This window comes from Podarcis melisellensis, assembly GCF_964234715.1.
Source record: "Podarcis melisellensis genome assembly, chromosome: 8".
In the NCBI taxonomy this organism is placed as follows: Eukaryota; Metazoa; Chordata; class Lepidosauria; order Squamata; family Lacertidae; genus Podarcis; species Podarcis melisellensis.
This window is the reverse complement of record NC_138540.1, coordinates 53,621,186-53,869,825: the sequence shown is the minus strand read 5'-3', so window position 1 is coordinate 53,869,825 and position 248,640 is coordinate 53,621,186. Positions and strand designations below refer to the sequence as shown.

The window sequence follows — 248,640 nt, the reverse complement described above, 5'->3', positions numbered from 1 at the left end:
AGTGGACACTGGCTGAGGGGCCCTGCAACACCAGTTCAAAATAATATTGATTTGATCTTGAAAAGAAAATTATAATCAAGCTTTCTTAGGAAATAATTTGCAAGGGAGATTTCGACTGCCTAGGGGCCTCCAAAGTGTTTGGTCCAGCAATCGACTTTCCACAGTGTTTGATCCAGCAATGGACTTTCCACAGTGTGTTCACCAATGTTTCCAATATTCATGAAATAATTCTGCATGGGGACTGCTTTCCTGATAAGTTGTGTGAAGTTGTCCATGATGCAGTGAGGGTGGTGATGCCAAAATATATATAAACAGGGATGCTGAGTACTCTGTGTGTGTGTGTGTGTGTGTGTGTGTGTGTGTGTGTGTATGTGTTCATCTGGATTGTCCATTCTCTTGCTCTTCATTCTTCTTATAGCCTTGACTCCAAATGAAGTTTCCTTAGAGTTCATGACACCTGCTGTGTACAGCTTGAACACAAGACGCTTCTGCATTAGTGCTGTCAAATCCCAGTTCTGCTGTTCAGTGATGTCTTCTGTACTGTATGTCATAAACAGTGGCTCTGAGAAAGAGTATGTTGTGCACACACATGCAAAATGCACAGGTGTGTTGTTGTGGCGTGTGTGAGGCACAAACACTGCAATCACTCTACTGCTGTGCTGCTCAAAATTCTCCTTAAAAGCCCTGCCTCTGATTTCAAGAGACATGAGACAATATCATGACCCTCAATGTCATACTGAGCGTGCGAGAGACAGGAAGCCAAAGAGTCACGCCGCAATCTTGTATCTGCACGTGCAATTTACCACATGAAAACAGAATCTCTGGAAACTTGAATAAGCTGTTTTAACTGGGTATACCAGCATAAGTCACAAGGAAAGCTTTTGCCTGTGAGGAAGACGGCTTATGGGTGAAACATGTTCTGCTAAACAAGGTGCTTCTACCTAGCGCTGCTGTCTGAAGCTTATTGCCTGCAATTTTGGGGATTGTGATTCTAACAAAGAGCTCTCCTATAAGCCACATCCTCTTTCTTACTGTTAAGAAAATAATTCTGGAAGCTGTAAGGACAAATGCCTCTTGCTGCTAATGCAAAAGTAGCTAATGAAAAAGGCAGCGAAATCATTAACAAATGCATTGCCCGAAAGCCAAATGGCTCTTACTGAATTGGCAGAACAATTAATTTAAGATGCAAGTGGAAAATCTCTATTGAAAAACCACGAGTTTCTCTTACTTTCCCATGACGATGGAAGAATGTTGGAAGCTTAGCAAGAACAAACCCACATGATTCTGTGCTCAATCGTGTTTGTAATGTGCTCCCCCACTTTTGGTCCCTACTTTCTATTTAAGACTGTAAAAAGAGCCCTGCAGCTGGATCAGATCAAAGGCCCATCGAGTCCAGCACCCTGCTTGGCACACTAGCCAACAGCAGGTGGTCTTGAAAAGCCCCTTGGGCAGCTCTTGTGGGTGCAAAGCCCATCATGATGTCATCAACTAAAGCTTCCTTCCAAACATTGGAAAATACACTGTAACTAGAGCAAATCCAATGCTTTTTTTTCTTTTCCGATGGTTTGTTGGCTCTAAAATTGGCCTGCAAATCCTTCTTTTAATGTGTCAATTCATAACACATAGCCCAAGTCCAACAAAATCTGGAGGACCACATCTCTGTCCTTACATAGTTAACTTACATAGTTTCAAAACAGGATGCTTATATAACTTTTAATTAGCAGAAGGGACTCAAGATGTGAGAAGCCCATGAAAACAATCAATAGTGATTTTAATGAAAGGACAACCTAAATTATTTATTTATTTACTTATTTATTTACTTATTTACTGCTTTTATTAGTCACTTTTTCAGAAAATAAACTCAGTGTGATTTGCAATATAATATTAAAAAATTAAAACCCATACAAAACTTTATAAGCTGAAAACGTTGGCGATCTGACATATCTCACCTACTAAAGGAGGTTTCAGAGTAAGCTTGTTGCAAGACCAAATGTACACTGATGGTACAAATCTTTGCATTCCACCCACAACATCAATGTGAAATCAGATGTCCTTCACTGTCACTCCTGCCTTAGCATCAACAGCAGACCTCAAGATGAATGCTGATGACTCTTGGTTAATGGCTTTCTGAATTTTCTGAGCTGAAAAGTCCCCAAATGTACTGACAGAAAAGTGGTGGCTAAAGGTGGAGAGAGGCAGGTATGAAACCCCAAATTAACAGACACTGCAGAAAGGCACAGCTTCCCCCATAAATCAACCTCAAAGTACAGAGAAATGATATTGAAAAGCTTGCAAATACGGTATCTTGCTCTGAGAATCCCATGCATTAATGCATCTAAGGACAATACTATGTTGGAGAGGCTGAGGGTTTCTTTCTCAATGCTAGGGTTTGATTTTCAAAGAACTATCAAACTTTACTTTGTGGGGGATAGTTGCTGAAACTCCAGAGTTAGTATTGCTCAACATCATTACAGGAGTTGTAACCTTTATTAAAATAACTTCTTTATTAAAATTCTTCTGATAGCTGCAGGGATCTGCTGGTTTGGGGAAGAGTTTAAAGGGCCTGAATATTCCAAAATGGCACCACAAAATTTGGGAAAAAGCACTGGCCGAAAAGCTGTTGCAAAAGATTCACATAACCAAGGGTTAAAGAAAAGGGACACTTTTTTGTGCACTGGTGGCCGTATATAACATTTTAAAATATATTGGCTAACGAAAAGCCAATACCCAAAGCCTTTTAGAACATTTGGCTAAAATAAGCTGTATTATTATTATTATTACTATATCATTTACAGCCTGGTTGCAATGAGGATTTAACATTGATTGTCTGTCTTTGTTCATTAGGTTCTGATATACTTTGTAGTTGGAGAGGGAGGGAATTGTAAGGATGAAAGGAACTAGAAAATGAAGAGGCAAATAAATAAATAAGGCTAGGCAATGTTGTAAATACCCTCAAAGTGGTCTTCTGAGTTTGTCCATCTTGGTCAGAGGTATAACCAAGCCCAGGGTAGTTGGGAATTCCTGTCCAGCACTGGACTGTGGCCTGTAACATGCCCACCCCTCCAAGAGGAACAGGGCAGAGAAACTCTGCTTTGGAGCCAGTTAGGAGAGTGAGACCAAGAAAGTGTTTGGAGCTGGGAGTTGGCTGAAGCCTGAAGGTCAAGCTTTCGGTGCAGATCTCTGACGCAGGGCAAGTGGATTGGCTAACCTGGTGTTGATCTGCTTCCAGTAAGCTCTGTTTGCATAGCTATAAATAAAGCAGATATCAAAGATACAACCAGGGCTTTGCATGTAAAGGAAAGGAAGCCCTGAAGTGTTGCCTCTGGAACTTTTCAGCCATCAGGAAAGGGTTGAGTGCTTAACAGGACCCTGATGAGAAACTTGAAAAAAATGTGAAGAATTGGATTGTAAGGTTGCGGAAAACATACTTGGAATGAGGAACTTCATGGGATGCTGCTCCTTTCAGAACAACTATAGCTGTGAACATAAGTAAAGGTAAAGGGTCCCCTGACCGTTAAATCCAGTCGCGAACGACTCTGGGGTCATGGTGCTCATCTTGCTCTATAGGCCGAGGGAGCCAGCGTTTGTCTGCAGACAGCTTCTGGGCCATGTGGCCAGCATGACTAAGCTGCTTCTAGTGAATCAGAGCAGCGCCCGGAAATGCTGTTTACCTTCCAGCCGGAGCGGTACCTATTTATCTGCTTGCACTTTGATGTGCTTTCGAACTGCTAGGTTGGCAGGAGCAGGGACCGAGCAACGGGAGCTCACCCCGTGGTGGGGATTCGAACCGCTGACCTTCTGATCGGCAAGTCCTAGGCTCAGTGGTTTAGACCACAGTGCCACCCGTGTCCCAGTGTGAACATAAACATTAAGCAAAAAATATAATAAAACAGAGTAAGATCATCTAAAGAACAGACAGGGCTCACTTTTATTATAGGCGCATGCTATTTATTTTATTTTTATTTATTATTATTATTATTATTATTATTAATATCCTCCAACATTTCTCTGATGAAAATAGGGATGTCCCAGTCCATAACGATAATTTTACTATTTATACTCCACACATCTTACTGGGCTGCCCCAGCCACTCTGGGCAGCTTCCAACATATATAAAAACTTTATAAATCAATTTTTTAAAAAACTTCACTACAGAGGACTGTCTTCAGGGGGCTCAAGGGTCAGATAACTTCATACCCTTCAACATTTCTCCAGTGGAAATAGGGACATCCTAAGGAAAAGTGGGGCATTCTGGGATCAAATAAGAAACTGAGACAGCTTCTCTGAATTAGGGACATCCCTAGAAAATAGGGACACTTGGGGGGTCTGCTACTACTGCTGCTACACAGTGTCAACACATGTAGCACTTTACAGAAGTGACTTGAGAACTGCAAGATTTGCTGACCACATTCTCCTGAAGCCCAAGTCTTGTTGGCTGTGCTCAGAAAGAGGACCTCTCAGCACAGTGCACAGAAACTTGGGACAGTCCAGATTGCACAGCTGGGCTGAGCAGCGGCTGAGCTTTGGCACCCTACCCTACCCCCTCCATATTCAGTTATAGCTTCTCTGCCCATCAAGCTTTGCTTTGGAGACATCAGAATTAAAGCCTGCTTGTTGCTCTGCATCACAGCTGCTGCTTCTGCCTTCCTGAAACTGCCATGCAAATTAGATTTTTCTTTCCATCCAGGAAGGCACTGAGCCATGAGCCTGACCCCATTAGGAGGCTGATAAGATACGTTCATTATTGATTCTGCCTCCTGAAACGCTGCTTCTGTTGTGCTGTGAACTCTGACCATCTGAAGAAGAGGATGTGAGATCATGGGCTATTTGATAACAGCACCTCCTTCCCTTCCTCCTGTTGCTGCTGTGGGAACAGTAGCTCTTTGGAACAAAGCTCATTAAGAGCATGCCCAGGGGCTTTGACTATATCCGCGAATTGCATGTCCTGCCCCAACACTTCCCATCAGATGGGCTGAGTGGAACTGGCCTTGTAGAAAATGTTCTGTTGCTGTGCCTGCCTGTCAAATGATCCTCTCCACACTGCAACCCAAATACTTTTCTTTATAGAAGCGAAAAAAGTCCACACCAGCCAGCTTTGATGCGTTCCGGAAAAATGGTTCACCTGATTCCAACAGAATATAATTTACATGAAAGCCTCAACAGGATCATTCCAAGAGCACTTCTCCAAGGACCACTGGCTTGTTTAGAAGATTGCAGCCACAGCAAAAAGGTGCATTGATTTCCAGTCAATCAATTTATAGCACAAAATTAGGCACTTAATTGCTACGCAATTTGCCAAATGCAGGGTGGATGCTTGAGGTTTTGTTTCTTCTGCAGGGAAGCACTCGGCACTGGTTATGATGTGTATTTGAGCTGGGCAGTTGTGATTCTGTCCCAAAATTGATTCCTGTTCTTCGTGGAATGCGTTTGTGCACGATCATTGGTCCTTTGTGGCATGATTGTAAACTAATGACTAGCATACTTATAGCAACTAGACCTTCTCTAGCCATGTGTCCTCCAAAGGTTTTGGACTACAACTCCCATCATTCCTATGGAGGCAGCACTTTCAAATCAGCTAGCAGACAAAGGGACAGAGCAGGGGTGTTTGACCTGCAGCTGAACAGCCTGTTTTCCCCACCACCATCAACAAGATGGTCTATCAGAATGGTCATATTATGCTGGGGCTGATGGGAATTGTAGTCCAAAACATCTTGAGGGCAGCAGAGATCATTTGCCACTAACAATCCTCCTGAGGCACAACCACTGCAGGCAACATAGCATTTTTAAAAGTTATTATTTGGAGACTAAGTGCTAGGACACTAAATGAAGCAATGGCAATGGGCCATTGACTTTGCCAATCCATTTGAATAGCAAATAGTATAAAGGCACCAGGGTTGTTTATTGTGCACAGGCCTGCTGAGATTTAAGATATGACTATCATTGAAAAGAGAAACAGTTAAAGAAATGTCACATGGATGAAATCAAAGTATGCACAATTGGGACAAGCAGCCTTAAACAGACTGGTGATTCCCCATCCCAATGATGCCAGCTGCTTGGTGCAACTTCTACGCCCTTTGCAGAAGCAGCATCTCTTTGCCTTTGAATCCCACTTGGATGAGGGAGGCAGAAAATGCTTCAGCTGGATTTGCCGATTCTGCATGGCTTCAGCAACCACCTGCCTCCCATCTCCTAGGAAGATTTTGCCCAAAGGAACAGCCTGTCTGTTCCCTCTGACTCATCTCTAGTGCAAGTCAGCAAATGGCAGGCGAGACAGTAAGATTTTGTTTGTTGAGCAATGTCAAGGGGGTCACCATTAGTCTGCATGCAAGGGACTCAGCCAACTTAGGGCTTAAGGTACCTGAATGCCAAAGGTTTCACCAAACAGAGTCAGGAAGGTCTGCAGCACAGGCAGAGTCCTGGGCCCCAAACCTATAGCTTTGCAGGCAGATAACCAGTGCCTGGTGTGTTGCTCCTGGGGCCAGTACAGTCAGACACCTTCATAGGGCTGTGCTGCCTTGTTAGGAGCAAAACCCTTCCAAGATAGTAGTTTTATTTGAAGAGGGATCTCTGGCTTTAGGGAAAATCGAAACCCAACACCTGCTGGCTGGGGCTGAATCCTGCTCCTTGGCCACAGCTCCCTCTTTCCACTTGCAGCCTTTGTCATTTCCCACTCCTCTGAGAGGATCTCTGCCATCCAAGCAAGCCTGGTGCCTACAGCAGAAAATAGCACACCAGACCCTTGTGCTCATGCATTGCCGCTGAGCAATAAAGACCCCCTTTATTCCCTCTCCTGCACATGAAAGAGCCCCTACCCAGCGGGCACTGTCTGCCTCTTAAGACATGGGCAATCTGACAAAAGGAGAGTAGGGGCATCCCAGCTTGGCTGGCCATCTGTGGCTGGCTGCTGTCCAGTGAATGAAGGGGGTGGCGGGGCCAGGAAGTGAGAAGCTGCTGAGATGGAGCTGCCCTGTGAGAGAGTTGCAACACCAGATAGGACAATTGGTGCCTTGTGCGCATCCACAAGCATATTTGCTCCACTTGTTCTGGCTAACAGTTTCCCTTAGAAACAGTGCTCACTCCTTGCAGACAGATTTAATGTTGGGACACTGAGATTCTTCCACTTGCTCAGACTGACCCAACAACCAGCAGGCCCCAAAAAGAGAACCAAGCAAGAACCGTGGTAGAAAGGAGCAGGTGCTTTGTGTCTGCAGGCTGGGAGAAAATTGCTCCCTCTCCAAATATGGTGACGAGGCAGCATCTCCAGCAAGGAGTTATCTTGAGTGGATTATCCAGAACATTGGCAGGAGATAGAACAATCAAGTTCTCAATGCTGCAATGCAGAGGAAAACTGCCACATTCTGTTCCAGGGATTTGCGACAATTGAAGGTGGGTGTGGCATTGCAACAGGAGGCCCTGGTTCTCTTAGAGGAGGGACAACACCTCAAATTATCAGCATGTGGAAGCTTTTCAGCTATTAAAACCTCCACTGCCCTGGAAGGACTTACCCTCCAGAGTCTCTAGAGACCAATCTAGGACTTGACACAGAATAAACGCAAAGACAGTCACTTGTCAAATCTGTCCACCTAGGGAAGTCCACAGCTGCTTCACCTGGGGGCAAGACCCTCACAATGCCCCCCTCCAACTTCCACACCATTAAAACTCTCAGCTAACCAAGATTTGTGTACTTACCAGTCCCCCCGCTCTAGTGCTATAAGTCACTCGGAGACATAAAAGGGCTATTTTTTACTAACTGCAGGAGCTGTGAGCTGCTTTTTTTACTGGATTGACATAGTTCTTGCTAGGGTTCCTTAAAGAGGAAATCCATGTGAGCCACAAGAGCTCCATAGGTCACCACTAGTCAAGCAGTCAATGCAGAAACCTTTTCATCCATGTACCTTCAACACCCCAAGGTCTGACAGAAGGCAAGCCTTACAACGCAAGGCCCTAGAACTGCCCATGATTCTGACCTTTCAGGGCTGCTCCTCCATTAACCAGTGTACCTTACAGTGTTTAGAAACACAACAGCAACACCTGCTGGAAGTAAAAGGAATGCCACCACATGCATGCTGGAGGCCTGTCGGCAGGCACTGCTGCAGTCATGGTGCTCTCCTTAGGACAAAAACAAGGGAGGGGGCTTCTGTTGCTGTTCTTCAAGCTAATCTATTCTGGTCCAGCCACATCATCAGACAGGTACACAATTTAGTGTTACAGGATTTACAGTAACTGCTGCACAACTTCCGTGTGTGTGTGTGTGTGTGTGTGAGAATGGAAACATTCTGGCCATCTCTAAAGCAATTTGTGATGTTTTGGTTGATCCTAACAAATGTATTAGCCTCCTGCCCACTCTTGGCTTTTGGTCTGAAAGACCAGCCAGCAAGACTACCTGTGCTCACTGAGTACAGACTGTCAACAATCCTTCAGCTCAGAGTGCTGGATATTTTAGGTCACTCATTTTAAGCTAAGTGGGGGAAGTGGAAGATAAAGGGCATCACATGGCAAGCTGGGTGGCAACTCTGCCCACACTTGCATTTTGACAGATGGGGAGTCATGGGAGCAAAAAGGGCAAAGGTCTAGCAGAGGTACTTCTTCGGTGCAACAGGAACCTCTCCCCAGCCTACTTAGAGAAGGGGTGGATAGCCTGTCATCCTCCATATGTTCCACAGCTGCAACACCCATCCTCCCTCATTATTGGCCATGCCTACTGAGGCTGATGGAAGTTCAAGAAATTATGGAATTCCCTCCCCACAGAGATGAGCATGGCACCTTCACTATAGTCTCATGGAATTATGAAGACACACCTCTTTTGATACCAGAGATGTGTGTTTAGAGGACCCACCCTATTATTGTGACTGTAATTTGCATTAATTGCTTTAATACTGAATTGTCAATTGCCGGAACCCACCCTGGGACCTGGTGAAGCAAGGGGAATAAGTTTAGTAACAAGATCTGTAAGGCTAAGGCTTCTAGAAAGTGCCCCCCCCCCCAGGAGGCCACTTTGCCCAGATTTCCCAGCCCCTTCCTTGGACTGATGCCACCAGCAAGGAAAGGCAGCCAGCCTAGTCCCTTGTCAAATCTCCCTATGCCCAGGCTTTCCGCTTTCGCCTTTCCAAGAGAAGCTTCAGATGCAGCCCTTCCCCTGCCCACTTTACAGAAGTCATTAAAAGCACCAAGGCAGAATTTTGTTCTTCAAAGGGGCAAAACATGCTCCCGATTCCCTTCATCAGCTGCGTGCACTGCACTGTGAATGTGCACACCACATGACCGGGAAAGAGGAAGGGATTCTACTGAGGTTCATGCCCAAGAAATTAGATCTGACAGTTCAGAACTTTGGCTACCATCCCTCCTTATCTCCTTGGCACACAAGCAGGAGACACACATTGACATTTGACAATGAAGGGGACAAGGCAGGCCAGGAACAATACCACAGGGAATCAATTCACCTGCAAGGGAGCCTGTGATGCATAAGGCCTCCTTCAGCATGCAGTAACCAAGAACAGCCTTACAAAGAAAATCAAATATTTAATAGCAGCTTCCAGAAGGGGAGGAGTCCACACATATTTGGAGCATACATGAAAAAAGATATGAACAGCAAAGAAGAAAAACCACTGGCATCCGAGGGGGGCGGGGGGCACAAGGATCTCAAAACTGCTCCAACAGAGTTGTCTGCATGCACTCAGGATCAAGCCCCATAACTCAAGTTTGGTCTGGGGTTGATTTTAAAGTGCAAGCTTGATCGTGCATCATCTCGCTCACACAAAACAATGACATGGTTAGTTGTCCTGTGTCCCAGCATTTTAGATACCAACTTTTATTAAATAAAGTTACCCTATGTAAATCAACATTAAATTTTGTTTTTAATTTAAAAAAACAAACTCTTCCACCTCTCTTCACAGTGTCTCTCTCAGTGTGTTTCCCAATGTGACATCATTGCTGCAGGGGGAAAGATGCAGAGAAAGACAGTTATTCAAAAGTTCACGTTCATTCAAAGGGTATTCAGATCTCTTATTGCAGCAATATCCCTCACCAGCAGGCTCTCTGCTAGTGTGTGCATGTGCATGAGACAAGAGATTTGTCCAAGGCCCCCTGCGAGAACACAGCTGAACTGACACCTGAAATCCAATTTCCCAAGGCTCAACTTTCATAGCATTCCTTCTTTACAACTCACTCCTTTAGGCACCAGGTGCAGACCTTTTAAGATCAACTAGTTTATAGGTTTTAACATTGGGACATTTATCTGCTCCACTTTGTTGTGATGCTATATTGCAGCATATGTTGTTTGAATGTATATCAGTTGCTCTGCGAACCTGACAGCTAAGGAGTGGTGTAAGATGCTTACTAAATAATACACTAGATTATGCTGCAAGCGGCCATCTCTAAGTTTCCATGCAGTCCACGCATAAGGCTCTTTTAGCTGACTTCTTCTTGGCATCAGTTGCCCTCACTTCCAGCAGCTGTGGGGAACCTCCAGCCTGTGGGCCTAGTTAGGCCCCCAGACACCCCTGTTTGGTCCATGAGGCCATTTTGACCAAGCCATGTCCATGTTTCCTACAGAGATAGGACTTCAGGGGAGGAGCAGGTAAAGATGTAGCAGCAATCAGATGAATTGGAAGCAGCTGCAAAGCTGCATGCAAAGAACTGTGCCCCCCATGGCTTCGCAACTCAGGCGATCATCTGGTTGTTGGGGCTTTCTATGCACATCGACTTCACAAGGTTAGCTGAAAGTTGGCACTTTACAGGCTGTGCCTTTGCCCACGCTATTTGATTTCGAATTGTGTGGGCAAAAGTGGGTCATTTGATGAGTCAGCAGCCAACCTGTCAGACTTGGCTTGAGGAGAGTGAAAGGTAAGGATGCATTCTTGCCCTCCAAATCAAGTGCTCCACTCCAACCGTCTCTGCTCCCACAACTAGCTTAACAAGCGCTTTTTAGAATGCAAACTCCTGCTCCCCCCGATCCTCCAGCAGCTGCTCACCTTGGCCTTGTTCTGGACTGGGATATAAAGCTTGAACTCAGCAGGAAGCTCATCCTCAGAGTAGAGTCTGTCAGAGAAATAAATTCTGCGGATGCGACAGTTTGCGTGGATCTGAAAAGTCAAGCATGTCCAAGAAGGGTGTTTCAGAAGCAGTCATTTCAAAGCAGCCTGACAGTTACCAGCACCCCCACCACAAAACGAATGCTATCCCATTTTGCTATAAACAGAATCAGCTAGGAAGTCATTTTGGTACAGTCTCAGATTTGGGTTTTATGACCGGTAAGAAATTTTATATATAAATACTAACATACATATATACAATGCATTTGTTTCAGAACAACCTCCAAAGAGAGATCAGGCCCAGGGATAAAAGAAAACAGTCAAATCTGCTGATTGACACTTGTGGGCCTAGAATTTCCAGTGTTAACTCTGAATGCTGATCTCCCCCATGTTAACTGAAGACTCCAGCAGTTGCCACTGCTAGGTACAGAGAGACTGAAGCAGGGACCCACAATGGCTCTTTCTCCACAAGGGCAACCACCCAAATCAGCAACTGAAATGCAAGTGTCACAGCTGTTGGAACGCACGGCTCCTTACCTGGACTCTCAGGGTTTCAATGTAGTTGGTACCATACGCTCGTCGAGTGAAGTCAGAGAGGTTGAATTGGATCTGGTTCCAGCCATCATCCAGGCGCATAGGCATGGTGCAGATGAAAGGCTTGACACGGGTGGTGCTCTGGTAATTGCTGGCACGGAACCGTCGGCGCACATTTTTATCATCTAACACCTAACACAGAAAGACACACCACTGTTGGGAAGGGGAGGGGGCTGCAGATGTCAAGCCTGCAGTCCCCTAACCTTACTGACAAGAATACTAGGCAGTCTGCCTTCAGCTCCCCTGGAGGGAGGGGCCTGCAGAATAAGCAGTGTCAGGCTAGCCAAGGACCTGACTGAAGTGCTGGAGAGGAACTCTGCCAGTAAGGCTGAACCGAGGGCTGGAGTAACAGATGGATCTCAGAGACTGAGTAGCTCTAAGCAAGTCACCTTTTATACAATAGGAACAACCATCTCATGACTTAGATGGGAAGACCAATGACTTTGCCCACTAATGCCGTCATGTTCTGGACCTGCTGTGTTAGCTCCATGAACTAACCTGTACTTCAAAGGTGAAGTATTTCTTCAGGTTCTTGATTATCATCACCAGAAAGGGTAATTTGATCCCCAGCGTCTTCTTTGGGTCAGCAGGACATGTGATGTATGTGGTACTGTGGGGGAGAGAAACAGAATGAGCAAGACTGCACGACTTGCAGGAGAAGCAGGCCTTCCTGAGAGCATCTCATCTCCCAGGGCTTCAAAATTCAGGTGCAGGATGCGCAGCAGAAGAACCCATTTGTTTGAAATATTTCTACAGGCATTTCAGGATTCTCTAAAAGCTTATATACTAATATTTCTGCCTCCCTATGGAGCAGGATTGGGGAAACTCCGCCCCAGGGACCAAATGTGGCCCTCCAACCTTTTCATCCAATCCTTGGGACTCTCTCCAGGCCACAAACCCTCAGTGACCCTGCTCTGCATCCTCAAGAGCCTTTGCCTGTCAGGAATGCATCCTATGCATTCTTCCCTGCCTCAATTAAAAATTGAGAAAAGCTTGTGTAGAAACTCTTAACTTTTGCATGGTTGGAAGGTATCCGGCTCTACTAAGAGTCACCTCTGTTGGTATGCCCAGGTTTACCTCTAGCTGTCCCTGGAAATTTACCCACCATGGAACGCAGCTCTCAGGCTGAGAAAGGTTCTCCATCCCAGCAGCTGTAAGGAAAGCTCCTGCCACATGGGAGACTAATCCTTTTTGGCCTGAGGGCCACATGCAGCCAGCCCATTCAAAGCATAACAACAGATAAATTGCCACAATGGGCTCCTCCAATCCCAGACTGTTGTTACCAAGGATGGGAGCAATGAGCTGTTTCCATAGTCACTATACGCTGGCGTGGTTTTGATGGAGAAATCTCTGTGAGGAAACTGGAGCTGGGAATCAATCACACAATGCTTTTCAACGTCTAATTCTCAATGGGACATTAGGAAAGCATAGACAGTGGTTCCTCTTTACCTGACATTGGTCCCTTCAATCTCCAACACCAATGACTGAATATCATTATCTGTAATTCTTTTGATGTGGCCATTCCGCACCTAGAAGGTGAGAATGAAATAGGACATCACTCAATTAAGCAGATGACTTTCTTGCTTCAAATAGCATCTGAAAGCCCTACCAGGAAGACATACTTCTGAATTAGAAGTGCAGGCTTCATCCTGTTCTCACAATGGCCAACCATATCCCCATGGAAAGCCCGCAAGCAGGACATAAAAACAACAGAACTCTGTTCACTTGCAGTTCCTAGCAACTGGTGTTATAGTGGAGGCAGTATACAACCACTGCAGCTAGTAGTCATTGCTAGACTTATTCGCCATGAATTCAGCTTAATCCTTTTTTAAAGCTGCCCAAGTCAGGGATCATCACTACATTATGTGGTACAACTCCCACCATCCGTTACCACTGGCCAAATTGCCTAGGCCTGACGGAAACTGACATCCAAAACATATGGAGGGCGCCTAGTTGGGGAAGTTATGGCCTAGAGAGTAATCTGATTAGGCACTGAGGGAAATAGGCTGCAAAGCTATTTGGTCTGATCCAACAGGGCTCTTTTCAGCCGTAGTAGGAAGGGAAAATGAGGCTTTCTGCTTCCGGTCCATTGGAAATGGGACCACCAGGCATGAAGCACTGCTAGACCACCCTAAGATGTTGGGGCCCCAAGGGACAGTGGAGGGGCTTCCAAAGAACAGACGAGGAGGGAACCCCTAAGAGGATCCCTCCCCAAACAGGTGCCCTCCAGATTGTTCTCCCATCAGCCCCAACAAAACACAGTAATACGACGCTGGGGCCGACGGGAGTTGTAGTCCAAAAGTCCGGAGGTTCCCCAGACCTGGCTCGGGCTTCCTTCGAGCATGCGAAGCCTGAGGGAGAAAGCGAGGCTGGCTGGCTCCGAGGTTCTCCCTGGCGGTGCCACAAGCCCTGAAGAGAGCTCTTGAAGGCCAACCCTTAAAGGCCAACCCCTGGGCAGCCATGAGGACTAGAAACCCTCTCGCAGAAACGCCCCCCGGACCAGGTAGGCCAGGACCAGCTCCCTCCGCCACCTTCTTGTCCCAGATCTGCAGCGGTTTGCTCCCGATGCTGTAGAGCACGGATAGGAAGCCGCTCTGGAACGTGTTCTTGAACATCCCGCCGCCGCCTCCGCGTCGCGGGTAGGGAGGGCTCGTTCCGCCGGGCGGGTGAGAGGGCGTTGGGCTCCCTCCTCAGCCGCCGCTGCGCGCGTCTCTCGCTCTTCCCAGTGATTCCTATGCGGAAGGACACATGCTTCTTCTCACTGTGCACTTCGTCTCCGCGCGACAGGAAGAGCGCTCCGCCAGCCAGCTAAAGCGAGGCTCAAAGGGCCAACCGGACATCGCGCCGAAGCCACGCCCCCCGTCGTTAAGGGACGGACTACTTTCCGGACGGGACTAGTTGCCGTCCTCTTTCTCGCTCTCTAGGCGCCGTGTGTTGTCGCGCAGCTCGTGCGCGTTGCCTGGGCAACGGGGCGGGACGAGGGAACTACCTCACCGCGTCCGCTTACTCCGTAGATCGGAAAAGTGCAGAGAGGACCATTCAGTAGTTTCTAGTATAGGTCTGAAACTCCCTTGTCTCTTTTGCTTGTTTGCCTTCCTCCAACTTCCAACTCACTTCCCTTGAGAGCTGACCTCCAAAACAACCTCAGATAAATTCGTTGCATAACGCAGCTTGTGCAGCAACCCCGCTACCTTCAATAATCCCCTCGTTGAATTCAGTGGGGCATACTTCTGTGTAGGCATACAGAACTGCACTCTGCCTGCAAAATATGATTTGCTTATTTTAAACTTTTAAGCAGTTCAAAGCTGCCCTCCCTATTTGTTCCCATTCACGACCCTCAGCTGTTGATACCAGCAGGATGCTACCACCTCTGTAACCTGGAGGTCATAGGAAGCCATCATGGGCCAACAGCCTCCCCATGAATTTGCCTTTAAATTGTGATCACTCGCTTGGATAGCTTGAAAAGGAAATTAGAAAAATGCATGCAGAAGGAGCAGACCATCAGTGACCACTAGTCACAATAGCTATATATCACCTACAGGATAAAAGCCTCTAGGTACCAGTTTCTGGAGAACTACACTTGGAGAGAGCTTCTATTATTATGGTTATCACTAATTTTTTACCTGCCTTTCACCAACAGGTCCCAGGGAGGGGTAAAGCAATTTGAAATTCAGGATTTAAAACAGTTGAAACAGATTACAGACACCAGAATAGGGTGGATTCTGATAATGTGTCATAGGCCAGGTTAAAGATGTGTGTTTTCAGCATTCCTTAAAAGCTGTATAGTGAAGGTGTCAGATGCAAATCTGTGTGGAGGAAATTCTACAACTTAGGGAATATCACAGAGAATGTCTTCTCTTGGGCTGCTGCCACCCCTGGACCTCCTCAGGAGTGGAACTATGAAGAGGGGCCCTTCTGCCCACCTTAGCACCGGAGATGGTCTCTAGAGAACAAGGTGGCCTTTTTGCTATTTGGGCCTGAGTCATTTAGGGCTTTCAATGCTAACATGAGAATTCCTGTCTTGAATTAAGACAGGAAATGAATTGGCAGCTAATGTAGCTGTTTTAAAATAGGGGTTGAATTGTAAAGCAACCCCAACCAATAATATGTTTGGATCAGTTGACGTTTCTGAGTAGTCTTCAAGGGCAGCCCCACATAGAGTATTGCAATCATTTAGTATGGAATTTAGAGCATGGAGTGTTTTTTAATACATAAAAAAAGAAAGCTGGGAGGGTGAAGACACCTCAAAACTGCCCAATGAGGACTGAATGAAAAGTTACTGTTGAATGTGGGGGAGGAACATAAATTGGGGTGGGGAACAGTAGAATGGAATATTGGGAATCCCAAACAGTAATAGTTTACGCTGTCCCCATTTTGTTGTACAGCCACTTGCTTCCTGATTGCACAGAAAACAGCCATGACCCATGCAAAAGAGGGCAGCATCAGCAAGCAAGTGGAAAAGTTCTTAGATGTGTGCTTAAACCTTGATTAGGACTGCTAGGCAAGGACTGAAACAGAGACATGTTTTTAGAAATGTTAGAACCCAGGGCGGCAATTGGATTTTGGCTGAGGGCACCTTAGCAGCTGCCATGTTCTCACCTGCACCAGTCAAAAGAAGCTTGTAGGCTTACTCTATCTTTAAGGAACTTCCCACACAAATCTACGTAAACTGCTGTCATCTTCAGATGAAGGGCAGTATAGAAATTTAATTTAAAAAATAAAATAACCATATGATGATGATGATGATGTTCTTTTATGTTTCTGTACTGACATTTCAAGCCATAAAGCTATTTTACTTGCCGTCCACCATTATGTGTAAACAAACATTTTAGTTCAGTGTATCTGAAGAAGTGTGCATGCACACGAAAGCTTACACCAAGAACAAACTTAGTTGGTCTCTAAGGTGCTACTGGACAATTTTTTATTTTTTTATGTATTTCGACTGTGTCAGACCAACATGGCTAGCTACCTGATTTTAGTTATAGTGACATTTGTAGCTCTTGTCAAGCATTTTTAAATTTGTAGTGACATACAGCAAAAACCACAGGGTCACCACAATAAGGATCACAAAAGTTGTATCTCAGTGAACACAAGTAGAGTGGTACCTCGGGTTACATACGCTTCAGGTTACATACACTTCAGGTTACAGACTCCGCTAACCCAGAAATAGTACCTCGGGTTAAGAACTTTGCTTCAGGATGCAAACAGAAATCGTGCTCCAGCGGTGCGGCACCCCATTAGCTAAAGTGGTGCTTCAGGTTAAGAACAGTTTCAGGTTAAGAACGGACCTCCGGAACGAATTAAGTTCTTAACCTGAGGTACTACTGTACAATATTTAATTTATTTGTGTGGAAAGACACACAAGCAGATCCGTTAACAGGAGTGTCTGGACAACAGAGAGGGTGAAATGCTATCTGTATTAAAGGAGGCAGTAATGCACTCTTTACTGGGGGGAATAGTATCCAGTTGGATCTCCCCCCCACCCCCATTTAAATAATTGCCTTCAAGTTAAAAACAAGGCACTGCAGCATAAGTTCCAGACCTCAGAAGCAACTTAGTATTCCAGTATCGGGTTGAGTTCTAGTACTGAGCAAGAAGAGCGCCTTCACAATAAGGCTATTCCAACAATTCACAACCAGGGGAAGCAGCCCTCCAAAACTGTTCTCTCCCCTATGGTCCAGGCACTGCTTTACCCTCTAGGCTTCCTGCTTGGCATGCTTTGTTGCTAGAGGTAGCCAATGGCTCCCGGAATGCTCAGACATGAATTTGTGAGAGGCAAATTACATACTCTGGGAGACTGATCATGGCTGATTTTGTGTGTGTGTGTGTGTGTGTGTGTGCTTGTTGTGGGGAAACAGAGAAATGGGAATAGTGAAAGTGTCCAGGATGTGGCACTGGCAGAGGGAGCATTCTGCTCTTCCCTTTTTGTGATCAAGGACTGCTTCCCTGCTTTCCAGGTGTCCTATATTCTTCCAGCCAACCCACCCAGGGAAGGAAAGCAGCCTCTTGCACAGCAACAGCAGCAGCACCACCACCACCACCGCTGCATGCAATGTACAGCTCTTTGGGGGTCCTCTCCACTTTAATCTGCACAAACTCCCCAAACAGGTCAGCCATGGATTGCCAGGCATCATGCATAGATCAGCCATAAGATGTCAAGGGAAGCAAAGGAAAGAGGCTATATTTAAAAAAAAAAAAAGACTGATTGATGCCAAGACCCCCAGGAGCAAACTTGTGAAGCAGTTTCTGATTTTCAGGGATAGTGACTATGAGCAGGATGACATCTCTCCCTCTTTCTTCTTTCACTTATTTTTTGATCACCTGCTTTGGAAATCAATCATGAGAGTATCTGAATCCCATGAATCATTTTATATATCGATTGGTTTGTTGCAGCGGTCAGCAAACTTTTTCAGCAGGGGGCCGGTCCATTGTCCCTCAGACTTGTGGGGGGCTGGACTATATTTGGGGGGGGAATGAACGAATTCCTATGCCCCGCAAATAACCCAGAGATGCATTTTTAAATAAAAGGACACATTCTACTCATGTAAAAACACGCTGATTCCCGGACCATCCATGGGCTGGATTTAGATGGCGATTAGGTCGGATCCAGCCCCTGGGCCTTAGTTTGCCTACCCATGCATTAGGGGTTGAGGAAGGGACCAGGGAGGAATTCTAGGGAGAAGGGGCCTTGACTCTAAATGATTATTGCATGGGAGGAATTCATAGGAAACTTCATTGCTCTTTCTCAACTTTTACTTAATAAAAATTTTGTCTGTCTAGTGGCAGGTCCTGTGGACCTATACAAGGAGACATTCCCCCACCGCCCCATATAGTATTTGTCCTGTTCCAAAGCAGAGGCCTCACTGCATGCCTTCTTCCATCTGTACGACTCTCCATACATTTACTTTTAAAACTTTTATTCAATAATATATAATTATCTTAATATAGAACTGTCCATCATGCCACAGGCCCACCCTCCTCCCCCAGCCCGCAAAACAGGAGCCAGGTGGTCAGAACACCATACACTGGGCTGGGTTCAGGGAAGTCACCTGAGCCAACAGCGGTTTCGCATACCCTTCACATTTCCCATGCTTTCTTGGTCAGGAAGAGGTCAACAGGAAGTCAAAGACAGAAGTTAAGGTTTGTGTTTTTATATGCTGTTCGATCCCATCAGCTGCTGCCACTGCCGCAGTCCTTGCTCCCGTAACCTGCCACTCGGATGACGACATCTGGAAGCTGCACACCACCATCTCTGTACACAAGCAGATTAAAACGTTTGATTTGGTTCTTGTTCTGCTTATGGAAAATTGGGAGAACAGCACCAGACAGACCTAGGGAAGAGACGGGAAGCAAGCATCAAACGCAAAGCTGGAGCTTGGAGGCACTGCGTAGCCAGAATGGTTAGCACAAGGAACAAGAGCCAGAGGCAACTGTTTACATTTATGGCCAAAGGCCTGTTGGGTCAAACACCACTGCATTCCAATGGCAGGCTTCAACACTGTGGAGCCAACCTGCCTTGACAGGAGCTCCCAATCTGAGAAGCAACTATGCCTCTCCAAGAACTGTGCCAAGGCACTGGCATGGTATAGTCATGAGCCTGAATACGAGATGACTTTTATTATTACTTATTAAATTTGTATACCACCCTTCATCTGTAGATCTCCGGGCAGTTCACAGCATAAAAATACAAGATAAACATACAAAACACATAATAGAACAAGGACAAAATAAACCACTAACAACCCCACCCCACGCCCTTGAGGAACAGCAAGCAAAAGCAAGGAAAATGTCAGAGGAAAATAAATGTTCAGATTAGCATTCCACCACTGCATCCATGATAGAAAGCACCTCCTCCATCTTTGTTTCTGAAGATTAGTCCACCTAGACGGAAGGCTATGAAGCGAAGAAGACTTCTCTTTCACATAAATCCCTTCCCCCAGCACAGAGCATGCCTCAATGCATCTCTCCTTCGGCTGGATTTTCCATTCCCACTTGTTACATCCTCCAGCCACAGGCTGAAGACAGGGCTTTATATGCTCAGATTCTGCCAAAGCCAAGCAGATATGAAAGACACAGCATTCAGTTGCTTGGAACTCTAACCTGGGAGAGCTCCTGCCCCACCTTATGACCCAACAAAACCAGAAATATGCAGAAGAGTAGCTATACAAATGCAGCTCATTTAGGGGAGGGGTGAAGCTTGGTGGTAGAGAATCTGCTTTGCAGGCCCAAGGCCCCATTTTCAATACCCAGGACCTACAGGTAGCTCTGGGGAAGACTTCATATGTGAAACCTTGGAGAGCCACTGTGGTGGCTGATGCTCATTGGGATGGTTAGGGTGAAAGGCAGGGAGACCAGCAATAATAAGTGGAGCCAGAGCCAATGACCACGGCAGATTGAGGTTGTTGAAGCAGTGCCCATTCACCCTAATGCATCTGCCTCCACTTAGCATAGACAACACCAAGCAAGATGGACAGTTGTTCTGTATAAGGTAGTTTCTTACATTCCTATGTTACGCAACTGGTTGCAGAATGCCAGTTGCTAGAAACTGCAGGAGGGAAGAGTACTGTTGTACTCATTCCCTGCTTGCAGGCTTCCCACAGGCATCTGGTTGACCACTGTGAGAACAGGATGCTGGCCTAGATGGGCCACTGACCTTATCCAGCAGAGTTCTGCTTGTCCAAAAATGGCTGGCTGCCACAGGAGGGGTAACAAACATGCACACAAAACTCAATAATCGGAAGCGAAGGTCCTCGTGGCCACACCACTCCTGGGATATGCATGCCTGAACTCACAACATTAAGAAATGCCACAGACCTGGTTTGTAATGAGAAATGCTTGCTAAGCACATCACTCCCTAACATGCTCATTCTGGGCCATCAGTTCCCATGCCAATGTCCGGGAGGCTGCCAAGCAGATAATAGATTCTGCTACAAAATCAGGCAACCCCAATTCAAATCTCACCTCCAACAGTGGCCTTAGGGAGGCCACTCTTCCTCAGCCTTAACCCTGCAATATGACGATAATAATAATAATAACAACAACAACAACAACAACAACAACAATAATAACCTACCTTACAAAGTTGTTGTTTAGGCTTACAAGTTAATGTTTAAAAAGCTTCACGTACGTATGAAAGTGCTACATTATTATTAATTATTATTATTATTATTATTATTATTATTATTATTGCTGCTGCTGCTGCTGCTGCTGCTGCTGCTATAGTACCACCACATTGTGCAAAAAGACTCCATCACAGTCTCCAAGGGGCAGTGGGGTGGATCCTTACCCCCATTTGTCAAAGGCAGAGTAAATTTTGTATTCATGTTTGAAGCCTTTAGATCAAAGAACTGAGAAGACGCATCAGGTACTTCAATAAAAATGATTCTATCTTTCAGTAAGTTTTGATGGTACTTTGACAGAACTCAGCTAAACATAGCTACAAGGATCGGCAGTATGCCTACCCACCCCCAAATTCTACATTCAATCTAACATTTAATTACGCAAGAATGTCTTACATCTTGTGTGCATTTTGAACAATGGCTTTTCTTAAAAGTAAAACAAGCGTAAATTGGGGGCCATGAAAACCACGTAGACAAATTCAAATTAAGAGAATAGAAGGTGGAAATGCTGACCTGCTTTCTTAAACAAATTAATCCATGCACTTACTTCTTGATATTTAGCCAGAGCTCGCTAGTCAATGTTCTAAAAAAGAACTAATTGCAGAATTGCAACAAAACTTTATTTTTTCCTGAAAGGACAGCGAGGTGAGAAAAGATGTATGGGTGAAACAGAAGTGAGCAATGGTTAAGGGAAGAGTGATTAGAGGTCACAAGGAAGAGTCCATCATTTTAAGATTCTGCTCGGCATAAACGTCCTCTGAAAGTGGTCAACAAAGTGATCAGAAATAAAAGGTCCAAGAGGGACATCAAAACTGGGATGCAAAGCAGAGCAAACCCTGCACTCAAAGCCAGCCAGTGAGTTGGGACCTGAACACAGGTCTTCCACATCCAAGGCTCTACTCAAGCTACTGAGCTTTAAGGCGTAGAGATTAACAAGAGGGTTTTCCTCCTATGCCCCCAAAATTGTACCTCAACCCCCAAATCAGATCTTTCCTTCCAAGGAATTCCCAGAGACTAGACGGAGGACAACACAGGTTTGTACACAGAGAGATTTATTGGTTCCAGTGAATTGTACAAATGGATCTGACCTGATATCAATGCTAACATGTCGTTATGGGGATGTGGAATGTAAACAGATGCTTCAAATAGAAACAATCTAACCTTCTTACTTAAAATTAAATATTTGACAATGTAACAGAAAGAAAAAAAAATCTGCATTTCGGCATGGCGACATTTTTTGTGTGTGGATTTAGGTATATGAAGTCACCAGAATCACACAATATAATCCCCCCCAAAGGTGGGGTTGAACTATGGGGCTCATGACGAGACCCAATGGAAAAACAAAAGGAGCATCTTACACACCATTCCCCCAAAGCAGAGGATTCTACCCCAACAATTCCAACACTGGGCTGGGCATGTAAAAATGCTTATAGGGATCTGAACCCTTGGCAGATTGTTGCACACCAATTCTGAACAGCCCCTCCGTGTCTGGCTTCCAAAATTCCCCACTGGTCTCCTTGCCCAAACACTTCCTCTTTGCCTCTTTCACATAGTCAAAGCAGCTGTAATCAACACAATTCTGAATTTTGCACAGTGATGGGAATGACCAGGTTGGCTTTTCTAGCGATAATAACATGCCTCGCCAGAGGAAGCTCTCCTTCTGTCTCAAAGAATGACCTTTCCTCCAACTAAGGCAGGCACTTCCCCAGAGGGAATGGAAGGGGGAGGAAGTAGGATTCTCCCCAATGGCTACCTGCTTTGAATGTACTTTTGACCGACTCAAAACCATTTCCAAGACTTGCTGGTTTTAAAACAGGAAAATGAGGGCCAGAGTGAGACCTGGAGAGAGCAGAGGTGAAACCCACCACTTACAGGCTTTAATTTGCTTATGACTTAAGTAGAATCTGACCCCACAGGAGCTTGCCTCTATGGGGTGCATATGCTACATTCCAGTGTTTGTGGGAGGGGAGAAATTGAAATGTTGCCCAACGGAAGAACAGAGAAAATGGTAGGCTGGGAAAGGTAGAGTACAAAACTGCAGAATCAACCCAGAGCCAGTCGTGCAGACCGTGGGGGTACAGCCGCTTATCCAAGTAAATCTCGCACAACTGTTTGGATCAGTAACACAGAGAGAAAGTTTGGGTAGCCGTAAGTGCTGGAGAGAGAGGGAGGCTAAGCCCTAACCCCCTTCAAGACGAGGCTTGCTGCAGAGCATACAGGGGTTTGGTTCATCCCTTCCCTAGGTGACTGAAGGGTGTTTGTATTTGTAAACCTCTGGAATTACCCGTCGTTCCCCCAAACTTCATCGTGCTGCTGTGAGGCCACTGGAGAGCACAGGGCTGTCAGAGCTGGGCTGGGCCTGCTCCTTCACAACTGGATCTGTAGGAGAAAAGGGGGAGCAGTTACCAGGGCCCAGCATGACTTGAAATCCCAGAATTTTTCATTTTGAGAGATACAAACATTTCAGAATGCAGTTACACTGAGTCCTTTTAAAATATTTTCTATCTTCCAAAATTGAGGTTACCTCCTTAAATTCCAATAAAATTCTCCTACTTCTGCAGAATATTATATGCATGGTTTTATAGAATTACTCCCCCTTGCTCATGTAATCGAACATTTTTGCAATGGCAAACAGCTTTTATATAAACAAGTGCCTAACTGAACAGTTCTCCTGCTCTACCAAAATACTCACAGAAATAGGGGTGCTCCATAGCTTCTTTGGCTGTCAACCTCTGTTGATGGTCATATCGTAGGAGTTTGTCCAGAAGATCCAAGACTTCGGGACTGACCAGGTGTCTGTTTTCACTATGGATAAAGTTCTCCCAACGTTTCCGTGAATGCCTGTAAGCAAAGTAGAAAAACCTGAAGATTTCCAAATGAAGAGATCCAGTGGAGGAACTCAGAAAGAAGCTGCACTAAAAATGTTACATGGAAGAAGAAGAAAAAATACGAGGCACTACACTTCTGTAAAACAAGAAAATCCATAATAATTTTTTTTTAAAAAAAAGAAAGAAGCTGCACTGCATTTCATATATTTGACAGAGGGACATTTTGGCCCCTCAATGGCTTTCACTTCCCATTATCAGCAACCTAATCAAGTAAATGTACCTACAGGGTGCGTTTTAAATCTGCTTTGTGAGGGTTCCCCCCCTTCAAAAAAAAAAAAAAAGGTTACCAAAATACAATAAATCCCATGGGTTGAAAAATCCATTTCCAGTAGGGAAGAAGAAAAGGCCCTATACATCATGCTTAGTGTCCCCACCCTGGGCACCACCAGGAAACAAACACGCCACAGTAAACTTACTGTCCCAAGATATCATTGAAGTGGGGGTCCAGTTCTATGTGGTACTTCTTCAGATAACCATATAATTCATCTGTACCCAGAACCTTTGCAATGCGAACCAACTGAAATGAAAGAATAGATGTGTTGAACTGGAAAGAGGAGAGCAAGCAAAACTACACCTGCTGTGCAGCTCTACCGGGACAAAGCTAGCTCAAGAGCTGCCAATGCAAGGGCGATGGGTAGGAGCCGGGCAGAGGCAAGGGGCACCTCGTGGCTGAATGAACCAGCTGTGCAAGCAGGCTTGAGACGGTACACGACTTTGGCATGCAGGAGGAGTGTCTCCATTTTGTATCTTCTCTCTCTGTCTCAGACATATCACCAAAGTCGTCTTGCTAGTTAAAATAAGGGGGAATGTGGACGGGCTGCAGCTCAGCACATGCTTGGAATGGACAAGGCCCCAGTTTCTGTCCCTGCCATGACCACTGAAAAGGATCTCAGGCAACAGGCCAGACAAAGACTTAAGACTCATAGAATTGTCCTGAAAAGCTAATGCTAGTCAGAGCAGACAAGACTTGGGCTAGACAGACCAAGAAAATGCAGTTTTCTATGTCCCATGTCAGCTGCCATCCTTTCAAAGCCACCCACTTGTATGACAATACTTTTAGCCGGGCTACGGCAACCTGGTGCCCTTCAGACATTTTGGGCTACAACTCCTTTCAGCCTTGGCTAGCAACAGAAGACTGCTTTAACAGTTGTGGATGGAAGGGGTGTTTGAGCTATGCCAGGAGGAGGACCAAGTCTACGTCCACTTGAGTCCTGCAATGTCAAGGGCACAATCTTGTTTAAGCACAAGAGGACATTAGATGTAAAAGCTGGAACTTTAAAAAAAAGCCTTTCAGACAAGTTACTTGAGGGTACTGAAGATCGCAGTGAGATGGTTCTCAAACAAGTTCCAGCTTATTTTGAGCAGTTACTGTGGTTTTGCATTTTATATGCAAAATCTGTGGAGTTTATTTCCACAAATGTTGCATGTCAAAAGGCCAAAGCACGATAACATTTAGGACCTATAAGAATAATTAAGGCAAGAGTCAGATTCCCCAGGTTAAAATACACTGAATGGGCCTTGAACACCTTTTTACTTGAATGATTTGAATAAAATTATATGAGTTTGTGCCATACATATGTGGCTGGATAGAGGTATTTTATTTTTGACAGCTTAAAGGGTAAATGTGAATTCTTATTTGCTGAATGCTGATCAACGTAGAGTAGTTCTGGTTAAGATGTTTCGCATTTCTAGTTATTACACTCATGTATTTCCACATTGTATTTGCATTTTTCTCCTCTTGAACTCAGCCTCGTTGATGGAAACTATTTTTATATTTAAAGTTTATTCTGATATGGCATTCTCAAAATATTAGTGCATTTACAACTGGTAACACACACTGAAACACTAGAGAACAGGCCTTGGTGCAAACTCCAAACCTATAGCACAGGAAGCTAGCAGAGGCCCAATGTCAGCTCAAGGGAACTCCTTGCCCTCTGCTTCAGAACTGTGCGTGTCCCTTGTACAGGGGCAGAAGAAAACTAGCACAGCTCTGGCCGTACTAATAAGAATCCTCTACATGGGCACAAGTTAGCTACAGAATCATATCCCAATGCCAATGACTTTCCTCCTAGTCTTATCATACTTTAGTGCCAGCAAAAAAGGGACCACAGTGGAGTTTTACCAAATGAAGAAGAAACAAGCAAGAAAGGTCTCCTTTGACCCTTTCCTATTTGAATAATCACAAGGGTAGTTTACAGCCATGAAGTTGAAGATGCAACTCTTGGGATTCTATTAATTGGCCAAACAAGAGTGACCCTACAGTAGGGCTTCTGCACACATTTTGTTGCATCCACTCTGGGACAGCTGCCAATAGTCAGGTCCTATATCTGCAGGTGTCTCCCTGGCCACCTGTGCAGTGGGAAAAGGTAAACACTGCAACCAGGCATCCACAAGTGAAGAAGCACCCCCCAAGCCACCCTATAAACTTAGTGCTTTGGCCTCCCAATGGTGCAGCCAGCCTCAAGGTAGAAATGCAAGGTTTAGCATAAGCTTTCAAAATAAGCACTTCTAATTTGAGAAACCTTAAGAACATCTTACAAACAGGGACATCCTTTTGCCACCAAAGACTAGATATCCTGATCCATGCCATGATAGCTGTGGAAAGAGAGAGGGGCATGTTCAACAACTAGCTTCCTTTTGCAAGTTGTTCTATGCCATAATTTCTCACCTGGTCATAGTTGTCTTGACCATGGAAGAAAGGTTCTTTTCGGAAGATCATGCTAGCCAGCATACAGCCTAAGCTCCACATGTCTAAGCTATAGTCGTACATCTGGGGTGGGGGAGGGAGGAGAAAAGAGGAAAAGAGCAGAAAAAGAAATGAATTGGGGCAGGTTGAGTATTCAGGTTTCTGCAGACACGTCTACCTCTAGAAGTGCAACTGCAACCTGGATTTTGAAAACCGAGTCAATTAAAAGCTATATATTAGCCTTGAACATTATACAAGAGTATGGTTCCAATATCTGAAAGACAACTGCTTTAAAAGTACCCTTACTTTTATTTCCGGACTGCAGAGAACTGGTCCTGTCTAAAGTAGTTAACACCATCTGTTCCCAAGAAATGTTCAGATTCACTTGATCAAAGGTATATTGTCAGCACTCAAGAAAGGCCCAGTCTGGTCATTTCCTATTACTGGTTCTGTTCAGTGCCACATACCTCCAACTAATTTTTTTACCTTGTGGTTTTCTCTTTCTTACTTCTATCCTGTAATCAATTATCTATCCTCCTGTTTTGAAGTTCAGGAAGGAAGTCTATCTGCAGAGCAATCCTCCCTCCATGTGCATGGGCTGCCCATTAATGAGGCTGAAGAGACACAAAGCACTTCTTTTCTAAGTAAGAATCTGCTTAAACGAATCTCTCTGCCCTCTAACATTTCCCCCCACTGACTATTAAGCCTGATTGCAATGACTCTTTTTGCTTCCTGCCCACAGAGTCCTACAGAATCAGCCCTGAAGGTACCTTTGGCAGTCATTCATCCCCAATGCCTAGTTGTGAGAAGGGGAGAACATCTGCCATGATTCTGCCACCTCCTTTCAAGCACGCTGGCCTCCTGTGTCACTTAGCAATAAACTAGGTGAAAAGATAATCCTAACTGAGAACACAAATCATATCAGGAAATACATGGGTGAGGTCAAAAGCAGGAATTAGGCCTCCAAGTCTGTATCCCATTTTATTGCTTATGCTGAGGCATATTAACAAGAAAGAGGAAGGAACAATGGGTCTTTTTCACATTCCCAGGCTCAAATTCGAAGAGCCCATTGAGTTCTAGCATGGATGCAGCCACTGAGAATTCATCTCCACGTTGCCCTTCATTTCTTACCAGGAGTCACCCTTAACTGGTTTGCTGGCAGACGCTGATCTTTGCTGACCCCTCCCTGGGGAGGTGAAGGGGATAGTAGCACTGGTAGTTACCAGCACTTCACACTAAGGAACAAAATCTTACTTGGTAGTCCACGAGGAGCTCTGGCCCTTTGAAGTACCTCGAGGCCACACGGACGTTGTATTCCTGAGCTGGATGGTAGAATTCTGCCAGGCCCCAGTCTATGAGCCGCAACTATGAACATACAAGGCAGTCAGTCAGCCAGGGAGCCTGCTCAACACTTTGGTCAAATGGCGCTTGCACAGCTGCTAGCCAGGATGGTGCTCAGCTCCTATCATCTGCTGGACTCTGTAAAATTAGCTCTGCTGTACTGTTCAGATTGTGTATTACTGGATGACTCATTTACTAATCATAAGTCACCAGACTCCTAAAAGGAAAGTGAACTGACTGCCAGAAAACAGGGACCAGCTGCATGCACCTGTGGGAGAGCACAGCTAAGCCGGAAGGAGGCCCCAGTCAACATTAATGCACAAGGACAGCTGCAAGGGCAAGAACCTCTTGCAGAGGATACAACTGGTGCTCCCAAGCACAAGCCGGGCTTCCTGCCTCATGCTCACGAACCCTGCAAAGGTGCAGGGGCATTGCTGTCAAGATTATCTGATGAACAGAAAGTGCCAAACAAAGGTGTTTTCTACATCCATTTCCCACTCTCAGAGAGCAAAGTAGGGAGTGCAAAAGTTGACTGTGTTAGATATTTGTGTAGCAGGCGGGCTGGAGGAATCCAAGGCTGCCTGGTTTTCATGCAGCATCAGAGGAGACCAAGAGAGTGAAGGAGGAAATAGTCAGGAAGGCCTGGAGAGGAAATGCAGGGGCCCAAAGAAAGCCTGGCTGTTCACTGAGTGTATGTGAAAATCAGGGGTTGGTTATGGAGGCTGAAGAGAAAAAGGGGCAGCTTTGCTCTCTTGGACACAACATTTTTATAGCCTTCTGATGTGGTGCATTACTAACAGCACTCTAGCTGTAGCTGCCATAGAGCTTCTCCTTATTCCCCTTCAGCCACCTAGTCAAACTGAGCTCCCAAAAGGCTTATCTCAGAAACCACCTACTTTCATATGCATTCACCTGGCCTTTAAGATTGGCATCAGAAACCCTTCTCTGTGTTCCATCCCTACACAGCTCTGTGTAGCTAGGCAGGGGGGTACAAGAGACGGGTTTTCCCAGTAGTTGCACCTAGATTATGTAACAGCCTCCCACTGGAGATCTGCCACGCTCCTGCTGTCTATTTTTAAATGGCTCGTGAATTTTTTCATTCCAGCTATCTTTTAACATCTGATGTACTGCTTTTATGAATTTGCTTTTGTCTGTTGCTCTTAAATAAAAACAGTTGTTATACTGTTGCTGTATTTACTTTTTTTAGCTTGTGATTTTGTAAGCAATCACTTTATTATGTAAGCCGCTTTGACTAATGAACCAAAAAAGCTAAAACAGAAGCCAAAGCCAGTGATAATATTCCTTTAGAATATATAGTAAAAGATCTTACTTACACCCACATTTTAAAAAGAGGGGATGGCTAAGACTCAAGACATAGGCAGAACTGGGGAGGTAATCAGTAAAGAAATTGGGTCACCCCAGCAGCAGCTTAAACCATGAATTATGATAGATCTTTGAAGTATCTGGTGATGGAGGCCTCTCTAAAAGACACCAGACTGGGGAACAGGGCAGAGACCCAACTCAGCATCAAGAACTCAGCCATAGCAAAGCACAAGGGTCATTCTTCAGATGTCTTTACCTTTTTCTGTTGGTGGTCTATCATGACGTTATGAGGTTTGACATCTCTATGCATGATTCCCATGCTGTGACAGTAATCCAAGGCCTGCCAGAGACATGTAGACGTTAACACCCAACACAAGGAAAATTAACAACAAAAATGGCTCGAATTGTAATTCACCTGTATGAAAGACTTTACGATTTGAAAATAGATACTGAATGTACTCGTTACTTATGCCAAACCTAAATTAAAACATTAAAAAAGACACACAAGGAAAATTAAACCTTTCCACTGATGAAATTATAGCAGCTGAATATATCTGTGCTATGTGCCAGTTTCTCTCCCCAGCAAGGATGCCACACTGCCATGTAGAATAAGTTATCCAAGAGTTTTGTTAGTCCTCCCAAAAGCCTAAATCTAAGCACAGATCTTGGAAAGAACCAAGCCCACCAAATAGGTCAAGCAACCTTTCCTCCTGGAATCTTAACAATGAGATAGCCAAGCCTGCCAAGGCTTTGAAAAAAGGATATTCATGTTTTCACATGGGGCCGTTATGTGGGTCTCTAGTTAGAAACCCCTTTTGAGGTTAAAAGTTGCAGTACTGCCTAGTTGCACAGCAAGAACAAGATGGCCCAGGACTCACTCTTTCTCTCCAGGCTACTGCACTTTTGGTGGCAGCTGCTTTGCCCTCTGCTGCTCATCCCAGTTGGGTTCAAAAATATGTCAAGGCCAGGGCAAAGGTGGTGCCTGTTTCCAGCATGTCACCAGCACCTGTGGCTTTACAAGAAAAATTTGTCTGTCCTTCATGTTGGAAACAAGTAAAGACATTTCCTTCTTCTGAGCTTCTAGTTAATGCATGTGTTATTTTAAACCACATGAGGGTACTGTTTTTCTAGCAATCTAGCCAACACTTGCTTGTAGCCTTTCTGCTCAAATCAACTCTATCATTTCGTTTCTTTCTCTCCCAACTTATTGAGACAATATCTTCTGTTTTCTCTCTTTAATCTCTTCTGCAAATAAATCCTACAAAGATAAATCTGCTCCTGCATGAATAAAGTCTTTGAACTCCAGAAATTATAAGGGGCCATTTCAATCTAATTCGACCAAGCTGCAAGTTGTTCTAACACTTTGAAACAGCAAAATTTATTTAGACACTGCTTTACATTTGAGAGCCGTTAAAGAAATGATATGATGGTAGAAGATAAAGGCGGCAGCAGAAACTAGTAGAGATGAACTTGGGAGTCATTTTCAGTGCACAGGGGCTAAAAAGTCAGAAAGCAAAATCCACTGACTCCTGAGGACCTCTGAAGAAGTTATAAGAGCCAGATGTATGCTCTGTTTTCCAAGGTTGTCTGTTGCTGTGTGACTGACTGATTTCTTAACTTCCTCTGATTTGCCTATCCTTCTCTACAGAAAAGGGTTTAGGGATGGGAATGAATTTTATGCATATCCACAGAGACACATCACACCTTTAAATTATTCCAAGAGGTAATCAGGGCCCAAGAAGTCCCAGAGGACTTTGGAGGTATTCTCGAGCTGTGACCAAGACATAATGTTGCCCACAAAAAAGTGTTGAAGTATGGGAGCAGTGCTGTTCTTCCCTTTCCCAAATAATAAAAAAAATCCTGCAGGTATTAATTATACACAACCCCACTTAACAAAATTCAAACCAAGGGTTGACCTTTCAAATTTCCCATGAATACTCACCTTGAGCAATTCATACATATAAAACCGAATATCAAAGTCTGTCAGGATCTGATACAGTTGCTGAAATCAATTTGAAAACAGAAAATTGCAAAAATCAGTGCTGTGCTTTTCCTGTCATTCTTACACCTCCACCCCCACCTTGCAGTGGCCTCTCACTGTGTTCCACACTCTGTAGAACCTCTTTTACACTCAAGGGCAGGTCAAGAGACAGAGCTGCAAGATCTCTGAAGCAGAAGACAGACAAACCTCAGAGAAGCATTAAAGGATCCTGGCAAGCATTAGAGCAAGGAAAGGGAATCTCTGCCCCCCTGGGCCTATTTCGTCCCAACTCTCCATTTCCCCCAAACCACACCCACTTGTCCAACAAGCTGATGTCACTGGGTGATGGCAGCTGATGGGCAGGGTTCAGCCTGCAGGCAAATGCCCCACCCCATGAATCAACTCAGCATGCTACCCGTTTCTTTACCAGCTTCTTTGGGGAGAAAGTATGAAGAAGGGCAAAAGAGCCTTGCCTTCCCCCCCTTCAATCAAGTCCAACTGAGCAACAGCCTCTCCGAGACCATGGCTGGGAAGGGAGAAGAGGTGGGGTTTTTTGGTGGTGAGGTGAATTATTATTTTTTGTAAGTTATGTGGCTTTGTTGCTCAATTTGATCCTTTTACATTGTTTTTGTGTGTGTTATATTTTATGCATTGTAACTTGCTGTTATTTTTATCATATTTTAGTGATGATTTATTGTTGATAGTGAATTTCTTTAATTATTGTTTGCTGATATTTTGATGGTTAATTTTATTGTGCACTATTATATGCTAATGGATTACAGAATATTACCTTATTTTGTATAAGTTGTTTATTTTAAAGTCATACATTTTATTATGACTTTTTTGTTAAAAGATATGTGATTTTTGCTATATATTTTGTTGTTTCTTCAGCATGTAATTCATCTTGTGCATAGCAATATAGAAAGTCAGTGTACAAATTAAATGTGAAATGAAATGAAAAACACTGGCTGCTGGGGCTGACAGGAGTTGGACTCCTCAACATCTAGAGGGCACTATGATGACATAAGAAGATTCTGAACCTTCACCTTGCACACTTAGCACACAAATATTTCTTAGCTACACCTAGGTCTGGACTAAGAATTGGGATCAGCACAGCTCAGCCACATCAGCACACTGCCAGTTAGACAAGGAACTCCAGGTCTCCACCTCAGAGAAGTGTGCTTGTCTCTGTTTCTGACATTGTTGCGTTAAATGCATGAGCATTCTATAGTTGACCTTCTTTGTAATGCTAAATTTTGAATTTTTTTAAGATAATATTTTAGAGTCCTCTTAATTATGCTGCTTTGAATGTATACTTAATGATTAACTTCTTTCTGTAATTTTTTTCTGTATTGTTTTATTTGATGTTTTAATCTGGGTTGTAAACTGTTTTGAAAACTTTTTATCAAAAATATAAAGTGGTATAAAAATGAAATGAAATTAAATACATCCTCCACAGATTCTCAGTTTCATTGAGTTTCTGAAACGCTCACTATGGCTCATGTTGGCATTTGCTGCTTCAGATTCCAACTCTCCTCCAAAAGTCCAATTTTGTGCCATGTTTCTACAAGTTCGCTGTCAAATTCTATCACCACATTTTGAGACCTAGATATTTAGGCTATCACCCATAGATGAGGCAAACCAAACACTTCCAATTTACTGACTGCTTTCCTTAAAAAAAAAACCAACACCAAAAAACATAGCTTTAAAATTGCATAATCTTTGTGATTTTAAATGCCAGTTCCACTGTGATTCAAGTAGAGACTGTCACTTTTGTAGAACCTAGTCTCAAATTTCCCCCTAATGCTCAACAAATCTTGACATTTCCTCCCAACTCTACTCTCATATCCAGCTTTTTTCCACTGTAAAAATCAGGCCCCACTTTCCTCATCAACAAGACTACAGTAAACAGAGTATCATAGCAGGGAGATTAGCATGGAATTACATGCTGCAGGGCAACAGTTGCTATATTGAGACAGAGTATCAAGGAAATGCAGTAAACTTCTATTGCACTACTCCCTTTGAACATGGACCACAAAAACCACACAGAAAGACTGCTTGCTGATTGCAGTTAGTTTCTTACAAAGTGCCCATAAGACTGCACAATTCATTCTTCCGCAAGAATAAATTTTGTGTGTTTCAATAGATTCAACATTTCCTCTCCTAAGGCTTCCTGGAAAATCCATTATGTATAGAAAGGAAGAAAAACTCACCTTGAAATCTGTATTATTGATGTATTCAAACACTAGAGCTGGAGTCTTTGACTGCAAGAGAGAATATGTATGATATAACCACACCTTTCCTGTAACCTGCTTTCTTGATTATTCCAAGATTCTTCTGGATAATGCTCTCTCTGACCCCAAGACACAGAAATAAACCCTCCCTTATCTATCCAAAGAACTCTAAGAGTCATTTAAAGAGCTTATTGTTAAAAACAGAAACTAACGTGGTTTTTAAACTATGCAGATGCCTAAACAACAAAAATCCAAACATGAGACCTGTTCCACCTGCAGTAAACACACACTTGAACTGTAAAACCTGTGTGAGGAGCTAAGCTTCCTGTATGACCCACTTCTGAAGATAACCCCAATTATTCCAGTGCTCCTGACACATACTAGGACCTACCACTGGATCCTTGACAGTGTCAATCAGTTTAATGATGTTTGTTCCACCTCGCAGGTTCTCCAGAATCTTAACTTCTCGTTTTATCTTCTTTTTCTTCACTGGCTTAAATACATAAAGAGAGAATAGAAGTGAGATTTCTTTCAACGTTAAATTTTTACCTGAACACACAAATGTACATCCTAGGATGGGAGGCAGGGGTGTGCCTGCAAGCACCTCCCCTCATGCCCTGGTGCATATCACCAAAACTGCTCCATCCCATCTCTCCCCCCCTCCCCCAAGTATAGAAGGTCTGCAGGGGCTTTTGTTCATTTCTGCTTAAATGAAAGCAGAACCCTCCATGTGGCTGGGGAGTCTTTGACAGTATAAGCAAAAGCCTCCCGTGCCGAATGTGGGGAAGATGAGGGACTGAGTGGATGGGGCAGAGTTTCAGCCCATGATGAATACACCTCATGGGGAAGTGGTTAGTACAGAAATGTCCGTTTCAGATTGGGAAAGGGCCGGAGCTCAAAGTATAGCCCATAGTGGCAAGCCAGGAGCAAGTGGTGGGGAGCAGCAGTGAATGCTAGGAATACAGTGCTGCAGTAGCAGTTGAGGGTCCTATGAGCTGCCTACCATTTCATTTAGTGGATTTCTCATAGAACAAGAATGGCAGTGCAGTGAGCCAATGAGACACCACTTGGGTGGGTTGCTAGACCAATTAAAGCACCAAAGTAGGTCATTGCTCCTCTGTCCTCATTGGTCCAGGAACTTCAAATGTGCTGTCTTATTGATTCACCTTGCTGTCAACTCTCACTCTCAATTTAAAATAATTTAAATTAAAATGGTGAGAAACTCTTCAGAACCTCAGCTGCTAGCACAGCTTTATCCCTCCTAATGTGTACTGGCAGACAGCCACACCACAGAACCGTGGGGTGGGGTAAACACCCCTCCTCAAAGGTTAAAAAAGTGAGGCAGCAGTAAGGAGGAGACCAAGTGGCCAGTTTAGATTAGAAAGCACCCACACCCAAAACCTGACCATATCTCATCAATATTCCCATATCGGTGCAAAATTACTTCCTGCTTATGTCTAGAGAACTTTTTGTGCTGCAGGTTAAGAGAAAAGAGGGTTGACTGTCAGCTCCTTTGGAGTCTGCTGACAGCCAAAGCTGTATATTCTGTACTTATAATATTAATTATGTAAAATCAAAATTCTTATTTTATTATGAACCTGGAAAATTAAGCAAGTATATTGAAGTGTATACATTTAGTATGATTTCTTATCCTGCTAGCCACTGGAAGGGGAAAAAATAGGCAAGTAACTGAAATTCTTGAAGTCACCACTTTTTTGATATGCTTACTATTATCAGCCTGGTAAATAAGCCAACCAATTTTCTTGCCTGCTGGGGGCTGGCATAGGAGGGTCAGTAAGATCTGCAAACCTTTCCTAGGACTGGAGAAGGGGTCTTCTTCTTCCAGAAGCCTGCTCACTTGCCTGGACCCAATTCCATGCACCCTATGGCTTACAAGGCCAGTGATTAAAAGCAAAGCTGTGCTACATACATGTTATTTTTTAGTATCAGTTTTCCAGCCTCGCATGGGACACTATAAAGAACCACCCTCCCATCTGCTGATAGCACTTCCTACATTGCCTCTGAACGTTTAGCAATCACGGTGGATAGAGGAGGTTTCTGCAAGAAAACTAGGGTCAAGCAGGTGGCAGCAGTTTTGAGCTGGTGGCAGGAGTGGCTTAAAAGGGCGGAGAGAAGTTGAAATACCATTCCTGTTTGTAGACACCAGTTACATTGTACACTTATGATCAATGCCTGCAAAGTTAACTAATAAACGTTATCATCATCATGTAACCAAAGTCTGCAACTCTTCCCTGAAAGAAGCATACCAGCAAATCCTGGGGATCCAGGAAACCCTATAAGCCTCCTGAGCAGGATGAAAATAGAGGCCAGTTAGGTGCACAACAGTATGCATTTGCTGTGCCCAAGAAGAAAAGCAATGAGCAGGCTCAGGGATTAACAAGTATAAGAAGTGTTGGGCCGGTGCAAACAGGAATTTAGGGCTCCAGAAGGTGACAACACCAGGGCTAGCACGCAGTGTTTCCCTCTCCTTCAAATCCAAATCCAGAGGTTTCATACAAAAAAGACAAAAGCAAGTAAAGACACTCATTGGTATTTTGCCACCATCAACCACCAATTTTCAGGAGAGGGATGGAGGCACAACCTGAGGATAAGCAAGTATATTTGCATCTAGGATCTCTTTTGAAGCAGTTTTCTGCTGAGACCACCTCTTCAATACTACAGTACTGCCTTGTGAAACAATTAACGGCATCTCAAAACTTAAAAATGTTAGGAAACATTAAGATCCTCGAGTTGCCTTTACACTGTATTTTTCTTAATTGCTCAAAATGCTTCATGTCGGTATCCAAAATCCTTGCAACTCCCTGAGATCAGAGATAACACTGGACTACTTACAGAACAGAGAGGGGCTGAGAGCAGGAGTTTGCCTCATGACTAAGGTGACATTTGCAACCAGGCACTTCCTTGCTCAGTTCATTCTCTTAATGTACTACGTTTAGCATAAGCTGTACCTCACTTGTTAAACATACGGCCAGTCACCCGATAGCTGCGAAGTCTTCCACAAGAACTAAGACTAAGTCTTACCCATCCCTTAAACTGGACAGTAGTGCCAATCCATTCCAATCTTGCAATTTCTAGGGAAGCCAACATTTCCCTACCATTATCAGGTCAAATCAAGTGGGAAAGAAGCAACAAGCTTTTGATGCAGGACACAGGATCATGCAGAAGAGAAATGGATGACATCAAGACTGGATGGTACCAGAGTCACACAGGGCAATCTTAGTTTGGAGGATTCTTTCAGGGCATACTTTGACAGTCCCTCCCACTTTCGGTCTCTAGGGGGCATTCTGGGCTCTGGTGAACAGGACAGCAGAAAGTTGTCAGCCAGAAAGAGGTGATGTGCCCACAGGAAGTTTGTCATGGGTTCCACAGGAATTACTTAGCAAGCATTTCCTTGCACTTCCTGTTTCCATTACTAAAGCAATGCTTTTCAACCAGGAGTACTTCACAGTCCATCAAGTTGTAGACTACTGTCAGCTATGCTGGCTGGGGCAAATGGGAGTTGTAGTCCAAAAGATCTGAAGGACACCAGGTTAGTGAAGGCAGTCTTGAGGTGCGGGAGCAGAGACTTAATGTGTGTCTACCTCCTACATCTACCCTTTAAACAATTCTCACAAATGCTGCACTAGAACACACAATGTTGGAACACCACAGAGAGAAAAACTGACCACCCACAGAAGCAATCTGCTCAGACCGAGTTCAAAAAAATCACATCCTTGGACTTCTTTCCACACATTTCTTTATTTTCAGTACGGTAGCACTGTGCCAATGCCAACCCAGATTCACCTAATGCAAACCACTGAAGTCACAATAAGTAGCCTATAAGCCACCACTGATGTGTGATGAATACTCCTGGAAAGCCTTACACTGAGGCTCACCATTTCAACTGTTGAAAGGATAACTGGGAGAAGTTTAAAGAGGATGCTGGGCCAACAGCAATGATCACAGATGCTAGTTATGACCACAAGTCTAAATAAATAAGAGGAAATCTAAATAAATAAAAGTCTAAGCTGTCATCTTCATAGATAAGCCTTGATAATGTGGGCATGAATTTTAAACATGCCAGTCATGAGAATTCACTCCCCCCCCCAAAAGGTAATGTCAACCTTGGCAATATATTTACTGGGTCACCTTTGATAAAATGCTTTTACAGCAGAAGGCAAATGATGAGCAATGCTAAACATGAAAATCCCACATCCTCATTTTAAGCGAGGCTAAGTGTGCTTTGGTGTATTGCTACTAACAGCAACATCCAAGTTAGTCTTTCCAAAATCCACCTGCCTGATCACCTCCACCACAGTTCCAGCTAAGTCAAATGCTCATCATTGAGATGTTAATCAAAGGATGCTCCGGTAGCCTTTGCATTACAGTGAACAGGCCTTAACATCTGTCCTGCCAAGTAAAATTTGCCAGATGTTAATTCCTGTGTCCACCGTGTGCAGTGCTATTTGAACACATGGAAACATGCTGTTCCTTCACAAAATGGTCCCAACAGCAATGCTACCTTTTAAAAACAGATGAGGAGAGTGATAACTAAATACCACTACCAGACACAAAGTTAAGAATGCAGGACCTCAACATCCACTCCAGATATGAATATGCAATATGATATGATCTAAGCAAGGGGCTTAGATCAAGAACAGCCCATTACAGTGTTAGGGAAGATTTGTTGCCACAGCATTGCTCCCACCTCAGAAAACCATTCATATTCATCCAACAAAAACTCACCTTAAGAATTTTCACAACCACTCGTTCGTTGTTGGTGATGTTTATAGCCTCAAAGACTTCACTATATTTCCCCCGGCCGAGTTTCCGAACCAGTTGATAATCGTCTTGATTACTGCAGACAGTGAAGAGGAAAACAACTGAAAAGTGACTAGGCTGAAATGCTCTCCTGACCCCTCTGCTCCTAATACCCTGAAACTGAAGAATGAGGAGCAGGGCACATATTAACGTGCAGACCTTTCAAACTACTGAACAGGAACTATCCCACTTCTGAACACTCTTGCTCTCCATGGCTTGCTACTGATGGTTATGAGGATGCTTAAACTTCAGCATTTCAGAATTCCATAGATCCAAGGGAAGGAGGAATGGTGCCTGCAACCTCTAAAAGTCCTCAATACTCATTATTCACCTGCCATCATCAGAAAAAAGATATGCCACCCACAGCAAGAGACCTCTTTCTCTGGAATGATAATCCTAATTTTTGTTACAGAATTGATGGAACTGTTCAGAACTAACAACTTCCAAGTCCAAAGTGAGAAAGACAGTTCCCACAATCCTCTTTGACAGACAACTTCTCTTTCCCCTGAACATCCTGACAATGAGGCTGGTATCAGCTGCGGGGGAAGAAACCCTCCTTCACCGTTTCACAGGCAGAGATTATACTATTAGCTTTTAGACATCCCAAGAGAGCATACACCCAAGAGTTTCCAGCTTGGACCCGTTAGTGTTGTTTCATCATCTTGCCTGTATATCAGGGAGTGCTTAAAGCATATGAGTTGACTAGTGTGCTGAGTTATCCTGAGGACACATTAAGCTACATGTGCCAGATCAGTCGTATATTTACGAACTCCCACATACCCAATATCATGCTGACAATTTTACTCTAATTAGCCAGAAATGAACACCACACCCCCCTTTCCAATTCTAGCAAAGCGACCTTGAGTGTATATTAGCATTGCCACTTGGCACATACGCATGCATTAAAAGGGGAAATCCAAAATTATTAGCATTCTTCCTAGGTATTTACCAGATTATAAAGTTAACACACATTACTGAAAGGTTATTGAAAGGCAGTCCAAACCCGCCCTACTGGTTCCTGTATGACACAACCCAGTTGTCATCTAATTCCTTCTCACCCACTCCAGTTTGCCTGGCATGCCAACCCACTACATAACACTCTTGAAAGTTACGATAATTCATTTCATCTTTATCACATTAATCAAAAGAACCCAAATTTATTACCAAACCAATTATATCTGTCCTTCTACTCATCCACACTTAAAATTATAGCTTTGGGTTGGAAGGGTGGGAGGGAAGGCTTTTAGGCTTTTCAGCAAAACTACAAGGGCAAACTAAAATCTATAACATATTAAGAGGTCAGGTCTGCCACTCAAGACTAGAGCACACATTCATCTATTGGCCACCCCTTTGATTGCAGTCAATTATTCCAAGAATGAACGCCACTTATTTCATAATGGTGTTATTTGTTAGCAAGGATTGACTAGCAGCCCCATGAAAGTGAGGGACAAACCTTGCTGCAGGATGGGAAAAGCTTTTCTCACAGGCCCCATGCTACAGCTACAGGTTTCTCTGAACAGAAACATAAGTAGCCATCAATGGCAAAAACCACAACATGGCAAGCAGAGTACTGGATGAAGACCAGGAAGACCATGATTCAAGTCCTCTCATAGTGATGAGGTTCATTAGATCATGTTAAAACAGTCACACTCAGCCTAACCTACCCTTCAGGAACTGATAAGAGAGGCAGCAACACTGAACTTAATCTTAAGTGCTGCCTAGGAGGACCTGGAGGGAGATATAAGTGTTCTTGAACCAACTGGCCACAGTGCTATCAAATTCAATATAACTGGGCAATTACCAAGGAAGTCCAACACAGTCCATTTGACTTCAGAAGAGGAAACCTCTAATAAAAAAGGAAGTTAAAAGAGAAAGTCAGGAGGGTCAAACCTCTGCAAAATGCTTGGGTCCCACCCTGCAACCACAATAACAGAAGCTAAGCAGTGAAGGTACCACCACAGCCAAGAGGTTGTCGGCATGATTAATAAGTTGGGTCAAGAAAGCTATTCTAGGAAAGACTTCTTTCAATAAATGGAAGTCTTGTCCAAACAAAAGGGGGGAAGGAGAACTCAAACCTTAGCAGAAGTCATGCCAACAACGTTAAGAGATACGGAGAAAGAATTTGAGGACACAACATAAAACACAGAGCGGTCAGAGAAATTTGTTTATCTCCTTTAAGGAGTGACGTGAAACCATCTCGCAGACAGATGGAAGTTGTCTGGAAAGTCAAGGTGTTGGGACAATTTACCTTGCTAACAATAACTACAGAAATATTTAAATATATTAGAAACAGAAAACTGGCTAAAGGCATTTGGACCTTTGGATAACAAGGGACTCAAAGGTGTGGAAAAGGAGGAAAAAGAGATGGTAGAGAAGTTGTATGGTTCTTTGCATCTGTCTCTGCAGTGGAATACATGGGGCAAATCCTGTGCCTAGAGAAACTTAAGGAGTTTGAGGAACTGAGGCAAATAGTGAAGACAAGAGTTCTTGGCTTTGTTGACAAGTTTCAGGTAGGTCGCCTTGTTCAGCCAAGTATGATTTTATTTAGAAGAATCACTGAACTTACTTGGCTTTTTTGTCTCTTCCTTACGTCCTTTAATTTTTTTTCTTTTTTGCTGTCCCACTAGTATTAGTTGTTGATATCTTTAAAGTGTTCTATTTTTTTGTATAGTTCTTTTTCAGGGTGTTTTCTTTTGTCCTAATGTCCTTTTAATATGCACCGTACATGTTATATGAATAAATATTAACAAAAAATGGACAAATCAATCATTCCAGATAACAGCCGCCCATGAAAGCACTGACCTTCCAACAAAAATATCTAACTTGTCTCTAACGTCAGCCTTCATACCAGAGGACTGGAAAGTGGTCAATGTAACACCACTTTTTTAAGAAAAAGAAAAGGGTCCAGGTGACATCAGGGAAATTATAGGCTGACTTGGTTGGTGTCTATTCCAGGAAAACTGGCAAGAAGCATTGCCAAGCATCTAGAAAAAATAAGTATTGCTAAAGTTGAATCAGCATGGTTTCTGCAAGGTTTGATCCTATCTCATTAACATTTTAGCGTTATTTGAGAGTGTCACCTGCCATATACGGTAGATATGAGTGAGCCAGTCAACACTGTGATCCTCACCAAGTTATGTGATAAAAGAACAGGTAACTGGTTAAGGGACAGCAAGCCAAGAGAAAGAATAAAGGGATAGTTCTCCCAATAGAGAGGTAGAAATTGGAGTCCTCCAAGGATATAGGACCTAGGCGAAACTTTTTAACTTGTTTATAAATGACGTGGAGCTAGGGGTGAACTGTGCAGCAGCCAAGTTTGCTAAGCAGCAGAGATGTGAAGGCAAGTTTGCTAAGCAGCAGAGATGTGAAGGCCTGGGGGAGGGACTGAGAAAATTCAGAAAAAGTGCAGGGTTTTCCAACACCATTTTATTTTTCTCCCACCCCCCATAAAAAAATTAAAAGATTATGAAATATTTTCCTTTACAATGCTGAATAAAATGTTTAAGACAAAGTCTTCACATATCTACTCCCTCAAAATGGTTTCTAAAAATTATGTAACAGAAAGACCTGTATGTGATACCATGTACTGTATCAGATCATTGTAATTTGTATGTACAGGTAACTTACATGTGAGGATTTTCTATCCATGCATCATTTAAAGCCGGGAACCATCCAGCTTTGAGAAGGGTGTGTGAGGGGTCTGGCAGCATCTCAGAGTGCTGCCTTCCCAAAGCCCAGTAAGTGTTTGCCCAGCTTTGGGAAGGAGGCGGCAGGGCTCTGATAGGGTCCTAGAGTCCTCCTGTGTCCTTCTCAATGTCTAGTAAGGCTGAAGGGTTCTAGGACACTGTCAGAGCCATTGCTCCTCTTTTGCGAAGGTTTCGGGATTTTTTTTGCCACCCAATTGATTCTAGTGAAAATCTATTGGATTCATGATTTAAAGTCAGAAATGTAAGTGATGACAGCACTGCTTCTGCATTTGACTGGATTACAAACAAGCAACAAACATGTTGGAAATGCACCTTTAAATGTTGCAGAATACAGAACATATTCAGGTGTTCAGACCTCAAATGCAGTCTGTAATTCTGCCAAACTAATCCCTCTTGCAGCATGGTGGCAAGCTTCTGACCCCTCATGCTTCTTACCTACGTCAGATTCCTTCAACTTCTACAGTGTATAAAAGAAACTGATCTATGTTTGGAAATACTTACACCAAATCAAGAAATAAACTGATATATCAAATAGATCAGCTTGTTTCAATCTGGGCAAAACTTGAGCAGTCCATGATAAATGTAACAAATATGTCTATAATGCCTAACAAAGGTTTGGCGAAAGAAGGAGAAAGAAAGTAACAAATATGAAGACCCAGAACTTGGTAGTGATAGCTCAGAAATAAAGACTTATTAAATTTCATGTAGAATTGACTGGCCAGCTAAACCAGGTGAGGGTAGCCGATGGGTCACAAACCCTTGGTGAGTTAAGGACTTCCCTGCCTGTAAAGACAGGCTCCAGTTGATTGAAAGAATGAGACCAATGGTGGGTCCAACAGTCAAGAAGGTAGTTCCTGCACATGCTGTGTAGAGGGAAGTAAACGGCAGATGAGCGTCATCAACCTGAGAAGGTAGCTCATCTAGGAGAAAGAAAACTCTGATCCTAAACCTCTGCTGCCTTGCCTGATATTTTCGGGAGAAATTTTTTTTTAGTAAACCCTACACAAATCAGGAGTGGAGTCCCTAAGACAGCTGGATGGCACCTCTAAGTTTCCTTCTGGGAACTTCTGCAGTCAAACTGGTGCCAAATGTATTGCTCAGCTTTCCTTTGGACCACTTCAGTGAGGCCAAGGGGAGGGGGCACGTGTCTTGTCATCTGGGCAGCATGGGACCCCCATACACATTGCCCAGGCTTATGTCCCGGGAAGGTCACTTCAGGGGTTTGACTTCACCCCTGGAGGCGCACTCCATTGTCTCTCCAGACAGACAGATGCCAACAGTTCACAGACTCTTGGGTCCCTCATTTTCTCAGCTCTTCTTATGGAGATGAGTGCTTTTTGTCGAATTTCATACTGGAGGAGACATAATAATTTTCAGAATATCTAATTCCTTTTTTGCTTTACTGTAATGTTGACTGTTTCTTCTGTTTTTATTATTTTTTGCTGGCTCCTCATAAACTGGTAAAACCAAAGAGATGCCCAAAAAAATTTCTTACGGTTCAGCATCTTGTAGCTCCATTTGTAACTAAGATTTTAAAAAGTAAATTGAACCTATAATTATTGTCTGAATAAAGTGCATTTTAATATACAAAAACATGGTAATTTTATAGTAAGCAAGGTCATATATAATATAGTTTATGTTACAAAAGTTACAAAATGACTTTTGAACTGTAAAGTATGATTTTAAAATGGATTGCATATTTCACCCCAAGTCCCCCCCCCTACCCCAACATTGTTTTTTCTATGGATTCACAATTTCTGGAAAGTTCACATCTTTAGCATTATTATCATTATCATCATTATTATCATCATCATATCTATACCACCCTTCATCTGAGGATCACAGAATGGTTTACAATATAAAAAACAAAAAAATAAATAATATAGTAAAAAACAAAAACCTGACCCCATAACAAATACTAATGGGGTCTGAACTGGTGCTGGATGACCAGGAGTGAGATCATGGTATAGCTTTGGACACCTCAGTGTGTTCCTAGCCCACAGAAGCTGTGAAAAAAGTGAACTTCATATGAGAGATAATTATGAATGGGATTTAAAGCAAAACAGTCAATAATATCATAATGTCATTATACAAATCTTTGGTGCCACCATCTTTAGAACATTACAGTTCTGGTCACCTTACAGCCAAAAAAGGATATTGTGGAACTGGAAAAACTTCAGAAAAAGCAAGTATGACTCCTCTATGAGGCATCTTAGTTCAGAAAAAAGGCAAAAAGAGGTGTAATAAATCATACATGGTCTAGACTAGAGAAAGTGGATAGGGTGAAGGCTTTTTCTCTTCTCTCATCATACTAAAAAAACAGAGGTCATCCAATGAAGCTAAATATTGGCAGACTCAAGACAGCCAAAAGGTGGTCCTTCTTCATACAACACATAGAACTAAGAAATTTGCTCCCAAAGATATAGCAATGGCCACCAACATGGATGGCTTTAAAAGGGTATTAGACAAATTCTTGGAGGATAAGGCTTTCAATGCATCTGAATACCACTTGCTGGGAATCTCAAGTGAGGAAAGTGCTGTTGCGCTCTGGTTTCCACAAGCATCAGAGTGACCACTATGAGAAGAGAATGCTTGACTAGATGGGTCTTTGAGCTCTTCTTACATTCTTACAATTGTTGAGAGGATCGGGGGCAGGGGAAAACCATGTAAGCTGTTCCTGATCTCATTAGGGTGAAGAGTGAAATTAATATGTAATAAAATAATTCATTTAATAAATTTATTATTGTTTCACAATAAATGTTATCCAAATTGGTTTTTGTGATTAGTATGAAGTATCAAAGTTGTTAATTATATTATGCTCATAAAACTTTACAAAGTAACCGATTAACCAAATGCCCAACCCTACTTTTGCTTATTCATTTTTGAAAGGACAGAGGAACCAGCACAGCACATGTGCACATGCACACACGCCTAACACCACTACGTAAGAGCACAGCTTTGTGCCTGTTAATCAGGAATAACTAGCAACTCCTAAGCCCTACTTCTGAATCATGATGACACTTGTTAGAAACTCATTTTCACCCATAAAAATGCAATGAAGATGGGAAGCAATCACCTTACTCTTAGTACAGAAGGGTGTTCAGAGTAGCTGAGTTGGAACTTGTGTGTGCATCTCAAACCTGTGAGGGCCTAGTGTAGCCTTTCCCAACTATGTAGTTTTCTAGACATTTTGAAGTAGTCACTTCAAGGCAACTTGCTTACTGAGCTTTCGATCCTCATTTCCTTGCAAAAAGTTTCTGGGATGGTTATATGATGTCTGTTATTTATTGAGCACTCATTCAGATCTGTTTGTGGGACACTTATATGATGCCACAGTAAGCAACTGTTATCCTACACTTTCCAGGGCATTTCCCATCACTTCCTCTACCCTACCACAAAATGTGGGGCTTCTGTAGGGAGGGGGGAAGAAGAGCCCAAGAGCACTAGCCCACTTTCATTGCACAATCAAAGTTTGCAGTATTAAGAGTGAATCCCAAAAGCAACAACCTAGACCCAACAAGCAACTTCTATCATCGCTACTAGTCATACTACTAACTAGGGCTGGTGGGAACTGTAATCCAAAATGTCTGGAGGGCACTAGGTTGCAGAATGCTACTTGAACCCAGGGGCGGGAAACCTGTGGCCAATTCTTGTCTGTCATTACTGACTACTGGCCAAGCAGGCTGCTGAGATTTGGAGTCCAAGAACAACCTGGACTCTACACTGCAGGATCTCCATTACTGATTTCATATTTTATTATTCTTTAATCCCTCTTAATCAACACCGTTCCAGATCCCAGCCACTTTGTGATTCCATCTTTCCCAGCCCCTTCTTCGGCACGAGGGACGGCGCGCAAAGCAAGGCTGCAAATGATGGGCTGTCGGGTGGGTGCGCTAAACCCTGCACATGGGGAGCGACAGAGCGCAGTACGCGGAGAGCAGGCCCGGGAAGAAGCAAAGCAGGGCCTTTAAAGGGACGCCAGGCGGCCGAGCCCACTTCCAGCTGTGCTTTCCTCTGCCTCCCAAGGCGCCCTGGACACGCAGACTCGCCTTCGAGACGGGCCCTCCGGCTCTGCCCACCATGCGGACGTCGAGGCGCCCCGAGGACCATGTGGGGAAAGGGCGGCCCTCGCGCGGGGCCACAGACTGCCTAGCTGCGCCTCAAGCAGGCAGGAAGCCGGGAGGCCATGGCTGGCTGGCGAGGCCTCGGCGCCGAATAGCTCCATAGCGAGCGAGAGACCCCCAGCCCGCCCGCCCGCCGGTCTCTTTCCCGCCTCCGGCCTTACCCCCAGGTGGGGACGTGCGCCTCGTAGTCCCAGTACTCGCGACTCCTCAAGCTGTTGACTTCGGCGTAGACGCGGGACCGGCTCCCGGCGGCCGGGCCGGGCATGGCGGGGGCGGGCGGCGACCGGCAGCGGGCGGCGGCGGCGGCGAGGAGGGGCCGGGAGACGAGGCAAGGCGGCGGCTGCGGCGGGGCGGAGTAGTAGCGGTAGCCCCAACACCGGCGGTGCTGGCGGCGGCCCAGCAGCAGCAGCACCAGCGGGGCGGTCACGGGGAAGAGCGGCGCCAGGCCGGCCGGTACGCGGGCGGCACTCCCTGGCTTCCTTCGGAGCGCCGCCGCAGCGGACCCGGAAAGGGCGGCGGCGGCGGCGGCCTTGGCCTCCTCGGCGGCGCCGGCGACGCGCCCACCAGCCCGGCTCCGCGCGCGGAGAGAGTCCCTCGCACGGGCCGGCTCGCGTCCGGCGCAACAGCGGCCCCCTGCGGCGAGGAGGAGGAGGAGGTGACTCTTCCAAAGGGAAGCCGAGCCGCCGTCGCGTCGGCTGTGACTCCGCCTCCTGCTCGCTGTGAGGGACGGGCTGTGACGTGAAGCGCCGCGAGCACGTGCGTGCCTTTGGTCCGCAGATTTACGCGAGTAGACAAACCGTTGCGCAAGACTTTCGGGTTCCTTTGACACTTTGTTTGCGAGCGGGGCGTTGAGAAGAGCACCTGCTCGTAGAAAAGAGGAGCGGAGCACGTGGCTTTTTGTTTTTAAAGAAAATGTGGCAGGAAAGGAGCTCGAGTGCTCTTTTGATAACATGGAGGCTTTTCCCCTTTAATAATATGGAGATTTTTCTTTCATCCCCCTCATTTTGAAATAGCCATGTAACATAATACAAAATGCTCTAAATTGTTATTAAACCCTTTTTGGGAGAGCTGGTGGGGATTAGTGAGGTGATCTCCTGAAAGTTAGCGAGAACTTTGAAAACGGCGCTGTTCACCCATTCCTCCTGGCAAACGCATTGGATAGTAGTATGCTTTTAACCGTAATTGCTTTTAGAATGATTTTGTTTTTAAATTTTAATATTTCTTTTCTTATTTTCTTATTATGAAATTTGTATACCGCCTTTCATCCGAAGATCACAGGGCGGTTCACAACATAAAAATACAAAATGAATACACAAAATACATAATAAAATACATAATAAAATAAAAGCAAACTAATAACAACGCCCCCACAACGCATTTCAAAGGCCAAATAATGTTTAATCAGCCAAAGTCCTGGTTATCTTTGCTGCCCTGTGCTGCTTGGGGACGAACGGTGAGATATAAATTGAATTATTATTATATTCATAATGCTGATATTGATGCTGAAGGAGGTCTTATGGCTCGCTCGACCAGGTGCCCTTCCAGATGTTTTGAACTACTCATCAGTCCTAGGCTAGCGTCCGGCAGTGATGGAAATTGCGGTCCAAAACATCTGGAGGAGCAGTAGTTTGGGAAGGCGTACCGTGTGTACTGTATTTCTTTAGCTTTTTCCCCTGTTCCGGCGTTGTAAATTGCCTTGGAACATATTTTGATGAAAGGCAGTATAAAGAAGAACAGGCTAATGTGTGTGTGTGTGTGTGTTTAATAAACACGTGTGCTTGTCACTATCCTTCCAATGTTGCCCACTGGCATGATTCCCAGAGCAGGCGGGGCGGGGGAGTCGGAATCTTTTCCCGACCGTCTTGCAATGTAGGTCAGAGACTTTTATTGCTAGGCTGCCGGTGCGAGAGCGACGACACTCCGGATCTATGCTTACTGCAGGGCTTTTCGGTTTGGGAAGCGAGGCATAAACAGAATAAGCATAGCTGGACAACACCTTCAGCACAGCAAAGGCCGGCTTCGCATGCCCGGGAATCGAGTCCGGCCGCAGCTGCCTGCCAGGAGCTGCTGCTTCTGGCCGGGCGCGCAGGAAGCAGCCACTGTTCTCTCGCCCCCGGGTTAGGCATGAAGCCGCCGCCGCAGCGAGGGAGCAAGCTGCCCGCGAGTCAGCATCAAACTCTCCCGCAGGCCGTGCCATAGTCCGGGGATTAGGTGAAGCCCCGCTTGCCGAGGATTATTCCCCGCTTGGAGCGGAGCAGCCGCCACCCAGCAGCCTCCTCGTCTCGGTCGCGAGGCGCAGCGGCTGGCCGCCCGCGATGACGAGGCCCCTCCTGGAAGGCCGGGCCTGGAAGAGGAGGAGGCGCGGTCGGGCGGCCTGCAGGGCCTGTGCTGGGTTGCTATGGCGATCTCGCAGCCCACGGCCATGGCGGACGAGGAGTCGGAGCGCGACAGCGTCCATACGGGCGAGTCGCGGGAGCTGAGCGAGGAGCTGCACCAGGACCTGGCCCAGTTATCCATTTCCCAGCTGCACGGCTTGGTGGAGGAAGCCAGGTGCGGCGAGAAGAACCGGCGCGGCGGCTCCGGCTCTTCCTCCAACGCAAACCCACCTGGGGCCCCTCAAGACACCCCCTTTCCTTCCCCCCGACTGGTTGGCAGCCATCCCTGTGGGCAAAGGGAACGACCTACTCTGGGGCGGTGCGGGTCTCCCGTTCACTTCTATGGCAGAAAGCGGAGGAGCATAGCTAGGGGGCAGGTTTGGCTGTAAATCGCATTCTGGCCATCAGCCTTACTAAGGATGGGTTTCACTAACTAAATCCAAATAATAGCCAAGGTTACATCCGTACCATACATTTATAGCACACATATACCACCTGGACAGTCATGGCTTGCCACTAAGTCTCCTGGGAATTTTGTAGTTTGCACATCACAGAGCTGTCATTACCAGCACACTTAACAAGCCAAAGTTCCCAGGATTCTTTGAGTGAAGAAATGCACTTTAAATGTGCTTTAAAGGTATGGTGTGGATGTAACCCAAGATATGGGGCTTTTCAGTTTTATTAACTCCCTCCCCCCCAATGCTATGAATAGGTGTGCTTTACCCTCTCTAACCTTACAATGTTGTTCCCCTACCTGTAAGGAAACATGTCACCAAACTATACTAAATTCAGAAAACAAGCTCAAGAAAAAGTTCAGGATGTGTGCTGTAAATGGAAAAGTTACAGGAAACAATGATGCTGTGTGCAGACCTGTGGCAGTCACCCTGTATGACTGCTACCAGTGGTAAACTTAAATGGTACACACACACTTTTCTCAAATGTACTAAGATGTTGAGAATCTCAAGCTATAATATTAAACCCCAGGATATATTTTAAACTTAATTTCATTAGTTAAGGTGTTGAATGTAACACCTTAATAAATAGGTAGGCCAGAAGGAGAAGTGAAGGGCATTTCCATTGCCTGAGAGGGACTGGTACAAAAAAAATATTAAAACCCAGTACTGGACCCTAGGATCACAACTGAGAAACAGTGGCTTAGACAGAAGATTAAACCAAGTAATTTTCAATAAAGATTGTCCCACAGAAGATGGAAATAATTTTCTCAGGGAATGGGTAAAATAGCAGTTCCAAGAAGAGGAATTTTGTTGATATTGGTAAATATATATATATATTTAGAGTTTATGTGGGACATTTTAAAGCATGGGTAGGCAAACCAAGGCCTAGGGGGCAGATTCAGCCCAATCGCCTTCTAAATCCAGCTCACGGTCGGTCCGGGAATCAGTGTGTTTTTACATGAGTAGAATGTGTCCATTTATTTAAAATGCATCTCGGGGGTATTTGTGGGGCATAGGAATTCGTTATTTTTTTCTTTCCCCCCCAAAAATATAGTCCGGCCCCCCCACAAGGTCTGAGGGACAGTGGACCGGACCCCTGCTGAAAAAGTTTGCTGACCCCTGTTTTAAAGAGTAAGCTTTAAAACTTTTCTTAGGTAGTTATTGTTCCAGAATTTATTGCTGCTTTACCTTAAATGTAACCCTCAGAGTGGTGCAAAAGTTATGTGTCCCCTCTCTAAGGAGTAGGTTACCATAGATTGCAGCTTGAGGATTTTGTCTTCCTCAGACTTTGCCTTAATGGATGCTGCTGTCATCCCTTTTGGTTTGCGACATGAATTGCTCACGTGAACCACTGGGTTTGCTCACCTAATCTTTCATCTACCTTCAGCCATGACAATGCCATGCTCAAACTTGAGACAACAATGTTTGAGAAGACTTTCAATCGGCTTGAGCCAAGGGACTTGGTGCTGGAAAAGTTTGGCTCTTTGATGGACATGGGACAAGCACAACTTGTAAGTTACAGGATTATTTTACAGATACTGGAATAGCTGTTGTGACAGTATTTGTGGTTTTGATGGTGCAAAGAGTCTGCTCCCTTGTCCTTTGCTGAAGCTTAACTGGCCAGAGTGCAGATGAGAAGCAGACCCTGAATTTAAAGTGCTGTTTTTGTCCTATAAAGCCTTAGGTAGCTCAGGACCCCAGTACCTTAGGAACTGCTTCTTCCTGCCTGGACCTTCTCAGACCCTGCACTTGTCATCTGAAGCTCTCCTCAAAGGGAGGGGCAGAGGGTGCCAGCACGAGATTGGGCCTTCTCAGAGGCGGCTTGCAAGTGTGGAATGCTCTCCCCAGAGAGATGTACCAAGTTCCATCACTACCTATATTTAGACCACATTTTGCGCTTAATTGATGTTCATCTTTTAGTAGGTTAGGGTATGATTTGCCCTTTTCATATTATTACAGGATGAGTAATTTTAGTCAATTAATATTCTTTTATCTTTTTTATTTATTTTGAATTTTGTATCATGTATGCTTTTATAATTGTAAGTTGCTTTGAGACATTTTTTGTAATAAGCAACAAATATAATACTAACCATATATTATTATTATTATTATTATTGTTATTATTATTATTATTATTATTATTATTATTATTAATATCAGGCTGCCAATCCATCTTGTATCCAATTCACCACAAATTTCATCTAAGACACCTAACAAAGCATGTCACATTAATATTCATAAAGGGGCAAAAGAAGAAACAAATACAGTGATGGCAAATTCTTGAGTTCAGTTGCACCTTTTGTGGCTTCTTATGTAGAGCTGTGTGCTTCTATCTTGCAATCATTTGGTTTTCAGGCACGAGGCAGGCGCAAATCTAAATCCCGGTTAACAGCAGATCGTCTGGTGGGTCTGACGGTGGAACAGAAATGTGACATAGCACAACGGGAGCTGGAGGAGACAAAGGAAGATGTTCAGAGGTTAAAGGAGAACTCAGAAAGGCTGTTGCAGAACTACCTGGTATAGTTGCTCTGGGATAGGAAGAGGCATGTGTTGTATCGCTGTACTGAAGTGTGTGTTCTCTCCTCATTGAGGCACCTGTTCATGCCAGGTCAAATTTAGTAAGTGAGCAGTGGTATGCCATTTTTGGCCCACTCAGTAGTATCTGGTGATTCAGATGAAGAGGCACTTTTCTACCAATCAAACTTATAATCCAAAGGCAGTTCATTTAGTCAAGGCTGTAGACAACTGGTCTTCCTGAGAAGCGGAAGGCAGGAAATGATGGCACTTGATAACATTAAAACACTGGGCTTCCAAGATCCCCTGAATTTTCTGGGCTTTAGCGCTGATCTTGTTATACGTTTCTGTGCAGTAGTACTTTGGGAAAGGCTTAAAGACACCAATTTATGGACACTCCAAGGAGCTGTGGGCTTATAAAAGCCATAGTTAAGGGGAGGAACTGCCTTTTAAAAGACTGTCAGTTTTGCTCTTGATTGGGAAGATACATGCCAGGCTGCCTCTTGCAGAATGTCAGAATATTCCTCTTTTGTGTATGTTAAAATAGATGCTGAAGAGCTAAAACTTGGGTTAAATCTCTCTTTTCTGGATACTTAAACCTGGAGTGCATAGCTGGCCAGAGTGGGTGGCTGCTTAATTTGCCAATGAAACCACTCTTTTCCTCATTCAGTATTTCAGTATTATAAACACAGCAGGAGCCGTGGCATGAGAAATACAGCTGAAGTGCTTGGCAGTGCCATTTGCTCACACAGGCCTTATGCATGAAGTTTGGGGAGCCCAGTTAGGGTTAGTTCCAAGATTATCAGTTGCAATAACATGGTCAGGTTTGGAAAGCTTTTCCAATGGAGTGTGACTTTCAAGGTGGGAACTGAGCAAGGGAGATAAACAAAAACATTATTTGGGCCGGCACCATCTGCCCTGTGGGAAGGCAAGGGGGGAAGCAAGAGAGGCAGGAAACATCAGCGCCTGCTGCCTTTGGACTCAACCACTCATAGGCAACTTTACATTTTATATCATGTGTTGGACTGCAATTTTAAAATACTAAAAGAACCTTGGGTGCCTTGGCAGAAAGGCAGCATATAAATGTAGTAAATAAAGAATTGCTGGACATCTTACCATCAGTTAGGCATTGCTCATTAACAGTCATAACAATTAATGGTCTTGGGCAAGGAGTTCAGCTGGAGTAGCACAGCCAAGCAATTCATGTTTGCCACCTACTTCTTGCTGCTGGTCTCCACCTTTTTAACTCAAGAGTTTACAGAACACAATTCTTTGTCCCCGGGCAGCAGCTGGTCTGCATGGTTCTCCATGAGAACAAATCAATGACATGCAGCCTTCCTTTACTGACGGTGCAATCTTGAATTTGGCAGGCTGTCCTGGAGGAAGCAGACATCCGCCTAGTTGACATTAAGAAAGCTGTGCAGGACTTTGACAAAGATATAGTCAAAACCATCACCAAGAAGAAAGGGAGTGTCATCGCCTCTGAAAAAGTGCTGAGATACATGGAAGATAGGATACGCTACAGGGTAAGTGGAGAGAACATTGGGCAGTCCCACCAGCTGCTCTCATTTTGCTCCGTTAGCCAGTTGATAACCTTGGTAAAACAGCCTATTAGTGAGACCATCAGTGTCTCTAATCCTCCTGCATGTGTTCTTGTTTTGTTAGATACCAGCAACTGAGTGCAGTAGCCTGTAGACATCATGGTGGATCCCACCAAACAGTGGCATACATTCAGACGCCTTAAGCAATCTTTGCCATTCAGAGGAGGACTTCCTGAGAAATGTGTCTATTTCAGAGCATTCTTATTCCATAGAATACATATCTTGACATTATAAAGCTGAATCGGTAAATAGGATGTATATTTATCATTAAAGAACCATACCTAACCCTGTACCTGTATCCTTAACATGCAGAAATAAAACAGGTAAAGCTCATCCTCCTATCTCCATTCCAGCTTCACCACATTTCTACATGTTATATTACATTTCAGTCTGGTAAATACACAGGAGTGGGGCCAATGAAAAAGATGGCAACTGTATCTATGAAGTCCCAGTTCTGATCTTCATCAACTTTTCCTCAATTCAATCTTTCAGAGAATGGCTATTGCCTGTGCAAGGCAATAGCAATAATAATGAGCAGCTGCCATTCCTTCTAGTTTAACTGCATCAGGGTTGAGAGCTGTTTATACACAATTATACACAATTGTATAATTGCTCAAAATATTTCTGAGATGCACCTAACTCTTTGGCCTAAAATAGAGTTCTGTGTAACTCAAAAGTCTTCACACATGTTAGAGTTGAGAGGCAATTCCATTTGGATACATGTAAGGTCCAAGGCAAAGCAGCATTCCTGTTATTACCTGGGAGTTTCCTCTGGAGAGCTTTGCCGCCAGGAGTGATTGGTCACAGCCTGCAGGGTAAGTGCTCATCTCTCAGCCACACATAAAGTACATGTAAATGCAGGCAAACTTTAGCAGCAAGCCTGAGAAAGAAATTAGGTGACTTTCTTTTTCAGGATGTACTGAAAGAGAAAATTCGTTTGAAAAATGATTCCCTGAAAGTCCAGAAGAAGAAGATGCAAATGCAGCTCAAGCAGGTGCGTAAACTGCAAGTTTGTGAAGGTGCATCTCAGCAGGCCAGTCTCGCCTCAGTGTACCATTGCTTGGTGTCCCATGCATTCCATGTTGTTGCTCATTGATCAGGAGTATCTCCATAAGTAGAACACCAGAATCATCCATTCAGAAAGAGCACCCAACATTTGGAACATGTCCTCTTTTAAAACCATCCAAATTTGACTATCACTGCCTCCTTTGGGAGCAAGATCCACAGATTAACTGTGCACTATGTGAAGAAATGCTTTATTTTAAATGTCCTGAATCTTCCAACTTTCAGCTTCATTGGATGTTCTAGTATTATGAGAGAGGGAACAAAACTTTTACCTGCTTTCTCCATGCCATGCATAACTTTATAAACTTATATCCTTTCACCAACTCTACAATATCCTTTTTGAGGTGAGGCAACTAGAACTGTACACAGAGAAACCTGCTATGTACTTGGGCTCCCTAGTCAGTGACCCACACTGTTCTCGGTTGGTCTGCAGAAGGAGGAACTCGGGGAGGCACTACACGAGGTCGATTTCCAGCAGCTGAAAATCGAGAATGCTCAGTTCCTAGAGAAGATTGATGAGCGGAACCAGGAGCTGCTGCAACTGAAGCTGACTGTGGGCAACGCTATCCAGGTCCTCAATTTCTACAGAGTAAGTAGAGCAGTCCCACAGTACTCTCTCTCTCTCCTGCTCTTTGGTTCCCCATACATGGCTTAATGTCAGGGAACTGCCATCAGTACTGGAGGGGGAGCGCAAAAGCCAGAGGGATTCCAGAGAGCGTCCAGGGATCGGGAGGAGCAGCCCATCTTCTGGGGAAGAGAATCAGCGTAGCACCAGTGGAGAAGGGGGGCAGGTGGGGGAGGCGGTCCCATGACTCCTTGCCTGGGACCAGCGGGGAGAGTAGGGGTCCTCCGTTGCCCACGCCCTCCCTGCGCAGAAGGCTTTCGCGCAGAGAGGGTAGGTGGAGACTAGGCGTCAAAGAACTTCTTTGCTGGAAGAAGTTTAAGAAACGCCCACTCACGGATTCTGCCAGCGATTGAGTCAGCCACGGGTGAGTGGCTGTCCGGACAGAAGAGGTTCACTTTGGCAGCCCAGCCAGGTGTTTGCACCCAGCCAGGGGGATAGGCACGTGCTTACGCACGAGCAAACCCTAGAACCATTACACTTAAGATGGCTGCTGGAAGAGACCTGGGATCCAACTGCCTGCACTTCCCTACTGAGGGGGACAGTGCTGCTGTAGACCAAAGCTCTGCTCTGTAACCAGCAATTATTCTGCTACGGAGTAAACACAGCTTTTCCTCCATCTCTTCTGTTGCAGAGCAGAGTTCCAGAAACAGTCAGAAACAGTGGCAGGGGATCTAGGGCCTAACCTCTGCCTCATTTTCTACACCTTTTCCTGGCTTGCTAGGGTTACTCCTTGGCAAGTTCTCCTTTTTCCAACCTCAAATGTTGGAAGGACAGTTTTCACTGGGACCATTGTGCAAGAGGGTTAAATGCTCCCTTCTCCAAACTGCATTCTCATTCATGATTCTCCCCCACCAGTGAGAATAGAAGTGGAGGAAGGGGGTATATTCACTTGGGTAATTGTGTGCTATTGAATTGGGTTTTTTTAAAGTTGAATATTCTGGGCTCTGAAAAGAAAAAGGGGGGGAACTGAGAATGGGGAACATGATGTTTGTTCATGATGTCATGCAAATAACCTGTAGAAAATGTGTAAAGCATAGGACCCAACGTCTAGGGGCCGATCTCCCTTCGGTCCCTCCCACTAAAATATTTGAGGGGGCTGTGCCCCCTCCCCAAGTTGATGGGCATTGCCATTCAAATGGTGTGCATGAGCCATGTCTTGGGATCAATTATGCGGGTCAGAGCTTACCTGCCCCCCCCCATATTTTATTCAAGTTGGTACCCCTGGTAAAGCTTGGCTATTTTGCAGTAAATGTCTAGTGTGGAAGAAAGCTAAAAGAAGGACTTGAGTCTCTCCGTCTCTCTCTCTCTCTCTCTCTCTCTCTCTCTCTCTCTCTCTCTCTCTCTCTCTCACGCGCACACACACACACACACACACACACACACATCCTGGACTAGTGGGTACCTTTTCCCATGCTTACCATGGGAAGCTTTCCCCACCCCAAAAGAAGATCCCACTGTGTGCAAATGAGCCTATAAGAATCAAAACTGTGGGACTTGGTCCAGGAGGTTGTATCATCCTGGGTCAAACTTAGAGGAGGATGAGCCTAGAGACACAGGATTCTTGGTCCACCTAGCTCAATAATGTCTGCACCAGCAGTTCTCCGGGACTTCAGTCTCAGGGGCCATTCCTAGCCCTTCCTGGAGAATCCATCGAGAGTTGAACCACGAACCTTCTGCATTCCAAGCAGATGCTCTTAACCTCTTAGCTTTGGCCCTTTCCCAAAAGCTTCTGGAGCATATTTCACTGTCCAGAACGGGGATTTCAGCAGGAGTCTCTTTTTCTGCATCTCTTCAAATCTCTTCTTTGAACTACTGTCTTCATTTTCACTTGGGCAATATTCCCAGGGAATAATCCTGATATACCACCAGCTAAACATTGCAATATATCACAATATCTGAAATAAGGATGGAACTTTGTAAAGGCGAACATAATTTGGTGAGCATACTTTATACCTCCATTCTGGATTTAGTGTCTGTGCTGGCTACTGAAACCTCATTTTCCAGTTACAGCTGTTCCATGTGTGGCCAGGTAGCATTCAGACATGCAAAGTAAATCTGGATGCTGCCTTCTGAAAGTTCCTTCTGCTTAGGTAGACACAGGCCATCCAGCCTTCTTTTCCCTCTCAGTCTGGATCAACTTGTTTTATTTCAGAAGAAACTGTATACCGCAATGACCCTGGCCACCAACCTGGTGAAAGATATTGCCCAGAGAAAGGAGTCCCTGGAAAAAATTGAACATGAGGCCATCCTCGTTGAGGAGGTAGGACTGAAGGGAGGCACAGGAGCTATTTAACTGCAAGCAAAGGTTTTAAAATAACAGGGACAGAATCAATTTACTGGGATTATTTGTGAATGATGGTGTTGCCACCAGGAACAATGTCCAGTTTACTGGCTCCTAATGTATTATTATTATTTTTTATTGTTAATGCATGTGATTTTCCAGGCTTGTGAGTCAAAGTAGAGCAAAAATGATCCCAGGAGAAAAATCAGTACACTAAGGGAGGACTTTGTATTATCTGGGAACTAATTTGCTTGCTAAGTGATGCTGAAAAGCCTGGACAGGAACTTTCACATTTTCAGGAAGAAAAGTGTGAATGGTTGCAAACTGAAGATGGTTTATTTGCATAGATCAAGAGGGTGACTAAGGAAAGAATGTCAGGAAAGGCTCAGTGCCTCTTTATCTTCCGTGGGTTGGACGTTCAGGATAAACAGCTATTTCCCTTACTCAGAAAATAGGGTGGGTTACCAGCGGGAGCCCTGCAGCGTTTGGCTTCAGATGAAAACGGCCAGTCATCAGCTGGGGGCTTCCCCCAGAGTAAGGGACCGGTGAAAGGTCCAACTAAATATTACAGTGAAGATCTGTGATCAGCTCTCCAAACATTTTTATTTTTACTTTAAAGAAGTCACTGGGGGTTCTGAATGTGATTGGTGTATTGATGTTGGATGAAGAGGTGTTTAGCCCTTTCTCCCCCTGCCATTTCCCTGATCTAAATTCCTGCCCCCACCCCACCCGATACAATGCAATGAAATAAAACTAAAGAGAGTCTCTCATCAAAATACTTTTCTTCTTTTCCTTTTTTTTATAGGAACGGTTCAAAGCCGAGGTCCTGAACAAAAAGCTACGGAAACAACTGACAGAGTACAAAGTGCCCCCTGTCCTCGACTATGTCCATGAGAAGATGGCAGTACATGAACTGGAGAACATCATCAAGATCTGGGAGAGGAAGGTGGAAATTGCAGAGGTATGAGCATGCTGGTCTTACATCTGGGCACCTGTGCCACAGGGCTGACCACAGCGAGGTCTGTGTTAAACCTCTGTTCTGCCTCTGAACACAAACTTGGCACTGATGTGGGCAATATGTGGCCAAGTGCCTCATTGTTATACTCAACACCAGGTTAAAGAGAGGTAAAATTCCCTATTGGAAAAGGGTGTTCAGATTGTGTGCAGGAAGTGGAGTTGGGGATCAGTGTAGGGATAGCCCTGAACTTGAAGAGATGTGGCTATGGACAAAAACTCCACTTTCAACCTGTTGCCTTTGGCATATCCTTTCTTGTCCTTGTTCTCTCCCTTGCTGGTTTGCAGAGCAGGGTTTTATTTAAACTTTCTAGGATTGTGAAAGTGGCAGTAGAGCATCAGGAAGTAGATAAGCCCTGCAGATAGTGGATGCTGTTTCTGGAGCACTCTGAAATGATATTACTCCAAGGTGCAGATGCAGGAGGAGAAGCAGCCTCTCTGTATACGTGTGGTTTTTTTCTCCTTGCTTGGAGTTTAAAAGAGGAGCCGAATGAGGATAAGCAAGCAAGAGAAGGCCAGGAACAGCTGCTCCACCCACCTTAGGAGAGCATTTGTCATTTAGGGTAAATAGAAGGCATGCAATAGTTGTCCCCCTTGGTCTGGGTTTTCTTTCTCAGTCTCTCTCTCTGTCCCTCACTCCCAGCTCAGTTTCTTACTGCTTTCCTCTTTTCCCCTCTTCCGTCTCACAGATGGCCTTGCGGGGCTACCAGAGTACTTGGCACAAGGCAAAGCTGGCTAGTCAACAGCTGCAGGCTCTTCTCCCAGAGCAAGGGAGCAACTGAGAAGGAGAGAGCTGGACAAAGGCACTTTACCAAGGGCCCAGTTGCCTAGCCTTGGAAGAGAACAGGAGCCCCTGCAGCACATGCCTCCTGTTTCCTCTGTCTTCTCTGGCTCTCTCTTCCAGACAAGGTATTTGCACCAGGGTCTTAGGACCCCTGCAGTTGTTGTCCCCTTTCCCTTTCTGTTCCCCTGTGATAAGTTACTTTATAAGTCATCAATATATCTGGCTATATTTACCACTTTTGAGTCATTTCATACCACATGGTTCTGAGGAGATTGAATAAGGAGGGTTTGAAGTTTAATTGTCCAAATGGGACTTCTGGGGAAATGACAGATGAGCATAACAGCACTCACCATATCTCAGCTGTGCATTTCTCAGAAATGTCTGCTGCTTAACCTGCCACCATCCAGCATGTCAGAAGACAGGGCATGAGGCTTTTAGAGAGAAGGCCTTCAGGCTGGCCTAACTTGGCTGTAGAAACGGGAAGAAGCTCCCCACTGTAGTAGTCATAATAGATGGGATCAGACTGTTTGGCCCGTGACTCAGCTGGCTCTTCTGGGAGCTCCTGGCTGTCTTCTGTGAGGTGCTCTGTATGATTAAGGCTGGTGTGGTCTGAGAAGTCAATGGCTCTCCCCTCCCCAATGGGTTCAAATATCCCTTCGCCCTCCTCCATGGGAGGTCTGAAGGGGCTGTGTCTTGAGTCAGGGATGGGAGAAGCCGGAGCTCCCCACTTTGCTGTGGTGGTCACAATCCAGTCGCCATAGGAAGACACTCTGGTGTAGAGAAACGGCCCATAGCATCTCATACCGCCCTTGGTCATCACTCCCTTCAGCACCCACTGCCTTGTTCCATCTGCCTGGCATATGACCGGGTTGCCTGGGTATCCCTTTGGAAGAGGAAAAAGCAAAGGTGCCTTTATTTATTCATTTCAAATACCTCTCCCCCACCTCTCCACATGCAGTTCAAGGCAACTGACAGAGAAATCATGAAATACAACAAAAGCCAAGGCAAAATAAGAAAAAAAATATGGACCTCATGACCTCATGATAGGTGCACAAAGTCAGAATTTTAGGAACAAGGAGGAGGAGTTTGTGGAGCTTTTGGGTGGGCCCCCTGGTCCAATGAAAAGGTTCCATCAGGAGCAGAAACTGCTGTTTTACTCTCTGCTGCAGATCCCTTCCAAATAGCAGATCAAGTAAAATGGTCCCCCTAACAACTCTCTTCCACAAACAGGGATGGCCAGCAGCAGGCAGGTAGACATTAGTGTTAGAAATTGGGCACTGTGAGCTGGCTGGCTAAGGGTGTCATAGTGGCATACAGGGTTCTCCTCCTCCTCTCTGTTTTATTCTCACAATAACCCTGTGGAGATGGGCCTGTCACCATCTCTGACCTAAGATCACTCAGCTTCACAGCTGAGCAGAGATGTGAATTAGGAGTGCATTTAACATTTACCTGTGGATCTTGAATAAACTGGATTAAATCCAGATTCATCATGCCCGGCCCTGTTTTCAGCCATCAGAATAACATGAAAATTAGACGTTCCAAGACATTTCTGAGGATACAGTTCTGAGATTACTTATGGGCTATGGTTCACCTACCAGCTCTTAACTGGTCTCTTGATGGGTGTTTCTTCTTCTTTTTTTATCAAATGCTGCCTAGGAATGAGTAGATCTGCCCCTTTCTCAAAAGTTCTTCAATAGATTTATACCCCGCCTTTTAGAAAAAAATTCTTAGAAGGGGCTCACAAATATATATATATTTATAACAATATCTAAAAAATTTAATTTAATAATAGAAAACACAAGTACTAATGTTAAAGCACCACCCTGCCCAGTAAACAGCTGCAGCAATGCTCTTGTGTTAAAAGGGGAAAATATTTTCTGTACTTTCACTATGCCTTGCTGAAGTGTTTGCACAGTCACTAGAAGAGAACTGCTTGTTGTGTTTATGAATTGTGCAGAGGTAGCAGCAGATGAGTCCATGAACATAACTTTCTCACCAGGCATCCAGACGCGTTGTCAGCTTTCCTGTGGCTGCAGCACTCTGTGGTCATGATTCTGTGCAGGGGACAGGGGTCAACATCCACCACCGAGAGCTTCCGTAGAGAGACGCTCCCTGCCTGGACTGAGATACAAAGGCATGAGCAAAGCCTGGCCTTTCTAGGTCTTTACAGGACTAAGTTGGCAACTGAACACAACACACATTGGGCTGCCCATCTTCCCTTCAAAGCCCACCCTCCTGTGCTAAAAGCTATATTTCCTGTCTTCTGTCCAGGGCAAAGAGGAAGGAGCTCTCCTTAGTACCCAACAGTGAGGGGCAAGGTAAAGAAAAGAAGAAAGATCTCACTAGCTTCCAGAATTTGGTTCTGGCAAAATGTCTACAAATTGAAATTAGATTAGTGACTCTATTCAAAAGAATTCTGTATTCTAAAAAAGGTTTGAATAGCACCTTGTCTCTTAAGTGTCCAGCCAGGAGAAATCTTGGAAGCCACATGCAATAACCACATACAAGGAAGACATAGATCTGATCCCTGGGAACTATGGGAATCCTTCCACATGCAGATGGCCAATAGATGTGTATCCATGAGAGGGATGGATGTTCTCATGGGAGAAAAACTGAAAATAGGCATAACACCAAACATGCCACCCGGAGCTCCTTGTAGGAAGAGCAGGATGTAAATGCAATCCAAAAATAATGGAGCAATTGATCTTGCACAGCATTTGTGAAGACTGCCATTGTGAGTGCCATGGTACACAAGTAGCTCACCTGTGTGAGGATGCAGCCAGCCCACAACCAAGCAGTTCCTTAGAGCTGTCACAGGAAAGTTTTCAGGTGGGAAGCAGATGGGCTGCAAAGCCTTGCTGAAATAGAGCCGGGCGCCTATCTTCAGGAGGGCAATATCATTGTGAAGAGTGAGTTCATCAAAGGCTTCATGCGGGATGATGGCACTGATGGGGATCAAGAAACTTCTGTCTTTCAGGCCTGTGATACCAACCAGGGCCAACACCTGGGTCCTGGCCATGGAAAGCGTAAGCAAAGAGAAGGCACTTGAGTGAACACAGACATGGGCCCTTGCTTCATGCCTCTCCATTCCTGGGGGAAGCTTCTGGGCTTGAGGCACAGAAATTGAAGAGGAGGTGCAGCGATATAGGAAAAGGATCAGTTAATGAATGCCTGACTTTCAAGTACCAGTTAAAAGCACAGGAATCCTGACATCATGCTAAACATGTCTTTACATACCACTACTACTACCACTACTACTAATAATAATAATTAGAAGGCAGGAGAGGGGTTAGGTTTTCATTAGGATGCAGGAAATGGGGAAGGGAGGTTTTACCATTTCCTTGTTGGCCACAATTCTGGCCCACCCTCCTGACTGTGGCTATTGGCTTTTTTTTAACTATAAATCCTATTGGTTGCCAAATGCACACAACCAATCAGTTCTCCATTGTTACCATGGGGAGGCCTTAACAGGGAAAAGCAGATAGGCTGCACAAGTCTCCTGCTGCTGCTTTTGCATGTGGCAAAAGGGACCCTAATTCCTGCCTGCTAGGCTTGCCAACGTTTTGACTGGCCCCTGCTGGATCAGGTCAGTTGCCCATCTAGTCCAGTAGCCTGTTCTCAAAGTGGCCAACCAGATATAGCCCCAGACTTCATTGTGTTTCTTTGCTGGGGCTATGTACTTCTGGCAGCCTATTGTGGTAGGATTCTGATTAACTGAGCAGCCAGTTTTCCAGTGTGGCTGGGAACAGAGGTCTTCATCTGAGGCTTTTCATGGACTCACCTGGGTGCGCTTCTCCTGAAACACCACCTCTTTTGCAGCTGCTGCAAGGGGCAGGAGCAGGCCACTGAGCAGAGGCTCTACTGCAACCCTGCTACATCTCCAAGTTGACCTACTTGTCTAGCTAAAATGACCCAAGGTTAGGATTGTGCTGCAAGAACTATTATTAATTGTTGCAAAGTTTTTTCTGCCCTTGAGAGAAGTTGCCTATACAGTGTTTGATGATTTGCAGCTATAACTGTTCCTGCTCTATGTGTGTAAAAACCTCCACTTTAGCACCCACCTGTTCAGGAAAGTAGAGGCTGCACTTACTATCCAGTGTTTATCCAGGATGCAACCCAAAGCCAAGTGGTTGCCATAGACATCCTGCAATGATACCATCCAAGGGAGTTCATCCACAGCTGCAAACTCTTGCATGGGTCTTATGGGATCTAAGCTGATCTGCACGCCACAATCTGTGCCAGTAAGAAAGAGGAGGGGCAGGTCAGTCATCAAGGCCTGTCTGAATTCAGCCTCAGCCACTGCATTTTCTCCTTTGTCCTGCTAATATCCAGGAGGTTCATTACCCCATTGTGCTGCAGGAAGCAGAACATGTCCTCCAGTGGATGGGGAGCCTTTTCCAGCCCAAGGGCTGCATTCCCTTCTGGGGGGAAAGGCCACATGCCAGCGGAGGGTGAAGCCAGAGGGAAAAGTGGGCAGAGAAATGGAAGTACATTTGACCTCTCCATCCTCCATCCAGGCAAACAAGAGCCAGGCCCTCTATTATAGCTGGAGCTGGTAGAAGCCAGAGTCCAACATTTGGAAGGCCACAGGAATCCCATCCTTCCCTGTGATACGTTTGTTTCTCAGTTATGTCTCATCAGCCCTGTTTTCACAAGAAAATCCAAAAGTTGGAAAAGAATGCAAAGCATTTGAAATAGTGTACAACCTTGGCCAAATTCTGCCTGAAAGGGAGAACTTGTGTCATCTACTCTGAAAACTGCTTCAGCAGTTAAAGATGTGACCTAGGGCAAGTATACCAGTTTGCCTAGTTTGCATTGTTTGCGTTAGCCTTTGTCAACCTGGCAGCCTCCAAACGTTTTGAACTACAGCTGCCATAATGCCTTACCATTGGCTGAGGCTGATGGGAGTTGTAGTCCAAGTCTGGCAGGCACCAGGTCGGCAAAAGACTGGTTTATTATGGTATTATGCACTGTTTGGATTTTGGGTCATCTAATGTGGCAGTGCTAGCAGATACTACCATTATTATTACTACTACTTACAACACACAAAAACACACAGAATGTCCACCTTCATTGCTTTGCGTCCCCACCCCATTTCTGATCATCTGTGCCCTCTGGCATCCTTGGGCCCAGAAAGGTCTCTTAGCTCTACTGCCCATGGCCAATGTTCTGCTGCAAGGTCAGACCCAAATGCTTCACTCACCAGCCGCTGAAGAGGGCAAGATGCAGCAGCACAAAAACAGGCTTCCTATGCAATGTCCCTGTTAGAAAAAAAAGAAAGCAGACCGTAAGCCCTGCACAGGCATTTCCCAGGACCTTTCCTCGTCTCTCATCTTCAGCAGAAGTCAGTCTTTCTGTTCCGAAGCCCAGATCAATCCCATAGCCACTGGAGAAGCAAATGCAGCATGTCTAGCAAGGCGCTGCTAGTGTTACAGTGATCAGTTTTACCTTGAAACCTTTTCTCCTAGGCAACACATACAGACACCAATTGCCATCTTCTTTAGTACAATGGTTTTTCAAAATGTCTTCAGGAAGGCCTTTCAGGGATTTCTCAAGGAAAGGCACAGGAATGGTAGGCAAGCTTCTCCAATTAACGGCTACTAGCCACAATGGCTGTGTTTACCTCCATTGTCAGAGGTCTCATGTCCACATACCAGTTGCTGGGAAGCACAGGTGGGTAGAGTGGTGTTGTGCTCATGTGCTGCTTGAAAGTTTCCCACAGGCATCTGGTCGGCCACTGTGAGAAGATGATGCTGGACTAGATAAGCCATTGGTCTGATTCAGCTTTTCTTGTCCCTTTTCCCTTGTAATGTATAGTTGCTAGAGGGTCGGGTGTGTTCTTGGTCACACAGTAGAAATGGGCCAACAATGACTTTCCTACAGTTTTATTTACTGCTGAACATGAACTGGGCGGTCCAGAATTCTCCACAAAACGGCATTGGAATTCCATATCAGAAGTGTGGGGATTTATTGGAAGGCCCATCATTGTGGTGCAGGGTTGCCTGGAAGTAGGAAATTGGAAAGCCACTGCTTTAAAGCAGGCGACCCCCCAACCTTTTGGGACCCATGGACCATTTGCAAACCAAAGGAGCTGTCATGGGCACTGCAGCTTATTCTATTGACTACAACAGAATGCTGTTTTCAAGATTAATTTCTGCACAGGGAGGAGATCCTGTGGAAACCACAAAGACCTTGCCAGGTGCATGTGTGCCTATTTGTCTGGATATTCACTTTTTGAAATATGGCAATGATAACTATGCTGGTTGGGGCTGATGGGTCATTGCGTTTTAAAAGACTGAACTAGAGAGTTGTGGTGCGGCTTGAGAACAAGAGGTGTCCCTCCTCCCACAGTGGATTGAAAAGTAAGATACTGTACTCAAATCAACCGGTATAACAGATAGATGAAGATCCATGGCAAATTCTCTTGAAACCTTGTCCTGCGTTTATTCTTTATTTATTGCATTTATATCCCACCTTTTTCTTCAAGAAACTCAAGGTGATGTACATGACCCTCACCTTCCTCATTTAATTCTCATAACAACCCTGTGAGGTAGGTTAGGGTGAGAGGCAGTGACTAGCTCAAGGTGACCCAGTGAATTTCATGGCCAAGTGGAGATTTGAACCCTTGTCTCCCAGGTCCTATTCCAGCACTCTGCCCAGAACTTTCCAAACTTTTCATGTTGATGACACACTTTAGACATGCATCATTTCACGACACAGTAATTCAGTTTTACCAGCAAACTGGAGGTTAAACTAACCCCTTTCCAACACTGGGAGGAGTGCAGGGAGCGTTCCTGCAACATACCTACACACTGCAGCTGACACACTAACATGTCGTGACATATAGTTTGGAAAGCTTTGCTCTAACCTTTACACCACACTGCCTCTTGTTCTCCTTTGTTTGACTTTCCTAGAAACTCCATTATGTGGTTCTTGTCTTGCTCTTTCTAAAACACATCTATTTTCTGTGAGCCTTTTCCTATTCCATCTCCCAAGTTATTCTGTCAAGAGCAACCATATATTTTTCTGCCTTCTTTTACCAAAGAGGTCTTGGCTTGATCTGATTTCCTGCCATTTCCTGACCTCTGATTTCCTGCCATCAGGTAGAGCCCAGGAGCGACCATGCCCTTTGCCAGAATTTGGCACTGCAGACTCAACATTGTTAGGTCGTGGTTGCCATGGTGCTGGAGTTCCTTCTTGCTGGCCTCATGACCAATAACATTTCTGGGACTAGACCTGCTTGCAATTCCCCTTCTTGTTCCAAATCCATGACTGCATTCCCTAAACCTAAGGCAAATCTGACCCCAGGGTCATTTCTGAATCCTAAGAAGAGAAGCTTTTCTAGGGATGACCTCCCCTAAAAAAACTCAACAACTTTGGCTAGGCGCACCCCCTAATAAAAAAAAGTCAGCAAGTTCCTGCACCTCTTTTTTCTAGAAGAAAAGACTTGGTGAGGGTAGCCAATGGGTCTCAAACTCTCAGTGAATTAGGGACTTCCCCTGCATGCGAAGACAGGCTCAAGAAGGCGGTTTCTGCACATGGTGTAGGAGCAGATGGGGCTTGTCAACCTAGGAAGGTAGCTCATCTAGAAGGAAAACCCTGATCCTAAATCTCTGCTGCCTTGTGGAATATCTTTGAGATAAGAAAAAACTAGCAGTGGTGTCCAAACTTTTTCCAAAGAGGGCCAGATTTTTAGGGTTGAAGTTGTTGTTGAGCTTTTTTTAAGGTTGGGGTTGAGCTTTTTTTTAGGATCTTACACCAGGAAATAAACTGCTATGATTAAACTGGCGGGCCCCCAACTTTGGACATGCCTAAGGATGAAACCCCACATAAATCCAGAGTGGAGTCCCCTAAGATGGTTGGATGATGCCTTCTACACCTCCTTCCAGCAACTGCTGCAACTAAACTGGTGCCAAATGTATTGCTCTGCTTTCCTTGGACCACTTTAGCAAGGCCAAGAGGGGGGAGGGGCTTGACGTCTGGGTGACCCAGGACCTCCATACACTGCCTAGGCTTGCACCCAAAGAAGGTAACTTTGGTTAATGCAGTGGTTTGACTTCACCACCAGAATTGGGAAAGGTTAACCCTACCCTCCCTGCATGCTGCCCTCCCTCCCGTGATAGGCTATGGGGGTGGAAAGGTCCCATTCATGCAAATAGGGCTCGATCTTGGCTCAGTTGCTACACTCTGGTGGAGAGTCCGCTGCTAGCTCTTTTTTGACCTTACCATCCTGTGTGTGTGTGTCCTCCACTTTCCCTCATGAGAATGCAGCAATGAAAAATGAATGAAAAAAAATGAAATATAAAAAATGTTCGTAAAAACTGAAACAATAAAATTGAATGAAATAATAAAAATGAAAGCAATGAAACAATATAATTGTCAGTAAAAACTGTTGACAACTATTTAAAACCTTTGAATAATTAAAACCAGCAATAAACTAAAAACCAGATTAAAACACATGTCCACATTCTATACATACAATAGGCTTGCCTAAACAAAAATGTTTTAAGCAGGCATGGGAAAGTGCAGTGAAGGCGCCTGCCTGGTATAAGCAGGCAGAGTCCCAAAGTATAGGTGCTGCCACATTAAAAAATCGTACAAGATAACTCTTCTTTACTATTTAGTTGTAAATTAATTTAAGTTTCATGGCCAGATTTCCACCAAGGTTTAGGAACTATTATACTGTAATATCTGTGTCAAGAACGATTGAAATTGAAAATTTATAAATCAGCCGTTCTTTGCGGAGCGGGAGACCCCCAAGAAGGCCTGCAGCCTTGAACAGGGCGAGTGAACCCCGAACAAGCAAAGGCACAAGCCAAGCGCTTTGCAGCAGGGAGCCCACCGCGCAGGCGCGCGACGTGCCCCGCCCCCCCCGCAGGAGGAGCCATTGACAAGGGCGGCGTGCGCGTGCGCAAACCAAGCGCGGGCTTTTCTGTAGCGGCGCTATGGGCGAGGCCTACACGCCGGTGGAGGCTGCGCTGGGGACCGAGGAGAGCTTCCTCTCTCTGGCAGACATCCTCATGTCGCAAGAGAGGCTGCCGTGCCGCGCTGAGATCAAACTACCTCGCCTCGCCACCGTCTTGGGTAAAGCGGCCAGTGCCGCCTCCGCCTCCTCAGACAACGCGCTCCCTGAGGTGAGCTAACATCCCGCCACCCTCCTGGATGGAATGACTACAACTCCCGACAGCTTCAGGTCGGAAGTGACGATACAGAACGGGAGGTTCAGACTTCCGTTCAAATCGGCTTTGCCCATAGATCTAAAATGCGACTTCGATATCATGGCGAGTTTCCGGGTTGAGTTTGAAATGTCTCGGAGGAGAATGAGAAATCCCGGGATTTCAGTGGGGGAATCTAAGATAGTTGTATGACTGAAATGGCACAGTGGGTCGGTGCATCTGGCTGTTAACCAGAAGGTTGGTAGGTAGAGCTCAACCAGAGACGGCTGTGTGGACAGGATTCCTGCACTGCAGGGGGTTGGTCTAGATGACCCTTGGGATCCCTTTCTATGATTGTATGAACGCAAAAGGTAGCAGCAAGGGCAGCTGTTCATGTTCTTGTAACTCAAGCCTTCTCTTTTTAATCTTTTTCCGTAACGAGGTCCTAAATCATTTAAAAGTGCAATGTATCTGCATGCAGGTCAGTGGAGCATGAGGCTTCTGCATGCCATTGGGCTCTGGACCCAAGTAGATCATGCTTCTTCATGGCTTGGAGCTCCTGGGGAGGGGAGGCTAAGGCTTGCTCTGGCTCAAGAGAGTACAGTGGTACCTCGGGTTACATACGCTTCAGGGTACAGACTCCGCAAACCCAGAAATAGTGCCTCAGGTTAAGGACTTTGCTTCAGGATGAGAACAGAAATCATGCTCCGGCAGCGTGGCGGCAGCAGGAGACCCCATTAGCTAAAGTGGTGCTTCAGGTTAAGAACAGTTTCAGGTTAAGAACAGACCTCCGGAACTAATTAAGTACTTAACCCGAGGTACCACTGTAGAGCCCAAACCATTTTAGACTACAGCCAAACTTTGGCACCTGAGGAGGGGGTGGGGTCCATCTTGAGGGAGGGTCCACAGCTCAGTGGTGGAGCATCTGCTCCACATGCAGAAGGCCTCTGGTTCAGTCCCTGGCATCTCCAGGTAGGGCTGGGGAAGAAGCCTTTGTGAAACCCCAGTGGGCCGCTGCCAGTCAGTGTAGACTGTACTGAGCTAGATGGACCAGTGGTGTGACATGGTAATGGGCAGCTTCCTATGTTCCTCTCCTCTGTAGCTTCAGGGCTGTCCCCAACCTGCTGGTCTCCAGTTCTTTTGAACTGCAACTTCCTTGGGAACTACAGCTGTAAAGCTATTGTAGTTAACAGTTTCAGCCACATGCACCTTCTCACTGCAATATGAGGTTATTTATCATTTGTTGCGCAGCTCCCTGTTCATTTAATCCCCACAACATTCCTGTGAGCTAGGTTTAGCTGAGATGACAGTGACTGGCCCAAGATCACTCAGCGGGCTTCATGGCTGAGCGGGAATTTGAGTCCTGGTCTGACACTCTAACCACTACACCACACTGGCTCTCTTTATATGGCATGAAAGTTAGAGCAAATGTCTTAATTTACGTTTTCTGTACTTTTTACCACACACATGAATTTGTGGTGCACCTTACTTTGGAACCATTTTTATAAAAAAATTCTAGAGCAATAAAAATATTATTGCTTTGTTTGACCTTTATCTTTCAAATCCATTTTTAAAAGCCTGAAACCATTTCATTATAGATTGGCAACAGTTAATCCTTTTCTTTTGTCTTTCTGAAGTAACTTTAATCAAATTCTCGGATATTATTATTACACTTAAAATGTAAAAACATTCTATTCACGGTATTGTTTTTTAAAGTTTGATATCTCCATTTGGAATGATTCTAATTTTGTAATTTTCCAGTCTCTCTATTTCATTCCTACCCTTTTTCATATACATCTATACACTTCCCTGTGCTATTTTGTTTAGAAATATATCCTGACACAAGTAATGAAAAAATCTAACAAAATTTTAGTAGGGTTACCCAAATCAAGCATCCCAATAGTGTCGAACCACTTAAGATTATAGTGTAAAAACACATTTTCGTTACTGTTCTGGTAGTCTAAAACGTATGGAAAGTGCTATTGTCTATTCCTTAATTTCACCTGTTCATCTGGGAGACACTGCCAGTACAATTTTGTTGGAATGTCTGAAACTGTTATCCCCCCCAACTCCCCCTCCCAAAATGTTAGAATCACTTTATATTGCTTCCCTGTCCTTCATCACATCGCATATGTGAGGCAGAATGTTCTTCATCCCTGTAATTTCAGTGCAGTTTCTGTTTGTGCAAGTTTCTCTTTAGGCTACAAACAAATTTGCTTCCAAGTTATTATGGCAGCCAATGCACGTTTCTTGGGGTACATAACACGGCTGCAAGTCTGCTACAGTTTTATGTATACTGCTTATTGTTGGTTTTCACCTTGTTTGTTTTTTGAATTAAACAGGGCTCAAAGCTGGAAATCCCCCTCTGGCTTGCCAAAGGCTTATATGACAACAAACGGAGGATCCTTTCTGTGGAATTGCCAAAGATTTACAAGGAGAGTTGGCGGACGGTGTTAAATGCAGATGCCAATGTGGTTGACCTGCATAAATTGGGGCCATACTACTATGGATTTGGCTCCCAGCTGCTGAATTTTGACAGTCCTGAAAATACTGAACTAGCTCAGACTATATTGCAGGTAAAACACCGAATTTGACAGAAGGCTTCTTCCCCTTAATGCTTCTGAGCTCTCTGTGCTATGGCTTCTTTTGGTACTGAAGTGTTGCTCTTTGAGAGCTGTTAAACATTCATAGCAACCTTCCCACCCAATTTCCCCCTGTGCTTTGTTGACTTATCATGGCAAGTACAACGCTTGCTTCAGTGCCAAATGGCAAAGACCTTCATTAGAACCAACCAAAGTGCCGCTAAATTTTGAGCAAGCTTTCAAGTTCTTCAGCACTCTTCATCTGAATGGATGTTCAACCAAGCAGGAGGGAGGGTAGGGTAGAAAGAGTTGAGCAGGATCTTGTCACTCCAAATCTAGAGTTCACAAAATGGGAGAGCAGGAGAGGCTATGCAGACATAACTAGATAAGCCTCACTGGGCGTCAGACATGGCAGGATGTGCCCAGGGCTGCTGTGACAAAGAGGTGACAGTGGCTGCTTCCTCATTTTTGGAAAATAAAGTAGCATTTATTCATGTCAGTCTCCAGTGCTAGACTTTATCTAGATTTACTAATAATTATTTTGTTTGTTTATTATTTGTAGAAATAGCCTAAATGGCCCTGGGGTGGGTTACAGAAATATCCTAGTTAAAAGCACACAGTAGTGGCACAAGATAAAACTTGGGAGGGGAGGGCATTCCATAACCTGGAAGCCATCACAGAGAAGGCCCTCTCATTGGCCACTGTCCCTTGGCACACATAGGCAGGTTGATGTGGGAGGTGGCGTTTCTTCATATATTTCCGTCTGAAGTCATTTTGGGCCCTGTATGTCAGTGCCAAATTGGGCTAGGCAACTACTGCAGATCTTTCAAGACTGTTGTAATGTGTGTCTGGCACTCATCAGCAGTGTTAACTGCTGCATTCTGCACAGGTTGCAGCTTCCAAACCATCTTCCAAGCGCATTGCGGTAGTACAGTCTGGGAGTTACCTGGGCCTGGATCATTGTGGCCAAACTATCCCTGACCAGGAAGGGCCATACCAGCCAGAGCTGGACATAGGCTCTCCTAGCCACCAAGGCCACCTGGTCCTCAGGTAACTTAGATGCTTCCAGGGGAGTACCAACCCATTCCCTACTACCTGGACCTGAGTACCTGCAGCACACAGTACCTCTCCTGTCCAGATTCAGTTTAATGTATCAGTCCACATTACGAACTCCAGGCAGTGGTCAAGCACCTGAATTGCCTCTCCTGTTTCAAATGGAGCATACTTTGCATGGTACACTAAAGACTAATTTGGATAATTTTTCCTAGTGTTTTGGAGGGCATGTTATCTCCAAAAGTTTTAAGTCCCATCTGTGTTTGGTAGAATATCATTTCTTTCCAGTTTTAAAATCCTATTCTTAGACAGCTAAACATGGTATTATCCAAGCACAGAAAATTGGAGGTAGCTGCATTGATCCATTGCAAAAACTAAACCAAATCCATTGGATTGTCATTAAGTAAATGGCCTTCTATGGCCTAGATGCTACTATGGTCCCAAATCATTATGCTCATAATTCAGCCACAGAAAGCCTCAGTCAAAGGAGAAGCTAACTTGACCCAGATCTTTCTGTCTCTTCCCAGGCCAGGACCCACACCAGCCCTGTTCCATGCCTGCCTGGAATGTGTCCTTGATCTGTGATAATACCTTTTGCTTCCCTGGGTGTGTGGGTGTGCAGAAATCTCTGACTTGTGTGTGGCTGAAATGTAGCCCATTGTACAAAGGTTAGGCTTGCATCCATTATTCTTCCCGCTTTTGCCTCTGACCCTACTAACATGCAGTCCCAAGAAGGTTGGCCATGATGGACTGTGACCTTGGGCTGGAAAAAGTCACCCACCCGCCGACTGCTGCTATAGTTTGTTAACCTGGCCCTGTGTGTAGCCTGGCGCTCCCTTTGGCTACTTGAGCCTACTCAGGACTTCCTTCCATTCTAAGTAACTCTGCTTCCCTCTTCAGACATTTATTGGCCGATTCCGTCGCATCATGGACTCTTCCCAGAATGCATTCAATGAGGACACCTCTGTGCTGGTGGCCCGTCTGGATGAGTTGGAACGAGCCTTATTTCAAGCAGGCCAGAAAGGACTTAATGACTTCCAGTGCTGGGAAAAGGGTCAGGCCTCCCAGATCACAGCATCCAGCCTAATCCAGAATTACAAGAAGAGAAAATTTTCTGACATGGACAGCTGAGTACATGAAGGGCACAGCTGACACTTCCATGGCAAGAGACAAAAGAGGAAATGATGTTCATCTTTTGAATTGAAAATCTCCCTGGTAACATCTTGAGATTGAACTAGAACATATTTCTGAGGAATGTTGGCTAACACTGTGTGGCCTGCACCCGTCCACTCACTCTTCTAAGGACATACAAGATTATTCTGGGTTTGTGTCTGAATGGATACAATCAATTCGAACAAATCTTATTGGGCAATAATTAACATTTTATTCAATCTAATGCAACTATGTTTTAATCTTTCAAGTGATGACCCTAGAAATGCAGGGCAAAAGGATGAACAATTCTCAGGCAAATGAGTTTGCCCTCAGAAATCATCATTGGAATATTTGTACATAGTCTCCCAGGTTATTGCCTTTGCTTTTATTTGCTAGAAACGTGATCTTTCTTAGGGAGAAAAGGCAGCTCCAATGTATTTTAATGTGCCTCTTGGGGCCTGCCCATTTCAAGACTTCCTGTCCAAGGGGCTTAACTACTCTACTAAATTTAGTGGGCAGCTTTCCCAGTCCTTTGAAATGCAGTTTTCTGAATGGAGTTGGGATCTTTTAACTGAGAATTCTCAGCACTCGCAAAACTGCTTCTCCCACAATTTATTGGAGGAAGCTGTTGCACTTAAATAGCTTACGCTTTTAATCTAAATGACATTTTATCTTGCTTCCATTGTGTATTGCTTATTTTGGCGGAGGGAGGGATAACTGTCCCACTCCCACCCCCTATTTCTCTACCTTTGCTGCAGACTCAGCTTGACAAGCCATGAGTCCCTCTGTACCATCCCCCCGGCATGGATTTCCCTACGTTCTAGGAAAGTATATGCTCTCGTCAACATCCTCGGTCTTGGGAATCTCCAGGTTCCAGATTTTGCATTCTGGGTTCTGTTCCATCCTTAACAGCATAATTTCAGTGTAGGTGAAAATTAGTAATCCCTTTTACAGTTTCCCTTTTACAATTTGTTTAGCATTGCATTATAAATAAAACTGATTTTAGCAAAAGCAAGCCTGTCTATACCTGTCTATTGAGGCTGAATTGTTCAGATCTGTTCATATGGCTTCATAGTTGCACAAGCCCCGAGTGGCCCTATCGGAACTGCCCCTGGCAGGAGGAAAACATATTGAAATGCTGATGTAACTCTTCCTTGTTGTTGGCCTAAGCACTTGTTTAAGTTGCACTCCTCATACACTATGATGGAGTAGAGGCAGATTTTGGTTGGATTCCTGCCTTCTTCCCCACAACTGATTGGCCTCTTCTGCTGATGGGGGACAACAGGAGTATATTTTTCATCTCTTGCCATATGGCCAGTGCTTGCCACATCCTCCCTTCTAGCATTTCTCAACCCCTTCTTGTATTTTTAGAAGTACACAACGAGAAAAGTTTCGATGTTGATATTTCTCAGTTAGTTCTTCTATGCTGAACTCAGCCTTTTGTGTCTGTCATTTGAGCTGCTCCTTGCTCTACGTTTGCTCAAGTCTGTCCCCTGTGTTTGATCAGGCATTCGGAGTCCGACCAGGCCATCTGTGACTCATTTTTCTCAGAGGAGGCAACACATGAAGATGGAAATTGGGAGAACATTATGTTTGCACCTGTGTGCAGGGCCAGAAATTAATGTTGAAAAGTCATTTAGAAATTAAAACGCTGAATGCCAGAACCTCTACATTAAAGGTTCAGGATACATTGTGCGCTTCCTGGGGAAACAGTTTCAAAATGCCACCTATTGATTTTGCACACACCTCCTGGTTTTTACTACCAGAAGTAGCCTTTGGAGGTGTTTGTAGTTACACTCAAAAGCACCCTTCCTTAACCTGTCCTCCAGCTGTTTTGTACACAACTCCCATTACCATTGGCAAAAGATCGAATGGCCCCTGTACCTGTCCGAGGCCACACCCCCGCCAGCAGCCCATTGGCCTGCCAGGCAGGGGCGGGCCAAAGACACCCTGTTACCAGGTATTCTTCTTCTTTGGCGATCACTTGTAGCTGAGTAAGATTGTCTTCCATAAACACAGTTTTAACAATGAGTCCATAAGTGACTTTGGAGGCCAATTCTGGATCCACACGTCCTTCCACAGTGAGGACATTGGTTTCTGGGCAGGAGTTGATCACGGTGTGGATTTGCCAAGCGTGCCTTCCTCTTAGTACCTTTCTCCCTTGCGTCCTGAGTTTGAGTGTCTTCAAAGCCCATGGCACCTTTGGTAAAGGCTGTTCTCCAACTGGAGCGCTCGCAGGCCAGTGTTTCCCAGTGTTTATACTACATTTTTTTTAGATTTGCTTTGAGGCAGTCTTTAAACCTCTTTTGTTGACCACCAGCATTACGCTTTCCATTTTTAAGTTCAGAATAGAGTAGTTGCTTTGGAAGACGATCATCAGGCACAACATGACCAGTCCAACGAAGTTGATGTTGAAGAATCATTGCTTCAACACTGGTGATCTTTGCTTCTTCCAGTACACTGATATTAGTTCGCCTGTCTTCCCAAGTGATGTGTAAAAATTTTTGGAGACACCGTTGATGGAATCTTTCGAGGAGTTGGAGATGGCGTTTATAAGTGGTCCATGTTTCACAAGCATATAGTAAGGTTGGTACTACAATAGCTTTGTAAAAAAGCATTTTGGTTTCCCTGCGAATGAACCTCATGGTTCACTTTGTTACCAGGTGGGTGGCACCCGGCCAGGTAAGCTCCGCACAGGGTCGCAAACTGCCTACCTGTTGGGAGGGGGTGAGTGGGAATTTGTACACAACTCCCATTAGCCGCAGTTAGGCCATGATGGAGTGCTCCAGGTTAGGAAAGCAATTAATTTGAATAAATTATTTCATTTCAGCACTGGCACATGAACAGCTCTATTCCTCTTAGCAGGAGGAAAGACGCAAAGAATATAAGCAAAGCTGGACACCAGACTTTCAAGTAGGCTCCATACATGCCTGTGTTTTAAGACTAAGAATGCTTTTGCCTTTCAAAAGAATCTGATTTATTGATTTGTTAATTGAATTTGGATCAACTTAAATGTTAGCATGGGTGCTTTTTTGAGATACTGAAGAAAGGTATTTTTTTTTCCTTTTAATAACAAAAATCTACTATTAGAAGAAAAAAGTTGTTTATATTTTGTTTTTCATTTTCCCTTATAGTAACACACCGGAACCGAAAGAGCCTTGTAAAAGAAGCAGATGCACTCTAAGCTAGTGACCCCTTCAGCTGAAATTTCCTTTCTGGGCAACTACCTCCAGAACCTTTAGGCTATACCTCCACTAGCTGAGGCAGGTGGGAATCGCAGGCCCAAACATCTGAAGTGCACCAGGTTGGCAAAGGCTGGATTCAAGCATCCTCAGCCATCCCAGCAGAGATCTTTTTGCCCAGAAATGCCAGGGAATGAACATCCAGCTTTTTGCACAGAAGGCATTTGCTCTGCTACTAAGCAACGTCCAGAGCCAAGGAGGATAAGGCTATCAATAGCTGCTAGTCGTGATGGCTATATATTCCCTCCAGTATGTCAGGCAGCATGTCATTGAAAACCAGTTGCTGGGAAACAGGAGTGGAGAGCTGGTAGTTGCACTCATGCCCTGTGGAGGCATCTAGTTGGCTGGTGTGGCAAGCTGGAAACTGGTCCTGGTAGCCTTGGACCTGATACAACATCCAGGCCCTTAGGGGCTTGAGGTGGGACTGTCTTGGAAGATGCAGCTGTTGCTTGCATGGTGGGATGGATAAATTCCTTGGGGACATTTCCCACCCCATTTCTGTTTCTGCCTTAAGCAGGAGGGGTTAGTGCTTTTGCTGGGTATCAAGAGGGCATGCTCTTTTGCACAGGATCACAATGGTGTTTCTGGGCTGCAGTGTGGAGTAGTCTTCATGAACATGGTGCTCTCCAGCTGTCTTGGACTACAGTGCACTGCTGGCTGGAGCTGACAGGAGCTGTGCTTCAAAATGTGGAGGGCAACAGATGTTGATTGGGAAAAGCTGCTGTAGGGTGTGCTGTGGCCCTGCCAACATGCCTACCAGCCTAAGTTCAAAGTGAGGGATTCCTCACCTCATTGCACTCAGTTGGGGAAGGCTCAGGTCATTCGCTGCTGTGCAGCATGTGGGTTAAGCTGCTGCTTTGCTTGAAGGAGCTGCACCTGGCATACTAAGCCAGCAGTGCCAAGAGAGCCCTTGCTGCAGACCTCCCTGCCCTCCGGGTCATCGCCAATATTCCCTTGGAGGCTCGGCCCTGCTTTTCCCCAGTACGCTTTGTGCTGGCTACATCCCTCCGTTGTTTGACTTTGGCCCTTGTGTCCCAAGGAGAGCCAGAGGGCTGGAGCCAGAGAAGTGAGCTGATTGGGAGCTGGCCCAGCACCTCTTTGTGGCACTGAAAGCCCCAGGAGCAGATTTAGCCCAGCGTGCTAATTGGCAGCGACAGCTCATTTGTTATCTCACATGTCATTATTGACGTGGTGTGTGCATGTGACTTGAGGCAAAGTGAAGGTCGAACCAAGCTCAGGGAAGCCTCCAGACAAGGAGGGCTGTCGTCCTCCCGCCCTATCCCTGCTCCAGCAGCTTCTGCTTGAGGAGGTGCTTCAGCCAAGCCCAGAGGCTTCAGCCCAAGGCTGTTTCTTCCACGGGCTCCTTGGGGATACCCAGAAGCAAACCTAGGCTCCCTTGCATCCTTGGCGAGGAGCTATGTCGGTGCCCCCCCCAACCTTGCTACCTTGACCAGGAGATGTATTGTTGCCCCCCATTCTTTGCATCCTTGGTAGAGGAGCCTGTGTCCCTTGCCTGGCTGCCCAGAGCAAAGGAGGAGCGCCCCAAGGAGTGTGAGAGCAGGCAGGTGCTTAGCTACTTTAAGACAGAATGGAGAGATGTGATTTTTGTGCACCTACCCGGCCCTGCACCCTTGGTAGGGGCCAGCCCGACTAAAAAGGATGCATTAAACCAAGACTTGTACTGAGAAGGTGGGTCAGGACCTACTAGTTCATAAAAACAATCAAACAGCCTTGCAGCTAGATCAGGTCAAATGCCCTCTGTAGTCTAGCATCTTGTTCTCAGTGGCCAACCAGATGGCTATGGTGCAACAAAGCTCTCCTCGCTTGTGAGTCCCAGCAGCTGGAATTCAGAGGCATACATATCCATTGTGGTAGTAGCTATTAACAGTCTTATCCTCTAATCCAGGGGTAGGCAACCTAAGACCCGTGGGCCGGATGCGGCCCAATCGCCGTCTCAATCTGGCTCATGGACAGTCCAGGAATCAGTGTGTTTTTTACATAAGTAGAATGTGTCCTTTTATTTAAAGTGCATCTCAGGGTTATTTGTGGAGCCTGCCTGGTGTTTATACATGAATAAAATGCGTGCTTTTATTTAAAATGCATCTCTGGGTTATTTGTGGGGCATAGGAATCTGTTCATGTTTTTTCCCCAAAATATAGTCCAGCCCCCCACAAGGTCTGAGGGACAGTGGACCAGCCCCCTGCTGAAAAAGTTTGCTGACCCCTGGGACTCTAATCCAATCCATCCAAGTTGGCGGCCAGTTCATAGAAGCAAATTCCACAGTTTAGTGATGTGCTGTGTGAAGGAGTACTTTATTTTGGTCTATTTTGAGTCTTCCAGCATTCAGCTTAAGAACATAAGAAGAGCCTGCTGGATGAGGTCAATGGACCATTGTCCAACTTCCTGTCTGCAGAGTGGCCAATCTGTCTTCTCCTGTGGCTTCAGGGAACTGGTATGCAACAGCATTGCAACTTCTGATGTGGAGGCAGAGCATAGCTATCATGGCTAGTAGCCATAGATAGCCCTTTTCTCCCCATGATCCAAGTTGGTGGCCATCAGTGCCTCCTGTGGGAGGGAGTTCCATAGTTTTAACTATGTGCTGCATAAAGAAATATTTCCCTTTATATGTCCTGAATCTTTTAACATTCACCTTCCTTGTGTGTCAATGAATTCTAGTGTTATGAGAGTGGGCAGAGGGGGGGACTTATCTATCCACTTTCTCCAAGCCATGCATCCTTTTATACACTTGTATCACGCTTTTCCGTTTTGTGTTTTTCACAGGTAGTGAGAGTCTCATTGCTTGCCATTGTTTCTGTGGACCCAAACACCACATCATGTAAACCTAGGAAGAATTGGGATGGGTGGATAAATAAAACTTTTTGAAGCAGCTACAAACCTTTTTATTTTTTTACTGGATTAAGCAAGTGAGACATAAGAAACCTGAGGCTTCCCCGCCCCTTATAAAGACAGAACTTTGGAAGCCATAGCAGTTCAAGAGCTGACTCTATGAGAAGCGCTTCCTTTCATAAATACATCCCTCCCCCAATTCCCATGCCATTGACCTTCCCCTTCAACAACAGTGGATTGATCCCATTTGCTCTGGGGAGGGATGAGATCTTCTCAGTAATTATTTTGCCCTGATTCTCACTAGTGCACGGCGGTTGCTGTTGCTGCTACCACTGGTTATAGGCTATGAATGTGTGCCTCTTTTGAAACCCAGATGTGAGTTTGCAGTGGGCAACGCAATTGTCCTCAGCAAAAAATAAAAATAAGTTTCTATATAGCACATATCAAGTGTTCAAAAAGCTTTATATACAGTATCTCAGTAATACTTGCATCAGTTCTGTAAAATTATCCCTATATTGTGATTGTCCCCACTAATGTCTAAGCCAGCTGCCCTCCAGATGTTTTGGACTACAATCCCCATCAGCCCCAACATCATAGACCTTTGGTGGCTGGGGTTCATGGGAATTGTAGTCTGAAACATTTGGATGTCACCAGGGGAAGGCTGACCTAACATATTCCAGCAAGGTTGGGCTAGACTGCCCTTAAAATTACTATCAGGTCTAGCCAGCACAGCTGTGCACTAAAGTCAGCTGTTGCCCAGGTCTGCTCAGATAGATGGAAAGCAGGAATAAAGAAAAAGTAGGCATATTATCAGAAGTGGAACCAGGTAAATAAAAGCCAGAAGAAACCAGTAGTGTATGTATCAATTGGAAGGCATGTTCCCTAAGAGAATCAAGTTCCATCTTTAGGTGGTATACTATTCTCATTTTAGGACCCGACTGTTGAACAGTTAAATTTGGTATTTTCCAAGCACACAAAAAGTAAGGGGAACCATCTTGGTCCATAAAAAAACCCCTTAGCTTAACCTATAATAGACAAACCAAAGTATAACAAAACATTGCACAAGCTTTTCAAGTTCTTCAGGACTCTTCATCTGGCTAGATGGTAAACAATGTAAAGACAAAATGATTCAATAAACAGTTATTTATAGTAACAATGGTCATGATTATGATTAAGCTTATTTGCAGTTTCAGAAACTGCACTCATTATAGGTCAAACCTTCACAAAAATGCCTGGTTCAGCCTTGCTGAGGGTTCTAACTGTTGATTACAATAGGTATAAATGTAGGATTCCTGGATGCCAAGATCCAAGTTTGGGGCATGTACTCTTTGGTGAGAGAATGACAGCAGAAATTTAAAATATGCAGCAAAATAAAGTATAGAAATATAGGCTGTTAGACCTCTAAAGCATGACCTTGTGAGTTCCAAAACTTCTTCCTCTAGCATTGAAAAGTCCACACATTTGATAAGTTAAAAAAAATGTTTCTTTACCAACTCTCCAAAGGTCAGATTCATGTGCTTCAGAATAGGTTGCACAGACAGAGAAATTTAGCTGTTACAAAGTGGTGAAATTTCCTAAAATATAGGAATGTAAGAATGGCTTGTTTGAGCCATGTGGTCTGAGCTTGGAGAATCAGCTCAGACCTCTTTACATGCTGAGCTTCTCAGGTAGATTGAAAGAGAACAAAACCTTGATTACCTATTTTCTCCCAAGGTGAGGAAAGTGAACATAGTTGAGCCTGAGGGGCAGTTTACTCTATGGTCTTCATGCATTAATTAGACTTAAGCATGTTGGTTGTATCCCACACTAACCAGGATATAAAGATTTCGTGATCCTCTTGGTGGTGGCAATAATGCATAAGTGCCAGATCTTTGAGGGTATTTCCTTGGGCACTTGGTATAGTCGTGTTGGGAACGTGGCTCTGAGAAGCTCACAAGTCAGATTTAAAAAGCATAAGGATGCCCAAAAATGGACAGTTTCTCCTATTCTATTTCATTTTATTCAATGCATACAGAGAATCAGACAAGAGAACCATCTACCATGTATGCATGGACAGCCGTGGACATTTCAGTGACAGGCTCATTGTTGATCTCATCTCTCCCTTGTCTTAATTGTATGGCAAACAAACTTGAGATTTTTAATTTCAGATGCCCCTTTCATTATCATTCTCAGGTGTTATATTGTTTGCATTGCTGCATACAATAGATTTTTTTTTAAAAGGTGATTTTTAAAAATAAAAAGTGACACACCAAAAATAATAGGTTTTAACTGTGAACCACTTGGAGGGTCTATTTGGCTCACCAAAAGTAGCAAATGGGTGTCCACAATAGCAACACATTAATTCTCATCTTTATCAATTGCATCTTCTTTTGACAGCTTCCGAGGTGTTGTTAAGTTAGTGAGCTGCTCATTGATGGAACATTGCTATTCAGAGGTTTTTAGCCAATTGTGGTCACAAGAGGAAATGCTAGTGCTGATGATCAGCCAACAGGACAACCCAAGTTTGAAGCCAAAAGCATTTCAGTGGCCTTCGCTTGGCAATCCTTCAGTCATGGGCAGTTGGGGGGGCGTTATTTTCCCCCCAGCCAAGTGGTGCATCTCCTCTATGTGGCACTTGGGCCGTACATTTCAATTATGAACCAACCTTAAGCCTGACATTCCTCAGCTGGACAGTCCAGCTGCCTGCTGCTACTCAATCCGTGTAACCACATGGACCTCTCCATGTGGTGAAAGAAACAACATAAAACTGCTTATGTAATTATAACCCTAATTAGTTTATCTTTGCTTGGCTGAGCTAAAAGCAATGTGGGGAAAAACATCCACTTATTGGGATTTTAAAAAGCATGCTGAAAAGTGGATAAATCCATACCAGAGCACAATGGCCAGGTCACGATGTCCTTTTACAGGTGCTTCCTTTTTTGCCTGAGCTCTCCTCATAACTTTCAGTCAAGTCCTTGTTACATACTTCCACATAGCCTGAAGAAAGCACAAGTCTTTATGACATGTAACTAGCACTGCACTAACTTCTATTTTGATTTCCAACAGAGATTCATAGAGGCGAGAGCTGATATCTTGCAGAAGCCTAGCACCTGTGTAACAATCTAGAAAGCATCCAGTGCAAACTTTGATTCAAAGCCTCAGGTTTATGCTAGCCCGAAAGTGACATGCTTGCAATGTGATGTCCTAATGCTACCCATATTTTAACTGCATGACTGTTTATTGAGTTATAGCAGTGGTGGGCAACCACCAGCCTCAGGCGTTAATGAGGCCCGCTAGGGCTCCCCATCTGGCTAAGCCACACCCACCTGTCCTACACATGATGTTGTATATGATGTCAGGGGTGGGGCAGGTAAGGACCTGGCTCAGCTGAAAGAGGGTTGGCAGGTTTGCAGCTGACCCAAACCCTGGGCATCAGTTGATTACCAGGTCTTGCAAGATGAAACATCAGATCACCTGAGCTTGCAAACCCAGGTGCAGAGAGCTTTGCAAGGCCTGACCACAAGGAGGCAATGATGGCCACCAACACAAAGGGCTTTAAAAGAGGATTAGACAAATTCATAGGCGCATCAATGGATACTAGTCATTGAAGCAAAGGCTTGAAGCCCAGCCTGTTTGCCAGAGATATTATAATTGAAAATCATGTATTGCAGATTTTGCATTCAGGTTACCTCCAAGGGCCCTTCCCACTCTGTGGCAGGGGAGGGGAACCCATGTCCTTTCAGATATCGCTAGACTCCGTTTCCCATCAACCTTGATCGTTGACCATGTGCGCTGGGGCTGATGGGAGTTGGACTCCAACAGTATCTGGAGGGCACTAGGTTGACAAAGGCTGCCTTAATGTATGAAGTTGCAATTTATTGGTCTCCATCTTCCAATGCAATAGCTCCAGACCCCTTTTCAGGCTACCCCTGGCCTCACCTAAATTTGATGAAAGGGGAAATGAATTGCTATAAGCTTACTACCAGCACCTCTCTTTAAATTCCTAGACCTTCCTCTAGTAGTTTAATACAGCACAGGAAACACTCTGTATAACCCTTAGTAGCAACAACACCAGCCTCCTTGCATCTCCCTCTGCAACCAGCATGTCAGGTTTGACTGGAACCACTGGACTCCAGTGCCCCCAGTTCCCTCCCAGCCAGCTGGTCCATTAGGATATAATGGTCGATAGTATCGAAAGCCACACTGAGAGGTCCAGGGTAATCAATAGAGTCACACTCTCTATGTCCCTCTCCTTGCGAAGGTCGTCCACTAGGGAGACCAATGCTGCTTCGGTCAAAAAATAAAAAAAGACACATGGGATTTGGAAACCAGATTAAAATGGATTCCAGATAATCTGCTGAATCCAGGGATGCCCAGAATTGAATGCCACAACCCACCTGAGCATTTTTCTCTAACCTAAAAGGTGCTGGGGGCGGGGAGAGAAATGTGTCTCAAAGATGCCCAAACAATGGGAATGCTTCATTTTTAAATATGCCCAACACATTTTGGCACAATTGCCTTTATCAAAGGCTTATCAAGGGAAAAAATAATGCAGTTGCTAAACCACACAGTTACATACGGCTATAAGATATGGCTGGTTCTAGCTAACATGGGTTTCTTACTGTTAGTTTCCCTTGAATATGAATTTTTGTAATTTATGAGTACAGTGGTATCTCGGGTTATGTATGTTTCAGGTTACATACGCTTCAGGTTACACACTTCCGCTAACCCAGAAATAGTGCTTCTATTGAGAAATTGAGCTGATAAGTGGAAACAAATCTGGGACCCATTTCTGTTCTGGTTAGCATCATCCTGAATGAGAGAGAACTCAGTACCTTGCTTCCTCTCACTCTTGTTAGAATTTCAAGTGCTAATAGTCCACTATGCTGGAGTGGCTGTGAAGAGTCAAGTCCCTACTGTTTTTCCATAAGTGGTGATCATGTGAGAAGTTACAGGAATTCTGGGAGTGGGAGGTGGAGAAATAGGAAATGAAACTTATCATGCCTCAGATACTAGACTCAGATCCCAGTATGCCATCATTACCCATATTTGATGAGGTAGGTCAAAAGGTTGCAAATAAGAACTATCAGACTTTCAGTAGCAGGCTTGACACTAGACTGGGAAGATATAGGAGACAACTTGCTCTTTGGTAAAGGCAAACTTGGGCACTTGCATTTTTGGGGAAATGGACCCCAAAGGTGAAAGATAGGAAGGCAAAAAGGCCCTTCACCCAATTCGGGGTCAGGGGTGAACTTCAGGGGACCAAGCCTTCTCAGCCAGGACCCCTCTTGGCGGCAGATGGGACACCTTGTGCCCCCCCCCCCTGCAGTGGGGCCTAGCACTGCGTCGACAGGGCCAGACACGTCGTGGGGGGAAGAGGGTCTGGGGACGGGCTGGGAATCATTGCTGCGGGCGTTCGGCCTGCAGCTGACGATTCCTCCCCGGGCCAAGCCCGGGAACCCGGTTTCTCCGTCTGCGTTGCTAGCTCTTTCTCGTGGGCGGCCCTCCGGACCGGAAAGAACTCCCCCGACGGCTGCTTCTACAGCTCGGAGAGAGGGGAGGAGTGCCTGGCGGCGCTCGGAATGACTTGCCTTCCCAAGCGCCTCTGCCCGTCGAAGGTCCAAGAACCCAGCCTGGCTCAGAGGCAGAGCGCCAGCCTTGATCTCAGAAGGCTCAATCCCCGACGGCATCTCCGGAGAGGGCTGGGAGAGAGCCCTTGCTGCCACTCAGGATAGACAATGTTCAGCTAGATGAGCCACGGCCTCGGGGGAAGGCTCTGTCGCTGGGGGAGGAGGGAGCCCCGACGGAGCGTCCCTAGCAACCGCCGCCGCTGCGAGGGAGAGCGGGAAGGCGGGCTGCAGGCCGAGGCCGCGAGACCCTCCCCCGCCCGCCCGCCCGCCTGGCTCTCCCCCTCCCCCTCCTGACGCAGCGGCGGCGCCTCCTCCCCCATTTAAACCGGGCGGCCTCCCGTCCGAGCGCAGCCGCGGCTCTGTCCTCCTGCCAGCCACCGACGCCCCGCTCCCAGGCGCCTGCAACGCGGGAGGCCGCGCCGGGACGGCCCCTCCGTAACAGACGGAGGAGACCCCGGCCTGGCCCGGCACCGAGGGAGGGGACCGGCTGCTCTGGGCTGTAAGTAGACCCGCCTCCCCATCGTCTTGGAGACCCAGATGGGGCTTGACCGACGGCGGGGTGGGGTGGCGAGGATTCCGCCGCCTCCCGCAGCACGACTTGGCAACGGGAATGCGGGGGGGGGTTTGTCCCCCCCGCCCACGGTTCTCTTCAACCCCCCCCCCCGGCTGACGTTGCTCGGCCAACCGACGGGCTTGGCAGCTCCCCCCATCCATCCATTCATCCTTCCTTCCTTCCCTCCCCCGCCCTCTTCCTCGCCTTCCCCGCTGGAGCGATGCCCGCTTGCTCGCTGCCTGCCCAGCCGCAGTGAGCAGTCTGGCTAACTCGGGAGCCGCCTTTGTCTCTCGCCGCCTGCCTCGCAAGCGCTCGCTCTCTCGCCGCCGCCGCCGCCACTATGAAGGTCTGGGGACATAAGATAGAATTGCTGACAGGTAATCCGACGCCCCTCTGTTCCCTGCAGGCTCTCGGAGGTCGTGGGGTGGGGGCGGTTGCTCCAGCTTTGGAGTCTCCCCCCACCGTGCCTCTTCTGGATATGATGCAGCTGCGCTGGGGAGCCAGGCTGGCACAGCTGCGGTGGACACTCCCACCCCCCCAGGGGAGACGAGGAGGCAGCAGGGGCTGCAGATCCAACGCCCTCTCCCCAGCTCCAGAGTGTCAGGGTGGGGTAATTTGGAAAGGGGGGGTGCTCCCTAATGCCTCCCCCTGTACCTCATTTCCTAAATAGCTAATGCTGGCATTGGGGGGGGGGGTTGTTGTGCCAAAGGACCCTGAGAGTGGCATTCCCTCCCCCCACCTTACTTGGCAAACGGTGAGGGTGTGAAAGGGTTAAAAGGGTTTGCAGGCAGCCCTGGAGGGAGCCTCTGCTCAAGGCAGCCTCCATAATTTCCCATGGGAGGGCTGTGACTCAGTGGCACAGCGGCAGATGCCCTGGCGGGGGTCCAAGTTTGGTCCATGGCATACTCTGCGTTCTCCAACCTATGACTCTCCAGATGTTTTTTTACTACAACTCCTAGCAGACCCTGCTGGCTGGGACTAGTTGGAGTTGTGGTCATAGAAATCAAGCTGCCTTATTCTGAGTCAGGCCTTGGGTTCATCTAGCTTCACATTGTGCATCCAACTGGCAGGTTTTGACCGAGGTTCTCTCCTGGACATGCTGGGTACTGAACCTGGGACCTTCTGAATGTAAAGAGGATGCTCTAACCATTGAGCTATGGCCCTTGAACACTGTCATATACCTGTTGATGAGGTGGGTGCACACTCTGCACATGCTCAGAGGTGTGGTTTTATTATTTCACATGTGATCAGGGGAAGCCCTTGCGCTGAGAATTGGTTTTGGAGCAGAGACCTGCTTCAGAGCACAACTCAACCTCCGCACTCGGCGCTCCTTATAGGCTGAGGCTGCCTACTCACCATATGTCCAAAGCACATTCTTTCTCCCCATAAATATCCTGGGAACTTCAGTTTCTTAAGGGTGCTGGGAACTGTAGCTTGACAAGGGGTGAACTACCATTCCCAAGATTTTCTGGCGGGGGCGGTCAAAGCCATCTGGAGGGCATTGGTTGGGGAACATTGGTTGGTGTCAGAACATTACTATGGTTACACACCACCAATTGTCATCAAGTCCTCTGCTTCCAAATGTGCAACCCTTTCTGTAAAGGAGGTGCAAAGTCACAGGAGACAATTCCTTTGCAGCCAACACCTTCAAGAGAGCCTAGACCTGTGCTAAGCAAGCTTCACAACTCATATTGCATTGATCTGGGTTAGGATGGAAGAGTCAGAGCAGAGATTTACCCTTCCCCAAGTCATGTATTTTTCAAAAAAAAAGGCAGGGCATATGAAAGGGGGTTTAAAAATTACATGCCGTTAGTATTTTAAAAAGGTAAAGGGACCCCTGACCATTAGGTCTAGTCGTTGCCGACTCTGGGGTTGCGGTGCTCATCTCGCTTTATTGGCCGAGGGAGCTGGCGTACAGCTTCCGGGTCATGTGGCCAGCATGACTAAGCCACTTCTGGCGAACCAGAGCAGCACACGGAAACGCCGTTTACCTTCCCGCCGGAGCGGTACCTATTTATCTACTTGCACTTTGACGTTCTTTCGAACTGCTAGTTTGGCAGGAGCAGGGACCGAGCAACGGGAGCTCACCCCATTGCAGGGATTCAAACTATTGACCTTCTGATTGGCAAGTCCTAGGCTCTGTTTAACCAACAGCGCCACCCACATCCCTGTTACTATTTTAAAGCCATGTAAATATAGGCTAGTGAAAAGATTCCTACAGAAAGCATTTTACAGTTCTTATTGCTTGGAAGCACCTTAGCAAGTTTTAAAATAGGAGCTAATGGGTGGACTCAAGATTCTTGTTTTTTGTTTTTTTAAAAATAAGTTTGGTACCTCCTGGACTGTTCGAACCCATTGCTCTGTTGTCACTCTCCTACACTTTAGCAGCGGTGACCAATTTGGCCATGAGCAGTTTGCCTGTGGCTCATGAAATAGTGGTGGAAGACGACTTGGACTGGATTTGGTTAAGTGTGCCCCAGAGCCCTCTTGCAAGGCCTTTGAGGTGCTGCTGCTGCTGGTGATGTCAGCGAGGAAGTACTTTTTTTTCTCCACCAGCATTGAATCAGCTGCATCATGTCCAGCAGATCTCTTCCTGGTGCCAAGGGGCATTTCAGCCTCCGAATTTGTGTCCCAAGAAGGTGAAACATCATTAGCTCCACTGTGACCTTTTTTTACTTGGCTTTTTTGCTGATAAAATAAAACCACTTGGCTCAGCTCCAGCTTTGATGCTCCAGCTCAAACGGAGCCTGCTGCAGAGGGCTGAGAAAGGCTGGCAGGTCCCTGTTGCTTGGGTTGCAACACTCTGGCTCCCCTCAGTGACATTGACTGGTTGCTTGGTGCTGTGTAGGCTGCAACATGTAGTGTAGATCTCTGTCCCTTGTGGTTGGTGAAAGACAGCAATAGGCAGGCTCTAGTGCTACAGGTCAAAGCAAACAAAGTGTGTCTGTGTCCGTGTCCTGCATTCTCATAAGGAAGGAGTGATTTGTTCTTGTCTCAAAAAAAACAACTCTGTCAGTTAAGGGGGCTTGGCCAGCTTTAGACCTGTGGCAGCAGAACCATTCATTTTCTCTCTCTCTTTATTATTTCTATTATTTCATTATATAGTGTATATGAAAAAGAGAATATGACAACAGATGAAAATTAAAAGATGAAAAACAAAACTATAAAGTAGGCATGTAGCACACTGGGTTAAAATAACCAAGTCCAAGTAAAGACTATCAGTGTTACCAGATTATCAAGTCTAGTTCCAGATTTGCTAGGCTGGAGACGAGGTTTGTCTTGAAAATGGTGGTTCCTCCATATATGCATTTTACATAATGCCAAATTATATAAAAAGTGGCCGGAGGTTCTAGTCCTTGTTGAAATCTCAAAATAAGGCATTTCTTATCTTGTCCCACTTCAGTCTGGCTTGTAAGTGTGCAACAGACAGAAATTGTTGTCTTTGCCCTGTTTTGCTGAGTCTTGGGGCCTGCAGGAATTACCGATTTCTGGAGCTTCTTCCAAGACAAAGTGGTTCACCACCTTGGACAGCTCCCAGTGAGACCAGGCGGCTTGCCTCAACAGTCATCTAAAGGTAGGCGGGGCCTTCTCTTCCCATTACCCGCCCTCCGCCGCCAGTGTAAGCAAAGGCCCATGATTCTTCAAGTGTATGCTCCTGCATGGCTAGGGAGCAGGAGAAACTGGAGAAAGCTGTAGAGCAGTGTTTCTCAACCTGTGGGTCCCAAGATGTTGTTGGACTACAACTCCCATCATTCTTAGTCAGCATGACCAGTGGTCAGGGATGATGGGAGTTGTAGTCCAACAACATCTGGGGACCCACAGGTTGAAAACCACTGCTGTAGAGTCATGGTGAGGATGATGGAAGAGTCATGTGCTCAAACGGGAGAGTGTAGAAGGGGTGCTGAGGGTTCCCCCTCACAAAAGTCAACTGGTGTGTCATCTGCATTCTCCCCAGACCCTAAAACAGGAGACATGATAGTCCTGGTGGATTACCTTCGTCTTGCATGTGGCTGAGGCTGATGGAAGTGCAGTTCCCAACATCTGAAAGGCAGAAGTTTGGCAAAGTCTGATCTTGAGCTTGACAGCCATAATACAGACAATATTGATCTTCTAAAACCTCCCAGTGGCTTTTGATAATGTGGATCATACCATTCTTTCCCAGCACCTCCAGATCTCGCTTGGAGTTTGGAGGATGACTGTCCTTTGGCTCCATTCCTCCTTGTCTGGATGGACGCAGGATGGGTAATTGGGGATGCTGACTCTGCTCCTTGGGGACTTCTACTGTGGTGTTCCGCTAGGATTTTCCGTAGCACTCATTCAGTTGAACTTCTCAATGACGCTGCTGAGAGAGATTATCTGTACTTTGGGATTGAAGTGCCATTAGTGTGATGAACACATTCAGTTCTAAACATTCAAGTTTCTGAAAGTGGCATTCATATACAGAATAATCTTTTTTCTTTTTAAAGAGTGTGTTGAATTACAAGTCAAGGTACAGGCAGGGAAGCATTATATATCATCCCTGTGGAAATGGAGTGCATGTAGAAGTTGTTTAAGCAAGTAATAGCAGGAAACAGCATCTAACAAGGCGTGCACAACCTTTCTTGGGAAGGTTGGTGGCAGGTCAAAGCCTGATTAATTAATATTGAGAAAGGGAGATCAGGGCAAATCTGGACTTGCCTTATGTGGGTCCAGTGGGTTGGGCCAGTCATCTTCCACCAAGTGCAGCCTTAGGTGGTGGGTCCTTGGTGGCTGGAGTGCTCTTCTGAGACGAGCGTAGTAAATTTAAGTTTAATCCAGGCACAGTAATGTTTGTGGGATCCCATTTTGAGGGAGTGGGACTGCCCCTATTTGATGGGGCTGTGAATTCCCCATCAGGAGAGAGGTGTGAACCAGCTCTGCTTTTGCATAGGCATCTTGCTACATTGGCTAAATTTGCTTAAAGTACAAAAGAAGAGCCTTGGTAGGGTGAATCAAAAGGGGCCTATCTTGTTCACCACCTTCTATTACACAGGAACCAACCACATGTTTCCGAGAAGGCCTGCACACAATAGTCCCACTCCTTCTGTTGTTCCCCAGAAGCTAGTAATTCAGAGACTAACAGCATCTGGAGGGAGCATCTACACTTTTATTGACTCCATCTGTTGCATGGGCTCCATGCCTTTTTGACAGAGAGGATCCTTGAACACTCAACCTCCAGGCTCAACTGCCACAATGTGCTCCACTGACCCTGAAGCTTCAGGCTCTGATGTTCCTTTTGCCTGCCTCCATTCCTGTTTGAGGCAAAGAGGGGCATAGCAAATCTCTTAATGCTTCTGAATTACAGAATCAAGATTTGTGAAGTGGCAGGAAGGGTGCTTTGCTTGTATTGTTCCTATACACAAGAGAACTTTGGATCAGAGAATATGATGCTTTGCAGAAGAGAAGGATTTCCTTCTGGGGCCTGAATGAAGAGAGAGATGTTGAGCAGGAGAACTTTGGGTGACTGGCAGAAACAAATTTAGGAGAGATGAAGTCACAGGTAGGGACCCTAGAGAAAGTTGCAGAGGGGTGGGCCTACAAGTAATGTGGAAAACAAGAGAAAAGGAGAGGAAATCCTGGCAAGGCCAATGGAGAGCCTTCAGTAAGTGGCTACATTTCATCTTCATCTCCATTTTTCACTAGGAAAGGATGACCTTTATTGAGGCCCTGGTGTAAATGTTCAAAGCAAACCTTGGGACTTAATCATTTATGATATTTAATCTTGAAAACCACCAAGCGCTGTCTTTAGATGACAAAATTATACCCTTGTTGTTATAAGCTTTACCAGGACTGGCTGTGAAATGTCCAGAGCAATGACAGACCAAATGCCTTTTCAGATGTTTTCTTGCATGTACCATGCATTCTTTAAAGTATGAGAAAGGCTACAGTTCAGTGTAGAGCATCTGCTTTCTATCTAGAAGGTCCCATGTACAATCTTGACAGCATCTCCAGGGCTGGGACTGGTTCCCTGCCTGAAACCCTGGAGAGTCACTGGTTGGCAATACAGTCGTATCTTGGTTTAGGAACAGCTTAGTTCCTGAACGTTTTGGCTCCCGAATGCCGCAGACTGTTCTGTTCTGTTTTGTGAACTATTTTTGGAAGACGAACGTTCGATGGGGCTTCCGGGGCTTCTGATGGGCTGCAGCCCATCAGAAGCTGCACTTTGGTTTTTGAACGTTTTGGAAGTCGAATGGACTTCCGGAATGGATTCTGTTTGACTTCCAAGGTACGACTGTACTAGCTGCTAGAAGGACCTAGCACTAGCTAATTTGACCCAGTATCAGGTAGCTTCTAATGCAGTAATTGCAGATGTGCTATCAAATGTGTTCCTTCCAACAAATCAGTTCTTGTAAAGGTGTGCCTAAAGCAATTAAGGAAGGCTCAAGAAATGAATGGACTGGAGTACTTCCTCATTCCTAGACAAGCTTTTGCTTAAGTACAGCTGTATAGTTGGCCTTGAAATTTACCAGTTTAATATCAGCATTTGGGGACATTTCCTCCTGGTGCTATCCTCTCTTCTTCTGTACCTGGGCTCACTCCATGTTCTAACCTTTAAAACTCTGGTTGCTTTGTCCCACCTCTTCTTTCTGTCCTTGGACTTTTGTCCTTGCTCAAACTCTCCCTCTTCAGCCACTCTGTCCATCCAATCTTGCTGCCCTTTGTTTATATCCACATATACAAGTCCCCCTCCTTCAAGTCTGAGAGAAATGGGACAGCTGTATTCTTAGGCAGGGGCAGTATGGAAAGGAGAGGGGACTGGGGGCTCCTCCCTCCCACATGGAATGACTTAGGAGAACTCAGAGACCACCCTCAGAGCGATACTAGGACCTAGATGCAGCAGAGGACAGGATGCGGACCCCGCTCGCCCTTAACAGAAGAGCCCAGCTCAGTTTGCAATGACATGTGAAGTGACTCCCATCAGGGTAGGACCTCTTGCTGCCCCAAGCGTGCGTCAGAATGCCTGGCAAACCTCACAGGTCTGAGGGGTCTGCCCCACACCCTACTTGACATTGTAAAGCTGCAGCACTGTCACCATGAGGCAAACATGGGTATGTGTGAGCTGCGATGCCATGTCATAGGTAGAACCAGGCAGAGGGCCTTCTCAGTAGTGGCGCCTCCCATCAGATGTCAAGGAAATAAGCAACTATCCTACTTTTAAAAGACATCTGAAGGCAGCCCTGTTTAGGGAAGTTTTTAATGTTTAATGCTGTATTCTGTTTTTAATATTTGATTGGGAGCCACCCAGAGTGGCTGGGAAAACCCAGCCAGATGAGTGGGGTATAAATAAATCATCATCATCATCATCATCATCATCATCTGTGAAGGGTGTTCTGCTGAAGGAAGCCAGCAGGCAGGCAAGAGTGAGAGAAGGTATCAATGCAGGACCTGGCTATGGAAAAGCAGTGGTGGCTTCTTCTCCTGGCTTCTGATCACAAGGCAAAAAACCCCAACAACCTTTGTGATCCCATCTGCTCTTGCTTTGGGTGGACGGGGAAAATTCCTCCTCCCAAGTGTCCTGCTCCTTCCAGCATCTGTAGTTGGCAGAACACAGAAGGGACTGCCAGAAACACAGCCTTACAGAGCAGACCTGGACCTTGGGAGCCTCCCACCCACCTTCTCCCACTCTCTGATACCTACCCTTGGTGCTTAGACTGCTGTGTCTTCCTCTTCATCCCTCCCTCCCCAGCAAGTTTCCTTTTCCTGGCAGACCCTTCCCCCAGGCTTCTATCCTGTGACTGAGCCCCCACTCCACCACCTTGCCTAGGTAAGCCCTGAGCTCAGCTAGTCATCTCTTCTCCTTTCCCCTTGGCTCCCACTCCCTGTAGAATCAGTTGCCTTCTGGCCTCCCTGGCATCACCTGGCTTCCCTTCTTTTGCAGACAGCTTCATGAGTTTCTACCCAGGTGCAGAGGCCCTCTGGCTCCAGCCCAGTTCCTGTCTCTGTGCATCACCAGGCAGGCAGATTCAGCTCCTTCTGACCCAAACTCCCCTGCCCTTGGGAGTCAGGAGAGCTAGTCCCATGACAAGGCAGCTTGGTGAGCATCAACGATGCCACTGGAAACATTTCCCAGCCCCTGCCTAGTCTGTGAGAGTTTACCAACTCTTGTTCCTCCAGGACTAGAAACTTGCTTTTTCAAAAAAGGGAAAAAGTTGAGATTCTCAGCACATTGAAATAAGAAGCCAATGCCAATTCCTGATTTAGTGCAACAGAATCATTGATGGCAAGCAACTCTACCCATGACTTGGTAGCCCCCCAAGCAACACAGGGCCGTTGCTGGAAAGCTAAAGGAACCAGGCAATCATGAAGCCTGCTTTGTAGGGTATGTGGAGGCCATTCCTAGTAAACTGCTGCAGAGGGAGACTGTTCTGAAGGCTTCCTACCTCCATCTGTCCTCTGCTTTACTGTGCTAAACCCTCTCTGGTGTGCAGTGAAATTGGCACTCTAGTGTGTGTTACTTGGCTGGGGCTTCCCAATGCAGCAGACAGAGAGTGGGTGTTTGCAGCCCAGATTGTTGCCTCATTGGGGCCCCCAGAAATGTGCAGAGCTCTAGGCTCCATGAAGGAGGCATGTTATACTGCTGCTGTTTTAGATGGTTCCTCCTCGAACCTTGGTGTGCTTTGATGAGATGCCAGCCACCTTGAGTGGGCTGTGCCCTAAACGGTGGCTTATATAAAGGTAATAATAAAAATAAAATTAAGACACCCCCCGCACTATTTCCCTCTCTTCCCTGGAGAGCAAAAAGTGTGCAATTGCCACATGGTGCCATCTTCTGCCCATTTGCTTCATGTGCTAAATGTTCCCGACAGTTTGTGCTCTGGGTTTTGCTCCATCATGGTGGATGAAGAGGGGTTGTGTGAAGGATTCTGCACATCATGTGCAGACCGAGGGTTCTGCAGGGGGGAGTCCCAGAGTCTGTTTCCACCAGGTGCTTGCCTCCTGGCTGCAAAGGTGCAAATGGGTCAAGACCCCATTGCAGTGAGTGGCTAACATCTTCCAGGCCCAGGATGGCCTGTGGGCATCTGCTGCCCCTGGTGTGCCCTTTCTGCCTCCATGTGCAGCCGCTGCTGCTGACAATGTCCTCCCAGGGCTGGTATCTGTCTCAGCCATAGGTGGCGCTGCCCATGCTGCCCTGTGGCATCATCCCACTTGCATGTTCCTCTTGGCTGGCGCAAGAAGCCACAGGGCTGGGTTCTTAGCCTTGTCAGAATGTTCTGTGTAGTTTGTTTCCCTTGAGGGGAACTGGGCTCCTCAATTGGAGCAGGGAGGGATAGAGTATAATTTACGTTTGTTTAATTTAAATCTTATTTATTTATCCTGCCATGTCTTCCCCAAAAGGCACTCAAAGTGACTCATACCATAATTTTTTTTAATAAAAATAAAAAATACATGGGCATCCATGAAACTACCCTCCCAAATAAAGAAAATGCAAGTACAGCAAAATTGCAATGCGTTAATGAACAAAAGGAAGCAGAGCATGTTTCTTATTCCCCGTGTTCAGGTTACAACCCCCAGCTGCTCCCCAGAAAGCCAGAAGATTTTGCAACAGGCAAAGCTGGTGGTGGTATTATGAATTGCAATGCAGGAGATACTGACAACAGCCCCAAATGAGACATTCTCCTTCCTCCCCAGGGAATGTGACTTCTTGCCAGTTAACTGCAAACAGGCAGCAAAGGTCCCCATGTATCCTGTTTCTGGCTTAAAGAAGCACCTCTCTTTCTCTCTTTCAACTTCTCCAAGTCACTGCCGCTGCAATCTGCAAAAAGCCAAGCCAAGGCTCACATGAGGTGGTCTCTGTTTTCGGCTTGGGCCTTTTGCATCTGGCTCTGGCAGCATGTGCAGGAGGTCACCTGGTTGTCCTTTGCCTGTGGAGACACCTGAAAGGTCTCCAGGGACAGCAATGGGAACAGGACACTGGGGGCAGAGGCTCAAAGCATCTCTGTGGATGGGGAGTTGCTGTGTCCTTGTCCAGACACTGCCATTTGCCCTCCTGCAAAACTTGTGTAAGGCTGGGACCTCCGTTGACCTGAATGAGAGGTTTTAATCTGAAGTCGGATGAGGTGGTGGCTTCGAGAAGCTAATATGTGGGAGCCAGAGGCACAAACTTGAAGAAAATGGTGAGCAGGGCAGACAAGGACAGTGATATGGGATGGAGTGTAAGGGGCCTCTTTCCCAGTTGCTCCAGCTGAGAAACAGCATCCCTGTTCTAGTGAGCCTCTTCCCACCTGGGAAACTGCAGATGCAGCCATGGGTGGACCACCAACTCTCTTCATAAATATTCTTGGGGAAGCCATGGTTCTCCTGGCCTCAGTGTTCCCCCATCCACCCTCAAATCTGTCTTACAGGCATGATAACACTGGCCTGATACAGGCATGATAACACTGGAAGCGTAACTGAGCTAATGTGGGTGAACCATCCAGGGCAAAGTGCTCTATGAATACCAAGCACGGTGCTAAATCCAACTTAACTTCCTGCTCCTGAGCAGGAAACTCTGCCACCTGCAGTGTAAGAAGGTCCAGGGAAGTACTGCCTGGGTCAGGATTTGGGCAGCCCTGGGGCTGTTCTGACTGCTGTGCTTGCATTTTCCCCTTGTGCAGGACTTTTGCTGCAGGAAGTGACCATGGCTGGCCTGCATGAGCAGCGATTTACAGAAGAGAAGCCACTGCTTCGGGGGCAGGACACTGAGCTGGTGAGTCCTGCTGGATTTGGCATCACTTAACAATTTTTTTTTTGAAAGGGGACAAACCAAGTGGTAGCTGACAAGTGTATGGAATTGACAAGAGGGCAAGCAACCCCTGGACTTAAATCTAAGCTTTTCCCAGGACTGGTACAAGGTTCAGCCATTGTTAAACTGCTTTGGGAACAGTGTCCATGATGGTTTCAGATTCAAAAGATACCTAAGTGAGAAATTACTCAAAAAGTCAGCAAGCATTGGGAAGGACTGTTCCCTTAAAGCCCTAGTTTTGGGCTTCTCAAAGGCATCTGATCGAGTAGTGGGGAAACGAGGCTGATGCACTAGGTAGATCTTTGGTCTCATCTAGCAAGGTTCTTAAGATACTTGTCCTGAAACTTGTGCCAGTGTGACTTTGAGCTGGTCACACACACACATCACTTTCATTCCAGAGACCTCTTCCACTGGAGATCTGTGGCCTGTGGCCTCAGGACCAAATTCAGACCCTTTATACTGCAGAGGCTGCCAGTTGCTCACTCAGAGGCAAGAGGGATGTATGTGGGTGTAGAGATGGCCATTGGGCCACAAGCAGGGCCCTGCCTGCCACCCTCCATTCCTTCTTCAGTGTGGATCCCCAGTAAACAAGGGGATGAGCAGAGCCTGATGGAAAAGCCAAAACCCTCCTGGACATGTTGGCAGGTGGGCCTCTGGTGTGATGCTGATGTGGGTGCCACCAATAAGGAACTTGCCTGGTGAGCCATGTCAGTAACAAAGAAGTTTGGAAGCTGTCTTCTGCCATGATATATATGCAGATATTTATATCTTGATTTAAATCCAGCTCCAAACAGGTGTGTGCAAGTGAAATTCCAAACTCTGGGTGACTATCATTTTCTCCTGGCTTGAGGAGAGAGTACTTCACACCAGCACACAGCCAATTTCCCAATTTCCACTTGGCAACTACGCCACGGCCTCTGGCCAGCATGTTGACCAACCAGCCTTCCTCCCAAAATCTGTGCTCTAGAGATGGGCAGAGATTCTCCTAGGCAGTTGCACCTACTCTTAAGCTGCAAATTTGAGAGGGAGGCTGGCGGTTGTAGGGCTGTGACATTGCCAAGGTTTGCCAGTGACAATCTGGAGTGCCTCGGGTTCTCCATCCCGATTTGTAGAGAGTCAGGATAGATCCCAAACTTTCTGTGACAGGCAGCTGAATGATCCTCCTTTCAGGTAACACAGTATAGTGATGACGTCCCAGGCTTGGGGAGTGCACTCAGTAGGCTTAAAAGAAAGTTGTGAGCTATAATAGCCTGTATGAGAAGTAATGGTTTGATTTGGTCTGTTTCCTTCCCAGGAAAATTCAGATACTTTCCTCTCTGCAGTGAACACAGACTGGAAGGTAAGTTGCAATGTCTTCTCCTTGCCTTTGTGCGCCTGCCATGCTCAGCATGGTTCAATACATGCGGGCCGGTGGCTTAAAAATGTCAGAAATGGCAATTTGGGGCTGCAAGGAAAGGCTCCTATTAAGTCTGAATAAAGGTGTGCTGTTCAAGGTGTTGTCACCTGCCAGGCCGGGCTTCCATTGGTCAGTTTCTTTTAGTTAATGTGGGAGCCAAATGTGTGGTTTAGCAAAGTCCATCTGGTAGGTGTCTCTAGTGATTTTTATGCAATTAACCACATGAGTTGTGATGTTTAAGACAGCTTTTGTTTATTTAAAGTCAGATAACAAGCAGAGTTGCAATTGGGTAACTAGGCAATGGCCTTATCGGACAGAGCAAAACCAACATCACAGGCAAGAACTGAAGAACAAGGCCATAGGTTTATCCATCTGTGTCAGCAAATTCCTTTGCACATCTTCAGAGACATATTGACTCTGTTACAACAGGAAGGGGGTGTTATTAATTTGTGTGTGGTTTTTTTGTTCTTATTTTTCTCTTGTATTTTGCGTTTTTATATTGTATGTCTATGTTGTGAACCGCCCTGAGATCCGCGGATGAAGGGCACTCTACAAATTTAACAAATAATAAATAAATAAGAATAACATCTATTCATACTTTTACTGCCTTTACACCTTAGACGATCTATCAGTGTATTTATCAATAATTTTCTCACTGCATCTCCCAAGTTATCTTTTGGGCTACTCATCACTACATAGGGCTTCTGGTCACATTAGCTTTCTTTATGTAGCCTTCAGCAACCCTGTGCCTACCTTTCCCCGGGACTAGGTAGAGGAGGCAATGCTTTGGTTCCTTCTCCCACAACTGTCTTTGCCTCTGGGAGGGGGCAGCACTGGTGGGCGAAGGTGTTTTATTTTGGAGGTTGAGACACAACCTTTGCACAGCGGAAGGACTGACTCCTACTGCACAGGGAGTAACAGGATAAAACCTTCAGGCACCTGCAAGGGGTATGCCCTGACAGGCCTCAGGCTAAACCCTCTGTTGCAGGTGAGATGCCACCCCAAAGGCCCTACCCCCCAATCGGGTGAGCCTGCTGATTTGACTGGCCAAGTGGCTAAAGAAGGGAAGTCCATTACCTACCCAGTCCAAAGATTTTTCCTCTCCCTTGCCTCAAGAACCTCACGTTTTGCTCCAGAGAGGGATTTTCAAATATTGTGGTGATGTCTCTGTTTCCCAGTCACCGAAGATAAGAGAGTTGCCTCTGTTCCCTGAATTTGCAATCAATCTGGGGCTCTAGGTTGGAAGATCACAGTGAGACATCAAAATGACATTTCCCCAGAAACCTAATCTGTGGAAGCTACCAGGACTCTTGATTGAAATAATTGCAGACTTGAAGAGTGTGGTTGTTATTGATTCTTTTATTGTTTAATTTAACAATTTAAACTGTAATCATCATTATCAGGGCGGCTTGACAGTCTGTTTCTTCTGGGTCAAAGCAGATGGGTGGGTGTGCATATTGATTGGATGGGTGAGCGGACTGCTCATCAGAGGAAGACCCCAACTTTGTGGAATGGTGGTTCGGAAGATTGGAAAGTGGGCTTAGACATCTGGCGTGAGCCTGACTGGATAGCAGACACATCTGGCAATGCAGACCTGAGAGCTAGAAGCCAGGTGAGGGCCACATCTGCCCTTTCCTGTCTAGCTCTGGAAGTTTAGCTCTGCTGACAGCAGGAACTTGCTGTGGAATGGCTTTCTCCCAACCTGGTGCCCTCCAGATGTTTTAGTCCAATAACATGTGGATGGCATCAGGTTGGGTAGAGCTGTTGTGGAAAAGAAGGTGGCCTCTTGTCTGCTGCAGAAGCTGTGTGGAGGGGTGTTGAGTGCCTGAAATCCAAGCTCACTTGGCTGGGAGGAATTGCTCTTGTTTCCATGGTAGTGGTTGCTTGAGCAACAATTCTTTGAGTACTCTCATGTCAAAGCTTCAGCAGCTCTTTTGCGTGCCACTGACTTTTCTTTCGTTTTCATGCCCAAAGAGACAAAAGTCTGCAGCTTCTGAGCCCTCATTGCTTAGACTATGAACTGTCATGTGGGGAAGGATGGGGGCCATGCTAACGGCTGGCCTCCCCAACAAGCAAAGCTCAGGCAAGGGTGGGCTGCTTGGGAAATTGCTCAACTCCTCTTCACCTGTATGCTGTACAAGCCTGGCAGGAGCTGCCTCTTGTCCTTTAGACTAAGACATTTGTTATATGTTGCTGTTGTTCTGTAAGTGGCCTTGGTGTTTGAATAGCAAAGCAAAACACAAATCATTTTAATATAGTGTTAAAAATTAATATTTGGCATATCCACAGTTTTCCTCCAATGCATACTCTGAGCATCCTCAGCATAATGTCCTAGTTTTGACCACAAAGGAGAATCCCCAGACAACTAGGCACTGTCTCCACTCCCTCCCTCCTTCTTTCCATGCCTTTCGGTGGTTGGATCCCTTTTCCCCAGATGCCGATGTAAGGAAGAACCTGAATCACGGAAGTTGAATAAAACATGGGAGACTAGCCACACAGAGGCAAACAAACTTGTTTTGCCTCAGTCCTCGCAATGGTAGGGCCTGGGCTTCCTGCTTCTTGCATCCCTTTGATTTGCTGATACGAGGATCTCCAAGCAGTGTTAACTGCAGGTTAGATTGCAGGTTCTTGCTCAGTATGCATTTATGATTATTCCAGCCACTCCAGAGCTGGTCTTTTTGGAACTGCACAGACCAGGTCTCGCTTTGACTCTCAGTGTGGTTTGGTGCTGGATTCATTGTGTTTGCCTACCTCTTAGAGAACTGGATGGACTTTCAAAAGCAGGGCAGGAGTGCTCCTTCTTCTCTTCCTAACCACACCTCCTCACTGTGCACATTCTTCCCTGCTCCACCCTCCACAGCTACCATACCACGGACCTCTACCACAACCTGGTAGGAGGAGACCTCTCCTTTCACTTACTGCGATCTCATTCAGTGTGGCCACAGCCACATTTCTTGCTCTTCAGGGTCTAACAAACATCTCAGTCATTTTCTTCTAACATTTCGCAAAGCCTCTGTCTGCTTGCTTTCAAGTGTATACTCCTTGCTAGAAGTACAGTGGTACCTCGGGTTACATACGCTTCAGGTTACAGATTCTGCTAACCTAGAAATATTACCACGGGTTAAGAACTTTGCTTCAGGATGAGAACAGAAATCGTGCAGCGGTGGTGCAGCAGCAGCAGGAGGCCCCATTAGCTAAAGTGTGCTTCAGGTTAAGAACAGTTTCAGGTTAAGAACAGACCTCCAGAACGAATTAAGTATTTAACCCGAGGTACCACTGTATTAAAATTCTGTGCCCATCATAGCTGGATTGTGTGACCAATATGAAATTGTTCAAATTTGCTGTTTTGTATTATACATTCTAGTTTTGCTCACCATGAGAAGGGACTGCTGAAAATCTGGTACAGCAGCTGCTCTGACTTCTGAAACTTCAACCATCAGTGCCCAGACACTTTATAGCTGTAAAGGATCTTGCTTTTTAAAAATTAAAGAACCATGAAATTCTCAGAAAGTTGAATTCTTTGCTTTCAATTTCACATAATCTGCTTTCCCTGCTCTTCCTGATAATCTAAGTCCAGGTCCTTTTTGAAGCTCTTGTGCAGCATGACTACATTGGGCTTTAAACTATCCTGGCTGTCAATTTCCTTGGAGGGCTCTGGGTTTTTGCATCTTCAGAGAGTTTTCCTGCTTTGTCACCAGAAATCTGGACGGTTTTTGTAGGAGCTGGCACAGGAACACAGACCATTGAACATCTGTTTGCACTTATCCTCATAAAAGATACAGAGAGAGAATGAATTAATAGATGAATGAAATAACTGCAAGAGCCAGGTTTTATTCCGTTTCAGTTCCAGGTAGACAATGTTCTGTGGCCTGTGAATGATGGGAATGAGCTGTTCTTCCCATTAGGAACTGCAAATGCTGCCCCAACACAGCCTGCGAAATCACTCCTGCTGTTTCCTGGCACAAGTGACAGCCTTCTTTCTTCTTTCTGCTGCCCCAGCTCTAAGAAGGAGCGCTTCTGGTCATTGCGAGCATCAATTAAAAAAAAATATATCACATCAATTCATGTCTCCAGCATGCTGAAGAGCTTAAAACCAACTATTTCTGGTCTGTGAGCTACTTTGTGCTCCTATTGCAAGTCATTGCAGGATGAGGTTCACTGAAGCTCAACTCCAGTGATCCATCTTTTGTTTATTCATTTATGGGATTTGTAGACGGCATCTCATGAAAGCAGGGAAAGCACCATATAGAAGCCACACAAATGGCACCAGCAGCAGTTTCCAAGGGTCAGTAAAATTAGTACTGTATATTCAATACAGAGCACTGCACGCCAAAAAGTTCTGTCCTCAGATGCCACCCACCTAATTTTGAATACTGTGTCGGTGCATGTAGAATGAGATGCTAAAGAGGTCTTCCAATGAAGAGCAGGCTCATATGGGCCAAAGGTGAGCCCGTTCCCAAACAGTTCAGGGCTCTGTTGGCTGCTAAGCAGAAGCTAGCAATGTCTGTCAGTGGTGAGCAAGGATGTCATTATGCCCCGCTGTCAAGGATCTCACCATTGCAGGAGTCTGGTCACCTTCTCCCCATGGCAATTCCTCCTCTGGGCTACACCACAGAGGCAATGCTGCACTCTCATATTATAACTGGGGGAGGAAACCTTCCCCTCTTCATGTTGCTCATAATTTTCTAAATATCTCTCTGACCTCTACAAAGTGGGGCTTTCCAGCTGAGAAAAACATGGCTACAGTTCTTCAACCTTTACACGTGTGGAGGGCATTTTGGCCCCAGGATAATTTCCCCTTTTTGTTTTCTGTGCCACAATATTATTTTTGAGACGGGTTGACTTGAACTGCGAGTCCTATTCCAGGTGTGGCCACACCGTTGGTTTATGAAATATTATTAAATGTTTGGCTTTCTTAATAACCTCTTGGGACTAATTTTGCTTCTCTCTCATTGCAACAGTCCACCGTGTGGACCCTACCTAAGATCTCTCTCTTGGATAATCACAACCAATTTCTTACCTTATTCTGGTTCTCTGGTCACATGCTGGCTACCCCCAAATAATTCTGAATCCTTTCAATATCAGCAGTTTTGGTTGGTTTAGGATTTCTCCTGTGGTCCTACCAGTGAGAGTTACATGCTTTATTTACATGCTCCACCTTTATTGGTTGGTTCTTCAGACACGCAAATTTGGAAATAGTGCCGTTAATTTCTAAATAAATCTAGATTGTTTTGGGTAAGGGCCGTAGCTCAGTGTTGCAGCATAGGTTCTACATGCAGAAGGTCCCAGGTTCAATACACGCCATCTGCAGGTAGACCTGGGAAAGACTTCTGAATTCTGAAGAACTGCTACCAGTCAGAAAACAGACATAACTGAGCAGGTTGAACCAATGGTCTGACTCAGTGTATGGAAACTCCCTGCATTCCAAATTTGCTAACTTCTCCCAGGGGTGGCCCTTTAAAGTGACCCCTATGCAAAACAGTGGCAACATTGAGCCAAGAGGGTCCTTGGCCTCCCAGGGTCTTTGGCCTTATAAAAACCAGAACATCCACCAGGAACTCCTTTCTGGCTTCTGTTTCTCGTCTTTCTTTTGGACAAGCTTCATGGAACCCCTGAAACTCCTTTCTGGGTTTGAACCTGGCAAACTTTGCTGTCATCTGTGCAGCAACAGCCAAGTCTCCACCCTCTCTCATCACATTTCCCTATAGTCCAGTCATGGAGCAGCTGCCTTAGCGTTATGTTCCTCTTTCTCCTCTTTCACTTCTTGGAGGCTAATTAGGGCTGCTTCTCCACACTCAGTCTGCTTCTGCAAACACTCATTTCCATGCATACACACACACACACACACACACAGCCTAAAAACACCACAACTTTATCAGACAGACAGACAGACAGACAGACAGACAGACAAGTGTGTTTTTCACTTTTTTTTATGAATGATCTTTTTGGTGCTGTATTTTCACACCTTGTTTCGATTAGAAATTATGTGACAGACAGACAGATGCTACTTTGGGAGCACAAGAGTGAAATATATCCATAGAATGATTCCAGGCTAAGAAGCAAAGGAATTTGATTTCAAAAGGCAGTGGAGCTGTGTAAAAGCAGCAGTTCACAGGGCATCCATTGCATCTCATGTGTGCATGTTTTTTGTGCCATCCACATGACATTGTTCTCATCCAAGTTGGCAGCCCACACTCTCACCCCCCCCCCATTTAATTTGTCTTTCCTGATCTACAGATAAAAGTGGTAAGGGGGTGGGGATCCAACATAATATCCCATGATACCCAACTGTGGACATATTGAAATGTATTGTGTGGGCTATTTTTGTGTGTGTGTGTATGTGTAGTGACATTTTTCTGGATGCCATCTTTCACAAGACCCCCAGCCTCCACTGGTGGGCTGCTGCTGGGAATGGCGTGACACACACTTTTAAAAACGTGTTTGTTTTCTGGTATATCAGAAACATAATTTTTTTAAATGGCAGTGCACCCAGGTAAACCAAAAGCTGCAGGCATGCCCACAATAGACCTCAGGTTTCCAGAACTCATGGAGGATGAGGAAGTACTAATTGAGGGGAGGGGACAACAAGACATCTCATCAAGCACCTCCCACTAGTGTGGATGGGAAGCAATGAGACAGAGTTCAACTGAAAGTGCTCATGTGTGGATGAAGGTGTACAAAAGCACATATGGAAAAATCTGATCTGTGACACCCACATGCATATGGACACTCTGGAGTCTACATATGTGTACACCTTAAGGTGTGATTGCAGCATACACATTTGCCAGCTTGTACATCATACAGAGACATCTGGCATCCTTGCAAGTCTCACCCCCAAGGGCTTGCTGCTGTTGACTGCATAGACAGTGGGCTCATCCATACTTTGCCTAGAAAGCATGGGTCCAATCAGTTTTGTCTTTCCCCCTGAAAACCTGCTCTTTAGTGCTAAATCGCAGCAAATGACAATCTCTGGAAATCCTGAATGCTGTTTGTTCTGATTCAGCACTAAAATGCATGTTTTTGTAGGGGAAAGCAGCAGGGCAAGTGGAAATGTGGGTGAACCACACACAACCAAGTAAGCCAGGATCCTATTTCTAGCCCTGATAAACCGGTGCTGGGATACAGCTGAAGTATGCCAGGGGGCAGCTCTGTCTATTTCAGCACCATGGACAGTGGGTTCATTTGCATACTTTGTTGAGCCCTGAGCAGAGCTTGGCAACAGATTGGATTCTGTCTCAAATCAGCAAGCTCAGCCTGAATTACCTCGGCTGTCCCAGGCTGTGATCTGGGACCTGGAGCTTTCTGCAGACTGCAGTTGTGCTGTAAACCAAAATATCTGGTTTCTGGACCAGATTCTGATGAATCTGTCAGGCCTGCCAGATTTGATTTTAGATAGAGCGGAATTAAGTTGTCATCTAAGAAACCACAATGTTGAAAACCTGACAATATTTATAACCAACTGCAGAGTCCAACTCACACTATGCCAGATTTCAGAGTGTTAAGAATGGTATTCAAGTTAATAAAGAATCCCATTGAGGAGACAATATGAAACACGCCAGCTTCTTGGTCTCATTTCATGTGTACAGCAACTTATGGGGGTGTGGAGTGTGTGTGTGTGTGTGTGCCTGTCTGTCTGACTGACTGTCTGACTGTCTGTCTGTCTGTCTTCATAATAAAACTGAGGATCTCATTGTGGATAAAATGTCAGACTTAGAACAGGGAGGGCTGGATTCAAATCTCCAATCAGGCACAAACTTCATGAGGTGGCCTAAAGCTTCACCAATCACACCTCACAGTGATGTTGCAAGGATAAGGGTTGGGGATTGGCCCCTCAGAGGAAAGGCAGAATTAAAATGGGGCGAGTAATGCTACTTTCATTTCCCCAAAATTTTGTCTAGAGCTGAAATTGCTTGAGATAATGAACCAAATTAGACTACTGAAATAGTACCTAACTAGTTACTGCCGTTGTATTGTATGTTCCAAAAAGACCGGAAAAAATAATCCTGCATTTCAAAACTGTCTGAAGAGCGTCAGATTGAGGAAATTTGATGTCAGCCTGTCTTTGCTCCCTCTTTCTGTGGGAGCCAAGCCAGCAGTCACTTTTAATCTGTGGAGTGGAGAGGGAGAGAGCAGTTTTTCAGAGCTTTTCTCCCATTCCAGGCTTTGAGTCCAGAAGAGTCTACTGTACCTCCTTGCAGCTTGTCGTGTCTTGTTTTACTTTCTTTCCTTGGTTTCTTGCCTTCTGTTTCTTTCTCTTTCTTCTGATGACCATTGGAATGTTTCCACCCTCCTCCTGCAACTGTTTCTTTGGGGTTCTGAGGACTCCTGCTTTTAAATCTACTTCTGGGCCGTTCCGCACTTCTTTCCCTCTTGACAGTTGCATGGGATACTGCTGCCCTTCTTTGGCCTTCCACACAGACACTCTGCAGTTTCAGGTAATGAGGCTGCTGAGGAGGGGGGGGGAGGGAGGTCAGTGGTAAAATGCAAGAGAAGCACCTTCATGGTAGGTGATTAGCCAGTAGCTAAGGCAGCAAATAGGGACGCGGGTGGCACTGTGGGTTAAACCACAGAGCCTAGGACTTGCTGATCAGAAGGTGGGTGGTTCAAATCCCCGTGATGGGGTGAGCTCCCATTGTTCGGTCCCTGCTCCTGCCAACCTAGCAGTTTGAAAGCACGTCAAAGTGCAAGTAGATAAATAGGTACCACTCCGGCAGGAAGGTTAACGGCGTTTCCGTGTGCTGCTCTGGTTCGCCAGAAGCAGCTTAGTCATGCTGGCCACATGACCCGGAAGCTGTCTGCGGACAAATGGCGGCTCCTTCGGCCTATAGAGCGAGATGAGCGCACAAGCCCAGAGTCGGTCATGACTGGACCTAATGGTCAGGGGTCCCTTTACCTTTACCTAAGGCAGCAAATGCAATACAACCCACCTCCGAGGCTCTTACTCTTCTGTTAAACAGACATGGACTGATCCAGGGCAAATTCTGCACCCTGTGAAACTCCTGGCCACCTAGGTGAGGTCAGGTCCCTGGACCTCAACCTGTGCACTTGACAGCTATCTGCACTTCGGTGCAATGGGCAGGGCTACATTTGTTTGGGTTGGTCAATCTTAGCCAGCTTTTGCACACCTGGTACTTTCCAGCATAGCGATGAAAGTTGTAGTCCAGAACATCTGGAAAACATCTTGCCAGATTGGCAAATGCTAGTCTAAGCAATCTGTTAGTATGAAAATACTAACATCCTCCCCCTTTTCATGACATCATTGCTGCAGATTTTAGCACATTTGCAGCCTATTTACATACAGATCTTGTGATCCTTTATTTACATTCCTTTGTGATAGGAGTGTGGGAATGAAACTCAGACACTGAACTTCCGTCCTGTGTGCTTTTGTATTTTCTCTCTTTGTTCATTGCTTTCGGACAGAGCAGACGTGTGTGAAGCTGCTGCTCACGCTAGCCATGTTTGTTGTTTTGATTTGTAAATAAAGGAAGCTTTCGCGATGCCAATACCTCCACAGCCTCACTTCTTGCTGTTACTCTGCTGATGCGTAGCGTGCCCACAGCTCCACAGGAGGTGGGTCACTGATATTGGATGCTGGCTCCGCTGATGCCATTCAGGGGCCCTCCCGACACAATCTTGGTAGCTTGCTTGAACGGTAAAATGAGTCTGGCACTAGCTGCAAGTTGACTTTTCACAAAACTGGGAGTGTCACATTTTAAAAAAATGTTATGCAGCTCTCTGGTTCTCTCTGAACCAGTGGGCATGACATAGCTGCTGTGGGTGGGTGTCCATTTCCAGTTCAGCACACAGTAACTAAAGCCCTTCTTGTGGGTGCCATTTTATGACCCCGCTTTAGTTTTTAAAAATCATTATTTATCTATTGCTAAATGCTCTTCTGGCTTTTTTTTTTTTTTGTGAAACCAAGGCATGGTGTTGTAACACTATGTTGGAATTATGGTACATCATGATGGTGTTATAGCACCATACCTCTCTTTCATTGTTGCTTTTAAAATGTAGCTAGAGAAGCATGTTAGTGACACTTTAAAAAGTTGTTTTAAAAAATAAAAACAGGGTCACAAAACATCACCCACCACAAATGTCACGATCAATGTGTGCTGAGCTGTGATAAGTTAACTTTCCAGACATGTCGCTGCCCATGTTGAACCCCTCTCCTTTAAAACCATATTTACACATGTGGAGATTGTGGTACTCTTCCATCCTTCTAGAAAATTCCACTCAGTGTGGTCTGAGAGATGGTGGAAGAACCACAAGGAAAATAGAGGGTGGCAGTGACTGTATGGTGTCATCATGTGGAACATGTCCCATAAGAAGTGAGTGAATGAAACTTGGGAATTCCAACTTTGATGCTGAGCATGAACGGTGCCCTGAGATAGGGCTATATATTCTCATCTGTTCTGAACCCAGCACTCTTTGTGACACAGAGAACATAAATATATTTATTTGGAGGGTTGACGTATACTGGAGAAAGGGACTAGATTTGTGCTTGACAAACCCCACCTATGGGGAAGAGCTGCTTCCCCCCAGGCAAAGAGGTTGTTGATGTGTGTAACTCTCCTCTTGCAGAGCAAATGTCCTCAGGAGGGCTGGTGTCTGCAGCAGAAGGTGGGCAATGTCAAAGATGCTGCAGATACAGATCTGTCACCTCTCAGACTTGAAACAACCTGTCCTTGGGCATACCCCCAAAATCTGATGCACTCCCTGAAGTGATGGGGTGCTGGAGCAAGGAAGGGGGCCCATGGGCTGGTTGCTGCCTACCCACCCCAGGTCTCCTCCCTCCACTGCTCTCTCAGTGCATGAATGCACAACCCTTAAGCTCGTATCCATTCACAGCTTTTTAGTGAGAGGTCAGGAGTTTGCTTGATACCCTCCCTGCTTGTCTCTCCCCACCAAGCCTTGAGTGTCTCTGTCCTTGGAATAGACTTTCCATTTCTGCAACCTGAAGACTGTGTGTGTGTTTGCATCTGCATTTGGAGAGCTGGTTTAGAGGAAGAGAAACTCGGGAATGCAGCAGGAAGGCTCTGTCCTTTCTCTGATGTGCTTTGATGTTCTCTAACCCTTCCTATGGAGAAGGCAGGTGGGAAGGCTGAGCATGACTGCAGTGCACCAGAGAGGGAGAGAGGGAGAGAGAGAGAGAGAGAGAGAGAGAGAGAGAGAGAGAGAGAGAGAGAGAGAGAGAGAGAGAGCTCTTCTTCCTCCTCTAGCTGGGGCACCTCTGGGCTGTCTTGCTTTCTCCTTCCCACCTTTCAGAGAACATGCTAGTGGGGTGCGGCATGCAGGCATGCAATTCTGGGCCCTTTGTGAGCCTGCAGATCTGCTTCCTCTTCCTGGGGGTGCATCCGTAGAAAGTGAATGTCAGCACTCTGCCCTTCTGCCTGCGCGCTCCCATCTTTATTCATGAGGGTAAAATGGAGACTGGCTGGCTGTGTAGTAATGTTGTTGGGAAATAAATAAATAAATAAAAACAAACAGGTGCATTTCCATCCAGCGGGAGCATGACTCATCCCCCCCCCCACCTCCCCGCCCTTGCCTATCACTGGGCTCCATTTGAGCAGTAGGATGCTTTGAACCAATCTTTCCCTGGTGAGCTGGGGAGGAGGAGGAGGAGTTAAGCCAGGGGGGTGGGTCTCCTTTATCAAGGCCGGTGGAAAGAGGCCAGCCCACTGCAGAGCTGTGCATCTTCCCAGCTGAAAGAGAGAGAGGAGAGCCTGTCTAGAGCTGGAAGTGGCCAGAGAGGCAGAGGAGGACGTTGCTGCTGCTGCTGCTGCTGCTGCTGCTCTTGCTCCTTCTCCTTCAGAAGAAGAAAGGCAGCTCACCATGCCAGAGTGCTGGGATGGGGTAGGTACAGCTCAGCCAGGCAAGATGGGGGGGTGCAGGTGGTGGGGCTGCTGCATGCCACTGCTGGGCAAGGGGAGGGGCACCCCCCCAACGTTACTGGAGACCCCAGCCTGCTCCTTAACCTCAATGTTTTCTGCCCCAGCTTAACACAGTTCAATATGAGGGGGATGGATCTGCACTAGTCCTTGAGCACGTGTGCCAGGTAGGAGCCTTGAAGGACAGCCTGGGCCATCCTCTCTTAGAATGCGGATGGTGCTTTTACCCTTTGCAGCCACGGAAGGAGAAATCAAGGCACGATGCATTCTGATTGCCAAAGACCAGCTTGGCCTGGAGGTCCTGCCCTCTCATTTAAATGCCAGGAGATGTGTGTAGGCATTTCGTGGCATAGCAGAGAGTCATTCTGCCCTGGCTCCAGCACACTCTGTGATTGCTTCAACCTGGCATTGAGGGGAAAGGGGTCCACAGGATGGACCAAGCCTCTTGTTCCTGCTTCCCTTTGGGACAATCACAGACTTGGATGGTGCATTATGGAGACAGGGCATGGGAAACCTTTGTGGATTCCCTGGGGGCAACTAGCGGGGCGGGCGGGCAGGGGAAACATCTCCTCATTTTGCAGTGACAAGGGCTGAGGCTGCAGGCATTTTGGGGGAGGGGAGGAGGAAGGGGATAATCCATGGCTGGTTCCTGCAGGTTCCCTCCTTGCTGTTGCGTCTGAAGCACCCAGCAAGCAGATGGGCGAGAGGTTCCGCTGAGGCACATGCTGCTGCCCGGTGTCACCTCTCTGCTGTGCAAAGGGCATGTGTGGCATCTGGGGAGAGAAAGTGCACCATTTTCTCTGCACACCCAGCATCCCTTTTGGCACGTACACAGCTCCTTCCCTCCTTCCCTCGCTGTTCCCATTCCTACTGGCTGTCCTCTTAGAGCCTCCCTGCCTGGCTTGCAGAGGTGGGTGGAGGGAGAGAACCTAATCTGTGGCTTTGCACTGGGTGTCGGGACTCATTTGCAAAGCAGGAGGAGAACATCTTTGGCGCCATGAAGCTGAGGCAAGGCGGCTCTCTGTCCTTCCTGAGACCACCCCTGGCAAACTCTTCTTCCACAGAGCTTTCCCCATCAAGGACAGAGCAGGTGGAGCCTGGAGGCAGAGCTGAGCCAGGGCTGTCCATCTGGAGGGCTGCCTTGCCTTTCAGCTCTGCCCTGCTGTTTGACCTTGAGCAAAGCTTGCCCTTGACAGGGATATCTCTCTCTCCCCCCCCCCCAGCATTGTTGATGCTCTTGATAGGCATCTCACTCCACTTCCAAGATGTGGGGATAATCTTGGCTAAACCTGCCAGGATGAAGGGAAGAAAGGAGGAGTTTCCCATAACTGCAGCCTGATCCTCCTCAAGGATGGGACTGGAAGGGGAGAAGCGGGTGGCCAAGCAGAGCCTCCTTCAGATGACTGAAGAGTTCTCTTTACAGCGGCTTTTTGGCTGCTCCCCTGCTACAGGGTGGAATGGGGGTGGGTAATAGACTGTGTGGCTGTTGTTGCCTCTAATCTGCAGGGTTTCCCCCAAAAGGCGTTTGCTTCTAAAATATGCAGCTTCCTCTGTGGGGCAATTTTGCTGGGGTGGAATGGGAGCCATAACTTCTGCTGGATCATGAGAGCCAACCTCCTCCTCCCCCCCCCTTGCCCTCCTTTCTGGCATGGCTGCCTCTGCCGCCGTCACCACTTTGGTCTCTCTTTGCCCTTCCTTCCTTGCTTCCATTTCTCCCTATATGCTATTGCCAGTTGAAATGGCTGCTGTAGAGGTCAGCTGAGGGAGGAGCCTGATGAGGCTGGTCTTTCAGAAGAGCTGTGAGTCGCCTAGTACTGAGTCAGGCCGCTGGGCCGCGTAGCCCAATCTGACAGGCCGTGAGGATGTCTTGAGTAGGGTACTACGTGAGAGTAAGTATAGGAGCCTGGGGCACTCTGGACATTTGCTTCAGGGGCCCTCTTCCTTTCCCCTTCCCATTCTGGAGTGGGAAGGGCAAACTGGGCATTTGTTACCCAGAGGGGGATTCTGTGTGTTGCAGAGCTGCTGGCCTCTCCCATCCCAAATGCCCTATCTATGGCCTCATTTTTAATGTTCCATCTATCTAATTTATATTCTGCATTTTTCTGCAAGAGCATTCAAGGCAGCTTGCAATAATGAGCAATAAAATGCAATAGCAAGACTATATCAAAACAGTGATGCAATAGATGTACAATATCAAAAATGAGAGGTGGTGGAGCTTCTGGAATTGACACCTTCCACCCTGGTGACCCCCTGCCCTGCCCTGATCCCAGGTATGTACAAGTTATTTGGAGCTACTCATTCATGCTGCAATGGCAGCCTGCACATGTTCTGAAGCCCAAAGGAAATATTCCCACCGCAGCATGAGAACCTCGGCCAACACTGTCTGGTCGCAAGTGATGCTGGTCATGCTTGTGAGATGCTGACGTGAGAAGGAGCCACATTGTCTCGCTGTCCCTAGAGCTTAACTAGTGTGGGTTGAGGATGAACCATACCAAAGCTTATCCCATGTAACAGGAAGATGTTCCAGAACAGAAACCTGGCCCTGAGAAGGGGCTCCACTGCCAAAACTTGGCTCCAGATAATAGGAAGAACATAGAAAGAGCCTGCTGGATCAGGCCAAGGGGCCCATCTAATCCTGAATTCTGTTCTCAGAGTGGCCAACCAAGGTGCCCGTGAGAAAGCAGTCTCTGAGCACAAGAGTTGTCTCCCCTCCTGTGACTTCCAGCATCTGTTATTCAGGAGCATTACTGCCTTCAACTGTGGAAGCAGAGCAGAACCACCATGGCTAGGAGCTAGTAGAATAATAAAGAATAACAATACTAAGCTATTCTGCAGCACTTTCAAGTTTTTAAAGGGTTCCAAAAACATTACCTCAATAATAGTCGAATTGTCTCATTTTAATTTTATTTGATAAAATTTGCATATCCCTTAGCTGTAAGCAAATCCTCTAAGCAGCTTACAGAGATAGATTTATGTATGCCTTAAAAGTATTTTTATCCATTTTATCAATGAAAATGTTGACCAGGATGGTGGCTGCTGTGAAAAAGTTGAATAGCATATTGGGGATTATCAGGAAAGGCAGAATGATAATACCTTCATGCTAGCCTTCCTGCCCCAGACCTACAACTCCCATCAGCATCAACCAACATGGCCAAATGATGCTGGGGCTGATGGGAATTGTAGTTCAAAACATCTGGAGGACACCAGCTTGGGGAAAACTATACCAATTTTATTTTGCAACTGCATTTGGAATGTTTGTGTGTAATTTGGGATGTTGTAGAACTGAACAGAACAGGGGAGCTGCCATGAGCAGCAGCCTGGAACAGCCAGCTTCCAAGGTTATTGGCTTAGCTGTTTCTGTTTAAAATTGTTTTAATGGTTATGTTTTCCCATAGCTTGGCTTTATTGTGTATTTTAATTAAAGATATTGTAATATTCCGTATTTTAATTGTGGATTGATCTTACAGTTGTAAATAACTTAGAAGCCATTTTGGCATATAAGCAGGATATACATTATTATTAATAATAATAGATCTGGATTGCCTTCTTCCAAGTGAGCAGCAGGGCCCCAATCCCTTCCTTGAGTCCTATGGGCCACTAGAATATTTCTGAATATTGTTGGCAACTGTGGCCCTTTTATACTCATGCGTTGGCATCGGGGGCATTAATGCCCAGCCTCTCAGGACAGGGACAGATCACAACCTTCTGTTTTGAATAATTTCACTAGGCCAGGATCACTAGGGACCCATAGTCAGATGCCCCATCATCAGCTATGTTCAGATACATTTGATCCATCCTGGCAGGAAGTTGGCCTCCTCCTTGCTGCTGTTTGACCCCCATTTTCTGCTTCTCTCTTTCTTGTGGGTCCATGGTGTGAGAGAACAGATGAATTGGTCCCTGATCTACTGGCTCCCACATCGTTATTGGAATTGACTAACCTAGGCCATCATCCTAGAAATGTATCACTTCAACTTAACAAATTGCAGTCTATTTGCATCATTTTTATAATCATTCAGGGAGTCCTTTTAAAAAGTGGGTGTTTTAGGTTGTTCTCACAGCAGCTCCATGAGGTAGATTGCTACTATGTGTGTTTTATGAGAGGGGAACCCCACTTATCCCATGCCGGATATGGATGTTCATCCCTCTGCCCACTTATTATATCTATTTTTATTATTTCATTGCATTTATATCCCTCCTTTTTCTCCAAGGTGCTCAAGGTGCCGTACACAGTCCTCCTTGAATTCACACAACAACCCTGTGAGGTAGGATAGGTTGAGAGGCAGTGACTGGTCCAAGATCACCTGGTGAGCTTCATGGCAGAGGGTGTCAGGATTTGAACCCAGGTCTTAGTTTGACACTCTTAACTACTCAACCATACTTGCTGATGACTTTTGTGGTGACCCTGGAAACACACAAAGAGGATGGGCAGGGGAGCCAGGCTTCCACACTTCTGAGGTCTTATGGGAAAATGGGGACTGGCTTCTTCTAACCATACAAACAGGCTGACCGTACAAACAGCAGTGCCTTCCACAAGGAAGATTGGAAAGTGGGAATTGGAGAGAGAAGACGGAGGTGCCTCTTCCTCCATTCTGAAGTGGATCAAGCGATGTGCACCTGGACCCTTCTTCCTGCCAGGGGAGGACTGATACAGCTCTTTCTCTTCCATCTTTCCTCCAGGAGCACGATATCGAGACTCCGTATGGGCTGCTGCATGTCGTCATTCGGGGGTCCCCGAAGGGAAATCGCCCGGCTCTCCTGACGTACCATGATGTGGGACTCAATCGTAAGTGTAGCACTTTCCTTCTGACCAAGGTAGGAGAGGAGTAACTCCACCAAAGGGTGGGAGGTTCTCAGTTTCTGTTGATTGGACCAACTGTGCTTCATGGTTTGGGCACCAGAAAGGAGTAGGATGGAGGCAGCAGGCCCCAACTTCAGTGCCTGAGGCCTCCTTGGCTGATTTGCACTTTTGGGGCTGCGAGTCCCAAGATCTTTTGAGGCAGAAGAGAGGGGCCCGATTTTAGTTGGTGACCAAGAAACAGAGACACAGAGTTGGGTAGAGAACTATGATTAGGCCAGCCAAAAGTCTGAAGACAACATAAGCTTCTGAGCTACACCAAACACTTCCTCAGATAAAATGAGTATTTTTTTAAAAGGGTATAAATTCTTGCATTTCTTCTTAGACTAGGCTGGTCCAGCAGATCAAGAGGCAGATAAAAATCAAGACAGACAGACAGACAGACAGACAGACAGACAGACAGACAGGAAACTCCCTGCCTCTTGACATCAAGGAGGCCCTTCGCTGTACTCTTTTCAGGGCCTGGGTATAACTTTTATTTAAGGCAGGCCTATCCAGACATGTAGATGTTGGCACCCATTAATCTTTTTTGGCTGTTTTAATTATTTTAAACTGTTTTTCTTTCTCAATAATTTTAATGGTTTTTGTAAACTGGTTAGAGATTTTACTTCCATCAAGAAGTGTATAAATTTTGTTAAAGGCCCTATTGTTGAGTCCTGTTCCTTATGCCCGCTGTCACCTGTGTGCCCAATAATGTCTTGTACAATTTGAGTATGGTGGTTGCCAATTTCCCTTGCAATATCAAAGCACCGCGGAGTCTTCCATGTCTTAGAAATATGGTTCGTTCCCACATATTTACACCTGGAGTCTTCAAGAGAGGGGCTGCAGAACATTACACCCAAAGAGTGTCCCTCAATGCTTCTCTCATAGCTTCAGCAAACTCATAGCTCCAAAGCAACAGCCAGTTATGGCCCCTGATATGCAGCCTCTTCCAGCCAGGGTTCAGGAATCCATTAGTTGGAGTCTTCTCAAACTCTAACCCTTCAGAGATTGCCTCCCCAATCATAACAATAAGGAACATAGGAAACTATGATTTTGAGTCAGACCACTTGATCCATCTAGCTCAGTATTGTCTGCACTGACCGGCAGCAGCCCTCCAGGACTTCAAGCAGGGATCTCTCCCAGCCCTTCCTGGAGATGCTGGTGATTGAATTCTGCAGGCAAAGCAGTTGCTTTCCCACTGAGCTGCAACCCAAGAGTCTGACAGTGCAGATGGCAACTGTTGACATTCCAAACTAGTCACAGGGGCTACTAATTGACCAGGAAAAATCAGGCCTACTCTGCTGCCCTGTGCCTTTAGCAGAGGCTGGCTGGTGGCAGAGGCTGCTGTTGCTGCTGCTGGGGGCGGGGGGGAGAAGAGATGTGGCTGGGCGAGGAGGAGGCGGTCATGTGACTGTTCGGTATGAAACTGCTGCTGCTTGTCCAAAAAGGTCACCTTGGAATGCTGCAGAGGGAGAGGGGGGCTGCAGGGAAGGTGGCTGGGAGGCTGATCTGCCACAGCCTGAAAACGGAGGGAGGCAGGAAAAAAGCTGTCAAGAGAACAGAATGGAAAGCTGCAGGCTGATTCCTTGCAGGCTTGTTCTAGGCTGCGCTGGGAGCGGAGCTGGACCAGGGACCTTGTTTCCATGCCACCCCTTTCCCCTGAAATTTCTGTCCCTGAGAATCTGGATAATGCCAGTGGCAAACCATTGCAGTCCAGTATGTGTTTCTGTGTTGCAAGGAGTTGCACTAGATGACCCTGCGCTGGCTGGGGCTGATGGGAGTTGTAGTCCAACATCTGGAGGGTGCCAGGTTGGCAAAGGCTGCCCTAAAGTGTGTGTGGGCCAGCATGGCTCGCTCCCACCAACCCCAGCATCATATGCTTGTGCTGGCTGGGGCTGATGGGAGTTGGAGTCCACCAACATCTGGAGGTTGAAGTCTGTTCTGTGGGAAACGCCAAAGGTTAGCACACTCAGCAGCAAGGACTGGCGCAATGGTGTTCTCCACCAGCAAGGCAAGAAGTTGGCACGAGAAAGGGGAAGATCCGTAGGCCTGGTCCCACGGAGCAGCTGGGGAAAGCAGGCCAGGCCTTCTGCAGGGCCCATGGCTAGTGCTGCTGGCTATGGTTGAGGCAGGCAACACAAGTTGCCTCAGCAGAGTCTTGGATGAGCTGGCAGAGCTTCAGTGTGTGGGTGTGGTAGTCGAGATAGAAGCACCACCCTCTAGATGTGCCATCTGGCCACTTAAAAGGCCAGTGCCTTTTTCTAGGCCGTGAGGCATTATCAGTGGTTCCCAAAGTGGGGAGTAGTGGGGGGGGCAAGCAGTTTATGGAACCAAGAAGACAGTGGCCAGAAAAGTTTGGGAACCACTGTTTCAGGCTCTGGGGACTGCCTTTTAGTCTCCTCGGGGTTCCCCTGACCTCTCAAAGCCACCTGTGTCTGGTGGCAGAGGTGTCTCTTCAGAGGGCTCTGGTGCCAGTGCAGTTAACCACCCACCAATTCATTCTACATTTACACATAACAATGAACAAATGCAAATTTGTGTCATTCTCCAACCCTTTTAAGCACCTAGCAATTTCACAGGTTCCTTGTTAGTTGGACTACTGGGCCCCTGAGGGCCAGGGATGATGGTTTCCCAGCACTAGGCAGTTACACTGGTGCAGAAACAGCTTGAAAGGAATATTTCTTCCTCCCCACACCTGGCTGACATTAGGGCACAAACAGGTCACACAGGAGAGCCAGTGTGGTGTTCATGGTTAGAGTGTTAGACTGTGACCTGGGAGACTGGAGTTCGAATCCACGCTCAGCCCTGAAGCCCACTGGGTGACCTTGGGCCAGTCACTGCCTCTCAGCTTAGCCTACCTCACAGGGTTGTTGTGAGGATAGAATAGGAAGTTGAGAACCACACACACCACCTTGAGCTCCTTGGAGGAAACAATGGTTTATAAATGCTATAAATACAATAATAAAATAAAATAAAGGGCAGGGCAACCAGCGCTCAGAATTTATTTCCAAGGACATGCTTCTTTGTTCCTCAAGCTTTGCAACCTTTTTTTGTCCTGAGTCCTGTTGACTTTGACTCTGTCTCTCTTCCCGCCCCACTTTGATCCCTTGCAGACAAGCTTTGCTTCAACACTTTCTTCAACTTTGAGGATATGCAAGAGATCACCAAGCACTTTGTGGTCTGCCATGTGGATGCTCCTGGGCAGCAGGCGGGGGCCTCACAGTTCCCTCAGGGGTAGGTGCCTCCCATGGAGCAGCCTCTCCCAAACTGGCACCCCTCCAGGCATTTTGGATGACAACTACAACTCCCATTATCCACCAGCATCATATGGCTGAGCTGGCTGGGGCTGAAAGGAGTTGTAGTCTGAAACGTCTAGGACACACTCTGTTCTTGCTGTGTTATGGGATTGCTTGATCATCATTGTGACACCTGTCTTCCAGCACAGCTGGCCACACCTGGCCAGGTTTCCCATCAGGGATGAGGAATGTGTGGCTCTCTAGGTGTTGTCGGACCTCAGCTTCCGTCATCTCCAGCCGTCAGCCAGGTGGGCTGGAGCCAATGAGAACTGCACTTGGACCCCATCTGGAAGGGCACAGGGTTCTCCATCCCTGCCTTAAACAGAGTCCCTCAAACACTCCCTTGTGGGTCATGCTGTAGTGATGGTTGTAACTTGGCAACCTAGTGAGGATGTGAAACTTGTGGTGGATGACCACCTTCTCATTGCATGCTGATATCAACTCTTCCTGGGAGGAATAACTGTCATGGGTCTGGGTATCAGTCATGTTGGTCATGTGAGCTGGCCCTGGTTCAAGGCAAACATGGCTGGACCTTCTCTAAGGGTAAATGGCATGGGCAACCAATAGCTCAGATGTTGAAGCAGGCCAGCCCCACACTCCCACTGATTGGGGGAGGAAGGAGAGGCCCAGGACTGGCTCAGAGGATGGGGACTTCTCTAAAGGAGAATTGGGGCTTCCCCAGAAGAGCAAAAAAGGGGGGTGCTTCCTTAGTCCCTGGTCGGTCTTTCCCTCAGATCTCCCCCATCATGCTAGGAAAAGACTTCAACATTGTGTCCTGACTCTCCTGTTTTGTCTTCACAGGTACCAGTATCCTTCCATGGACCAGTTAGCTGCCATGCTGCCCAGTGTCGTCCAGCACTTTGGGTGAGCCTTGGGTGACCTACTTTTCCTTGCTGTGATGTGAAATCACATGATGGGGCAGGACTCCCAGAGAGGCAGTGGAAGGAGGAGGATGGTTTTTAATTTAGCTTGGAGCAAAAGCATCATACCTTTGCCAGCCTCTTGCCCTCTAGATGTTTTGGACTCTGGTTCCCATCTTCCCCATCACCATGTGGTCCTTCTGGCTGGGGCTGATGTAGTCCAATCCATCCAGAAGGCAGCAGGATGGAGAAAATGATGGCATGAGTGAATGGTGGATGAAGTAATTGGATAAATTGCCACTGATAAAGCTGAGGAATATTTTAGATCTGGTTAATGAGTTGCTTGGAAGGAAATAAATTAGCTGATAGTATTTGTCTTATAAAAGTTCTATGATTAAGATATTTGGCAAACACGAAGCATCAAACTTTAGTTGAGTGAAGGAGGCTTGAAGACAGCCACAAAAGTCCACCAGTGGGAGGAAGGAAGGGAAGTGGCTGCCTAGGGGACCACTGATCACTTTTCTTTCCGCAGGTTCAAGTATGTGATCGGGATTGGTGTGGGAGCAGGCGCCTATGTCCTTGCCAAGTTTGCTGTAAGTGATCAGATGGTGGGTGGGTGTGTCCTGCATCCTAGCCAGACAAGGGTTTTGGGTTTTTTTTTTTAAACTATCAAGGCCCAGCACCATTTTGGGTGTTTTCCAGGGCAGGGACCCCCAGTCTAATCCTTGGCATGCTTACTCAGTGCTGATTGCCGGGTAAGAAGAGTGATAGTACCAGCAATTCCTATTTGAAGTGACCTGGGACTTGCAGCTCAGGGCTTTGGAGAGAAAGGGCTTTCTCCACCCCACCCCCCTTTGATTTCTTAACTCCCCAGGGAAGTCTCAGGTTGCGGCTCTGAATTGGACTGGCTGTGTCTTGTTACTGGGCAGAGCAGCCTTCCTTGACTTGGTGCCCTCCAAATGTTTTAGACTACAACTCCCATCAGCTCCAGAAAAGCACTGCTCCGCTGGCTGGGGCTGATGGCAGTCGTAGTCTAAAAGCATCTGGAGGGCACCAGGTTGGGGAAGGCTAGAGAAGGTTATCCAATCAGTGTATTTGTATTTTTAGATTCTAAAGATATAGTGCTTGCTTTATTATGCTCACTTTTATGCTTACTAATTGCCTCTCTGTCCCAGTGGGTACATCTGTGAGCCAGAATAAACTCCATCTGCCTGTCTATCTGTTTTGATTTAGCTGATCTTCCCAGATCTGGTTGAAGGCCTTGTTCTGGTCAATGTGGACCCCAATGGCAAAGGTTGGATTGACTGGGCAGCCACCAAGGTGAGACAGCCTCCCCTCCCTGCCGCTACTGGGTGTGTGTCAGAGCCAAGTCTCTGCAGGCCAATTGAGGTTTCTGCTGCTGCTGCTCAAGTAGACTCATTGCTGGGGACTGACAGCTGAGTGAGATCTCTTTGGATCCATGGACATCTGTGCAAAAAGCAATGTTCATGCATCTCCCTTTGACAACCCATACAGAGCAGCCCATACAGAGTGGGGCCACAGGGCATGTTTGGGGGGCAGGTGTTGGTAACTAATTGTTTTATTCATTTTTAACCACCAATAATACATAAAATGTGAAAAAAATCCCCTCCTTTCCTATCAATAAAAAAACTAATTACAATGGCCTCCCTGATTGCTCACTTTTAGTTTGGTTTGCTTAGCATACAAACAAACAAAAACAAACAAACAAACAAACAGAAATCAATATATTCTGAGGTAATTAGTACAAACGATGAGTACATTTGCCCTCATGTGGCTTGTCCTAATTCACTGGTTCTGTTTCCAGGTATGTTATTACTGCCTGCCAGTCTTTCATAAAATGGTCTGTTTCTGTCTCCTTTCTTGGCTTCTAAATTGTTGTGCTAATTGATCCATAATTAAGAAATCCCAGGGTTTTCTTAACCCAACCCAGGCATGTAGGGGTTTTCATGTTTGTGCTATCTCAAATTGAGCAGCTGTTTACTAATCTCCATCTAGGGCCTTGAATTCTTGCTCAAAATATCCCAGAGCGCAATAACCTGTGCAAAAAAAATAAATTTTGCATCTGTTTGCTTAATCCCTGTGACCCTTCCCCCTCACCGTTTGCACAACTTGAGAAGAAAAGCAGTTCAACCTTCAGCAGTGAAGGCAACGAGTGACTTAGCACAGAAGGGTTGAGAGTGGGATGTGTAGTGTGCAAATGGCACACAGAGCCTAGCCCCTAAGGAGCTTGCTGCTGCCACTCTTCAGCATCTGCCACCTGAGGTAGCTGCCTCACTCTGCCTAATTAGAGGGCCAGACCTGGAAACTGCTCACACATTTAATGTAACAAGCTAGATATTTTTCAGTGGGCTACTGGGGTGTGCAGCATGTTCACATGCAACCATTCTTGGGGCAATTAAAACCCCCACACCTCCCAAAATAAAGCTGCCTGTGGCTCAGTGCAGTGCTGGATCTGTATAGTAGTTACCGTAGTCCTTTGCTCCTATTTTCCAGCCTTGTGATGGAGGCTTCTCCAACCTGGAGCCCTGCACCAGGGCACTTCCATTCCTTTCTGTGGGTGTCACAGCTTGGCACATACTTGGTTGGGTGTGTGATGATGGGTTATCTCAGGAGACAGAGGGCAGGTGGGCAACAGTGGGCCATCCTCAGCTGACAAGACAGCTCCTCCCAAGAGTTCTGCTCCCCACTTGGCTTGGGACGAAGTGACTGGGTTCTATGTCCACTCCTGACCGTCCATTGCCTGGAATGTGCTAACTGAAATTCTTGACTCACCTGTAGGATATTTCAAGCACATAAAGTCTCAGTCATCCTTAGCCCATCACAGTGGACTGCCCTAGCTTAATATCCCTGAACTGCAGAGGGAGAGGCCTGTCTTTAGTCTGCCCCCTGCCCCCCTGAGTTCACATATAATTTGGGGCTTCATAGTGACCACAAAATAACACTGATGGGCTCAAAAGCTCAGATGACTTTAAAAGGGAATTAGACCAGCCTTCCCTAGTCAAGGGTCTTCCAGATGTTTTGGACAATGTGCATCATCCCCAGCCCCAGACAGCTGTGCTGGCTGGGGCTGATGGGAGTTGTAGTCTGGTTGAGGAAGGCTGAATTAGAGAAAATTCATGGAACAGGAAAGGATTGTCAACAGCTATTAGGTGTGGAACATCAACTGGGCTTAGAAAGAAAGTCACACTTTTTTCAGGTTCAGAGGGCATCAGAGTGGACTGTTAGTCTGATATTGCAAGGCAATTAATTCTTTACTCTTATGCTCCTATGCTCTGCTTTCAACTTTCAGCTTTCTGGCCTGACCAGCACATTGCCTGACACAGTTCTGACTCACCTGTTCAGCCAGGTAAGAAGCATGCAACAGCTATGGAAGGAGCTGGGAGCGGTGGGGGGTGCTTCTCTGTTAATCTCCTCCCTTCTGCTTTTGGGCTGTCAAAGGGCAAGACTGAGACACTTCTTGAAAGCCTCTAGCTGGCCCTGTCCAAGAATGACTGGGGGAACCTCTTTAAAAGGACATTGCAGTCTGAGTCTCCCATGCAAGGAGCTTGAGAGGCAGCCAGGTGGAGGTTGTCACATCCTGACAAGGTGTTGGTTCCTGTGATGCAGCTTCCCACCTAGTTCTGGCAATATTTTAGTGCAAGCCACCAAAAGAGGGCTTGCTTTTCCCACAGTAAAAAATATCAAATGTGACCCTGTGATGCACAGAGATCTCCAGGTAGCTGCATTTTAAGCAGACACTTACAGGTGTGGAGGGCCTGGGGCAGAGAGGAAGTCCCTGTTTAGTTTCAGCAGTCAATAGCAACAGAATGCCAGAGACTCTATAAAAGAGATCCAGAGTTCTGCCCCACGAAAACGACACATTTTCAGGGCTGAGACAAAAGCCCTGAGCCAGGCCTGAACGGTAGCAGGGCTCCTTTAAAACTTCACGCAGGTCTCTTCCCAAGGATGAATCCAGAGAGACCATGCTGGGATGTGTGTGTGAGAGAGAATATGAAACCAAGTGAAAAGCCACCTGTCTGCAGCACCCCCCTTCTGGCAGGGTATCAAATACCTTTCCTTACCTAGGATCAGGGGTGGCAGCCAGCCAGCCTGCTCAGCAAACTCAAAATTGCAGGGGTGACCAGACTTCATTTTGTGCTGTGTTTCTAGGCACAAGTCTGCTCTTTAAAGCACCATATCCAAGTGCTTTGTTCCCCCCCCTACACTTTCCCTGCAAAAACCTGCTCTTTACTGCTGAATCCAAGCAAATAGCAATCTGTGGAAAACCCAAATTGCTGTTTGTTCTGATTCAGCATCAAAGGGTGGGTTTCTGCAGGGAAAGTGTCAGGGGCAAAGAAAAGTGCTCAGACCAAGTACTTTAAAGTGCAGACCTGTCTCTGGAAAATGTGGGGCAAAAGTTAAGTACAGCCGAGTCCTAGATTTGCAATTTTAGCCTGGCTCTTAAGCGGTGAGCTGTGCCCTGCAAACAGGTGGATCCAGAAGAGTCCTTGGGCTCACAGAGGTGCTTTTCCAGTTGATGCCTCCTCCAGCCCAGAACGGTTGCTCTGGTCCTCAGTTGTGCTCTGACTTGGCCTCCTTTCTATCTGCCCTCTTTCCACACCCACAGGAAGAGCTGGTGGGGAACACAGAGCTGGTGCAAAGCTATCGGCAGCAGATCAGCAGCATGGTGAACCAGTACAACCTCCAGCTCTTCTGGAACATGTACAACAGGTACGTGCAGGGGCTGAAGGAACTGCATGCATCTTGGACCATGCTTTCCTCCCAACAGACAGCTACCACCATACTCTCCCCAATTCCCCCCTTTTAAAATTTGCTTGCAAGCACTATAGCTCACATCCAGTTATGATGAAGCTTGTTTTTAATAATACCTTCAAAAAACTATTTATTATTGTTTTTATTTATTAGAATGTATATACTACTTGATTGTAAAAGCATCCCCTAAAACCAAGCAAATTTCCTATGCTTGACAGAGAGTTTCTTGCAGAATTTTACCAATACTTTGTAAATAAAAGGTGAAACACCACAGTGTGATCAGAGGCGGAGCTAGCTGCTCTGGCACCCGGAGTGGCATGCACCCGGGGGTGGGGCTAGCCGCCCAGGGGGCAGGGCAAGTGCACCACCCATGGTGAGCGTCCTGGGGGGGTGTCACCCCCCTCAGGGATGACACCTGGGGCAGACCACACCCACCTTGCTCCACCTCTGGGTATGATGCAAATATTGTAGTCCTGCTGAACTCAGACATAGCACAGTGGCAGAGCCCCTGCATGTTTGTCTGCTTCAATTAAAATTCCTCATTTTTTTCTCAGTCGCAGGGACCTGGACATTAACCGACCTGGGAGCATCCCGAATGCCAAGACACTCCGGTAAGCCATTGATTTGCTCTAGGGAGAATGAGGAGGGGCCCCGAGCAGAGCAGGTCTCTCCTGCTAATCACGTTTCTCCCCTTGGGGTTTGCAGCTGCCCAGTGATGCTCGTGGTGGGCGATAACGCACCGGCCGAAGATGGCGTGGTGAGTAAGGAGTTAATCTTCCCTGCTTGAATGATGTCTGGGACCAAGCTCATAGCATGGGTTTGTCCTTCCCCTAGACTGCAAGCTTGTCTTTTCTTTGAAGGCTGGGGGGAGGCGGGTGGCAGGCACAGTATTTAAGAACAACTAGAGGCCTCCTGAAGGGACACAGGTGGCGCTGTGGGTTAAAGCCTCAGCGCCTAGGACTTGCCGATCGAAAGGTTGGCGGTTCGAATCCCTGCGGCGGGGTGCGCTCCCGCTGCTCGGTCCCAGCGCCTGCCAACCTAGCAGTTCGAAAGCACCTCCGGGTGCAAGTAGATAAATAGGGACCGCTTACTAGCGGGAAGGTAAACGGCGTTTCCGTGTGCGGCTCTGGCTCGCCAGAGCAGCGATGTCACGCTGGCCACGTGACCCGGAAGTGTCTTCGGACAGCGCTGGCCCCTGGCCTCTTAAGTGAGATGGGCGCACAACCCCAGAGTCTGGCAAGACTGGCCCGTACGGGCAGGGGTACCTTTACCTTTTTACCTTTAGAGGCCTCCTGAGGATGCCTTTGCAGACTTCAGGCTAGCCTTTCCCACCCCGCTGAGCCTGGCATTCTGTTTTGTTTGCTGTGACTGCATGAAGCACTTCCTGTTACCCCATTGCTTTGGGGGGGGGGAGAGAGAGAGAGAGAGAGAGCTGCAACCCCCCTGGCTCCTAAGGGGATTTATTTATTTATTATTTATTGTATTTACTTCCCACTTATTTTTTATTATTTTTATTTCATTGCATTTATATCCTACCTTTGTCTCCAAGGAGCTCAATGTGGCTCCTGATCTAATCCTCACAACAACCCTGTGAGGTAGTTTAGGCTGAGAGATGCAGTGATTGGCTCAAGGTCACCCTGTGAGCTTCATGGCCAAACGGGGATTTGAATCCCTAGTCTCTCGGTTCATAGTCCAGCACTGTAACCCCTACACCATACAATACTCCCTATCTTTATTGTTTGAGTCATAGTTAAAAACTGGACTGTCACGTTCCTTTTATTTATTTTAATTGTTGTTGCCAAAGCTGTACACCACCCCCATTTTGCTACTGTTTCCCTGTTTTTGAGGGTTTACTGCAGTGCCGAAGCTACAGGGAGGCTAGCCAGGTTTTGTGGCCCAAGGGAAGCTTCCAGAGGGGTGCCATTGAGGCCCCCAGCCTGTGTGTGTGCGTGCACAAATGTGCGAGGGGGTTCCAAACTGGGTCTTTGACCTGGGTGAAATAAAGCCTAGTTTCGTCCACGGTGTACTGAACCTCAGAGGCTGATTGTGTTGGCTGCTGGGTCATACCACGTGCAGGGCAGGTGATGCTTGTGCTTCTGGATTTGATGCTATTTTGAAACTCTGACTTTGCTGTTTGTTAGGTTGAATGCAACTCCAAACTGGATCCAACCACCACCACTTTCCTGAAGGTGAGATAGAGGAAGGGCAAGTCTTCAGGACAAGTCCTAATCCCTAGTCCACTCTCCCCCACCCCTAGATCTCATTCTGTGTAAGTGATTTTGATTCCATCAGAATTTGCTCTCCCCTTCTTCCTCCCACTGGACTCTTAAGGTCCAAGGACAAACTGCAATGTCTTATGTATCTATACCGCCAAACCCAATTGAAAATAAGAGCCATTGAGACACCCAGTGGGGATGGTGGTGCTTACCCCATTTACTTATGAGCCACAGTTCTGGAGATGATAGGAGCTACAGGCATTGCACAGAGGTCTTATAGCACAGGGTGGAAGGCCACCAGCAGGGGTCACTCTAGTTCTGGATATCTTGCATTTAAGGAGAGTCAGGAGGTTGGCCCACAAGACCCCTACTGACTTTGTGATTGGTGCAACTTGGGCTGGGCGCTTCCTGCCCTTTGGGAAGGGGAGCAGGGAGGCTGTTTCAGAAGCCACAGCCCTTCATTAGACATCATGGCAGCCTAGCCTTTCTAAAGAGGGACAGGACTTGAAGCACAGCGTGTCAGCCCTTCCCTTAATCTTTGTGCTTGCAAAAGCTGCTGCTGCTTCCAGCTCTCTTTCTCCAAATGGGGTTCTGAGTCTGGAGGAGGCAGCCCTTCTGCTTGCCTTCCCCACCCACAACAGATAGGGATTTGGCACCTGAGCCTCCTAATATCTCCCTTTCCCTTCACTAGTTGAGGACGTCGGCCATCTTGAAAAGATGGTGGGCATCTCTGGTTGGTTGATTGGTACAGAGTGGCATTGACTGAAGCCAATGGAAGCTGGGATTTGCAGGTGCCAGGCCCAGCAGTGACTCAGGGGCCCCTTAAGACTGTACAGTGATACCTCGGGTTACATACGCTTCAGGTTACACAATCCGCTAACCCAGAAATAGTACCTCGGGTTAAGAACTTTGCTTCAGGATGAGAACAGAAATCGGGCGGCGGCGCAGCGGCAGCGGGAGGCCCCATTAGCTAAAGTGGTGCTTCAGGTTAAGAACAGTTTTAGGTTAAGAACGGACCTCTGGAACAAATTAAGTACTTAACCCGAGGTACCACTGTACTCAAAGCCTAACCCCACCTGCTGCCTTGCTGATGTTTTGGACTGCAACTCCCATCAGCCCCAGCTAATGACTGGGCGATGGATGCAATTGAGGGGAGGGGGGGGGCTGGTCACCTGGAAAGGAAGGTGAAGTTTTTCTGACTCAAAACTCTGTTTTCCACCCAGATGGCTGATTCTGGTGGGCTCCCTCAAGTCACACAGGTGAGTTCTTCCTCTTCCTCCCTGCTCTTGGTTATTAGAAGACCTTCTGTGGAGCTCAGAAACCTCCGTCTGGGTGTGCCTGGGCGCTTAGGCTGGATGGGATTCTCCCACCTCTCTTCATTTCACCCAAAACTCTCTGAGTTGCGTCCTGCTCTAGGATTAGTTGTTGCAGGGATGTTGTTTTGAAGAAAATCCACATTTTGGTTCCAAGCAGTTTAAAGCAAAGCAAAACCCAAATATCTCTCTCCCCCCCCCCTTTACTTGGTGATAGGGAGTTTGTGCGACTGGGCAGGGCAGGGCAGGGCAGGGGGAGGAGGAGGAAAAATAAAAACAAGATCAGAATTTAGATTCACAAAGTGGATTTAAAATACAGAATCTGAATTTTAAAAGCTCAGATTCAGAAGATACTGGGCTCATCCACATGTGTCTAATATCCATGTCCTGAGTTTGATGCACCCGCCCCCCCGCTATTTTTGCAATGTCTGGTTGTATGTGCTTTTCTTTCTGTTTTTCATCCGCATCCCTCTGATTTCTTGAACAGCCTGGAAAACTGACGGAAGCATTCAAGTACTTCCTTCAAGGGATGGGCTACAGTAAGTATTTGTCTAGTTTGAGGGATCAGTGTGCTCAAAAACTGTATTTGTGTAACCGAGGGATTGTAAGAGATGTTCATGTGTTTGTAATTGGAGAGTGTAGAAGCAGGTGACTCAGCAGAGGATAATTTCCTTTTGTCTACATTTGTAATGAACTGGCCTAATTTGTACCTCCCAGAATAATATTTGGATGAGAGTATAATTATTCTTTGGATTTCACACTTGGTCAGTTCTGAATTTTATGATGCAGTTGTCAGCTCAAAGTGTGTACCAAAACATGTATTTTAGGATAAAGCATTTTTTTTAATGCATACATAAGACTCATATGGGTTTAAATTTTTATTTTGTGATAAATTCAGAATCAAATATGTATTTAAATATGGTTTTTGTATGGACAGAATGGACTTATGAGCAAACACTGACAAAACTGGCACATACTAGATATAGGTTGATCCACCCGGCCCTTCTCAGCTCAGACTGTGACCACATTTAAAGCTGTATTGTTCCATTATAAACAGTCACAGGTTCTTAAGGGTGGTGAGAGCTATTAGAAGACTCCTAAACCCCCACCTCCCTTCAAGCTACAATTTCCAGAGTAGTTTAACAATCATTCTTCCTTCCTTGGGAACTACAATTTCCAGAGTAGTTTAACAATCATTCTTCCTTCCTTGGGAACCCCGGGAATTGCAGCTCTATGAGGGGAATAGGGGTTTCCTAATAACTTTCAGCAGCACCCTTAACAAAATACAGCTCCCAGAATTCTTTGGGGTAAGCCATGACCGTTCAGTTGGAATGCTACTGCTTTAAATATATAGTGTAGGTGTGGTCTCTACGCATTTAATGTGCTCCCATGTGTCCCCACTTCAGCTCCAAACAGATTACTAGCCCTGTTGTTGAGAGCCTGGTCATGGACAAGGTTCCTCCATCAAGGGCCGTGGCCTGCTGGATGTTCCATACAGAGGCAATGAGCCGTTAGTGTGTGATCAAGGAAATGGGTGTGTTTGGGTGTTCTTTGCCTGATACTTCCCAGTTCTGTGCATGTCTCTGACACCATGAGAACAACTTACCATCAGCTCCAGGATAAATGGTTTGGGAATTAGCACCTGGAGCGTGGCCAGGGCTTTGCAGCCCGGCTTTGCGGATGGATGAAGATGTCAGAACCCAAAGGGCATTTGCACTTCTTTCAGTGTGGATTTAGAGACCCGTTATCTGCCAACCATTTCAGATCTGTACTTCTCTTCTCCCAGTCCTGATCACCCTGGTCAGAGAGAGCTTGGCCTGAGCGACATTAGGTATCTCAGAAATAAATGATAAACAAAAATCAAAAGAAGCATGGAGTTGGAAGGGTCCCAAAGGGTCATCTAGTTCAATCTCTCCAATGCAGGAATAATTTGTATGTGTGAAAGTCTTCCTGCCATTTTTGTCTCTTTTTCTCTTTCTCTTTCTCTCTCTGTTTATTGGTTGTGATGTTCTTGTCTTGTTTTTCTGCTGTTGATCAGACAAGCCTTGAATGTGTGATGTTCCAAAATAAAAGCCTCTCTTGCCCTCCCAACCCTCAACCAGACTCTCTTTGCTTCCACCTCCTACTCAACCTCCCCTCCATATCTCTCTTAGTTGCGTACCTGAAGGACCGAAGGCTGAGTGGAGGATCAGGTATCCCCTCCCCCAATGTCTGCTCACTGTCACATCCACATGCTGCATGTACCCCTCGCCCCCGTCCTCTCCTTATTGTGCATTGCTGCTGTACAGAGTGTGCTTTTCTGCTGCAGCTTCCATAGCTGGTCCTGCAGTAAAGAGACAGGCAAGTAAACAGGCGACTGAGGCTGACAGAAAAAGAAGCATCTGCCCTCCCCCTGCTGCATCTGTAGCATGACTCACACACTATGGGAAGCGCACAGCTATGTCATTCCAATGGCGTTTGTTGAAACACATTTGCCGCTGTGCTTTCCAAGGCAGCCTTCCTCATTCTGGTGCTCTGCAGGTGTTTCAGACTGCAACTTCCATCAATCCCAGCTTCCTATGGCCACACTGACTGGGGCTAATGGGAGCTGTGGTCTGAAACATCTGGGAGGTACGAGCTTGCAGGAGGCTGGCCAAAAGCATCCTGAGTGTGTTGTTGGTGTGATAACTTCCTGCTGATAGTCACATCTTCCCACAGAGAGATGCAACAGCCAGGTTGTTTGGCAGCAGCGTCACACCTGACTGAATCCCAAAACACGCTGTTCCTGGGGGTTTGCAATTTCTCCTCAACAGCCACGCATGTGCACTTACAAATCCAAGGGTGTCCCTCTTGGAAGATTTTTTTTTTTAAAGGTTAATGACCAGGTGTGGCATTTTCACGTCTTGCAATTACGTGTGCATCCATAACTTCTTGCATTTTGTGCATCTTGGCACAGAAAGGGAATTGTGCTCAGCTGATCTTTAGAGTTGGGGGCCCTGTTCATGGGCAGATGCACAAGAGCGGAGTCAGCATGGCCCTTGACCAGCATGAGATATAAGACCATGCAAAAAGGAGAAAAGGCTATCAATAGGAGGAGAGAGGGCTATCAATTACTAGCCACGATGGGCTGTTCTGCCTCCACAACCACAGGTAGCAATACTTCTGAATACCTGTTGGTGAAAACCAGAGAGAGTGCTGTTGTGCTTCGGTCACGCTTGCTGGTTTCCTGCAAGCATCTGCTTGGCTGCTGAGATGTTGGGGATTGTGTGTCAGTGGCAGAGCAGGGCACACAGGAGGTGCATCCAGGTGCAGAGAGTCACTTTGCTTCCCACCCTGTCCCACCACAGCCCTACCTGCTACCTAGTTTTGCTGGTCACCTGTGCCTCTTGCAGCAGTGAGGGGATCAAAAAAAAGGGGGGGTGATGGAGCCTCAGAACAGTGGTAGAAGAATTTATTTTGCAACTTGACATGCCCCATGTGTGTTTTGGCACTCTGCAGTCTTCAGGAGCAGCTGGGTCACACTCTGCTTGTCGTGGCTGTTTGCTTAGGCCAGGGTTGGCTTCCCCTGCAGCCCTCCAGATGTTGCTGGACCCTGACCTCCATCATCCCTGGCCTTTGCCCAGGTTAGCTGAGAGGGCAGATGGCGGGCTTCTGTACTTAGAGCACATCATTCTGAAATTCTTCACACAAGCCATCGTCTGGCAAGCCACCCACTGTCTCCCACACAGTCAGCTTGGTCATGTCTTTGGGGTGTGATTGCTGGGCTGGTTTGTCTGCCTTCCACAACCTGGTGCCTTCCAGATGTTTTGGACTATGAATTCATGGAGGAGAGGGTGATCAATGGCTACTAGCCATGGTGGCTATGCTCTGCTTCCACAGTCGGAAGCAGTAATGCTGGAATACCAGTTACTGGAAATCACAGGAGGAGAGAGTGTTCTGGTATTCAGTTTCCAGTTTCCCACAGGCATCTATGAGAACCGAATCCTGGACTAGATGGACCATTGACGTGATCCAGCAAGCTCTTTTTGTGCCCTTGTGTTCTTACGCCTCAAGAGTTGGTGCATGGCTAGGGCTTGAGTGCTGGGCTTTAGGCGCCCTCTGAGGCCAGGGGCTTGATGTTGCTTCTTCCCTCTCCTGTGGCAGCTTTGCTCGTCTTTGTGGCGCTCGCTCCGCCTGGACCCTCCCTGGTCCGCTTTTTGCCCCTGGCAGAAGCATTGATGCTCTCTCTCTCTTTCTCTCCCTGTAGTGCCCTCTGCCAGTATGACACGCCTGGCCCGCTCCCGCACGGCTTCCCTCACCAGCGCCAGCTCTGTGGAGGGCGGGGGCAACCGCCCAAGAGCCTGCACCCACTCGGAGAGCAGCGAGGCCATGGGGCAGATCAACCACACCATGGAGGTGTCCTGCTGAGGGCCTCCACCTTACTCCTCCTCGCCGTCTTCTTCACGGGTGACCTCGAGGGCCCACTCATCCAGTCACTCTCCAGCTGGCTCCATCCCCTGCGGCTTCCTGTGGCTTTAATTTCTTTTGCCGTCTTTCTTTTCCTTTCACATTATGGAATACAAAGTTGGGAGGGGGGCATAGGGAGAGTGGGAAGCAGCAGCAGCAGCTTGATGTCAACGGCCACCTCCACCCATAGGCCCAGGTGCCATTTTGAACCAGGGATTGGGTTGGTTTCTAGCTGGCTTGGAAGCGGCAGGCATGACCCTCTGCACAGCTTGAGGCAAGGCGAGCAGGAGGGATGTTTTACACTTGCCTAGCCAGGGTGCCTCTCCTTCAGAAAAGCCACTCACCCAGTGAGTCAGAAGGGGGAGAGTGTTCTCATGGGCCCTTCAGCTTAGATGCCCAACAATTAATCCACAATGTACCCATGCAGTAGTTTACTTACTTTATTTATTTTCAGACACTTATATCCCTCCTTTTCCTTTTCCAAGGAGCTCAGGGTGGCATACATGGTTCACCCCTCCCCATTTAATCCCCACAACAACCCTGTGAAGTAGGCTAGTTGAAAGAGGCAGTGACTGGCCCAAGGTCCTCGTCTGACACTCCAACCACTGGTTCAGGAAGGAGGGAAATTGCAACCTTGAAGGCAAATGCCCCTTAGTTTCTACCCTTCTCTTTGGCTTTGGAGCACAAGCTTTTTAGTTCCACAGCTTTTGAAAGCCTTTTTGGTGGCTGACTCTGTGCCGGCAGGTTTTTACTGGAAAGACAACGGAAATGGGGGCTTAACTGGGTAGGAACATGCACATAGAGTCGAGCCGTTTCTCCAGCTGCTGTATAAAACCATCCAGGGGGTCCTATTGCATCATTTCCTTCTCCTACATGTAAATTCAGTCAAAAGCAGAAAATGGGAAGTTGTCATCCCCCCAGTACTAGGAATGAGCAGCAGGGCTTTCCAAGCCTAAGGGGTAGGGAAAGGTCATAGTTGGTTTTAGGATTTGTTTGGGGTTTCCTCAAGCCTTTTAACCAGTGCTATAAATGGCCTTTGAGTAAAACTCGTTGCAATATAAGCTGCCCCCACTACCATCGCTTATTAATTTTTTTAAAAGGACAATCAGTGGCAGGAATCAAAAACACAAGGGCACATTTACGCATGTTTAGAGCATGCTAACCCTTGTGGCTTTCCCCTCAGGAATACTAGATTCTTGATACTCTTGCACAATAGCTGTTCCCAGGATCATTCCCTGGAAGGAAACCCCCCTAGAAAGTGCTGGGTTGTGCATATGCTTTTAGGCTCAGCAGGAATAAGTAGCAGAAGCTTATCCAGCCTCAAGGGGGGGAAAATGGGGCCCAGGAACATGAGGACATTTATTTAGCTATTTAAAATATTTGTTTCCTGTTCTTGATCAACAGTCCCAGAGCAGGGTACATGAACTATTTTAAAACACAACACAGAAAATAAAAACATAAAAATATTCCCAACTAGGCAGGCACCCTTGGGGGGGTGTCATACTCCAGCCTCTACTGTGTAAGGCTTGTGTTGATGGGGATAAAGAGCTTCCTCCCCAAAAACAGCCCTATAGGGGACTGGTCACATCTCCTCCATGCTCCCGCCTGTATGAATAAACAGGTAGCCTCATGGAAGACCCTGATCCCGAAGTTTTGTCTGTGGCCCCCTCTGCACCTCAAGGATGTGATGGATCATGTGAAGGTGCTGAGATATCTGCCCCCAGACTGTGACTGTCCACATTAGATGCTGTATCAACTTAAGTTCTACTCTGAGTAGAACTAGCACTGGATAGAGGCCATTGTTCCAATTGACCAACAGGAGCACCCAGTCTCTTGCCCTCATGACAGCGGCCTCTGTGGTTTCCCTTACGAAATATTTCATCTAGTATTTATTTACTCACTGTAATGTCATCACAGTTAAGGGGGGGGAGAAAAAGGCAATGCTCATTTGAATTTCCTCCCCACTCTTTTCCTGTTGAGTAGGGGTCTTCTTGTGTTATAATATCTGTATGGCACTTAGAAAAAAATAGACTCTTTAATAAGCACTAAATGGTAATTACTCTTATATTCAAGAAGCCACCCATAAGTTCCATTGGTCCTTTCATTAGATGGAGGTTCTCAGGGGGGCAATTCTATATGCATTAATTAATGTTACAGGATACGTTCCCCGAATTCGAGTAAAGAGGCTTGCGGGATCCTCACTTCTAAAGATGCCCTGTTTGCCTAGCGTCCAGCCCCTTCACTCTGTCCCCTCACGATATGGTTATGCTTCGTACTAGCATGCCACCCTGTCATCTTGTGCTTTGTCCTGCCTGACTTTCTGAAGGATCCCCCCGCAACCACCTGAGTGCTCTCTGGGACAGTGCCTCATTTCCGTTCTGGCTTAGTGGCAGCACCACAAAACCAGAGGGAAGCAAACATGTGTGTCCTCTAGGATAGGTCTCAGGCAGCCCCCCACCCCACCCCCGTGGCTCTGGGGCTGTTAATTTATTGAGGTCTTTCCATTTCAGAACCCCTTTCAGAGTTTTGAGGAAGAACAATTAGGAAGAATTTGCCTTCACATTTCTTCTCAAGTTCCGCACATTCATGCCTTTGAAGAGACTATTCTCCCTACTCGCTCTGCATTACTGTAAGCCTGCTATTGACGTGGAACCAGAAAGGCTCTTGTCCATGCCACTCTGGGCTCCAAATGAGCCAACATACCCTTCTCCTTCCTTTCCCCAAACTGCTGCTGGACCACCCAGCCCATCTTTCTTGTTGAATCCCAAATGCATCCTGATCTCATGTCAGACACCTCAGTTCTTTTTACTGATGAAACACCCCACCCACATCACCAATCTTGCACATTGCTGCGTTTCCACGCAAGCAAAGAGCTTGAAGTGGGGTTTGGCCCAAAGAGCAACAAGCAGCTTGCGAGGAGTTCTGTCTCGCCTCTCTGCTACTCGGCAGGCTTTGCACCTGACTTTCTTGCTCCTGACAGTGCGCACGTCAAGGGGTATATATGTGTGCGTAGCCAGGCGTCTTTGCATTTAAATGGTTTGATGTTGCCACAAGCAGTCCAGACACACTGTTTGATGTAATCCTCTAATCTCAGAATCTTTGATTTTGTGTGCTTCCTTCTAAACTTTAAATATGAATGACTGAAGGCTACTAGGACCCTCTTTTACTGTAGATCAGCTTTTGCCAACCTGGGACCCCCCAGAGGTTGTTGGATTACAGCTCCCATCAGCTCCTCAGCATCACACAGCCAAGTTGGCTGGAGCTGAAGGAAGTTGCAGGAGAGAACACCTGCTGGAGGGCACCTGGTTGGAGGAGGCTGCTGTAGATATTGTTGCCTTTTTTCTTGATGTGTTCTTTCAGATGAGATAGATCTATAAATTCCTATATATAATATTTATCTTGGATTCCACCCCTGCCATTTACTTGTAGCAATTGGCAACCAATGTGCAGCTTTTCATTTGAAGGTGATCTAGATATTACTGTGGGGTGGGGGTGGGGGGGAATTGGATTTTTTTAAAGAAACATTTTCCTGATTAAGGTGGAATTTAATGGATTTCTTTTTTCTGTATGAGGTGAAATGTAATATTTTTGTGCATGATGGTTGTTGATGCTCTCTGGTTGCATTGATGCCACAATATCTACAAAATGTAAAACAAGGCAAACAAACAAACCCATTGATGTAGAGAGGATTATTGTGTTGAAAACTAATAAAGATATTAAGATCAAGCAGACTCACTTTGCAGTCAAAGCGGCAGCTTATTCACGAGTGCCACATTTATTTATTTACTTTTAGCAGAATCCAATATATCAGGGCTGGGGAACCTTCCAAGCCCAGGGGCTAGATTGTGACCTCCCTTGAGGCAACTTGTAGGTGGGTGGAGCTGCCTACCTGTCAATCACCTGATGTCATAATGAGATCAGGTGACCTTTTTCTGACTATTTTCCTTCCACAGCACTTTGAATGGGGGTTCTGAATAAATCCCTTTCAGAGCACTCTGAATATTTTTTACATGCACCACCCCTCCAAAAAAGTTGTGTTGACACATACCATGTGATAAAACTCCTTTGCTTTGCTTTAATTCAATCCATAAGCCAGTGGTTTTCAACCAATGTGTGGTGGCACCCTGGAGTGCCTTGGAATGATGGTCAGGGGTGCCACGGGCAACACTCGTCTCTGTCCCTCTTTCCTTCCCTCCCGCCTCTGATGCTCTCTTGTGTCTTTGCCTCCCAAAGGCTTGCACAGCTGTCTGTTGCAGCAGTCCTGGCTACATGCTCCCTAGGTGAATGAATGGTGCCTCTGGGACTGGTCAGGGGGTGTTCCCCAGTCCCCTGTGGGGCAGTGTGAGGAGGCACCTCCTTTTGGGGTGGGATGAGGGGCAGCTGAGACCAGGAGCAGCAGCTGTGGCTGCCCAGAGCACTCCCAAGTAGAGGGGAGAAGAGAGGAGGCTGAGGGAACACTCCACAAGGGAGGGTGTTCGAAAAAGGGGTGAGGGGCTGCCAGCTCTGCAGGCAAGGTGTGACATAATTGGGCTCCTCAGCCCCATAGGGGTGCCGCAGAAAGAATGTAGTTGGTCAAGGGAACCGTGGACCCATAAAGCTTGAAAACATTTGCCATAAGCGATTATACTTTCCAATGTGATTTATGCCACCATCTGCCAATATTGTCCTCATGTACTCTACTTAAGACAAGAGGGCAGCCTCTATACAAAAGAATAAATGGACACAAATGGACATCAGAAATGACAATATCAAGAAACACGTGGGGAAACATTTCCACTTCCTGGAACCCGCTATAATTGACATTAAGATGGACATACTGGAACAAATGAATTTCAAAGGGAGACTGCAACCTGTAAAGAATGTAATTACCGGTATTAAAACTCTTATTAGCAGAATACCCTCAGTGCTCTTCTGCATTTCCTCTCGGTGTTTACAATTTTCTTCCTCAACCTTGTAGACCTACAACTCAGGATGTAATGAGCTCATGCATCTGTTGAACTGGACTGCTGTCCACGAAAGCTTAAGCCATTATAATAAACGTGTTGGTATCTGAAGTGCCACAAGGCTCTGACTTGCTGCTTCTTGCCTTGACGCTCCAGGTGAACACATCCTAGAGCAACTGCTGCTCTCCTCTAACAAACAGGGGTGAGAGGAGAATAGCCTACAAAGGAAGGTGAGGGTAGAATGGGCAGCCCCCTGGCAAAGCACAATTGCTTCCTCTGTCCCCTTTGCCATATCTCAGGGTAGGAAACACTTTTCATCCCAAGGGCCAGATCCCCTTGTGGGGAACCTTTCAGGGGCCAGATCTGAGTGATGGGCAGGGCAAGAGGCAAAAGTGGGAGGAGCAAGACATTTGACTCTTAATCTTTGTGCCGTAGGTCCCTTGCAGCAGTGCAAAAGCCAGATTGCTACACTTACACAAACGTCTCTCCATCCAGGCAAGTGAGAGGCCTTCTCACCATTCAGGAATCTATTTTAGCCAAGAAGAAACAGTTGCTGTGGAGCAGGGCCAGTGAGCAGAACGGGAATGGTTTAAGGGAGACCTACGGGAAGTATATCAACTCTGCATGCGGGAACTTTGAAAAAGCATATTTGACTCCAGTCCGCCTTGCACATATTACTAGAGTTGGTTCCCGCATGTATCGAAAGAACTTACTGGCACTTGTAGTATTGCACAAGTGCTTAACTTTTGGAAAGAACCGAGAGCTCCGTCGGAGCCCCTGAGGAAGAGCAGCAGCAGCAGCAGCAGCCCGGCTGGGGCAGAAGACGGAGCGAAGCGCCCCAGGGCTCTTTGGCGCACTGCCCGTGGTTGTTAAAAGCGGCTTTGTAACGATATCTTAAAAACTAACGGGGCGGCCAGCGGAACTCCCTGCTACTAAGACACGGAGGAGAGTGAGTTGCTAGGCAGCTTCAGGGAACCGCGAAATAGCCCCTCCCTCCTGGGCGGGGTTTTGCGGCTCCGCCCCGTAGCGTCAGACGAGCCTTTTCCCCGCGCGCAGGCGCATCTGGCCATTCGTAGTTCCGGGTGCGTCCGGCATGGCGAAAGCGGCCAAGTGCGCCAAGGTGGGTTTGGCGGCCGGACCGCGGCCTGAGGGGCGGCTAGTGGGCGGCGGCGGCGGGGAGGCCTTAGCACCTCGCTCTCTCTTTCTCTCTGTGCTCCGCAGGTGGAGGAGGAGGAGGCGGCGGCGAGTGACTCGGGCGCCCTCACCGCCTTCCTGGGCTGGTGCGCCAACGCGGGCCTGGAGCTGAGCGCTAAGGTACGGCCCGCCAGGGGCTTCCGCGGGCCGGAAGGGATTGGGCCAGCCGCTCCCTGCCGCGGGGAGAGACTGGCCGAGGGGGAAAGGCCCCTCCATCCCCCCCCCGGGGGAAACAAGAGGCTTCCTTGCCGTGGCCCCGTGTTAAGGGGAGGCCGCTCTTCATTCAAATTCCCTTTGAATTTCACCTGCCTTTGCGGGTGACTCCTACTCCCAGGCGGCTCACACAACACAGGGGAAGGAGGTGCGGTTCCCAGCAGTAAAGGAGCGGAAGGTAGTACAGAACCACCCGGAAAATTCAAGCCGAAATGAAACTTGTAGCCGTAAATATGCACCGGCCTAATAATAAAACGCTTTAAAACAAAAACATCCATCCAAAGGAACCCGGCAGCAGCAAACAACAGGAACCGGCATGAATAAGATAATGAAAATGTGGAGTTTCCAGACTTGTAGTAACTTTAATCTTGTTACTTCACATGCATCAATAAGCACCATTTTACTCGGCATTAATCTAGTCTCGCTCCTTTTCCTGCTTCTATTCAAACAGCTGCTAATGGTGAGTTAATATTGCCACTCTGGGAGAGCTAAAATAATTAGAAAATGGCTGTATCACTCTTAAGTCACCTGGCTTGTGTTACTGGGAAATTGGAAGGGGGGTGAGAGACCTCCCCCCACCCCAAACGAGAAAATAACAGCAACATATCTGCAAATGCATTGCATCTGCAAGGGAAGCTCAGCTCGGGAGCCTGTGACTCCCCACTAAACCCCAGGTCTCCAGCAAAGGAAAATAGCAATTCACTGATAAATGTATCTCTGTACTGGCTGAGTGGGAAAATTTGAGAAATTCATAAGAAACCACTTGTATTAATCTTCTCAGTTCCAATGGCATTTAGGACCCAGGGAAGTGAGGCATAAGGGGAGGGGTGAGAGAGCCCACTGCAATCCCCAAGATGTACAGTCCCGTCCATCTGCAGGTGATAGACCAGACAAGAAAAAGGGTGGCATCTAACTTGACTCAGGGACCAGGGAACTGTAAATGCTTTCTTTGTACTGTGATGAAGTGTGAAACACTATATTTGAGTGACAGGAGCATGCCTGGATCTCAGGTTCTACCTGAGACCACACCTTTTCTGTGACATATCTATGTCTTGATGATGCATCTTGAAATGTATTAAGGGAAACTTCAGGAAACTTTGAAATACAGGTGTAACCCATTGATTGGGCTTCTGGCTGCTTCATCTTTGTGGCAGTAGGAAGTCTTGTTGCAACAATAAAGATCAGGCTCCAAGGACTCCCAGTTACACTTGTGAGTACAAAAGGGTAATTAACCTATTAAGGGTTGGCTTTTGTGATGCTAACCAGGGACCTGTAACTAAGGGTTGTAGTAAAAAAAGCAACCTTTTGGAGTTTGAGAAAAAACTTTCTTTTCCTGTGTTGTAGGTCAGTGTGAGCAGAGAGGGCACAGTAGCTGATTATGGCATGGTGGCCAGGGAAGACATTGAAGCAGGAGAAGTCCTTTTCACCATCCCAAGAACGGCAGTCCTTTCGCAGTACACAAGCCCCCTTTCTTCCCTACTAGAAAAAGGTACAGGGATGGTTTTTGGGGGGTTCTGTAGCCTCATTAAAAGCTTCATGTTCATTGGGCAGCCTGTCCAACCAGGTGCCCTCCAGCTGTTTTGAATTACAACTCTCAGCCCCAACCAGCATGTGTGCTTTCTGTCATATAGAATAGCCTTTGCTAAGCAGGTGCCCTCCAGATGCTATTGGACTACAACTCCCACCGCCCCCACTTGGCATAGTACATATGCACACACACAGTACCCTCTATTAATAAATCCATATTCTTTGCATGTATCTGGTTGTGCTAAAGGAGGTAGAGGCTCCAGATTGCTGACCTATGGTGTACAGTATTGACAGCCAGTCGTGGTAATGATAGGAATTATAGTCCAACAGCTGGAGGGCACCAGGTTGATGGAAGGCTGATATAGAGTGTGCTATTGTCCTACAAAGAAGAATGTGCATGTTGATACTTATAAATGGGGTGGGGAAAACAGCAAGCTCCTCAGTAAGCTTCCAGATTCTTCAGAATGCCCCAAACTGTGTCATCCTTGAGTGAGATTGGAGAGTTGTGTTCTCAACTATGGACGTAGGTTTCTGGCTGATTTGGTTTGCTCTTTTAACAGATAATAGTTCTAGTGTTCTTACAGTCTATTTTATTTACCTTTAATAGAGCAAGCCTCTCTGGAGAGTCAGTCCGGCTGGGTTCCGCTCCTGCTTTCTTTGCTTCATGAGTCCACAGCCAGTGATTCTCGTTGGGGGCCTTATTTGTCACTGTGGCCTAACTTCAGCGGTCTGGATCACCCCATGTTCTGGTAAGAGGGGAGGCTGTTTGGCTGTGTTCTGCCAGTGCCCAGCTTCCTCAGGTAAATCAGTTGCAGCACATCTTCACCAAACAAATTTGGAGTCCAGAGCAGAGTCAACCACCTCAAGGACGCTTGTGAAGCATGCTTGCAGTAGCTCAGAAAATGAGGCTGGGCTGGGCATGGTCAGGTGCTTGTGCTGGAGCGTATCTTCATGACTCCAGTCCTAGGGCTTTTCATTCCCCCTTGTTATGCCAGAAAATGCAGGCAGGCACTGTAGTTCCATAGGAAAAAATCAAAGACTTTTGACAGTGGTGATACCAGCTTGGTGGTGCTTAAGGGTGGTGCTTGAGATGTTTGATTGAGAGGCTAGTTTATTTCTGGATGATAATGGTGACATGTTTGAACTTTGGGCAGGTTTGTGTCTACCCACCTCCACCTCTTTGTTCACAGTTTCTTAAGAATAGGTTTAAAAACACTTGAGAGTAGGTCATCTAAACAACAGTCACTTGAGAATCAAATATTAAGCTGGTGTTAATAAGTGCTTCTTTTTATGATGGGGTGGGGGAAGTGATGTAGAGAGTAGTATAATGAAAGGGTGTTTTGGTGAGGGAGGTGCGTAGAGTGCAGAAACCAGCCTCTAGTCTCGGATTAGGAAAACTAGAATGGTTTGAGAATACATATTGGATCTTTCAGATACCAAGGTGATAGCTAGATCTCAGATGAGGAAGTAGCCAGCTTGTCAATACTGTTCAGCACAAGTGAGCAATCTGGGGGACTCTACTTTCTTCAGCACAGCTAATCCACCCAGTCTGGAGAGGGAGAGAAGATGGCGCTATGGATGAAGGAGATAGAGGGTGCTTGGTGTGGGGGTTTGTGTGTGCATGCATTCATGAGAGACTGGATGGAGTGAAGAGGGAGAAAGAAAGTGGATGTTCCATCCACTTTCTGCTTGGGTGCCACTTCTGCAACTGGTTTGTAGTGCCTTGCTGCTTTCTGGCCAAGAGAGTGTAGCCTGCTGTACAGGAACCATTTTGATTGTTCACTTACTTGGCTTCTTGCTTAAAGAAAGAAACTGCACCTTCTGCTTGCTGTTTTGTACAGGAGTAAAGAAGAGCAGATGAGACTTCTGCAAGGAACAGGGATTCCAGAAGCTGTGGACAAGGACTTGGCCAATATCCAGACAGAGTATTCCACCATCATCCTGCCTTTCCTGAAGGCCCACCCAGATATATTTGACCCTGAGGTGCACACTCTGGAGCTCTACAAGAAGCTGGTGGCCTTTGTCATGGCATACAGGTGAGAGAGAGAGAGAGGAAAGGTGGGAGCCATGAGTGGTCACTCTCTAAACTGCCGAGGGGCGAGCAGGGTGTGTACTGTTGCCTTCCATCTGGGACACTGTGCTTTGGAGTTTCAAGAGAGGGCACCTGAGAAGCATTGAGGTTGAGAAACTAAATATATGCAGGAAGTGAGTTGATAAGAGGAGTCCCAGATGGGGTTCAGTTTTTGGTGAACTGAGAAGGCAGAAAAGCAAATGTTGCCTATCAACAAAGAAGAGAAGTGTCACTGCTGTGCCTCTCTTCCTTTCCACATCTCTGGCCTTGGACAGTTGGAACTTTCCTTGCATAAAGCATAGCAGGGATGGGGAACCACAGGCCCAGAGGTCAAATGTGCCTACCTGGCCCTCTGATGTGGTTGGATCATAACTCCTATTATCTCTGACTGCTGGTCCTTCTCACTAGGGATGATGGGGTTTTTAGTCCAACCACATTTGGGGAACTAAGGTTGAAAAAGGCTGTTCTATGCTGCTTGGGCACCCTAGATAAGGCTCTTTAAAGTACAGTGGTGCCTCGCAAGACGAAATTAATTCGTTCCGCAAGTCTTTTCGTCTTGCGAAGCACGGTTTCCCATAGGAATGCATTAAAAATCAATTAATGCGTTCCTATGGAAACCGAACCGCCTTCAGACCAGGTCTGGGGACAGTCTGTCCCCCGACCTCTTCTGAAGGCTGGCGGGGGCGAAAGTCTTTGCTTCCCCCCCCCGCCTGCCTTTCCGGGACAGTCCCGGGGGCTTTTAAAATGCTGGCGGGCGGCAGCGAAGCCTTCGCTGTTGCCCGCCAGCATTTTAAAATTGCCCCGGAACAGCGGAGGAATTCTCAGCTGTCCCGGGGCGATTTAAAAGCCCCCGGGAAGGCAGGACCTCTTCCCAAGGCGGGCGGGGGGCAAAAGTCTTTGCTCCCCCCGCCTGCCTTCAAAAGCCGTCCGGGATAGCGGGAAGCGATTCCCTGCTATCCCGGACCGCTTTTAAAATGCTGGCGGTGGGGAGCAAAGCCTTTCGCCCCCGCCGGCCTTCCTGGACCTCTTCTGAAGTCCGGAGGGGGGGAAAAGGCTTTGCTCCCCACCGCCAGCATTTAAAAAAAGGTCCCCGAGATTTCCCTATGGGCTTTCGTCTTGCGATGCAAGCCCATAGGGAAAATCGTCTAGCGAAGCGTCGCAAAAACCGAAAAACCCTTTCGTCTTGCGGGTTTTTCGTCTTGCGAGGCATTCGTCTTGCGGGGCACCACTGTAAAGCTCAGATTGAGTTCAGGGGCAGGTCTTGGATTGTGTGTTGCAGTTTCTAAACTAGTAGCCATTTTCAGAGCCATTTGCATCTCTCCCTCTCACCAACCTCAGCATGATTTAGCTGTACTTAAAGCTGCCTTGGTCTAGTATCTCTCTGTTTTGTTCCCCACTAGTTTCCAGGAGCCTTTGGATGAAGAAGAGGAAGATGAGGAGGAGCCCAATCCCCCAGTGATGGTGCCCATGGCAGATCTCTTGAATCACGTGGCTGACCACAATGCCAACTTGGAATATTCGCCGGTGAGCAGAGCATACAGAGCTTAGATGTACTTAAGCCTGTGTGTGTGTGTGTGTGTGTGTGTGTGTGTGTGTGTGTGTGTACACCAACCTCCCCCAGTCTTTTAGATCTATTCCCTGAGGTGTGAATTTTCAAAGGGCCAAGTGGTTTTTTCCTGGATGTCTGAGTCACAGTTCCCATCATGTGTGTTATGACTTGTTCAGACCAGAGGACTATTCGTCCTCGATGCAGCTCTGCAGTGGCCAAAGGAACAATTCCTTCTTGCAGCAGTTTCTGCTTCCATAAGGAAAAGCAGGATATGCCATCTGTAGCTGCTTGACCTGCTGGGATTTTTGCCTGGAGAAAGAGAGTCTTCTGTCAACTCTGCCCATCTTCCTTTTGCCTTGAAGAATGTGTGGAGTTTTCTCCCAGTACTGAAAGGCTCAGATGGTTCATTTCTTGCTCAGGGGAGACTCACTGTGATGCAGACTGAGAATTCCTGCCATAAGAAAATGACCAAGGTGTCATTCCACTCTGTGGTAGGAATTATTTGTTGTGATTTATCTTTGGAAGACTGGTGAAGAAGGTTCTGATCTATGTGTGCCCTTTCTGTGTCCTTCGGCATAATGGGGATGCTTAGCCCATAGCTTCAGCTAATTGTAACTTAGCTGCTTCTCCTGTTTGGTTAATCAGTGAAATATGTCATTGTGGAGAGCCAAGGATGAAAGGAAAGGAGAAAGAGTAGGAGTTGTGTAGACATAATCTCGGCCCCCTTTGGAACTTTGTTCTCTTCTCCTCCCTCCTCCTTACATTGTACCTTGTGGAATTTAAATTGAAGCTGTTTGGAGAGCTGATCTTTGCTAAAATGCAGGAAATTAAACCAAGTACATTTTCTCTAGCTCCCAAGTACCAGTAGGAATCCTTGGGCGGCAGCAACATGACTGACATCAGGTCATGCAATTGCTCTTCCTGGACTTGAGAAAATCTCTTCCTAGATTGTTGAGTGAGAGGGACTGCTTAAGTAAGAAGCTGTTGTTTCTTGTTCCCCTCATCACAGTCCCTGAAATCAAACCTGTAAAAAATCTTAATGAAAAAATTTACAGGTCTGTTGTTGGGCAAAAAGGCACACCCTTGATTCCGATCTCAGGCGCACCCTTGATTTTCGGTGCTTGGATTCTGTTTTCATCACTTTGCAAGCAACTGTATTTGGGAATGCATGGGTCTCACCTATCTGGTTCAGCCAAAAGGGACTTTGCAGGCACTACTGATCAGCTGGTTGACAGGGCCTACAAAGCCTATTTCAAAGTGCTGCATGAAATAGAGCTTTGAGAAGGACTTCTGAAGACTCCTGTGATGCCATGGGGTTGCCAGGCCCAAAGGGGGTTGGAGAGAGAACAGTTTGGCCCATTGAGCTAAAAAGCTCCCCCATCCCTCATGCAGCCTTTCCACGGAGTGTCCTTTCTCGGCAGCAGATGGGTGAGAGGCTCTGCTTTCTTCCATCCCTCTCCAGAATTTTCTCCTGTCTCTGAAGAGCATTCACAGCAAATATGGTGCATTTCAGGGGAATGCTTGGGAGTGTAAGCCAATGCTTCCTAAGAGTGAAAAACAGGGAAGATGTCTGCTACTCTACCTTCTATCTTCCTCCTCCAACTGCATCCCTTTTGTTATTCCTCATCTGTTGCACACATTGCAGGAGTGGAGAAAACTGCAGGAGATGAGTGGGGCAGAGGAAAACTTTTTCTTGGGAGATTCTCAGGACTGGACAGGATCTGTCAAGTTTTACTTCCCTCTTTTGTCTGCAGGAGGTATTGAAAATGGTTGCAACTCAGTCCATCTGCAAAGGCCAAGAGATCTTCAACACTTATGGGGAGATGGCAAACTGGCAGCTCCTCCACATGTATGGCTTTGCTGAACCGTATCCTGGCAACACAAACGATGCTGCTGACATCCAGATGCTGACACTATGCAAAGCAGCACTGCAAGGCAAGAGGCTGGCCAGGAGACACTTTTTAAAAAAAGAAACATAAATCAGCAGAGTAAGAGGATATCTGAAAATCCATCTGTCTGTCACCTTGTGTTGCTTTTTCCAGCTATGTTTTTAATAGGCGGAGGCTGCATTTAAATACAGGTGTTTGTATGTGACTTCTGCAGCTGCTGGTGGCATCCAGAACAGAATAGCTTGATTACTTTGCTTCCCAATCTTGCATAACACCTCCTGGGTCATAATGCCAATTTAAAACAAAATAATCTGAAGGCATGGAACTTTCCTCCATGATGCTCTGGATGGCATTCAAGGTTTTCACCCTCTCCCTCTCTCCCCCCCTTCACAACTCTGTGGGACAAGTTAGACACAATAGTCCAAAGTCTTGTTGGGACTGAGTGAGGACTTGAAGCTGGGCCTCTCTGGCCCCTGCCAGGCACTGTTAGCTGCGGCACTACGCTGGATTAGACGAAATGATGCGCTTCTGCTTTTGACTGAAGCCAATGCTCCCTCTGCTGCCTGTTGAACCTGCACCTGCTGCTTTTGTCTCCCTCCACCAGCTACAAAGACAGAAGCTCAACGGCAGCTGGTCTTGGAGCAATGGGACTTCCTCTGCCAGATGGAGATGGTGGGTGAGGAAGGGGCTTTTGTGATCGGCTGGGAGAGAGTCTTAACTGAAGAAGAGCTGGCCATGGCATTGAAGGTAAGGGCTCTGGCTGGTTGCTGCGCCATTAGACTCCTGGGAGGCCATTTTACTCCCATACATGCTTGCTGTGATTACTTAAGCAGTTGACAAGAGTTTTACTTTACAGGGGTGGCATGTTGGACTTAATCTGAAGATTCTTTCAGTTTAGATGGAGGGAGGACAACTCCTCTCTGTTGGTCAGTGGAGGTGTGACTTGTGAAGGCTTCTTCCAGTAGCAGGCAGGGAGGCCTGAGGTTGCTTGGGGGCTTGCTAATGCCACTTTGGCACCTGGGCATTGCAACCCCAGAAAGGAGAAGAGTGCTTCAGTCTTAGCTGGCTGGGTAAGAAGCAAATTCCTCTGTCAGTCTGCAGATTGCAAGGGAGGGGGCAGCTGTGCTTTGTTTTTTGCTGGAGGCAGCACAAAAACTCACCTGTCACAATGCACTGGTCATTTTGAAGTCTTTCCAGAGCTTGTCTCCACTGGAGGCATTGCCCATTACAGAGTCGCTCTGTGGGCTGTCTGTGTGCTTTGATGTTTTTGTGCAACCCCCCCTATCCCTGGGTTCTGGGACGCCTCCTAAGAAAGAGCACAGCCAGCTACAGAGAAGCTATTGGTTGGGCAAGTGTGCTTCTCTTTCCTCCAGGGACTGGCTCACTTGCTGGACCAGGGTGAAGATGTGCACATGTACTCCTGGCCTGCTACTGCTGTTTATTTTAATGGACAGGATTTAGAAAATGTAGGAAGCAGCCTTCATTCCACCTCTCACAAGTTCTGCTACATGGCATGCAAATTCTTCCACTGAGACTCTTTAACTTGTTGCTTTCTGCTGAAGTCCCAGGCAGCTTCCACCACGTTCTCTCTTTATGCAACCACCACTTCCCCGCGTAATCAGCCGTATATTCTGTAGTGGAATGAATGGGGCAGGTCTGAACTTTTTATGCTGTGTGGCAATGACGTATCTTCTGTGGTGCTGTCATTGTTCCCAGGAAAGGGAGAAATGTGGCTAGAGAGATTCTGCTTCCATCCCTTGGGACTTCTTTCTCTGTGGCTTTAGGGGGCCAACAGCCTCACTGACCTTGAGCTCTAAATGGTCTGCCAAATTTCCTGCAGGTGCTTGTCAAAGGACAGTTTTAGTACTAATATATACAGTGGTGCCTTGGTTCTCAAACTTAATCCATTCCAGGAGTCAGTTCCACTCCCGAAACCGTTCAAAAACAAAGGCACGGCTTCTGATTGGCTGCAGGAGCTTCCTGCACTCAAGTGGAAGCTGTGTCGGATGTTTGGCTTCCGAAAAATGTTTGCAAACCGAAACACTTACTTCTGGGTTCGGGAGCCAAGCTGTTCAAGTACCAAGGTACCACTGTAGTTTCTTTTGCTTTGAACATAATCACTAACCAAGTTACATACATGGATTAAATGCTGTGTTCCTTTATACACATTTATATTTCTTGCTGCCTGTTTCAGTTGTCTCAATGGAAACTTAATTTCAAAACATTTTGAATGACTTGTCTGCTGTTCCTCCAAATTCTGTCTATGGAAACTAGCAAATGTCCGCCCCCCCCCCAAAAAATAATAATTATATAAACGTATCCATCTAATTTTGATGTTTTTCAAGATGCTCTCACATATTTACTTCATTATATTATGAATCTCTTCCAGAATGTAACTTAACTTGGGAGAGGGGAAGGTCCAGAATTTTAAATCCTGAGAATCAACAGCAGGATCCCTTTTGCAGAATGTTTACCAACATCTGTGGGGCTGTTGATGCCTTGAAGTTACTTAAGAGACCAAGAAGGTAGCTCTCAATAATCCCATTTCTTTGTGGCTGTAGGTGCTGACTATGTCTGCAGATGAGTTCAAGGAGTTTAAGGAGCAAGAGACCCAGGAACCCAAAGCAGGCGAGGATGGTGCTATGTTCCTGATGCTCTCAAATACTACAATACCAAGGCTTGAAGCCTCCTGGAAAAAGCTGCTCTTTGATGCTACACTGCTAACCCTGAAGTCATACAGCTCAGACTTAAAAGCAGAGGAAGAAGTGCTCAGAGACCCTCAAGCTTATTCAAAACTAAGCTGCCGGGAGAAGTTTGCCCTGCAAGTGCGTTATGGCCAGAAGATGATTTTGCACCAGTTGCTGGAGCTAGCAAGCTAGCTGCAGCTGATGAAGGCAAGTGCTGTTGGCCTGGGAGGCTTAGCTAAAGGTTTCTATAAAGGCAGAGGCATTTATTTTTATATAAAAATGTGTTTCTGTGAGTATCAATTATATCCACAGGTAGCAAAGCTACCAATTTACACAGCACAGAATTGACACAGCTGGGGAATCTGTGTTTCTGTAGATGCACTTGGACAACTCCAATCATCCCTGACCATTATGGGCCAGGTCATGCCAGCTGAGACTAATGGAAGTTGGAGTCAAAGGACACCTGGAAAGCCAGTTTCTCCACCTCTTAGGACCCCCTGTACATTAAATCAGCTGGTAAGATGGCCACGTTTACAACACCTGTGAGACCCAGTAAATAGGGCATTAGTGATATGGGATGTCCCCCTCTCCCAAAGGACTGTGATCAGATCTAGCACTCTAGGTGCAGATGTTTGCGCTGCTGAACAAAGATTAACATATTTCACTTGCTTACTGTCTAGATGCTCTTCCTCATCCCTGGGAATGTTCATGCTTCTTTGAAGTTGAAAAAAATGTTCCTAAAAACATTTTCACTGTCAAGTCTATTATATTATTTTACATTTTGAATGCCTTTGTCTTTTGCTTTTTCCAACCGTCTTCCCATCCCACCTCTGGCCAGATGAGCTGCACAGATGCATAGTTTAAGACTAGGCTTGGAGTTTTTAAACAATAAAGTGTATTTGTATTGATAAGTGAGAAACCTGTGTTATTGCCACTTTAATGGACACTTTGAGTATGAAGGATGAATGGGGTCAAATGGTGTACTGGACAGTTCTATTTATCGAGTATTCTCTCCCCCGGTAAATCCTTGATGGTGATTGCAGCACCAGGACTATTCATTTTGAACCCTAGTTCATGCCATCTGAAGGTAGAAGGGCCACCTCCTAGTGTACATCCTGCTCTGGCCCTTTGTTTGTTCACCTGGAGGTACCATCTCTAGGCCTGAACATGTGCACTAAGTGAAAGCTCCTAGGTTTTTTTTTTGGTTTTTTTTAAAAACCCTTATTGGAAGCCCACTTAACTGCCCAGGGAATCAGCAAGAATAGGATTCTTGCTTACATTTTACTGATGCCTCATTTTTATCCTCTTAAGATAGCAGTTAAACATTGTTAATTAAAGTAGCAATATATTAGATTGTTTGATGTACTGCATCTTCTTGATAGTATAAAAAGGAATTAGATTTATGTTGAAAATATAAGCAGTGAAGAACATTTAACAACATTCGTCATAGATTATGAGGAAACATGGACATGTGCTGCTTTTCATGACTTTAATGTTTAACTACAGAATGCATACATACAAGAAGTGGGAGAACTAAAGCCCAAGAGAACTAGAAAGGCTACAAAATACAACACATGGACCAATACATTTACAAAACATTCAAAATCCTTACAAAATGGGCTGTATTGGTCCTTTTTGTTCTTTTTACAAACTCAAACTTTGTGGCCACAGGGGAGCAGTTAACAGATTCACATCCTCCCCATCCCAAAATTTACAAGTGTCAAGAAAGAAAATCTACAGGCCTGGTCTCTTGTTTCCTTTGCTAAACCCACTAGCCCTCTCCCAAAGGGCCCAAAGTATATCTTTGCCAATCAAAACAAAAGAAGTCCTCCGCTCCAACGTTCGTGCCTCTTGCTGGCAGCATTTGATACTGGGAAAAGCAATATACTGGACCCTAATCCTAACTTTCCCCCACCCAGTCCCCCATATACTGTAGGATCCTGTGCTCCAATGCATTCATTTCCCCCCTCTTTGACAACTTTGTGATTTACAGGTCTCCCACCCACAAGAAAAATAAGTTACATAATATTTAAACTGGCTTTTCCATATTCTTTGGGAGTCTGGGAATGTCAGGAGAGCAGATCTGCCCCAGACAAAACACTTGGCATCAGCAGCCACCACTTCTATTACAGGCTGGTCAGGCACACAGTATGTGCCTCTCTTGAAACACAATTCGCACAAACCCAAAGTTCAGACAAATATTTCTGTTCTGTGTATTTACAATAGTTCGAAATTATATTCACAGCATCTTCTGAATTTTGGCCAAGAGTCAAAACTTTTGTTTTTAAAACTTTGGAACATGCCCACAGAGGAGGAGATTTCTCACACAAAGATCTGTGATGTAAGCCCAACATGGGGGAGGGAGAGGCAGCCTCCAAGGTCTGGCTAGACCCACACACATTATTCTGTCAGCTTGATGGGATGGAGATCTCCAGGCTGGCACAATTTCCAGGGTGGTTGCTTTCTCTAACTAGCTCCAGTTCCTTCCATTACTTGTTGTGCCTGTTTTTGCCCCATACAACATTGCGCAACAGACTGGAACAACCTACAACAAGGAGAATAAACTTTATTTCTAGGCACAACTTCCTCTCCTCTGCAAGTACCAGAGTTCCTAGGACTGAGTCCCCCAAATACACTGAACAACTAACTGTTTAAAATTACTCACTTTTCAATTTCTGGAGCACAATGGACAAACTCGTGATTCCAGAACTTAAATGCTGGGTTTTTAATCAGCTCGATGAAGGTAATAAGGAGACCCCATGGGTGAGGCCTATTTACAATCAGTCGTTCTAGCAGAACTCTGTAAAAGAGAAACAGATTAAGGCATGGGGGAAGTCACACCGCGTGCCAGTATGAAAGACATGATGCAGGAATATCAAGGTCCTGCTGAGAATAGGTACCCTCATGGGTTTGCGTCTGGCAACATTAATTAGCACTATGCTGCTTTCAGAATGTGGAAGACTTTGCTTCTCAATATAATGTGAGAGTGGGAAACCTGATTCTAGGCTTCACCACTGCAGACTCTAGCTGCAGATTTGTGGGGATGAATGCTCCTCCATCCAGAAAAGGATCCTTGTATGGAATCTGCAACCACCTCAACAGCTGCCTTTCAAACCATGTGAACCCTCTAATCAACACTGGATGTCCTACTCTACATGTGGATAAGAGGGGCAAAGCTTAGAGTGTTTGTTACATTGCCAGCAGTGACTTGCTACTGCTGCAACAGGGACAAGCCACTTTCTTCCTAGTTGCTGGGCAGGACAGCTTCAGATAGCAGTGGACCAACTAAGTGTTAGCTCCTGAAGCTTCTCCCCAGTTCCTCATTGGCTCTTTTGTGAGAACTAGGCAATGTAGGGATTGTTTTAGACTCCTCAGATCTCTTACCTGGTGATTTGTTCTTGAATAGCTTCAGTGTTGGCCTCTGCAAATAGGTAAAGCATGGTGCAGCTGAAATAGTGAGTATGACTGTTTGGGTACCGTAACTGATTGGCAATTGCATTTAGGAAGAGATACCGACCTGGAACACAAAAAAGGTCAATAGTTAGATTCTCTTAAACACAAAGGAAATCAACAGTCCTTGCCTGGCTAATTTGTTAGTTCCAAGAGTTATGTCCGAAAGCCGGGAAGGTTAATTAAATGGGCGCTGCCACCAGTTGACATGAATTTCCCAGGCTCACTTCTCAAAGTTTCCTAGTTCATTCATTTTCATAAACTTGTTGGCTTACACAAGGGGCGCGGGCAACATTTTGCAGCCTGGAGGCCACATGCCAGGGGTGGGATCAGAAGCAAAAGCAACTGATTTGACATTAAGCTGCATTCCAGCTATGTAAAAGTAACCGGTTTCTACAGATACATACAACTAACTTCTGTTCTCCATACAGCCAAGCGAGAGGCATCATCACAGTTCACAGACACATTCCAAGCTGACAAACTCAACCAAGGAGAGTGTGGGTCATGGCCTGGGCTGGGGGTGGAGAGTGATGAGGTCTGGAGGACCACATTTGGCCCTTGGGCTAGAAGTTCCCCACCACTTAGATGGAACTAAATAAACATTTTCTATATATTAGTTGTGGAATATTTTAAACATAATTTCTAAAATCTAACAATATTTTAGGGTACAATCTGGCCAGATTAAAGCAAAGTATTATCCATGTGGGCTAAATAGTGAGATGTGGGATTGATTATGTCATAGAACGCCAGTACCTGCAATTATCAACTAGCCTCTGAAGTCCAGTATCAATTGTAAGGCTAGCACCATTATCAATTATACAGTATTTATGTCTGACCTCACCAGGTTGATTTCCCAGGCTCTTTTTTCCCCATAGCCAAAGACCTAGAGATAAACCTCTTGCATCTGATTTAGCATTAGGCTAGCTGATTTGAAGTACTATCAAGCTTCCTTTTTTACCTTCTGTGTCCAGGTCAACAGCAAGATTCTGGAAGATATCCATGTGAGCCGAGTGGGTGATGGTGCTCATGGAAGGAGTGCTACCTTTGTTGTGAATATGTGCAATAGCTTGAGTACCTACATACAGCACCAGGGCATTTATCAGCTGGATATTGTAGCGATTGCCAGGCTCATTTGATACCTAGTGGGGTGAACATAAAAGAAGCAAAATCACTGCCTTGGACCTCCGAGACAAAGAGCCCTGAAGAAAATATATTATGTGATTACGAATATTTAAACTGCGGAGTATAACTCACTAAAAGGTCTGCCAAAGCCATTAGCTTTAACAGCAGGCAGGTTTCTCTTATCTCCTCTATCACTAATGCTGCACAATCCATCCCCAACTACGTACTAGTTTTTAAAAGATACCTGCATTACAATATAGTAAAAAATTGCTAAACACAGACCCACAGCTCCATCAGGATGCATTATCTGGGCCAGGTAAAACTGATCTTTTCCTAATTTATGTCTCTTTAAGAGGGGTTGATGTATGACACATTCTGCAGTGGGATCAGGGCTGAACTGGGATCTTTCCTCTCTGATGACTAAACTATGCATCTGGCAAGCACCAGATCTATGATTTTTACTGTGGGTCCACCACTGTAAGCCTCAATCTGATATTTATTTTTAAGGGAATCCATGTAAAACTCTGCAAATTCAAGATCTGTTTTAAGCCTATTGGATCTCATTTTTACCCAAATATCCCCCCACAAAAAAGTAAAGAAAATCTCTGTTTGGGGAGGAGTAAAAGAATGACACACTCAAAATTCCAGAACTGCCCACAGCCCCAAATAAGGTTGATGAGCCCTGCTTTAGACAGAGGACCTAAAAGCCTGTTTTGGAGCAAAAGACACAGCAAACATAGGACTGCATGCTAACCTCCACTCCCAGACCTCTTCCTCAATCTGATTTTTGAGTAAGCCCCTCACCTGCAAGTTGCTACGCAAGTCGGACAGGAACGTGACTGGAGAACGGGTTTTGAGGTAGGAATCCAAATCCTTCTTGAACTGAGGTGGCATCACTCCAGTGAAATTGGTGAGTATCCGTGGAGCAATATTAATCTCACTCAACATGTCCACCTGTTGAGCACACAGAAGCATCCTAACGTTATTTTCTACCATTCAGCTGTTACCCATCTGAAGTCCACAGGGAAGGCTGAGTATCACTCTTGTATCACCACCACCACCATGATCTTAAATGTGACAGCTGCTTTATCTTGCCCAATGCAAACCAAAGCGACTTACAACCAACCAAAAAAACTACCCAACATCAATATATTAAATATGTTAAAACCAGTGGGGAGGACAGACATTGAAAACATCCTGCCCAATTCTAAAAGGCCACAGATAGTTAAGGGCCAAAAGGCTGGTTACAGAGGAAATGTTTTGCTTGGTGTTTAAATATATGTTATGATGGTGCCAGGCGAGCTTCCCTGGGGAGAGCATCCCACAAGCAGAAAGGCACCGCAGAAAAGGCCCCTTCTCCTTAAAACACCCTCTGGATCTCTCATGGTGGTGGCACTCAAAGGAGGGCCTCAGGTATAGATGTAGCATAAGCAAACAGATATGCTGGAACAGTTGCCAAAGTTCAAGTGCATCTTTACTACTAAGCAACGACTGCAGTGTATGTTCCAGGACAGAATGCTCTTTTCAAGACCAGGAGTTCAAAATGACATTCCCCACCTGGGGTGGTTCAGTGTTATAAACATCTTCCCTTAAGGCTGGGGGTAGCTAATGGGGTGCCCTTCAGATGTTGATGGACTACAACTCCTGTCATCTTTAAGCACTAGGCTTCTAGTTGGGACCAACAGGAGTTGGAGTCCAACATCAGGAGGGCATTATATTGGCTACCCTGTTTCATCAAAGCAGGTTAAGCTGACCCACTAGGGTCTTACTGACATAGTTGTTTATGCAAAAGCATCAACACCATTGCACAATCTCAGGTGCTTCAACAGATGAGGTCTCATACAAACCAGGCCTTGTACATTACCTTAAGGTTGGGAGTGAACGGATCTGGAAGCCTCATATTACGTGGGAAGGCACTCAATATCAGATTCCTTAGCTGAATACAGTTTGGAGGAATCACATCACAGAAACCATAGTGGTAGTCACAGAGGAATTCTGGGAAGTCATGTAACAGGACCAACAACACACGCAGAGTACCCTACAAAAAAACGGGGGGGGGGGGAGAAAACTAAGTATCTATGCTAAATCTATGCAAAACATCTCAGTCAACACTATTATCAGAGCTTTCCAAGTGTTTCATGTTGGTGGCACACTTTTTAAACACACAGGTCAATTTCCTCATCCACAATCCCATGGAAAAGGGCTGTATGATTTGAACTTTACTGTGAAGCTACAATTGTGCTGGGAAAATAATCCAGACCATCACTGAATTGTAACAAATTCTCTTCTGCTCTATTCTAAATTCTACTTACCTTGTACAGAATTTGCATAGGTTTGGCAAGTTCCACATTCCTCAGGAAAGGAGCCAAATATTTAAACAGATCTATCAACAGCTGAGCATACATAGGCCACCCCTGGAAAGAGAATTACATGATAAGAGTTATGTGATATTTGCTAATATATTTACTATAATGTCTGAACTGGATCCCACTTAACATTGTTGGTAGAACTAACAACTTGCATATTACAAAGCAGTATAGTACATTATTCTTTAATCTGTCAGGGCTACCTGAAATATGAAATCCATAGTGAAACCAGCCACTTATGTACAATAAGGGGCACTGTAGGGGTTGAATTATGGACATAAGGGAAATGGAAGAATGAGTGAGATTTACTGGAAAGACTTGGTCACATCTGCCCCAATACAGTGCAGCTGTGGACTCTCAGAAGTTTGATACAACCTACAAGGCTGCAAATGGTTCCTTGCAAGTTATATCAAACTTCTGTTTAACATCTATGGCTGCTGGAGTAAACTGATTTAAATATTCATTTTAAATAGAAAATAATTTTAACTTCTCTTTCTCTTTCTCTTACACTGCACAATCCTCCTCCCTTGCCCCTGCCTAGAAACAAAATAGGGAACTTGTCCATTGCAGCTCATGTACCTCTGCACCATTGTCTTTGTCTGCTCAGAGACAACTAAAGGGCCAAGCATTTTCAGAAGTAAGGGCTGGTAATTAATAGGCAGAACAGTTTATTTTCAGAAGATTAAAAAGTACTGTCCTTTTTTTAACAGAGAGGAAGGGTATTCTTAAATTGAGAACTGAAATAATTCCACAACTCAGATAAAAAGTACACAAAGTATGCACTTTAGTCAAGGTCACACAGGTAGAACTAGTGGAAGGAAGGGCCTCCTAGCAATAATACTGGATCACATCCTACTGAGACAAGCACTGGATCCCAGGACATGCCATGATATGTCGAGCCTCACTCACCACCACCACTGCAACCACACTATCAAGCTCATAACAATTGTATTATATAACCATATTTCTCCTACTTCCTTCTCCCACGCAGCTGGGAGGCCTGGCAGGGTATAGTTTTCACATTTACAAAACTTAAGAGTTATGTGTGAAATAGGAATCTAGGTTTAAAACACTGCTAAGTTTCAAAACAAATCAACTTCAAGCCACAGGTTATAAAGTTGGCCTGTTTAATTAACCATGGTTTGCTTTAAAGCACACTCCTGAATCTAGTGTTCCATGCAAAGGCAGCCAGTGTATTTGACTGAAGGATGATTCAGTTTTTAAGGGTTAAAAGTGAAGGTTTAACATTCTTGTATTCAGACTGAATTTTACCAGGCTGGGTTTTTTAAGGGATGAAGATTAACATCCCATTTTTAATCTGTCCTGCTGAGGTTTCTGGACCTCTTCAGGTAATCAACTCTTAGCAGCTACGTTGTGGGAATATGGTAAAGATCTTAAAAGCAGACATCAGAAATTTAAATGGCATAAAGTCATTCTAGTTAAACAAAACCTGCAAACCAAGATGCATCCTTATTCCCTTTGGAAGCTTCGTAAGTTACAGAAGATAAACTGCAGCCACACCTTCTGCTGTGGTGTATGTGCCAGCATTCTTGCAATAAATATCCGATGGGAGATCAATTCTAGCCAAGCATAAACAAAACCTGGAGCTTTTGTAGGTCTCAGGATGTGAAATGTGTTACTGAAATAAAAACATACAACACAAGCTTTGTGTCAGATTTGTTTAAAGTACTGCCAAGAATCTGCATTGAACTGAGACCATCCTTGAAGTCTAAATCAGGCAGAGGTGGTTAAATGTTTTAAGGACCAAGAGCCAGCATTCACTCTTGGCCAACCCTACAGGGCCAAATGCCAGCAGCAGTGGGTGAACCTCCAGCTGACTCATGCAGATCAGATGAAAAGGGCAGGTTATCAGCTCCTTCCTGCACATCAAATGTTCAAGCTGATGATCAGGGAGGATATGATTTGTTCTACGGCACTATACTAGGAGATTTGAATCTCCCTGCCCACCCCAATTGGGTTGCATCTGCCTTGAAGGCAGAATTCCCAGTGGCCTATGGGTAGTCGTAATGCCCTTCTGTAAAGCCCCCCTGTCTCCTGCCCAATAATTCCAAAGCCATCAAACTACAACTTATTCCTTCCACTGCATTTAATGCCAAAAATCTGTGGATTTTATAAAACTGTACAAGTAAGTTTGCCATTTATTTTAAAAGTGCATCAAATATTTCTCCAAGGAATGATGGTGGCCCCAAACCATTCAAATGTAGTAAAAGATGCATAATTAAGATCCAAGACAATAATGTACCATATAGGAATCACAGTTTTAATAAACAGATTCACTAAAGTAAAGGAGCGTTTTAGTTGCCATAAATTCTCATAGGTGTCCAGATGGCAGTCTGTACAACTATAATAGCACCACTCCTGAATAGAACACAGGATCAATGTCCCAACTTGACCAGGGATTGAGTCTGGCTAAAGCTCTAGAATGTTCTAAATCCAGCTCCACAGCTGCAGATCCCAATGTGGGTCTCCAGAGAGATTAAGACAGAGCAGTATAAAAACCCTTCCCTCACACCAAGAGGCTGAGAAGCATTGGTTCCATACACTAGAGAACAGTCCATGTAGGGAAAGAATCCCACATATGCCCACAAATTTTCTTAATGTGCAATTATTCCAGTAACCAAAATAGACTCCAAGTCTATCAACATATTTAGAATTACACAAAATTAGTGTTAACTAAAGTGAACTGGTGTAGACTCAATGCAAATCACAGAACTCTAGAGCCAAAAGACCCAAAGTGTCCTCTAGTCAATTAAATGATACCTACCAGAAGGCTGTGAGTGTCTGAAAGTTTATGGTTTCCAGGACATGCTCAGGAGCATTTAATTCTAACAGCAACATGATGAAAATGCGGTGGTAGGGAAGCTGCTGGAATTCACTTTGACGAACATCATGATCCTGCAAAAGGACTCCCACAACTATCCCAAGAACCTAGAGGTAAAAAGGCAATGCGCTCAGAATGCAACTTTTATGTATGCTTATAATTACTGCAATGCCAACTGGAATTCATGCACATACTCAGTATTTTTTGAAGACAATACAACAAACTGGCGATCTTGACTGCAACTTTACAATAATGTTTTCTGCCCCTTTCACATGTAAGTGAACGAGAGATATGCACATCTCAAACCCTTATTCAGATTTATGTAATGCTTTTCCTAAGTGCTCCAAGTACATCCTGCATAGTACACTGACATTCTTTACAATGTAGCTAAGGATCTCTTTTACAGAGGAGGCAATCACCTGCCAAACATCATCCATAGATGGATCACGATTTAAAAACATGGAACTCCTAGTCTGTGTTTGTAAAAAAACATGCTGCACCAGTTCCCATTCATTTAATAAGGAAACCTTTGCCAACCTGGCCCCATGGACTACAACTCCCACCAGCCTCAGTCATCACAATTCTAAAGTATACTACCCATTCTCACAAACTCAAGATAGATGGGTACGGGGGGGGGGGGGAGGGTGCTCCCAACCTTGTTGAGCAAGTTGATCTTGGTGACTGTGTTGGTGGCCTCCCCAGAGTGCTTCACCAGCAGTGCAATGAGGCGCACAAAGGCATCCAGGTTGTGGTAACACTTGGCACGGATCATGGTGGGATTGGCAGCGGGGTTGTGCTGCTGCTCAGCTTGAGCACGATAGCTGATCTCAACACACATTTCAGTGCAAAGACGGAAGAATCGTGTGATCAAATCATCGGTTTTCAGGATTCCTTGCTGATGCATCTGTAATGGGGGAAAAGGTAGACTCAGACCTAAAGAACTTCTCTTTTTTCTAAAATCAAGCTAGTAATGTTCTATCTAGACATGATGGAAAGCAAGTGGGCTAGACTGTAACACTGCAGTTTGGCACAGAAAAGGCTGGTGATGCTTCTTAGGGTCAATTCCTACATTACCAACCATAGTAGCATAAGATCATTTCTATGTAATCAGGTCCCACACTGGTAACATCTACATCCAGGAACCAGGTGGAAAAGGAAACTATGCTGGCAAGGAAGTAAACACAACACCCATGTTGCCTCTGTATGTAGGCATTACTGGTGCTGCATGCTATATGCAGAAAGGGACATTTCTTACTGTGAATTCCTGTTCTGCTTCTCCTGGAGGGCATTCCCAATCAGTGGGATAGCACCTCCACCTGGAGCAGCAGACAGGGCCATCATCTTGATCTTCCTAGACTGGACTGGCAGAGCAGAAATAAACTCTAAATGCCTTAAAAGAACCAACAACCTGTACGCAATAACCCAAGCACACATGCAGCAAAAACATGAGGAGCAGCTTCCCATCTGTGCAGTGAGGCAGAAGCCTCAGAGCAGCTTGACCCACAGGAAACAATGGCAGGTGGAATACCCTCTGGGTGACACGGAAAACAGGAATTAAGTGCAATAGACAATCTCCTTCTCTCAAGGTTTCTAGAGTACATTCCAAAACACTGGAATATGAAGGAGCAATACCATTCCAGAGTAGACTGGAACTATGGAAGTTGTACTTTATGCAGAATACCACACATCAATTCTGCAGTGTTGAGAGGCCCAAGTAGTCATGCTTCTCCTCCAGGGACACATTGCTAGACTAGGATGCAGAAGTGAATGGTCCCTTCCACATGAGGGTAGGAGAAAAGCAAAAGTAGTGAAGTGAAATTCTAGGCAGGGAAGCTACATGGTGTAGGAGGGTTAAGACTACCCCTCTTAGGAATGTAGGCACATGAGAATGGATTGCTACTCCTGTCGGTTTCATAAGTAGTCTGTCAATAGATAGTTCAGTCACTTGCAAGATCTGATATCACAATTTTTAAAGCAATGGTTATTCAGGATGAAATTCTCATTATGAAAGCATTCAAAACGCTTCTCATAAGCAATAATCTCTAAAATGCAGAGCAACTAAAGTGGTAAATATGAACAGAAAATTCTGCGACTGAACAACAGGGCTCCATTCTTCAGTGATCCATTCACTCTGGCATTTTGCAGGGGTCAACGTCACACCGAAGGCAGACCTGATTTTCAGTTTATTCCCTACACATCTTTATTGGTTTTACTTGTGCATTATTTAGGCAAATTATGTTGCATTTCAGATACACTGCAACTTTTTCGGGTAGCTGTCTAGGGATCTTGGGGGAAAGGCATGTGAAATTTTGCTGTCCTCATAAGTACTGAATAGTTTTCATAGCCACTGTTTTCAAAGTACTCCATACACCAATAAGGCAAAACTTTAATGGCAAGTACCACGGTTTCTGCAGTCTTAATAAATACATTTCTATCTGGAAGAGGACCTGCAATTTACTTTATTCACATATGCAAGCAGGCCGTGGAGTGGCTACTTGAAATGCAACTAAAATAAGGCAGCAAAGAAGTTTTGGCACCTCTGAAGGACAACTGTGGTAGCGGAGTAAAAAACTGGCAAACTGCTTGCCATATTCCATGCCTACATATGTAAAGAGATTCTAGCTTTTGCAAACACCTCTCTAACATCTGTAACATAGAGTCACCTGAGTGGGGGGAACCGAGTTAAGGAAACTGCATTAAGTAGTGTACAAGCAGTGGCCATACCTGGCTGGTGGCAGTCACCCTCCCCTTCAAGGTGGCTGACCCAAGGCCACACCCAGAGGGCACAGGGATTCTCCTTGGAGCATATCCCACATGACCTCTACAGCTGCCTTCAGAAGAGCAGCTGCTTCCTTTAGGCACAAAATAAATGAGTGGAAGACCCTCGGGACTGTCAAGAGCTGCACGAAGTGCCCACTGGCGGTGGCTGCTCAGGTACGTGCTCTGCCCTAGCTTCTTAGGTTTTTCTCCTCGGAGCAAGGACACATCCTCCACCCTGAGAAAGCCAAAGAGCTCTGTGGGGCACTGGGAATCTTTTCCTTGCTGACCACCGCCCCATGGCATGCAGTCCCCCTCAGCCAGGTCTTTCTTCATTTAAAGAACACAACCTCCTAGTGGATGAAGTGGAGAGCCCCCAGCATCATGATACTGGCTAGCACAAACAAATAACCATTTACTAACATGTTTCTCTACACTGATATGACATGTTGCATGTACTGCCATTATGCAAAGTGGAATTTTTAAAAAGGGGAAATCAATATTACATAGTACTCTACTTGATCCAAGGGCATCATAACCTACTTATGTTGAATAAAAAGCACCTTTCTTTCCCCAAGCTCTACCTGTCCAACAAATGCAGAGAATGCTTTGGTGCTGTCACGCCCAGCTGCTGCAGAGTGGTAGAGATTCACCCACTCCCTCAGGAGATATTCTGCCTTCTCCCTCAGGCCAGGGGGATCATCATACTCAGAGGCCTGAGAGATCCCAGAATGCATCATGAAATTTGGCCCTCCATGAGCACGGTCAATCATGGCTTCATAGTTGGACCGTACCACTTCCATCAGCTGGGGCAACCTATGAGAGATCCAGAATGAACATGCTTGGGTTTAGATTACTTGTGCTACGTGCATAATTTTAAAAAAATACCCCACAATAAACAGCATTGTATTTCAAACATTTGCATCACATCCTTGTCCCACAGAGATAGCATATGAGATGTTATTATATTATTGCAACCAAAACTATGACATGGTTTAGGGGCAAGAGTTGGGAGCCCAGTTGGCATCTTGGTTCAGCAGACCTTTGAACCAAAGTCGCCTAGATTTAAGTCCAACATGCCATCCACTAACCCACAACGGCTCCATGACATAAGCTTCAAAGAAACACAGTAAGAATCTGAATATTACTGCCAGATAAATTTGGAGATAAAAAGTGAGGTGACCTAGTCTAGTGCCTGGCATTAGGGAATGGATCTCCTGTAGTTGGGCAAGAACAGAAAAGAATGGCCTCTGTCCTTCAGCCCAATACATCTAGGAGAGTGGACTACAAGTGCTTCAGAGATGGGGGGGTATATTGCTTTTCAAAACCTTTGATCTGTCACTTATTATTACACCCTCAGTGTAATCATCACTACCTTCCAGAATGAAGATTTGAAGGTGTCACACTAGGGCGTGCTTCCACAAAACCATGCCTAATACTGCAGGCCTAAAAAGGCATGTCAGTCCTGCCTGCAGCAAACTTAAGGTCTGAATTACATATTCAGATGGCAATTTCAGAAAGTAGGTGGGAGAATCCATGTCTGAATGTTCCTCAATACGTGCAACTCCCTAAACACTGGAAAACTGCAAACGAGAGAAAGGGATTCTAGTCTTTTCTCCAAGGTGGCAATTTTTTTTATATGTTCACCAAGTTTCTGATGTGGAAGAGCATTCAAATCTCCCCTGACTATTGTTGCTAAAGTGGCAACAGTCTCAAAAGACATATCACATGGTACTTCCAAATATGTAGTATGATTCTAAATTGGAAGTAAATGTGCAATGGCCCATAATAAATCAAAGTTGTGCCTGGATTAAATAGAAAACCAAACAATGGCTAATGCAGGCTTGTATTTTGTAGATTACACTCTACATAGTTCGTTAAAAATGGAGATTCAGGACTGGGTGGGGGATGGCACTCTGAAGCACAGTAGGTATTACACAGTGATCCCACAATGTAAAAGGAGTGGACAGGAATGGCAGAGCCTCACATCATCATCATCATTGCCAAACTTGCACTAGCAGGAAACATTCCTTCACTGGCACTCAACACTCTTAACATTACCCTTCTGGTGCATTCCCTCTGGAGTGAGCATTAATTCTCATCAAAGTTTCAATGGTGTGAAACAGATCTGCTTCTGTTATGTGAGCAACACTTCTTTCATCCACCAAGAGGATTTTCACCAGCTGCATTGCAAATGCCACTGCCATGTAGTTCAAGCCATTCTCCATTGACTGTCAAGAAAAAGGAGGCAAGAATGTGAACAGTTTTCCTTCTAAAGCATAAGCAGAGATTTAATAACTAACTTGGCGGCAGTATCTCACCTGAGCCAGGTGGAGGTCATACTGCTGCATGTTAACTAGGTGGTTACGGATCAGTAGCTCCACTGCTTCTACATTGTATTTATATTCATCTCGACATTCTATCAGGCACCTGGAAAAATTAGATGTTTTCTTGTGTTAACTTTGTTTTCTCCTCAATCTCAAGTTCCAAAACACACAGAGAGGTAGCTTCCTCTCCAATTATTCCACACATTCATTTCAGAAACACCAGCTGACTGTAACTGCCCCATGTTAAGAAAGCCAACAGACTTTGTAGCTGAAGATGGAGGAGCAGATTAAAGTCCAGCTGCCCATTCACAAAAGACTGGCCACCCACCAGTAATTCCATAAATGGAGAACACAAAAACCCTTTCCAGACAGGAGCAGCAGATCAGATGCCTATCCTCTGATGACCTGAAAGCATGTGAGTGAGACAAGAGCAGGAAACCTCAGATTTGAAGTGCATGGGAAAGGGGTCTGGGTAGAAAAACTCAAAGCACCACTGCTGAAAATTTTGTGAAACAAACACTTGCCCACCAGAACAATTAGCTGCTAACACTTGGTCAGAATTCTGAGGATCAAATGACCCATAAAGACCAGAAACAGCACAGGCAGCCATCTAGAGTGCCAAACCCTCACATCTAAGTCTATTGCTTTCCATAAGATTGTTGGTTAGGAGAGGAGCATCATCTATTTTAAATGGTTAGTTTCTGGAAATGGAAACAGGAATTAGCTAACATCTTGAAATGTTGACACCAGCAAGATGAACCCTCGCCTGTATCCATATTATGACAGCCAACTGCAAGCCAATACACTTCTAGGGTCCTACACCAGCAACGCATGGAAAGCAAAATAAAATAAAATAAATTCTATCCGGCTTTTTTATTTCCTCTTTTACAGCTTATATGTGTAAATACCAACAGACAATAACCAGAAACTGTAGCCACATTGCTAGGAGCAGCTTATAACAATGTAAAACCACAAAGTCACAGAATAACTATTTTAGGAATCGAAAAATATTCATACTGCAAGTATTAGATCCAAACTAGATGAAACTAGCAATTGTGTGAATGGCTTAAAAAAAAAAGCAAATAGGGTAGGAATTAGGGCCCTAGCACAGCTCACGTCCCCTGCACCTGCCACAGTTTAATGAAACTTCCACTGCATGAATGGAAGTTGATCTCTGAATGAAGGTAGCAGGTGCAGGCTCTCCAATTCAAATAGAAATTGCAATGGGGGGATGGGACACAAATGTTTTAAGCCCCATCACACCAGACTCTCAATCCAGACAAGGGGTCAGTTTTGCTTAAGTTGCATGAATGGTATTTAGTTTACCTCTTTTATCACCCAACTTAATTCTCACACCAATATCCTATTTCAGGAGAAAGCCCCAAACCCTTGATTAATGAATCCATATGGCACTTATCATGCAACTCATTATGTAACTTAGTGGGATATAGGGCAGTAACTTACTAGGTGAAATCCTTATGTTGGCCAAAATCAGAATATATTTAAATAATTGTATTTAAATAGAGCTTCTACAGCCTTCAAAGCTTTATTCTTTCATCACTGACCTTGTAATCTGCTTGTTGCACCATGGAGACCCATAAGCACGGCCATCCTGCAGCGCTTTTAAAACAAGCAAGTGACATTCCCGGTAGCGGAGGAGGAGGTCAGCATCTGCACCACTGGTGGCATCTAACAAACCTTCAACTGCCTGTAGGAAGAGGAGCAAACACTTAAAAGCAACATCTTACTGAGTCATTTGGAGAGGAATTGAACTGTTTTGCTCTCGGGATACAATGCATTCGATGGCTTTTGCATAGTATGAATGCAGCCCATTATCATCATCATCGCTGTCGCTCCTTGTACTTTTGCCTCCAACAATGCTCACCACCAGCACTCAAGCTTTGGAAGAGTAACCCACAAGGGAATGCGGCAATTGGGCGGTAAAAGGGCTTCTAATGACAGACATTCCCAAGCAACTGTTTTTAAAGCCTCCTACACAACAGCCCAGAAAACAGAGCAAAAAACAGCAGATGGCAGGAGGAACCACTATATCCACTATAAAAGGATCCTTCCTCACCACTTTGAAGGCAGCTTTTCTTAAACAGTATGTATTTTCCCAGAATAATCTGTATTCAATCCTGACTGTTCTGATCCTGTGCTCAGTTCAAGTAGTTTAATGTTGTAACTGTGTGCATGTTTCTAGAGTAGAAAGCTTCAGATAAAGTGAGCCTCTCTCCATGGCGCAGGAGTCACAGATATATAATGAAACAAGTTCATACACAAACCTTCTGTAGCAGTCCAAGGGCTGCAATAGCATCACGAGAATTACGAGCCACAACAACAGCCTCCAAGAGGCTTCGTAAGGCTTGAGTCTGTGGATTCATACCCAGGGTATGAGGAATGGACTGAAGGTGCTGCTCCAGTTCTGCCATACATTTATCATAGATCTGTGCTACATCATCTGTTGCCCAGGCTTGCTGATTTAAAAGAAATCAAGAATACTTTATTAGTTAAATGAATGCTAATGAATGAGAATTCTGACCATTTATCACAACAGATTTCTCAATAATTTCTTCATTCCATTACTGCTTTCACCAGCAATATTGGCTGGTACTTTTTACACTTAACATTTAGATAAAACAGCAATGCAGATTTTATTGTGAACAGTTTATAATGAAACAAATATTAAGTGTTTGATAAATCAACTTGGATTAAAAGGGGGGGGGGGTAATCAGCGAACTGGTTTATGTAATTAGCTCCCACAGAGTTTATAATCTAAATTTCTTTGTGTGGGATTTCATTCTGACTTTCAAATAATATTATTAGACTGTATAGATTTGAAGAGAAGCACAAACAATAAGCAACCTCACTATTATCTGGAAACCTCCAATAACTTGTAAAATAAATGGTCACAGTGTAGTTTACTTTAACCTCAGAATCACTTCCAACCATCTCAACTGGATTTCTACCTTCATAGGCTGAGCTAGGATTCCTGTGGGTTGGGTTGAGTCATTGGTTGGTAAGAAACCAGGAACATTGCGTGCAAATTCTTCATAAACGGCTAGCTGCTTTGGGTCCACTCCACCAACCTTAAAAGAAAGTAGGAAAATTTGGATAAGTAGAAGATTCCAACAAGGCCTCCCCACTGATATTGTGGCATTGATCATAATTTTAATTCTCTTAATTTCGCACCTTCAACCTGATCTGTTCTGGCATCCGTTCAGCCTGATAAGTCAATACTACAGGATCACAGTACCTACGACCCTCTTGCCTGGCATGTTTTCTGAGCTCAAATTCCTGGGGAAAAAGAAGAAAAAAAGATGAATGACTTGGTATTGACATGATTTAACTTTTAACTGAAACTCTGCAACATACTTACAGTGGCCAGCCTCTTGTCCATTTCAGGGCCTGCTTTTTCTACAGCTGTCTTCTGAATGAAACAGCATGCCAACTCACAGTTATCTTGGGCTAACTGTGCTGCTGCCTGCTCCATCATCTCCCTCTGCTGTGGTGAGGCTGCCTATTTTAAAAAGCAAGCCATTAAAAAAGGACTATGCCCAAAATGAGCAAATACTCATAAAGTCAGTTACAGATGTTCATAAATATGGCATCGCTTTGTATGGAGTTAGCATAAAGTAAACCATCAAGCAAATTAAATGCTTCATTCAAAATCTACATATAAACAAAAGGGGAAAAATCTGCCAAATAATTAGCATGTGCCCCACATTACATACTTCTAGTGCAATTCTATTTATGTGCTTTTTTCTGAAATAAGTTCCAGGCATAGGACTGAACTCACTTATCAATAGGTGCCCTCTAAATGCAGTAATGGGATATTTTCCCTCATTAGTATACACAAATGCAAAAACCAATGTACTGGAACTAATGGCTTTACTAAACCACAGCAAAAGATCTTTACTAAAAGATCCTTCAGTAACAGGCTGCCCTTATTTCTTCTTGTTTCTTCTACAAATCAGGAAAAATTATCTTGATTAATGCTGTCTGACAAATCAACAGAATTCTTATCTGCTAATGGCAAGACTCTCGTAAAGCCATTACTCATACCATTCCTTAGTGCTGCAAGGTTTTATTCAGCCTCAATATCAAAACGGGCATTCTCATGCCTGTTATAATGCCAAGAAAATTGAACACAAGAAGATTCACTCCACGAAGAACTAGCGCAGTTACAGCTGCAAGGCTGTGTGTGTTCGTTGTAAACTTCACTTGCTTCTGTAGCCTTTATTTGCAAGTTGTTGCTGCATCAACCATGGGCCACAGAGCAAGTGTTCAGAAAGTCAAGCAGAATTGTTTCACAGATGAACTAAAGCAAATGCTAAAGTCTACTTACTGGCCAAAAGTCTAAACTACAGTTTAACAAAATGTGAATGAGCCTGCTAGCCATGCCCTTGTCCCATCACTCCTCCCCTCCTCTTGCATGGCTGAAAAGAAGTGCAAAAGTTTTCCCTTCCTTTTTTAGTTGATCACAGGTTCCTGTTTCATCTGAACCTGGAATTGTGGTTTAACACTAACGATGGTTAGTTTAATAACAAGCCAGCTGCAAAAACAATATCCACTGACAATATCCCTATCCACTGTTATTTTATTGAATAATGGATTCCCCCCCCCCCGGTGGATAAAATACAGCAAAGGTAAAGAACAACAAAGAAGACAACTTGAGACTGGATTTAACAATGGGTTATTAATTTCAATCAATGGAAAATGGTAATGGATGAGACGTGGTCTTCAGAAATCTTCAACGCACAATTCATAGCTCAGGATGCAAACAACAGCTGCTGAGGGGAGGCAATAATAATTATCAGGACTGCAGAAGGCGCGAATCCTTTCCTTCCCAGCTGACAAAAAAATTCTCTTTTAATCCTATTTGCATTTTTAAAAACATGTAGGTTAAATGCAGACACATCTCACTTCAAATCTAGTTCGGTCCGCATTCTCATCACCTTTCTATACTATTGAATCTGAGCAGGGCATTAAGATACATCATGAAACTAACTCCTACCTGCAGAGAAACAGAGTACTGCCAAATCTTGCTAGAATGCATTGCCACAAAACATGGGTTTAACTTATTCTGCTTCAAAAAAAAAAGTCTCTTATAAACTGCAAACATACCCGCAATGCAGTGGCAAAGCTGTTCTTCAGGTTGGTAGCTATGCTCATCAACAAAGGCTCCCTACAGGTGATCATAGCCATACCAGCAGTCAAATTCCTCATCATGTGATGTGCCGCTACACGCATGCGCGACTCTTCTGAATCTAGTGCAAAATCCTTCCTCACTATCTGCTCACACGTAGTCATGGCAATTTTAATGGACCGATCCACCACAGGATGTACAAGTTCTTGGACTGCACGCTCTATGGCTTGGCGCACACACTGCTTCAACTGTGGATGGGCCTGGAACAATGGAATCTGAGAAGGCAAAACAACCAAGAGTCAATGTCAATTTTTTATACACCACTGAAAGAAAGCATAAAATTATCCCTTCCAACCTAAAGGTGGAAGTCTTCTCAAAGTGACCAGGTCTAAAAGCTTACCGTTGGATTGAGCGTAATGTGTGGAGCTAGCCCTCCCAGGGAGTAAACATTGATGTCATGGTAACTGTACTGTGGTTGTGGGGGAACAGTAGCTGTGCAAGTGGTGCTGGTAGCTGGTGTTGTAGAAGCAGCTGAGAAAATACAAGAGCAAAAGGGAGAAAAGTTTTCAGATTATGTCCTAACATAGATTCAATACTACAAACTTGTTTTATAGGAAACAAAAGAATTTTGGCAACCAATATGACAGTGTTTGCTCAGGTCTAAAGTCATGCTGATAAGTCTGACAACGCTATTATCTTTGATATCAGAGATGTCACTTGAAAAGCAATCTGGAATTAGGTGGACTGCTCAGGTAGAATGAGTACTAGAATTTACTGTAGTATTCCTATTACCAGGAGGTGGGAGGGTATCTTGTGAAAGGTTACTCTACCCAGGACTAAACTGAATTCCCTGTCTTCAAGTTTGCTAAAACAGTTGTAGTGTTAATAATATTAAGAGTAAGAGAGAACAGATAATAGAAAGAAGATCCCTTACTAACTGCCCTGTGAGGTGCAGGCTATATTTGTATGATACAAGGATGATTGTTCGAATCATAATTGACACTTACTAGTGGTCGTAATTGGTGGAAGGTCTTCTGGTTGTTTTACATCTTTCTTTGGAGCAGACAGCTGTTCATCCAAACTTTTCAATCGATCTTTGTCTTTTAGGAGGTTCCCAGGTTTCAGTTCACTGATGTCAAGGGCAAGGTTCTTGCAGAGCACTTCAATTTCAAACTTCAGATTCAGCTGTACAGTATTTAATGATTTCAGGTTTAATAATGTAATTATTAGTTATGTATACCTGCTAAATAAATCTTAAGAAGTTCTGAAGAGCTACATGCTTCAAGGCAAATATTTTGAATGAGGAGAAAACCATTGGAACATGTGTAATTTTCTGGAAAAAGTCTATTCTCATTAAACTGGCTACAGCTCACTAGCTAAGCTCAAATCTTTAAACAGATGTATTGTAACAAGTTGTTCAAAAACAAAGCAATGCTGAGGAGTTCAAAGCAGCAAACTGAAACTTACTTTTAAGTCATGTTCCTGGTGCAGCTCTGCTAGTACATTCATAATAGCCATGGTCCAAGGATTTGGAGGCCGAAAAACCTACAAAAAGAGTGGGATGATAAAGTTAACAGTCCTGTTTCAAAAAGGGGGCTAGAACATCATTTACTGTATTTTTCGCTCTATAAGACACACCAGACCACAAGACGCACCTAGTTTTTGGAGGAGGAAAACAAGAAAAAATATATTCTGAATCTCAGAAGCCAGAACAGCAAGAGGGATCGCTGTGCAGTGAAAGCAGCAATCCCTCTTACTGTTCTGGCTTCTGGGATAGCTGCGCAGCCTACATTCACTCCATAAGACGCAACACACATTTCCCCTTACTTTTTAGGAAGGGAAAAGTGAGTCTTATAGAGCAAAAAATACGGTAAATGGTGTTAGCAAAACAATGGAAACTCGAGGCTGTAAACTTTAAGCCAAGGAGGAGAACCCAGTTCTCCTCTCCAAGGAGGAGAACCCAGATGCCGATGGCTGCCAGCTATCATCAACACTAACCACAGGGTCCCACCTCTGCTTTGAACTAACACACATGACACAAAATATATGCAAGATTCCGCAAGTGTCATCATCTCTGTCCACCTACTTCCCTGCCCACGCTTGCCAGTCAAGGAGTAGCAAAAACCAAAACCCCTGTCCCTAGTACTAAACTAAGATTCATCTGAAAGTCCAGTTGTATTCTCTCTGTTCAACGTGAGGAGCACTGTCCTGTGCTTTCGCTTAGGCTGCCAAGGGTCTTGGACCAATCCCGTCTACTTGTTTGTCACAGGACACTGTACAGCATACTTACCACACTTCTCACACTGGATTCCAAAACTTTGGCAACAAATGGCACGACATACAGAAGTTCTTGCTGTCCCTTAACATAAGCCTCCAGCAGTAAGGATTTCACATCCAAGTCCTAAAATAAAAGGAGTATAAATTAAACCCAGCAATGGGCAGTCTCACACCCACAAATCAGATTCCTTTCTTTTGTAAATTTTCTACATAACTTTCCCCCCTAATTATAAAAAGGCACCAAAAACTGAGCTGATTTAAGCATGCACTAAAGTTTCTAGCCTTAAAGCCAGTTTATGTTTTTCTCCTCCACCCAGTCTCACCGTGTGCAAGATGGGTTTGTTTTTAGCCAGTGTGATCATCCCCAGCCAGTGACCCAGGTTCTTCAGCAAGGACCGGTCCGAAAAGTTGGCAGCAGCTTTATCTGATGTGAGTAGCACCTGAAGGATTTTTTCCCCAGAGAGATGAAATCTTAGTTAACAGGAAACCATGGTAAATCCATGAAAATGCATTAACCATCTTCTTGTAGAATTAGACTAATGTTATTTCAAAAAACAAACAACAAATTTTATTGGTCAACCAAATACAGCCTATAGCTATAAAGCAAAAAAAGAAAAGGAAAGAAGCAAATAAACAATCTCAGAAATATATTAAAACATATATGTGATAAAATGCTTATAATATAGCCTGTATATGTCATTATTAAACTAGTTTATAGACTGCTTCAAGGCATAAAGTCATAGAAAGCAGTACACAACGTAAAAACAGAATAAAACACAACATGAGCTGTAAAAGCAGAAAAATCAATTTAACAAACTGAAAACAGCAAAATGATGTGGAGTACTTTCCTCTCTGTGATCTTGCTCAGGAGATCACTTCTCCTAGAAAGGCAAACTACTTATATGGGAGTTAATTGTTTGGGTCCCTGAAGGACAACAGGAAACAATGCTCTGGGGCCCATCTGTAGCACAGAAACAGCAATCAACACATTACTTTGATGATCAAGTTCAATTAATTTTCAAAATAGCAGCATCTAACTCTGTTCATTGTTTTATTACAGCAGCAGCAGCAGCAGCAGCAGCATAATCTTATGAAGGTGGTGGTATACATGGGCGAAAGTAATTTTTTTATTTTATTTTTGCTTTTGCAGTGCCTCTGTGCCCTGAAAGCAAATATTTTTCAGTTAACATTCATGTCACACAAAAAAGCAACTGGGAACACTCACCTTGATATTTCTGTAGGTTTCGTTGAGAACCATTTTGTTGAATTCTGGATTCTTAAGTGTGTCAAGGAAGTTTGAATAAAGGCTGTGGAAGTTTGGCTCAATACTAACTCTCTTCATCACAAGGTATTGTGAAACCCAAGGCATGAACTCCTCTTTCACTGTTTCTTTCAGTTCCTCAACCTGGCTCCATAAACATGTGTTAAAGGGAAATGGATCAATGAAACATACATAATGTTCATGACACTCACAGGCATTCGTTCCAGTGAAAATATTCAATTACCAAGACTTGCAACCTAACTAGTACCACACCACTAATTGATTTGCTTACTTCAATTAACCATTTCTTTCCTACTGTAAAGCCATTTATTTCTTCCTCTCCTGCTAACTCATCGTGAACAATGCTATGTGGACTCTGAGCTAGAAATATTGTAAGCCAAGAAAATCAGAATTCAGAGATCTCTAGAAATCATGCAAATAAAATAGATTTGCATAATACGTCTCTTGATTAATAATAATAATGATTTTATTATTTATATCCCACCCATCTGGCTGGGTTTCCTCAGCTACTCTGGGTGGCTTACAGCATATATTAAAACATTGTAAGGAGTGCCAAAGCGTTATTTTGCTAGGCTTCTTCCATGGTTTGGAAGCCATAAATGAAAAGAAACTTACATCAAGTAAAAAATGATTAAGGTAAGCCGAGTCTGGCACCCAACATTACTTTTTATGTTCAATTAGGAATATGGAGAGCCAATTATGCAATACAGAGACCTGATAGAATAAATGTGTACGCAATGCCTCTTTTCCGTTAAGTAGTATCAGTTGCAGATGATAAAATGACCCTGAAGAAATTTGGCAGCAGATAAGGAGTTTTTGACCTTTTAGTAGACAAATCTGATCACATTTTCCCAATATATGAGCAGCTAAAGGACTACCAAAGGCACAAAAGACTATCCCAAAATTATTTTAGATTTTACTTATTCTATGTTAATTCATTATATTTATTTTATGTTTACAATTCTAAAATTTTGGAAGGCTGCTAATTAAAAGAACCTTTGGCATGCATACACAGGCATAATTCTAGATAGTTCTCTACATGTATAAGAATCACTCAAGGAACATAAATTATCAGGACTAAAATGTTGTGCGACACTTGCCTTCTGAGTCATGTTGGATTGCGACAGGTTGTTGAAGATAAAAGCAATTTTTTCCTGCACGTTTTCAGGGGGTTCAACAATTCTCTCTGTTTGATCTGTGGCTACTAACAGGGTGTCAATGTTGGTTGTATTAATAGAAGGCTGCAGAACAAGAAAAATGATTTGAAGAAGTGAGTTGATTCATTTAAAGATACAACAGACCACCATGGACTTATGCTATAGCATAAACAATATTTCACAATACAGTTACAAAAGGGAGACAACAGTTATACATGCTAAAAGGAGTGTACATTTATTTATGTGTTAGTGAATGATAGGAGTTAAGCTTGGGAATCTATAAGACATGAGGAGTAAGATTTTTGCTCACATGGGCAACAGAATAGTGAAAGAAAAAAATGACTTCATTAAACAAAGTGGAAATTCATGGTACAAGAAACAACAGCCAGAAACGGAAACCCAGCAGGATTTCTTAGATGAAACTGGCCCACTGAAAACAGTTTGGAAGAACTAAGAGTGAGAATAGAAAGCAGGAGAAGCAGCTAACGCCAACACAGGGAAGGAAACAACTGCTTGATATTTAATAGCAAAACAACAGAAAAAACAAAACTGGCCAGGTAATTATCCAGACTAGGCATACAAGAAAAACAGTGTAACTGCGGTTAAAGTATAAGAGGTTTTGCATGTGATATGTTTATGCTATGAACATTAGATGGGGTTTATCTTCCTTGTTTTACTCCTAAGAACTGATGCATTCGTAATCTCATTCTACTTCCTCCCGTAAAATGGCTCATGTACTTACTGGCACATCCTTCTTGAAGCTGACTCGACCCACTGGAGTGATTGTAGTCTTTGCCACAGTAGTAGTGGTAGTAGAGGTGGTGACTATAGTGCTAACTTGACCAGCAAGAGGAGTTTTTGCCGGAACCTGAGCCTGGGCCTGGGCCTGGGCAAGTGCAATACTTCCAGGGGTGGTGATTGACCCCTGCATCTTCACAGGAGGATCTCTAGACTGCTGTCCATATTCAATGTACTGTAACAGACAAGAAGTATATAGCTCTTAAAACTCAACATACTGTACAACCACAGGTATGTAACAAATCTTACAACTGCCTTCTAGAACTACTCCCCAAACTCTTGGCCTTGAAGTTTGTGGCACAAATGAAACTCCATAAATGGCCTGAAATCAGCAACAAAAGACATTTTACATATTTTAGAAGTTTCCTTTTTGTCTTGGATCAATTAGCAATTCCAATGTTAACCCTGGATTTCCCACTCCATCCTCTTTCTCCCATACTGTGGGAGCAGAAGTAGAAGGAACTAGATCCAAGATGTGCCCTGATTCTGAAAGGGAGGGTAAGCCTTCCTTGCAGACTTCAATGAGAGCAAAAAGTAGTAAACAGTGAAGTACTGTAATCCAGGGGTAGAAATATTCCAAATCCTATAGTCTAGATAAGGACAACAAATTTCCTGCAACCACTGATCAAGCCCATTTCCACAGATGACACACGATGTTACAACTAAGAGACTAATGCTGTCTTTTCTGAAGCAAAGGTGTAAGAACTACAATTGGTAAGACTTTCAGTGTTATTAATCACATGTAAATATTCAATACTGCATATAAAATATAGAAATCCCCACTGATTGGTGTGTTACTAACGTAGAGATCCTAAACCAACATTGCTTTTAGTGTTTGGACTACAGCCTTTGGATCAGACCTTCAGAATCCTAATTCCACTGTCCCTGGTTTTGTTTGCTTTCAGAAGGTCTGGGCAGACAGACTGCTGTGCCTAGCGGTATGGATTTATTTGCTAGGAAAGACCATGTACAACCCAACCATATAAGAAGCTGCTTGGCAAGGATTAAAGTAATTGTCAAATGAACACTTCCAGTGGCAAAGGGCTACAAGTCTCCTTGAAAGGAGGTTTACGGAAAAGCGGACATGCATTAAGATTAACCTGTTTCTCTCCTCTCAGATGCATGGGCTACTCAAACTCAAGTTTTCCAGATCCTTTTGTACCTTTTACTTAATGGACCCTGAAGCATGAAACTAATGGAACGCTGAGGTTTTTCAATATGCAAATACACCTAACTCAATTCCGATGTCCTCCCCCACCCCTCACTGTCCATGTCTTTAACACTCACCTCCTGCAGGTGATGAGGGAACTGTATAAAGTGACTAATAGAAGCCAAGTGCTGACAATACTGGGGATAGTCCTTCAATCTGTCAACAGTAAAACTATCCATTAGTAGGAGAAAACAAATGGCCTGATCAATACATTAATGGTTAAATCTTTGGCTTAACTGATACTGGATCTGCAGTAAAGATTTCCGGTTCTACCAGATGCAAGCTAGTTAGCAAAAGTATGAATGCTACTGATGTAGCCAGTGATTCCAACTATATGCTGCCAAGACATAAGCACAAAGACACAAGAAGAACCTGCTGAATTAGGCAAAGGCCCATCTAGTCAAGAACTCTTGTTTTCATAGTGACCATCTAGATGCCCATGGGAAGCCCACAAGCAATATCTGAGCACAACAGCACTCACTCCACATGAAGTTCCCAGCAACTTGTATTCAGAGGCATACTGTCTCCAAAAATGGAGGCAGAACATAGCCATTGTGGAACCTAGGAGCTATTGGTGGCTTTCTCCTCCAAGAATACTGCATATTGCAAAGGGGCCAACCTACCAAACAGTAAGACTTAGATCCACATTTATGGACCACCCCCACAGATTGGTTTTTAGAAAAGGGTAGCTAATAGCACAATCAATTTGTCAATATAGCTTTCATAGTTCCCAATAACATCTTTGGAAGAACCACAGCAGTCTTCTCAAGTGACATATGGCAGACATATTCCTATTTACTACATACACAGCTTGTTGTTGCTCCCCTCTAACCCCCTCTAGAATTCCCTACCCTGTTGGCCCTCTTTCTTCTGCAGCTCTCCCCACAACATTCTATATGCAGAAACAGTTTTTAATGCAGAACATTCTGCAATTTAAGGCTAATATAGGTACAGAACCCAATTTGCAAAATTCAGGCATAAAAATGTTTTGATAACTAAACAAGTCAAGAAATCTCAGTCTTGAAGGCTAACTTCAATTTCAGAACTATATGTTTGTTAGAACACCTGTCTGCTTAGATATAGTTTAAAGATAGGAATCCTTATGCTCTCTCATTTTATCAGCTAGATAGCTGTAAAACTATGACAGGTCTTTGAATGAAAATTTCTACTGAACAAGAAACCAATTCAAATATACAGCACTGAATGGAAGAACAGTACAGAGCAATAATGGATAAAAATTACAAAGTCTCTCAGTAGGGATATTAAACAAAACCCCAAATTGCACTGATGTTCCAAAGATGTACTAAAGTTCTGCGAATCTCAAGCTTTCATTAAAAACTTGTAGTAGTTATGGTTTCAGAAATTATCCTGAACATGAGAAGTTTTCCCACAAGGGTAGGAAGCTATGTATCTTGCTCCAAAGATGCAGGAGATAAGGAACAATATGCAAACTGTCTGAAAAAGATAGAAGGGTGCAGAATCACAGAGTGCTTGCCACAGGATTCACAGGGGTGGCATGGAGGAGTACACAGAGGTAGTGTGAAAGGAAGAAGAGAGGAAACTGACTACTGGGATGTGGAATGGTCACACTGCTGTGGGGAGAGGAGAAATGGACTCAGACTGGTTTCTACTGTGCAACAAAGAAGTAGCTACTTACCAGCACTTTTGACATGTTGGCATCTGGTAAGTGAGGCCCCCACTAGTTGTTTCTAGAGGGCCATGAATACTGCCTTGCAAAATGGATTTAAGTTAAGCTTTCCATCGTAACGAATCTTGGGAGAGTGACCTTGCATGACCCAGATGTATAAAGTACAATCCAGTCAAAGTTATTTCAGTGGGAAAGAGGCTCCTCCCATTAATACCAATGAGACAAAAATGGGCTCAACTTTAGCTGGATTGCTCCTAGTCTTTGTAAGTCTACAAGGCAGCTTCACTTCCAGTAACACTGATTTGCTTTCTCCTTTCCCCCCCAATAGCAATATTAATATATATGCCACCTGATACTTTCAAAGCCATTTTAAGGCATTTTCTATTCAGATTCAGACTATAAGTAATTTACTTCCTTTTAATTTATTTTAAAATCTGCATTTCCTTTATTAGCCGAAGGTTCTATTTAATTTATGCCTCTACTGTGAGACACGTTCAATAACTGCAATATACTGTCAACCTTGTATTGGAAAGCTAAATATATTGCTGAAGTAGGCATATAGTTATGAGATTCCCCCATGCATTTTGGAAATATTATAAAAACACACTCACCTATTTTTAAATCTATCTAGTGCAGCAATACCAAAATAGTACATTTTGGATGTAAAAGGCTTTCGTAAGGCTTCAAGAACATAGCGCAAGGCCAGGCCCAGCGCCATATATGTAACCAGTCCTTTCTCTATTATCCCACCAAAGAGGCAGGCTGTTATGTGCAGCTCTTTATCGGGGTACTGGGGAAAAAACCGATATTCCTCAAACAAGTTCCTCAGCATACAGTTAAATACTTCGCGTTCTCGTTTAATGTTGGAGTCCTTAAACCTCTGTAGCATTTCTAACACCTGTAAAGAAATCAGAATGTTATGAAGAGACTCAATTTATTATGCTTAGCTTGGAGCACCTACACAAAGTAAAGTTCGCTGAGAAAACCAGAAAAATTTTGCTAGGGAAAATCTCACATGTATTATTTATTTCTATTCTGCTTATTTGCCAAAAGGGTTTCTCCAGTTAACATGCTTGAATCAGAACACTAAGAACAAATAATACTTGCTACATGCAGCTGGCCCCATTCATTGAAGTTTATGTCATTATGCTAGGTTTTGCATGTTTATATTCTGATGATTGTAACACCGTAAGCACAAAACATTAAATAGTGTGTCCTAATATTGCCTATAATGTGGTCAAAAACGCATTCTAAAAGGGGAAACTCTAATTTGATCCAATTTAGTGTACTGGGTCACCCAGACATTTAAGGCTCAGCAACTGCCGCTTTCTTTGCTAAGTAGCACTTTGTTGATTTAGGAACAACCCCCTCCCCTCAGGAGAAGTGTTCACCCAACAGAGGCACAAATCAAATTAAAGTGAAGTATAACTTTTCCCCACTGTGACATATAACAAGCAGACAAAACTTTCAGAATAGTATCTTTCCACTGGACCCAACTTTAAACATCCAATTTCACTTGCACAAAAGTTGTCTGCAACTGTATGGACATACATTTTGGAATTTTACAATTTAAATTTCCCTTAAACTGCAACCAAACAAAAAGCAATGTTGCAAGTACCTACTTTCTCAATTTTTCCATAAGACTGAAAAGAAAGTCTACAGTAAGGAAGAAGGGCAAGTTGAGAGAGATGCCATTACTACCCACAGCTCACCTCGTCTACAGACATAGTTGGATGCGGTGGGTGATTATAAATACGCTGAAAATAGCTGTTGGCTTCATCATCAATCTCTTTGCTAAAGTGCTGATTTGCCTCTGGCCATACCTGAGATAAGTCAGCTGTTGAAAAAAGTAGACACTGATTAAATAAATACACAAAATGGAGGGAAAATGTATTAATTTCATAATCACAGATCCAATGCCAAGGGAACAGAAGCAGCATGGAATATTTCAGTAGATTTCATGATGATGAAGTCTCACTCATATTATGAGCTCAAAGAGGACGCTTTCCTGTCACTGTAGTTCTTTGAGTGGTCCTCTGTTCAGTTACATGTATGGATTGGTGTGCCTTTGCAAACCAAACTTGTAGAGATAAGACACGGAAAGGTTTTGGCAAGATGCCCTGTCTCAGCTACCAAGGTGCTTGCCAGCAGGATGTGGCTGCCCAAAAGAGACCAAAGAAGAGCATCAGCAGATGGAGAAAGAAGTGAGCTGTGTGACTGCACAGATGACCACTCAAAGAGCTACAGTTACAGATAAGCAACCCATCTTTCTTCTTCATGATCAGTGTGTGGTCCCACATATGGAGACTAGCAAGCTGTCTTACCTCAGGGTGGGAAAGGCACTGTCAGGAAAACAATATGTTAAGTACAGTCCTTTCAACGACAGCATCCACTCAAACTTGCACATCAAAGGGGTAACCATTTCACAGAAAGCAAGGTTGCAAGGCTGTGAATGTAGTTACTTCCTATGTCAAATGTGAACAGATTACTGACAGCGACAGCAAGCAAGCTACTTTATAGAAAATCTGATAGTCATGCAGACCTAGTAAGGAAGTTGTTGAGTTGGGATTTGGGTACAAGATAAAAAGAACTAAGTTCCAGTTAAGATGAAACACCAAGACCACCTTCAGCAGGCAGGACAAATCAGATCAAGGTGTATCACAACAAAGGATCAAGTGCACATAATCTTGATCATTGTGATTGGAGTTGGAGAAAGAACTTGTGGGGGGGGGGAGAGTATTGGCAAGAGCAAGGCAGGAAGCATAGTAAGTTGAGGACAGCCACCCCAATAAGGAAAGAAAGAAGTTCCACGATGGGAGACTGCTGCATTGCAGAGAGGGTTATTGCCATGAATTCATGACAACTTGGGCAACAGTCAACAGAATGTTGTTCACCCAGGAACATTTCCTCCATCTAAAGATAGAAGATTAAACCCATCTTCCCAGCATTTCTTGAAGAATGCTCGCTGTGCTGTAGGTGTGAGAGGAGAAGAAACTGTGAAACAACTAAAAAGAGGATACACTAGGAGAGAAGAAAAAAATAAAGCTGAAGCTTGGCAAAGCAAGGAAAAATAGGGCCAAGTTCTGGTATAAATGGGAGGAAGCAAGCTCCAAAAGCTGCAGCAGCAGTCAAGAAGGCACTGAGCAGAAAAGAACGAGGTCTGCATCACCAAAATGTGGCACAGCTCTAAAGGGTTCTCAATTGTGTTTAGCTCAGGCATGTAACACATATGTGGGACTGCATATAGACCAAAAATTTTAGTTGGAAAGGGCTGGTTTAGTTATGAGAACACATTTGTTCTTTATTAGCGATTATTCTGGAAGCCAGGAAAGCAAATCTGAATGACTGCAGAATTAAAGTATCATTCATCCCTAGATTAGTGTATTGGGCAGGATGCAACAAGCACTCACAGCATGCTGAACATTAATGTGCAGGTACACTTTCAAACTTCTTCAGGCAAAGCAAGAGATTAGAAATCATCTCTGTTCCACAGGCTCACATTAAGGTGTTTGCAGGTAGCTAAGATTATCAAAACATAATGGCCTTGCAAACTGTAGATGTACATTCTCGCTACTTAAGTCTTCCCTACCCAGAAGAGTCCTTTTATCTATTCCTGACACCAAACACCAAGCATTCCACATTCAACTGGCCACCTAACCCCTTGCTGACCCTGTAAAAACCACCACCCTAATACCAATGCTAGCATATTTCTACATCTTTCACCTATTTTCTGGCCATTGCCTCAGTTTGGTTTACTGGGAAATATTCAGCAGCAAGATTTGAAAGATGCTGCCTATTCCATGTGTCATCTTCATGATTCAAAGTAGTTTCCCAACCCCCACAGCCCAAACACCCATAAGATGAAAAAAATCACCAAAGGACACGAAAGGTACACTTTGAGTGAACGAGGGTTAACAGACAAAGTAGCATAGATTCAATGAGCTGGCCAAAATCAATTTCTGGGCAAGATTGCAATGTCACTAAAAAGTGGCAGAGTCTATGTACACAATGCCACTTTCCCATCAAACTGAGGGACATTTTCCTAGTCTAATATCACAAGATTAGTCTTGAGGACAATTGTGAATAATTCTATGAAGTACTCACATGAAAGCTGTTCGTTCATGAAGCCTGATAAACCACTTGATCTGTGTTGGTTTAAACCTGAAATTACTTGGAACCTACAACTGTACAAGGTTAAGCTTTTGGCATCAGTAGCTGGGAGCATGATTAGCATGGTAAAGCCAAGCAGGTTTTAATTTAGTCACCACAAGAATGGGAGACTGTCTGGAAGCGCAACATAAGATGCTCCAAGATTCCTGGGAGAAAGGCTAGATATTGGGGAGGGCAAAGAAGGCTCCTTAGAGACCGCTGCCAGCCCCCACCCTAGAGGGAAAACTCACATTTACCGCACATCCACAGTCACACTTCACAATCAGACAACATTACCACTTACAAGGTTTCATCTTACTCTGCTGGAATGTAGGCTGGTTCAGTCCTGATGTACTCAGTTTTCTTGGCACAAATGGGTCATTATTCACTGCAGGGAGGCCAAGGGCCCCAGTTCCTATGCCCAGACTACCTGTTGTAAGACCACCTACTGAGGAAAATAAAATTATCATTTCAGTTATGTTTACAAGTGCTGACAGACATTATAACTTTTTTGCTGTTCCCACCCTGAATAGTGCCAACATGGTACTTCCATTCAGCCCACTGAAATTAATTCACACAACTAATTTCAGTCCATTGGTTTCAATGGGTTTACACTGAGTATGCTATGTTGGATACAATTTGAAGTGCTTGCCCCCAGCCAGAATTATAGGAAAAGCAGCCACATTCCTCCCATAAGCACCAGCCCCTTTACACAAAAGTACCTGGAAGCTGTGAAGAGAGTCCGCCAATCCCACTAAAAGGTGTATTCTGGTTTTGTGTGGAAAGTGGTGGAAATGCTTTTGCTGGTGACTGTGGAGTACTAAAAGCAGAACTCAAGTTTGGAGGAAAACCTGGCATACTCTGTGTGTGTGGAACTGCTGAACCACCTAGGCTGAGAGATGCCATCCCAGCAGCAAGTGGATCAATCTGAAGATAAAATCAATATTCAAAAAGAGACAAGGGGTTATTTTCTATATCAATCAATCTTCATTCAGATCAGCCTTGCTAAAATCAGTTAAGACCACACATCAATTCCTTACACTTTGGGACTACTCTTTCAGACCCATTAGGCATCCTCCACCTTCAAAACGCATGCATTGCAAGGTATTTCTGTATAATTTTTTAAAACTAGACATCATCTTGTGGTTTTGGGGGTTGGTCTGCACAGTAATAGTTTGTTCTGGAGCCCAAGCAACCACTTAGCTTTAAGAGTTAACTTTTACAAAAAGCTCTGTGAAACTTATAGAAGCTTAGAATCCTTACAATGCTACTGTCACTGTTTGCTTGTTAGTATCACAGAGTTTCTTTTTATTAATGAAAAGCTGCTCAATTAATCTTTAGTCTGCAGAATGGTGCCAAATTAAATCTTTAGAAAGTAAATCATGAAAGGCTATTATATCTACCACTGAATATAGTTACTAGAACCAGGTCTTCCTCCCTATTAAACCTGGAAGAAGCAGTGACAGTGTGTGGTGGTGAACAACTAGCATGTGCCTTGTTTTTAAAAGAGCAGCTCAGCTGAGAACTGAGGAGCCCCAGTTATAACAAGTCCTTACAATCTAGCACCATTGCTTGACCCAAGAAGCCATGAAAAAGACATGTCAGGTTCAAAGATGGTGCTTAAACTGCAAGGTTTCAATTAATATGTTTGAATTACATTTGATTATGAATAAAAAAGTAAGTTTAGAGACATATAAAAAGGCACCTCCCATTATTATGCTACTTTGGCTTCTATCAGCATCCACGTACCTGTACAGGAGAGATGGCATCTAGGCTACTAGCACTTGGTGGACGTCCTTTGGGCATAACTCCAGGTGGTGGCTGCCTGGCTTTGTTCATGACATTGCTGCAGTTGGCTACCATGGTTAGAATAGTTTCTGACAGCTCTTGAGACACACTTCTAATGGGAGAAGAAATGATTTTTACTTGCCAATAACCCCCCCCCCTTTTATCTAGGTGCTAAGAGAGCTGTCTTTAGAACTAGGATAGCACTAGCACTGCCTGGAACACAATGTCCCAACTAGACCAGAGGAAAGAGCTCCCCAACCTCCCAAGACCAGAAAAACTATCACCTGGCTTGTTTCAACTGATCAGCCAATATATATATTGACCCCTTATTTAACTGAAGGACAAACTTGCCAACCAACTAACAAGGTATTACAAACTCCAGAGACAAGTGACAAATGGCCCTACGGGGTTATCTCCAACTCTTCTACATATGCTTTTAAGTACAACCTAAACATACAAAATCCTACTCATTACACAGCACTGAACATTGGCAAAGGCAAAACCCTCTGTCCAAAGGCTGCATTTGCCAAAGCCCTGAGTTTATACTTCCTAATAATGGCCCCAATGTAACTAGAATGACTTACACAGGATTTATTTAGTACTTTTCCAAAATGCTCAAAGCACTCCCCAAACAGACACAGTACAAACTTTACACCAACCTTGCCAGACAGGCCAGTGCTACAGAGGATCTGGAGGATGAGAAGGTGACTGAGAAATGGCAGCTCACAAAGGTCACCTAGTGAGCTCATAGCCAAGTTCCCAGTTTGTAAATTCACCTTCTTAACCACTATTTATGAGACTGTCGGCCTATCCCAGAAGATATGATCTGCTTACCCAGCACAAGCCTGCAGGCAAGCCAGCATAGTTGCCAGTGTCTCTGGAGGAAGCTGAGCACTTTTGGGCTGGTCTTTCTCTGGGGCAAGGCCACCTAAGATAGAGGGGCACCTTCTCTTTAGGAAAGTCATACAGGCTTGGATGAAAGGCTCCTAGGGAAGGAAAAGTGCAAATTTCAGTGGGATACACACACTTAACAATAGTTCAAGAATGTTAACAGAATTATGATATAGAAAATACTGGGTATTAGTTCAACATTATCACTCAAGAGTGCATGCTGAAAGCAATTTTTATAAACTGCAGGGAAACATTTTTTATAAAAAGAAGTGACTGTTACCACCAAAAAAATTGCAAAAATAATTAAGAAAATCCTGCTTTACCCCATGCTCCCGAATTTTATCTGTGAGCCATTTGTCTAGTTTGAGGTATTCCCGTCGAGAGGCAAGTGCAGCAAGGTCAATAACAAAGGCAAATGGAGTACCATTTAGCAGCATTGACAACGCCTAAAGAAAGAGAGTTAGAAAACTGCTAGTCAAAGTATCAGGCTACGCTTCCCTTAGAATTAGCCTACACACATACACCCACACCCACCATATCTATATATTATTCAGTTCCAAACATTTTTTTCTGTCACACAGAACATGACAGAGACAGCAGCCAGCAAAGCAGCTTCCAGGGTGGGAATTCCTCCTCCTGGGAGAAGAATACACTGGACACATTGCTTTCCCCTCCAACCTAAGAATTTGAGGGGGGGGGGGATATATGGAAGACCACAGGCAAGGCAAAGCCATTGAGGGTGGAAGGTTTCACAGCAAAGTGACATAAGTAATTCTTCTCTCCCTATTTTCTGATCTATAGGTGACAGGCACCCTGTTGACAGTAATCCTCACCACCCTCATGGCCATTAAAGCTGGGTGGGCTGTGCGCATTATCCGCACTCTTCCCTCCTTCAGCAGTTACAGCTCTTTCTATGCTTGGGTGGAACAGGCCTAGAAACTGCCTGTGCAAGACTGGAGGAAGACCGGAGAACCAACCCCTACCTCACCACCTGGCTGCTTGGGAGAGCAGTTTTTATGGGTGGTTTGAGCTCCTATCACTGCTGGAAACCCAACATTATCCTGCCCATTAAATTTCAGAGGAATATACACTATACATGACTTCTATTCATTTCAATTGCAAGGGCTCTTGTACAAACTCCAAAGAAAAAGAGGTTGCATAGCCATGGACCTTGAGGCAATACACTGATACCTTCTGGTGACAACACACCTTGCTTGAAATAAGCAAATAATTATGGGCCTTCAGTAGTGCTGAACCAAACTTAACCAAATTGCCACCCTGGGCTCCTTGGGAGTTATAACATGAATGCTGACCCAGTAGTGTCTAGTAAAAGCTATAGAGTTATGATATTCAATGCCACCAAAATCTTGCACACTTTCTTGATGAAGAGGAAAGGCAAACATACAACGGCAGTGACACTTTGCAAGTTTTTAAGAATCTCTGGAGTTGCTCTAATGCAAGATCATAAAAACAAAAAAGAAAACTACAGCTCAGGATCTTAGTAACTCTGCAGATGGAAAAAATTACTTTAGCAAGTCACAAATTTAGCAACACAGCTTCATATTAAGCAAAGAGATGAGTTTCTCTTCCTACACATAACCTCTTCCTGTCCTTAGAATAAACATGTCGTCTGATGTGATACTTATTTTCCTCCACTCCCAAACCCTGCATCTCACACAACCCCAACACTAAAGTCAAAGCACTTTCCACACAATTAAAATATAGAATCAAACTCACCTTCAAGTCTTGGGCCACGTCTAGAATACGTGATAATTTTGCTTGGTCATACTGTTCCCCTCGCATGTACCATTCTGCCATAGCATGCATGATGAGCTGGCGAATTGAAGGAGACTGGCCCTAAGGAAACATCAGCTGAATTTCAGATTACTACATAAATTATCTAGCTCTTAAAGAGCAATTAAACCGGCACATGGCAAGTCCCTTACTGCTCTGTAACACTGAAATCACAGGTTCCAATTCAATGAGAACGAAAGTAGCAGGTAGAAGAGAGGGTTTCAGCTTATTTCTCCCCCCACTTTCAGTTCTAGGTACCTTGCTCCTCCAACCCTTGGGCCTCCACAACTTGCCCCTACCATACAGCCAGCTTGGCCCTGTGTTTTGCTCCACCAGCAAATGTGATGGAGCCTGATTACAATAACAAATCAAACCACCAACCCATTTTCCTCTTTACTGCCTTAACTTTCAGTAATAACAACAGAGATGTCAAAGATTGGCTCCACTTTTAACACATTTATGCTCCATCTCTCCATAAAGGCATTTACAGAGGCAAGCTACAAAAGAAGAACAATTAAGTGGCTGATACATAATAGCATAGCAATTTATTTCCATGGTCAGGTAGGCAAGGTATATGATTTCCTGAGGTTACAGAACTGCAGGTTGTCATATTACATATAAATGCAGGGTCTGTAACAATTTAACTTGGCGGGGGGGGGGGGCAATAGCACATATGTGCTGTCTCTCCAAGAGACAGAGTGCACATGCAACTGCTGCATGAAACAACTTTTAACTAGGGAAAGGAGAGGGACAGGAACAGGAGGTTGCTACTGCCAGTCTCTACCTCAGTGTTTATTCCAATCCAGCTGTGCTACAGGCCACCCAAACACTAATATAGGACTGACCCCTCTCTGTTCCTGGGTCAGATTAAAATGAGGGACATCTGGAAGTCATAAGTATATTCATACTGAGGTCAAGCTGTCTGGACAGCTTCACAGTTGAAAAATAGTACAGGTACATAACAAAATTCACCTCACACCCAAGACAACTCTCATGGAGCAAAGAACAATTAAATTTCTATCCCACCCTTCTTTCAGGGGCATAACACAGTGACAAGTTTAAACTCTGTTGTCAAAACAAAACCATTGTAATGCCCTTACCTGCCCATGCCATGCATAATGCAGAATGATGGCAGAGTTGGGATGGTTGCCAAGAAAAATGGGCATAAGTGTGGAGATGAGTTCATGCCGCAAAGTATGCCAGGAAGTGTTGATCTGTAGTAATGCCAATACCAACATATCTGGACAGTGCTTGATAGGGAAGCTGAAGAGCTGCTTAACTTGCTCATACTGGCCAACTTCTGCCAACCGCAACAGGGACTCAATCAAGTCCAGGCTCTTCCTAACAAATAAGGGGGGGGGGATGCAATATTGTGAATCAGTTGACAGGATTCTGGCTTGATGTCTGTTACACCAAGCTAACATGGGTATCAAATGAGGTAATTCTAAATTCTGTTACGCTTGACAATATTTGAAATAACCAAACTTGGGGAAATAGGTATCAAAGTCAACTTCCTTCAAGCAGCATGCAGAGTGGTCAGAACAGTTCAAAGGCCTGCCTAGAATTCAAGATCCAACCTTCACAAACCAGACCACAGCAAAAATATAATCAGTGTTTAGTTCACAGCAGCCTAATACACATGGCTAATTTAACATGTTGCTCTCATTACCTATGCAACTATTTACAGACTAGCAAATGCAGCCAGTGTCTGGGGGTGACCCCTCTGCTAAACTAATCCCTGGGCCATCCCTGCTGCACACACATCCTCTCAAGTGAGAAGCACTTGGTGACTCAAAACCTTTTTCCAAAAGGCTGTCAGAAAAGCAAGAAAGGGATATCAACCATGAATACTCTGGCTCATCATTTCAGAATGCTGAAGCAGCTATATTCCCAAGAAAAATAATACTGTTTACCATGTGGCAATTTCTCGATTGTCATCCTCGGGAGGGGCTTTCAAAATATCCGTGGCAACAGTATGGCAGGGGTAGTCAGCAAAACAGAAGATCTCTGGATTAATGAGGGAATGCTGGATGAATGAGAGCTGCAACAAAATTACATAACTGTAAGAGACATTTCATATCTACATCCATGTTACACTGTCTTGATGCACTTCCTCCTAAGCAATCACCACCCCTCCCTCTCACACTTATGCTATTATGATTGCTTTTCCAAATAACTTTCTGAAAGTTCTAAGATTCAGTCTTCTATAGTCTGATCACTACCTGTTACAGTAATTGCAGTGTATTAAAGGATGTATCACATCTTGATAGCAACTGTTGTCTTAGTGAGCCCCAAAGCCAAAATTCAACAAAAAACTGAAAGAACATTTTTTAAAGGTTCTATGGTAATTATGAGCTCCCGTTGCTCGGTCCCTGCTCCTGCCAACCTAGCAGTTCGAAAGCACGAAGTGCAAGTAAATAAATAGGTAACACTCTGGTGGGAAGGTAAACGGTATTTCTGGGTGCTGCTCTGGTACGCCAGAAGCAGCTTAGTCATGCTGGCTACATGACCCGGAAGCTGTACGCCAGCTCCCTTGGCCAGCAAAGCAAGATGAGCCAGGGTCGTCCGTGACTGGACTGGACCTAATGGCCAGGGGTCCCTCTACCTTTTTAACCAATGTGGCGGTAGTGAGTGAGAGAGAAAGCATGAAAAAAATCTTCTCCTTGATTTTTACCTGTCCTTCTGCATGTTTCCAAGGTCTGTATATGAGATCAACTGGGAAGACATCTAGCCCTAGCCCTCTCTGGACACCATATACCACAATCTGTAAGCCTTTGCTATCACGAATTTGAAATCCAGGGTGGTCAAGTTCATAGGTTACTTCCTTGAAGTTCAAATTTGGGTTCTGCAAAGAGTAAAACAAAAAGTGGTGCAACTTATGGAGGCAAAAATAAAGAGCATGCTTTCACATTTCTCCTTATACAACTTAGAAACAATTCGTAATGCAGGACATTAGCTCATCTAGCTCTAGCTCATATATTGACTGCTACTTTTGACAACAGCTCAACCACAGAGGGGAAATGGGGTTTTCCCGATTCCCTTTACCCATTTTTAAAGCAAAGTTGCCAATGATTGAATCTCAGGCTTCCAACTTGCAAAACATGAACTCTAGCACATTCCCCATAGTAAGTCTGTGAATATAACTCTGCAGTTAATTTTTCCTTTAATATGGTTCATGTGAGTTGTCAAAATGATGAATAGTCATTATATATTTTAAGTCAGTCATTAAAAAAATTAGTAATCATGTAAAAAGTGGTCCCACAAGCATTCAAGAGTCCTTGTACGCATTATGCAGAATGAGGTGTTTATATTCCCCCCCCCCACAGAAATGTCTATCAATCTTTCTAGTCCCTATGCACCACTCAGAGCAGTTTACAGCATTTTAAAAACAGGGTACTACATAGAAAATATATTTTAAAAACACTAAATACAACAGAGGATATGTGTCCCTTAAATGAACTAAAACACTGCTAAATACTTGCTAAGGATTTGTCACCAGTAAAGAACAAATAAAGGTGTGGTTTAATGATACCATATCTGTAATCAGCACCACTTGCAAAGTCCTGATCAAAGCAGAATAAATCTTACATCATTTGCAATGTAAGCATGGAGCCAAACAAGGGGACACTGCACTAATGCTAATCATGCATAGGAATAGCTGTTCAAAACACACATGCTATGTCATCCTCAGTTGACCTTTGAGAAAATAGTGACTTGTCAGTTCATCAGGGACCTAGTTACAGTGATGACAATCTAGTACCAAATGAACCTCTCTCTGGTTATAATCATCTCTGGTTAAAATCATGTTTGCTTGTCTTCTCCAATAGCCACACATACAGTATACAGAGCTTCCCTTTTAATACTGTTGATCAGTTTTTCTAAGTTTAACCTACATGTTTTACAACCAAATGCAGCAGAACCCACCATTCAGCATTTCCAGCTATACACAAATGGCAAAATATATACATGCTCAAACATAACCAAACATATGCAGTTTCTTTCACAGAAGTGACATCCTTACAGGAAATCTATCATACATGAAACAACCCTTAAGTTTCTGGCATTCAGTTTTTCTTCAAAAGGTCAGATTGCGATCAACATACCAGCTCTTTAAGCACGTCAATCAGAACCTCCACATTCCAGGTATGGGACTGTGTTCCATCATTTTTATCTCTTCCATCACTCCAAATTCCACTTCCAGGAGCAGAGATGGACTGTAAATTAAGCATGTAGGTTTAGAATTCCTGTGACGTCGGTTGTGTAGATGGATTTAGTAGATCAAGTGACAGAGTGGAGTTTGAATTTTACGATTGCAACACATTTATTACTGCAGATCAGCAATACTTAAACTGTATTCTATAATGCACTGTCAAGCTTGTCCCTTAACAATAAAATAGAGGGGAAGGCTTTATGAGCAAACAGTAAGAAACAGAATTAAAAACAAAACCCCTTTTTTGTGAACATTGGACAAAAAGCAGGAGCATGGAGTACTATTATGATTATCTCTCCCGAGGAACGGCGCAACCAGGCAGGGGCACATGTTAAGGGAGACTTAGATAATCTGACCCAAGTTTTTCCACAATCCCTTAAACTTGGCTCAGTAGCATACCAGAAGCCAGTGCAGTCCTTTCAGCAACGGTGTTGTCAAAATTATTCTCCCTCCTGCAACCTTGTTACAGCATTCTGCACCAGCAGCAACTTCCAGACATGCCTTAAGAAAAGCCACAAGCAGGGCACACTGCAGCAATCCAATTGGGTGGTGTATGAACTATCATGGCCAATCTATCATGATCCAGGAACGACCACAGCTGTCATATCAAATGAAGCTGGCAGAAGGCACTCCTATCCACTGAAGCCACTTGAGCCTTGAGTAACAACAATGGATTTAGCGCAACCCCACCCTACTGACCTATTTCCTGCCCACCCGGAGAACCTCCATCTTTCAAGCTCAGTTTATTGGCCACCCTCTAGCCCATCACTGCACCCAGGCACCAGTTCATTTCTTGCACAGCCACACTGAATTAAGATGGTACAGAGAAACAGAGTTGGATATTATGACACAGCACTTCCAAGTCCCCTTATAATCCCACCACCACCAACAGGTTACACAGAGCTGTTAAACAGCATTTGGCATAAAATGCTGAAGTGCTGGAAGTCATTTAACCTTTCAGTCATGCTTGTTGCTCAAGATCATAGGAATTAAGCGGCTCCAAAATCTTCTGTGTAAACATCATTCAGTAGTTCTGTTTAAGTTATATTCAGTTACAACACCTCTCAACACAGAGGACACTCACCTGCAAAGGAATGCCGTCTGCCAATCCTGAGTGTGTTCGAGCCATCATTCCCAAAACTCTGGCAACCTGGGCAGCAGTGACCTCTCCCACACCAAACTGAGTGATGATGTTGCGACATTCCTCCACACTAAAAAGGTAAGTCACAATGACCTCCACAAAACTTAGTATATAATTGTTTTCTATCAAGTATGTCTATTTTAGGGAGTATTACTGATACTCAAGTTAGTACATTAAGCTGGACTAGGGTGGAATCTACGTGTATATAAAAACCATTCTGAAAATACTTTTTAAAAAAGCGTTTTTAAAAATACATTGAATTTTCCATGAGGCTCACTATCGCCACCTAGTGTGACATTGTATATTGCACTTAAAACACACTAAAAGTTTTATTTGCAGCTGAATAGCTGTCCTGCGACCTCCAACAGCCTTCTCAACTGACTTAACTTGCCCTTTCATTTCAATGGGGATATTCAAAGTATGACTTAAGAGTCAGGAGATCAACTCCAAATTTCAGTGAATTTATCTACATACCTTGTACAAAAGCCATAGCCAACTTCCTGCATGAAGTCTGCAAGAGAGCTCTCCATCATTGTTTTTGCTATCCCTCCAGAATCAGGCAGGATCCTGTCCATTAGAATGTCCCGTTTTTCAGGGTATAGGAGTGGTGCAAGCACCACAGGGCAACGTTCCTGGGGAAAATCTGAGATCCCAGAGTATTTTAGTATTTCAGAAGAACCAATGACCAACACAGAACCCCAATAATCATTTGTTACATATTGTGAAAATCATGTTATGACCAAAGGAGTTTTGAATTAAAAGGTGTTTATGATCACTGTCTTGGAATTCAGAGACACAGAAAGCAATTTATTTTATACCCCAACTTTTGGCCTACTTACTGTCCTACTGTGACATTTCAGCTATTTAGATACTATATGACCTTAGTTGCATACCATGGTAAGTCATACTTAATGCTTTACCATGAACATGTCTCGCTTGGCCCCTCTGCTCCTTCCCACACATGCTGGGAGGAAGCAAACAATTATCCCAGGGCTTAATATTATGACCAAACCAGCAATTATGGTTCACTTTGCTCTCAACAAGTCATGATTATAGCCCATTAAGGTGTGTGCACAGTAAACTATGGTTTACTATGTTGTGCAAACTGGGCCTCACAGTACTGCCTCCATTACATCCTCTGGATTGTAACAGCAACATTCCAAAGCACCTTGAAACTGCCACAAGTTTAGACAGGAAAGGGAAGGGGAAGGCTAAGATAGTAGGACCAGAGAAGCCCAGGCCAAAATTTCAGAGGGGTGGAAAGCATCAATTTATACCAAACCCCATCCCATTTCTAAATGGAGTGCCAACAATAATACCCTTGGTGGTTCTAAAGCTGTGATAGCCAAACTTCTACCAATTATAGTATCTGAAAGACATACTGTGCAGACAATCCTATAAGGATCTGCATTAAGATAATCGTTTCAGGATCCTCGTTTCTTTTCTAGATTACCACCCAAATGTTTACCCCCCACAAAAATCTATTCCTTTTAGAAATGGGTTTCAAATAGATGTATCAAATACAATACTTGCCTCTACGTAATGTTTTGAGAAAAGCGTCAATCTGTTCCTGTCCAACCCCAAAGGCTCCCTTCTGTCCAAAAAGAAGATGGGATAGGAGGAGGTGCAAGACCTCTATTGCAATATCTTGGAAGCCACCTTCTTGATTTCCACTGACGTCTGCGTCAATGTATGAACGCAGAAGATCAGGAAGTTTCTGTTTAATAAACTGAGCAGCTTTGAGAGAGAGAGAGAGAGAGAGAAACCGAAAGCAGTTAACTAAATTGCTTTTTAAAAAAGTTTATGCATCTGCTCTTCTGGTTTATCAACAGCACTTGCCAACTGCTCTGATCGTCACACAATAAGTGTGACAGTATATAGACAGTTGCATACTAGAACAACCAGTCAGAATAACTCAGCACCACCCTGCCTTGGAATGCAACCTCACTTGATGCCACCTTGCATTTCCTTACACTGTTTGGTACAAGCACAAGAAAGGAGAAGTGGAAGCTGGTACTTCTCCGGGCATACATGCTTGGCTTTTTCACCAATTTCACTTTTTCCTGCTTAGGTTGCACCTAAAACTTGCCCGCCCTATCATGACTCTACTCAAATTCTAATGGTGATCCAGCTATAACCTCTATTACACCCTAAGAATTTTTACTTCCAAATATACTTCAAACAGGACTAACAAGTGGCTCTAGGAAACTCAGATTAATGGAAAAATTGTTGCTGTAGTTACCTCATTTAATTAAGAAAGAAGGGAATATTTTGGATCAGTGACCCGCAGATCAACTACTTTCAGAGTCCAGGTCGACAGAACTGACATAAGGAAGCAGATTTCATATTTCTTAATTACCTCTTAAGATTTTTTGGGTGGGTGTGTTGTATTAGATTTATATTGTGAGCTCAGAACAGCTTACATATGGTTCCCATGTTGTCTTCCCTTTCTGTAAGTGCTCAAGGAGAGCTGTATCTTATGTCTTCAGAACATTCTATTAGCCACAAAGATCAGGCAAGATTTTCAAGATCTGGGGTGTTTCCCCTCCCTCCAAACATCAGTGGAGGCAACTACAAGGATGATCCCTGAATGAGTTAACTGGACCTTGTACTGTGGTCCCTTCTGGCCCTTGGATTCTACAACTTAAGCAACTAGATCCAGGAGAAGGATGAAAACTAAGTCTCCTACAGACAACTCAGGTATCAGATTATACTAAAACTGAAGTAAAATATGGTATGTGTGTCTATAATACTATACAAATTTATCTTACCAAAACCTCGTAGATCTGGGTTGAAGGAGTTTAGCAAAGCAAGGCCAAAAATAACCTACAAATAGAAGAAAGAACTGCATTATCACCTATCACATACATAGTCCAGCTGTCTGGCAACTAGACTGGCAAAGACAAACACCAGAGCTGAACTCTACTGTCCTCCCCACAACTTTCCTCATCCCACTGAGAGTTTAAAAAAAACCCACTATGGATGCCCATAAGGTGGATTAGGAATTGGAGGATGACATTCTTGGCAGCGCTGCTACTCTAAAGCAAGATGGACAGGAAATCATTGTGACTAATGCCACACCTTATTTAATATGGTTGGAACATTTCCAAGAGCACTACCAGCTGTTAACCTTCCTCAGATTCTGTCAGGATGTCAGTCCCTCCATAAGATTCCTATTGGGGCCAGTGCTTTTAATTTTGTTTATAAATGATCTATATTTAGGTAGCCAAGTTCAGAGCCAACGTCAAATTATTCAGGGCATTAAAACAAAATGGTGCTCCAAAAGGTCTTCTCCAAACTGGGTGACTGGACATTTTAAAAGGAAATGCAGTTCAGCATAAAAGAAGTGAAAAGTGATAAACAAAAGCCTATAAAAAACCACTGATGAGATCCAAACTGAGAGTGACCAGGAAAAAGATATTGGGGGTTGTGATGGACAGTTTGATGAAAATACTGGTGTAGAGTGCAGCTGTTCTGAAAACAGCAGATTATATATTGATAAGTGTTAATGTTTTATGCTTTTGTTTATATTCTGTTGTTATTGTTTGTTTTTTATGAAGAATAATTGTTGAAGTTACAAATTATAAAATTAATAAAAAATTATTTACAAAAAAATGAAAACAGCAGATTTCATGGGTACAATTAGAAAGGAAATAATTATTAAAACTATCACTATCATAGTGCCTTTACGCAAATCAATGATTTGCCTGTGTTCAGAGTAGCGTGTAGAATTCTGTTCACCACACCTCAAAAAGCATATTGTAGAGCTACAAAAGGTGCAGAAAAGGGCAAGTAGCATGATCAACTGAAGGAACTCCCCAGTGAGAAAGAGTTTCAATGACTGGGGCTAGTTGGGGGGTGGGTGTGAGGTGGTGGTAAGGACATGATAGAGGTCTATAAAATTATGCATGCTGTTGAAAAAGTCACTGGACAAATATTCATTTCTCATTCATAATACCAGAAGTCAGAGTCAGACAATGAAGCTGAATGTTGAGATATTCAGTTTGGACAAAAGGAGGCATTTCTTCACATAAAAAGCATGCAATGATGGCCAACATTTTTAATGGTCAGACTAAAAGGGAATCAGACTACTTCATGGAAGATAAATCTATGGACTTAACCCACCTCTTGAACCTTGCTTAATTTGATAACTTTGCTCAGCTGAGTGAATAGATGGGGTGACGGCTTAAGACTCTGAAAGAAAAAAGTTTTATATATGAGATGCTTATGTTTACAGTTTAACAGAATACTGTACCAAGAAAAAGATTCTCTGTGTCATAAGTTCCTCTACAGAAAAAAATAAAATCAACTTCTGCTCATTAGTGGTACTTTCCAACTTCTCTGAAGATAGTATCTCATTTGTTGCCAAACTACCAGTATTCTCCAATTCCAGCATACAAAGTTCTGTAAATTGCTACAGAAGCCCTAATGAGGAGTGGATGTTGCAGAGCAAAGAAATGTAAAATAAGGCAATTACCTGGATATTTTATGAGTACAGAATTTACATGATGTAAATCTTAAAAACTCCTTTGTAATAATGAACATAGGTGTACATTTTGTAAAATTAGCTCACTGACACCTTAATAGGTTTTTATTTAACATTCTTGTTAAGAGCACTTTAAAACTGCATACAAACCTTTTGATAATGCAATGGATTTTCAATAGCATAGGACAGCGTCGAAATAAAATTTGGCTTTGTAATCAATGATGCACACTCCTGGATCAGAAACTGCGTCTGAAAAGAAAGGAGACAGCTGTAGCAAAAGTTTTGGTTGTTTTGGGGGAGGCACCTATGATCTAGTTACCAGATATTACCAGGATTTTGTTTCTGTAAGCATAATATATACACCCATTAAAGTACTTCAAACCGTCTTCTTACTATAGGATACGTTTGACAAATATTTTGATATCATAAAGATGAGATGGCAGATTAAACTATTTTGGTTAGTCTTTCAAGAAGGTGAATGCAATTCACAATTCTTCGTCATTACTGATTATGCCCAGCACAACAAACATCATCTGAATACTGTATCCATAGTAACAAAATAGAAGCTAATATTAAGAAATATTTTACAGAGACAAGCCAAACAAGTGACTTGACTTGTGACTAAACTTGTGACTAAAATTCAAGTTACTGAACTCAGTTACTAAGTCATTCAAAGCTTGAGAAAAATGAAGTTCCATCACACAAGACCTTAGGAACAGCAGTATTCAAAAGTAGCTCAACTCTTCTATTTTAACATTTCCTGAAGTTCACAAATCTAAAATGTGTTGGGATTATTTACATTTACAAGCCACTTCAGAAGTACTCGGGGATACAGTTATTTCCATTTATGAATAGCTTCCTATGAAGCCTCCTGAAGCAATTAATCATACCAACAATTAACACATATATGAAACAGTTCAAATACAACACATACACAGACTTGGCATTCAGATATGGCACTTCTATGCAACTTTTGTACTCCTAAGTGGGCTAAGCCAATCTGAAAAAAGCACAGGTCTTCTCTGGAGTAAAGCCTCTTTTAAACTCTCCCAGAAAGATGTGCTTACCTGACTCCCTTCCAGATTTCTACAGGGTAACAAAAACAATGTTTTAGGAAGTTTTTGAACTAACTGCTGGACAGAAAATCAAGCTATTTTTAAAAAAACTTAGGAACACAGGAACCTGTCTTATACAGAGTCAAGCCACTGGTGCATCTAACTCATTTTTATAGACTGACTGGCAGGCACCTTTGTAGGATTTCAGGCAGGAGTGCTTGGCATACCTGCCTGGAGATGCCTCTGGAGCATTTTATATGAAAAGCTTGTGCTCTATCAATGAGCTATGGGACTTTTATAAGAAGTGTTCTGTTGTAAACCTGCTGCCTGTTTTAAATGTATCCATATGTATGATGTTTTAGTAGTAGTTTCAATGCTGCTTTTACTGTATGTATTTTCACAATGAATTTTGTAAGTCACTACAAGATGGAAGCATCGTAGAATAAAAAAAATGTAAAAATTAAAAATCAAGAAATTCTTTAAGGACAAAATTTACCTGGTGGAAATCTTTACCGCTACTTTTACCATCGCCACTGAAATCCACATGCGAGAATAGACAGCGTAGTAAATGCCTGTCTGCCTCAGGGCCGTGCCGATTCACAATCTAGTTGCAAGAAAAACGAAAGAGCTGAAGCGAGGTACCATAGCATTTGTAACTACATAGAATCACAGAACTGTAGAATTGGAAGGGACCCTGAGGACCATCTAGTCCAACCCCCTGCAACACAAGAATATGCAGCTGTTCCTTATGGGGATCGACCTTCAACCTTGATGTTTATCAGCACCATGTTCTAACGGAGTGTTTCTACCACTTTCAGCTGCACTCTTAAGGAGCAGTAGCCACACAGCTTTCTGGCAGGGTCCATGCTAGTAGCAAAAAGGAGAAAATAAGGGAAACTCACAGAGTGTCCAAGTCACATTAAACTACAGTTTAAACAAGTTTTGGTTTAACATGACTGAACAGTGTGGTGGTAAACACTGCTCAAATACCACAGCGTCTGACTTCTGATGTCACCCGAACCTGGGCTCTTAGTTGGTTTCCCCCCCCCCCCAAAAAAAACTAAAGTGGCAAGCCAAAAATGAACTTTAATGTTCGTGGTTTGTCAGGCAACATGACAAGCCAGACTGAAGGGGGAAGCAAGTACAGCAGCAAGTGACCCTAGCAGTCTTCAAATGGGCCAATGACCCAGAAAAATAGGGAGGGCTTAGAACCACTTTCTAAAAATGAAAAGGGATATAATTTAAATTACTCTTGAATAAACAGAAAATCTGCTTGCTTTTAAAGTAGAGCATGTTAGCACTAAGCAAAAGAAAATAAAAAAGCAACCTAAATACAGTATATTGCAGAGTATGCATATAATTGAGGTAATTCCTGTTGAGTCCAGAATCGAAGATTTGTCATTTATCTGGGTTACTTATATTAAATATAAAAGCTATTTTAATACAAAGAAAGTTCTACGACCAAAAGCAGCATAAATATAACAAGAAGGCAACTGAATATTTTAAAACAATATTTTAAAAATTGAGAGGCCCAAACCACACCACTCTTTCAGAAGGCCTGAGTGAAACAAAAGATTTTACCTGGTGGCCAAAGGACCACATGAATGGGATAATACAAGCCTCCCAGAGATGGCTGTCTCATAAGCAGGGTATCACAACTGAAAGATTACCGCCCTCACTTATTTTGGTGGGGGCACCAGGAGCAGGGCCTCCAAAAGATCTTAAGGTTCAGGTAGGTACACAGCTTGCCATTTATAAACCAGCACTTTTAAATTAGCCCCGGAAACAGATGGAGAACCAGCGCAGCTGAACAAAGCACAGGCACAATATGATCAAACTGCACAGTCTTAGTTAAAACCTTTTAACTCCTGTTCTGAACCAACCACAGTTATTGGACCATTTTTACAGGCAGTCCCACATACAATGCAGTGCAATAGTCTAAACGGGAAGTCAACAGAGGATGGGCAATTGTGGCCAAGGTATCACCACTCAGGCAAGGTCAAAGCTGGTGTATCCACCAAAGCTGAGAATAGGTAATTTGAGTTGTAAGATCATTTGAGCCTCCAGTGCTGGATCAATAAGCACCCCCAGTTGGACACCTGATCCTTTAGGGAGAGTAGAACACCATCTAGAACAGGCTGAATACTATTCACCTGAATAGATAAACCAACCAAATAGGGCAGGCCAATTTTTCATACCAAGTGGGCAGCAATGGTAATTTGACAGAGCCCATGGGCTGCACACTGCCTTGTTGCACACATGGGAGCATGGCCAAATTTGATGCCCCCCCTCCCGCCAGCCTTCACACTGCCTTCATAAAGCTGCCTAAGTGAGACGCCAGGCTTTGGAAAGGAGGCATGAAGCTCTATAAGGGTCCTACAGTTCTCCCACCTCCTTCCCAAAGCCTTGTTAGCTCTTTCCCAGCTTTGGGAAGGAGGTGGGAGGACTCTTAAGACATGGTTACAGCCCTCAGTCTTCCTTCCCAAAGCCCAGCTCCTCACTTAAACAGCTTTGGGAAGGCAGTGTGAAGAATGGGGTGGGTCTGTGTCAAATGTTGCAGAGGGCTGCCAAAAAAAGCCTCAAGGGCTGCATGTGGCCCTTAGGTCATGCAATGGACCACCCTGAACCAATCAATACCTCTAATCTTCTGTGACTATGGGCAAGAGGGCTTCCACTTGCACAACAGGGCTTTCCTTGCTCTCCTCCTTCCACTACCCCCAAAATTGGCTGCAAGGGGAGGTCAGAAGAATCCCCAAAACAGTGCACAGGAAGGAGGAGGAGGATCATTCCATCTGGCAAGCTGCATTGCTTGTACTAATAGGGACATTCATCATAGTGTGATGTTCAATTCCACCCTGAACCTCTGTTTTTAAGAGTTCATCCAGTTCATTGCCATGCCCAAGCAGCGTGCACAGCCTCACTTGCATGTGATGAGCAACAAATATAAAGCTGAGTATCATCTTGAAGTGACACCTTCAAACAAATCTTCAGATGCTCTTTCTCAATGGTTTCATCAAGATGTTAAACAGTGTGGGCAGATGAATAGAACTCTGCAGAACAAGCATCAAGCAGTACCTCCCAAACTTAAACCAGACAGCTGAACTGAAAGGACATTATTATTAATGGCACTGAACACTACTGAGAGCTCCAGGAGAATCAACAAGGTTCCATTTCCCATCTGCCAGCAAAGATCAGCCTAAATGGAGGCTGTCTTAAAGGTAAAGGGACCCCTGACCATTAGGTCCAGTCGTGACTCATCTCGCTTTATTGGCCGAGTTGGATGCTCATCTCGCTTTATTGGCCGAGGGAGCTGGCGTACAGCTTCTGGGCCATGTGGCCCGCATGACTAAGCCGCTTCTGGCGAACCAGAGCAGCACATGGAAATGCCGTTTACCTTCCAGCCAGAGTGGTACCTATTTATCTACTTGCACTTTGACGTGCTTTCGAACTGCTAGGTTGGCAGGAGCAGGGACCGAACAACGGGAGCTAACCCCGTTGCGGGGATTCGAACCGCCAACCTTTTGATCGGAAAGTCCTAGGCTCTGTGGTTTAACCCACAGCGCCACCCGCGTCCCTACAATCTGATAAAGCACCTCTCAAATATTTTTTCCCTGCCTAAAGCTTCATAAAGGACACTGGAAGCTTATTACTGAGCAGCAGAAGAAGAGAAAGCAGCTTTTTGCCAGTGCTGTCTTTTGATAATGTGTGTGCAATGAATCACATATTGGCTGTGTTTGCACATAAACTGTGGTTAATGTTATTTAACAGACCATGACTCACCTCGCAGACAAGCAAACAAGTCACAGCTTGTTTACTTCGTATCAAAGCAGGTGCAGGGAACTGTGACGCTCCAGATGTTGCTGAACTACAACTCCCATCATCCCTGACCCTGGCCACTAGCCATGCTTACTGGGACTGACGGGAGTTGTAGTTCAGCTGGAGGGTCAGAGGTTTCCGACCACGTTCTAGATAATCAGATTCATCTAAGAATAATTAGAATGAGCAGGCCCCTACTCTCTTGATCACCTTGTGAGGAAGGATTTATTTACAATTTTCTTTTTAAAAAAATACTTACAGCCCCACACATCACCAAATGGACATGGAAATTTTATACAAAATATCAGTTGAAAACAATATATAGTTCATTAAAATCCTAAGCTAAATTCAGAAAACTAAACAAAATCACAAGAGCAACAAAACAGGAGTGCAGCAATACAGCAGAAGGGAAAGCATCCACTTGCCTGAAAGGCTTGGTAAAGAAGCATGTCTTAACTTGACACTGAAAATGTTACAATGACACACCCCAGAAGGGAGATAAATAATAATAATAATAATAATAATAATAATAATAATAATAATAATAATAATTTATTACTTATACCCCACCCATCTGGCCGGGCTTCTCCAGCCACTCTGGGTGGCAGCCCTCTCATTTGTCACTAGTATTCAGTTGTTTGGGGCTTTTTATATTATCATCTTAAGACTGGGCTCAGCAGCAAATTGGCAACCAGCACAAAATCTTTCAGGACCAGCGTAAGGTGAGCCCTGACAGAAACACCCAGCAGTAACCTAGCTAGCTCCTATATTATGTACCAGTTGCAGCTTCCAAACCATCTTCAAGGGGAATCCCATAGAGTGCACTGCAATAAACCGATAAGGAAACATTAGCCACTGGCCTATAGTTAATATCATCTGGATCCAGGCTGGGCCAACTTGTAGCTTCTTTTAAAGAAGATGCAACAGCTTATTTTGTCAATGAAGAAAGAGCAAGCGTGAGTTGAAGCACAGGGGTTTCCCTTATATCTTCTGCTGTGAATTCATTCAGCTTCTCTGCATTCACCTTTTCTTCCTTTAGACAGCTTTTGACTCCTTTACTGTTCAAAGGTCCAGCTGTCTCCCTAGATGGTCTCTAACTACTGAAGTATTTTGTAGTTGTTGATTTTTGTTTTTAGCAGCTGTCATCCTCAAATTCTTTTTTTGCATTGCTTATTGTCTGCTTGCAATATTAAAGTCTTATTTCCCCCTCCTACGTGCATATTGTATAGGTTTTTCATGTTTTAATTTTGGTCTATAATTGTTCTCCATATTATATACACTATAAAATGAAAATTTAAAACTTTACAAAAGAATCAGTTATTTAAAGACCTTAAACACAAAAGTTAAAAGGCATTTGAAAGTTGGATGTAAACAAGGATCAAAGTAGCATACTTCTAAGTAGTACTGAGTATAAGACCCTTCAAGTGAAGAAGACCAGAACACACCGTTAACCAAAAACCCTCTGCCAGCTTCAAAGGTTTGCAGAAAAACTAGGGCAGCAACAACGTGGGCATATGGTTGCCACAAAGATGTTGCCCTGAAGTAATTGTTCTTCAGGTCACTATACTTCATGCTACACTTCTTCCACATTTACTTTTTCACATCTCATCCAGGTTGAGAATTAAATGACATTACTAGCCACACTGGGCAGGAAACTGCAAACCTGAAGGTTCACTTCACTGTTTTCACCATCATTTCTACCACCAGTACCAGCCTCAATTCTTTTTTTCCCTTTTTTTAAAATCTAAACATTCAAAAAAGGAATGCAGACCTCGAGACAACAAAAAGAAAGAGGCAACTACTTTTGTAACTATGAAAAATACAAGCTTGAATGAACAATTTTCATTTAATAAGGAAAACAAACTGTAATAACACTTGCAATAAATTCACCCTAGAATGAACTAAGTATTGCCAATTTAATTTTGCATTAAATTACTACAAGACATTGCAAGAAGGTCAGGACAGGCTGATTTTAAATACTCCAAAGAACTCTGTTATAAACATGAAAATGAGCAATAACTCTACAGGACCACCGAGTAATTAAAGTCAATGTTGTAAATCAATTCAGGTACAAACAACAACAAAAAAGATGAAACAACAGGATAAATAAGATATAAAACTACTTAGAATTTAATAAACTTAACAATTGTCAACTCCCAGCAAGCAAAATATAGTAAGAACTTAGTGGTCTGTGGTGTTTTGCACTACAAATCACATCAACCAGTTAACATGGTCTGTGGTCAAAGCTGTAATCCACAACATCTGGAGATTACCAGGTTGGGGAAGGTTGTTCTAGCAACTAAACCAATCAAGCAGTGAGAAAAGGGAATATAAACAGTACAAACTAAGTTGTGGATACCCTTTTCATTTCTTTTTTTTAAATGGCATTAGTTATTGACTTACATGCTGTATTTCCTGCTGGCTGGCTCTGTAGTTTTTCTTGGTTAAATTGTCCACCAGGTAGCTGATTTGAGACAAGGCCAGCGAGAGCGAGTCAAGATTCATTGCTGGTTGGGGCGGAAGCAGGCGGCCGAGCCCGGCGCAAAATCACCATTATTCCCCTTTAGTCACCTCAGAGACAGGTTAATTTTTTTCCAGTTAGCCTATATAATCAATTTATGCTGTATGTTCAGCTCTTCTTTCCCAGTATTCTCACTCTGTTCTGAACCATGGCACCTGCAGGACAAAACAGCAATGATTATACATAATCTATTTGCTAGTGACTGGTCATGTATAACTAAACAATCGTAAATGTAATGATGGTACAGGCCAGAGTTTTATGGGAAAGCACTTGCTTTGCAAGCAAAAGGTTGCAGATTTGATAAGGCTGTTAAAGGCAGTTTGAACTATAGTTTATTTCAGGGGTCAGGAACTAGATCCGGCCCCGAGGGCTGAATCCAAAACTGCCACACCATCTGTGAACCACCTTCAAATGAAGAATCAAAGAGCACTCATAGTACACTCTGGATACTTTCCAGCCCCAAATTTAATTAAAATTGGGACTGCAGAGGAAGTTTATTCCGCAGAAGAATATTCTGCCACTTACCCTTCCAAAAGGAGGGCTTGTATTTGACATTGAATTTCAATTCAGCAATGAAAGCGAGTCAAGGATCGTCTGCATTTGGGAGCTAAAAGGAACAAGTGGCAGATCATGGTAATGCTCCCAATTGTTTCTCTAGAGCAGCGGTTCTCAACCTGTGGGTCTCCAGATGTTGTTGGACTACAACTCCCATCATCCCTGAGCTCTGGCCTTGCTAGCTAGGAGTGATGGGAGTTGTAGGTCAACAACATTTGGGGACGCACAGGTTGAGAAAGTCTGCTCTAGAGCCACAGCAGTACCTGCCCCACACCTGAAGTCATAGGTGAGCGTGGCATGGGAGAAAATTGTATTGAAAGTCAATCTGGGGCTACTGGTAGGCTTGTGGTTTATTCAAAGCCAGCATCATAAGCCACAGTCTGAAGTTGCCCTATTCAGACAAACCAACCAGAGTTAAAACTAACCACATTTGGCCCTGGTTTGGGCATAACAAGCCACTCCAAGGTGGAATAAAAAACAAGTGCTTTCCTCCTCTAGGTTGCACTGGAAGAGGGAAGTAGTTGCCAAGCCAAATAACACTAAAATCCCTGTTTAGTGTATTGTCCAAATACAGTCAATGAGTCCAATCGGAGCAAAAGACTATTTTATTCAGATCTATAGAATTATGAATAGTCTTCACTTGTTAATGAGAACACAGGAGTTTATTTACACTTTCAACAGCATGAAGTGTCATGTATAAGATGTGTACCCAGGTACCAACTCTGAATTATTGTTTTAAGCAAATATACAATTTTTAAAAATAATTTTAAATGATCTGTTCATTAGCATTTGCCTCTCTTGACGGAAGCTTATCATTAGGATTGTAGATTTCTTAATAGGTTATTGTCCTGCCAATATAGATTCCAAACTTATGAAATGATAAAATTGCTTCATGTTTACAAGGCAATCTTGAAATCTTCACCAGTTTTGCTTTCTATTTTTCCAGGCCACTTCCAAGACCAATGCGGAAAAGATTGCAAGGCCTGAAATTCTGCTGAAGAAAGATGATCATTCTGTAATATATGGAGAGAAGTGGCATTGATTTGTGGATGGACTGAATATGGGACAAAAGCAAAAAAAAAAAAAAAAAAAAGAGTCAGAGAAACAAAGATTTCATCCTGATGAAGTGGGCAATAGAGGAAGTGTAAATGAGATTGGTAGACGGGAGGAAAGATGAGACGTTTGGCTGTGGATGTACAGTGGTCCCTCCAGATATGAACTTAATTTATTCCAGGGGTTCATACGTACACCGAAAAGTCTGTATCTAGTTTCTGCGCACACACAAAGTTTCTGCGCACACGCGCGGCGTGACAAAACACTTCTGCACATCCGGTGAAACCTGGAAGTATACACTTGCGGGTTTGCTGCATTTGCAACCCGAAAGTTACGTTACCCAAAGGTAACGTAACCTGAGGGTCCACTGTACTGGCAACAATGACACATCCCAGTGGAAATATCAGAGAAGTGATGTGGGATTGGAGGGAAATAAATATTTTTTTGGGGGTACAGCTGTACAGCATTAGCATACAAGTGGTAGCAAAGCCACAGTATGTGATGAGGTTACCCAAAAAGAATGTACCAAGAGAAATAGCAGAGGGCCAAAAACAGAACCCTAAGGGATCCCTACAAACTGAGAAAGCAGAGGAAGACATTCCTCTTGTATGTTAGAAGTCTGATTGGCCTCAACTAGAAGTCAGTCATTTGGTGTCACTGGTGTCCCATGCTGTGGAACACTTTTGCAGCAGTGATTTGGCAGGCACCCTTGCTTTTGACTGTCAAGCATCTCTTAAAGACTTTTTAATGCCTATGCAATTGCTTAGCATTTTCTTGAGCAGCCAGTCATTTTAATGATTGTTCTGTACTGCTTTTAAAGGATTGCTATAATGTTGATGTATAAAACCCCAATGTTTTCTGAGAGCAACATATATATACTTTTCTAAATAAATAATGATTAGCCAGTTAGGAAGAGAATCAACTGAGGACAGAATCAAGGACCTAGGGCTTAAAGGGAATCACAACTTAATTGTGATCAGCTGTATCAAGGGGTGGCAGAGAGATCAAGGAAGATGAGAACTGAACAGAAACCTTTCCACTTGCCAAATAAATTATTTTCATGAAATAAACTATTTTCTGAAGAAGTGTGCATGCACACAAAAACTCATACCAGTAACTAACTTAGTTGGTCTCTAAGGTGCTACTGGAAGGGATTTTTTAATTTTATTTTCATGAGGGTAGCCAATATTGGTGAAATACATAGTGGGTAGTCAAAGTCTATCAAGGTTAGCCCAAATTCAACTAGGGAAATTTTAGCATTTAAGCAACAAGGTTTAAGACAAAGGAATCGGCTAGCTACACTACAATTTAGATTACAACAAAACTGCTTTCAGCAACTTAAGCATTAGCCACTCTGCACAGATACTAACCAACTGGTAGGACTACCACTCAAACTACATTGTGACACACAGGGGCACAAAGCCACCTTAAATAAATATATAAATCTAATTATCTAAAAGGCAGAATTGAGTAGCTTAGTATTCTCAAAAACTAACAGCATATTAAAATAAAAAATCAGGATGAATGTGTAAGATAAAACAAATTTAAATGTTTCAAAAGGGGGAGTGGGAGGAAGGGTGAAAGGAAGAGCTTCTTGAAAAATGAGAGCAAGATGAGAATTGCACACAAGTGGGAAACAAAACATGAGTACCCATGTTAAACTGATCGAAATGTCTAAATGAGCATGCAGCAGCTTCTGCCCCACCCATATTAGTTTATTGCCTCACGCAGTATCAAGGGTAAAGGTTAGTAGTACCTGTTGTGTACGTTGAACAAATGGAACTACGTACAATGTTGACGGATGTTAAATGCTTTAACCTGTATGATTTAAATATGGAACATCCTGAGTACAACTCGAAAATCACATAACTTAGCACTAAAGTTTGCCACCTACCAAGGATTACAAGGTAGAGCTAACTACAATTGTGCTGCAAAGGAAGCCAATACTTTTGTTGAATTTGATTGGGATCCTAAAGCTGAAAGAGCTGTTCCTCAAGATGGTCTAGCTAATTCATGGTAAAGTGAGATTTGAACCAGCAACTTCCTAATTCATCGGTCTGCTAAATCCACTCCTTTACACAAAAATTAGGCCTAAGTTGTTGGATCCATTATTGCCTCTAACTTGAGCCAAACCACAGCTATCATGGCCAGTAGCCACTGAAAGCCATTCAAATGAGTTGCCATTAGTCTCCTGTAGGAGCAGGTTTCAGTTTAACTATGCACTGTGTGAAGAATTACAGTGGTACCTCTGGTTGTGAACGGGATCTGTTCCAGAGGCCTGTTCGCAACATGAAAAGAGTGCAACCTGAAAGTGCCGTATCTGCGCAGGTGCACGGTGTGATTTGGCACTTGTGCACATGCGCAAGCAGCGAAACCCAGAAGTAACCCTTTCCGGTACTTCCGGTTTGCCGCAGGACGCAACATGAAAAAACATAACATGAAACGTAACATGAGGTATGACTGTACTTCCTTTTGCCAATCCTGAATCTTCCAACACTAAGCTTCACTGCATGTTCATGAGTTCTAGTGCTATGACACAGAGAGAAAAACTTTTCTCTTCCCACTTTATCCATGCTGTGAATAATTTTACAAACTTCCATCATATCTTACCATATATTTGTATAATGGCGCTATGATACTGAAAGTTTTATTTTAATTTTTCCACCCTAGTATGCCTTTTCCACAGCTGCTGCACACTGGGGTAGACATCCTCATTGAGTTACCTACTATGACCCCAATGGCTCATTCCTGGTCGGTCACTGCCAGTTCAGACTCCATGAGCATAGATGATTATTTCAGTGGTACCTCGCAAGACGAATGCCTCATAAGACGAAAAAATCGCAAGACGAAAGAGTTTTTCGTTTTTTGAGTTGCTTCGCAAGACGAATTTCCCTATGGGCTTGCTTCGCAAGACGAAAACGTCTTGCGAGTTTGTTTTCTTTTTCTTAAAACCGTTAATACCAGGGTGCATCCGTGCTTCGCAAGACGAAAAATTCGCAAGACGAAGAAACTAGCAGAACGAATTAATTTTGTCTTGCGAGGTACCACTGTTTTTGCATCACACTTTCTACACACTGAATTGCATTTGCCATTTTACAGTCCATTCACTCAGTTTAGAGAATATTTTTTGAAGCTCTTGAAAATCTTTTGGGCACCTCATTGCTCACCCCTATCTCTAGATCCTCTATGAACAAGTTAAAAGGCACAATATCAATCCTTGGAAAACTCCACTTTCTACAGCTCTCCATTCAGAGAACTTTCCGTTTATTCCTACTGTTTGCTTCCTATTAACCAATTCCTCTTATACCATAACTGCTAAGTTTACTTGGGAATCTTTGGTGGGGCAACTTGTCATAAGCTTTTTGAAATGCAAGTACTGTAAGCAGATCACCTCTATGTTTATTGACATTCTCAAAGAACTCTTAATAGCTTCATAAGATAAGAGTTGTCTTTGCAGAAGCTATGCAGGCTCTACTTCAGTAAGTCTTGTTCTCCCATATGCTTAGTTATTTTCTTATTAACAACACTTTAGATCACTTTTTTTTTGGCACAAGAAAAGTCCAAGCCCATATAGGTGAAACCATGCGGTTCACATGAAAAGATAATGGTTTCAGTTCTGTAATATGAAGACAAGCAAATAAATCATTCTTCAAGTTACCAGAAAGCATTATTCCAGTGCCTGTCTCACCTGCCAAAAGAAGCCCGGCCAAACTGGCACTAGACCACAGACTTTTGCCAGAAATAAGATCCCACTACCTCCCCTCATATCCCCGGTAAAGTAAAGATGTTTATAGGACGTTTGAAACAGATATAGAACCTATAAGCAGATTCAAGTCCGTCGTGGATCAGAGATAGGAGGAAAAAAGAACAAAAACGGGAATTAAGCTCTTTCTCCGCCTGTATTGTAGCAGCCTCTGACGGGTATCCTACAAGACGATTCGGGAGCGGCTGAGGAAGCCCGAGGGCGGCGCACACCTGGGCCTGGCGGGCGCCTCGACATGGATTAACTAAAGCCTCTGAACAAGCAACAACGCTTCCCGACCCGCCTCGTTCGCTCCCACAAGTAGTGGCCCAAGTCACTTCCGGCTTCGGAGGGCGGGCAGGACAGGCCAACGGAGCGGACGGGGCCCCTCACAATTTCTCGGCGGCCTAATTGGGACAGGCAGAAGCCCGCCGTTGCCGCGAGCGACCCTCGGCTTTTATTTATTCCGCGGCCGGACTCGCCTTCGGGGCGCAAGAGGGGAAGGAGGGAGAGAGGGGCAGGGGGTCTCAGGGAGGCCTCCTCGCCCCACCACAGGGGACAACACGTGCAGGGACAGGCGAGCTACGGGCAGGCCCAGCTCACCACTCTTTTGCTTGGCGCTTCAGCGCCGGCTACGCGGGGAGAGACGCGGGACGCAGGCCGCCCACCGCTACCGCCACTACCGCTCGGCCTCCCGGTGGCTTCCGCCAGCGCCGGCCTTGCCGCCTGGAGCGAATGGCGCGGTTCTCACCTGGGGCGGGCCGGGGGCGAGGGTCTCGGGGCCGGGGCGGGCGCCTGGCTGAGCCGCTCGCGCTTCTCTAGCTACCTCCTCCGCTGGTTCCCAAACAAAATGGCGCCGGGAGTCGCGCGCTCACGTCGCGGCCCTTCTCTTCCCGTCTTCCCCTGCGACGGACGTAAGGCCAGGGGCGGGGGCTCCTCGATCTCGCTTAGGTCGCCCGCGCGAGGAAGCTCTGGCCCAATCGCAGGCTGTGTCCAGCTCCGCGCTCGAGCCCGCCTCCCTGCTTTCGTCCAATCCCCACCTCGAGGCGCAGCGCGATATTATTTTTCCCCCTTTGCGTCTGCGTAGGGACGAAGGCCAGGTTACCCAATCCGTGTTCGGAAGTGGTTGCTGGAAGGCGGCGCAAAGCGGAGGAGATGGCTAGGGGGCGCTGCAGAACTATCGACCGACAAGGATTGGTTAAAGGCAATATTGAGCTCAGCTCGGCCAATCATAACGTGGCGCCGCGAAGGGAGCGTGTCAGCTACGACCAATAAAAGTCGGGCGCGGTTGCTGTGGCCGAGGAGCCAGGCGTCAGGCGCGATTCCTTGGGAAGTGTAACGGGGCAGCTAGGAGGTCGACGAGCACTCCACCCTGGAAGGAAGCGCATGCGCACGGGCTTCCCGGAGAGCGGGGGTGCGCCTGAGGCGGTTGTGCAGCTGCTAAGCGGGTCTTCGCATCCTCCCTTCGGAGCCGCTCCCGCGCCTGGCTTGAGGGGTTCCTCTCGGAACGCCGTTTCCCTGGGGCTTCTCCGTGGGGCCGGAGTAGACGGGGGTCTGAGGGGGACCAAAGTGTTGGAGAAGCAGCATCCCGGGTAGGGGAAACCACGTGACATTGGGGTCTGTTTCCTTCATGAAAATAAAAAGGACAACTGAGAGCGGACGTGAAAGAGGTGCTTAAAACCACGGCGGTGCGGTGGAGAAAGTGGGCAAAGAAGTCCCCCCACCCTCGTAACGTTGGACCCCCGCCAGTGAAGCTGAATGTTGCAAGATTCAGGCCCGACCAACTCGCTGCTACTTCCTCCTCGCCTAATTAAAGTGTGTTGCGAGGCCCACAACTCTGAGGGCTTAAACAAATCTGTTAGGCAGATTCGTGGAGAAGAAGAATAGATACTAGCCAGGGCAGTTGTGTACAGCTTGTGAGCCTTGTAGACCTCAGGTTGGAGTGGAGGAGGATTTTCTGTCATAGCATGAAAAGCTGGGTAGAGTTGAGACAATCCCTGCCCCCTCCCTCTGCCCCTATGGCAATCGGATGACTAGCCTGGTCCTACCCAGTGACGGAGCAGCCTCAGAGACCTTGCTCCTTTCCCACAACATCAAAAAACACTTCCAACTGCCTGTCACTCTTTGGCAATGGAAGAGCAAGCCATTCTGGCCCTATGTCACCAACCAGACGATGAAGAGCCACTTGCATACTTGCACCACTTTTATGTGAGGAAAGGAGCATAACCTCAGCTGGATGTGGAGGCTTTTGTACAACTTATGCTCTGTTCTCACAACATTAGGCTGATCTCACCTGTTTCTCTTGCTTTCTTTTAGTTGGTAAGTCAAAGGGAAGGGCCTGTTACTTTTTTTATGTAAGCTGCTTTGCAAAACAATATTCTTCTGAAAGCAGTATATAAATATAATAAATATAGTCAGGTAGGGTTGCCATATTTCAAAAAGTAAAAACCAAGACACCCCAAAAGTTGTTGAGCTTTTTTTTTTAAATACAAAAGCATGGTGTATGGCAGCCCTAGAAACAGGTCATGTTATAGGTTCTCTACCACAGGGGGGCATTTCTGTGTGATGCCCCCACAAAAGTGCCATAGAAGTATCTGTTCTCCCTGCCCTGCCAAGAATGACCACACACCCAAGAGATTACATGATTTAATAAGCTTTTGCAACTATTCAATCATAAGAAGATAAGCATGTACATAGCTTCAATTATGTTACTATGTTACAAAGTATTGTGTACTATGTGGAACTTTTCAGTGACATTTACTATTTTAAAAGGCATTAGATCAGATGTAGCTGGCTTTGGAGAGGAAGCATTCAAACATCTTCTGAGCTTGTCCAGGCTTATACTGTGGAACCATGTGACCAGCACCCTATATATGAGAGGGAAGATGCTTTAGAAAAGAGCTGATAAAGTACATCTGAAATAATTCCCCCCTGCCCAAAACATTGTGAAGGATACTGGAAGCTTATATTGAACAGAGCAAGAAGAGGCAACATCTGTGTGAAGGAGAGAAAGCAACTTTTCACCAGTGCTGTCTTGATAATGTGCGTGCAATTAATCACATTGGCTGTGTTTTCACATAAACTGGGGTTAATGTTATTTAACAAACAAGCCATGTATTTTTATTTAGAGCAGGTGTGGGAAACTGTGGCCCTCCATTTGTTGCTGAACTACAACTCCCATCATCATTAGCCATGTTTGCTGGGACTGATGGTTCAGCAACAGCTGGCAAGCCAAAGGTTCCCCACACCTGCTTAGATCTTATTTTGTTTTCTAGCTACTCTTGTGTCATGCCTTCTCAAGCTTGAGGAGCATCTGGGGTAACAGGTAGGGAAAACAACCATAGTTAAGCAGGGTTGTTAGGTTCATAAGTAATGTTAAACCGTAGTTAGAATAAGCCATGATTTTTAAGCCAATACCAAGCCATGGCTTCACATTGTCATTTGCTGATAGAAAATAAACAGGCTAGTTTGCTGATATGTTTTCACATGTTCAGACAAACCACAGTTACGCTAAACAAACCATAGCTTAATGTTACTTGAGAACCAGGCCTTTGTTACAGGGCCCAGGATTACACCTAAGCCCTTTTAATAATGGGTCTCTCCAGCTAGAGAAGCCATTGCCCCCAACGTGTTTTCTGTTGGCTGCTTATGCTCTTAACTGTCCAGCATTTTTTATGGGACACTGCACACACACACAAACACATATGTCATAGGTGAGGGACTGGATTCTGTAGGGCGCATGGAACAGGTGGCACATCCTGTTTAACAGTGTACTGAAATCATAGTTGTCGCTTGATGGGGAGGTGATCTAGCAAGCAATAGCATTTCCCAGGCTAGAAGTAGTGTAAACTCAATCAAGCCATGAGTGCCAACCCTCCACACCATGTATTGGGGCAACATTTTATTTGCTCTGTCCCTGATTGGTAGTCATTGCAGCAGTTTTCCCCAGGCTTTTCCTTAAAGGTTTATCCTGGGAGCAAAAAGCCTCATTTTTAAGGGCAGAAGATTCCCAATGTAAAACTGTTACCCAGATCAGCACTTTTGCCTGCTAGGACCCATTTTGGCAAAGAAATAAAAGGTGCTTCCTCCTCCTAGAACCTGAAGGAAAAGCTGGAAGAGTAGAAGTAGCTATCTTTTATAACCCAATGTTTTATATATTGGCTTTATTTACTGTTGGAAGAGGGGTCGACCTTTTTCTGTGGCTGTGTTGGGATGAAATCTGTAAAGCAGTCACTGGGCCCATCACAAACCTCTATCTTGAGAATCATAAAATAACTGAGCTTTCTAAACAAGCTTTTGGCTCTGCTCCTGCTTTAAAGTATTGGCTGTTAGTGTTGCTCTTCCTGTTTTTGTGTTATCCTGCTGTTTATAAACTAGTTATTTTGTCTTTTAATTATTAGCATGTTGCTGATTTTTACTTGAAATCTGCTTTGAGTAACACTGTTGTACAGGGGAGAAGCAGAGCATAAATCTTTTAAATAATGAAAAGTATAATGCCCACTGGCTCCAATTAAATCACTGACCTTTACGGTGAGAAATGTGATCTTCTCATACTCCTTGAAAAATCCTGCAATCTGATCATTGAAATACCAGGGCTGGTAATCATTTAGCACCTGTGGAATTAATGAAAAAGAAGGTCACAAACTGGAAACGGACAGCAGACCCAATTTTAGTGTACATACTAGTCTATCACGGATGCTCCAAAACTGGCTCTTAGTAGACTTACTCCAGATCATGTTTTGCTAACTTTCTCTTCATCTCTGCCCATCCATTCTAACTTTTTTTTTCTAAATGACAACTTGGTTATGTCTTCAACAACAACTGCACATCTGTTGGTGTTGGAAACCTGGGTCTAAAAGGCAGGATCAGCTGTGTCTTCCCACATAAATTAAGGAGCAATAGGTTTTCAATACAGCACTTAAGATATGCAAAGTTCAAAGGAGTTACTTACAGTCTGATTTAAAGACTCAACAAACTTTTCAGCCCCCAAGAAGTTGCAGGCCATGTCCACGTCTCCATTATAAACCAATGCTCGTAGGTCCTGAGCCAGCAGATACTTGTAGAAGGGAGTCATGTCTCTGTACACCCTTTGGTAATGAGAGCTAACCTGTGTACTGCATGGAGAAGAGAAATGCATGGGGGGTGGAGTTCAAGGAGCTTGGGCCCCTCATCCCTTCTCCCCTTTGTTTCACCAGTAAGATCAACCAAGGGTGCCCTTTTGATTTTGTCACCAAGATGCAAATCCAAGCTGCCAAGAGCATGCAAGTTGGGGTTCTCATTGACTGCCAACTGCCACAGAATTCCTTTCCTGCTCCTGCAGGCCTATCAGAATATGAGCATGAGCCAAGGCCATCCACCACCAAGTGGTTTCAAGAGGAAATGATGCTGAATATACAAACCCATGTACTCTATACCTTGCCCCAGAGGAAGAAGAATAAATAAGCTGGGGAGAAATAAATGTTCCCAACCTTAGCGGTCCACAACTGAGACAAATATCCTTTATAATTTAATCCAATGATGTCTGGAAGGCAGTTTGTTTTACAACTGTTTTCAGAATTCTCATACAATTGAGATCCAACTTATTAGTTCCAGCCAAAACCTCTTAATGCCCAGTAATAGCAGTTAGTTGTTGTATTCATTGTCTCTTTTAAGGAAAACCACCTAAGCCACAATAAGACATTTTAATGGGAAATGGTGGTAAGCATCAGTACTTAGAATACAGAAAAATGCACAACTATGCTAGGTGTGAACAAACGTGAGGATTAGCCATGTGGAAAACCTTACCTATGGAGAAGTTATTTTTTCAAACAAGTTTCCTGAACATGTAATGTCACTTCTCAGTGAGACTGAAATACCCAAATAAATAATGATAAGGTTTTGTACACCCCTCCAAATGCCCAACAAAAATACCACAGAAGACTACTGATGACTGCATGTCAGTAAGATGAACAAGGAGAAGAAAGGTCCATTTGTCACCTGAAAAAGCTCTATCAGATGACTCACTATGCATGCAACCCCAACAGGGGAAAGATTTCTTCAATATCATAAAGGACTTTTGCCACATCTTACAAGATGACTGTAACATGATTGTTGTCTCCCAGGACTATTGGTATTGGAGATCTGTCAGCTCACCCGAGGGGTCTTGAAGAAGCAAGGTAGTCAGTACATCAATAAAATCTTCAGTTCCCTTCACTTGATTTCATTATCTGGGAAAGGAGACTACCCTTGCAGATAATTCTGACATCACTTCCCCAGCTTCCAGGCTTAGGGCAAGAAAGTATGGGCAGAGTGAAACAGGTGCTTCACGTTAGAGGGTTGTCAAAACAAAGATGGGGAAGCTGTTTTTGTTGCAGTCTGCATTTTCATTTGATCTCAGTCCTAGTACATACCCATATGTTATCAAGCTCTGGCAACCTGCAGTGCATCAGTACTGTACCAGCAGAGAAACACCACTTTTCCACAAAGCCTTGCCAGGCCACTGCCCTTCATTACCATTCCATTACCAAACAACTTTTTCAAGCTTCTGAAGAGCAGAAACATTTGATGGGAGTCACCTGCAGAGCTCCCAGTCTGGGAGAGTGCTGGGGATGTGGAGAGCCTGCCGGACTTCATCCTGGTTCAGCCACACATACATCGCAGTGGCATTTATACAATGTGGCACTCCTGGGATAGAGCCAATTTTCTGAAAGTGAAAGCAAAGAGAAGGCAAGATGAGGTTGAATTCTTCTGGGAAAAGCTGGTGCAAGATACCAGCACCTTGCTTTGCCAGACCTAAGCCTGATTCAGCAAGTGGCCCATAGTTCATTTATAAATGGATGAATCATGCCTTCCCAGCATTAACTTTTAGGAATAAATTTCCATACTGAATATTAATGCTTAAGAAAATGTGTGTTTTTTTGGTTTTTTTAAGTTTGCCAAATTCACAGAATCGCTAGAGCCACCTGAGTGATGTAAATGTGATGAAGATAGCCTAGCAACTCACTGGCACTGGGACATCAAACTGGTAGTGGTGGAAGAGGCTCGACAGATCGGCTTCATAACGCTCCTGGTAGTGTGCTCCTCCCCAGCAAGATGTGTAGAGGTTGTACACGTTGAGGCCAATTCCATAAAGAATTCCATAGGCTTGTGATATCTTGAGGATGGGAACAGGGAAGAAGAGGATAGAAGAGTTAGCTACGCTCTGAGTTTATGTGCAGAAAGAGGAGAAAGGAAACAGATGTGTGGAATTCAGTAATATTTATAGCCTTTGAGGGTCATCAGTTTATTTTTATGGGTTAATTATCAAATTTATATCTTGCCCTTCTGCCCAAAGGAGCCCAGGGCAGCTAACAACATAGCAATAAAACATATTCCAAAATCTTAAAAACAATTCCAGTACAGATGCAGACTGGGGTAAAGATAACCACTTAAAAGACAAGAGATTTCACCTGTGTAATATTCAAGGGGAGGGGATTCCAAAGGGTAGGTGCCCCAACACTAAGGACCAGATTACTACATTGTGCAGAATAGACCTCATTATAAGACGGTATCTGCAGGCAGCCTTCACCTACAGAGCACTGTGATCAACTGAATATATAAGGGGTGGGATTATCAGGAATCCTAGTTCCAAGGTGTATAGGGATTTATGCACCAAAACCAGCACATTTAACTTAGCCCAGTAACTACGTAATTAGCACCCATTGCAATTATTTCAACGGTGTAGTAACATGTTGGCAACATCCTAATGCTGTTCAGAGAATTTGGTGTAGTAGGTGCTATGGGCACAAAATAGGGCAGAGACATTTCCAGAAGACTTTGCTAAACCCATAATCTACCAGTTCAGGCCAAAACACATTATTGCATAACAATTAGAACATTCTAGTTTGTGGCCAGGTGCAAATTGAGTTTGCAAAGTGCACACTACATGAGTTAGTATCAAGGATTTTCAGTCCAGGCACTCACTGCCGTGATACAATCACTGTTCATGTTGCTGGAGAAGTTGCAAGTTCCTTCATCACAGCAGTTTTCGTTCAAGGAGGCCCACAAGCTATAAGGCAGGAAAGAAGGCGGTAAAGTGTCAGGTAGAAGGAAGCTTATTCATTTTTATTCAATCATTACATTTGTATACCACCCTTCACTCAAAATCACAGGGTGGTTCACAACTTAGAAGCACAAAGTGTGTGTGAGCACACACACACACCGGCTCCCCTGCCCAACAAAGGAGAACAGATAGTTCAAACAACATTGACAGATATCTGTCCTGTGTTCCCTGGAGATGTCAACAACCTCCCTAACTATTCTGCCTACAGTTTGTGCAAGCTAAGCTTTTCTTTCTGTCCTCTCTTCAGTGGAGATAATTGCTAATTTTATTCACTGACAAGAAACAACGGCTTCCCCTTATTTAACACACCTTTGACTCACTTGCCATCCAACCACCTTGCTTGCCAGTTTCTTGTTTCTGATGTACTCAGTGATGCATGACAAGGGCAAGACCCTTTACTACAGTCTCCACTCTCCTTTTTTGCTTCTCATTTGATCTGGCAAATGGAGAAGGCAGGGACAATTCTTTTAGAGGCCAGTTGTGAACTTGGAGCTACCAGTTGTTGACTTGTACCTGTGGCCACTTGCTGACCCAACTCCCCTTGTCCTCTTCTGTACTCACTCATCTCCAAACACTCCATGGTAGTAGGCAAATTCCATCAGTGTCTCGTCATTGAGGAAATAGCTCAGCATGCCATTGCCAACCCCAAATCCCTGAGGAATCAGATAACAAAAGATCATGCCAAGAAAGGAGTTGTATGAAACTAGATGATGGGATAGTTAGTTGAAAGGCTATAATTAGAACCAGGCCTGATGCCAGGTTTGAAGATAGTAGGCAGAGGAACTGTAGTGTCTAGTGCCTCTTGAGATACAGCACAACTGGATGTGGGGCAATGGCACCGGACATTCAGAGGCAGCTACCAAGCAAGGCCTTCAAAGTGAATCCACCTCCCAAATTCCAGGCATGTCCTTTCCATGTGGCCTGCTTTGGATGTGAGAGAAGTGAGGCCTTCAGGGCTTGTTGTCATCAGGGCAAAATCTGCATTAGTGGCTGCTGCTTGTGGGTTGGCAGTGCTCACTCATTGCCCCTAAATGTGCCATTTGGCCTACATGGAAGATCTTAGGTCTCCTGGTTTTCCAGTGACCCTGCTTCCTGTACCGCGATTGTGTTTACCTTCAGGTTAATGCCTGCTGATCCTTCCGCAATCTTGGCAGTAAGAGTGGGGACATAGATTCCACCATAACTTTCCCCAAAAACATAAAATTCGTTGTTTGCAAAGTCTGGGAATTTAGCAAAGAAACTCTGGAGAGCCTGGTAGTTGTCCTCAGCTACCTAAAGTAGGGAGAAATTTTGACCCACCTCTTAGCTTTGGTGCAAATCATAGGACAGAGTTTGATGTGCATATCATGTGCGGCTGCATTAAGAAACACACTCCTGGCATTATCTTCCCCCACCCCACCCCTCTGCTCCTCATCCGTCAGGAGTATATGACAGAAGTCTTGATTTGTCTCAATGAACATCCAAATAAAGACTTCTCCTACCTGTAAGGCAAATGGAATCTGTCCCAACAATACTTACAAACTTTGTGAGCTGATCCCTCACAGCCCAGGCAGCTGTGTAGGAAGTCTATATTGCCTCTGGATAGAACCATGCCACACATTTAAGGCACAGCCAATGCACATTTACAACACATGGCTCCCCCAAAGAATGCTGATAATTGTAGTTTCTTCCTCAAAGAGCTGCAGTTCCCAGTGCCCTTAGCAATCTACGATTCCCAGGATTCTTTAGGGGAAGTCGTATAATTTAAATGTGCACTGGCTGTGTTTTAAAACCGTGACTGAGGTCCAGCTCATTTTGAAAAAGTGAAGTTACAGGGAGATAGGCAGAGGGCCTTTTTGGTAGTGGCTCCCACCCATTGGAACACTCTCCCCTCATTTTGAAAAAGTGAAGTTACAGGGAGATAGGCAGAGGGCCTTTTTGGTAGTGGCTCCCACCCAGTGGAACACTCTCCCATCCGATGTCAAAGATATAAACAACTATATGACTTTCTGTAGACATCTGAAGCCAGCCCTGTATTGGGAAGCTTTTAATGTCTGATGTATCATGTGTTCTTTTATACTCTGTTGGAAGCTGCCCAGAGTGACTGGGGCAACCCAGTCAGTTGGGTGGAGTACAAATTAATTATGATGATGATGTATGGTGTGGTTCTGCCCTATATTACTGCCACAGGACTAACAACCTTCCCCCATCAGCTGCTACCATCACCATTCCATCAATTGCCCCACCCACCACTGGCATGTGATATGAATCGCCCCCATTTTGTTTACTAGAGAATGCGGTCCGTAGGCCAGGAACGAACAGCAAATGACCTACCTGGCTGTCATTGATAGGGCTGTCCTCTGTGGCATAGGAATAGCCAACTCCTGCCGGAGATTCCATGTAAAGCACGTTGGCTACCTTGTTCCAGCTGTTGGGGTTCAGGTAGAGTGTTGCATCGTCATTCAGCTACACAAAACCACAAGGCAGGCAAAGCGGGTTACTTTGGGGATGTGAGGTATTTGCAGCATGCTGTTCATTAAATCTTCCATATAAATTGCCTCCAAGCACAGTATCAGATTCCCAGTCCTTGAGAAATCAGGCACCTGTGAGTTGGTCTGGGCATTATTGCAGGATTGCCATACATCCAAGATTCTCCCGGACACATACAGAATACTGCAGTCGGCAGCAGTGTCCAGGTGGAAATCAGGAAAATGTCCAAGAAAATCCCCAAAAGCTCAACAACTTTGGGCAAAATTAAAACAACATAGAGCCCCTTTGCACCTGGCTCTGGTGATCTCATAGTAAGTAAATAATGTTGCCTCTGCACCTGTATATAGCACCTTTCCCTCCTGACAGAATGATCCCAGGCAGCCTCCACAACTTTGAGATGAGATCAAGAGCTTCAGGCCCAGTTGAACCCCAACTGCCTGATCCACAACCCCTTTCTTGTCCCATGTTTCTCTCCTTTCCCATCAGCATACAGAGCGGCCACAGACTCACATGGAAAGGTCCATTCTCAGCCAGGAGGCCTTCCATGGAACTACAGCCTGGTCCCCCATTTAGCCAGAGCACCACGGGGTCAGTCGCTGGGTTGCCCTGAGACTCCACAAACCTGTCAGGATAGAAAGGGAGAGACCAAACGCCCTGATGGATATGTTTAGAGGAGGCCCAAAGAATGGAGACCCGAGGAAGATACCTGATGCAGTAGCAGACTTTGGGCTCTCAAATTTCAGCGACGCCCTGTGTGACACTAATATTTGGTGCAACCTCGCCTCTTATGCTTTGTTCTACAGCATTGTTTTGGTGAACCCTGCAGTGTGGCACCCAGTGTGACTGCTCTGGTTGTGCCACCCTAAAACTGCCTTTGCCCGATATTGCAGCAGTTCTATAGCTAAGCATGCCTGTGCTGAGTGAGGGGCTGCATTGGGAACATGGAAGGAAGAACAGGGGCATCATCATTGGGGGTGTAAATAAATGTGGTGTTAGCTGGTGGGACTAGTGGGGCAGAAGGGAGAGAGACTAATAGTAGGCAGAGAGAGGTGGAGCCACAGCCAGCAACAGGGAGAGCCAGAAAATTTTGTCCCAAGTGACTTCTACAAGATCAACCCTGAGACTGAGGAAGAGGAAGGTGGCAAGCAGGGCCACTCCCTGGGCCCGTTGTAAATCATAAGGCAGGCAGTTGTGACATAGCTAAGGTTGGTGGGGCTGTGCCGCATTTACGCTAGTGAAGCAGCCCCCACTGAATCAACGTTTTCCTCCATGCAGCTACCTTATGGGCAGGAATCCAGGAGAGAGGCAGGCAAGGAACTACAACATCCAACATGGCAGCCTGCTCCTACTGGGCCTGCCTCCCTCCTGCCCCCACCCCCGCCCCTCTGCAGGGCCATGGATCACCACCAGAAATGAAACAGCTTCTGTTTTCATAATGGTCTTATTGTTATTGCACTTTGACTTTATTTGTAAGCTGCCTTGGGGGGAATTTGTGCCTGTAAAGGGAAGACACAAATTATTATAATCAATCAATCAATCAATCAATCAATCAATCAATCTAATGTTACAAGCAACCAACTTATTCTTAGGCTGCCCCACACAGCTAGTTCCAGGGCAGTAGAGAAGCATAAACGTTTCTGTAAGCTGCAACTCATCCAGAACATCTTGGCAAAGGCAATTTCAACAAACGGTTAGCAAGAGCATAAGGACATCGGAAGAGCCTGCTGGATCACACCCAAGGGGGCCCATCTAGTCCAGCACCCTGCTTTCATAGGGGCCAACCCAAGGGAAACCTGCAGGCAAGACCCAAACACAAGAGTGCTCTGCCATCCTGCAATTTCCACCAACTGGCATTCAGAAGTGTTGCTGCTGCTGCCAATGGTGGAAGTCCATGAAGCAGCTGTTGCCTGGATGTCAGCAATGTGTCTAGCCAGGATTAGCTATTTAGCTCTTAATTCATGAGCAATTGGAAGCATGCATAGGTCAGCCAGCACATACCCAAAAGCAACAAACAGTTCAATGAAGAGGAGACATGAATATTATTCAATCTCTGGCTCCCTGGCTCTCTGCTTACCAGTAATGGAAGTATTGGCCAGATCCTGCCTGGAGATAGCCGGACCATTGCTGGAAGGTTGGCATCTCAGACAGTCCTGGCAGGGAAGTGATGAGATCCGGAGAAGCATCTGTCCCTGAGCAGAGGCCAAAGGAGACACTGAAGACGGCGCACAACCTGAACAAGAGGTGCATGGTGCTGTTTTGGGACAGGCTGCCATAGAGTGGTGGAGTTGCAGGGCACCTTATATCATGCTCGGCCTGTGTACTCTGATAACAAGCCAACAGCATAATATTGTTTCTTGATTACTAGAGATAATAGGAAGGCGGGCAGCGTGGCTCAATGTACCAGCAAAACACAAGCCAGGCTTCTTTGGAAGGAAATGTCACTTTGAAATGTCACCTTCACCTAATTTAGCCTAACAAGACTTCAGATTAGATTGACCAATTTGGCTAAGTCTCTGGCTTCACGGTAAATTATGATCAATCTTTTCCAAGAATTGGTACTGATACGGTTAAGTGACACTTCCTTAATGGAATCTCTCAAAATCTGAGAAGCAGAAATATCTAGGCATAGGCCCGGACTTAGGTTTGATGAGGCCCTAAGCTACTGAAGATAATGGGGCCCTTTATATGTGATATTTTAGAGAGCAGTCTAGCAGGCGGGGCCTATTACATCATAGGAGCCTACACAACACAAAACACTCTTGCTGTATGTAGGTTTTATTTATTTTTTTAATCCTTGGATTAGCTCTTTTTCAAACCTAGGTCTCCCAGACATTTGGGGGGGAAAATGGATAACCAACTAAGGATAACAAACTATTTCATTTGGACAGGTAAGAAAAGCTTAGATGTAGAAATAATACAGTACTGTAAGCTGTTGCTCAGTGACAAAAAAACAGCACAGTGATGTATGAGTCCCCCAATCTGAAACTTTTATTTGATGAAGTGTATCAACAACCACTGCTGATTCACTTACAGAAAGACTTGAATCTTTACTGGATCAATAGAGATAGACTGAATTATAGAACAGTGAATTACCTCTGGTTCCAGTAGCCTTAAAAACCAGCACTTAATTCAGAAATGGTAATTAGCCACTTTAAAAGCTGGGTCCAGCGCCTCCATTATGTCAGTGCTCTTCTATTCCAACTTCACAACTATCTTAGCTAAAACCTGATGCATCACCTGGAAAAGTAAGGGTACAAGACACTTGGGTGATCTCATCTGGTGGAAGTTGGTATATCGGATCTCTAGCAGACTTAAGTAACAAGTTTGAAAAATTAGGTGGTTTTATTCATAACCCAGCTGAATTTCACTTCTCCATCAGGAGTCAAGCTTTTCCAAAATATAAGGTACCCTTTCAGTTATGTGGAGCACATCAACTGAGACCGGCTTCTGACTGTATGAAGAGATCCCGTTGAACAGTGCGGTCTTTGTGGTGGCCCAGGCTGATCTCCCTGGTAGATATGCATTGGCTCAATCCCACATGCTAACCATCTCCTAAGTGTGTATGTGTGGGCCAGCTCACAGGCTGGGTCCAGAGTTTCTAAAGTGCAAAACACGTCTTCTCAAAGTCATGGAAACTTTCCCTCCTGGCCTGAAATGCCCTCTTTGATGTGGTGGATGCTGCAGACTGTGGCTGCCTTCTCCAGTTTGTTTCATCCAGCTGTGCCGGAAATATTTATATTTGAGGGTGGACTAGAAGTTTTGGATGCCTGGAATCATGGTGTGCAAGCTTGAGATGGGCTGAAGACCAGCAGTCTGGTTCCCCCTCTCAGTAAGATGTTGCCCAGGTTGAGAGCTTAAATTCAGTCAGGAGTGCCAGGCTGGCTTGCCTGATGCCACCAGTCTGCCCAAGCCAGACAAATGATGGGCTATGGCACAAACACCCCACTTGGAAGGAACCATCTGTAATTCACTCCTCTGAGAACCCACTTCCCTGAGGTGTCAATGGTGGATTCACAAATTTACCCATTCAAACCTGGCAGATGCTGGAAGGCACACAGATGAGGTGGCCCATATTGAACACAAGGTAGGTGCTTTGGGGTGACATCTGGTTTTCTACTCAGTCATATTCATTTCTCTCCAAATCCATCAATTTGGGAAAGTGAATGCCATCTATCAAGTTATCTGATCCTTTGAGGGTCTTTGTGTACCTCTCAGACCCTTCAAGAAAGTTCACCTGGATGAAACTGAGGAACCCTTCTTCAAGTGGAAGTGAGACTCAGCAACACCTGCTCTTAATCAGGCCCACTTTTCACCTTTGGAATTTCCCCCCTCAGTGTGAGGTGGAACAAATAAAAAAATACAGTACAATAAGATAAAAATAGCAGTGACCCACACAAGCTCTAAGTAGGGTTTTCAAGGTTGCTGCCTCCTATTTTCCAGGCAAAATATTTTCTATTGACTCAGCACATTTCCTGCCCTTGGAAAAGTTTGTTGCCAGTGCAGTTTGAGGCCAAGCAGATCCTACCAAAAAGGGTAGCACCAAAGAAGACACAAGTGAGGAATACAGCTGTGGTTTGAGACAGGTTTCTTGATGCAAATTATACAAATCTCACCATGGTGAATTTAAAGGACAGGGTCCTTTGTGGGAAGAGGATATAAAAATATATAAAAATACGAGATGGGGAAGCTGCCCCCCCCCCACTCAAAGCCATTCACAAAAACTATTCCATGCTCACCTCCAAACAAAGGTGACTCTGTTGGCTCAACCTATGTATAGTGGTACCTCAGGTTAAGTACTTAATTCGTTCCAGAGGTCTGCTCTTAACCTGAAACTGTTCTTAACCTGAAGCACCACTTTAGCTAATGGGGCCTCCTGCTGCCGCTGCACCGCCAAAGCACGATTTCTGTTCTTATCCTGAAGTAAAGTTCTTAACCCAAGGTACTATTTCTGGGTTAGCGGAGTCTGTAACCTGAAGCGTATGTAACCTGAGGTACCACTGTACATGGCACTAAACCAAAGTCGTATACATAATAATGTTAATTTATTTAGGCCGTGGCAGCTCAATGGTATCTCCAACCTAGACATTCACCAGGAACAACTTAAAATCTAGGATGCTGGAAGAGAAAAATCCCCAAGTCGGCTTACATCTACACCACTGTAGTTGATACTGGCAGAGGATTTGCAATCCAAAACATCTGGAGGGCACCTGGTTGCGGAGCCTGAGAGTCCTGTTTCAGCTCTCACATTTTAGTAGCATTTCTGCTGGTGACTTTGACTGGTTTTATTTTTCTTTGTACTGGCTTTCTAAACAGTGGTTCTTGAGATCATGACCCACAGAGTTCTACGCAGAAAGGCGGAACATAAAAACAGATATGAAATTAAAGGGCCTGCAGCAAAGGGTCTGGTTACGTATAGGAATATGTTATGCAAACATTAATCAATGCAATTTGTTGCATAAAGATTAGATAAACAGAACCTGAAAGGCAATGTTACCCTGCATGGATGGCCCACACCAGTTTCCCTAGTGCTGCCACTAGAAGCTGTCTTCTCTCTCACTCCATTTCCAGATCTTGGAGAGGGACAAAACTATTTTGCTCCAACTATGCTGCATCGCTCAATGAGTGAAAGAGAAGCTGGGAGGGGTTGCTCAATAGCTGGCAGTTTGGCAAAGAGATGGTTCCTGCAAGGAAGAAGGTGAAGGCGGGTAAGAGAGTTTTGGGCTTCTCTGTCCCTCTCTGCAGGAGAACCAAGCTATGAAGCCACCTAGAACTGGATCTGCATTAATAGACAGGAATCAAAGCACAAGCAACCCAGAAGTTGGAATTTTCCTTTTTAATTCTTATTTCCATGGTGACATTGTCCCATTAAATCCCAAACCTCACCACCACCACCCATCCTGGAACACAAGATTTGAAATGGAGGCTGGGGGTGTGCGTTGCACCTCCCCCCCACAAAAAATCTTCAAAATTAGTGTATAATTGACATTGAGAGAGAGCCTGGACTTTAGTCCCATCTGCCAGGACATAGAGACCTTCTAAAAATCTGCTTTGTAAACATCAGAACATGCTACAAAATGCCACATTGGAACCAACAGATACGAATGGGATCCTGCAACAGAAGGTGTGGCCCTGAGATGCTCCTGTACTAACAGAGCTCCCATCATCATCTCTGACACTTGGGCCTGGCTGGTTGCACAGGCCGATGAGAGCATCTGGGGGGCGGCTACAGGTTCCCCACACATGGCAAACCTGTGCTACAGCCCCAGAATCTGGCATCAACTTAATCAAATGAAAACATAAAAGGAAATAGGTCTCTGACAACTGAAAACCAAATGAATACTGTGGGTTAAAACATGATTGGATGGAGCAGAGACACCGCCCAGCAAAGGAATAGAGTTTGTTCATGTGGCATCTGAATCTGGCGAATCTCACCAGAAAGGAGGGGAAGGAAGTAGCCAGGTGACAGGAAGGAAGGACCTACATGAATTTGATGCCAAGGAAATGCCCTCAAATGTAGTCAAATATTCCCTTTTCCAATGTATGTGTATCTAAAACTCAAGGATCTTTTCCCTCAGTTTTCATTTTCTAATATAAAAAGTAAAAGGATAGCAACAATATAAAAACAAATAACTTCCACAATAAGCACCAAGTCCACAGGCCAGCCTTTACCAACATGGTGCCTACCAAATGTTTCAGAGGGAAACTCCCATCAGTCCCAACACCATACAGCTGTACTAGCTGGGGCTGATGGGAGTTGTCATCCAAACCAGTCACCAGGCTGGGGAAGGCTGCCTTAAAGTAATTAAGCTGTAGTTAACACTGTGCAGGTCATGTCATTATCAACCACATGACCTTTGCTACATCACTGGTCATGATACAAAGATGAGCCCCCCGGGCACATAAATTTAGAGCAGAAGTTGTGTAGTGAATGGTCTGGGTCCTCTTAGATAAGTGTGTGGAAGGCAAGGGCAAAAGGAAAGTCCTTTTTGAGAGCGATGTCCCAAAAGGCAAAGAGGAATTCAGTTTGTGTTCAGAGTGTGAAGCTGCATGCACAGCAAGTGGCCCTGTGGGGACTTGACTGGTCTATCAAGAATCAAGTGGGAAAGAAGTTGGAAATCAAAGTCTCGGAAGAGGCTCCCAACAAAACAAAACAGGAGTAGCACAATCACCGGGGGAGAGTGGAGGGAACGGTTGCCTCCTGCTGACACGAGACATCCCCAAAAATTGGAATTCAAGAATCCAGAGGAGGAAAGGCACCCTCCGAGGGCAGTTGTAGGGATCACTTCTTGAGATCCATAAAGATAGCGTTGGTAGTTGTCTGTCCAAAGATAAATGCTCCAAGGATAACCATGAAGACGCCGTAGCTCACCATCGCCCACCAGCTATGGATAAAAGAGGGGAGACTGGCATGAAGCACACATGATTCCATAACCACTGACCCCACATGGATGAACTGGGCAAGAGGAGGCAGCAAAGAAGAAGCACAGCTCTTACCCGGCTGGTCTGGCCTCTTGTATTTCGGAGAGCTTGGTGTGGATGAGGCAGAGTCCTGGCAAGGAAGGAGCAGAGGAAAACAGTGAAGGAAAAAAGCAGAAGGAACCACCAAGGCTTTTTTTTTTTGGAAGCCATCTGAATCTCAGAATGATGAATAGTTCTAACAAAGCCAGTGTTATGTTCAACTGTTTTGAGTAATATCAGGTTCTTGTTGGTGTGCAAAGGAAGTATGTCTTGAACACTTTAGTGAAAGAAGATCCACCGCTGAGGTGGTTGCAGAAAAGTCACCGTGCAGAAGAAAGTTGGTTGTGTGGGCTAACAATAAATTGCTAATTTATCCAAAGGAAGTGGGTGTGGGAAGGGTGGCAACTCATGCTGAACTTCGAGAGTAAGAGAATTCCGGCTAGGGGAATATTCTGGCCTGTCCAGAGCAGGTACCCGCAAGGCGAGGTGAGCCAGGCTGGTAGTAAAGACCACCAAATAGAGTTCCAAGGGATCGTGTTTTCTGCTTGGCAGGGGGTTGGACTCGATGACCCTTGTGGTCTCTTCCAACTCTATGATTCTATGATCTGCTCTGCTAAAAGCAGAAGTGAACTGAGGTCTTCTGAGTCCCTCTGTCCTCTTTTCCCCTCCTAAGGGAGACTCCCCAGTGTGAGGGCAAGTGCTTCTCTGCCTCTCTGTAGCCTTCTGCCTGAAAGGCTCCCCCTGCCATTGGGCAGGGACCCTGGAGTGGGAGCACCTTTACTCCTCAGGTAAATCAAGCTGGGGGAGGCACCTCCATGGGTCCCTGCTTGCAGCCTCAGGTTCAGATCCCCCCAGCAAAAGCAGAATAAGAACCCCCCTGTTACACACAGCCAGGGGAAACTACCTGGGAAAACAAAGATGAAGCAGGCAGCCAGGCCCCCAATGAGAGAGATGACTTTGCCAATGTCAGGAATGAACAAAGCCAGGAGGAGCGTGAGGAGGAACCAGCTGACCGTCTGCAAGAGGCGCCGCCTCCTCTCCCGCACGACGTCTTCTTCAACCGCCTCCCCCTTGTAGCGCAGCCAGAGGCCTTCCAGCACAGCCCTGGGCAGGAAGCCAAGACAAAAGGAGGAGTTAGGGATTGCCCTCTGCCACTGCAACACCCCCTGCAAAGACTGCACAGCAGCAGGAGAGGCTCGCACCAGCCAGCCCCACCAACCCCTCCTGTTCCACGCTCACCGGCCACAGAAATGCAGGATCGGGTAGGAAGTGAGAACACAGACGATGATGGAAACCCGGGCAATGGCGACTGGGATGTCGTTGGAGGGGTAGGACATGAGCACATCCTGCTCCACACTGGACCCAAACGTCAAGTATCCACAGACTCCTGGCAGGAAACAGGAGGAGGAGGAAGAAGAGGAGAAGATGAAGAAAGAAGGTGGTGGTGGTTCACAATGACCCAGAGCCCACCATCAGCCACTTCCCATCCCATGAGGGAATACAGATCAGTCTCCCTTATGCAGCTCAGAAGAGGAGATTGAGCGCTTCCTCTATTTCATCCCGCCTACCTGTGCCCGTGTAGACAAAAAGAGCAATGACCATGGCTGCTGTCACAACGGCCCCCCATGGCTTCACCTCTGGTTGCTTCATGCTGTGGAAGACGGGCACGCTACTGACGTGGCACTGCCAGGGAGAAGAGGAATAGGAAAGGGTTGTTAGGTGTGGAAGAGGAGAATGCAAGTTTTCTGATCGTGCAGAAGTCATCAGCCTTTGTGATTACTTGCACAGGAGAGCCTTCTCCCTGACTTGTTCTTTGGGCTAGTGCAGTTTTTACACAGATACGTTTTCACAGCTGGAGACCAAACAACCAGTCAACAAATTCAGCAAAAAGTAGCCTTCACCAACCTGGTGCCATGAACATCTGGAGGGAGGATGCTATAACAGGGTCTCTGATTTTCCCTTAAGACGGTTGACGAATAAGAGCCACCTCTGCCTCATTCCAGGACCCGAGTAACTCACATTATCCCTTTTTAAATGCTTTCTGAACCAAATTCAATCTTAACTTTTCCTAGGACAGCTGTATTTGTATTCTACAGTAATCCATTTCCCCTTATCCCTCATCTGTCAAGAGTAGGGAGCGCAGGCTCCATATGAGCACATCAAAAGCTTTTGTCTGTCTGTTCACACCTTATTCAACCTTTCTTGCAAGAGTTTGAGGCTAGTGTACTTAGGATATCACATCCTACTTATAAAAAATGGACAGAAAAACACAAGGCTACATGCCATAAACACCGTATGAAAGAAAACACTACAATTTCATCCAAGATAAAAATGAATTAAACTTGAAACAAAGGTCAGGGTTTAGACTGATTATTCTGTCTCTCTTCCCATCCCATTACACTCCCAGTGTCTCCAAATAGAGCTGAGAAAGACCCCTGAATGAAACCCCAGAGAGACCCTGCCAGTCTGGAGGGCACCAAGCTAGCATAGAAAATATTGAGTTGGGTGGCTCACTGTGCTTTTACTTGGTACAATGATTATTACTAATTAAATTTGTATGCTGCGCTTCATCTGATCACAGGGCAGCTCACAAAATAAAAATACAAAATGAGAACACATAATATATAGTAAAACAAATACCAATAGCTGCTCCCTCCCCCAAATACACTTTAAAAGGCCATAGAATGTTTAATCAGCCAAAGGCCTGGTTACAGAGACACCGAGAGAGGTGGACTTTTTTGGCCTCAATGTGCCCACACCCACCTGGGGCCTTCAGACAAGCCTCACCTGGAAGCCAAAGCAAATGGTGGGCATGGCATTGAAGACAGACATCCAAGAGGAGCGGCTGCGGAGAGGAACACACATGTTAGTTCATGGTGTGGTTCAGCAAATGTCTACCATCAGCATTTACTCAGAATGGAAAAATCCCCTCCCCTGAGGGGAGTAACGTGTCAAGAACTGATTGGCAGGATCTAGTTTTAACTCGGACAGTTAAAATTAATGCAAGAGAGGCACTGCCAATGAAATGAATCTACCTTAAGATGCACATCTCTATTTTCACAGACAATGCCTAAACTGGAACCCTTCCACTCGCAAACACAGCCTTTCTCAATCTGATGCCCTCCAGATGTTTTGGACTAAAACTTCCATCAGCCCTAGCCAGCCCAGTCACTGAAATCCAAACATCTGGAAGGCATTGGGTTGGGAAAGGATGGGTTAATGCATCCTTCTTCCCCCTACAGTGAGAATTACCCTCTGCCTTTCAGGTGTCCCCACTGACTGCTAGCTGCAAGTCGTCAAGTCCTGAGCAGGGGAGAACTGGATGGGTCCCCAGCATAAGGATGGCCAAAAGTCAGAGGAATGGGATGCACCTCTCAGCAGCTTAAAGAGTGGGCAGATACAGTGCCCACCACAGAAATAAAAACTTTTTTACATTGAAAGTTAAAAGCTAACTGGAGACTCTCGACTAGGTAGTCTAGTAATTACCGTATTTTTTGCTCTATTAAGACTCACCTTTTCCCTCCTAAAAAGTAAGGGGAAATGTGTGTGCGTCTTATGGAGCGAATGCAGGCTGCGTAGCTATCACAGAAGCCAGAACAGCAAGAGGGATTGCTGCTTTCACTGCACAGCGATCCCTCATGCTGTTTTGGCTTCTGAGATTCAGAATATTTTTTTTCTTGTTTTCCTCCTCCAAAAACTAGGTGAGTCTTGTGGTCTGGTGCGTCTTATAGAGCGAAAAATACGGTAAATTGTCAGGTCTCTCCACTGCCTTACTGCAGAAAACAAAGACTGGAAGGGTGGCAGCTCAAGACGGCTCCACCTCTTTCTGAAGGAGCATCACTCCCACGTACCTTGTTGTAATTTCCTGTGGGATGTTCTCATCAGGCCAAATATATTTGATAATTATGATGGCTGTCACATACCAGGTCCCGATAACACTCAAGCAGCTATGAGAAAGAGAGAGAGAGGTGGGACAGATGATGGAGTTGCTGCCGCTGCTACTATCTCCATCCAAGGATCATCTTGAGATGTCAACACCCACCTTTTGCATCCAGACCTGCCCCTGACAGAGCAGTTCAATGGCACATAGTCTTTCACTCAAGCAACACATCCTGGCAAGCAATACAGAGGCACGGCCTGTTTGCCACCCTCACACTTTCATCTCATGAGGACCCTGGTTGGCAGCAGTGGCTGGGGAGCATTTGCCAAGATGTGTGCCAGCTGAGAACTGGCCTGTGCTTACCTGGCGTATTTCTGGAAGCCAATCTCCTTGGGCACTGAGAGGGGAAGGATGAGCAAGAAGGCTGTGATGCTGATGGTGAACTTGCGGTCTGTGTACCAGTGGCCGCTCTCTGCCCCTGTGGAGTCCTTCATTAATGCTGCAATTACTAGACAAAGAGAGACTGCAATCATCCTCTGGGCCCAATCCATCAGGCAGAGGGAAGTCAAAGCTCAAAGGCCAGTGCACAGCTACACACACAAAAAGACTCTCAGAGAGACTCGAACATCTTATGTCCAAGGAAACACAAAGCAACTGGTATGGAACTAAGGGGAAATTTTGTGTTATAGAAAGCTGTACAGAACACCAGGACAGTGGCGTAGCGTGGGTTGTCAGCACCCGGGGCAAGGCAAGTAATTTGCACCCCCTAACCCGTGGATTTGCGCCCCCTAATCCTAACCCCCAGATGTTGTGCCCGGTGCGACCGCCCCCCCCTGCACCCCCACACTACGCCACTGCACCAGGACCCAGGCAAGAGAAGCTCTGGATTTCTTGCACTGGACTACACCAGTTGCCAGATGTTGGGAGCTACGAGTCCTATCAGTCAAAGCCAGCATGGCCAATGGTCAAAGATGATGGAAATTGAAGTTCAAACTATCCGGAGGGCACGAGGTTAATGGTAGCTCCCTCTGACCCTGCGATTCACAATGTTATGAAAGCAACGCTGGCAGAAACCCTTTTCATCACTCAGCAGACACTGCCAGCAAGAGGCACTCCCAGGCATCAGCACAGCTCTCCCTGCTCTCCAGCAAGGGTAGCCTAATGCAAGAGCACAATTACTGAGACAGGAGAGCTGAGCACCTGTTGCTATGTGCAAGCCCCCCCCCCAAGTGGTCAGTGGCACACTTGCCAAGAAACTCACAGGCAGGAGTCTGAACAGGCAGCTGATGCCCAACTATTCAATGTATCTGTGTCACAGTATAGTGTGAATGTGGTGGGTATTAGCCATAAAGTTCAGTTGGTGGCCTGGGTGCAAGCCATTCTCCCTCAGCCTTGCTCACCACACAGAGCTGTTGTGAGGGCAAAATGCTGTAAAGAAACTTCAAGTATTCTGTATACTGAAAAACAGCACAGGCAGTTATTCTATATAGCCCCCCAGGCTGTAATTCCTCTGAAGGCTACAGAGTATGCCCTCCACAAAGGAAACAGGACCTCCTCTTGTGGCATAATTCTCTGTGAGTTTCCTAGTGTGGAAAGAACCTTTAGCTGTCCATATGTTACTGAACTACAACTCTTTATCATCACCCCTGGCCATTGGCTACAGGGGCTGGTGGGAGTTGGAGTTCAGCAACATCTGGAGAGGCACAGGTTCCCACACCTGACCTACAGAAAAAGTAAATCAGGAGCTGCAGCCAGGGTGGATGAAGCCAGAGCCAAAAACAGGCAGTTGGAAGCTCTAGAAGATTGTACAGGTCTTGTTCTCTCTGCAAGCTGCACAAAACAAAGGAGGGAGCACAGCTTCAAGCCTCTTACAGTACCAAAAACAGAAGGCCAAGTATATGTCAAACACCAATGGAGCTCAATCAAACCTTGTCTTCCCAATAAGATTTCAAAATGAAATGAATTTTGACAAAGAGGGAAGGGCATAAAAGCCCAAACAGGCCTCCTCCTTTCCTAGCAGTACTCACTCTTGTCCTGCTGATCTCCAATGATGATGAGGAAGGCAATGCAGGTGCCAAAGGTGTAGACAGCAATGGCCACCTCGCACAGCACCCCGGTGACTTTGCCACACACGGCCCACACCACCTCCTGGTAGGTGCGCTCATTGCTAGCCTGGGAGCAGTAGGCCAGGATGACCAGGCCGCCAATGATGAAAACCAGCATGCACTGCAGCAGAAAAGGGAAGAATGGCACCATGAGATGAGTGGCAGGCGCCAGCAGACAAACTGAAAACAGTAAAAAGCTCTGGGCATATTTTTCTTTACTCATTTCCTGTCTTGCTTTCCTGCTCTCTCCTGCTCCATACATAGTTTAGTTTATTCTAGCTTTCCAACCTGCTGTCAACCTGGCTTTCCAGCCAGCACAGGTGTTGTGATGCTTGGGCTGATGTGAGATGCAGTCCAAAACATCTGGAGGGCACCTACTTGGGGAAGGCTACATTGTCCCCATGGCAAATTTCTGGACATTCTATAGCTGCAAGTTTATTTTTAAAAATACTTTTAAGAGCGTAAGAACCTGCTAGTTCAGGTCAAGGGGAGCCCATCTGGTCCAGCATCCTGTTCTCACCTGCAAGTAGAACCCAAGCACAAGAGCACTCTCCCCACCTGTGGCTTCCAGATTTAGAAGCATTGCTGCCTCCAGCAGTGGAGGCAGAGCATAGTTATTGTTCCTAGCAGCCACTGAAAGACTTCTCTGCGAATCTGCCCAGTTCTCTTTCAAAGCCATCCAAGTTGGTGACCGTCACAAGACCTTCACAGCCGCCCACATCAAGCTGTGCTCCAGCCAGGCCAAATGAGAAACACCACCAGCACACTCTGCACATTCCCAAATGGATCTCTTCCCACCGCCCACACGTTTTTCCTCATCCCCACACCCTCCCTGCTTTCACCATCTGCAGCGTGATTCCTGCAGCCACTCCGCCTGCCATGCTGAAGGCTGCTGGGAAGTTCAGGAGGCCGGCACCCAGGGCCGCGTTCACAACAATGAAGACAGCTCCCAGCTTTGAGGTTGCAGCAGGTCCACGCTCTTCGTTGCCCTTGGGCCCCATCTCCACATTGGGGCTCTGCAGCAGCCGGGCCCTCTCGCCAGCATCCGCACTCCATTCCCAGTCACCATATTCGGTGTTGATCCCCAAGTGGCCTTCAGACATCTCCTCCGCTGGAAAGGGCCACTCAGTGGCAGGCTAATCTGTATCCAACGAACCGCACTTTGCATCCCCCCAGCCTCCGAGAAGCAACAAGCGTTATCCTGACAGGCATGGATATGTGGCATATAGAAGAGACATGCCTGAGCTCAGAATAATGTCACAAGCAGAGATGCTTGCAGTTTGGTGGGTCATATGGCCCTAGAAGAAACCAAAGGAAAAGAGTCAGCTCTGAGCAGATGGAGAGGAAATACAGGCCCCTGCTCACAGAAGACCTCAAAACCCATGCAGGAGGGGAACATTAAAAAACTCATTTCTGGGCATCGTGATTTTTAAAGCATGCAGTAACTGCTAAGAGCTCAGAATCCAAAGTGGTGACCCAGGAAGCCATTCCCACTCAGTACCATCTTCACAAAGATTCAAAATTTGGCCCTAGCATACCTGTGGCCCAGCTCCCAAGGCACCAAGCTCCAAGCACCCAAATATCCCTTTGCAATGGCTAAAACAAGAAAAGCTGAAGAGGTCTTCCACTGCTGCTTATCCTCTTTTGTGGGCTGCTAGAGAAACCAGCTGCATAAGCACTTCCCTCTACAACTCAGCAAAAAACCTGTTTTGCTCATGCTGGGCAAAGTTTAGAATTGGATTTCTGGGGGGGGGGGGGACCACAAAACCACAGGGTGGAGCTAAAAGATTTCTCAACTGGTGAAAAAATCAGTTTTGCTCCTCCCAAGCCCCATAATTTCTATTGCATATCCACTGTTGCGGTAAAACCATTTTTAAAAATTATTTGCTTACATCACCTAGTTTAGTCCTCAACTCCTCAATCAGCCATACAGAAGCGTGTGTGTTTTTTGGTAATCAGCAAGGGGAATTAAAATCTCTGAGGAGCAGGAGTGAGTAATTTGTTCTGTTTAAATTTAAACCCCCCTTCCCCCCAAGATTAACAAACTAGTGTAGGTTTCAGAAAAATCTTCCATCATTATACAACATTCTAGATAAGATTCACAATTAAAGAAATCCAAGTGACTTGGATATTGATAATTATTTAATCACCTCACTTCAAAAAAATTTAAAATTAAGTGATTTTTTTTATAAAAAGCATATTTTTAAAAAAATTACATAACAAAAACAAGGAGTGGTTGAAATGGGATGCTACCAATAAATAAATGGTAGGATCTTCACCTATTTCTCTACAACCTGTAGCAGTTATCCTGGCTGATTCTTTAAGATTCGAACTATGATTTTTGAATATGTTTCTGTAGCCAATTCCACATTTCCTTTGAAGCATTTGAAGCTCATCCAATTCTTCATCTGACTTCATGGTACTATATTGTAACCTGTCCTTCAGTTACTTCTCTCATACCTGGGTACTGTATAACACATTTTAATTTTCATTTCTTCATTTCATTTCTTCACAGTAAGAAACTGTTTAGCAATCCTGTGAGGATTACCACAAACATTATTTTAATGAATTCATCCCCCTTTACCTCTCTTCCTCTCTGCCAGCAAGTTTTAAATGGAAAATTATGAGTGTCAGATGTTTCCTTCTATTATTTCTGGCAGATAACAGACACAAATCTGAGCAGAAAAGCTTCAGAGCCAACACTGACAGGCCAGTGACTAGGCTTGGTGGGAGCCATGGATTCAAAATCTTACACGCCTAGGCATATGGCAGAGAAACTCACTAGAAGGGAAAAATTATCCACAAAGCTCTCCCTAATGTGTTCACTTGTGAGTAACATTTTAGGCTCAACTTTCCTCCAAGGGATTCAAGGTAGCGTCCTCCCCTCCATTTAATCCTCACAACAGCCCTGTAGGGCAGGCAATGCTAAGAGATGAGATCCGAGCCAAGGTCGCTCAGCGAGTTTCAGAGCACAGAGAAGGCGCCTCTCCCTGACTCACCCACAGCAGGGAGAGGCGAAGGGCTAGACAGGGAGTCGGCAGGCCATTGTAAGCTGTGGGCTTAATGATCTCGGGGCCGGGAAGGAGACACCCTGCAACCCTTTAGCTGCTCAGCCCATTCAAATCGTGGCTGGCCGGCTCCCTCCAGCGGGCCGGGGAGCCGGAGCTTCTACTCCAAAGTGGATGATGGAGGGGATCCCGCCCCCCGCGGCCACCCCCATAGGTGCGCTTGCCGCTATCGCAGCGGCGGTCCCTTCGTCTCCCTGGCAAGCTAGCTTTCTGCTTGCAAGGGAGGGCGCCTTCAGCCCGGGGTGCGGGCGAGAAAGGCTCGCCAGGAGCGGCCCTGCAGCCTCCTTGCCAGCCTGCCGCAACCCCGCTTACCCACCTCCTTCCACACCGGCTGCTCAGCTGACGAGAATCACATGGCAGCGGCTGCAGCAGCGGCGACTGCGCCCTCCCCTGTACGCGTGGCATGCTGGGAGTCGTAGTTCTTGAGGCCTAACCGCGCCCCCTCAGGGACAAGAAAGAGAACCGGCGGCCTTGGGCCGAGTCAGTCAACTATAGTCTCCGCTGACTCACAGCAGCGGCTCTCCGGGGTTTCAGGAAGACAAAGTCCTGTCACAACCAGGCCTAGAGAGGTCGCGGGTTGGAGCTGGGAGCTTTGGGTAGCAGGGATAAGGAACCTGCGTGGTGGAGCCCTCCGGGTGTTGTTGACCGGCAACTCCCATCATCCCGCCACATGCTGGCTGTTGGGATTTGTAGTGCAGCGCCATCTAGAGGGCCAAAAGTCTCCCAGTCTGTTCTCCATAATCCACTTGAAAATGGCCAAGGGTCTTGGCAGACAACTTCACGTCTTTCCTGCCTATTGTAGTAATTGTAATGTGGCGTGTTTAGGTGTTGCATATTTTTAAAACAGCACGGGGTGGGTGGTTTGTTTTTGCTCCTTTTGTTTCTTATATTGCATTTTATCGAAATACAATTTGTTCTCCATGGAATTCAAATTGTAATGCAGTGTAAGAAATAAAGAAAGCAATAAAAATCAATATGAGCAGTTCATGTGGACATGCCACAGACCACCTGAATGAAGCTTGCAGACCACTGGTGGTCAATGGAGCAGTTTGGAAACTCCTGCTATGCAGCATTGCAAACTGAAGTAGCCAGGTTGGGGAAGATGCTGGAAGCAATGAAGAACAGCAGAAGCAGATAATAATAAAAAAAACAGCACAGAGGGAGGGTTATAATAATAATGTTATTATCACTATTTTGATCCCATCTGTACCTTCCATTTGTGATGGGGAGGCTGAAGTGAAACCTGTAGCTGGACAAAGGAATAATGGCTCCCTCCTTCCTCAGAAAGTTCTGCTTCTGCCTTTCTCTACAGAGCCAAGTTCAGAAAGCTGCCCTTGTCCTCCACTCACCCCACTTCTGCTGGGATACAAAAAAAAAGGAAGCTTAGGCGGCTTTGGACAAATAGGCAAAATGGCTCTAATTTTCCTATATGCTCGTGAGAAAGGACAACGCAAAGTCTGACCCAGCACTGGTAAGTAGGACAAGGTAGGTACTCTTGTCAAACTAATCCAATATGGTATTCAGATCTAGAAACATCTTATACAATGTAGGAATAAGAGGGGAAAATATAGCCACTATTAACATCAGAGCATGAACATGCTCTTGTTACTTCAGAATCTGCCTGGTGTAAAGACTGCCCAGCATCTCTTCATCACACTCTAGCATAGCCAAGAGATGGTCTGGTTAATGCAGAGCAGGAACAAGCCAAATAGAATAGACCTCATTCCCCATGTTACTCCTCACTCCCCATTTACCAGGATGCTACTGCTATGGGTAGAAGTGCTCACGTACCTCACCACCACTCCCCATAATAGCAGTAAGGTACACTCTTCCCCACACCAGGCTGACTCCATTGTGCCTCCACCAGGATCATTCTGAACAGGATGAAAGTGTCAGCGCAAGGCCCACCACGCAGCCTTGGTTATTCACTGTCATGTTGCAACACAGAAAGTTGCTTTAACTGTGGAAACCTCACAGCCAGATTTCTGCAATGTGTGGTTACCTTGGGGCTGATCCAGTTGGTAGAATAGTTACTTCATTGGATATTGGGGCTGATCAGAGTTGAGCTCTGAAAGTGCTGGAGGGCACACCAGGTTACAGAAGGCTTGATTTAGAGTAGTAGGATGCAGGCCTGAGCAGAATTCATCATAAATAAAAGCCTCAGATTTGTAACGCTCAGATGTACAGCAGCTTAAATTTTTTAACAGAAATGACAGGCTGCATAAAGGGCAACATGATTTATTACTGAACAGCAGAATATTCTCTAGTGAGAGGACGGAGCATTGGAGACAGTAATCAGAGAAGAAGAGGCCTAAAACCACAGCACAGAAAAATGAGGACTATCCTCTAAGTCAAATCTTTCAGTGTACAACAGCAGCATGAAGTGTGGGAGAATCAAAAAGAAGCTTTGGGAGTTGGGCTGTCTTGACTCTCCTGCCGAAACAAGCTGAAATAGGAGGACCACAAAGGCTACTGACAGAAGAAAAATGCTGTTCTCTTCTGTCATGTGAGAATTACAGGAAAACCTGCAAGCTCAAACACAGCCTTTAGCTCTGCTATTCACACAAATGAAACTCATAGCTAAGCACCCTAAACAGACTGGTTAAGGGCAGACAGGACAAGCGCACATACCCCAAACAAGGGGGAAAGCAGCAGCAGGTGGTAGTATCTGAAAGTAACGGACAAACAGGTTCACTTCTGCCCCCTAGAGGCAGCTCCACATGTGTAGCTATGGCCACTGGGTGCAAAGGCAAGCCACCAGCCTGAGGCTTTTTCACGCTGTGGCAACAGCTCTTCTTGACCTCTCAGCCCTTCCTCATTCAATACGCATACTTTGAAACTCAGCTAACACAGAGATGGGGCTTAAGGCCTGGCCTAAAGTTGTTCACACAACATAAAGGAGACACACACAATGCATTAAATACTCAACTGCCTTTTCACAACAGAGGCAGTGGGTAGACAGCAAGGTACATGTTTTGTAGCTCCAGACAATCAACTTCTGGCCAGAGAGGGAGGCTCAACTGTTCATGGTATCTGCTTCTTGTATAATTGCCAAAGCTGAAGAACTTATCTCTGTCGCTCACACACACAGACAAGAGATCTGGAAAGTTTCCCCATGGGTTTGACCTGCCCCCTTCTTTCCACTTTGCAGGGGGAGGGAGAAGAGTGAATCAGTTCCATGAGAAAAATGCTTCACAGACAAAAATGTTTTCCATATTAAGTTGTTTGAACACACTGAAGAGTTTATCTTGCCCTACTTACATGCCTAGTGAGCTGTGATTCAATTGCAGTGGATCTCTTGGCTCAGGTGGTAGATATCCTGAGCACATGTGAGTGGCAAGAACAGAGAGGAAACTAAAAACGGCCAAAGTTAAGTTGCACTTTAAGAGCAGTTACATTTCCTGGGTTGGGGGTGGAGTGGGGGAAGCTATTCCAAATTCATAACTGAGCTTTAGTCCCATTTAAGGATTACAAAGGATTGAAAAGGATTACAAAGCATTGTGAGAAAGGATTTTGGAGAGAATGAGCAAGGGCCCAGCAGGGCTTCCCATGACCAAAAATTAAAAGAAACACAGTTTAATTTGTTGCCCTTTTGCTGATCAAAGATGCCAGAGAAGAGTTAAAAGATTGTTCTATTATCTGCCTTTTATTTGATAGTGAAACAAACTTATGAGTCAGCTTTATAAACTGTCTATGCATGGAAACAATGAGCTTTTTGGCAAGGAAGAAGAAAAAGAGGAAGTAATTTCTCTTTCAAGCTTCATTACACAAATTCCCGGAGTGTGCCAGGGACTTGGGGTCCATTTAAAGCAGGCTGATTTCAAGTGATTTTTATTTATTTTTTGAGAAAAAGGAGAACTAGAAAGCCAAGAGCCAATGGAAAGAAATGCTCACCCCGGAATACCCCTGCTTGCCTTTCCTTGGAAGAACTGGGCAAGAAGAGGATCCCTGGGGAGAAAGCCTCTTGTGAAACCAGAGGTGGGCTCTGCAGAACTCCCCGATCCAAGTCCAAAAGGGCAGACAAGGAAAGGCTCGTCATCCAGAACCCTGGCTCAGGGGCAGGGAAGCTGCAGCCCTTCAACACCCATCAGCCCTAGCCAGCACAGCCAATGGACAAGGATGGTGGGAGTTGTAGTCTGCAAGGCCCCACCCCTGTCCTGACACTCATATGATGAGGCCACCACACACAAAATGCTGGCAGGCAAACATTCACTAAAGCATTTGCATCAAATCCGCCACAAACTCTTGAAGGATTCAAGGATCCATTTTTGGTAAAGTGGCTACTTCTGGAGGGAGGAGCAGAACACATGTCAACAGCTCTGCCTAGAGCCAAGCAGTGTGAGTAGGGAGGGCTGAGGAGGCCTTGCCGCTACAGAGATACATTCAAATGACGTTGAAGTGTTGTGGAAAGAACCGTTTTGCTTGCTGATGCTGCCGCCATCTCCTCCTCTCTCACCCACCCTCTGCTGAGTCAAAATGTCCAGAGAGCACGGAAGGGAAGGCCGGTCAGTCCACCCATTTCTGCCTTTGCTTTACTTGGAGACTTGGTGGATGGCATGGGCCAGGTAAGCCACGTTGCCAGAAGTGACTCCGGCAACAGAGATGCGGCCATCCTTGGTCATGTAGACAGAGAACTCCTTGGTGAGCCGCTCCACCTGGAAAGCAAAGCACAGGAAAGATTCTACTTCAGGAAGGGATCGACTCAGGCAGCTTCCCAAGGCCAGGCACGTCTGTTTGCTACCACCTACCAGGGCCAACTTGCAACCTGGAGGACAGCGAAGCAACTTCCTAGATCTTCAAGTGAACGCTCTTCAGCAAACAGCAGCCCAGCCAGGCTGCTTGATACCTACTCAAGTCGGCTGCTGCCACATCTCACTTCAATGCAACTAACACTGTGCTTCATGTTTTTTAACAATCCCTTTCCACACCACCAGCCCAGCAAAGTGCTTTTTATCATCAATGAGGGATCCACATGCTGCCATTCCCAAAGTAGTAGCAGCTGCCGGCTTCCTACATAGCTCCCACTTCCAGCCCAGCCCCACTTCCCTCAGCCACCAATTAAATAATGGAAGACATTCTAAATTCTTCAGAGAATTAAAATGCAGCCACACTAATCATGTTCTGGCCTTTTCCTGGTGTGCATCAAAGACTAATTCTATATGGCTGTTCTGGTGTTTGAGGTGCTTTGAGCCCATCTATGTAAGGGGAAAACCAAGCAAATCAAATCCCAATACAGAATGGTTAGCAAGTTTGGTTCAGACTCATTCCTTCACCCACCTGTTCGGGTTTCAGTCCTGTGAAGCAGAACATGCCGATCTGGTCAGTGATGTGCTGCCAGTTATGAGGGGAGCCTTCTTTCTTCAGGTTTGCCACTAGCTGGGTGCGCATGCCAATGATTCGGTCAGCCATACCCTTCACCTCTACCAGCCTGTGCCAGGGAAGGAGGCAAATGTGGAGTCAATACAAGGCGAGAGACAGAGGGTGGTGGGGTTGGGGGAGCAGCCAAAGGAATAATCTAGGAGGCTAAACCATGCCTTGTGCCCTGATGGGGTTTATGTCCATGGAAAAGCATAATAGGTTTGCACAGTCCTGCCTCCAAAACAGCTTTAAGAAACCGCAGGTTGATTTTCTTTTTTGTTTTTTTAGCCCAGCCACCTGCCTGCTACAGAAAGGAACAGCCACAGCCCTTCTGCCTTTGCTGCAGATTTGGCATCAACCAAGAACAAGGTTGAGCAGACTAAACTTGCTTAAAGTGTTGCCCTCCAATTTGAAGGACTCCTCTGGTTCGTTGTTGCAGCCCCACAATCAACTGTCCTTAAAAGCCATCCAGGGTTGGCTGTCCCCCTGCCCTTTTCTGTTCATCTGCTAACTGCACATAGTCAGCCTTACCATTCCTTTCGCAGGCCGGGGTTATTCAGGATGGTGGAGGCTATCCGAGCCCCATTAAGGGGAGGGTTGGAGTACATGGGGCGGATCAGAATCTTCAGCTGCGATTCCACTCTCTTGGCCTCATCGGAGTCATGGCAAACCACCGTGAAGGCCCCCACACGCTCCCCTGGAAAACAAAGACCAGATTGCAGTGCAGTTGTGTCTCCCTCTGTGGCTCTGCTCAGCCACGCTGGTCTGGCTGTGCACTTGTGCTGTTGTTTGGAAGAGGCACACAAATGCCACCTGGAGCTCTCCTTCTATCCCCCTCCTTTTATCAGCCTCAGTCCTTCCTTCCAGCCCTGTCTCCTCTGCCTGAAAGAAGAAATCATCAGCCCTCTGGATGGCAGCTAGCTCAAACACAGACTAAGAAACTAGAGCAGTACAATCTGATTTTATAGCACCATACCTGTATCTGGAAGGAATGGGGATTTCTTTATCCCTAGATTTACTTTTTAAAGGGGTAGGGTTAACACCTTGTGACTCAATAGAGAGGCACTCAGAAAGTAGATTCAAGGCTAAAGGGGCTTCTAGCCAGGCAAGGAGCAGATCTGCCCTCCCCAAACAATTATCAGCCCCTAGAACTGCCCTCCTTGATGCTCCTATCATGTGGAGTCCCCAAAGGCACTGTGTAGTTGCACAAAGAATGCATCTTTATACAAATTGGATGATTACAGAAATTCATGTTCTCCTGTGACAGAATTGTGACTCCACATCACAGCCACCTCTCTTCAATCATAAACAGAGTTCTTGGCTTGCTTTCTCTATTAAGAGCCTCACAAGCATTTCCCCAGTGCCACTGCCTTTCCATTTCTAACCTGGGACCATCTCTAAAACAGGATTGTGGTCCAAAATGCAAACTCAACCGAACAGCAGGGCTTTCTCTTGCCTCTAGTCCTGCGTAGACCTTTCACCCATATACTGGAAAGTGAAAGCAGCTAGCAAATTGCTTAATCCCTTGAGCAGCTTTTCCCACCCACGGAGATGGCAACAGACCCTGGATTTAGGGGCTTACCATACAGGCCCATGTTCTTTGCATATGACTGGGACAGCACAACATTAATGCCTTGTTCAATGAAGTGGCGGACAGCCCAGGCGTCTTTGTTTATGTCACCGCTGGCAAAGCCTTGGTAGGCCATGTCGAAAAAGGTAAAGAGGTTCCTTTTCTGCGAAAGAACAGAGGCCAGCTCAGCTTAAAAATGACAACACTTCTTCCTAAGGGCAGCTATGGTAAATGGAACAGGTCACACAGCAGAGGAGCATCACATCATACAGAAACAATGAGGTAACAACAACAATAATTGGGAGGCGACAGTGCCCATTCAGACAGTTTTTTGGTTTTCACAGGAGTTACACACATCTCTTGCCCAGCTGAGATCTCCTCCCAGGGTGTGTCCTTCCAAACAGGCAAGCAGACCTGCTCCTTCTCCACACAGGGAAGTTCATCCCTCAGCCGCCTGCTCTCTTGGTACCACGGCCCTCCTCACCTTCACTACTGCTGCCAGCTCCTTCCACTGCTCTGGCCGAGGGTCTACTCCAGTTGGGTTGTGAGCGCAGGCATGGAAGAGAACAATACTCTTTTCCGGGATTTTCTTTAATAAAAAGGGTGTGAGAAAAATGAGCCGTTACTCTTTGCTTAGTCCATTTATATACCAAGTGACCTCAAAGCAATTTCCATAGCGAATGGAGCCATCATTAAAAGCCACATGCCACAAAACAATGAACTATCAATAATAAAACCGACAACACACACGCACACCAACAGAATAATAATAAACAGACTCAAGGCTCAAAACCCATCTAACAAGAGCCTCCAAAAGGCAGAGAAAAGCAGCAAGATTTCACTAAGTGGCTGAACTCCTTAAAGTCATGACCATCCATGGCTCCAGAGGAAGGGAACTCCACAGCTGAGATGCCTCTAGAGAGGCGGCCAATCACTATACAGTGAGATACATCCATTGGTGGTACCACAAGCAGCCCTGTCTCCAGCCCAGTCTCAGAGCTTGGGCTGGCTGGTATGAGAAGACGTGTTCCATCACATACAGCGTGACCAGAAGAATCTTCATCTGTAATGGATGGCAAGAATTGCCAGTTCCACTTCACAAGACAGAAAGTGGGCAAGTGTCTCTCTCCAACCCATGTTTGCATGTCCACTCTTTTCATGATTCTGATTAAACAGGTTGTCTCCTATAACAGCTCCTTCCATGATGGTATTGGGTTTTAAAGGTACTGCAAGACTTACTTTTGCAACCAACGCAGTTATTCTCTTAAGTTTAGATTCCCAAGACCTGTTACTCCAAAACATCATACGGGGCCTAGTATCTAAACCCTCCTGGCTGTATCTGTCCTTGCTCACCATTCAAACAAGCCACGCCCAAACTCTCCATGACCTACACATCCCCATTAGCTCACCCTCAGCTGTCAACTTACAGAGATGTCATCCAAAGCTCCAGCGAAGTCAAAGCCACAGGTTTTGGGCTCATAGTACCGATAGCTTTGCAGTTGCAACCCAGCATCTCTGAAGATGGGGGTGTGATTCCCCCAGGATGGTTTGGGGAGGTACACGTCGCGGCTGGACTTGAAGAACCGTTGCTGTATGAAGAAGAGGAGACAGGGTGTGCTTGAATCATAGTTTCAAAGCCAGAGACCACAGCTCCTTCAAGAGATGTGGAAAAACTGTATCCAACCATCTCCTCATGTTTATGTTGTTAGATTACAGAAGCACTTACCAAGAAGTTGGCACCAACTCTTAAAGATCCTGTTCCAGAAATTGTCTGCACAGTGACATACTGAAAGAACAATGAACAGGCACGTGAGACATCTCCAGACGACACGCCCACAAAATACAACAGGTAAACACTCCAATGATAGCTGGAGCTCAGTGTGCCTCATAATCTGCCTATTTTACAGGTGAAGCCCTTGAAACATGACTGTAAGAGCAAGAGGAAAAGACAGCTGTGTGCAATACTGGTCAACAATCCTACCTGCCCAAGAACTGAAAGAGAAAGAGTAACAAGGAGGAATAAAGCATTTCTCAATGCTTGAAAAAAGGCAACACTATCTGTTAAGATTGAAGGACATGCCAACACTTGAACAACGAGAAAACATTTATTCCAGTGGCTCATCTGAGTGATATACTCAAAAGAGCCTTCCTCTTAGCTGGTTTTTCCCAGCAGCAAGGAAGTTCAAACTTTGGCATGTCCAAAGAAAAAGATAAGTTGGGGCCAAAACAACACAGAGGACCCATAGAAATATGGATCCTAGGGAAGGAATTTTTGGCACAGACTGGCTCTTTTTGGTTTCAGAAGACACAACACACATCTAACATGTTCACAGCCATGAGATTAGAATCTTGTTTTAAAGGAAGGAGTCAAATTCTGGACTAGGATCTATCATAGGCTCTAGAATAAAATGTGGTGTTGCTTGCATTTCCAGATCCTTACAGTAACTCTAAAACGAACCCCACTAATCACAGGGGACATCTGTTCTCAAGTGCTACAAGTTTCTTTGGCACTGACTTTTCAAACTGTATTTTGAGGAATCCTGCAGTTCCCCAGAATGTTATCGGGCATTCCTCAATGAGAAAGGTCAGAAGTGAAACAGGATGGAATTGGGCTACGATCCATGAGAACACTACATTTGCAAGGGGGATGGTGAGCCCCAGCCAGTGTTCTATGTTAACAAACTGCCCATCTTGGAATCCTACACAGCATTCAGTGGGTACTTAGCATATGTCAATCTGGAAAAGGTTCCCTATAGGTGAAAAGTGTCAATGCCCCCAGTGCAGGAATCCATTACTTGAATACAGTATTAATGAATGTACTTGATAACCTTGGCTCCTTACCCGGCCACTCTGAATAACCTCATGTGTCTCTCCCAAAGCCAGCTCAGCTGACGCCTTGTTGAACTCTGCCAGGCCAGCAATTGGCAAGTATTCCTTGTCCAACTTCTTTGCAGCTATCTCGGCTTCTGCCTAGAGAGAACAGATTGCATTTTCTTATTTGTTTCCTCCATAGGTTAAGAGGAGAGGCAACTTCCATTCACCTAATTTATCACTCCTAGATTACACACCCAAATAACTAAAGGGACGCGAGCACACATCCCTTTGCAGGATTATCCTTGTTTCACAGAAAGAACTGACAAGTGAGTTAAGTGGGAACCCAGGAGCTTTAGCAAAGCTACTCAACATCTAGCATCAAGAGCCCCCAACCCATTCCTCATTCATCTACTCAGACCTGCCTTTGTTGCTCCTTCAATATCTTTGCAGATGGTGCCTTCACACCTCCCAGCTGCCACTGCTTGCTTGCTACTTAGATTCCCAATGCAGAAAAGGCCAAGCAGCTGCAAATTCTCTCCAACCCCCTCTTCAGTCTCAATCTTCCCTTTTCTGCTTGTGGCAGCTATATGGCCTCTCGGCCTGCACAAGACTCAATTCCTACCTAAATAGTTCAGTTCGCCTATTGCCACCCTCCAGCTACTTCACAAAGCCAAAATTTTGTGTCTCCCCACCACCATGAAGACACTTGGCCACACTGGGATGGTTCCAAACGCATCTCAGGCAGCTACTGGATGGAGAAGAGACCTGGCTCTTTGTTTTGTTCAGACATCTGAAATGAGTAGGAAGCAGCTAAGCCGCTCACACAACCCTAGTGGCTAGAACCTGGCTCCCATGACTGCCCATAGGCTCGTCTGGCTGCCACACACAGCCACATCCACACAATCCTACACATGCTTTTAATGTGTGGGAGCTGGCGCTTTTGCTTACTTTGCGGACACAGTTCAAGACGTATGGCTTCCCATTGTCATCTCGGTAAGCTCCGACTCCCAGGTTCATCTTCTTGCTGCTGGTGTCTCGCTTGAAGGCTTCAGTCACTCCCAGAATAGGATCAGGGGGTCCCATCTCCACATTAGCCCACCAAGAGCTGCAACATCAATGCAAAGTGTTTGTTTCTGTTCAGAGCTCCATTCCCTTACAGGGAAATGAGGCATGGTCAGTCAACGTCCGTCCATTTAGCTGCAGACTAGAAGACATTTGCAGCCATACTGTGTTTCAAATGTCTTCCATGAAACCGATTTCTTGTTCTTTTTACCATGTAAAAATGACTCTACATATAAGCTGTTTTGGATGAGACCCAAGCAAATTCACACACTTCAGGTCTTGTGCCTCATTTACATTGTATGAATGCGCTTAACCTATTTCTGTAGAACATTTATCAAATATTTCCAGGCAGTTTACAAAAAATAAACAAAATATACTCAAAACAGCTAGTGGATAAAAGCTCAATTAAGTCTTTAAAAGTATTTTTTAAGGTAGTAAAAATGTTTTTAAAAGCCTAGGCGAATGATTGCTTTTTTTCCTGCTAGTGATTGAAGAAGGGTGTTGCTAGGATGCCCTCCTTGTGCAGGACAGGCTGATGCGGGAGAATGTGTTGTGACATGTTCCTCTCTGTCTGAATTTCATTGTGAAAAATGGAGACGCCTCACACAAAATGGAGACATGTTAAGGCATTTATGTGAGGCTGCTCTGCTGGGATTTGCTCTGAACAGGAGCTCCTGACCTCTTGCCAACTGGCACACTAAGAGCCTTGGTCCAGATGTTCCTTGTCCCGGTCGCTGCTGTTTAGGATTAGGCTGACTCTTTTTGTCAGCTGTGCTGCTCCTGGTATCTGCTCTTCACCTGAAGCTCTTGCTCAGAGAGATGTATTTCGTTGTACATTCCAACTGCTACTGCCTGAGAGCGTCCCCCCCAGCCCAAAATTGTGGGCAGCTGGTTGCGAGGAAAAAAATCAAACCCCAAAGCAAGCCTGGCATGCAGAACTGGGCAAAGCTGTCCTTGTTGGTGAGAACAGTTGCAATTATATGTTGTAATAGGAGGGTATGAAAGGTCTAAGCACATGCTAACTGAGCATAAGGCACAAACTTCACTAGTAACTCAATAACATACCTGTTCACTCAGGCCTTTCAGGGCCTTTGATAAATTATACCAGATTTTACTGTTTTTTGGATATGACAGCTATAACTTTTTATAATGGTGTTTAATGTGTTTTAATGGATTATCATATCATGTTGTATGCCAACTTGATAACTTTGTAAAGGTATTATGTGAATGATTTTAATAATTCATGAGGGATACACATTTTTTAAAAGTGTAGAGGGCTTCAGTTTTCATTGCATTAAGTATCTGTGCCTTATTCTCACATTATTAAGTAGGTGTCCTTTAGTGCTGAAGAAGCCTTCTGTTCACTAATACTCCTTTACAACTGCCATGCTTCTGGGCCTGTAGCCCACGGCCCACATTTGGCAGCCCTTGACCCTCCCCTTCGCAGCCCCTGACCCTTTTCTGTGGGGGACACCCAAGCAGCCCCCCTTCAGGCCTCTCTTGCCTACTACCTGACCCCTTTTCACTCCCCACAGCCCCCTCCCGTTCATCTTCTTCATTGCCCCCGGTTGAGCCCCATGTTGGGCAAGATTCCTGTACTGCAGGGGGTTGAACTAGATGACCCTTGTGGTCCCTTGCAACTCTATGATTCTATGTCACAGCACAGTGTTAAGAAGACTGCCATTTAGACCCATGAGAACAAAACAGCACAAGCATTCACTGTTATTGCTTTCTTGGCATGCAAATATCCCTGATCTTCCTGCAGTAACTAAGGGCTCACCCATATTGTACTTCTGATTGCCCCACTGCTTTCCCAGGATCTACCGCTAAACTGGAACAAACAGCAATAAGGTTTTCAGTGGACTATCGTTTGTTCTGATTTTCTGGGGGGAATTGGCAGAGCAAAGACAAATGTACTTGAGATCCATGGTTTGACGCTGCACAAACAGGTTGCTGGACTAGATGGGCCATTGGCCTGATCCAGCAGGCTATTCTTATGTGATGTCCAAGTGAAGGCCACTAGAAATAGCCTCAGTAGTGTGGCTGCAGCCCTTCTACATGCAGAAAGTGTAAATGCATAAGTGATTCAGCTGGGATATTGTTATTTTCTTGCTTTGAGTGAAACCATAAAACCATTGTTGTGGGAGGAAACATGCCTGTTGCAAGAGGTATGTGTGTTTTTAAAAGGGTGAGATTACTGACTGGACAGCCATGCCACAGCTTGAACACACACATACCCCTGCTGCTGTTCTATTAAACAGAAAGAAAGACATACCTCAGTCGCAAGCATCTTAAAAGATAATTTCAGGAATTAAAGGTATCACTGGCTATGAGTTACAGCCAAATCTTCTTAAGGATGTTAAAGGACAAATAGGCAAAGATTATGTCGCTATCATGGTGGTATAAGTGTCAAGGGTGAAAGTTCCCAAAGTGAAGCTGGGATTTTCTTTTCTGCCCCTGAGCGCATCACTTTAAACTTGCTTAGGCGGCCGTTTTAACACCTTATTCACCCTTCTGGAGCTCCTCAGACCCCCCCTTTTCTTTTTACCACCCTGAACCATCAGGTATCATTACTAACAATATCATCTATTACCAGTAAAGGGGTCACCAGAGGAGAAAGATTTCCAACTGCATGGCCATAAATAAGATAATAATAAACACACGTTGAAATCAAAAGTGCAGAGTCAATTGAAAACTTCAAAGGGGTGGGTGGGAAGAGAGGAGTTAATGCAGTTTCAGTTGCCAGAATCTCTCCAGGCCAGATGAACTTGGAACTTTGGCCCATGGGATTCATTTAAGGCAACCAAAGCACATTCTTAAGCAGGGACGTCGCAGTGAATCCAACGGGGCTTACTCCTAGGTAAATGTGGGCAGAATTGTAGCTCGTGTATTACATATACACAGGCCTGGAGAGTAGCGGGTTTATTTTTGCAGTCTCTGTCCCTTCCCACCGCCCTCCAAACCCTCTCCAAGGGCACTCAAGTCCAAGGCCAACGCCACCGTCTTCCAGCCAATCCGAGGAAGCCCCTGTGTTCCCGCCCTTCATCGCAGCCAATCAAGGCTGCGGACCATCTCCCCAGCCGGCCGCGTGCACCAAACGCGAGCGACGGGCCCTGCCAAAGGACATAAAGGTGGAGGGGTGCTCTCCTCACCGAATCGCCTTTTCGCGCTTGCAACACTGGCCGGGCCGATGCCCTGACCCAGTGGCGTAGCGTGGGTTGTCAGCACCCGGGGCAAGGCAAGTAATTTGCGCCCCCTAACCCAGGTAGGGGCAGAGAGCTGCGAGTGCGAGCGCGCCCCCCCCGCAACGCTACGCCACTGCACTGACCCGCCAACTCCCTCTCTCGTCCAACACGCCGGGGTTTCCGGCCCTCAGGCCCCATTCACACATGTCCCCGTCCTGACACGAGTCGAGAGCGTCCGCACACGACGGAGGCTCGAGCTGCCTTCGAAGGCACTCTGGCGGCGGGAGCGCGACACGTGTCGGGTCGGAGAGGTGCATGGATGTAGCCAGTCGAGGCCTTCCCGCCCCGCGGCGCGCGTTACCTGGCTCGGGCGGCGAGGGAGGCCACACAGGGCGGCGAGAGGAGCAGGAGGCGGCTGCCAGCGGCGGCGGAGTGAAGGAGCGCCATGGCGGAGCGGGCGAAATGGAGAGGAACCTGCGGCGGTAGCGGCTGCAGCTGCTGCTTTGGCCTGGAGGAAGCCGGAAGGAGGCGGAGTCGCCGCCGCCGCGCTTCCCACAGAACGCACCGAGGGAGGGAGGGAAGGAGGGCGGCGCTGGCTCGCTGTGGGGCGGGCCTCGGCCTCGAGACTCAGGGAAAGGGAAGGCCGCTTTGCCTGGCCCCGCCTTGAGGCTGAAAGAGGAGCCGCAGGGAAGGGCAGCATGCTCGCCAACAACAAAATATTTTATTATTTTACAGATGTAGTTGGTGGGCTTCATGAGACAGGCAGTGCAGGAGTGGAAAACAGATCGCACAGACTTATGCCAACTGGCACATGATGTTCACACATATTTTTCCTTCCCAAACTATTTCTCCTATTTCGTCCAAGTGGCAGTTTCTATCAATGATGACATTTTTATGGGAGTCTATCCCAGGGACAGGGCTACTGGTGGTAAACTACTCTCTAAAATACAGTGACAAGTTCAGATGGACCAGTCCAATGGTGTATTTTTAAATATATTAAAGATTTCTTAGTTTTCAAAAATACGTGCATTGTCTCTTTTTTCCAATTGCGTTTTCTACAGATCCGTTTCATTTGTTGTGAGACATTTGCATTGCATGTAGTATTAGGTTGGGGGGAAAGAGGGGAATGGTGAGTAGGGTGGGGTTGGGTGGTTCTGCTTCTGTTCTACTCAAAGTGTGTGTGGGGTTTTATGTTGACATAACTTGTATGAGTTATTATTTGCTTGCTGTATTTCCTTGATGGTGAGAGAGGTTGGGGGTGACCTAGGTTGTGGGTGGTTGTCTTTGGTTTGACTATCACATGTTAGCTGCCAGGTGTCCAGCAATCCCACCTGCTTTGAATACCTCTTTATTTTAAAGCGTAAGCATCATATGTGTATAATCATTTGGTTTTTCATCATTTGGTCAAAAGACCTCCTGTATATTAATAAGT

General features: G+C 45.2%; 11 protein-coding genes across 26 annotated transcripts; 4 read left to right on the top strand and 7 right to left on the bottom strand.

Moving 5' to 3' along the window:
• Positions 1–9,499: 9,499 nt before the first annotated feature.
• Positions 9,500–14,495, bottom strand: CFAP20 (cilia and flagella associated protein 20). Its single transcript, XM_081921653.1, has 6 exons — positions 14,156–14,495; positions 13,074–13,153; positions 12,123–12,234; positions 11,568–11,756; positions 10,971–11,081; positions 9,500–9,930 (listed from the first exon to the last, which is right to left on the bottom strand). The coding sequence occupies exons 1-6, from the start codon at positions 14,237–14,239 to the stop codon at positions 9,925–9,927; spliced, it is 582 nt and encodes a 193-aa protein (XP_081777779.1). The 5' UTR covers positions 14,240–14,495; the 3' UTR covers positions 9,500–9,924.
• Positions 14,496–18,524: 4,029 nt separating this feature from the next.
• CSNK2A2 (casein kinase 2 alpha 2) lies at positions 18,525–46,378 on the bottom strand. Its single transcript, XM_081921124.1, has 12 exons — positions 46,010–46,378; positions 37,943–38,054; positions 33,588–33,689; positions 33,176–33,226; positions 30,924–30,983; positions 29,238–29,321; positions 27,572–27,682; positions 26,300–26,401; positions 24,048–24,148; positions 23,436–23,584; positions 23,028–23,122; positions 18,525–18,955 (listed from the first exon to the last, which is right to left on the bottom strand). The coding sequence occupies exons 1-11, from the start codon at positions 46,111–46,113 to the stop codon at positions 23,046–23,048; spliced, it is 1,053 nt and encodes a 350-aa protein (XP_081777250.1). The 5' UTR covers positions 46,114–46,378; the 3' UTR covers positions 18,525–18,955; positions 23,028–23,045.
• Positions 46,379–47,728: 1,350 nt separating this feature from the next.
• Positions 47,729–58,794, top strand: CFAP263 (cilia and flagella associated protein 263). The gene is made up of 9 exons (XM_081921139.1): positions 47,729–48,398; positions 50,066–50,189; positions 51,034–51,195; positions 52,563–52,718; positions 53,707–53,787; positions 54,292–54,447; positions 56,636–56,743; positions 57,570–57,725; positions 58,468–58,794. Exons 1-9 carry the CDS (start codon positions 48,247–48,249, stop codon positions 58,558–58,560), a joined length of 1,188 nt encoding a protein of 395 aa, XP_081777265.1. The 5' UTR covers positions 47,729–48,246; the 3' UTR covers positions 58,561–58,794.
• On the bottom strand, positions 50,906–65,739 carry PRSS54 (serine protease 54). Of its 2 annotated transcripts, XM_081921138.1 has the most exons (8): positions 65,603–65,739; positions 63,766–63,823; positions 62,907–63,205; positions 62,624–62,795; positions 61,326–61,573; positions 60,559–60,683; positions 58,913–59,445; positions 50,906–51,126 (listed from the first exon to the last, which is right to left on the bottom strand). In XM_081921138.1, exons 3-7 carry the CDS (start codon positions 63,073–63,075, stop codon positions 58,951–58,953), a joined length of 1,209 nt encoding a protein of 402 aa, XP_081777264.1. In that variant the 5' UTR covers positions 63,076–63,205; positions 63,766–63,823; positions 65,603–65,739; the 3' UTR covers positions 50,906–51,126; positions 58,913–58,950. The 2 variants fall into 2 exon arrangements, with proteins under 2 accessions (XP_081777264.1, XP_081777263.1); XM_081921137.1 differs by lacking the exon at positions 62,907–63,205 and having other exon boundaries at positions 65,603–65,738.
• Positions 65,740–67,453: 1,714 nt separating this feature from the next.
• GINS3 (GINS complex subunit 3) lies at positions 67,454–73,519 on the top strand. The gene is made up of 3 exons (XM_081921840.1): positions 67,454–67,696; positions 70,060–70,293; positions 72,253–73,519. Exons 1-3 carry the CDS (start codon positions 67,508–67,510, stop codon positions 72,481–72,483), a joined length of 654 nt encoding a protein of 217 aa, XP_081777966.1. The 5' UTR covers positions 67,454–67,507; the 3' UTR covers positions 72,484–73,519.
• An 11,004-nt stretch (positions 73,520–84,523) lies between these two features.
• NDRG4 (NDRG family member 4) lies at positions 84,524–131,957 on the top strand. Of its 5 annotated transcripts, none has more exons than XM_081921134.1 (17): positions 84,524–84,701; positions 95,369–95,460; positions 96,791–96,835; positions 113,458–113,563; positions 116,731–116,851; positions 117,715–117,777; positions 118,306–118,366; positions 119,007–119,093; positions 121,084–121,140; positions 122,401–122,504; positions 123,101–123,157; positions 123,252–123,303; positions 124,688–124,735; positions 125,986–126,021; positions 126,563–126,614; positions 128,229–128,267; positions 130,301–131,957. In XM_081921134.1, exons 2-17 carry the CDS (start codon positions 95,392–95,394, stop codon positions 130,459–130,461), a joined length of 1,158 nt encoding a protein of 385 aa, XP_081777260.1. In that variant the 5' UTR covers positions 84,524–84,701; positions 95,369–95,391; the 3' UTR covers positions 130,462–131,957. The 5 variants fall into 5 exon arrangements, with proteins under 5 accessions (XP_081777260.1, XP_081777259.1, XP_081777258.1 ...); XM_081921132.1 differs by lacking the exon at positions 84,524–84,701 and adding an exon at positions 84,879–85,132; XM_081921133.1 differs by lacking the exons at positions 84,524–84,701; positions 128,229–128,267 and adding an exon at positions 84,878–85,132.
• A 4,533-nt stretch (positions 131,958–136,490) lies between these two features.
• SETD6 (SET domain containing 6, protein lysine methyltransferase) lies at positions 136,491–147,492 on the top strand. Its single transcript, XM_081921131.1, has 9 exons — positions 136,491–136,563; positions 136,665–136,757; positions 138,195–138,339; positions 138,985–139,126; positions 140,219–140,413; positions 141,849–141,972; positions 143,752–143,932; positions 144,491–144,633; positions 146,448–147,492. The coding sequence occupies exons 1-9, from the start codon at positions 136,537–136,539 to the stop codon at positions 146,763–146,765; spliced, it is 1,368 nt and encodes a 455-aa protein (XP_081777257.1). The 5' UTR covers positions 136,491–136,536; the 3' UTR covers positions 146,766–147,492.
• Positions 147,493–148,048: 556 nt separating this feature from the next.
• CNOT1 (CCR4-NOT transcription complex subunit 1) lies at positions 148,049–207,061 on the bottom strand. 7 transcript variants are annotated; one of them, XM_081921080.1, is made up of 49 exons: positions 206,911–207,061; positions 200,692–200,964; positions 194,969–195,076; positions 193,568–193,666; positions 193,057–193,125; positions 191,703–191,757; positions 190,465–190,668; positions 189,406–189,574; positions 188,875–189,001; positions 187,684–187,794; positions 186,255–186,425; positions 185,494–185,621; positions 184,681–184,921; positions 183,524–183,643; positions 182,110–182,232; positions 181,730–181,881; positions 180,857–181,007; positions 179,830–180,034; positions 179,412–179,555; positions 176,671–176,795; positions 175,570–175,856; positions 173,388–173,466; positions 172,045–172,275; positions 171,246–171,386; positions 170,089–170,268; positions 169,187–169,303; positions 168,877–168,987; positions 168,054–168,131; positions 167,594–167,771; positions 166,987–167,117; positions 166,565–166,861; positions 164,817–164,957; positions 164,630–164,734; positions 164,407–164,526; positions 163,723–163,914; positions 163,003–163,145; positions 161,432–161,540; positions 161,172–161,341; positions 159,674–159,926; positions 157,009–157,257; positions 156,297–156,460; positions 155,033–155,150; positions 153,458–153,559; positions 153,010–153,183; positions 151,950–152,099; positions 150,982–151,162; positions 149,958–150,090; positions 149,239–149,373; positions 148,049–149,118 (listed from the first exon to the last, which is right to left on the bottom strand). In XM_081921080.1, exons 2-49 carry the CDS (start codon positions 200,791–200,793, stop codon positions 149,040–149,042), a joined length of 7,152 nt encoding a protein of 2,383 aa, XP_081777206.1. In that variant the 5' UTR covers positions 200,794–200,964; positions 206,911–207,061; the 3' UTR covers positions 148,049–149,039. The 7 variants fall into 7 exon arrangements, with proteins under 7 accessions (XP_081777206.1, XP_081777210.1, XP_081777209.1 ...); XM_081921084.1 differs by having other exon boundaries at positions 159,695–159,926; XM_081921083.1 differs by having other exon boundaries at positions 179,427–179,555.
• A 1,730-nt stretch (positions 207,062–208,791) lies between these two features.
• Positions 208,792–218,993, bottom strand: LOC309375445 (lysosomal protective protein-like). The gene is made up of 11 exons (XM_081921125.1): positions 218,783–218,993; positions 217,219–217,330; positions 216,553–216,684; positions 215,353–215,511; positions 214,801–214,892; positions 214,101–214,185; positions 213,142–213,291; positions 212,714–212,841; positions 211,111–211,273; positions 210,683–210,772; positions 208,792–209,026 (listed from the first exon to the last, which is right to left on the bottom strand). The coding sequence occupies exons 1-11, from the start codon at positions 218,953–218,955 to the stop codon at positions 208,940–208,942; spliced, it is 1,371 nt and encodes a 456-aa protein (XP_081777251.1). The 5' UTR covers positions 218,956–218,993; the 3' UTR covers positions 208,792–208,939.
• A 3,533-nt stretch (positions 218,994–222,526) lies between these two features.
• Positions 222,527–233,853, bottom strand: SLC38A7 (solute carrier family 38 member 7). 5 transcript variants are annotated; one of them, XM_081921126.1, is made up of 11 exons: positions 233,536–233,853; positions 230,994–231,449; positions 230,074–230,272; positions 228,410–228,554; positions 228,018–228,113; positions 226,954–227,011; positions 225,735–225,849; positions 225,406–225,553; positions 225,071–225,270; positions 224,203–224,257; positions 222,527–224,090 (listed from the first exon to the last, which is right to left on the bottom strand). In XM_081921126.1, the coding sequence occupies exons 2-11, from the start codon at positions 231,252–231,254 to the stop codon at positions 223,988–223,990; spliced, it is 1,380 nt and encodes a 459-aa protein (XP_081777252.1). In that variant the 5' UTR covers positions 231,255–231,449; positions 233,536–233,853; the 3' UTR covers positions 222,527–223,987. The 5 variants fall into 5 exon arrangements, with proteins under 5 accessions (XP_081777252.1, XP_081777253.1, XP_081777254.1 ...); XM_081921127.1 differs by lacking the exon at positions 233,536–233,853 and adding an exon at positions 233,151–233,516; XM_081921128.1 differs by lacking the exon at positions 233,536–233,853 and adding an exon at positions 231,690–231,989.
• A 2,993-nt stretch (positions 233,854–236,846) lies between these two features.
• GOT2 (glutamic-oxaloacetic transaminase 2) lies at positions 236,847–247,746 on the bottom strand. The gene is made up of 10 exons (XM_081923040.1): positions 247,570–247,746; positions 243,910–244,066; positions 242,989–243,117; positions 241,874–241,933; positions 241,575–241,736; positions 240,632–240,736; positions 240,160–240,310; positions 239,109–239,274; positions 238,497–238,647; positions 236,847–237,874 (listed from the first exon to the last, which is right to left on the bottom strand). The coding sequence occupies exons 1-10, from the start codon at positions 247,653–247,655 to the stop codon at positions 237,752–237,754; spliced, it is 1,290 nt and encodes a 429-aa protein (XP_081779166.1). The 5' UTR covers positions 247,656–247,746; the 3' UTR covers positions 236,847–237,751.
• Positions 247,747–248,640: the final 894 nt, after the last annotated feature.

Excerpts from the sequence above, each read along its gene's own strand:
- CFAP20 (XM_081921653.1), bottom strand. The coding sequence starts at position 14,239 with ATGTTCAAGAACACGTTCCAGAGCGGCTTCCTATCCGTGCTCTACAGC. Across the intron at positions 11,757-12,122 it reads ACTTCACCTTTGAAGTACAG|GTGTTAGATGATAAAAATGT; the intron begins GTTAGTTCATGG and ends TTTCTGTGTTAG. Across the intron at positions 11,082-11,567 it reads TTGAAACCCTGAGAGTCCAG|ATCCACGCAAACTGTCGCAT; the intron begins GTAAGGAGCCGT and ends TTGACTTTTCAG.
- CSNK2A2 (XM_081921124.1), bottom strand. The coding sequence starts at position 46,113 with ATGCCCGGCCCGGCCGCCGGGAGCCGGTCCCGCGTCTACGCCGAAGTC. Across the intron at positions 26,402-27,571 it reads AGCTCCTCGTGGACTACCAA|ATGTACGACTATAGCTTAGA; the intron begins GTAAGATTTTGT and ends CCCCCACCCCAG. Across the intron at positions 24,149-26,299 it reads GTCAAGACAACTATGACCAG|TTGGTTCGCATTGCAAAGGT; the intron begins GTGAGAAATTAT and ends CTTTCATTTCAG.
- SETD6 (XM_081921131.1), top strand. The coding sequence starts at position 136,537 with ATGGCGAAAGCGGCCAAGTGCGCCAAG. Across the intron at positions 136,758-138,194 it reads GCCTGGAGCTGAGCGCTAAG|GTCAGTGTGAGCAGAGAGGG; the intron begins GTACGGCCCGCC and ends CCTGTGTTGTAG. Across the intron at positions 144,634-146,447 it reads AGCTGGCCATGGCATTGAAG|GTGCTGACTATGTCTGCAGA; the intron begins GTAAGGGCTCTG and ends TTGTGGCTGTAG.
- GOT2 (XM_081923040.1), bottom strand. The coding sequence starts at position 247,655 with ATGGCGCTCCTTCACTCCGCCGCCGCTGGCAGCCGCCTCCTGCTCCTC. Across the intron at positions 240,737-241,574 it reads GAGCTTTGGATGACATCTCT|AAAATCCCGGAAAAGAGTAT; the intron begins GTAAGTTGACAG and ends TTTTTATTAAAG. Across the intron at positions 239,275-240,159 it reads AAAGAACATGGGCCTGTATG|GGGAGCGTGTGGGGGCCTTC; the intron begins GTAAGCCCCTAA and ends TTTGTTTTCCAG.
- NDRG4 (XM_081921132.1), top strand. The coding sequence starts at position 85,096 with ATGAAGGTCTGGGGACATAAGATAGAATTGCTGACAG. Across the intron at positions 96,836-113,457 it reads CAGTGAACACAGACTGGAAG|GAGCACGATATCGAGACTCC; the intron begins GTAAGTTGCAAT and ends TCTTTCCTCCAG. Across the intron at positions 122,505-123,100 it reads TTCTGGAACATGTACAACAG|TCGCAGGGACCTGGACATTA; the intron begins GTACGTGCAGGG and ends TTTTTTTCTCAG.
- GINS3 (XM_081921840.1), top strand. The coding sequence starts at position 67,508 with ATGGGCGAGGCCTACACGCCGGTGGAGGCTGCGCTGGGGACCGAGGAG. Across the intron at positions 67,697-70,059 it reads CAGACAACGCGCTCCCTGAG|GGCTCAAAGCTGGAAATCCC; the intron begins GTGAGCTAACAT and ends TGAATTAAACAG. Across the intron at positions 70,294-72,252 it reads TAGCTCAGACTATATTGCAG|ACATTTATTGGCCGATTCCG; the intron begins GTAAAACACCGA and ends TTCCCTCTTCAG.
- CFAP263 (XM_081921139.1), top strand. The coding sequence starts at position 48,247 with ATGGCGATCTCGCAGCCCACGGCCATGGCGGACGAGGAGTCGGAGCGC. Across the intron at positions 48,399-50,065 it reads GGCTTGGTGGAGGAAGCCAG|CCATGACAATGCCATGCTCA; the intron begins GTGCGGCGAGAA and ends ATCTACCTTCAG. Across the intron at positions 50,190-51,033 it reads ACATGGGACAAGCACAACTT|GCACGAGGCAGGCGCAAATC; the intron begins GTAAGTTACAGG and ends TTTGGTTTTCAG.
- SLC38A7 (XM_081921126.1), bottom strand. The coding sequence starts at position 231,254 with ATGTCTGAAGGCCACTTGGGGATCAACACCGAATATGGTGACTGGGAA. Across the intron at positions 230,273-230,993 it reads CAGGAATCACGCTGCAGATG|TGCATGCTGGTTTTCATCAT; the intron begins GTGAAAGCAGGG and ends TTTCTGCTGCAG. Across the intron at positions 225,271-225,405 it reads ATCCTGCATTTCTGTGGCCG|GGCTGTGCTGGAAGGCCTCT; the intron begins GTGAGCGTGGAA and ends CTTCCTGCCCAG.
- PRSS54 (XM_081921137.1), bottom strand. The coding sequence starts at position 65,722 with ATGTTGAGTCTGCAGTGCCAAATTCTGGCAAAGGGCATGGTCGCTCCT. Across the intron at positions 60,684-61,325 it reads CTGGCTGCATCCTCACACAG|TCCAGGCAGGGAGCGTCTCT; the intron begins GTGAGCTACTTG and ends TTTGTATCTCAG. Across the intron at positions 59,446-60,558 it reads ACAACGCGTCTGGATGCCTG|GGATACCCAGGCAACCCGGT; the intron begins GTGAGAAAGTTA and ends CCTCTTCCAAAG.
- CNOT1 (XM_081921080.1), bottom strand. The coding sequence starts at position 200,793 with ATGAATCTTGACTCGCTCTCGCTGGCCTTGTCTCAAATCAGCTACCTG. Across the intron at positions 191,758-193,056 it reads AATTAAGCAAGGTTCAAGAG|GTTATTTTTGGCCTTGCTTT; the intron begins GTGGGTTAAGTC and ends TTCTATTTGTAG. Across the intron at positions 181,008-181,729 it reads TGCCTGCAGGCTTGTGCTGG|AAGTGTGTCTCAAGAGCTGT; the intron begins GTAAGCAGATCA and ends TTCTCCCATTAG.
- LOC309375445 (XM_081921125.1), bottom strand. The coding sequence starts at position 218,955 with ATGCACCTCTTGTTCAGGTTGTGCGCCGTCTTCAGTGTCTCCTTTGGC. Across the intron at positions 217,331-218,782 it reads GGCCAATACTTCCATTACTG|GTTTGTGGAGTCTCAGGGCA; the intron begins GTAAGCAGAGAG and ends CTATCCTGACAG. Across the intron at positions 215,512-216,552 it reads GCCCTATCAATGACAGCCAG|GTAGCTGAGGACAACTACCA; the intron begins GTAGGTCATTTG and ends TCCCTACTTTAG.